General features: G+C 46.3%; 1 protein-coding gene across 1 annotated transcript; it reads left to right on the top strand.

Moving 5' to 3' along the window:
- Positions 1-56,918: 56,918 nt before the first annotated feature.
- On the top strand, positions 56,919-279,021 carry ARNT (aryl hydrocarbon receptor nuclear translocator). Its single transcript, XM_078670040.1, has 21 exons — positions 56,919-57,033; positions 95,616-95,727; positions 97,049-97,093; positions 97,963-98,007; positions 109,586-109,799; positions 110,153-110,366; positions 110,936-111,038; positions 151,036-151,101; positions 172,410-172,495; positions 174,928-175,004; positions 176,606-176,740; positions 181,629-181,703; positions 182,737-182,888; positions 184,359-184,469; positions 184,766-184,835; positions 185,201-185,324; positions 196,340-196,442; positions 221,011-221,161; positions 222,189-222,339; positions 252,259-252,404; positions 276,095-279,021. Exons 1-21 carry the CDS (start codon positions 57,018-57,020, stop codon positions 276,182-276,184), a joined length of 2,286 nt encoding a protein of 761 aa, XP_078526166.1. The 5' UTR covers positions 56,919-57,017; the 3' UTR covers positions 276,185-279,021.
- Positions 279,022-288,358: the final 9,337 nt, after the last annotated feature.

Below are 288,358 nucleotides of genomic sequence, written 5' to 3'. Positions count from 1 at the left end.
CAGAATCATGTCCTCTGGTAGCGAGTCCACCACCCCCACCCTAACCTGGCAAGGCTCTCTCTGGGGCAGGTACAGTGTTAGTTCAGCTACTGGATATGGTTTGACATCGCCATGTACGCAGCGTATGTACACTGTGGCAGGGGCAGAGAACTGTTCCGGCTTAACGAAACGTTCCTGGACCACCGACTGTCGGCATCCGGAATCTAGGAGGGCTTTTACCATGAGTCCGTTCAGTTTCATACTCACATAAAAGGTGCTACCCATTTCCGCCGAATACATCACGGTCCTTGGGAGGTAGCCTACTTCCATGGGCTCTTCGGTGTTTTTTTTTCGAGGGCACAGCCTGGCTATGTGGCCCCACTCCCCACATTCGAAACATTGGGGGCCCCTGGTCATGGGGGAGGTCATCCCGGTTGGACGGGGACGCATAGCTTCCGTCCCTATCTTGGGTTTCTTCTCCAGCTTCCCCGGGACTGTCAGTTTGTGTGGTTTTTCTGTTTTGTCGGCATCCCATACTATCGTTCGGGGCTGGGCTCTGGCGAACTGTGACGCCATCTCAATGGCTTGGTTAACGTCCAGACTGGCATGTTGACGTAACCATCGCTGGGTTGCATAAGGCAGGGCCTCCATAAATTGCTCCAAGTATACCTTGTTTAGTATTTCTTCCTTGGTACACACCTCAGGTCTTAACCACTTATCGGCGGCCATCCTTAGTCTGAAGAAGAGGGTCTTTGGGTTCTCTCCCGGGGCTCCCCGCTCTTTACGGAATCTCACTCGATAGGCCTCCTGGTCTAGGCCTAAATGGTCAAGGATGACTTCCTTAATTGTTTTGTATGCGGTGTTCCCTAAGGGGTTCGCAGCTTGATAGGCCGACTGGGCCTCACCAGTGAGGAGAGGAGCCAAGAAAAATGGCCACTTTTCCTCGGGCCATCCCATCGCCCGGGCTGCCCTCTCAAAATTGAGGAGGAAGGCATCGGGATCCTCTCCGGTCAGGTATTTTTGTAGGGCCACACCCGCGTGATGAGGGGAGACTTGGCGTGCTTCTCCAGTGATGACTTGGGTGGGAGGCGGCACATTCCTAAGGCCTTCTAGCTGGGCGGTAACGGTGGATTTAATCAAATCCCTGTCGGCTTGGGCGGACTGTATTTGTTGTTGCACTGCCCATTCCAACTTCTCCTGGCCTTTAATGATGTGATCAATGAGGGCTTCCATCTCGTTTTGGCAGATGGTTGTTGTATCTGATCCCACTTCTGACACCAGTTGTCCCAGGGGGGGTTGCTCAGCTGGTACCTGCCTCTCAACTAAAGCAGAACTCGGGGTAAACACAAAGGTTGGCTCTCTCAGTAGTGATTTCAACGAGGGTTTTATTGGTATATAGGTTTTCCTCTGCATACCAATCACAGAGTTCAGGGAGGGGATTATAAGTCTCTTTACGGGGAACAAACACAAAGTTCTGGTACTTCAGGAGGTTTAGTCCGTGCTTTAGGCTGACTCTGGGGAAGGGTCCGGTCTCAACGGTTCCTCCTTCTCTGGCGTCTTCCTCGTCAGCACCGCAGGGGACCCAGAAAGCAAACAAAGGACAAATAGCGGGTTACTGGGATGTCCCGTATAAACAGTGGAGGTTAGGGGAGGTGAAGGGAACCAAGTGTCAGTGAACTGTACAGACGTCACGTAGTGCTCTCAGTGCTCGTGAAGGGAGGGGCACCTGGGACGCTAAATACACTCGGCAGCGGATGTTTACTCGGTAGGGCTACTCCGACCCACCCACTCCGCAACTCTGCCCCGTACCTTGTTAAGCCACGTTCCTCCCTCGGGACCGTGGCGGGGCGATGCACTGAAACGTTGGCCTCCAGGCTTGTAGAATTCCGCTGGGCTCGTCTGCTCTCCGTCCTCTTCCTGATTCACCCTCGCGTTGCTCCGGCTTCTCTCCACACCGTCTACCTCCAGGAAAACGCCGTCCGTCGAGGATGAGATACTTCCGCCTTTTGACGTAGCGCCGTGGAAAGGGGGCAGAGCTGCGCCGTCCTCGTCGTTCCATTTAAAGGCACCACGTCCCTTTTCCGGGGGTATCCAGCAATCGTCCTGTTTCTCTCGCCACTCGTTCTCGGGCAGCTGTAGGGACAATGGGCAAGGTGAGAGAGCAGCGGTGGACCACCACTCCGAGTCATTACGGGGTTCACCTGGCACCCCACCGTCACAATACCAAAGAAAGGTATAGTGTGCACAGGGGAATCCCCAAAGGCTTACAGAGGTTAAAGTAGATAATACCTTACTATCTATTTGTGGTAGCGTGGCAAGAAATTATTTCACACACTCAAAGACTGAACTCTGACAATTATTTGTATAAAAGTATTTCTTTGTTGTATTTAATTTTTAGAACCAAGCCAGACTTGGTGCAGGTAAGAAAAAATAATACATTTCTGATAACACAGTTGAATGCAGTTGGATGTTCATACAGGTAGGTCAAATGTTCAGATACAGTTGAAATTACTTTAGTTACTTTGCAATTACTTTTAAAGTTACTTTTCAGATTAGTCTTCCTACTCAGTGTGATATGTCTAGATATCACATTGGGACATTTCCAGGATAAAAGGTGAGTAAAACAGTTTTTATCAAAACAGTTTCTTAGGTTTCTATACAAAACACCCTCAACACTTAGAAGTTTTTCAGAGGAAAACAGTCAATGCAATCCTATAGAGAAAAATGAGGTTATTTTTTTCGGGTAAGTAAACAGTCTTGATGATTGAGTTTCTGGGGTTAGCCCAAAGGTTCCCCCAGGGCCAAGGATAAGCTCCGAGCACCCTCTACAGCATTAGGGCGGTCGGGTGCAGTACTGAGGCCCAGTGTTATCCAATGATGGATAGGGAGCCTCCGTTTGGTGGCTGCTCATGAGCAGGCCACAAGGCTGAGGGATCAAAGCTCCTGGAATTAAGCTCCGGGCAAAGGAGGGTTCAATTTAGCACACAATATGCCCCCATAGGGGCACAGGGTGTGTTGGCGTCGGGTGCCCTGTTGTTTTCAATGGGGATTCTCCGGTTGCAACAAACACTGCAGGCTCAGGTACGAAGGTCTTCTGGAGGCGACCACTGTTTGGAGAGGTAAGTTGGAATGCCAGGACACAGTCTTTTGGGCCACCCAAGACCATGGGGCGTCGGGTGCAGGTGTCTTTTGCCATCGGGTTTTCCTTACCGACTCCGGTTGCAGTCAGGGGATTCTCCAGAGAGGGGCTGCAGGTGAGCTAGGTCAGGGATCACCAGATTCCAGGTCAGGATCGCTGGGGAGACCTCCTCGTGCTGTTGGGCCTCTCTAACTCGAGCCGTGGATGTCAGGTGCAGAGTGGTACAGACTCAGACTTGGCAGGAGCCAGAGTCTTGGTGAACAAATCAGGTGCTCACAGGAGACAGTCTTTTCAGTGAAGGCAGTGGGTTTTGGGGGGCTGCGGGCTGCATGACGCACTGGGATTCCGCTGTAGCAGGTCGAGATTAGGACAGGTCTGTAGGGCTGGGGCCAAGTCATTTGGTGTCCTCCTCCTTCTTCCTTCTGCACAGCTCTTTGGTCCCTCTTCTTCTCTGAGGAGGCAAGGTTCAGGGTTGCCCCTAAATACTAAATTTTCAGGTAGGCAAAGGTTGGGACCAATGGGTCCGTTCCTTGGGATGGGTACACCCTCTATTATGCCACCCTCCAGTGGGAAGGGGGTATAATCCTCACTCTGGTTGGCTGGGTCCCCCCCGTCTTCAAGATGGCAAGGACTGAGAGTTGTGCTTTGCCTCGCCTCGCCTCCCCCACCTGACGGGTGGAGTTGGCAAAGATGGGCACACTTCTCCTCCTATCTTCGTTTTCCCACCAATTCTCCCGCCCAAAGTGGCGGTAGAACCGGTGGGGGCCAGTTGATGTGAGCACCAAATGGCTGGGGTAGCTTACAAAGGCGTCAAGCCTTTGAAGCTTCCTCTTCATGGCCCCTGCCCATCCTGGGGAGGAGGCTTGGCACCTCTGCCCAGGATGTGCTTTATTTCAGGACCCCGAGAGTAGGAGGCTCTTGACCTACGGGTCCAGAAACATGTCTGGGGGTGGCAGCTGGCAAGCAGCCAGTCAGCCAAGACACTAGAGTCAGGTCGCTTTTCAGAGGGCATCTCTAAGATGCCGTCTGAGTGCATTTTGCATTAAATTCCACACCGGCATCCATGTGGGTTCAATGTGCTGAGAAGTTTGATATCAAACTTTTCAGTTTTCAGTAAAGCCATTATGGCGCTCTGGAGTTCGTAATGTCAAACTCCCAGAGCATATACGATTCATTGCTTTACTACACTTACAATGTCTAAGAATGGACTGGGACACTGTAGGGGTACAAGGCTCATGCACCTATACTCTCACCACTGGGATAGTACACCCATCTAGAGGGGTGGCTGACCTATGCCAGGGCAGTGGGTTGTAGGCATGGCACACATGACTCTTCAGTTTGTTCTGCACCAAAACACGTAGCATGCAATGGCAGTGTGTGTATGTGGGTGTCAGGGTACGGGTCCTCTAAGGGTGGCACAGTATGTGCTCAGCCCTTAGAGGCCTTCCCTGGTCACAGAGCCCTTGGTATCCATGGTACCTTTTACAAGGGACTTACATTTGGCCAGAGAGCTGCAAATTGGGTGTGCAACAGTACAGTTTTAGGCAGTGCTTAATTTGTGCCGGTGCTTGGCACCTGCACTTATTTAACAGGACCGGGGCTATTGATTTTCTTCTCCCCTGTCAGATGGATAGGCCTAGTAATTATTAAAAATAAAAGGACCTACCTATCCTGTCCTCCTCATTCGGTTTGGATGCATGTCTGCCTGGTATGTCTTTAGAGGTGGGCCCACCCAGCTCCAGGCATGATTGCGTCAGTAGGGTACGCATGTTTGTCAAGGGGAATGTTATTCACATATGTTAATTAGTACGTTTGAGGGCGAGCTGATGGGTGAGCTGGGGCGAAGCACTGAGGCAGGCTGGGTCCTGGAAAGTTCAGGTCTCAGCCAGATAACAAACTGAATGCATTGTCGGAGTAATTAAATATAAACATGAGTAGCTGCCTATTATTTTAACATTAAACATCTCACATGCAAGATATGCAGTGAACTGAATCGAGTGATGTCCCAGCAGTATGAGAAAAGAATAGCAGTGCAGGAGTTTTAATTTCAGGGTTTACCTGGGTCTGCTCGCTGCCAGCACTGGAATCCAGACAGGAGCTCTGACCTTCTAACGGGTCTCCACTCACTGTAGGTGCCCAGGCTTAATCCTAGTCGGATCCTTACAGTAAGTGTAAAGTGTGCATAAAAGAGCGAATGGGACCTTTTTAGGTCTCGTGACCTATCAATGCGCATGCGCATTGAGCGGAGCGAGATATAAAGGGGCTTAAACAGAGCTTACCGAGATCGGGCGATTCCATGCAGTTCCCGTGAAAAGCTCGCTCAATGCGCATGTGCATTGCCATAAAAAGCGCGTGCACAGACACCAGCCTCCCTCCCACAGTCATCCCCCAGCGTGCGCTGTGCCAACAAGCCTTTGAAGTGAAGCTTAGCTTCACTTCAAAGGTGTCCGCTACCCCCGCCCCCTGCTTCACACGTTTCTCGCATTTCTCCTCCCTCCCTCGCCTTTCAGCGTGCCTTTTCCTAATGTCCAAAAAGTCTGCGGCTACGTTTCTCCTCAATGTCCTTCCTTCTGTTGTTCACCCTGTTCCCTTTCTTCCTTCGTTCTTTCCTTTCCTTCTTTTGGCCCGTCAGCCTCCACCCTTTCTTTCCCTCTTCCTTGTTTTTCTTTCTCCTAAACTGGCTCTTGCCCAGGACGGCAGACCTCTCTCCAGGCATACCGTGCCCTTAGCTTCTCCAGTTGAACTATTCAGATGAGATACTGTTATCAATTGTGTTTTTGGTTTGCTTTTGACGTCTGCTTCCTCTGCATTAGCCCACGCATCATGATTGACTAACAACTGCTGACTGCTAATGCGCATTCAACGAGTTTCAAGAGGTTTCCTGGATTATAGCGATGGTCCCTAAAGGAACTCGCACGTAATTTTGAGCCTTGCACGAGAAAGAACTTCTTTCTCAGATCGGAGGGTATTTGTCAGAGACTGAGCCCCTGAATGAAGCGACCCCCACGGACTTTATGTATCAAATTGTTTGGCGCTCACTTGTGTCAGCATTTTCTAGGGCAAAGCGGCGTACTGGCGTATTATCGTGTATCTGGCAGCAAATTTGAGTCCCAATAAACAATGCAGATTTACTTAGTTTTACAGTTTGTAGCGCTTAATTCGAAACAGTTTAAAAAACGTTTATAAATTCTAGTCACGTAATTACATGCACATATTGCACTTACATCTAAATAAATGCACGTATTGCACTTACATCTAAATAAATGCACATATTGTACTTGGATGTAATTACGTGTACATATTGTACTGGCATGTAATGTAATAACATGTACCACGTGTACCTATTGTACCTATTGCACTCACATGTACATATATACCTGTTGCACTTGTTTCCAGTTTACCCTTCTAGGGATTTTTGTAAGACGGATGTACAGACTCAGTCCGATTGTAGTGATCGGCTAGAAAATGTCTTAAAGACATTGTTTCTAGAAGTGTATATGTTCTTAGTCTATTTATGTCACGGATTACGTTCTATGCCCTCACACCCCCTCACCTCCCTCACCCTCTCACACCCCCTCACCCTCACACCCCCTCACCCTCCCTCACGCTCACACCCTCTCACCCCCTCATCCACCCTCACACCCCCTCATTCACGCTCACACCCCTCACCCACCCTCACCCACTCTCACCCTCACCCACTCTCACCCTCACACACCCTCACACCCCCGCACCCTCACACACCCTCACCCTCACTCAACCTCACACCCTCACCCTCACACCCCCTCACCCTCACACCCCCTCACCCTCGCACCCTCTCACCCTCACCCCCCTCACCCTCCCTCACGCTCACACCCCCTCACGCTCACACCCCCTCACCCTCTCACACCCTCACACCCCCTCATCCACCCTCGCACCCCTCACCCACCCTCGCACCCCTCACCCACCCTCACACACTCTCACCCTCACACACCCTCTCACCCTCTCACCCTCACACACCCTCACCCTCACCCCCTCAACCTCACACACCCTCACCCTCACTCAACCTCACACCCTCACCCTCACACCCCCTCTCACACCCTCACACACCCTCACCCTCCCTCACTTGCACACACCCTCACCCTCACACACCCTCACTCACCCTCACACCCTCACCCTCAAACCCCCTCACCCTCCCAACCCTCTCACCCACCATCACACCCTCGCCCTCACACCCCCTCACACCCTCTCACACCCCCTCACTCACCCTCACTCACCCTCACTCACCCTCACTCACTCACCCTCACTCACCCTCACACACCCTCATACACCCTCATCAGCATAGCATAACATAGCATAGCATAACAAAAAAAGCATAGGATACACACCCTCACAACCCTCTCACCCTCACCCTCGCCCTCACACCCTCACCCTCACCCTCACTAACCCTCACTCACCCACCCTCACGCACCCACCCTCCCGCACCCTCGCTCACCCTCACCAGCATAGCATAACAAAACATAGCATAGCATAACAAAACAAAGCATAGGATAGGAAAACAAAGCATAGCATAACAAAACAAAGCATAGCAAAACAAAGCATAGCGTAGTATAACAAAGCATAGTATAACAAAGCATAGTATTACAAAGCATAGCATAACAAAACATAGCATAACAAAACAGCAAAACACAACAAACCATAGCATAACAAAACATAGCATAACAAAGCATAGCATAACAAAACAGCATAACAAAACAAAGCATAGCATAATAAAGCCCAACAAAACAAAGCATAGCAGAGTAAAACATAGCATAGCATAACAAAACATAGCATAGCATAACAAAGCATAGCATAGCAAAACATAGCATAGCATAACAAAACATCGCATAACAAAGCATTGCCTAGCAAAAAACAACAAAACATAGCATAACAAAACACAACAAAACATAACAAAACACAACAAAACATAGCATAGCATAACAAAACAAAGCATAGCATAACAAAACAAAGCATAGGATAGCATAACAAAACAAAGCATAGCAAAACAAAACATAGCATAGTATAACAAAGCCTAACAAAACATAGCAAAACACAACAAACCATAGCATAACAAACCATAGCATAACAAAACATAGCAAAACACAACAAACCATAGCATAACAAAACACAACAAAACATAGCAAACATAGCATAGCATAGCATAACAAAACAACAAAGCATAGCATAACAAAACAAAGCTTAGCATAGCATAACAAAACATAGCATAACAAAGCATAGCATAACAAAACATAGCATAGCATAATAAAACACAACAAAACAGCATAGCATAACAAAACAGCATAGCATAACAAAGCATAACAAAGCATAGCAGAGCAAAACCTAGCATAGCATAACAAAACATAGCATAGCATAACAAAGCATAGCATAGCAAAACATAGCATAACAAAACATCGCATAACAAAGCATAGCCTAGCAACACACAACAAAACATAACATAGCATAACAAAACACAACAAAGCATAGCATAACAAAACAAAGCATAGCATAACAAAACAAAGCATAGGATAGCATAACAAAACAAAGCATAGGATAGCATAACAAAACAAAGCATAGCAAAACAAAACATAGCATAGTATAACAAAGCATAGCAAAACAAAACATAGCATAACACATAGCAAAACACAACAAACCATAGCATAACAAAACATAGCATAACAAAACATAGCAAAACACAACAAACCATAGCATAACAAAACATAGCTTGTCAAAGCATAGCATAACAAAACAAAGCTTAACACAGCATAACAAAACATAGCATAACAAAACAAAGCATAGCATAATAAAACATAGCATAGCATAACAAAACATAGCATAGCAAAGCATAGCAGAGCAAAACATAGCATAGCATAAAAAAATAGCATAACAAAGCATAGCATAGCAAAACAGCATAGCATAACAAAACATCGCATATCAAAGCATAGCCTAGCAAAACACAACAAAACATAGCATAGCATAACAAAACACAACAAAACAAAGCATAGCATAACAAAACAAAGCATAGCATAGCATAACAAAATAAAGCATAGGATAGCAAAACAAAACATAGCATAGCATAACAAAATAAAGCATAACATAACAAAACATAGCATAACAAAACACAACAAAACAGCATAGCTTAACAAAACACAACAAAACATAGAATGGCTTAACAAAACATATCAAAACATATAATAGCATAGCAAAACACAGCATAGCATACCAAACACAGCGAAACATAGCATAGCATAACAAAACATAGCATAGCAAAACAAAGCATTGCATAATAAAACACAAAACATAGCATAGCATAACAAAACATAGCATAACAAAGCATAGCAGAGCAAAACATAGCATAGCATAACAAAACATAGCATAGCATAACAAAGCATAGCCTAGCAAAACACAACAAAACATAGCATAGCATAACAAAACACAACAAAACATAGCATAACAAAACAAAGCACAGGATAGCAAAACTAAACATAGCATAGCATAACAAAACAAAGCATAGGATAGCAAAACATAGCATAGCATAACAAAACATAGCATAACAAAACACAACAAAACATAGCATAACAAAACACAACAAAACAGCATAGCTTAACAAAACACAACAAAAGATAGCATGGCTTAAGAAAACATAACAAAACATATAATAGCATAGCAAAACACAGCATAGCATACCAACACAACAAAACATAGCATACCATAGCATAACAAAACATAGCATAGCAAAACAAAGCACAGCATAATAAAACACAACAAAACATAGCATAACAAAACATACCATAACAAAGCATAGCAGAGCAAAACATAGCATAGCATAACAAAACATAGCATAGCATAACAAAACATAGCATAACAAAACAAAACATAGCATAGCAAAACATAGCATAACAAAACATAGCATAGCATAACAAAACAGCATAGCATAGCATAACAAATCAAAGCATAGGACAGCATAGCATAACAAAACAAAACATAGGATAGCAAAACAAAACATAGCATAGCATACAGCATCACTCAGCACCACCACAGCATCACTCAGTGGCACCACGACATCACTGAGCTCCACCACAGCATCAATCTGTGCAACCATTCAACAACAACTGGTTCAAATATGCTATCTCAATGTTTCAAGCTTTATTACAAATGTAACAAAAAGATGTTAATATTTCAGTTCTGTTCTTGGATTTTCGTCACAATGAAATACACTGAACATAATCTTAACAAATGTTATTTACAAAAGTTTAAGCTATTGCCATTATAAATTACAATAACTTTTATTTAAGTATTAATTATTTAAAAAAATTAAAAAACATTGTTATTTGTAATATCAATACATGTAAGTCATGTAAATACAACACATATTGCATTACAAATGCTATAGGTGTCACATTTGCGAAAGTTATAACTATTGCCATCGTAAATGACAAAGCTATTAATTTCGCTATTTTCAAAAACAAAACATAAATAAAAAATGTGTCATTTACAATACCAATAGCTCAAACTTTCCTAATACGAGACCTATTGCATTGCAAATGCTTGTTTCTTTTTCTCGTCCTATGAGTGCAGCCGCCCAATCGCATCCCACCATCTATATTGCTCCCACTTAAAGCTCATCCATTCTTTTATGCACCCCTTCCTACCTCGGTAATCTTTTTGTTGATTTATTAAATCCCTCCTGAATGCTCTTCCATTGTTCCCTAGCCCCTTCTAGACCTTGTTGCACCTCCTAATTGGTAGCATTTACTGGCTCCAAGCCCGCTCAACTATGGCAGCCCGTACCGAGAAGCATATTTTCAGTTTTATTTTTATTTGGAGGGAACAGCATCTGCAATTTGCTGCCTCACTCCCCATTTAAAAAAAATACACCTACACACACATTGTATGTTTTTTTTATTTCCTCCTCCGTGAGCAGCATCAGTCATTTTAGAAACAAATGGTTGCCACTGTGCCAAGATGTATGCATGTACATGTTTGGTGACACCTCCATGTGTATAATTCACCACGTTGGGGCCAGAATAGCATTAGCATTCATTGTAACATATGTATCATTGCTCTGTTGGTCGTGCCAGTGGTTGTTTACTCCAGGGAGTGAAGGTAATATGAGCCTTTTCGTCACATCTAATGCTTGTTTCAACATGTACACTGGTATTGTTTTAGAAGCAGAAGCGTCCCAAAGACAGAAATGAATAAAGACGTTTTAAATCTAAACCTACACTCATGGTCGGGCTCTTAATGAAAGTCCCCCAAACTAATTTCTTAAGAAAAATGGTTTTTTTAATTTACTTCGATGGAAAAATATTTTCCAACCTTCCGCTAACATATAGTTAGGATCATCTTCCTGCCATGCTTCTACATTTCCCAGAATCCGAGCCTTACCTTAGGACCAATACTGAATTTTAACCTCATGTAGGATCTCCATGGCAGTGAGGTCTGGAACGTGCCATGGCTGTTGTATGTGTTTTACAGCACTTACAGTTTTAAATGCACTGGCATCAATCAATCAGTCATTTGTTGAGCGCACTACATACCCGCAAGGGTCTCAAGGCGCTGGGGGGGAGGTGGGGGCCGCTACTGATCGAACAGCCAGGTCTTTAGTGTTCTCCTGAAGGTCAACAGGTCTTGGGTCTGTCGTAGGCTCAGTGGGAGGTTGTTCCATGTCTTGGCGGCGAGGTGGGAGAAGGATCTCCCGCCGGTGGTTGTGCAGGATGGTGGCAAGTGAGAGGTCGGCGGAGCGTAGCTGGCGGTTGGGGGTGTAGAAGGAGAGCCGTCTGTTGAGGTAGGCTGGGCTGGTCTTGTGGAGTGCCTTGTGTGCGTGGATGAGGAGCTTAAAGGATATCCTCTTGTTGACAGGGAGCCAGTGCAGGTTTCTCAGGTGGGGGGTGATGTGGCCGTGTCGTGGTACATAGAGGATCAGTCGTGCCAAGGCGTTTTGGATGCGTTGTAGTAGATTGATGAGCTTGGTCGGGGCTCCCGCGTAGAGGGCGTTTCCGTAGTCGAGTCTGCTGCTGACGAGGGCCTGGGTGACTGTATTTCTTGTATCTGTCATGATCCATCTGTAAATCTTGCGGAGCATGCGGAGCATGCGGAGGGTGTTGAAGCAGGAGGAGGAGACGGCGATAACTTGCTTGGTCATTGAGAGCGTTGAGTCGAGGATGATTCCCAGGTTGCATGCGTGGTCGGTGGGGATCGGGGCTGCCCCCAGTGCCGTTGGCCACCAGGAGTCGTCCCAGGCTGACGGGTTGGAGCCGAGGATGAGGACCTCCATCTTATCCGAGTTCAGCTTCAGACGGCTGATCTTCATCCAGTCGACGACGGCCTTCATGGAGGTTGGCTTTGGCGGTGATGGGGTCCTTGGTGAGGGAGAGGATCAGTTGAGTGTCGTCGACATAGGAGATTATGTTGAGGTCGTGCTGGCGGGCGACGTGTGCAAGAGGGGCCATGTAAATGTTGAACAGTGTCGGGCTCAGGGAGGATCCTTGGGTACGCCGTAGATGATCTCGGAGGCTTCGGAACGGAACGGGGGGAGGCGTACGCTCTGGGTTCTGCCAGAGAGGAAGGAGGTGATCCATTCCAGAGCCTTGTCTCTGATCCCTGCGGAGTGGAGGCGTGCACGTAGTGTGCGGTGGCAGACGGTTTCGAAGGCGGCGGAGAGGTTTAGGAGGATGAGTGCTGCAGTCTCCCCGTTGTCTAGCAGGGTCCTGATGTCGTTAGTGGCGGCTGTGGTTGCTGTGGAATCCTGACAGGAAAGGGTCGAGGATTCTGTTCTCTTCGAGGTATCGTGTTAGCAGTCTGTTAACGATTTTCTCGATGACCTTGGCCGGGAAGGGGAGCAGAGAGATGGGTCGGAAGTTCTTGAGGCCTCTTGGGTCTGCCTTGGGTTTTTTGAGTAGGGCGTTGATCTGGGCGTGTTTCCAGCTCTCTGGGAGGAGAGATTGATGACGTTGCGTAGGTGGCGTGTGATGGAGCTGCTTGCTTTGTTGAAGACGTGGTGCGGGAATGGGTCTGACGGAGAGCCGGAGTGGATTGTGCTCATGGTCTTGATGGTGTCATCGACGCTCACGCTGGTCCAGGCTAGCAAGGGGACGTGGTCGATGGTGTGCGGAGGGTCTGTTGTGTTGCTGTCTGTTGGGGCTGTCTGGGTGTTGAAGCTGTTGTGGGTGTCTGCTATCTTGCGGTGGAAGAAGGTGGCGAGGGAGTCGCACAGGGCTTGTGACGGCGGGATGTCGTTGGTGTTGGAGCTGGGGTTGGAGAGTTACTTCACGATGTTGAAGAGCTCCTTGCTGTCGTGTGCGTTGTTGTCGAGGTGGTCTTTGAAGGAGGTCTTCTTGGCAACCCTGATGAGGTGGTCGTGGTTGCGGACGACGTCCTTGTGTGCTACGTGGCTGTCCGGTGTTTGTTCACTGTGCCATTTCTTCTCTAGTTTCCGGCAGGCTTGCTTAGAATCTAGGAGTTCTGCGGTGAACCAGCTGGCCCTCTTGCTGGTGTCTCTGTGGGGGGGTTTCTTCAGCGGGGCGAGGGTGTTGGCGCAGTCTTCGATCCAGCGTCTGAGGTTGTGGGCAGCGACGTCGGTGTTGAAGGGTTCGTGAGTGGGCTGAGAGCGAGGTTTGCATGTAGTTGGTCTTCGGTGATTTTTCTCCAGCGGCGGCGGGGGATCTGTTGGGTGCTGTGGTGTGTGGTGGGTTTCTGGAAGGTGAAGTGGATGCAGCAATGGTCGGTCCAGAGGAGTTCGGTGGTGTGGCTGACGGAGATGTGCGGGCTTGAGGAGAAGACGGGGTCGAGCGTTTGGCCAGCGGAGTGGGTGGGCGTTGTGACGAGTTTATTGATCAGGGTTGTGGAGTTGGTGTCGTTGTTGTTCTCAAGGTGAAAGTTTAGGTCTCCGAGGAGGATGTAGTCAGTGGAGGTCAGGGCGTCTAGCTTTCAGCAGTGCCAGTTGAGGATATGGATGGAGCCAATAGAGTAAGTGAATGGAGCTAGTGGAGGATGTGGGTGGTGACAGGGGAAGTGGGTGTGGCCTCCTAAAAATATTTGAGCACCTGCACCTAATATTTTACAAATTAAGCACTGGTTAGGGAAAGGACATAGGTCCTGGGTACCTTGTTGGAAGGAACCCAGGGCACACTTAGTCAAAAGAGTATCAACATCAGGCAAAAAGTGGGGTGCAGCCATGCAAAAAGGGGCACTTTCCAACACATAGCACCCAGCCTGCAATAGCAGTTTGCATGTAGGTGCTGAGGGGTCACTTAGAGTAGCACAATACATGCTGCAGCCATAAGGATCCTTCTTAGCCTCCTTGCCCTAGGTACTAGGGGTACTACTTACAAGGGGTGCTAAGGGTATTGCCAATCGGGGGAACAATTGTACCATTTAAAGGAAAACGGACTGGCACTGAGGGGCTGGATAGCAGAAACCCTGTGCACTTTTGTCAAAATTGCATCAGATACCAGGCAAAAAGTGGGGGTGACCATGTTTGTCAAAAAGGGGCACTTTCTTGCACAACCCCCTAAATGAAAGAAAATGATCTAAATGGGAAAACCTGGAAAGGCCACTTGCATTGGCATGGTCAATCACAGGTCTGTGCTCCACTGTAAAGTCCATACCCTGTAAGGAGATGGACCAACTGAACAGTTTGGGGTTTTAACCTTTCATCTGCATCAGCCATCTGAGAGGCCTGTGGTCAGTTTGGACAAGGAAGTGAGAACCAAACAGGTATGGTCTCAGCTTCTTCAGGAACCAAACCACAGCAAAGGCTTCCCTTTCAATGGCACTCCAAGGTTGCTCTCTGGGGAGTAACCTTCTGCCAATAAACCAACAGGCAGATCATGGCCATCATCATTTGTCTGGGAAAGGACAGCTCCAATCCCATGTTCAGAGGCATCAGTCTGCACTATGAACTGTTTTGAATAATGTGGTGCTTTTAAAAATGGGTGCTGAGCACATTGCTTCCTTCCTAGAGTGTCAAAACACTTTTGACAGCTCACTGTCCAGTATATCTTTGTTGGCATTTTCTTGGAGGTAAGTTCTGTGAGGGGTGCAACAATGGTACCACACCCCTTCACAAACCTCCTGTGGTACCCAGTCAAGCCAAGAAATGCCCTGACTAGCGTCTGGGTGGTTGGAGCTTCCCAGTCCAGAATTGTCTGGATCTTGGGCTGTAAAAGTTCAACTTGGCCTCAACCTACAAGATGGCCTAAGCATACAACTGTGCCCTGCCCTATCTGGCTCCTGCTTGCCTTGATAGTGAGGGCTGCAGCTTTCAGAGCCTTAAGGACCTTCCCAAGGTGGATCAGGTGATCCTGCCAAGTTGAAATAGACAGCATTATCATCTAGATATGCTGCACTAAACGTTTCCAACCCAGGAAGGACTTTATTCTAGACTTTATTCACCAACCTCTGGAAAGTGATTGTGGCATTCTTTAATCCAAAGGGCATAACTGTAAACGGATATAGCCCACGTGGGATTAAGAATTTCTTTAGCTCCAGGAGTCAGACCAATCTGGCACTACCCTGATGTTAAACCAAAGGTACTGAAACATTTCTTTCCCCAACCTGCAAATGAGTTAATCAACTCTAGGAATTGGGAGTGCATCTGTCTTGGTTACTGCATTGAGGCCCTTATAGTCCCCACAAAACCTCACCTCTGGTTTTCCACCCTTAGAGTGAGGTTTTGGGACTAACATAAGTGGGCTGGCCCAGGGGATATCAGGGGGTTCAATGACTCCCAATTCCAGCATCTTGCTGGCTTTAGGTCTGATGCTCTCCTTAACTTGATCAGACTGCCTGTATACTTTCTTTTTGACAGGTGTATTCTCTCCAGTGTCCACTTCATGGGTACACCAAGTAGTCTGACCAGGGGTTTGGCATACTACTCCAGCACTTGCCTGCTGTCAGTTTGCTGTTGGGCAGAGAGGGTGTCTGAGAAGATAACTCCATCTACTGACCTATCTTTTGGGCTGTAGGAGAGGAGGTCAGCGAGAGGTTCACTATCTGCTTCCTGATCCTCACCAGTGAACTTGAGCATAGTCACATCAGCCCTGTTATAGAAAGGCTTCAGGTGGTTAACATGGATCACTCTTTGAGGGCTCCTGCTAGGGCCTAGGTCTACCAGATAGGTGACCTCACCTTTCCTTTCAAGGATAGTGTAGTGACCCCTCCACCTCTCTCAGAGGGCCCCAGGCCCACAGACTCCAAAACCCATACCTTCTGCCCTGGTTACAACTCCACCAGTGCAGCTTTTTGGTCATCCATGCTTCTAGAGCTCTTGTCTGGCCTCAATGTTTTTGTATGCTTTACCCATGTACTCTGCAATCCTTAAACGTAGGGCTAGTACATAGTCCACAATGTCTTGTGTCGGCTCCTTGAGAGGCCTGTCCCAGCCTTCCTTAACTAGATACATTGGTCCCCTTACTGGGTGCCCAAGCAGAAGTTACAATGGACTGAACCCTACTCCCTTCTGAAGTACTCCTCTGTAAGCAAAAGGACATCCCCTCTCCCATGATCATACTTGTGAGAAAGTGCCTCTTTTACATGGTTAGCCCCCCACTTTTTTTTCCAGATTTTGATGTGGTTTAAATTGTAGTGCACAGGGTCCCTGCCAACCAGGTCCACTGTGCCAGTGCTTCTTCCCTAAAAACAACCCCCCAATTTGTACTCTTCCCCATGTTAGTCCGTAGTAAATGGTATCCTGGGTACCTAGGGCTTGGGAGCTGTAGAGGGTCCCTTGGCACCCCCTCACTGGGACCATGCCACTTCCCTTGCAGCTTGCATGCCCCTGTGAGGGAGGAAACGACAAAGTTGACATGGCACCCTGCCTTGATGCCATGCAAGCTAACACTGTCTGGAGGCATAGGTAAGTCACCCCTCTAGCAGGCTTCACAGTCCTAAGGCAGGGTGCACTTTTTCACAGTTGAGGGCATATCCACTACAATATTGAGGTCAATTTCCTAATATTGTAAGTGCCAGTGAAGCCATAGAGAGTACAGGGGCTGGAAACTCGACAACTCGAGTTCCACAGCACCATGATGGCTTAACTGAACACAGGAGTGTTTGGTACCAAACTACTCCTTTCAATAAAACCACACTGATCCCAGTGTGGGATGTATTGTACCATGTACCCAGATGGCACCACAGTGTGCCCATCCCTGACAACTCCACCCCTAAGGTGTGTAAGGTGAGGTGAAGCACATCTTTCAGTCCCTGCCATCTTGAATATGTGGGACCCCTCCAATCAGGGCTAGGACTGTGCCCCCTCCCACAGGAAGGTGACATAATAGAGGGTGTAGTCACCCCTGGTAAGGTGCCCACTGACCCTGCCTGCTACTCCCCTAAAATGCCCCTAAATCTAGTATATTAGGTGGCTCCCCCAGACCTGGAAACTAGATCTGTGATGACTTAAGAAGAAAGAAGATGACCCTGCAGAGAAGACTGAAGACAACAACTGCCTTGGCCCCAGCCCTACCAGTCTCCAGCTTCTGCAAACCTGCAACCTGTCTTGCAGTCAGCAACCTCTGAAAACCCTAGGAAGACTGCTACCTTCGAAAAAGACTTCAATCTTCCATGGACAGCGGACCTAACTGCATGTCCAACGTTGGCTGACCGTTCCTGACCTCCACGGCGGCGTCTGCAGTGTGAATCCATAGGCTCCCCGCAACCGGCTTCGGTAAGAAGACTCCGACGTCAAAAGACACCTCTGCCACCGAAGTCCCTACGCCTTGGCTGCAAGCACCTCCTGTCTCCACTGGAAAGCATTGGGCCGAACACCAATTTTGACCTCTGCACCTGGCCGCCCCTGTGCTGCTGGTGGTGCTGTTTTGGTACTCACCTGACCCCTGGCCCTTGCTGACTTTTGCCTCCGAAGACTAGGATTGTAAGTGTAGTACTCACCTGTTTAACCGCAATATTGTTTTCCCTATAGGATAACATTGGACTGTGTTGAAATGTTTCGAAGTGTTGATTTTTCAAAGTGAAAAATATTTTTAGTTAAAAACGTACTTACCTTATTATGAAGATCTTAGTCTTAAAATAAAGTACAAGCAAAGTATAATTTTCTGAAATTGGTCTGGATCTCCTTAAGTTGTGTGTCCTTTATTGATCACTGTGGTGCAATAAATGTCTTATACTCCTCTGAGTTAGGCTTAACGCTGCTCACCCACACTACCCCTAATAGAGCACTTTGGGTTTTACATTGAGCCCTGTACACTACTGGGAAACCCTTGGACTCTGTTCAAAGTATTGCCACCTATTGGCAATATCATATACACAGCCAGCTTCCTACAATACCTTTCTAGGTTTTGTTGAATCTCTCTACTAAACCATTTGCATGTGGATGATTGGGGGCTAGTGAACTTGTAAGCCACTCCACATTCATTCAACGTTACCTTTAAGTAGCCAGGCATCAAGTTACTACCTATCTCTGACACCACCGCCTTAGGGAATTCTACTCTTGTAAAAAATACTTAAGAGGGCTCTGGTAACTGCAGGAGCAGTGACAGTCCTAAGGGTATAGCGTCAGGGTACCTGGAGGCATGATTCATTACCACCAGCATGAATATGTTCCCTGGTCATGTAGGAGGGTCCATGGGGCCAACAACATTAACCCCTACCCTTTCCAAGGAAACCCCACCACTGGATGTGGAATTAAGAGGGTCTGTGGGTGGTTACCTGCCTTGCCACTGGCTTGGCAGGTAACCCAGGAGTTACACAACTCTTTTACCATCTGGGACATGTTTGAGCCAATAGAAGTGGCTGACTACCCTGCTCCAAGACTTGTTCTGGCCAAGATTCCCAGCTAGGGGGATGTCATGGGCCAACGAGAGTAAAAACTCTCTGTACTACTATGGCACTACCACTCTCCTAGTGGCACCAGATTTGGGGTCTGTAGCCTGAGTGTACAGGAGTCCCTCCTCCTAATAGTTCCTGTGGGAGCCACTGACATCTCCCTTTCCCTATGCAGCAGCTTGCTGTCTCAGGCTTTCAAAAGTAGGACAAGTCATCTGTCCTTGGCACAGCTTGTTTCTAGAAGGGTCCTCTTGCGAGTAGGAGCTCTGCCGTAGAAGGCCCAAGTTCCTGGGTCTCGGTTCCCTCTGGGGCTGACAGGTCTTTTCCCTTAGATATCACATGGGCATATCTGCTCATGCAGGTATGTCCACACATGCTGTATAGTGCACCCTGCTTTAGTGCCGTTAGGCCTTTTGTAAGGGTGACTTACCTTTACTGTATGCAGTGTCTCCAAACATAGCACACAGGGCGTGTGCCATGTCGTGTCTTCACTTTTCTCAGCCCCATTACACGCATCCTGCAATGGCAGTTTGCATGTTGGTGCTGAGGGACTTAAAGATGGCCATATAGATTCTACAGCCCCTAGGGACCCTCTGTAGTCTCCTTGTCCTAGGTACTAGAGGAATCACTTACTAGGGACTTAGAAGGGGTGCTAAGGGTATTGCCACCAGTTTTAGGGAAAGAGATCCGGCACTGGGGACCTGGATAGCAGGAATTCAGTGTACTCTTGTCAAAATTGCATTGGATACCATGCAAAAAGTGGGTGTAACCATGTCTAAAAGGGGCACTGTCGTACAGAGGGTCTCGGAGGCAGAAGATGGCGAGGCATGTTACACTTGCTATTTCTTGGTTCCCCTTTCAAATGGGGCGCTCAGGCTGATTTAAGATCTTTACCCTCTGAACGCCTTGCTGCAGAAGGACAAATTCAAGCTGCAAACTTTGGCCCAGGTTCTTTCTGACCTGGATCCACAGGAGTGGACGATGTATTTGGACTTGCAAGATGTGAACTCTCATATGCTCTTCCTCCACTACCTATGGTTTATGGTAGGGTTGAACCATTTTCAAAATCCCATTCTGCCCCTTGGCTACACTTCTGCCACTTCTATGTTTATGCAGTTGATGGTGATAGTTGTGGCCCATCTTCACAGGTTGAGGATTCTTGTATTCGTGTACCTCAATGGCTGGTTGCTGAAGGCAGGCCTGCCACAGTGCATTGCCGGCCAACCTCCAAACAACAGTAATTCTTTAGGCATCCTTGGCTTTTTCCATCAATGAACCAAAGTTCCACCTGATGCAAGTGCAAAGAAGTCACTGTATTCGTGCCCTCCTGGGTATGGTGACAATCAAGGGTTTTCCACTTCCCAAAAAGTCTCCTGGTCATATTCAGGGTGTGATCTTGATATTTCAGCTTAATCCTGGGTTATGGCTAGCAGTACTAAATTTGTTAAAAAAAAAAAACATAAGTGCCAGGGCTCTTGTTAGGAGTCAGCTTGCACCAGCCTATTTCTCCTGTTAGCGCCGTCTGAAACAGAACCTACTACTAACCATGAAATGGGGGAAAGGATTTGGCCTAATGGGCAGAGCTTCGGAGCTGGGGAACCAGGTTCGGGTCTCAGCATCGGCTCAACATCCTGTGATACTGGACAAATCACTTAATCTTCCTGTAATTAGTGTGTCTAACTGGTGCTTACAAAAAGCGCTGGTGTTGATGATTAAGTGATGGTGCTTATCACTGGAAACCACCTGCTCAAATTAAGCCCTGCAGCTGAAGCAGATCAGATTTCATGGGTTCTTAGCTCATACATCCTACTGGTCTCGTGTGCCTGCTTTCACATGCCATGTCTGCCTAAGCCAATGACTTGGATGGCCTTAGGCACTGAGCCCAAAAGACATCTTTAGGTTCAAAGACAAACGTATGCCAGTGTTCGCTATCTGTGTCACCAGAAAGGCTAACCGCAAACAAAAGGCATGAAGGGTCAAATGACTCGTAGGTGGGCTGAGAGATACCCGTTTGTTTTCACTTCTTGCATTGAGGGAGGCCTGTATGCCAAAGTCTCATAGCTGCATCGAGCAACAGAATCTTGTTGGTTCTATGATTGCGTAATATATACATCGATCTAGAAATCTAACATTGTGCCTAGTACAAGTGTGGGGCATGAAGCCAGACAACACTGTACTCAGATGACTCATTTACTAGGGAAATGAGTCATTATGACTCGGATATGGTTTTATGTTTCTCTGTCTTATGAATTAACGCAATTGCAGCCATTTGTAGGCGATAGGGCATGAATTTCCCAACCCCACCCACCTCATACATCTGGAGGAGTTGTGTTCCCAAACTACCGGATGTGTGTAGGAAGCTGGCTCTGTATATACTATACCAAAATGAAGTATAGTGTGCACAGAGTCCAGTGGAACCTCAAAGGTAGGCAGAGGTTAAAGTAGCTAGCATCTTACTCTCTATTTGTGGTAGTGTGGGCGAGCAGTAAGGCTTTATCAGAGGGTAGTGTTAAGCATTTGTTGTACACACTCAATCAGCAAATGATGTCACATACTCAAAGACTGAACACAGACCAATTTTGTTTGTATAAAAATATTAAGTTATTTTATTTCTAGAACCAAGCCAACCCTGGCATAGGTAAGTGAAATAAACGCGTTGGAAAATATTATGCAGTGTTTACAAGTGAATGCAAGTTCAAATGCATTTGTTTGAAATATAGGTAAGTCAAGGTATTGAAATTACTGTACAGATTACTTTTTAGTTACTTTGTAGATTACTTTTTCAGTTACTTTTTCTACTCAGTGTGATATGCCTAGATATCACACTGGGACATTTCCTAGAGAGAAGTAAGATCAGTTTTGCACACTTGTAATTTATCGGGTTACCATACAAATCAAATCCCCACTTAGAACATTTTTCAGAGAAAAACAGTCAATGGATTCGTATGGAGAGAAATGAAGTTATTGGTTATCAGGTAAGTACTTGGTCTTTCGGGTTAAGTTTCTGGGGTTAGAACAAGGGTTCCCCCAGGGTCAAGGATGCACTCTTGTAATACCATCAGCGGCACCAGGGCGGCCAGGTGCAAAGTGCTGAGGCCCACTGTTATCCAATGGGGCCTCCGGTTGGTTGCTGCTTACGAGCAGTTCACTCGGTTTTGGGAGCAAAGCTCCTGGTGTTCGGCTCAGGGCAAAAAGGGATCCTGTTTAGCACAAAAAGTGTACCTGCAGCGGCGCTGGGGCAGCTGGGTGCAGGGTGCTGGTTTGGCATCTGTTGCCCTGTTGATTTCAATGGGGATTCTCCTGTTTTAACAAAGACTGCAGGCTCGGGGACGAAGACCTTCTGGAGGTGAACACCGGTTGGAAAGGTAAGTTGGGATGCCTGAGGATGCTGGAACACCGTCGTTGCGCCACCTAAGGCCGTGGGGCTTCGGGTGCAGGGGTGTCTTTAGGTGTCAGGTTTCTCTTACCTGCTCCGGTCGCGGTAATCCTCCAGAAAGAGGCTGCAGGCTTCGCTGGGAGATTCAAGGCAGGTCAGAGATCAGGTCAGAATCGCCCGGGAGACCTCCTCATGGTGTTGGACCACTCAAACTCGGGCCGTGGGGGACGAGTGCAGAGTGGTACAGACTTGCGGATTTGGCCAGAATCTGTGGGTGAACAAATCTGGTGTTCATAGGAGACAATGTTTTTTCTTTGGAAGGCAGGGCAGATCCTTGGGGTTCTTGAGGTTTCTGGCTGCAGGACACAGCAGAGTTTCGCTTCTGCAGGTTCGAGGTGGGGACAGGCCAGTAGGGCTGGAGCCAAGTCAGTGGGCGTCCTCCTCTTCTTCGCTTCAGCACAGCTGTTTGGTCCTTCTTCTTTTCTTCTTGGTTGTTTCTTGTCTGAGGAGGCAAGGTCCGGGGTTGCCCCTAAATACTGGATTTAGGGGTGTTACAGGTAAGTAAAGGTTGGGACCAATGGGTCCCTTCCTTGGGGTGGGTACACCCACTATTACGCCAACCTCTGGTGAGCTGGGTCCCCCCATCTGCAAGACGGCGGGGACTAAGAGTTGTGCTTCATCTCACCTCCCAAACCTGAGGGGTGGAGTTGGCAAAGGTGGGTACACCTCCCTTCCTCACTTGGTTTTCCCGATGGTTCTCCCACCCAAAATGGGGGTCAGAAACGGTGGGACCAGTTGCTGGAAGCAGCAAAGGACCTGGGGAAGCACACAAAGGCGGCAAGCTTCCCCTTCCTGGACCCTGCCCATCCTGGGGGAGGAGGCTTGACACCTCGTCCCAGGATGTGCTTTGTTTCAGACCCCAGAGAGCAGCAGGTTCTCGACCCTGGGGTCCAGAAACATGTCTGGTGGTGGCAGGTTATGAGCAGCCACTCAGCCAGGACACTAGTGTTAGGTCATTTTTCAGTGGGCATCTGTAAGATGTCCTCTGTGTGCAAACTCACAGCACCATATACTATTAATGGCATTACTGTACTTACAATATCTAAGAATTGGCTTAGGCACTGTAGGGGTACAGGGTTCATGCACCTGTACCCTCACCATTGGTATAGTGCACCCAGCTAGAGGGGTGGCTGATCTATGACAGGGCAGTGAGTTGTTGGCATGGCACACAGGGATGTGTGCCATGTTGACTCTTCACTTTCTTCTGCACCAAAACACTCAGCCTGCAAAGGCAGTGTGTGTGTGTGTGTGTGTGTGTGTCTAAAGGTACAGGGCCTCTAAAGGTGGCACAATAAGTGCTGCAGCCCTTAGAGGCCATCCCTGGTCACAGTGCCCTGGGTACCTGTAGTACCATTTGCCAGGGGCTGACCTGTGGCCAGAGAGTGCCAATTGGGTTTTGCTTTTAATGCCATTTTAGGGAAAGAACATTGGGCCTGGGTACTGGTTTGGCAGAAGCCCAGGGCACACTCAGTCAAAGTACATCAGCAGTTCAGCAAAAGTGGAGGCAACCATGCAAAAAGTGAGCACTTTCTTTCAATATCATTAAAAAAAATCTGAGGGCAAGCTAATGGGGCATAGGGCTTTCCTACTTGTCATCTGGTCCGTTGCTTCTACAATCTCCTCTGTTAGTGCGCTCTCCGTGGTACCAACCAAAATGCTGGACATTACTGGGTTGATATAACATCAAAAAAGCCAGGGTGATTCGTTTTCCACTTCCGTCTGCTAGAGTTGAGTATTTTGTGCTGTGCAATCTCGTCAATAATTGTTAATAGGGATCTTCCCTTATTCATTATTTCACCAATCCACTGAAGACCGTTCTCGCTTTGGCAAAACTACGCAATTAGCTTTCCAGCCTTGTTTTCAACCTCACAGTCTCTTTTGTGTAGCCATGATAAGAGTCCAAGCTTGACTAGTAAACACTAAGATAAATTCTGTCTTTTTGCGTTTCAGTTGTGCCACTTCCTCAGGGTCTCCATTCTCCATGTATCACTTTTCTAAGTGAAAGTGCTCGTCTGTGATATTTTGACCTTCTTTTTCTTGCTCGCTCATCTTACCCAATAAACTGGAAATACTTAGACTTATTACAACAGTTCTGAATGTTTCAGGTACTGTTCCTATATTTCCTTTACAGTAGTTTCTGTTTATTCCAGCAGCGAATCCACCAGTACCCTCTTCGCCTCAGCTGGTTTCCACCTGTCTTCCTCTGTTCTGGGGACACTTCAGAGTCTTAGTTGTGGGCCCTTTTTCTTTGTGGTGTGCCTGTAGGCCTGAAGTCCGGATGTACAGTGTCAGTTGTTCAGATCTTCAGGTGAGATGGTGCTTCTAGACCAGGCGCCCTCAGTCCCCTCTCTGTGACTCCCGGCTTCAGTTTCTTCAGCTTCTCCACCAAGTTGCGCCTTTTGCTCAACCACCACTGCTCTTCTGTGGGCTCTTCATTGACTGGGCCACTGTCTCCTTCAGGCGGCAGTCGTTGATGGGACTGGATTCTTGAGATTCTGCGATGACAAATGCAAGCCATGGGCATCTTCTTCGATCTTTTAGAGTATTCTTCTGCTTTCTCCCAATCCTGCTCCACCACTTCCCAGGTCTTCTTTTTTTAATTCATCCTCGCTTAATTTCAGCTCCTTCTGGATGTTCCTGGAGGAGTGTAAAACAAGACTCGCTGTTTTATGCTGGGCGTTTCAGCGAGGAAACCATTTTGAGTTGTGGCCAGCATTTCTTTACTTCTGAAAATATTAAATTAAACAAGGATCTGATATATCATCAATACCTAACATTATATATGGACTAAAGGCAGGTTGGTCAGTACTTTGTACTGATTATCTAGCCGTTTCCTATAATGAAATCGTCAGTACATATTTATTGGCATTAGAGCAGAACAAGGGCCTGATTTCAAAAGAATCTTTTCCTGACTTGAACACTGTCCAACAAATAAACTTATTGGCTGTATATGGTAGCTCCCTCTGATTTTTAAATACATCAGGGAACAATGTGCATTCTGCTGTCACTACCTTCCAAGAAAACTGGAAGCCTGTAAATATGCACTGAATATTGTTGGTTCCTATTCCTAAGTCCACAACTGCTTTACTAAGAGGTATTCTTGCCAGTAAAGGTTTAGACACGTCAATAGACTTGAAAGTGTCAACTTTTTTCACCAAATGAGGAGTATGCATATTTAGGATGGCAATTTTTTTTTTGTATGCGGGAAATTTAACTTTCAATTTGATTGTGATTTCTTTGGGCTTTCTTATATCAAGCAAAATGATATGCGAGAAAGGTAGGTCTACACACTCGAGCTTACAGTTAATAGTCGTTAAGGGCAGAGATTCACAGGACTTATGTCTATGCCAAGGGCTTTGTCACAGTTTATTTTTCTTTTGATTTATTTATGGTTTATATTATGAGCACATGTTAGTGGTGAGGTCCATATTAAAAATTAGTTGAGATTATAGTATTTGTTGTAAAAGATGCTCCAGATCTACATGGCATCATTGTCCCAGCCCAAGGCTTTTCATGTTCCACCCTTACTCATTTGGCATTGCAGTGTTTGTTCATGATCTTTAATTTAAATGGTTAAGACGCGACAAACTGTATCTGGTCATCCCTAAGGGACATGGACAGCTCAAGTCTTCCGCAAGGATTTATCCTGAGCGTTTGCTCATTTCTGGCCTCTGCGTCAGATTTCAAACTTGGGCATTAATCGATGATTCAGTGTTAGAGAGAAAGGCTAGGATTAATAAAGCTACAGTGTCCTTTCACTTTGTTAATCCTGACCTGCATGAAACACCAGAGAGTAAAAGGAGTTGTGTAGATGGATCTGTGACGCTGTTCAGAAATAGCCGCTCTTCCTGGTGTCACAAGGATTGGCCAGTTTCACTCCGCAGAGGTCGAGACTATAGCCAGAACGTTTTTGCAGGTCAAAGTGGAGATAGTAGTAGGATAATTCAAATTCCATGATTTAGTTTAATTGTATACATTGTACATGCCAATCTGAATTTCATGACAAGAGGCCTCATATTTTGCTTCTCTTTTCTTACTTTATTACAGAAGCAAAAAGTAGCCTTTCCATGATCCATTGATCAAATGTAATCCACACCATTCACAGTAATTAGAACCCTAGGACCCTTATCTGCATCAAGTAAATCTTTTCTTCTTGCTGCTTTAGATAAGAATGTCTTGCTTTTAGGTATCCCATACTGTCAGAATTCTGCATTTTTGCTTTAGTATTCAGATATACTTATCCTGCCTGTCTGAACCTGCCATAATTTTATTGGCATATTTGTATCGAATTGGACAATACTATGCGGATGATGTTGCATTTTGAGACAATTGTGGCATTCTCTACTAAATTGGCCCCATGGTGCTTTGCATAAGCATCTGCGTTCTGTGATTTTCATTTATCCAGCAGAGGTTCTCCCATTGGGCATTATGTTTCTGAAACAAATTGTTATTTAAAGGTTGTTTAGAGAGTGTCGGTTAGCTGCATAGAGGTGGTACGTAAAGTAGCTGAAGTGACTTGACAATTACGTACACCAGATTCGGAGTGCAAGCATATTCATTCAAACACAAATGTGTTTGCTGCAGCTACCAAGCTTAAACATTCTTGTATTTCGGGACTCGTTAATCAAAGAGAAGGACCTCACGTGCAGTGTATCCGTGCTTGTGCAACCCATGCTACCCAACCACGTACCCAACCTACTCCCTGTTTGTGCGCCTGAAAACATATACACCAGGAGCAATAAGGATGATTTACAACATTACAATGGCTGGTGTGAGTCTTAACATTTTCCAAACTAATCTTTTTGAAAGTTGATTGTGTAGTGGGTTGGTTCCGCATGATGGTACGCAGACTGTGACAGCTATAGCAATGTTGTCCGTAAAGGCAATAGATCTTGTACCCCTTTCAACAACTTAGCTATTACTGTACTCGCGAGCTTTCTGAAACCCCTAGATGGGTGATTTATTGATGGGAATCAGGAGAATTTCAATTTCCCAATTATATGCATTGGAGTTTAGGAAATTGTATGAGGGATAATGCTAATATGCCTTTATTGTTTGCTTAGAAAAACCAGAGTTTCCAGTCTGAATCATGAATGTTGGCATGTATGCAGTGGTTGAAGTGCTTAAAAAAAAGTATGGGAATTATGATGCTACACGCAAGGGGGATGGGGTGAATAGGCATAGGGGTGTGGCCAAAGGTGTGGCTAAAAAACAAATATTCTGTAACTTTTCTTCACCTTCAGGTAACTACACATAAAATAATGCACAGCTTTAATGAAAATGAGCTATGTTAAGCAATGGTAAATGTACTTTCGTACATTATGAAACTTCTATTAGTTAATACACTGCACTAGACAGCCACAGAACCGAATCCTATTGGACTCAAAGGGCCTCAGCACCCCCCCCCCCCCCATCGTGTGTGGCAGCCCGAGATGAGACTGCTTCCAGGGCACACACAGCTGCACCCGAGTACTTCACAGGTCTTTTAAAGACCTTTTTCTTGTTAATGAGGCATTGTTGTTGTCTCACCCCTTCTAAGAGCCCCTGCAGCTCCACTCTGACTATTGCTTAGAGATTCAGCCCCCTCCCCCGAAATTTTCTTGGCACCCCCCTGAAATGTGGCTCTCTTTGCGCCTCTGGTTGGTGCAGTGGAGAATAATGACTTGTGTATGTTTCCGGCTACAAGGTCCCAGTCTGTGAAAGAAAGCACTGTGAACATGTAAATCGTTATTTTAAACTTGCCTTACACACAGTATAAGAAAGGTTGCTACAAAATGTGCAAAATGGTCTAAGATTTAAAAAAAGTGCTTCCAAAATATAGGTTTTAGTAATATCCAGACTATACAATGCAACTTTTGTTTTTTAGGATGGTCTTTTAAAAGCACACGCTTCACAGTTTAACTGGTAGCTCCCTTACAATACCCCTCAAAAAGAATAAATGCGTGTCATCAGGAAGCTTCAAGTGATTCCATCAATTCAAGCTAATACCAGTAGCCAATCACCCTTTACATTTCCAGATTAACCAGTTGCGCACATTTAAATTTCTTTCAGGGAAGCAGGCACCCAGAAGGCTTGTTTTTAGGTCTCGGCTCTAGTGCATGCTTTGTCGCGAAGAGACATGTTGTATATATTTTGTGGGCTTCAGCGAACGCATAGGCTTTCTATTTGCTGGTGACATTCCTTCTCTCCATTTGTGCATTCTATGCATGCGTCATGTCTCTTCCTGTGTTTAGCTCTCCTCAAGAGCTCTGTCTCTACTATGCACCATGGGGCTCTGGTTACTGGCATGGTGGCCAAGTAGCAAAAAACACAGTTGATGGACAGAATGTAGAACAATGTCATACATTCACCCCAGTACAAGGATCTGGGCCTAAATCCATCGTTTTTTTGCACTCCACACCACCCTGGGTTAGACACTGGCTATATGCAAATCAGCTCTGACCCTGTGCCTCATGGGAACAGTCCAGTCCGAACTACCAAGCCATGTCTTTCCCAGACCGGAATCAAGCATCCAAGGACTGGTTTCTGGCTATCAGCCTTCATCAGCCTGGATAGCTTGACTCCAGTGGTGTGGAGAGCCTGGGACTCACGTCTGAGCATCCCCAGCCCACTCGGGGTGAAATTGCAAAAAACACAGTTGATGGACAGAATGTAGAACAATGTCATACATTCACCCCAGTACAAGGATCTGGGCCTAAATCCATCTTTTTTTGCACTCCACACCACCCTGGGTTAGACACTGGCTATATGCAAATCAGCTCTGACCCTGTGCCTCATGGGAACAGTCCAGTCCGAACTACCAAGCCATGTCTTTCCCAGACCGGAATCAAGCATCCAAGGACCGGTTTCTGGCTATCAGCCTTCATCAGCCTGGATAGCTTGACTCCAGTGGTGTGGAGAGCCTGGGACTCACGTCTGAGCATACCCAGCCCACTCGGGGTGAAATTGCAAAAAACACAGTTGATGGACAGAATGTAGAACAATGTCATACATTCACCCCAGTACAAGGATCTGGGCCTAAATCCATCGTTTTTTTGCACTCCACACCACCCTGGGTTAGACACTGGCTATATGCAAATCAGCTCTGACCCTGTGCCTCATGGGAACAGTCCAGTCCGAACTACCAAGCCATGTCTTTCCCAGACCGGAATCAAGCATCCAAGGACCGGTTTCTGGCTATCAGCCTTCATCAGCCTGGATAGCTTGACTCCAGTGGTGTGGAGAGCCTGGGACTCACGTCTGAGCATCCCCAGCCCACTCGGGGTGAAATTGCAAAAAACACAGTTGATGGACAGAATGTAGAACAATGTCATACATTCACCCCAGTACAAGGATCTGGGCCTAAATCCATCGTTTTTTTGCACTCCACACCACCCTGGGTTAGACACTGGCTATATGCAAATCAGCTCTGACACTGTGCCTCATGGGAACAGTCCAGTCCGAACTACCAAGCCATGTTGTTGCATTCTTGCTTTTCCAGTGCTTGTTTATTATCTGTATTTTACCCCATTGTGCTGGAGCCTGGAATGTGTGATGCGTGCTTGCATCATACATCCTTGGTTCCAGATTCTACTCCAACTGTATATTTTCCCTGCATCTTCAGCCTAACGGATGTGCTGTGCTTCTTTCCATCAAACTTGAAATAAACCACTATTTTTATATAAAGGAGCCTCTTACTTTCTTACACTGGCGACGAGGGACTCTCATCTATTTTCTGCCACATTTTGTTGAAGCACAGGAGCAGAAATCATAAGGATCCGCGTTATCAGCCTCAGAAGTCGTTTCATTTACTTCAGGAGTGAAGCGGAGCATCTCCTTTACATTTTCCTTCTAACCCGACGAAGCTGCGCTAAGTATTCTAGCTTTTAACTATTTCTTCGTGTTTTGCTTCGTTTTCCTGTGCAAAAAAAAACGGCAGCGACTCTACGTCAGCAAACCTCTACGCTTAGACCTATCAGCGTCTTCGAGGATTTGTCATTCCTGATTGGCTGTTGAGAATCTCCTCTATGAGTCATCACAAATCATCGCGCGTCACTGCGCATTGATTCCCAAGCCATTGCGCACCACGCAGGCCTGCCGTATTGGTTGCCATAACAACATTATCACCGAGTGTGCGCAACACGAAGCATCACTTCAGTCTCACCGGGCAAACACAATTTCATCGTTTCACTCTATCTGAAACGACAAAGGTACTGTTTTACACGCTCCATTTCATTGCGTGTGTAGTTACTATATTTATTTATTTAATTAATTTTCTTTTGGACATTAACTCGTTAATTATTTCATTTACTACTAAAAAAAATTTAAAGTCATTTCTGTGACTTATTTATCATTACTTGGCTCCAAACTGCTTCTACCTTACAAGTTTATTTTCTGTGGAAATCTTCAGTGAAAGTTTGTTCTCTTTCATTAGACTGCCATCTACTGGATATTTTAAAAAAATTTCCATATTAATCTCAGACAGTTATTCTGACATTGTTCTTCATTCCGCTTTCAACATGCAATTTGATCCACCGTCAAAATTTTTACAGTCTAAGGGTGATCCACCTATTCCATGGACAAGATGGAAAGAGGAATTTTTAACATATCTCAAAGCCATGGATGGAGAACGCATGTCTGCGGAGAGGAAAAAGAACATATTTCTACACTGCCTCGGCTCAGAAGGGCAATTAGTTTTTAGAACCTTACCTCATGTAAGATCTGGGGGCGATAGCAATGTTTATGACGAAGCTGTTTCTAGAATTGAAGGGAGGTTCAAACCTATTACTAGTGTCGCACTAAATAGGTTTAAGTTTTATACCAGAGTTCAAGATGAAAAAGAATGCTTTGATGATTTTCTTACAGCTTTACGTGCGTTATCTTTACATTGTAACTTTGGCCTTATGACAGATGAAATGATCAGAGATCAGATCATTGTACATGTAAAGAGTAAAAAGGTTCAAGAGCAGTTGTGGATCTTAGGAGATCCTAGTTTGGAAATAGCGATTAGTACTGCTAAAGCTCTTGAACAGTCTGATAAATGGATAAAAACATTAGATAGAGCATCTACTGCTTCCACCTCTTCAAGTAATTCTACCTCTTCTAGCGAAGTCAGTGTAGTTAAACCCCAGGAACAAAGAAATGTTGTGTCTGCCAACAGGAATGATGGGAGGGCTAGACAATTTTTTTGCTTTAGATGTGGTAATCCTGACCATGTTGCTTCTTTTCCGCATTGTCCAGCCATTACTAGACAATGTAATAAATGTGGACGTTCTGGACATTTTTCCAAAATGTGTAAGACTCCCGCAAGACCGTTCCAAGACACAAAAAAGTCTTCCTTTCCTACATATAAACGTCCTTCTGGAAATGTATCATATGTCAATGACGAAGCTTGTAATGATTCAGATATTAAGGAATTTGGTATTGTCGTTTCTGTACAGGAATTTATAGACTTATCTCAAACAGACACACTATCTTCTCCTAAGAGTCCTGTTACGATTTTGGGCAAAATATTAGAGCTTATGGTTGACTCCTGTTCCCCTTGGACCATTATCACACATGAGTATTGTATTAAGTCCTTTGGGGATTTAATTGATATTGATTCTTTATCAAAGCCTGATATAGGTGGTTTCAATTTTGATGGGTCCAGGATCAATTTTATTGGCTTTAAGGAAGTTGTGCTCACTATCAAATGTAACTCTGCTAATATAAAACTTTATGTTGCATGGAAGGGAGTGAATGTATTGGGGTGGAGGGATCAAGCGAAACTTGGTGTTTCTTTAAACCCTAGGCTTAAAGATCCTGTGTTAGTTCTGGCTATATCTGATGAGGACTCTACTGAATCACCTGAGTTCACAGAGATCGCTAGTACCTTTCCTAAAGTGTTTTCTGACAAATTAGGCAAATTGAACGGGTTTAGTCACAGGATCAAAGTCAAACCCAATTCTGTACCTGTTAAACAGAAATTAAGGGGAGTGCCGATTAGTATTAGGGATGAACTTAGAGACATGCTTGATTCCATGGTGAAAGATGATATAATTGAGGAAGTAGAATCGTCCGAATGGGTTTCCCCCATTGTTTTGGTCATTAAACCCGATAAAAGTATTAGGCTATGTGTGGATTTGAGGGCACTTAATAAGAGCTTGGTTACGGATTGTCACCCACTTCCTAACATAAATGAAATGCTTTGTATGTTAGATGGGGCTAGTGTATTCTCAACATTAGACCTTAGATCTGCTTATCACCAGATTGAACTCACTGAAGACTCTAAACAATTTACTGCATTTATCACCCCTCATGGGTTATTTCAGTTCAAGAGAATGCCATTCGGTCTGGCGTCAGCTGCTTCAGTATTTCAAAGGGCAATGTATCACATTTTTAAAGACCTAACATTTGTCAAATGCTTTCAAGACGATATTCTTGTATTTTCCAAAAATAACTGTGAACATCATAATCATCTTAAGGATGTCTGTGCTAAGTTAGAACTGTTTGGTTTAACTATTAAGGCCAGCAAATGTAAATTTTTCTGTAAATCAGTAGAATATTTGGGACATACACTCTCTGGAGAAGGTGTGGTACCAAAAAAAAATCTTGTAGATGCCATTATGAAAGCACCAGCCCCTGATACTAAAGAAAAATTGCTCTCTTTTGCGGGGTTATGCGAATATTACAGTAAATTCATTCAAAATTTCGCTAACAAGATGGAACCCTTAAGAGAACTGACTAGGAATTCTGCCAAATTTGTGTGGACGGATAGGCAGGATATTGCGTTCAAACAAATTAAGAGTGAGATTGTTAATGCTCCTACACTTAAGTCATTTTGTATTAATAAGAAATGTATCATCACTGTGGACGCTAGTTTGTATGGCATTGGTGCCGTGTTGAGTCAGAGTGCTGGGAAGGATGAATGGTGCGTAGCTTTTGCTTCTAGAACCTTATCTTCCACCGAAAGAAGATACTCTGTTATCGAAAAGGAGTTACTAGCCTGCATTTGGGCTGTGGAACATTTTAGAAATTATGTGTGGGGGAACAGATTTGTTTTGAGAACGGACCACAAACCGTTAGTAGGAATTTTGTCCCCTGGTGGTGGTTGGAACTCGACTGCAAGGATTGCTCGGTTGTCCTCACGTCTTCAGGAATACGATTTTGAGGTCATGTATGTTCCTGGAAAAAGCAATGTCACAGCAGATTTTCTTTCCAGGTTACCATGTAGTGTTGATAAGGTTTCTACCATTGACCTGGATGTTGATGTAGTTGCTTCCATTGAAGATTGTATATCTCAGGAGTTCTTAACTTTAACTGAGGAAGAATGGTTTAAAGAAATGGGAAAGGATTCTATTTGTCAACAAATGTTGGACTTTGTTAAAAGTGGATGGCCAAATAGTAAGTCCATGCCTTCTGAATTGGCTTCTTTTTCCCAGGTTGCTTCGAAAATTGAAGAGTTTGGTGGTTTTCTTTTCAAGACTGGTAAGTTGATTCCTCCTGCCTCTTTACAAGAGAAGATTTTGTTGTTGGCCCACCAAGGTCATATTGGTATGTCATCTATGAAACGTCTGGTTAGAGAAAACTTCTGGTGGCCGGGCATTGACAAAATGATTGATAGGATGGTAAGGGAATGTTCTCAGTGTATTAGCAGCGATAAAATGCTTCATTTATCTTCTGCTCCTCTTAAACCTGTAGCTTGGCCTAAATTCCCTTGGCAAAAGGTGGCTTTTGACATCTCCGGCCCTTTTAAACAGTTACCTTTGAATGCCCGTTTTGCCTTAGTTTTGGTAGATTACCATTCGAAATGGCCTGAAGTTAAATTTGTAAGTAATGTATCTTCTCAGGCTGTTTTTGTTTTTTTGAAAGAGACCTTTGCTAGGGAAGGTTTTCCTGAGACCTTTGTCACAGATAATGGTACGCAACTAATTTCTTCTGAAGTGGAACAATTTCTTGACAGCTGTGGCATAAAACATCATACTGTTTCTTTATATGAACCTAGGGAGAATGGTCAGGTAGAACGTTTTAATCGTGTCCTCAAGGATTGCATTACTGGGATTGGTTCTTCTGACGATTCTTGGTTGAATGTGGTCAGGAATAGACTCTGGGTCTATCGCATCACTCCTCACTCCGTCACAGGTGTGAGTCCTTTCAAACTCCTGAAAGGAAGGGAACCAACTTCTGTCATTTTCCCCTGGTGGGTTAAAAAGCTCAATAAGAATGATTCTAAAGTGGATGTTGAGAGTGTTGCTAAACGGGTTGAAAATAAGCAACAATGTATGAAAGCTGTATTTGATTCTAAAATGAATGTCAAACTTCATGATTTTGTTGTAGGTGAGTGGGTGAGGGTGAAAAAACCTGGATTTCTGGTTAAAGGATCTTCTAAATTTTTCCCTCCCATTAAAGTGGTCAAAGTGTTCAAAAACAGTGTTGCCACACAAGATGGTAGAGTTTGGAATGTTCGTAAGGTGGCAAGATGTCCCAATTTCTCTAACTCTTTTCCATCACCATCACGTGCACAGGTTAATGTATCTCCTCATGTGGAGGTTAATGGATCTCCCCAAAGTTTTCCCCATAAAGATTTGTCTGTTGCTTCTAGGGTCAAATCTGATGTTAGACCTAAGAAAACACCTAGTAGGTATTTGTGTTAAATTTTATTTTATAGGGATAAGATGTGTTGCATTCTTGCTTTTCCAGTGCTTGTTTATTATCTGTATTTTACCCCATTGTGCTGGAGCCTGGAATGTGTGATGCGTGCTTGCATCATACATCCTTGGTTCCAGATTCTACTCCAACTGTATATTTTCCCTGCATCTTCAGCCTAACGGATGTGCTGTGCTTCTTTCCATCAAACTTGACATAAACCACTATTTTTATATAAAGGAGCCTCTTACTTTCTTACACATGTCTTTCCCAGACCGGAATCAAGCATCCAAGGACCGGTTTCTGGCTATCAGCCTTCATCAGCCTGGATAGCTTGACTCCAGTGGTGTGGAGAGCCTGGGACTCCGTCTGAGCATCCCCAGCCCACTCGGGGTGAAATTGCAAAAAACACAGTTGATGGACAGAATGTAGAACAATGTCATACATTCACCCCAGTACAAGGATCTTGGCTTAAATCCATCGTTTTTTTGCACTCCACACCACCCTGGGTTAGACACTGGCTATATGCAAATCAGCTCTGACCCTCTGCCTCATGGGAACAGTCCAGTCCGAACTACCAAGCCATGTCTTTCCCAGACCGGAATCAAGCATCCAAGGACCGGTTTCTGGCTATCAGCCTTCATCAGCCTGGATAGCTTGACTCCAGTGGTGTGGAGAGCCTGGGACTCACGTCTGAGCATCCCCAGCCCACTCGGGGTGAAATTGCAAAAAACACAGTTGATGGACAGAATGTAGAACAATGTCATACATTCACCCCAGTACAAGGATCTGGGCCTAAATCCATCGTTTTTTTGCACTCCACACCACCCTGGGTTAGACACTGGCTATATGCAAATCAGCTCTGACCCTGTGCCTCATCGGAACAGTCCAGTCCGAACTACCAAGCCATGTCTTTCCCATACCGGAATCAAGCATCCAAGGACCGGTTTCTGGCTATCAGCCTTCATCAGCCTGGATAGCTTGACTCCAGTGGTGTGGAGAGCCTGGGACTCACGTCTGAGCATCCCCAGCCCACTCGGGGTGAAATTGCAAAAAACACAGTTGATGGACAGAATGTAGAACAATGTTATACATTCACCCCAGTACAAGGATCTGGGCCTAAATCCATCGTTTTTTTGCACTCCACACCACCCTGGGTTAGACACTGGCTATATGCAAATCAGCTCTGACCCTGTGCCTCATGGGAACAGTCCAGTCCGAACTACCAAGCCATGTCTTTCCCAGACCGGAATCAAGCATCCAAGGACTGGTTTCTGGCTATCAGCCTTCATCAGCCTGGATAGCTTGACTCCAGTGGTGTGGAGAGCCTGGGACTCACGTCTGAGCATCCCCAGCCCACTCGGGGTGAAATTGCAAAAAACACAGTTGATGGACAGAATGTAGAACAATGTCATACATTCACCCCAGTACAAGGATCTGGGCCTAAATCCGTCGTTTTTTTGCACTCCACACCACCCTGGGTTAGACACTGGCTATATGCAAATCAGCTCTGACCCTGTGCCTCATGGGAACAGTCCAGTCCGAACTACCAAGCCATGTCTTTCCCAGACCGGAATCAAGCATCCAAGGACCGGTTTCTGGCTATCAGCCTGGATAGCTTGACTCCAGTGGTGTGGAGAGCCTGGGACTCACGTCTGAGCATCCCCAGCCCACTCGGGGTGAAATTGCAAAAAACACAGTTGATGGACAGAATGTAGAACAATGTCATACATTCACCCCAGTACAAGGATCTGGGCCTAAATCCATCGTTTTTTTGCACTCCACACCACCCTGGGTTAGACACTGGCTATATGCAAATCAGCTCTGACCCTGTGCCTCATGGGAACAGTCCAGTCCGAACTACCAAGCCATGTCTTTCCCAGACCGGAATCAAGCATCCAAGGACCGGTTTCTGGCTATCAGCCTTCATCAGCCTGGATAGCTTGACTCCAGTGGTGTGGAGAGCCTGGGACTCACGTCTGAGCATCCCCAGCCCACTCGGGGTGAAATTGCAAAAAACACAGTTGATGGACAGAATGTAGAACAATGTCATACATTCACCCCAGTACAAGGATCTGGGCCTAAATCCATCGTTTTTTTGCACTCCACACCACCCTGGGTTAGACACTGGCTATATGCAAATCAGCTCTGACCCTGTGCCTCATGGGAACAGTCCAGTCCGAACTACCAAGCCATGTCTTTCCCAGACCGGAATCAAGCATCCAAGGACCGGTTTCTGGCTATCAGCCTTCATCAGCCTGGATAGCTTGACTCCAGTGGTGTGGAGAGCCTGGGACTCACGTCTGAGCATCCCCAGCCCACTCGGGGTGAAATTGCAAAAAACACAGTTGATGGACAGAATGTAGAACAATGTCATACATTCACCCCAGTACAAGGATCTGGGCCGAAATCCATCGTTTTTTTGCAAACACAACAGTGATGGACAGAATGTGGATCAATGTGTGACATTGATCCACATTCTGTCCATCACTGTTGTGTTTGCAATTATGGTGGCCAAGTAGAGCAGCAGCATTTCGCTTGATCAGCAAGGCACCCGCTTCATGGCTGCATCATACTTCATCTTTCAGCATGGCTGCCTCTTCGGGAGTCCGCATATTTCTTTTTTATGCATGGCGCCTGCTTGTTTTAAGAGGGGACCATGTCGTCCTCCTAGGCAGTAAATTTATGGATTCTGGAATGAGAGACCCTCAAATTACCTTGATTGTCTTATATCGGGGTGCACGCTTATACAACTTTAGAGGTCTGTCTATACTGGTTTTCGTTTTCCTTTTTTCATTGACTAAACTGTGTTTGAGACTGACGAGGGCTAAGATAGCGAGTGTATCCCAGTGGGAAAAAGTCCTGATGTAAATAATTTTGCGCAGGACTTATGGATATTAGAGATTCTGTTCAACACTTACGGTATGGTTTAACGTGAGCCTTATCCCCTGTGAGCAGGGCACCCGCGCTGACTTTATTTGTTGAAACACTTCCATTGTATTTGGGCATCCTGCCATAATTTTTGATTGTTCCATTTTTCACAACCCGTAGAACGTGGTGATGCATTGACTTTATTTTTTGAAATAGATACATTGTATCTGGGCAATCTGCTACGGCCTTTGACTATTCCATTCTCAAGAGCCTGTAGAAACTCAGTGACACACTGACTTTGTTCTTTTAGATAGTTACATTGTATCTGGGCAGTCCGCTACGGCCTTTGACTGTTCCGTTCTCCACACCCCTAGAATGGACCTTTAAACCATATACCTATCAGCATGCATTTCATCCCCTGTGTGTGTGGTGTGTGGGGTGCGAGCGATGATTTGGTTATGTTTTGAACAGTTATTATGTATTTAAGCAATTTACTTTGGCTCTTGAATGCTTTATGCCCCACAGCCCATTGTACGTGGTGACTTATCCTCCACCCTCTCCCTCATTGTTTTGTGAAAAGAACTAGAGTGCCGACTTTATACGAATAACACTGACACCATTGCAGCCTTCAAAAACTGCATTTCAACCCGCCACTTTCTTATGCTCCAGTAAGATGAATGTTTATTTACATACTATTTATTGTGTTTGTTACTACTAGTTGTAGAAGTAGGTGCTGATGAAAACCAATAGCATAGGATACTTTCATTGGGGATCGATGGGCTGTCTTTTTCGGGCGGGACATGTTTTTTGTTTCCCCAATTGTAAAGCGATCCAGTTGAGCTCTTCCTAATTCGGCCGCTTAGGTTGATAATTAGTTTCAAACTAACTTCCTGGTTACCACCGCACGCCTTCTCAAGTAAAAGTTATCCGAAAGTCTGAAGAGAAGCAGAAGTGATCGATCAGATATTTAACATTGTGTTGAGACACAAATCCCACTTTCAATAACCTCTTGGTTGATTAGCCCGAGAAATGTAAACCAAAAAGACCAGAGGCAGCAGACCAGGTCAAGCACTACGGTTCATTTTGTTCTTAAGTTAAGGTGGTGCAACCTCTTCCAACATCCGCTGCCATAGGATGTGTAAATTATTGCTGTGGACGCCCTATCAAAGGTGCTCCGTGCCGCTTGTTCTAAGATCTGGGTTTTCATCGGACCCACGCCTATTGCTGACTTGATTGGCTTCCTCCACGTGGAGGTCCCCACGTGAAATACTTCTGGCATATGCTAAAGGTTTTCAGAGGTGGTATCAGTGAGGGAATTTTTTGTTGTGGAGATATCACCATTCCCTCTAAATCCGATACTACTTCGGATCTGAGGTTGTTACTAGCGTTTTGGGAGAGATTGGTTGGATATAACTGTGAAAGAATTTATTTTGATTGCATCGACGGTGGGGACTACTCCATCTAAAACGAAGGATATCTTGTTTGATTTGCCGTGCTCACTGCCATCCTTGACCAAATTGTGTTTGGCTCCAGAAAACATTTCCACGTCTTATAAAGAATCCGGACATCAATTTTGGCCCACGAAGCTCATCAGCAATTCTGATTTAATTCTATTCGACTCTTGTGTACAGATACCGTATAACAAGAACCTGCCCTGACGAAGTTCCTAAAAAAGGCAAAAAGGAACGAAACGCGTTGGCTGTGCCTATGCTTCAAGAACATTTATTGAATAAAGAAGAATTTACTTATAAATACAATTTCTATTGACTTCATTTGAGTGCACCTTCCTTTCTGTTTTTTGTAGCCCGAGAAATGTCATGACGACACAGAGTTGCTGATACATTGCTATTTACTCCTTACTATTATTACATATGGCAGCCAAGGAATTACCAGCGAATAGCCAAATTTTAACAACTCAGCGGGTTGAGGAAGGAGATATGGGAGCTCAATTTTAATGTGCAAAACCGCGCTCCTCCTTGCACTCCGAGGAGACATAACAGCCAACACCAGTTACGGCACCTTTCTTCTGCTGAGAACCTGTATGTCAATAAAACCAGCCCCAGCACCGTACACAAATGCTTCAACATTCTCTACGCCTATAGCTCTGTGACTGCTGTGAACCTATTGGCTTTGTCAATGCTTGCTTGATTAGCTGTCTGCCCCTCCCTCAGTTTCCCAGCACCGGAGGGTCCCTATTTGATCTCTTAGAAATAACCTTCTATGGATGGTAGTCCTTTCACAAAAAGTAGGGAAATTGTTTTTCTAAAAATTAAAAAAGTATGGGCACGTCGTGTCCCTCAGATCCCCCCACTTCAACCACTGCATGTATGATCTTTGTGTGTCAGTCTTTCTTTTTTAGTGTCTCAAATCTCGTCAATTTTTAGGGTGAGAACTTTTTAGCACATTTGATGACATCATAGGATGTCATGTCACACAGGCTTACTTATCCATTACAGCTCAAGAAGTGACATCAGTAAGACGATAACAAAATCAAAATAAATGCCAAATAAGTAACATAGCCCCAAATGTCACTAAACTAGATTAATAACATACATGTAGTGGAGCAGCACTCTCATAAGCCCCAGGTGGCTCTTCCATTTAATTGAAAAAAGCTATAAAAGGGCACCACTTTTGGTTGGATTTATTGTGGAAGCCTTGTGAAAACATGTGTTTCACAAAGCATAGTTCTGAATAGAGTCGCATGTAGGCTTGCCACGTTTTCAGAAAAAAATACCAGATAATTGTTACGATTTGCTGTTCTGAAAGGACAAAGAACTGGTAGATGAAAAGGAATTTGTGTATAACTGTCAGAATTCCTTTGTAACATCGCACATATCCTTCTGTTTATTTTAATTATTATCTTTCAATTATTTGGACAGTTCACAAACACTTTTAAGTGATGTTTTCTTGTTTGCTGCTTTAGTATAATTTTTCAAAGGAAAAATACTAGGTTTTACTGCTTTCTCCCATTTTAGGTCAAGCATACCAGACAGCACAAACTGTCTGGCTGAAAGAGACATATTGTCAGCCTACCAAGAACTTACAGTGGCTGAAGCCCACCCATTGCTTACAATTGGTAGGCTTTACTGTCACTCATATTCGACATCTTTCATTCACTGCTGGGCCACTCCTCTTTGAGAAATGTGTTTAGCGCCTGTGAGAAGTTGGCCTGATATGCAGTGCTCACTATTCTAGTGATCACTATGTATCAGTCCAAACAACCCTTATTGATGATTGGTTGTAAGTCAACCTTATAGACCAGCTATCCTAGTAGCATGGATACGAGCAGTCTAAGGCTAAGACTCTAGAGGGCGTGTTAAGCCAGCTGTTTTACCATCACATTACCCCTTGAACACCAAGTGAAAGGACACCACACAAGTTGTTATGAAAATAAACAGATATTTATTTATAACAAGTCTACCCTGAACTCTTTGAGTCAGGGAGCTAAGCACACAACAAAACTCTTACGAAAATACTTTAAGTCGCACAATTTACACAAATGCCCTAGGGGCACGAAAAACCATATACACAGTAAGTGGAATGCGAACTTGCTAGCAGGTAAGTAGTACTTTTCTAGACTCAGGAATCGCTAGGCCTACAATTCTAAACACTGGGATTAGATGCAGGAGGCCTGTGGACGTCGTGTGCAGAGTGGGAACTCTCGCGCGTAAGGCGGGAAAAAGTCTATGGAGGCTAGCAGTTGCAAAGTTACTGTTCTCGGGCGAACCCGACTAGGTGGGTCGAAAACAAGAGTGGATCCGAACACTTAGGGTGTTGGACTATGCTGGAGCACCGGAGTACTCAGGTTACCTAGCCCAGGGGCTGCGGCTGCATAGGGTTGAAGTTGCGTTGGAAACCCTCGTTGAAGATCCAGGAGCCTGAAGAAAGAGTTGCTGGCAGGCGGCCAGTGAAGAAAGTTCGGAGTGATCCAAGCCTGGATCAGGGAAGAAGAAACCTGTAAGCAGAGGGGACCAAGTTCTGAATCACTAGCCAGTGATTTGAGTGGGCACCAGGATGGCACCGGACGAAGTCACCTCAGCCAGGTGAGTGGGCGCTGCTGGGCTCTGCAGTCTCTCGGACCAGGAGGCGTTGTCGGCGACCAGGAGGGAGGTGCGAGCTGTCCCACGAAGGTTCTTGCTGTCGACGTCGCTGGACCCAGGATTGGGCAACAAGTCTTGGCAAATGCAAGGCCCACGCGGTGGACCTAAAATGGCGTCTTGAGGGGACCAGGAGGGTCCAGGGTGCTCCTCTGTTGGAGGGGAGCAAGGGCTAGTCTGGAGCAACCAGACCAGCAGTAGTTGTCGTCGTGGAGCGTCGTGAAGGGGTCACTAGCCAATGGGCAAGCGACCTGGACAACGCGGTTGGCAGCAAAGAGCAGAAGGGCCCCACGCAGATCTCGTGGATGCAGGGGGGCTGAACTTTGGTGCTGGAGCTGCTCAGGGTCGGGGCTTCTCTTACCCCAAAGCACTCAGTCGAGGGTCACTCGGGAGTCGTGCTGGACAAGCGTCGTACAGTTCTGAAGATGGCCGGTCCCTCGAGGTCTCGTCACACCCACGGATCACAGCTGGGCTGATGATGTAGGTTGAGGTCAGAGGTGCCAGGGAAGCCGGTTCTCGTCGTGCTGGAGCAGTCTTGATCCGAAGGAGAGACTGGCAACAAACCGCGATGCTTGGTTGGTGCCTGCTGCTGCAGGGTGACTACTCCTTAGTCACAAGGGAGAATCTTGGGAAGAAGTCTTGAGTTCCTTTCGTGGAAAGTAGTTTCAGGATTCAAAGATGATCTGATTTGGAAGGGGGCCAGTTCCTACCTTTATCCTGCTAAAAGGGGCTGGCACGCGACTAAGTCCTGCCCTATGGGTGGGACTAGGAGGGGGGTGGTTACACCCCTCTCCTTTGGCGGGCTTTCCCCAGGCCAGGGGCTGGAGTGCCCCTGGAACTGGTTCCAGCCGGCCTATGCACAGTGAGCACCGGGGTGCCACTTGCAGTCACCTTCCTCTAAAGCCCTGCCTACCTAGAATACACAAAATCCTGTCTGGGACGGTGCTGGCACCGCCCCTGGCAGGAAACCCTTTGTCCTTGCCTCCTGGGCTGGGAGGACTCCCAGCAGCAGGACGGCAGTCTTGTGTCTCGGTGGCAGCATCCATTTTGTGGAGCTAAGGCTCTGTCTAACTTTAACCGGGGTTACAGGTTACATACATGTCGTGTCCCTCTAGAAGGGTGGAATGCTAACCCCGTCGCCAGAATTGGCGAGGGGTTAGTATTCCATTTCGTATGACACCTTACTCGACATGTTTTGATAAAGCGATACCAGAGTTGGCACATAACCGCGAGGATTATAATGCACTTAAGAGTATATGGTATGCGATATCATGGAAACGGCTAAGGGAAGGATCCCGAAAGCCGCAGACAGGCTCAGCTCATGCCAGAGCACTATCTCACACGATTCCAAGCACTCTGCCTTCAGGATTGTCAAGGCCTGCCATAGGAGTGACTGATAGGAGATCTGTGTGTCCATTTTAGGGTTAGATATAGGTATACTATATCTAAAGCAAAGGGTGATTACACCACCTTGCCCCAGCTGTCGTGCAGCCAGTTGTGTCAGATTTGGATGGCCAGCCAGGGGTGGCATAATACATGCTTCAGCCCCTGGTAGGCCCTGGGTACACCTATGCCCTGGGCACCTGAGGTACTCTGTACAGGGACTGATAAGGTGACTCAGTATCCAATTAGATATGTACCTAAGGTACATGGAATCCATTTTACAGAGAGAGCAGTAGGCCTGGGGTCCTGAATAGCAGGGCCCCAGGTAAACTAAGTCAGAAAACCAGCAAAACACCAGGCAAAAAGTTGGGGGCAACCATAGTCAGGGATCTACCTTCCTACATAACCCCCCCAAACGAAAGGAGATAAGGCTATCCTTGCCAGGTAAGCCTATATTGCCTGAGTGGCCATATAAGGAAGTACCAGCACTGGCATGGTTACCCCCTATCTCATGGTCCACTAAGCAATCCCTCACCCTAAGGGTGTCTGAGGGTCTCCACCATAGGGAATCCCTACCTGTGGTGTGCTTTGGTAAAGTAAAAGGCTGGTGCTGAAATGGAGTACTGAAGTGAGGCTCCACTAATTTTGGGCTCAGCTTCCTCCAATCATTTTCCACCATAGAGGCCTTTCTTTCCAAGACTGAGTTGTGTTGAGCTCTCAGGGTCAACCTCTGGCTACCTACAGCTGGAGGTTGGGTCCCTCTGTTTGGCTTACTGGAGGGACAGGTCAGGTTTGGGGCCCTCAGGTCCCAGGTTTGGCTGTGCCCAACAGCGTCCATCTGTGGGAGGTCCCTAACTAAATTTAAGGGGGATCCCTCAGGAGTCTGTTTTATTTTCACTTGGCTAGGGTTACTAGCTTCAGTGCCCTTAATCTGTTGATTGGGAAGTTCTTTTGGACAGGGGGCCCTTTGGGGTCCACCACTGGCCTCCCTGACCTCTACAGCCCTGGGCTGACTGAGGCAGGGTAGAGAGGGGCAGGTTACCTGCTCCAGACTGGGTCCCACCTTGGAAGGGTCCACTGACATCAGGGGCTCTGCCAGGCTAGGCCTGACTACCTCTGGGGCAGTTCCTTCACAAGGGGTCAGATCAGTTCCCTGAGGAGGCTGATCCTTTCCTAAAGTCTGGTGGGAGGGAGATTTCTCTTCCTCCTCAATGCTCTCTGTCTGAGTGGAGTGATCCATAGTTTCAGGCTTCACAACACTATCATCTGTCTGAGTTTGAGCTGTGGCCATCACAACTCTCCCAACCTTTTCAGGAGGGGGCTCAGTTTGGGTGTGGGCTGTGACCATCACAGCCTTTACAACCTGTTCTGGGAAGGAAGTTGTCTGAGATTGGGCTGTGACTGGCACAGCCCTCCTGATCTGTTCAGGGAGGACATCTTGGACTGGGGCTGTGGCTACCACTGCTCCACTAACCTTACCATGGAAGTTTACCATTTTAGAATGGGTTTCTTGCTCTACTTCAGCCCAGGCTGAGAGCTCTAAATCATTCCCCAGTAGGCAATCTACAGGCAAGTTTGGTGACACTGCCACTCTCTTGTGGCCAGTGACACCTCCCCAGCTGAGATTGACCACTGCCATGGGATGATCTCTCTGTACTCCATCAATATTGGTCACCTGGTATGTGGCACCAGGTAAAAGTTGCCTTGAGGGGACTAGACTCTCAGTCACCATAGTGATGCTAGCCCCTGTGTCTCTATAGGCCTCAACTTTTATACCATTTATGAGGGGCTCCTGTCTGTACTTGCCCAAAGTGTTGGGACAAGTTGTGAAGTTGGCAAACCCCATGCCAGTCTCACAGACAAGAGTATCTAAGTTTGGGGACCTGGTTAGGCCAGAGTCCCCAGGAACTCCCAAAGTAAATGCACCCAAATTCTTGGGGGCACTCCCACCACCTGGGGGATTACTACTAGTAGTAACATGAGGTTTGGGAATGTTACTTGGGGGTATGTTCTCCTTATTGTTATTCTTTGGGCAACTGCCGTCAGTTTTCAAATGACCCACCTGTTTACAGGGATAACAATAAGGTTTCTTCTGGTTATTAGAAGGATTCTGGGACCCACCCCCCTCAGAGGATTTTTGGGGCCCTGATGTGGTTTGATCTGAAGATTTATTCCCACCCTTCTCTTGAGGCTTGGTTGATTCCTTTTTCTGGTCACCACCTTGGTTCTTAGGCCTAATCCTGGTTCTGACCCATTTGTCTGCCCTCTTACCCAATTCTTGTGGAGAGGTCAGATCAGAGTCTACCAGGTGCTGGTGTAATAACTGGTTCTGACAATTATTTAAGACTTGCTCTCCCATAATAAGATTATACAATCCTGTGAAGTCAGTAACCTTGCTACCCAGTAGCCAGCCTTCCAAAGCCTTAGTGGCACAATCAACAAAGTCAGCCCAATCCTGAGACTGAGTTTTCTGGGTATCCCTGAACAGCAACCTGTACTGCTCAGTGGTTAAGCCAAACCCATCAACCAGTGCATTTTTCAGGACTTGGTAATTATTAGCATCCTCAACTCTAGTAGTGAGGAGCTTATCTCTACCTTTGCCATCAAAGGAGAGCCACAGTATAGCTGCCCACTGACTTTGGGGGATGCACTGTACAGTGCAGGCTCTCTCCAAAGCAGCCATCCATTTCTGGATGTCATCCCCTTGTTTAAAGGGGGGCACTATCTTTGTCAGGTGTTTAGTATCTAAACCCTTCTCTTTTTCTCTTGGGAGATTGCTGCCACCAGTGGGAGCTAACCCACTCATCTGCTGCTCTCTAGCAAAGGCCAGCTTCTCTTTGGCCAGGGCAAGTTCTTCCCTTTCAATCCTCAGTTTAGCTTGTCTCATCCTTGCTTCATGCTCTCTTCTCTGAGGGGAAGTCAATCTCCTTTGTGGAGAGTTCCCTCTCCTCTGAGAAGAGGCATTAGAGTGCAGAGATCTAATGGAGTCCCTAGAAAGAGATCTATCTCTCCTAACTCCAAGGTTAGGCCTCATCAGGGTCAGTACTGGGGGTCCCCCAGATCCTTCCCCAAGTAGGTCTAAGTTGGCCCTAGTGAGTCTGCTGACTAACTCAGGACCCTTGTTTGCCTCACCCTCAGAGAGTTCCTCTAGATCTTCCTCCTCAACTGCATTTTCAGTGTCAAGGAGGTCTGGATCCCCATTGGTACCTCTAAGGCTGGCATATTCCCATCTAACTGAGAAATCTTTCTGGCATCATATGTCTCTAAGAGACCTATCAGAAAGGGAATGGTGGGGTTAGACCCCTGTTTCAGTTTCCTGGAGGTACACACCTGTCTCATCTCCTGGAAACTGAGAGCTGCATATCTTGAAGTGACCTGTGGAGGGTCAACTGCCACAAGGGGAGTCTCAGTAGACTCTCCCTGGGTAGACATGCTTTTCTAGTGAGGTGTAAGTGGTGCACTTACCTACACTATATGTTTGCCTACTGATCCCTTGCTAGAGTTGTAGTTTAGGGTGTGCTAGGCCCTAGGAGCTACAACAGCTGGTTCAGTAGAACTCAGAGTATTCTAAGCTAAGTTATATGTACCTCAGTACTTATGTGATCTTTCAAATGATATTCTTAGGATACGTGTGGTAAAACAACAGCAAGCTCAAATCCCAACCGCTGCTCACCAATGTGAGAAGTTGGCCTGATATGCAGTGCTCACTATTCTAGTGATCACTATGTATCAGTCCAAACAACCCTTATTGATGATTGGTTGTAAGTCAACCTTATAGACCAGCTATCCTAGTAGCATGGATACGAGCAGTCTAAGGCTAAGACTCTAGAGGGCGTGTTAAGCCAGCTGTTTTACCATCACATTACCCCTTGAACACCAAGTGAAAGGACACCACACAAGTTGTTATGAAAATAAACAGATATTTATTTATAACAAGTCTACCCTGAACTCTTTGAGTCAGGGAGCTAAGCACACAACAAAACTCTTACGAAAATACTTTAAGTCGCACAATTTACACAAATGCCCTAGGGGCACGAAAAACCATATACACAGTAAGTGGAATGCGAACTTGCTAGCAGGTAAGTAGTACTTTTCTAGACTCAGGAATCGCTAGGCCTACAATTCTAAACACTGGGATTAGATGCAGGAGGCCTGTGGACGTCGTGTGCAGAGTGGGAACTCTCACGCGTAAGGCGGGAAAAAGTCTATGGAGGCTAGCAGTTGCAAAGTTACTGTTCTCGGGCGAACCCGACTAGGTGGGTCGAAAACAAGAGTGGATCCGAACACTTAGGGTGTTGGACTATGCTGGAGCACCGGAGTACTCAGGTTACCTAGCCCAGGGGCTGCGGCTGCATAGGGTTGAAGTTGCGTCGGAAACCCTCGTTGAAGATCCAGGAGCCTGAAGAAAGAGTTGCTGGCAGGCGGCCAGTGTAGAAAGTTCGGAGTGATCCAAGCCTGGATCAGGGAAGAAGAAACCTGTAAGCAGAGGGGACCAAGTTCTGAATCACTAGCCAGTGATTTGAGTGGGCACCAGGATGGCACCGGACGAAGTCACCTCAGCCAGGTGAGTGGGCGCTGCTGGGCTCTGCAGTCTCTCGGACCAGGAGGCGTTGTCGGCGACCAGGAGGGAGGTGCGAGCTGTCCCACGAAGGTTCTTGCTGTCGACGTCGCTGGACCCAGGATTGGGCAACAAGTCTTGGCAAATGCAAGGCCCACGCGGTGGACCTAAAATGGCGTCTTGAGGGGACCAGGAGGGTCCAGGGTGCTCCTCTGTTGGAGGGGAGCAAGGGCTAGTCTGGAGCAACCAGACCAGCAGTAGTTGTCGTTGTGGAGCGTCGTGAAGGGGTCACTAGCCAACGGGCAAGCGACCTGGACAACGCGGTTGGCAGCAAAGAGCAGAAGGGCCCCACGCAGATCTCGTGGATGCAGGGGGGCTGAACTTCGGTGCTGGAGCTGCTCAGGGTCGGGGCTTCTCTTACCCCAAAGCACTCAGTCGAGGGTCACTCGGGAGTCGTGCTGGACAAGCGTCGTGCAGTTCTGAAGATGGCCGGTCCCTAGAGGTCTCGTCACACCCACGGATCACAGCTGGGCTGATGATGTAGGTTGAGGTCAGAGGTGCCAGGGAAGCCGGTTCTCGTCGTGCTGGAGCAGTCTTGATCCGAAGGAGAGACTGGCAACAAACCGCGATGCTTGGTTGGTGCCTGCTGCTGCAGGGTGACTACTCCTTAGTCACAAGGGAGAATCTTGGGAAGAAGTCTTGAGTTCCTTTCGTGGAAAGTAGTTTCAGGATTCAAAGATGATCTGATTTGGAAGGGGGCCAGTTCCTACCTTTATCCTGCAAAAAGGGGCTGGCACGCGACTAAGTCCTGCCCTATGGGTGGGACTAGGAGGGGGGTGGTTACACCCCTCTCCTTTGGCGGGCTTGCCCCAGGCCAGGGGCTGGAGTGCCCCTGGAACTGGTTCCAGCCGGCCTATGCACAGTGAGCACCGGGGTGCCACTTGCAGTCACCTTCCTCTAAAGCCCTGCCTACCTAGAATACACAAAATCCTGTCTGGGACGGTGCTGGCACCGCCCCTGGCAGGAAACCCTTTGTCCTTGCCTCCTGGGCTGGGAGGACTCCCAGCAGCAGGAGGGCAGACTTGTGTCTCGGTGGCAGCATCCATTTTGTGGAGCTAAGGCTCTGTCTAACTTTAACCGGGGTTACAGGTTACATACATGTCGTGTCCCTCTAGAAGGGTGGAATGCTAACCCCGTCGCCAGAATTGGCGAGGGGTTAGTATTCCAATTCGTATGACACCTTACTCGACATGTTTTGATAAAGCGATACCAGAGTTGGCACATAACCGCGAGGATTATAATGCACTTAAGAGTATATGGTATGCGATATCATGGAAACGGCTAAGGGATAGATCCCGAAAGCTGCAGACAGGCTCAGCTCATGCCAGAGCACCATCTCACACGATTCCAAGCACTCTGCCTTCAGGATTGTCAAGGCCTGCCATAGGAGTGACTGATAGGAGATCTGTGTGTCCATTTTAGGGTTAGATATAGGTATACTATATCTAAAGCAAAGGGTGATTACACCACCTTGCCCCAGCTGTCGTGCAGCCAGTTGTGTCAGATTTGGATGGCCAGCCAGGGGTGGCATAATACATGCTTCAGCCCCTGGTAGGCCCTGGGTACACCTGTGCCCTGGGCACCTAAGGTACTCTGTACAGGGACTGATAAGGTGACTCAGTATCCAATTAGATATGTACCTAAGGTACATGGAATCCATTTTACAGAGAGAGCAGTAGGCCTGGGGTCCTGAATAGCAGGGCCCCAGGTCAACTAAGTCAGAAAACCAGCAAAACACCAGGCAAAAAGTTGGGGGCAACCATAGTCAGGGATCTACCTTCCTACAGCGCCCCTGAAAGTTTATTATTTTATTTCCTGATCCATTTGACATCTGCCATATTGGATCAGTATATAATTATATAAATGAAAGGTCCACTGCGCCATTCAGGGAATGATGCAGCACTTAGGCGCGTTTTTTAAATTTTAAATTTGCTATCTAATCCAGTGCCAGTTTTAATGCTTGGGTGCACAATTTTCTTTGCCATCGGTCCATGTGCCTCATGTTGTACAGCGAGTCCATTTTTTGTCTTTTTAGATGCTTTGTTGCAATGAAAGTAAGGAATAAGGTTATGTAATTGTTGTCGCTTAATGTGCTTAATGTTTTCACTTTATGAAATTCAATGTTGCCCTTTAAATTAGGTTGCGTTGCTGTCTAGGTGACCTGAATAAAATTACCTTATTTTGTCTGTTCTTCGCAGGGATGTGTGAAAATGTTTTCAATGCCACTGTTTATAGTGTTTAACCATTTCTGGGTCTCTGAGGTTTTGATTTCTATGACGTTGCAAATAATTTGTAATTGTTAGTTTCAGGACCTTTATTATTTGTAATTAACCAGCATACTGCCCATTGTCTAACAGAGTGGTAGTCATTTATAGCGGTTTAGCCGAGCTGTGTGTACGACTGCAAAGTGCAACCGATTTAATTTAATTGGTTGCATGTCAAATCTTTAAATACTACGATCATACAATTTATTTTTTATTTAGTCTCACCGGTGGCCCATTGGTTACGTTCTAAGATGCCCAGTGTAAACGAAAAGAGTTTGAGTCCTACTGTCTTTGTTGCCAGGTGTGCTTTATGCCAAAGAATGCTGTTGGGTTTAATGGAATAAGTAAAAAGGTAAGTATTCATTTGTTCCCCCCTTTATATTTTCTGTATTATTAATACATGTTATCAAGTGGCACTTTTACGGCAAACACTAAACAGATCCCTCTCTATCAATCACTTGTAATGTAGTTATTGACCGTCTCTTTTATTGCTCTAATTTGCACATGTAATTTTCTGCATTTTGCCAATTTTGACGTCCTTCTTGTTTTTTATTCTAAATGGCATCATCTAGGATTCCCAAAGCTATTATTTTCATGTGCCACGATGGCACTGTTGCTTCTTACATGGTTGATGATTTTTGCGTGTGTCGAGTGCAAATGGAGCACCAAGCTAATAAAATGGCTGAATGTTTTAAGATGGCTCAGTGAGTTAAACTCTGATGTTGCTCAATTTAAGACTGCGGTAATGCCAGGTCAGATTTCCTTCTAATCTAATGATGTAAATTCTGTTCTATTCCATTTAATAATAGTACCACATTGTCAAATACATCAGCACTCACCTATAAAAGGTGAGACCTATTGGCTTTGCTTATGTCCATTTACTAGCATGGACTCATTGTCTTATGTAACACATCTTGTACATTGATTTACACACTTATGATTTATTGGCAATGTATATTATGTATGTGTGCTGTAAAGGGCTCTGACCCTGGATTGGGATGGTTAGCACTATAAAAAAAATATGTATTTAAATGATTTGTGTAAATACTGGGATAGACCAACACATCTGACATTTTTACAGTGCATTCATATTTCTTATATACAGGTATTGAACAAAGTAAAAAGCATGCCTCTCTTAAGCTGTGAGCCTTTTTTTTGCAGCTCGGTATGAGGTTCAAGATAGCTCCCATCCAGGAAACTCAATCAAAAGGAGGCCTAACGGCCCGTTAACGCTGCCCTTTGTTTTGGGCTCAGCTGGAATTTAAAATAACAAACCACCCTCGTCTGCACATTGCTGCTGGGAATGAAAGCAGACAACTTGCAGGCGCTGTTGAATGTGTCCCAGTGTCTGAAAATTACACTTGGACAAGTTCAGTATATTTCTGTGGGGTCCAACTTCTTGTCAGGGGAGACAACATCCACCTTCTGAAAAGAGTGGCTAGACGCGGTATACCCATGACTTGTGCACAGAGCATTACATAACGTAACTGTGCTTTTTAGGTCTCGGCCTAGCGAAGGCTGCGCTTGCACAGTCTCGCTGGCGAGAATTTATGTCTTAGAGTTGGGGGCTTAAACCGGCTCCTCTTCTCCATTGGCTGGCTTCGTAAACGGAGGCCAGCCATTGGAGGAGAGGGGCATCACTCCGTTTAAGCCCCGTCTTTTTCGGATTCGGGGGTGTGTTTTTTAGGTTCCTTCTCTTTTCTTTCTCTCCCCTTCCCATTGGCTGGAATTTTACTACATTCCAGCCAATGGGAAGAGGAGAGAAAGAAAACACGCCCCAAATCCAAAAATGACGCTGCGTTTCTCCGAGACATTTCTGCTTCGCCTCGGAGAAACGTGGTCGCCGTGTATCTTGTTCCTGGGTGCAACGTCTTCTGCTAATGCTGGTACTTTCTCCCACTTGAAATGGAATATAAAGGAAGCACTCTAAACTATTCTTGTAAGTTTACTTAAAGCAAACACACGTTGGTCACGTTGCCAAACATAACAGAGCATTTTACACAACATCCTAACCAGGTGCAAAAAACGACCCTTCCTTCCAGAGTCTCAAAAACATAAACAAACAGCCGTCATTCTACAAAGACAAAAGTGGCAACCTCACGAAAGGTGGAGTGTGGAAGTTCGACAGGCGCAGCGGCAGCTGCAACTCCTCTTCCTCCGGACACTGTGTGTTAATGGAACCCCACAGGACGTGGCGTGGTCGCTCCCCATGCTCAGGTGCGCGTCCCGGAGGTGAGGCCGCGGTGTGTGGACGTTCCCGGGCAATCCTCCCGGGGCGGCTGCTCCGCCCTCCTCTTCCTCTCCCTCCTCGCTCAGCCTCATCATATGACCGCCGGGTCCAGGGAGCGGGCAGGATGGCAGGCGGGCGGGCGGGCAGCTCTACGGCTTTGTCTTCGAGTACAAGACCCCCCGCATCGTGCTGATCAAGAGCCGGAAGGTGGGGCTGATGAACAGGCTGGTGCAGCTCGGCATCCTGGCCTATGTCATAGGGTGAGTGGGTGCCATCGTCGTCACGTCGTCACTTCCCCTGAAGCTCGGGACGCTTGATTGTGGCTGCCATTCCTGAAGGAGAACCCGGTATTCCTCTTGGTTTTTTGGACCCGCCTTGCAAGCCTAATCTGGTCGGACTGTAGTGTAGTTCCTATATTCCCAATACGCTCTACGCATTGGAATAACATAAACGATAGTTTAGACGTAGGACTGAGGTCGACTAGGTCTCTATTGAATATGTTAGACTTAATTATGAATGCCAGCTAGCTCAGAGGTCACTAGAAACTTTCTGGAGTAAACAGGAAGGTGTTAACTTTCCTGAATAGACCAGAAGGGATTTGTTTCTGACAACCGCATAAACATGACAACTTTGCTCCCTCTAGAATAAGGAGTATATCTCCAGAGTCGCGGAAACAATAGATAACTATTTCACTCAGTCAATCGTGCATACTTAGTTTCACTAGAAGCGCAGAGAAATAGAGAGACGGGCGTTTTCAATAAAAGTGGTTATTTATTGAACAGTCTTCCTTCTCGTGCAAGAGAAGTGAGTTGCCACAATTGCAATACTTGTCATAAAGTAAAGTGCGTACGGTAAAAGGAGTATTATAAAATAATACTGTAAAAGCATGGTATGGTTTCTAAGCCATACGGTATCTAAAATAGATAAAACATATACATAGATAAAACCAATACTAAACGTACTCAACTGGTGCTTCTAAGATACATCTACCCCGGTGTACCTTACCTAAGCCTAGTACTTGGGAAGGAGTAAGTGAGCTGCAGTTTAAGTTAAGATAGTTTTGCCAAGAATCTGCATCAAGAATTCTCTAAGGATCTAATCAGCTCCGTACCTTGGTTATAGAATGAAGGAGGTCTTGTATCTCTCTCTCAGGATTTGATCTCCCAGGAACCCGCAAGGGTGACTGGAAACACTGGAGCTGGATTTCTCGGCAGGAGAAAAGACAGCGTCTCTCTCAGTGCCTCAATGGGAGGGTTGGCTTCCTTCGGCACTTGCCGCAGCAGGGCGTCGGGCAAGTAGATAGCTGATCTGCTACAAACCGCCGTGTGTTTTGCTAGGGCAGCTGCTGGTATATTTATACCTGGAAGGTGCCGAGTTTGACGTAAGGTTGGACGTAAGACGTCACTAAGAACTCGCAGTTCTTTCAGGACTCCAGGAGTTCTTGGACAAATCAAAACAGAAGCAGGGGGAATTCCCGGGCTGCTGGAGGCTTGGTTTGTTTAAGAACGCGTTGTACTTTCTAGGAGTCTATGAGAGTAGCCTTGCCGCATTTGGACTGCATTGGCTATGACTTAATATGGATATGATTCTTATGCCTTTATAAGGATATGATTTATTATAACCACATAAGGGCATAAATCAGGAATATTTAAATAGGGTCCTAGATACATTCACAACAGGACGTTCCCAAACGCTGAAATGGTAGGGTGACCTTGTGTTAATAAGGTAAGATCTGTGGCCTTACGCTCCTTCGACCTCACATTGTCCTCTGTTCCCTGCTTGTGATCGATTTTCTTGCCTCTCTTCCCTGCTTGTGCGCGATTTTCTTGTTTTTCTTGCCTCTGTTCCCTGCTTCTGATCGTTCTGATCGTGTTTTTCTTGCCTCTGTTCCCTGCTAGTGCTCGATTTTCTTGCCTCTGTTCCCAGCTGCTGATCGTGTTTTCTTCTTGCCACTGTTCCCTGACTGTGCTCGGGTTTGTTGCCTCGGTTCCCTAGCTGTGCTCATGTTTTCTTCTGGCCTCTGTTCCCTGGCTGTACTTGTGTTAGTTGCCTCTGTTCCCTGGCTGTGCGCGTGTTTTCTTATTGCCTCTGTTCCCTGGCTGTGCTTGTGTTTGTTGCCTCTTTTCCCTGGCTGTGCTCGTGTTTGTTGCCTCTGTTCCCTGACTGTGCTCGTGTTTGTTGCCTCTGTTCCCTGGCTGTGCTCGTGTTTGTTGCCTCTGTTCCCTGGCTGTGCGCGTGTTTTCTTCTTGCCTCTGTTCCCTGGCTGTGCGCGTGTTTTCTTCTTGCCTCTGTTCCCTAGCTGTGCTTGTGTTTTCTTCTTGCCTCTGTTCCCTGGCTGTGCACGTGTTTGTTGCCTCTGTTCCCTAGCTGTACTTGTGTTTTCTTCTTACCTCTGTTCCCTCGCTGTGCTCGTGTTTGTTGTCTCTGTTCCCTGGCTGTGCTCGTGTTCGTTGCCTCTGTTCCCTGGCTGTGCTCGTCTTTTCTTGCCTCTGTTCCCTGGCTGTGCACGTGTTTTCTTCTTGCCTCTGTTCCCTGGCTGTGATCGTGTTTATTGCCTCTGTTCCCTGACTGGACTCATGTTTTCTTCTTGCCTCTGTCCCCTGGCTGTGCTCGTGTTTGTTGCCTCTGTTCCCTAGCTGTGCTCGTGATTTCTTCTTGCCTCTGTTCCCTGGCTGTGCTCGTGTTTGTTGCCTCTGTTCCCTGGCTGTGCGCGTGTTTTCTTCTTGCCTCTGTTCCCTGGCTGTGCTTGTGTTTGTTGCCTCTGTTCCCTGGCTGTGCTCGTGTTTGTTGCCTCTGTTCTCTAGCTGTGCGCGTGTTTTCTTCTTGCCTCTGTTCCCTAGCTGTGCTCGTGTTTTATTCTTGCCTCTGTTCCCTGGCTGTGCTCGTGTTTGTTGCCTCTGTTCCCTAGCTGTGCTTGTGTTTTCTTGCCTCTGTTCCCTGGCTGTGCTCGATTGTGTGTGTGGCTCTCTGTGTGTGTGTGTGTGTGTGTGTGTGTGTGTGTGTGTGTGTGTGGCTCTTTGTGTGTGTGTGTGTGTGTGTGTGTGGCTCTGTGTGTGTGTGTGGCTCTGTGTGTGTGTGTGTGGGGGGGGGGCTCTGTGTGTGTGGATCTCTGTGTGTGTGTGTGTGTGTGTGTGTGTGTGTGTGTGCGTGTGTGTGTGTGGCTCTGTGTGTGTGTGTGTGTGTGTGTGTGTGGCTCTGTGTGTGTGTGTGTGGGGGGGGCTCTCTATGTGTGTGTGTGTGTGGCTGTGTGTGTGTGTGTGTGGCGCGTTGTGTGTGTGTGTGTGGCTCTCTCTGTGTATGTGTGTGTGGCTTTCTGTGTGTGTGGCTCTGTGTCCGCTAATACTCTCTACTACTCTGTAATGCTCACCTATTGCCATTGTAAATGACAATACCATTTATTTGTTATTTTTAAAAAAACAAAAAATGAAATTAATGCTATTTGCAATGCCAATAGCTCTAACTTTATGTAGTAAATCGAAGAAGGAGACTGAAGTGAAGAATTAAGTTTATTATAAACAGCCCCACACCTAGTGCGGTGCGTAGGTCAGTTAAGAAATTTCAACAATGACAGTTGGTGGTTTAGGAAGGGACCAGAGGGAGAGTGGAATGTTGGGGGACCAATAGGAAAGGTGAGGGAACAATGGGTGCTCTCGCGCAGGAGAGATAAGTTGACACCGTCACGCGCTAAGGGCACGAGGGTGTTGCAGAACTAGGATACAACACTTTAACAAAGCCACAGCTGAGGCCATTGCATTGTAAATGCTTGTTTCAAACTGTACTTTTAGGGATGCTGCACTGCCACGCTGCTGTACAACATGGTTAAAAGACTTTGACAGAGCCAATAACTTTTGCATAGGCCAGACCTATTGGACTTGCCAATGCTTGTTTGAATCAACTGAAATACAAGACAGTCTACATAAGAGCATCATTATTGCTGTTTTAAATTAACCCTTTTCTCCACAAATGACCAAATATTTCAACTGCAGTGTAAACACATACACGATCTATATAGACATTTATGTTATCCATATAACTCGCTTTGAAAAATCTATGGACAGAAACATTAAATTCATAAAAAATATTTGCAAAGGTCGTTTTCCAAAAAGTGCAGGATGTGTTAGTAAAATGTGCATGAACCCGGTTTACGGATTCGTTAAAGGCAGAAAACATCTTTACCAAACGCTCCACTGTAGCGGAACCAATCAACATCTCAAGGTGTCTGTTCGCAACTCTGGTCATTATTGTCCATTTGTTGGGTCAGCCGCTCCTTTAATTGGTTTGCATCATAATCCGCCCTCTTATTACTGACACCATTTAGCTCCGCCGCTCTCCAGTTGAAGCCAATCCTGCCGCACCCTCGGCTGCCAATCACCACTCGTCTGGCGTGCAGTTGGCTGAGCTGACTATACAGGGCGGGGCTCTTTTGAGGCTCGGCTACAGATTGGAAAAACAAGCTGTCAGTCTAGAGTGGGGCGTACGGCTCCTCCCCCCAGAGATGCTTTGGTTCTGCTCAATCCGCCATCTTTGTTCCGGACACAGAGGGACAAGAACCTACAGCTTTGGATAGGGAGGTGGATTCAGTCAGTGCCTTGTCCGGTGATGGCGGCCGCTACCGGTGAGAGGGTGGGGCTGTTAAAGGGGGGCGGGGGCATCTGAGGCAGTGTGCTGGTCAGGGGGAAAGAAGACTATTATAATGGAGGGGGTAGGCGTATATTATTAGAGAAAGCGGTGTGGTTGTGGGATGTGGTTGGTGGGGGTGAGCTAGTGTGTTAGGAGAATGATGGAAGAAACCGGACCTGGGCAATGGCATGGTACTGGAGAGCGGCTTGGTACTGACGAGGAGGTCAATTGGGTGCCACGGGGTACTTTTGAGAGAAAAGGCTATACCAGTCGTATGTTGTGTCCCCTTGTAGAGGGTACTTACCTGTAGCACCTGGTTGTTGGGAGCCACAGGGCTTTGTATTACGCATGGGCATATGTATAGTGTCTGGTGTATAGCGTTGTAGCGCCCAGATAAACAGAGCTGTTGTGCTTTAGTGACACAAAACTCCCCGGCCCATGTTTGATATGGAAATGACAGTGTTTTCTAAACAGGGGTGTTCGATACTGTTTAGTCCCGGATCCAAGAAATGCAACCATGGTGTCTTTACGGAGCCCTCAAGTTTCCCAGTATCACACCTGAGTAGTTCTATCAGTCCACAAGTTTTCCTTTGCATTCTGGGAATTGTAGTTCCTGCAATTCTAAAATCAGGGGAAAGTCACAACATATATAAGGAAAAACGTGCACTGTTTGAGCTACAGAGAGCTGTGTTTGCTCCAAGTATGCCAAGCCATGATCTCGGGAATGCCAAGCAGTGCAGCTTAGAAAGGCCATCTCTAGCATCCGGAGATGAATGAATACATGAGGTATACGTAATATAGCGCTGCAGTCACCTCGTGGAGGTAGCTTGGCATTTTCACATACAGGGGGTGCTGGTAGTTTACCAGGAAATGAGAGAAGCGAATAACCAGGTTTTAATTGTTTATTTTTATTTTTATGCAAGGTAAGAGTTTATTCTTGGGTGCAAATTGAACGCATACATATACACGTGTGCTGACCATTACTACGTCAAGGTCTCCCAGAAAGACTTGTACATCTGGAATTTGCTTAATGTTGGCGATTGCTTACTTTGGAAACTCTACTGACCCTCCTTAGGGGCATAGATTGTGGCGATCTTAAATAGGTAGTGGTCAAGTGTGGTTTCAAGTGCTAGTATTCTCCCCCGTAATCACCTTCCACTCCATGACTTCGTGCTTTAAGGTGTTAGATCAAGGTTCTCCAACCCTTTCTGACGTAAGAGCTACTTCTGTTCAATGAAAATCACCCTGAGCTACTTATCTTAGGGTTTTAATAGTGAGCACATCGACAAGTTGACCTTAGTGGGCCTCCATGCAAGATATATATTTTTTAAACACACGTTATTGGTAGGTGGTGTGACGTAGCACTGTAATATACTCCATGCAAGATTATTAGCTGTGATGAGTTCAGAGCTTCAAGCAGGCATAGGTGCTGGAAGTCGGGGTGCGAGGGTGCTACAGCACCCCAAAAGTAAATATGTCGTAGTTAGAAGGTGAATGAGAAATAAAGTTGTCTTTAAATGTATTTTTATCTCGTCACATGAGCTATGTGTTTAAAGAGAGAGGTCAAATGTCAGACTATGACTTCCGCCAAAAGGATGCTTATTCTTTTACAATGTAGATCGGTGTCTACTTTCCATTCTGTGAAAACAAAGTAAGAGATTCTTTTTAAAGAGAACTATTTAACAATCTTGCTGAAGTAAAATAATTGAGATGGGAAAGGCTGTAAGATATTTTTTTCGAACACAAAACTTAAATACCTGTAAATTAATTGTACACATTTACAAATATATCAGCATGAAGGACAGCACAAATGAAGTACACTTTTTTTTTTAATTCTGAAGAATGATGTAAACAATGATTATCGAGTCAAAACAAATCAAGACACTTGGTGATGCACAAATTATGACTATTTTCTGAAACCTGTTATCTGCACATTATCGCTTGTGCGCTATATAATTTTTTCAGTAATACTGTATGCCTGTGCGCATCTAGTGGCCGTTGGAGTGGAGAATGTGCCGTCTTTAAATGACACCACAAGCTTGCGATTTATTTTACAGCACACTATCACAAATATATCACCAAAGCATCATGCGGTATTGCACTGTTCTTTACTGATAGCGCATTTCCCATTGAAATGTCCACAACATTTGCACAGATATTACCACTCTCTTGCTGAGTGGACGTGGCTCATTTGCTACACTTTTTCTTTGTGTGACACTTGTATTTTTCACAATCTTTTAGACTTCAGTTATGTAATATTGATGGTAGCACCACCACTCTGAAAATTTGTTCCAGGACCATTACAAAATGTCAGTAAAGTTTCCCCTTTGGGTGAACTTTTAAATAAACCACAGTTTGCCACTAAGTATACATAAACTACATACATTCACATAAACTAGGAGCAGATAATGATCAACATGAAACAGTCATACAAAAATGTACATTTTATTTTGGTAAATTTTAAAAACGAAAGGTTAAAAACATTTGTAACACATCAAATTATCATATTACAAAACAAGGGACAACACTCACGGAAAATGATTCCAATTAAAATATGAGGAAGAAATCACTAGAACGAGTTGATTGATAATTCCTGCTCCAAATTATACACTAGATTTCATAGTTACAGGAGTGTCATTCCATAATGGCTTAGTGTTTCTCCACCCAAACAATTGCATCGACGCGTTTCGGTTAAGGCATGTTAATGTTCAAAGCCAAAAACCTTCTTCAGGATTAAAATAATAGTGTCCCAATAATACACAATCTGAAATAAAAATACACAATATAAGATATACATTGCATGATTGAAAAATTACAAACATTCGACATGTTATACAACACTGCTCCTACAAGCATACAACAGTTACTACATACATCTGTGGGTATAAGGAAAATAAAATATCATTCTTTGCTGAAGATAACAATCACATAGGCAAAACTTTGTCACCTAATAGTCCACAGATACTAAATAGTACTAGGGACGAATTAACAATTAATCGCACTCAAATATGGCCCCTCTATCCAAAACAGATCATATTCAGTATCAATTGATGGCTAAACAGATTAATGACTCAAAAACTGGGCCTTGCCACCCTAGCACATAGGTATATACACAGTATTTACCTTCTTGATCAGCAAATGCACTCTGCATACTGCACTCTATCATCAAAGACGGGACCTAGCCAGCAGTAGTAGTAGCCAGTTCTAATTATCCTATTTAGGAGACGCTATTATTGATGCATTGTGCGACGGGCTCATTGTTGAACTGCCTAGGGTACACAACATATGTGGTGGAGGATTAGCTACACCGCATCGATTGTCGAACAATATTCTTTAAGCAGCAGGAATGTAATTTATAGAATGCTGCCTCCTATCAATTAAATATATAAATATTTGTTGGAAACCGCATTCGTACTAATACGTTAAAGATATAGACTTATGCATACGCTGTGATCCTACATATCAGTGGACATGGCTTTGTCGTACCTCTAGATGACACCCTGTATGTTTAGAGCATCCATGAATTGTAAATATCATAATAAAAAATATATATAGGATATTACTAATCACCAATCAACTATTGTAGGTACTTTTCGAAGGTAGCTGACTCTAGCAGTACCGTTGAAAATATCCATTTGCTGATCAAGAAGGTAAATACTGTGTATATACCTATGTGCTAGGGTGGCAAGGCCCAGTTTTTGAGTCATCAATCTGTTTAGCCATCAATTGATACTGAATATGATCTGTTTTGGATAGAGGGGCTATATTTGAGTGCGATTAATTGTTAATTCGTCCCTAGTACTATTTAGTATCTGTGGACTATTAGGTGACAAAGTTTTGCCTATGTGATTGTTATCTTCAGCAAAGAATGATATTTTATTTTCCTTATACCCACAGATGTATGTAGTAACTGTTGTATGCTTGTAGGAGCAGTGTTGTATAACATGTCGAATGTTTGTAATTTTTCAGTCATGCAATGTATATCTTATATTGTGTATTTTTATTTCAGATTGTGTATTATTGGGACACTATTATTTTAATCCTGAAGAAGGTTTTTGGCTTTGAACATTAACATGCCTTAACCGAAACGCGTCGATGCAATTGTTTGGGTGGAGAAACACTAAGCCATTATGGAATGACACTCCTGTAACTATGAAATCTAGTGTATAATTTGGAGCAGGAATTATCAATCAACTCGTTCTAGTGATTTCTTCCTCATATTTTAATTGGAATCATTTTCCGTGTGTGTTGTCCCTTGTTTTGTAATATGATAATTTGATGTGTTACAAATGTTTTTAAAATTTACCAAAATAAAATGTACATTTTTGTATGACTGTTTCATGTTGATCATTATCTGCTCCTAGTTTATGTGAATGTATGTAGTTTATGTATACTTAGTGGCAAACTGTGGTTTATTTAAAAGTTCACCCAAAGGGGAAACTTTACTGACATTTTGTCTTCCGGTACCCTACCCCTTTGGGTTTATTTGGGTCCCTCTCTTTTGTTAGAGCCAGGACCATTACAAGCAGGATTGCCAGTAGTAATGTAAAAAAAAAAACGTTATCAATTTTGAGTGCCTCTACATGGGTCATACCTGGAAGCTATAACAGTAAATGCCCCTGGTACCAAAGTAATAATGATTTATAGACTTCCACAACATAGCATGATTCCTCACTCAAATGTCAGCTTTACATATATTTTAGAAAATCATAAATTTTTCACCAAATATCTGAATTTGAGTTCTGAAAATTAATAGTTTTGTCTCAAATACACACTTTTCAATTATGGTTTACATATGTTAATTTAACCAAGCTTAAAGCTGTTAACCTCTTCCATGCTAATGACAAGGCCAAGCTCGTCATGGAGTACCACTAGACCTGTGCTTATGACGAGCTGACCTTGTTATGAACAATGGGAAAAATTAAGATCCAGCACAGCAGAAAAATACCCTGTAGCATTGAAGGTGTTAATTTAGTTGGCTGGCTACACACAGGACAGCTACTTAACGAGCTACTAGTTGGAGAAGCTTGCTTTAGATAAGCAGGATGGCAACCCCACCCATTATTAGGTCGAAGCCTACCAGACAGCGCAACAGTCTGGTTTGCCAAAGACATCTTAGGGACATTTCAGAAAGCTGACTTAGGAATGCATTCCCGTCTGTTGCTGACTATTGGCTTTGTGGTGGTAACTCACATTTTCTGGCTTTCTATTTGCTGGCTTTATTTTCTTTTGGCTTTTCAGCTTGAGTTCATCCCTCGTGTTGCCCAAACTTTGTTTACTGTATTCTTCCACAAACTCGCTTTCTGTAAACCTGCTTTTAAATCTTGTTCTGATCTGGTCACATTTGCTGTGCATTCAAATACAGAGGTCAAATGTCAAGCTCCCTCTTCCAAGGGAGCTTAGTGTTTACTTTTCTTTCTTTGACTTCACAGTACTAGGATTTGTGACAATCCTCCTGAGTAGAAGAGGAGAGGGTGTAGGATGTTTTTTCTTCTTCTAGCACACAGCAAAAAAATAACTGTGCTGATACATCAGAATAAGTAAAAATGAAGCCCTTTTTTAATGTAATTCTGACGTGTGGTGGAAACAAATATTTGAATTTGATCAAAACACATCAATACATTAGGTGATGACATTTCAACACATCGTTTGTGTCAGTAAAACCGTATTTCAGTGCAAATGTAATGGTCATTCTAATTGAAAATTAGTTGTCTGTAATGGCAGTGCACTACGACACCATGCATACTCCAGTCTATGCCACACCACTCAATTCCACAACATTCCACGCCTCTCCACTTTAAGACGTTTTACAACACGCCACTCTAATCTACTCCACTCACTCCATGACCCAACAAACCACTCCATGCCCCTCCACACCGCTTACCCCAATCCAATCTACTCCACTCCAGTGTACCCCAATATACCCCACCTCGCTACAATTTACCTCAGTCTACCCCACTCCAATTTTCCCACCCCACTTCATTCTAACCCAATATACCCTTCTCCACTGCAATCTACCCAATCCACCGCACTCAGTTTAAGCCAGTCAAACCCACCCACCTCACTCCAATCTACTCCACATCTACCCAGCCCTGCTCCAGTCTACCTCAATCTTCTCCACCCCAATCTACCCCACCCAAGTCTACCCGTATCTACTCCATCCTACACCAATCCACCTCACCCACTGTTTCCCACTCTAATCCAACCCAACCCACTCCACCCTACCCCACATCCACTCTACCATAATCCACTCCATTCTTCCCCTATCTATCTCACTCCACTCAGTCGGGACTCTACTACAATCTCGACTGCACTGTAATCCATCCAGCTCCATCCCACTCAAATCTACAATGTCCCAGTCCCAATTAAACCTTCAGCTGGGAGCTCTCTTTAGAGGCTCCTGTCTAGGGGCACTGCTAATGTAGCTTATAGAAGCTAAACACAAATGAGAGAGATCTACTCTACCCTAGGGACTGTGCAGGTCTCTTTATAAAATAAGTCGAGCAACAGCGCAAGCGCTGTTCTAGGATCGACCTAAAAAAGAAGCAACATTATGTATTTTATTAATTTAGAACCTGCACCCACCAGTGTTGACCTTTGGTGGCATGCTTCATCATTGGGTTTCTTTCCGTTCTGCTGTGGAACGATGCTTACTAAAACCAATGAGCTACACGGGAGCACTGAATATAACCAAATTATTTGTAGGAGCTGGGAAGGGTGGGGGTCTTATTAAAAATACCTGGCTGATAGCAACTGTTACTTTAATAAATGCTCTAGCCAGTAGGGTTAAAAGTGGGGAACAAAAATGGGAAGCTCTTAGGGGTATTGTGGCCCTTACGTCATCCTTTGGTTTGATCAACATGTTTCTGTCATCCTTCCCTGTTGCTTTCGTCAGGACTGGAAACTTCACTCCCTGAAACCACTACATATCCACTTAAATGAATTTTACACAGTGTATACCTGTCGCACACCATTCATGCCAAGGATTTTTCTGTAGATGCAGGCAAGATGACAGTATTTGCAGGTTAATGGCCAGGCGGGGACCTTGAAGACTGTGACTACAGGCTCACCTCACATTTTTGGGCCTATGGAGCACTATTAAGTGTTACCACATGCACAATGGAACAAACACCAAGTAGGTAAATAAATCCTTGACATGAATGGTGCTTGACAGGGGTGCACCGTTTAAAAAGCATTTATTATAATAAGTTGCTATCAGCAGGTATTTTAACAGGAACCCCTCCCCCAAACTCCTATTCTCTTACAAATAGTTTGGTATTATTCAGTGCCCCTGTGTAGCTCATTAGTTGTAGCACACCCCATTCTGCAGCGGGACAGGAAAAAAGCCAATGATGATGGCCTTCCTGTGCAGCCCTCTTTCCATCATGTGCTGCTCATTCCCCAACCTGCCACCCTCACATTCTTCCCATGGCAGTTCTTCCCCCCCACGTGTGCTACTTGCTCCCTCCTCGCCCCTGATAATTCTTCCGTTCCAGTGGCTTCTCTTACATGCTGCGCTGCTAGGACCAGGTACTTATTTGTTTGGTTAATTGAAACAAAAGGTGAGCTATACTGAAGACCATCTAGGACATTCAGTGATGTCTACTTTTTGTTAATATGTCAAAAGAAGGATGGGTGACCAGGTAGCTTTCCTTATTGAAATCCATTACTTCTCGCCCAGGTCCACCACTGAAATACACTCTAAAGCCTCCCTCCTCCCCGCCAAGAACTTCCAGGGAGGCACTCAGAGACTCGCATGGTGGCAGGCAGAGTCCAGTCCAGGTCCATTTGTCACTGATGGCTGGGCTGTTGCAGGAAAGGCCTCTTTTAGCTTGTTATATCCCTGTAGCTTGAACTGGCGGTCAGCCATAGAACCCTGGGAGTCAACTTCTTTATCTTGGGTACAAGTGGGAGAGCGGAGGTCCTATCCTTTAGGGCCCTTTTCAGGTCTCAGGCAGCAGGTTTTAGTCCTGTTCTGATCTGCCTCAGGTCCTGGAGTGTTCAGAAGTGGGTGCCTAGAGATGCCACATTTATGCCTGGCACAAGCTAATGGGGGCGAATGCCTCTGGGGACACCCTAATCAATAGGGTAAAGGTTCCAGTGGCTAACCCTGCCAACTTCAGGCATTTTCAATATGGCCATAGTCTTCAAACACCCTGAATTTGGGATCTGAAGGGTGGGGTGTGTGTGGGAGTGTACTATGATAACTGGGGAATCCTCCCACATTTAACACTGAAATCCAGTTTTAAGCAGTCTCTGCACCACCCACCAAACTGAGGTGGAAGTCTGTTAAAATTGAAACTGACTTTTCGGCAACAGGCAGTGGAAACGGTGTTACTGTAGTCTGTTTGCATTCTTTAAAGTGTACCCCTGTGTTGTATGTAAACATGACAGACCTGTTAGACAGGATGCAACCGTGTCACAAAGCCCACCATGTTTGGGGCCTGTCTGGGAAGACAACAGACTGGCCCTGCCAAATTTCAGTTAACATTTGCATGTGACAGTTGAGGCCTCGTTCAAGTATGCCCCAAGTCTCCTATGAAAAGCCCCAGCAGACCTGTCAAAACAAATGTGATATTCAAGCAGGACTTGACACTGTAATGTCAGAAGGATTGTTCCAACTCCCTTACGTATTTTGTCTGATTCAGAGGGGTCATCTTTCCCAATTCAGGTCAGCCTTTTGTTTTGCTCCTGTGAGCAAGTTCACACAACATTCACTCTTATTTAAATGTGAATAACTGGCCAGCCTAAATGGGAGAAGAAAATGCATATTTAGCTTCCAGGGGCTTTAGACCGGGCAAAGGTACTTTTTAAAAGGTTACTTTACTGTTCAATTTAGAAAAAATCCAAATTCCCCATTTAATTGGATTTTTGATAACTATTTAAAAATAGTTGCTTCATTATTGTTGTAGCTAGTCCCGTAACTGAAATAGAGGATTAGTATTTAATATTGCATTCCTGTGTGTTCCTATCGAATAGCCAAACCTGCTACGTGAAAATGGCTTTAAGGGCAATTTTCACTGTAAGGACATGTTTAATGTTATCCTTTTTATTATATGTCCTTTTAAATATTATGCTCCCTGCCTTATGGACAATAAGGCCTACTTAGGGGTTACTTATAAATATTTAAAAGGAAGATTTAGGATTTCAAAACGAGTTATTTTGACAAGTCGAATTTACAGTTCAGCCCGGCACAGCCAGGCTAATATTGGCAGTCCCACTGTCATGTTTACATTGGCACTGTAGAGGATGTCACAAGTGGTGCAGCAGTCCGCTTGTGACTTTAACTTACAGGCACTAGGTAAACTTGAGTGCCACATACTAGGGGCTTGTAGGTAAGCTTAATATGCAATCAGGGGTATTCCAAATATACCATGGTAAAAGGAGGAACACAAGAACTTTACCACCGGCTAGGAGCAGTCAAGTGCACAGATTTCAGTAGACAGCAAAATATTCGAAGTAACCTAGCAGAGCATATTTCCAATAACTAATGAAAGCTCTCTTGCCTACATCTTTGCTATGTCATAGAAATGAAGTAAAAGTGGGGCTGTACTGAATCAATGGAGTTTCAGTACTGTCTCCCTTCCATTTTTTTGGACCTAATGTACTTTGCTTGCATGCGATAGTACATTGATTTCAGACTAATTGGTGTTATTTATTTCTCTATCTGAGGTCAGTCATTAGCAAAATGTGTCTGTATCAGATATAGAAATGTGTTTGACACATTCCTAGGCTATAACTCTCCAAAGGACTTTGGAATTTCTTCTGACTTTACTGGAACAAACTTGTTATAAAAGTTGAAACAGATGTCATGTCCTTTTCTTAGTTTCTTTGCTTTTAAATGAGTAACTCCTCTTGTTTATATAAATAAAAGGTTGATTTATGCTGAAGATTGGCTGCTAGAGTCTCATTTAAGTATCTGTAAATAACTTGAATGGATGGAAAAAGCATATCACTCTTTTGGAATTACCAGGTTACATATTCTGTTTTACCAGACCAGTTACTTTATCTCTTCATCTTGAGCTTGTCATTGTCTGAGCAAATTGTTTGGCTCGTAAATGTGCTTAATTGAAAACAAATGTTAAGGGCATTAGCTTGTACAACATAAAGGAACATTTTTTGGGCCATGTCAATGTTGTAGATGAAAATGCCATACTTGTTCTATAATGTTGAATATTTGTATAATGCTTTACAGTGTCTCACAGTGCCCTGAAAGTGCTAATGTTGTATACACGAGGGATGAAGTAGGGGCAGAGATAATAGGACAGGAATTGATGTGCACGGCTGGGCCTTCTTAAAGGGTAGCAACGTGTAACATGGAGCCAGTGTGGGAGTAGCTGGTTTTGGGACTATGCTTGGTAGATAAGCCGGAACGAGTCGGTTGAAGGTTAAAGTAAGGGAGTAAGTGAGGGGAATCTACCATGATAGAGTTTGAAATTGTGATTAACTGTTGGACAGGTAGCCAGACTGGCCAGGAAACTCTGCTGGAGGCAAAAGACTGCTTCATCACCCACTCCACAGTGTATCAGACAGATTTTGAATGAAAATTCTCTATAATAGATGCACTTTCTTGTGTGACCGTATCTGTATAGGGATTGGATAGAAGGGAGGAGGCAGTGATACTTATTTATTTTTCAAAACATTTTTTTTTTCATGCGGCCCAGCCTTCTAGGATGAACTTCATACTTTTTTGTAGAGGCTTGCTTCACCAAAACCCATTTCTTTTGCTTTAAATTTATGGATGCAATCTGCATCTGGAAACTAATGGTGTGATTGCATCCCTTGTCTCCCTTCATGTTGTTGACTTCCTCCTTTGTCCTATATTTATTTGTTTCAATGTTTATGGAGATGGGCCCCACACACACCTGCAAGCATCTTTCCCTCTTTTTAGATCTCGCTTACAAACTGGTTTAGCTGCCTGTTGTCTACGGACTATTGTGGTCAATACCAACATTTAAAGTGGGGTTTGATTTAGCGTGTTGCCTACTGTTTTGTGTACAGCCCATTTGCATATTTAGTGGCTTACTCCCTCTTTTATGTGTCCATCCCTTAGACCACAGCTTCCTTAGCATGCTATTGTTTTGATTACTTGTATCCTTCCACGGCTTCACAAGAAGAATCTACTGCTTTTTACAGCACTCGTTGGGAGGAAGGCATATGTTTTCTTGTGTCTTTCTCCCCATGTTCTGCTTCTCCTCCACCTACCCACCAAACATCCCCACCTCCCTCACTCCATCTTGTTTAACCTCATAGTCATGGGTTTGAATCCAGCAATGTGAAGTCAACCGTTCACCCTTCTGAGGTCAACAAAATGAGCACAATTGCGTTGGGTAACAATGATTGGTTATTCCACCCACATATAATTTGTGATGAACATATCCTTACAAAAACGCATTTTATGCTACGTTTTATTAGATGTGAGATAAAGAGCAGTGCTGAAATTGTGGTTGAAAAGTGAATTAGATTTTGAAATTTGGAATTTTACAGTAGTCTAAAGGCTTATGTTAGACTCTGTATGTAACCACATCATACATTACATCCATCACCTCAGTAACCAAAGTTTTGTTTGGGTTTTGTAGTGTGGTATACCTATGTGCCCATCCCAGGACAATGTTTTCTTAAATGTTTGAGATCCATTTTTAGGTCGAGCCTAGCGCAGCGCACATGCCCTGCTCTAGGTAAACGACCTCTTGGAATCACTACAGCTTTTGTGCAAGCTCATGCGTGTGGTGCTCACAAGCTATTGGCCTTTGCGTCTGGCTTTCAAAATTGAAAGAACGCAATTGGCCAAGGTGTGTGGATGTCCCAGATTTTTTGGCAAATGTTTCCTCCCACGGCATACAGCTTGCGAGAGCGCGCTGGGTGTATCTGTTTCCAATTATCGCGCCCGCGCTTGTTTATATTTGCCTGTCTCGCGGGCGCGTTAATTGGAAACCTATGGCGGTAGCGTTCACTTGCGGTCACGTTTACTTTTGTTTCCATGTGCCTGCTCGCACTGGCTTGTTAAGGAAGTTGTCAATTTATGCGATCAACCGGCATTGCAGGGTCAACACTAAGAAATCCCAGGTGAACAGTGACAGACTTTGAGTCTCAACGCAAACAGATGGAAAATTCAGCTGTCACACTAAATCGGCATTACACTAAAAAACCCTCCCCACTGTTTGATTGCAATACAGTACATGAGTGTGGGTGCTAGCTGCAGATATTGTGATGAAAGTCCAGTTTACAAGCATTTGCAATATAATAGGTCTTGCCTTTTTGAGAGTTTGAGCTATTGTCAGTGTAAATGACAATGCCTTTCATTTATGTGTTTTGAAACCCTGTAAGCAGTCCGTAAACATGCACTTTGTACTAATAGTCCTTGCTTACGAGAAGCAAGGATGGCAGTAAAAGAGGCGCAGTTACTGCCAGCCTTGCTTCTCGTAAGCAGCGACTATAAGTACAGTGTGTGTTTACGCACCGCTTGCAGGCTTTCAAAACACACAAATAAAAGGCATTGTCATTTACAATGCCAATAGCTCAAACTCTCGCAAAAGCGAGACCTATTGCATTGCAAATGCTAGTTACCTTTTAGGCACCAGATTGCTTTGGCTAGAGTGCCTGATGCTTACAATGGTATGAAGCATAATGTAGTTGATGAACACTTGATTAACTGCCTACACAGCCGAGGCTTATGAAAGTCTGTGTCTTAGCAAGCAAACCTTTATTCGCATATACATTTTGTAATTTTCCACAAATAGCCAGAAGGAATGGTCTCTGGTAAAAGAAATATTCAGCACTTTTATTGAGTGATCACTCACACGCAGTGTGTGAAAGCTTAGAAGGAACAGCACAGGTTAAAATGTCCCAGTTAATTTGATCCATGGCACCTATCTAGATACATGTTCACTATTTAAATAAACACGATGCAATATGAATTCATATCATTATTGCATAATTACAGTTGCAGAGTAGTTTATCTGTGGTGCTGCATTACAACTCAGTCAGTATGTAGTATTATGCATGCGCCCGGGAGATCAAGGATGCGTTTGAGTGCGTTTGTTAATTTACCACTGTAGATATATTTTCACTTTAACGCAGAAAACAATACTTGATTGTTACAGCAGTTGTAATTGAATGTAACAGCAGTTGTAATGGAATATAGCAGCAGTTGGCCCCTTCACATCCCAATAGATAGAAGAAAAACAAGCATTTACAATGCAATGGTCTCGGCTTTATTAAAGTTAGAGTTATTGGCATTGCAAATGGCATTTTTTTCATTTTTTTTAAACATAATTAAATGGTATATTCATTAATAAGGAAAAAACTTAATAAACAGATACGCGCTCAATATACAAACTCTTCTCCTTCAAGAAAGAAAGAAATAAATAAGCTGAAAAATCAGCTGAGAAGAGAGAAATTAAGTCCGAAAAAACTCTTCAAGACCGCAATTGGGTTGAAATACAAATAGCCGCAAAAGAATATAACCAGAGCAAATATTGGTCTCTAATAGCCAAACTAACCGGAACAAAAAAGAAACTACAAGCTATACCGGTTCCGCCTAAAGACTGGGAAATTTATTTGACCGATCTTTATAAAGCAAATACGGCTAAACTAATTGAAAATAGTGCAGAAAACATTAAGGAAAAGCAAAAATCATCCATACCAAAAACCACGGCAATAATGGTAGAAACGCATATTCGAAAAGCTCGAAGTACTGGTGCCTCCGGTCCTGACCAAATTTCGATCAAGGTCCTGCAGGCAGACCCCAAGGAATGGAGTCTTATGCTAACACCACTTTTCAACCACATTTTGAATACTGGACAAGTACCAAAATCTTGGCAGGGGAGTATCATCATCCCCATACATAAAAAAGGGAGCAAAATAGTAGCAGGAAATTATCGTCAAATAGCATTGATGGATGCCACCGGAAATTTTTTCGCTGCGGAGGTATTACAACATCTGAAAAATTGGGCATTTTCGCTGGGTCTAATACCTATGTTTCAATCTGGCTTTAGACCTAAGCACTCTGTTACGGATAACATTGCAATCATCCAGGTTATCCTTGATAAATACGTAACTCGGAATACTCAAACTGTTTATGCAGCATTCATCGATTATTCTACTGCATTTGATCGTGTCGATCGACCTACACTATGGAACAAATTAAGGAGTCTCGGCATTTCCGAACAATTGCTACAGGTAATAATAAGCCTCCACACCAAAACTTGGTGTCAAGTACAAATGGGGGGTGAAAAAGGATTAACGAAAATAATAAAAACAGCCAACGGTCTTAAGCAAGGATGTCTCTTAGCCCCAATGCTATTTTCTCTATATCTCAGTGACTTACCACATCAGTTACAACAGGGCTCGAGTTTGCCTCCAAAAATTAATAAACAAAGTATACATGCGTTGCTTTACGCTGATGATATAGTGATGTTTGATCTTACTCCCTTTGGTCTGCAAATACTACTAGACATCCTGTATAAATACTCAAAAGATAACTTTCTAATCCCAAATATAAAGAAAACAAAAGTTGTAGCCTTTTCTGGGAGGAAACCAAGTGCTAAATATAATTGGAGGATAGGTGGAGAAAAGATAGACGAAGTAGATGAATATATATATCTTGGAAGGACTCTCTCAAAGAATTTAAAAAATACAAAACATATAGATAACTTAATAAAGAAATCCGATCTACACGCTGGAGCACTTTCAAGACTTTATAGTGCTACTGGTAGCAGGCACTTTTCCTCACTGTTAAAAATATACAGAGTAAAGATTCCTGCTGTCCTATCCTATGCGACGGAATACATCCCTATAAAGCAGTGGGGTTACATGGACCGTAAAGAAGGAAAAATCCTGAAAAGAATTATGAAGGTCTCAGCTTCTATACCAGTCCAAGTTCTAAGATTAGAATTTTCCATAACAAGTTCTTATGCCACGGCCGTGGCTAACGTTATTAGGTGGGCTTATAACCTCCTTCACGCAAAGGAGGGAACGCTAAGATTCCTGCTGAAAAATGAAACTTTTGATTCAGAAGCTGCTAAGCAAACTTTCCTAGGGAACATGACTGCTGCATTTCGAATGGCAAAAATCTGTCCAGACATTCTACTCACCTGGTCTGTATCACAATTGAAACTTTTTCTCAAATGTTTTACCCCAAAATTGAGTTATGACCTCGACCTTGCACATAGCGAAAAACTATCTACCTACAAATCTTTTACAGACTTACTGGAGTATAATCATATCCAGCCGTACATTGGGTTCTCCATACGCATAGTGCAAGGAGGGCGATCTCAATGTTAAGACTAGGCATAATGCCTGTGCAATCTTTTAAATCGAGATGGTCATCTGGAGAATCTTCACTCTGTTCTCTCTGTCAAGGGGGTGACCAGACCATTGAGCATTTATTATTTGTAGGCCCTAGTTCTAACGTAATAGTAGCTCGTGCTATGTATATTAACCCTATATATCGCACTTGCAGGATCACAAAGGTAAAATAACTATTAACAGTGTGTAAACAGCCTCCGAACGAACTTGTATGCTATAATTTCTACAAATTTTTTAAATCTTTGTTATTTTTATACTGATTAATGATGTAATTTTTCTTTGGTTTTTATCAATTGTTCAATGTTATATTTGTGGTCCTCTGTTGAGTACCAATACAAATAACATCTTTTTGACTTTGACTTTGAAATGGTATTGTCATTTACAATGGCAATAGGTGAGCATTATAGATTAGTAGAGTATTAGCGGACACAGAGCCACACACACACAGACAGAGCCACACACACACACACACAGACAGAGCCACACACAGACAGAGCCACACACAGACAGAGCCACACACAGACAGAGCCACACACAGACAGAGCCACACACAGACAGAGCCACACACAGACAGAGCCACACACAGACAGAGCCACACACAGACAGAGCCACACACAGACAGAGCCACACACAGACAGAGCCACACACAGACAGAGCCACACACAGACAGAGCCACACACAGACAGAGCCACACACAGACAGAGCCACACACAGACAGAGCCACACACAGACAGAGCCACACACAGACAGAGCCACACACAGACACACACACACACACACACACACACACACACATTGTACGTTAAATATCCAGCCAACAAATTACGCAAACATTTCGAACCCAGTTGTTATTTGCAAGCAGGGTCTTTATCAGTACAATAGGATAGTATTACCCTCAAGGCACATAATTACTGCAGTCAGAAAAATGATCATGTAAATCAATAGGTATCCGTTGGCGGTGCAAAGAAATCCTAACAATCCATTACCTGTATCAGCGCTATCGCATTAGCACAAGTGGTAGATTTAAATTCGAGGCACTTCCAGAAATATTTTGAAAATGTAATGCAACATCATCAGTGCACAGTACACAATTCACAGTTACTGAAGTACACCATATTTAATGAGTGCACTCACTCAAGGAGCACAGCAAATCCATTGTGTTACTAAAACGTTTCGAAATATTTTACTGCAAGTGCTGGTAGATTTGGCTGTGCACATTTAAAAATGCCATTGCGTGATGTTTTCAAAACAAAAAGATCTGCAGTTATCTAAACTGGTCTTACCCCTTTGCCACCTGTTTCAGGCATGTCTTTAGCTAATCACAGCACAACGCAATGCCATTGGGCAATGAAAGCACTCCATTCCCATTGGTTGGAAGGAAGGCCACCAGTCTCACAGCAGGTTGTGACTCGAAAAAAAAGGAAAAGAGACGATCCACACCGGCCACCATGCGCAGGAGTGGGTTCAGGTGAGGAGGGTGGTTGCCAGACCACGATGGAGAGAGCTAGTTCAAGTTGGCTGGGGAAAGTGGAAGGACCAGAGAGGGGTTTGATTGTGTAAGGAGGGTAATGGCCCATTCAAGCTGGGTGAATGAGGACAGTAAGTTCAAATAGGTGGGGGTGGCAGTGCTAAATATTCACCAGTAACTGAAGAACGCCAGAGTAGCTAACAGGGCAGAAGAATGGAAAAAAAACAAGCACAAGCAACGAGGGGGGGCAGGAGAGCAAGCACAAGCAACGAGGGGGGGCAGGAGAGCAAGCACAAGCAACGAGGGGGCAGGACAGCAAGCACAAGCAACGAGGGGGCAAGACAGCAAGCACAAGCAAAGGGGGGGGGGCATGACAGCAAGCACAAGCAACGAGGTGGCAGGACCGCAAGCACGAGCAACGAGGGGGGGCAGGACAGCAAGCATGAGCAACGAGGGGGGGCAGGACAGCAAGCACAAGCAACGGGGGTGGCAGGACAGCAAGCACAAGCAACGAGGGGGCAGGACAGCAAGCACAAGCAACGAGGGGGGGCAGGAGACCAAGCACGAGCAACGAGAGGGCAGGAGAGCAAGCACAAGCAACGAGGGGGCAAGACAGCAAGCACAAGCAACGAGGAGGGGCAGAACAGCAAGCACGAGCAACGAGGGGGGCCCCTCGGTTAGCTCCCAAAACGAAGTAATGCGCTTCTCAGCGGATAGGGCGGCGTTCAGCTGCGATGTATTTCTGTATTCAGGGCAAGCTGTGATACATACAACTGGTCCGGTAAGCCCGCCGGGGCCACAATGGAAGGGGGAGACGGGACCTCGCAGTCTGGGTCCCAGCCACAGCTATGCAATGTCCGGGATCCCCGCGCCGGGCCAGCTGCTTCTTGCTCAGCTCAGCTCAGCTGTGTGCTCAAATCCACGACCGCCCGAAGTGTTTGTTTATTTTTCCATGGGGCTCTAACAGCTCCGCGCAGCACTCATCCTCACGGTCCTGTAGGTCGCGCCGCGGAAGCCCAGGAGCGCCGTCGCATGAGACGGAGTGTCTCCGGCAGGTACCACAATAGCGGTCATCCACGCCGGCTGCGAGCCGCTTCGCCCAGGAAATCAAGATGCCTGCGTGCACTCCAGTGCGGCACGCACCCCACCGTCCAGGGACGCCGCACACCTCTTATAGGCCTCAACGGGTTCGGATATCGTACACTGTGTCGCCTCCATCTACGATTGTCGTGGCGCATCCACAGAACACCTCACGATATTGGTGAGTCTCAGGGGTATTTTTAGGAGCACTGATGCCCCTCCATGTTTTATTTTTCCCTGGGGCTCTAACAGCTCTGCGCAGTACTCATCCTCGCGGTCCTGTAGGTCGCGCCGCGGAAGCCCAGGAGCACCGTCGCATGAGACTGAATGTCTCCGGCTGGTTTGGAAGAAGGGTGTTACTATGCCCCGATTACGTGTGTTCCAGAAAGCGGGACGGAGTAGGGCTGCGGGCAGAGGGAAGGGGCGAGGCGAGAGCGGAACGGAGGAGGGCTGCGGGCAGAGGGAAGTGGGGGGAGGCGAGCGTAGCCGAGCAGCTCCAGAAAGAGTCGAAGTACGGCGGGGTTAAGAATTGGGGGCAACAACACGAGGACAAAGAGCATAAGTTACCTAACACCAGAAACATGCTTTCGTTCTGGGACACAGGATCCATCACCACCATCTTTCTCTGAGGCGAGAAAGCAGCTTCATTTTCTGATTCGGGGCGTGTTTTTCTTTCTCTCCTCTTCCCATTGGCTGGAAGGTAAAATTCCAGCCAATGGGAAGAGGAGAGAAAGAAAACAAGAAAGAAGCTTAAAAATACGCCCCCGAATCAGAAAAAGACGGGGCTTGAACAGAGTGACGCCCCTCTCCTCCAATATCTGGCCAGCATTTACGAGGCCAGCCAATGGAGAAGAGCGGCGGGTTCAAGCCCTAAATGTCGAAGGCAGGAGAGACAAGTGTTTGGTGCTGTCTTCTTCTGTGTAATCCATCTTTGTGGAGAGAGCGAAGGGGCCTTTGTTAAAGCAGTACACTCTGTGCTCTACAAGTTCTGAAGTCTCCTCTTGTGTGCCTCTGGGTCTTGGGACTGCATATGCTATCGAGGCTTGTGCAGTGCAGAGAAGGTCGAAGGTTTTGGTGAGAGCAATTACCCGTTAACAAGCCTCTAACAATTGCTGGAGTGAGACTTCAGAGGGAGTGGGGGCTGTTCGACACCGAATGGAGCAGACGGAGTCTGTTGTGATGTACAGCTCCAGCCAGTATCCTTGACCGCATGGTGACAATCACAGTGCCTGTCAATACTGGGCGTGAGCGGGTCGTGGCGTGGAACTGCCATACCGTTCTCTGTGTGATGTTGAGAAGGCAATATTTTAACACACCAGTAAGTCTGCCTATCGCACAGCAGAAATTACTTTTACTCGAACATGCTTAACTCGTAGGTATACAGGGACATGTCTACCTACGGGTTAACCCCGTTCGAGTAAAAGTCAGTTCTGCTGTGCGATAGGTAGACGTATGTGTTAAAGTATTGCCTTCTCAACCTCACACCGAGAAATGTACATCCCTTGGACTCTTAACATGGCAGTAGAAGTCTCTCAGGTTACCCTGCAATTAACGCTGGGTGTGTCCGAAACCCTTGTTCCACTGCCTGAAACAATAGTTTGATTGCCGCCATTGTAAAATGTATATGGTGCAGTCACCAGTCCAGTGAGATCACGGCCAGAGCTGCCGACTCTCGAGCTGGGCAATGCGGTTCGAGTCTCGGAGCAGCTTAACATCCTGTGAATCACACTGTTTTAAAAAAGGCAATTACTGAAGACCATCATCCATTCCCGAAGTTAAAATGCCTACATCTGCTTAAAGTAGCATTACGGAGAACCCTTCATCTGCTAAAATCTGCATCACGGAGAACGGAACACCATATGGCGTAATAGCTAATGCGGCCAGGCTTTGGAGCTGAGGAGCAGGGTTCGAGTCTCCATGTCGACTCAACATCCGATTCTGGGCTAATCGCTCGATTTGCCGTGCAAAATGTAAAAAAATAATTTAAGCAGTCTCTGCCAAATGTAAACAATTTAGTTTGTGACCTCATGGAAAGTATTAGAAGTCCTCATATGGCACAGTACAAAGATGGTGTCGGCCTGTTGAAATGGGCCATAGTAAAAGAGGACAAGGCGGTAACAAGTAAGCCCAATTGCTAATCAGGCGCCAGTGTTTAACATAAACGCTGACGTAAGCCAATTAAAAAGAAGGGCGTGGCTTAAAGCCTCCTTCTCAAATCATATTGATTCCAAAAGCCCTCGCAGGGCGAGGGCTACGTATGCGCGCTGCTAACGCCAGGTGAGACCTAAAAACATCAGATGTAATGTGATTGCTATACCCATGCTTTCGGGACAATAGTTAATCTAAATTTAGTAAAAGCAGGACACCTGGCTCCTCTCTCTACGTAGCAGACAGGAGGAACTTCTGAAACAAAAACAACAAATCCACCATCCCGTTGTTTATGCCCCACCCACCTCCATAACAATAAAAAAACAATAACAAACAACAATTACAACAGGCAGGAAGAAGTAGCCAGCATGACCAGAAGAAAAAGACAAAGTGTTTTTTATGTTAATTCCTTTTGGATAGGGTTGTTCAATTGTACATATTGTCGTCTTGGTTATATATTTATAACGCAACAAATGTTTATAACAATTTTTTATTATAACTTTTCAACATGCTGCACAGCAGCCGCAATGCTCTACACCCTAGCTTAAAGAAATTGGCAAAGGCAATTGCTCTGGCTAAACACTTTTAAGGTACCAAAGGCGAGACCTATTGGCTATGCCAATGCTTGTTCAATATGGCGGCAATACAGCGCTTACAAATATATGTATATGTTTTACCCTGGTTTGTTTCAATGTTAACTGAGGCACAATGGTAAAACTACCGCGACCTGCAGTGATCACACATTTTTACATTTATAAACCCTTTCATAGCAGGTTTTTATTTATATTGGACAGAGATGAACACGTTTGGGCAGCCTTGTTTCTCCTGTTGGCAAAAAAAATCCATTAAAGATAGCGATCTCTGTAATCAAAATGGTGGTGAGATGAGTATGATCATTCATATAGAAAATATTTCATTCATTATCAAGGGTATTTATACATTCACTGGTGTGTCAGGCAGCTTAAGTATTTATTTGTTGCTACTGTTGGCAAACATTTTACATTAATGATATTAAAGAGCATATGCTCATGGGTCATTAAAAAGTTTCACTGTGTGCGCCACTGAAGGTGTACAACATCTTCAGAGATAGTTTAGTGTGTTCGATGTTCATGAACATTATCAATTATTAGTCAGTTATAAAACAGATTACCATTTGTCCCCCTGGTCGTGGTCATCTTCTGGATACGCATATAGGAGAACCCTGGACAGTGACGTAATATGCCTTAATGCAACCCAGAAAGCAGCAAAAGTTGCTAAGTGCCTTCATAATTTGGATGCACTTTAGTGCAGCAGTTTCAGAGTTTTTTTGCTGGAAGATATTTCTAGGGAGATAAACACTACTTATGAGGCTGACAGTCCTCTTCTCCTGAAAGTTTTGTTTCTTCCATTTAGCGTTTAATAACTTTTGTTTTAATTCGGAACCTTTCTGATATAACACAATAAACAAAAGAGAAATAATGTCACCAGAATTAGGGCCAATAGGCATAAATGTCATGTTTACAGGATTACGGTGGGCTGTACCCGGCTCACACGGCTCGGAGGCGGCGCCTTCTTTGGAGAGGGCGAACGTCAAGGAACGGACTGGTTGGCGGACTGGCCGGCGAGGACGAAAGTTTTACGGTGAGAAAGAATCCTAATGCAAATACTCAGCCTAAGGGACCGAGACCGCAGACGCGAGCGATGGCAGCTGCTACAGAGAATACATTTTAAAATATGTCTTTGCAGGGAAATACTATACAGCATGAAGCTAATGGGACTGGGACCGTTCTTGGCATTGTTACGCCCAACCCTGCTATAAATTTGTCGACGCCAGAGACAGACTCTAGAGGAGCGGGGGCCACTCCTAAAATTCCGGGGATGTTCAAGAAGAAAAACTTACCTAAAGGTAAGCAACAACCATCAGACACTTTGAATGTCCCTCAGAGTTTAAATGAGGGGACGAGAGTTAATGTGGTGCATAATGGTGGAGCCCCAGCTGTTCGAGCAAGCCAAGGAACATCACAAGTCAGAGTGGTGGAAGCCCCATGCTTGGAAATAGTATTACCCACTGTCAATATACGGGACAGTATAATTCATCAACCTGATAACTTGATCCCTGTGCCTGCAGGGCAGATAAATTCCGCAGAATGCATGGGAGAGGCTGGAGCCCTAACTATGATTGACATACCAGAAGGTATGGGAGATACAGATTCTATTGACTGTGCCGGTAACCTTTATTCAATGTCAGACCTTTCTAATGCATTGGAGATAGAGAGTATCGAGGGGGAAGAGGAATGGAGGGATGATAGGGATGATAGAAGTCTGACGAGTACAACAAGCTCAGGGCAGGGAGAAGATGAGGACACTACACCATCGAGGAGGGAGCAATGGACCCCCGAGGAAGGCACAGTGCGTAAAATTCTAGGTGACCATGGCAGACCTAGCCCCCGTCCTCCCCCCTCCATCTGAAGACAGCGGTGGAAATATAGGATCACCAACTCTGAATCATATTGTGGAACATCCTAAAAATAAAAATACGGCTGAGGAACATTTAGACCCTGAAATTACTTTAGATACCATTTATCGGCTAATGTTACAGCATCGTGAAGACACAAAGGTGGAAAATTTGCGAACACAAGGTGCGGTTCGTAGGCTTCAAAATACTGTGCGAAGAGTAGCCAAGACATGTATCGAACTGGTGTCTAGGGTAGTAGAGGCAGAAGGAAGAATATCATCGATTGAAGACGAAATGACCCAGTATAAAACGCAGATCTCTTCTCTAATGACTTTATGTGAAGACATTGACTGGAAACTGTTTGATTTAGTGAACAGATCCAGAAGAAATAATTTACGTGTCTTGGGTATTCCGGAGGGGAGTGAGGCAAAAAATATTCGTCAATACATCACAGAGCTTTTTACAGAAGCATTTCCTGAGTTAACCCAGTGGCAGTGGGATGTAGAAGTGCAAAGGGCTCATCGATTTCCTTTTCATCAGAAAGACACCAGAGGAACTTCGAATGTTAAGCCAAGACCTATATTGATATGTCTGAATAACTTTCTTGCACGTGAAGCATTGTATGACCTAGCTAGGCCTGATCGCAAGCGAAAGGGGAAAGGGCTAGATTTTTTTGTGAGACCTCACTATTGTCAGGTGACAGTACAACAGAGGTGGCAACTTCGTCAGCTCATATCTCTCTTCCAGGCCAAAGGCGCACAGGCATATTTGCTTAACCCTGCTAAGTTCAAGGTTATTTTTAAGGAGAAAATACATTTTCTAACTTCGGAGAGCAGTGCTAAGGAGTTTCTAGCTTCTATTTAGTTAATTGTTTGACCGAATACAACTATATAGACCCATTTTCCTCTATTTTCTTTTTCTCCCCCTGGTATAGTGTGTCATGGGTCAGGGAGGTTCTTTAACTTCTAACTATTGCATTTTTTTTTGTTTCTTTGCTATTGGAGGACTGGGTTGGTATAGTATCTCAGGGGGTCAGTGGGGTTCTTTAACTTCTGACTATTGTATCTTTTTTTTTTTGTGTCTTTGCCGTCGGAGGATTGGGTGCGAACAGAGAGACACATCAAGCTTCTCCATCCTTCACTTAGAGGGACTATTTTGTCCCTTTGCCTTTTGTGGGTGGGAGCTAGGGTGGGTGAGGGTGAGCTGAGGGTGAAGGGAGGGGGGGAGAGGTGGGCAAGCAAGAGCAGAGCATGATCTATAAATACAAGTGATTGTTATAAGATGTTGAGTAAACATATATGTATCATTAAGACTAGTACTGTGATTTTTAGAGGAAAGTTTGCATGTTATGAATCATTTTCTGATTTTTGATAATGGTTAAATTAAGGATATGTTCATGGAACATCTGGGGATTAAATGACAAAAAGAAAAGAGGAATAGTGGCACAAATTATACAGGCTATGAAGTGTGATATCCTTTATCTACAAGAAACCCATTTACCGTGGAGTAATAGACATCTGCTTAATGGTCTGGGTTTGGAGGTTGTAGGATGTACCCGACAAGGTACCACAACAAGAGGTGTAGCAATACTGAAGGGGAGGGGGAGTGGGAGCTGTAAACGGTTAAAAACTGACCCTTACGAAAGATGGGTGATTAGTGAAATTTGGATAGGGGATAAGTCTTGGACCATATGTGCCGTCTATGGTCCTTGTAGCAAGGTGGATACCTGACTATGGTTACCCCAGATTTTTTTTGCCTTGTGTTTAGCTGGTTTTCGACTTAGCCTGGGGCCCTGATTAGCAGGATCCCATGCCAACTATCTGCTCTCTCTGTAAAATGGACTCCATGTACTTTAGGTACATACCTAATTGGAAGTTGGGTCACTCTTATGAGTCCCTGTATAGTGTACCATAGGTACCCAGGGCATAGGTGCACCCAAGGCCTACCAGGGGCTGCAGCATATCTTTTGCCACCCCTGGTTGGCCATCCAAACTGACACAACTGGCTGATCACTCAGCTGGGGCAAGGTCCTGTAATCACCCCTTGCTTAGATATAGTATACCTACCTATATCTAACCTTATATCTATATACATATGCACCTATAAGTCACTCCTATGGCAGGCATTAACAATCCTGAAGGCAGAGTGCTTGGTTTTATGTGAGATGGTGCTCTAGCATGAGCTGAGCCTGTCTGCAGCTTTCGGAACCATGTCCTTATAGCTGTTCTAGGATATAGCCATACCATATACTCTTAAGTGCATTATGAACCTCGCGGTTAAATGCTAACTTTGGTTTGGCTTTATCAAAACATGTTGTGTAAGGTGTCATCCGCTTTGGAATACTACCCCCGCCAGTTCTGGCGACGGGGGCAGCATTCCACCCTTCTAGAGGGAGAAGACATGTTGTTTCTACTAATCCCGGTTAAAGTTAACCAGAGCCTCAGCATCACAAAATGGATGCTGCTGCCACAGACACAAGTCTGACCTCCTGCTGCTGGGAGTCCTTCCAGTGAGGGAGGCTTGGACAATAGGTTTCCCGTTTTGGGAGGTGCTAGCACCACCCCAGACAGGCCATAGTGTATTGGGGCAGGGAGGGCTGAATGAAATGAGAGACTGCCTGGGGCACACAAGGTGTCCCATGCATAGTCCAGTTCAAACCGGTGCTGGGGCACTCCAGCCCCAGCTCTGGCGCGAAACTGGACAAAGGGAAAGGGGTGTAACCACCCCCTTCCTGGGTCCCACCCAGAGGAGGGACCTAGCAGGTAATCCAGCCCCTAAATTTGGTATATAGGTAGGAGCTGAGTCCCAAGACTTTAGATTTATCCTGACTAAAACTCTGAAACAAAACTCTGGACCTTCGTCGATCTACTTTGCAAGAAGACGACTGAAGAATCTCCCTTGTGGTCAAGGAGTGACCACCCTGCACAAGCAGGCACCATCAAGCGATCAACGGTTTGCTTTGTCGACGCTCCCGCCAGAGCCCGAGGACAGAGCCTGACAAGACCCGGACTTCCAGACTTCCAACAGCCCGATCCACAGTCACAGCAGAGCTGAGACCTGTGGAGGCGACGAGAGACGTGGGACCAGCCATCTTGGAAAGCCAGCGAATTGCTTTCTGTGCAACTTCTGAGGCACCCTCGAAGTTGTGCATAGGGGATTGAGAAGCCCCAGCCCCGAGCACCAATTGCACCGAAGATCAGCCCTCCACACCCCACGAGTTCTGCGTGGGGCCCTTCTGCATTTTCCTGCTCGACGCGTCTGTCCGGTCACTTGCCCGTTAGCTAGTGTCCTCTGTGGCGACGAAACCTTTGATTTACAACGCTGGTCTGGTTGCTCCAGACTGGCCCCTGCTTCCCTGAAAAGGAGAAGCCCATCAGACCTTGCTGGTCTGATTAAGAAGCCATCTTCGATTCCTGTGTGGGTTGCCTTTGCCAAGGCTTGTTGACTCCAATCCGGAAGCCGACACCGCCGACAGCGAGAGCCTTCGTGGGACAGTCCGTATCCAGCGCCTGGTCGTCGTCGAGACCCCCTGGTCCACGTGGTTGCAGAGACAAGCTTCACGACATCACCTGATTGCTTCGCGACATCGCCTGGTTCCTTCCTGGTTCCATCCTGGTCACTGGCTAGTGACACAGACTCTGTCCCCTCTGCTTTCAGGTACTCTTCATCCTCGATCCAACCGGACACTTCTCTCCTGCAGCATCTTTCTCCAAGGCTCCATAAGAATCAGCGCTGAAACCCGACACACTTTGACACCTATGCACCCGCTTCCTGTGGGTGAGGTAACGCGAGTTTTTCGGTACTCCTATGGGTATTGACTATCCTAGTGTCCTAGTTTCAAGTATCTTTTCCCTAGTCCATCCGGAAGTGTCCTAAAAGAACTAGTTTCCATTTCTTTCGTTCCCATTCTAACTCTATGGTAACTCGCGTACGTGTAAAGACACTGCACGCGCATCCCGTGGGCCTCCTGCTCCCTATCCTTTGGTAGTACAGTGTAGCCCCAGCGATTCTCCAGGCCCTAGGCCTTTCCTTTGTTCGTGACGTGGTTCTTATACCACTATTTTAGTATATGGTTCGAAGTGCCCCTAGGGCATTACTGTATTTTGTGCAACTTATTGTATGTTTATTAAGTATCTTGTTATGTGCTTGTGTCTCTGACCTCATAAAGAGTTCAGAGAATTAATTTAGTAATAAATACACATATATTTTATATATATCCTGTGTGGTGTCCTTTCATTTGGTATTAAAGGGATTGCATATGGTAAAACAGCTGGCTTCACATGCCCTCTTGAGTTTAGCCTAAGACTGCTTTGTCCATGCTACCACTAGGATAGCTGGTCTATAAGGTTGACTTTACAACCATCACCATAAGGGTTGTTTGGACTGATGCAAGGTGCTCACTAGAATAGTGAACATCATATACCAGGCCAACTTCTCACAGTCCTAATTTGGACGATCCAGAAATATTAAGTTTCCTTAGTATTGATCTTGCTGGATGGCCTGCTCCTCTAATATTATGTGGAGATTTTAACATTCATCTAGAGGGACAATATGATATAATTAACGATTCAGCATATCTAGGCAGGAAAATCAAGGTTTATAAAGCTCTGAGGATTGGTTAGGGAATTTGGTTTATTGGATGCCGGTTATACTAAAGGTATGGGTACCCCTGGATATACGTTTTTTTCCGCCCCCCCACCAGAAATTTATCCGGTTAGATAATTTTTTTATAACTGCTAGAGTGTTTAAAGATTTCAACTATTATATTTATCCCAAAATAATATCGGATCACAATCCTATTATAGTAGAGCTAGCGGTTGAATCAAGAGGTGCCCCTACACGAAATGTATGGACGTTTGAACGTAAATTATTAGCAGATACATGTTATATAGAACATATGGGAAGATGGATTAAGGATTTCTTAGAATGTAATCGTGGATCTACTTCACCATAAATGGTTTGGGATGCTTTCAAGTCGGGGGTACGTGGAGAGACGTTGTCATATTCAATAAATAATCAAAGGAAATCACATGATCATATAGCAGCTCAGTTTAAGATATTGCAGGAATGTGAACTTAAGCTTATAACAGCTATTAGGCTTTCTCAAAACACGGAAAAGATAATGACAGATATAGCAATTTATAAATCAAGGCTATATGAGAATTTCGCAAGGAAATTAGCGGGGCAGAAAGCAGTTCACCGGACGTAAGTCTATGAGGTGGAAGAGAACACAGGTCGAATTCTAGCTAATAAAAATTTGTCAAAAGGAGGCTATCAATTGTATAAATAGTATCCAGGACGAGGCAGGACAAAGCTTTGAAAAACCAGATGAGATGTTGGAGGTCTTTAGGCAATATTATAGTAAATTATATAGGGATGAAATAACTAATTATTCATCAGACTGCTTTCTGAATTTTAATGATAACGGAACCATGTCTAAGCTAACATCGGACCAGTTCACATCTCTTGAGAAAGATATAACTTGGGAAGAAATGGAAGCTGCAATTCTCCCTCTCGCACTAGGAAAGGCCATGGGACCTGATGGTATCCCATTAGAATTATTTAGGATATTCCGACATTAATTGAAGCAAGATCTTCTGCTGACATTTTTAGAGGCACAGAAAGGTAGGGCACCTGAGTCATGGAGGCACTCAATAATCAAGGCCTTTCTGAAGAAAGATAAGCTAGCCTCCTTACCGGCCTCCTATAGAGCAATATCTTTAATGCTGATAGTAAGATTTACTCGAAGATTTTAGCCTCTAGGATATCAGGTATAATCCCACCCATTGTCTCTAATATCCAGCACGGATTCATACCTAACCGTGATACTACAGATCATATTAGACGCCTTATTGCTCTTATGGACTGGGCTCAGGCGACCAAGACGGCTATGGGAATTACCCTGTTGGATGCCGAGAAGGCATTAGACAGGGTAGCATGGCCGTATCTTTGGGATGTGATGTATCAGAAAGGCTTTGGTCCAAAGATGATTTTGGCATTAAAAGCTCTATATGTCTCTCCAACAGCATCTATTAAATTAGCATGGCAGGAATCCGCTTCTTTTTCGATTTTTCGTGGAACACGGCAAGGTTGTCAGTGTTCCCCGTTATTATTTGCCCTTTTTATTGATACATTCTTAAATAAATTGAATAGTGCTGATAATATTGAAACAGTTCAAGTTTCTCGGATGAATTATAGAGCATTTGCGTACACAGATGATATAGTAGTAGTAACTACAGATATCCAGAGAGCAATCCCAACAATCGAAGATTTTAGCAATTCAGTTTGGATCTTTCTCAGGATATAAATTGAATATATCAAAAACACAAACATTATACCTAGCCCAAGATTCTTCCCCTCCTCCACAAATAACAGTGACAGAGGCTACATATCTAGGTATTAAAATTGCATTACCACTATCTAGTATTCCGGAATTAAATTTGACTGCGGTTTTGAAAAAGGTAAATTCAATGTTGGAAAGAATAGATCATTTTCATTTTTCATTATTAGGGCGGGTCAATGTTTTACAAATGTAGGTTCTTCCCAAGTTTTTATATATGTTCCGCGCTATACCGCTTGAATTTCCTTCTAGCTGCTTTAAACAGCTAGATAGAATGTCAGCAAGGTTTTTATGGAGTTATAGGCGGCATATGCGGGCGTATTAAAAAAAAAATGATATTACCTAAGGAAAGGGGAGGCTGGGGCATACCGTATTTTCTGTATTATTATTTGGCCTATGTTCTACAATTTATTTCTCCTTAAGTGATCGGTGAAAGAGCAAGGTTGTTGCTGAGTCACTCGCCATCTATTTATGAGTGTGCATTGGAGCTGGGATGTCGGGGATGCCTGATTAAAATGATAGAGCCTAGCTATTTAAAAAAAAAAACTAGATTTAAGACCTTAAAATCAGCCTATATGGCATGGATATTAATTAAGTGCCATATAGGAATCTCAAAAATCACTGTTTATACACCTTTTGCTACACCAGGTATCCTTCCCCCAATTTGTTATGATCTTGTGATGAATAGATGGCGCATGAAGGGTATCCAATATTTAGGTGATATAATTAATAATGGCTGTCTTCTCCCTTTTTCTGACCTCCAAGAAAAGTTTAATTTACCAGGCACTGATTTCTTTAAGTATTTGCAAATCCATACCTATATTAATAAATTAGGATTCCCAACCGGAGTCGCAGTTAAAGAGAATCCCTCTCATCGACAGTATGTTTAGGAAAACGTTAATTGGAGGATATTATAAAATCCTTATGGCATCGTGTCCGGATGATATAGGAATGTACCGAAGTAGATGGGCAGCAAAGCTAGATCGGGATTCAGTTCATATAGAGGAATCAATCAGACTAGCAAATAAAATTCTAATTACAAGGAGATCACGATCACAACATTATATGGCTTTATTTGAGCTTTATTACACACCTGGTAAGATATCAAAATGGGGGACAACGGTGGGTATAACTTGTAGTAGATGTGGGGAATATGCAGCTGATGTTCTACATATGTTTTTCTCTTGCCCAAAACTGAAAGATTTATTTTTTTCTATTGAACAATTTTTGACTATATTGTTGGGGTCGACGGTGGCTATAACCGGGGAAATGGTACTGATTGGTGTAACGGCAGATATACTTTCCGAAGATAGGAAACATTTTCTGTTCATCTTATGGCGCTAACACGGTCTTGTATTACGCGTGAGTGGATTAGTAATGCTCCCCTCTCTTTTGAGACTTGGCGAGCGGGGTTACTTGCCATGTATAATTTGGAATTGGCTATATATTGAACCAAGGGCCGAGGATAATGGGAATGAAGATTTGGGCACCTGTAATGGACTGGATCAAAGTGTAAAGTACAGAATTGTTTCTTTTTTTATGTATCTTCTTTTCTTTATATCTTGTATATATTTATACACCAATGTATGAAAATATGCTACCTTTCCTGTGTCATATATGCTGCTATCTGCTCTGCTTGTCTTGCAAAAAATGGGATAAATAGCTAATATAAATGTAAAAAAAAAAAGTAGTTTAGTGTGTTCGATGTTCATGAACATTATCATTATCAATTATTAGTCAGTTATAAAACAGATTACCATTTGTCCCCCTGGTCGTGTTCATCTTCTGGATACGCATATAGGAGAACCCTGGACAGTGACGTAATATGCCTTAATGCAACCCAGAAAGCAGCAAAAGTTGCTAAGTGACTTCATAATTCGGATGCACTTTAGTGCAGCAGTTTCAGAGTTTTTTTGCTGTAAGATATTTCTAGGGAGATAAACACTACTTATGAGGCCGACAGTCCTCTTCTCCTGAAAGTATTTTTTTCTTCCATTTACCGTTTAATAACTTTTGTTTTAATTAGGAACCTTTCTGATTCTGATATAACACAATAAACAAAAGAGAAATAATGTCACCAGAATTAGGGCCAATAGTCATAAATGTCATGTGACGTAGAACTGACTTGCAGCCTTGTGGTATCCTTATGTTGTTCTTGCATCTAGCTGCTCAGCCCAGTGTGAGTGTTCTCTTTGGAATCTTACTGTGTGTGTGGAATGTTGGATGCATGAGAGTTGCAGTTAAGGATGGGCTGAGCGGCTAGTAGGCTGCTCCTGATGGGGCTGGTATCTTGACCTTGACTTTGGCTTAATAAACATCTTCTACATGTACCTGATTTGGTCTACGGTGTCTACTTATCTACACCAGAACCTGTGGGACCAGCCCACTACATTTTGGCGACGATGAATCAACGAACCTACAACTTTAAAGGATAAAGTGCATCTGAAGTCTAACAAGTAAGCTAATTTTAATTTGTCAAACAAGTAAGCATATTTTTGGAAGAGATACCAGTAACTGAAAACGTAACAAGATGAAGAAAAATGAAGAAGAAACGCGTTATGTGGTTTGCAACATAAGGAAAAGATCGTTGACATGTTACCAGACCATTAACGACCTGCTTGCCCCATCAGTGTCCATCACAGCGGACAGCCCCCGTGCAGGTGAGACTTGTCTTGGCATTTTAAAAAGAAAATGTAATTTTTAAACCACATATGAAACAGAAAAAATATTTTTTTTTCTAAGCCTCCATGAGAGCCAACCTTAAAACAAGATGTATTTATTCTCATAAGGAAAAGAATTACATTCTATGACTTTTTGTGTCATTAACCATCAGAAAAAGATTTATTTGTGCATTAGTGAGAGACAGTTTTCCGTTTCAAAGACTTTAAATGTCAAGTCAAGCTATGAATGTTCGAAGCTTAACCAAATCGTGCTCTACTGCTTCTGACCCCGTGGAGAGAAAGATTAGAGCACAGCGCTGGCAATTCATTTTCATGTTTCTCAATTTTGAAAACAAATTACACGGAACATGATTGGAGAAACCTTTTAATATTTGAACCACTGTGTGTATTTGAAGGCAAGTTCGAGATTTACTTCGAATTCCCTGTGAAATACTGAAATGCAAATTGCGATGTTGAAAAGGAGTGTATAAAGTACTTTTATCTAAAAGAAAAGCGTTTAAAAAGTACCTTTTCTATCGTGAAGTGAGCGCGAGGTTCCAACTGCCGTTTGTGGAAACATGCTATGTGAAGCTGGGTGGTGACGGTTGGTCCCTGGCCCTACGTTGTATCTGTCACAGAGATCTTCTTCTGGCCACAGCAACTATCGTATGATGACGTCGTGGAATGTTCTTAGTGATTCAGTGAAGCAGCAATGAGTCATCTTTGGAGCAATGACACTGAAATAGGACTGCAGCTAGTAGAAACTGACGATGATTTTGCCGAGAGAATCTAGAGGAAAAGTGTTGAGAAAAAAAAACGTTGTGGCAGCTCGTAGTTTCGTGGTGTATTTGAACCATGCTTTGGATATTTTAACAGCGCATGGAAATTATTTTCACAGCGTGTTTGCTGTTTTGTGGTAATATGGCAGTAAGGAAACCTTTTCTCGCATTGTTTATTGAAGTCAACCATTACATGTAAGTGACTGCCGATTTTTTTGTTGTGAGAGTATTTTCTTCTATTTGGTGCATCTGAGGAAAATTATTCTATTCTTACCACCAGTAACAACTGCCTTTACATGTGAATGACATTAATTTACTTGCCTGTCTGCCTCATTCCGGTGACAGACACACCTGTCATTTTGTCATTTTAAACTAGAACTAAGCAATAGGGCTCTTTGTGTATGTTTTTTTGTTTAATATTTTAGGAAATATTTACAGTGAAATGTTTTTAAGCTCTAACAAACCATAAGGGCTATAGAGATTGTTTTCGTACATTATTTGAAGAAATATTTTTACAGTGTAACGTTTTATTTAACTCGTATTTAAATTTTTGCACACTGTTTATGTTTTCTACTGTTTGCTCGCTTTTCTTTAATATGTTAAATTTAAAGTTGTGGTTAACATAGGGTTGGGTTTATAGTCCCATTTCCTTATTGTGAACTTGGTTTTCCTTTTCTTAAGTTGGGGGAGGGTTTTAAGTCCCATCACCCCATTTTTACAGTAATTATCCTTTGGGATGGGTGTGGGTTCCAAGTCCCATGACCCGTGTTATCATTTGAGATTGGGGTGGGTTCCAAGTCCCATGACCCGTGTTATCCTTTGAGATTGGGGTGGGTTACAAGTCCCATGACCCGTGTTATCTTTTGGGATGGGAGTGGGTTCCAAGTCCCATTTTTCCCTTGTTCACACGCTACTTTTGGGTGTGGGTTCTGAGTCCCATGTTCCCTAGTTAACGATTTTCGTTTTGTTGTGGGTTATTAGTCCCACTACCTCATGAAGTTTGTAATCCCTGTCTTGGGATTTTATCATTTTAGTGAGGGGGTTCTGTCCCACCTTTGTTGTGACTTTTGGGTTTTAGTCCAACAGTGTTTCCTTGCTAGAGGTGTGGTGTTTTTATTTTATTTTAGCCACATTCTTCTAATGCTAGTTGTTTTTTCCTTGATTTGTTTGGGGTCTTGTTGTCCCCTCAAGTTTACTATTATTAAGTGCTTTTGTGAGCCATTAATGTATGCCTTTCTATTTTCAATTTGTTTATTATTGAAGGAGGAGGATGGTGTCAGTTTATTTATTTATTTTCGCTTTCTCCCTTCTTTATTAATTTGGATTTCTGTTTCCCTCTCGTGATTTTTTTTTTTTTTTTTAAACCTTTATTGAAATACTCGTATCAGTACAAGCGCAGGCCTACAACCACAGGGGCCTGCCGCAAAATCAGGAGAGTCAACAAGGAGCAGCATAAATGCGTACGGCAAAGCAAATACAGGATAGACGTGGAAGAAAGTTGCTACACAGTAAGCGCCAGGATAATAAAGGTTTCATTTTATGATTTATAGAGGAGGAGCAGCCATATCTACCAGAGCGTCATGCAGCATATACAGAAAAATAAACGGGGGAGGGGGGGAACAGGAGGGATATATCCCCCCACGCAATCAGGTAACCACCGTAGGGTCAAAGCCCAAAGACATCCTACGCCCACCAGAGGGGTCAAAAATACAGGATAAGTCATAACAAACAATAGAATAGGACGCCACACAGACAGCCCACCCGCCCCAAAAAGGAAGAAAGTGCAGACACGTGCGAAACGAAGGAAAAAGAACAAAAGGACATAGCCCACCCCCTAGGAAGAAAGCAAAAGGGACCATAGAACAAAACAAGCTAAAATAACAAACACCCCCCCCCACCCTACATCACTGTAATGGCTATGGCCTACCCCACTAAACAGCGTGCCTGTCGCCCCAGAGTCACCCGAAATATAGAAGAAAGAGAAAGGGAGAAATAACGGAGAAAGAAAAAGGAGAAAAAGAGAGGAGGAGAGAGAGGAGAGCGAGGAGAAGAGCCGGCGATCGAAATACACAACACCTCCCCACCCGCAACAAACATTCAATAATCGAGGTCAAAAAAGGATATCAAGAATAGCCCACACAGAGGATGAAGACAGGAATTGTCCAAACAATGAGGTCCGGAGACGCCATTAACAAAACGAAAGTCCCGCAGAGACCCAGACACGATCACCCCTGTCCACTTCTATGAAGAACAGAACTGCCAGACCTCGGCATGGCCAAGAAACAGTATGACACAGCGGGCTCATACCAGACAGGGAAAGCAAGTGGAATCGTCGCGGAACACCGTCCCGGCCACCAAGAAGCAACCAGGAAAACTCGGCAGCAGGCAGAATGCAAAAGCACACCAAATATCCACGTGGCCAAGTTCAAAACCTGGGACGTCCAGCACAAAACAAAGAAATCAGGATGTAGAAAATACTGCAGCATTGGCACCGGGTCCACTTGATCCCTTAGAATCGAACACCCATCAGGAGAGCCCAGCACAGCAGCCGAAGGAGTCTCAACGATGTCAACTCGGGGAGACGAACCAGCGTCACAAAATGGCGGAGCAACCATGGCGGAGATCCGCAACTCCAAGTTCCGACATTTAAAGGACAGGTCGAGCCGCAGAGAAGACAGGGCAAGGAAGACAGCACTCCGTGTAGGAGCCGCCCAAAGCAATCGAGGGCCGGGGAGAACAAATGCAGCAACGTCCCTGTCTCCAGGAGGAAGACACTCCGAGGGGCCATCCGCCATCTTGGGCACCTCGCACATCGCCACTGTCTCGTCCGCCTCCAAGTTCACCATGAATGCCAGAGGCCACAGGAGACACAGCCGATCCGCGGCGGACGGCGCCCGGCGGAGAAAGGAGAGTCACCAGAAGAACGGGCGTGCTCCCCACAACTCTCGGGGAGCTCCGCACCGGATCCCAGGCGGGACAAGCAACAGGAGCGGGCGCCTCACCCGAGGGGTGCCGGACAACGCGGCCTCTCTCTCCAGTCCGGCAGGCAATCAGGCATGTGGGGCGGCCCACTATCGGGGGTGGTTCCGCTCCGATGTTTCCGGCTCGCGGCTCTCAGGCTCCCACCATCGGGTCTCACCACCGGACCCGGACCGCCGGCACTCCGAACATTCCCGGGCAGACACTGCACTCGAGGCCCCGACGTCAGGGCCGGGAAGATCGGCAAGACGACAAGGGCAGAACGCAGGAACCACTGCACGCCGGAGCCCCGGAAACAGACGGTAAGTGAAGGCTCTTCCCTGGTAATCGAATTCAAAACTCCCCGAACAGGATTAAAGTCAGGATAGGCGGCGGGGAGGAAGGGATCTAGGAGCGAGGCGTTTATGCGACCGTTCCGATCGCCATCTTGGCTCCTCCCTCGTGATGTTTTTTCTTATTCATCCCTGGGTCACAGATTTCTTGGAAGATTGTATATTCTTGTTGTGTATAGTTTTCTTTTGCTTAGTCTTTTGTTCTTTTGTTTTTAATTATTAAAGGGAGAGGATAATGTGGTATCCTCATGTTGTATGTTGTTCTTGCATCTAGCTGCTCAGCCCAGTGTGAGTGTTCTCTTTGGAATCTTACTGTGTGTGTGGAATGTTGGATGCATGAGAGTTACAGTTAAGGTTGGGCTGAGCGGCTAGTAGGCTGCTCCTGATGGGGCTGTTATCTTGACCATGACTTTGGCTTAATAAATTATAATTTTTTATTTTATAAATAAATATATATATATATATATATATATATATATATATATATATATATATATATATATATATATATAAAAAACTTAATAAACATCTTCTACATGTACCTGATTTGGTCTACGGTGTCTACTTATCTACACCAGAACCTGTGGGACTAGCCAACTCGTCGCCAACTTTGTTAAGAAAGCTCCGACAACCTTCAGGTGTATGACGTTGCTTTATTAAGTCACACCAACACACGCGCTCCGGGGAGCGGAGCGCTAGACCTGTCGAGCCTGCCACCAGCTGTCATCTGTCAACATTCCAGAGACAGCTGGTGACGTGGGCACAGGGCATACGGTGTCCTGAGAGGGACATTAGTAATCACAACAAGGTTATATTTTTCTTTCTAAATCCACCCTCTCGTTTGCATTGTCTTTACTTCTAAACGCTTGTCTCCGTTAGCTTATGCCATCTATCAGCTTGAGTTGGAACTTCATTCACATCTCTTCAGCAGTCATCATTTCGCTGATAGAGTTCCATCATAAATCTGCCCTTTATCTTTTATTATCTAATCTAGGTGGTGGTCTTGCCGAGTTAAATCAGCCCTTTCAATGTGTCTTAAAAAATGTAATGGGGGGAGGGGGAGAGAAAAACTGCCCTGGAATGTTGAAGCAGTGTAGGAAGAGTAGTATATCTCTCCCATAGCCTCATGACAAATTTAGAAAAGTTGATGGGAACGGTTTTCCATCAAACAGTCAAAGCTTTCAACGTATATGTTGATAATAGAAAAGTATCAGAAGCTGCTAGCAAGAACACTGTGAACTAGGAAGCCCAACTTTACCCGGAAGAGATGTCCAGTTCGGGGTGGGGTCATAGTAAAACCACCCACAAGAACAAACCGTGTTTTATGCAGTGGTCTGTTGGAAGTGTGGCTGCCCTTCTTTGATCTCTGGGGGATAGTTAGTTAATTTACATAATTTCTCTGGCAGCAGCACCTATGGGAGGAGGGCAGTCATGAAGATACAGAAATGTTTAGGTCTGGCTTGACAGTGCATTTGTCACTCAAACCTTTACCCTACACCAATATTACTCTGCAGTTTTCCCATCTACTTGTTAGGCATCATATTTGCCATACAACATTACTTTAAATCCAGACCTATGGGTATCACCAATACTTGATTTCTTTCGTGCTAAGCATATCATGAGTGCATGTGTTTTCAAGCTATTGAAAAGAGACTGAGATTTCATTATCAGTCTGACCAATGAACAATTGTAACCATTTCCTTTTATCACATTATCTGAATTTCTATTCACCCTTCCAACACTAGGGCGCTCTCTCATTCCGCACGTTCCCTTGGAGCAACCTCTCCCTTTCTGTCATTTTGTCCCTTGCGGTAAGGAATCTACTGTTGCGTTAATTATGATGGAATAAAACCTTTGTTTTTCAAAATAATTTGGTTGTTGCACTTCAGTAGACCGATTGTATCAGTTACTGTGAGCCAACAGTGTATGTGCTCAGGAAATTATTTTTTAAGTAATTATTGTAGGTTGTGATTTGTATCCTCTAACAAAATTAGGTCTAGGACCATTGTATTTGTATTTTGTACCTACAAAATGATACACACACGGGAAGCTGTCTTGAAAGTATTTTTTTTTTATTTGAGCCATTCTCCACAGCATCGTTGTGCAGAGAGGATAAAAACCATTGTTCTATTATGTTATTCAGGGGCATCCAATGGCATGTTTAACACTTTATTCTAGCTTTTTATGGGCAGGTGGGGTGGGTCTTAGTTTCTCTTTCTAATTCTCCACCCAAAACCGGTTTCATTCACTTTAGTTTAGGGAGTGTCCTCTGTTGTGGGGTCCTGCTCTGGTTTTACATAGGAGGGTCGGTCGGCAGGTAAAATCACCTGTCAACCTAAACAAACACATCTTTCACTAACGTCCAGTCAAACATACTTTTACAGACACTACCCACACTATTGTGGTGGAGATCTACTTTGGGGGTATCCATGATGTGTGTTAAAATGTCAACCTCCTCCAGTGAATTCAAAAACAGTTGGGCTGGTGGTTTAAACCAGAAAACAGGCTAGTGAAAGAAGACTGTGCATGGCCATTCAGTTTTCCCAGTTCATTCTTCAAATGTTGAACCGTACATGTCTGACATCAATGCTGTACACATGTTCTGTGACATTTAATGTCTTGTGATATAGCCATTTCCTGACCTGTGTATTAGTAACTATTCACTGCCTGCCTCCAGGACCTGTAGGAATGCTGCGAGCCCCTTGCCTTCTATGACCTCACTTCTCTATCCTCTTGTAATAGTAATAACCTCATAGCCTGAGGCGCTTTTTTAATTTTTATTATCTTGATTTTATATTTTTTTATTTTGTTTAAGGTCTCCTGCTGTGTGTGTGTGTATGTGTGTATATATATATATATATATATATATATATATATATATATACATACATATATGGGAAAACATGTTGAAAACTAACGTCTTTTGCATAAAGGGTGTTCGATAACTATTATTCGGTACTGTGTTTATATAAGATTGCAGTTATATGTGAATATGATTTTCTGTGTCACTTTAAAAATGTTCCATTCTTTTGTTTCTCTTCACTTTAGAGATGGCATCAGACGTCCCGAATCTGGGTGGCACCATGGCCTCTGGAAGTAATGGGTCAAGCACCCAAGCGGGTGGAGCCCTTGTCCAAAGAGCGAACAAAAGACGCCCTATGTGAGTGAAAATGGGTGGAACAATGCTAAGTTTCTTCAAATGTTTCCTACATGGCCCTGTTGGGCTGAGGCTTCCCAGATGATCCTGTTGAGCATTGCGTAGTTACATCTCCCTTTAGGTATCACCTGATTGCATGTGACTGACTCAGAGGTTTTACAGAGGTGTGTAAAGCAACGTATTCCTAATACATGCCTTGCATCTCTTCAGACAGTAGTGCTGGTTGGCGTCTCTGTAAAGAAATCCATCCTGAATTTTTGGATTGAAGGCTTTTAATGCATTCTAGCAGACAGTAGGGAGCCAGTTCGCCTATAAAATGCCATAAATGTCAGTGTGATGCTGGTGCCTATTATAGATGGACTGTAGGTACAGTGTAGCTCTGATGCTCTCTAAAAGATCTTTTTCTGACTGTGCAAAGGTGACAAACTACCTGTTAGTGCAGCACTAGAGCTCTTTGGATAAACCCCTCTCTGACCGTACTGGCGGCAGGCACATTTGGTGACTGTTGCAGGCTGTGGAAGCATGAGCACCTCATTTTCAAGGTGTACGTTTTTCTGTTCGTGCCTGCTAGGTGTCCTTCAAAAGGAACCCTTGTAGGCAATTCAGATTCAACTACCGCTTAAGGGTTTATAACACACTGGGGTGGCTAGATTAGGACCTATTAATGAGGCACAGAATGTTTGCACCAAATATAGTTTATTCCAGCTGCTCAGGATTTGCTCAGTGGAATTAGCATCTCCTCTTTCCAGAACCGAGTGAAATGGTTATGTATAGTCAAATAAAGGTATGGGGACACTTGTGCTTCTGGTTAGGTGACCTGTTAATATTCTGGCGATGCTGTTCTTCTGCAAAGCATTAGTTGTTCTGCTGCCAGGATTTGTGTATGACGAGCTGGGGAGTCAGTTAACACACAGGTAGTTGAATTCTTACATGCCAGACTGGTGCACATTGCTCTCATGATGTGCAAGGGGTCGGGGGGAGCTTTTGGAAGGATGTGGTAACAGGTAGCTTTGTCTGGAGGCAGTTGCATCTTCTGCAAGTTTCCTGCATGTTGGGTTTCTCATGCCAGTGGACAGAAAATTGAAGTTGTGTGTAGGGAGTAGATTTTTCTTGTTTAGAAATTAGAGCGCAATATTCATGTGCAACCGCCTACGACAATGTCATGGAAAGGAGCAGGGATTCATTTTGGGCATGGGTTTGGTGGGTGGTTGTTCATGACGTCAGATAATTGACATTCCTTGTCAGGGGTCGCGGGCACATTGCAAGCTGCTTGTCCCGAGAGCAGAAAGGTTTTTATTAATGTTTGTTCTCGTTTATTTTGCAGTCTCGATTTTGATGATGACGACGATGATAACAGTAAATTCCTCCGGTAAGTGGTTAATTTATCTGAACCCAAAGTACAAGCTGTTTTATGGATTTGTGCACATCTGTACTGAATGTCCTGAGCCAGTCTTGATGCACTTATGGAGGTCTGCAGGGTATCATGAGTCATACAGAGGACCCGACATAAAGTATTTTTAGATTCACTTGGAGCATGTGGATGGTACAGTTTTCCATGTTCTCTATTGCTTTTAAGGTACTTTACATTCTACAAAATCGAACACAACATTTTATTTAAAACTGCTCCTCTTTACTTAATGTCTTGCCTTAAAGAATGTAAGGTGAACGAGGGTTCAAATCGATTAATAGTCCATATCAGTCAATGGTGCTTTTTTTCTCCTTCTACATTCAGTACTCTGTGGTGGGTCTTTCCACTTTTACTAGCCAAATCAATTTTCAAACGGTTCCTCTGGGAATGTGACTGTGCTTGGATGACCATATTTTTTTGCTCTCATCTTTTCATCAATATGGACCTGTCTGCGGAACAAAATACCTCAAGCCATTTAAATTGATTTTGTAATTGTCACATTTATATTTGTAAAAAGGATCTACCCGAATGCTTTACTCTTTGTTTGCTAGACTCCTTAGTGTCTAGGGACAGTTGCCTCGGGTGACTGGCTGAGTCTTGTTCTTTGTCCTGATGGCTATTCAGTTGAACCTAGAAATAATTAGCATGTGAGAACAGCAACCTAATTTTCTCCTTCTCAAGAAGAGCTTTCGTGCAAATTCTATGTGCAAATATATATATTTAATATATGCATGTGTATGTGCCCTACTCCGGCTCGAGGAATTAGTATTCAGAGTTGTCCTTTGTTCTGTGCATTTTAGTGAATAATCGTTGCCAATATCTCTTTCCAGGTGCGATGATGATTCGCTCCCAAATGATAAGGAACGATTTGCCAGGTAATATTTGTTGACTTTGCTATTTCTCCCAAATGCGTGCTGGTCATGGTGAGCACAACTAAAGCATCTTCATCCACAGCCTACAAGACAAATTGCATTCCAATCTTCATCGCCTCACCTCTGCACCCCGCTCACGTTAATGGCAAGTGTTCTGTAGTGTGAGGTCTTTTGTGGGTCTTAAATATTCTATAATTTGAGATCTCTTGTGGGGCTTCACATAGATATTATTCAAGTAGTCTTATTTCAAAGGCCTATGGTATGATTTGTTTATGTTCCTACTGAACATGCTAATATATTCCTGTAACTTATTCGAAGTTTAAAAAAGAAAAATGAAACCTACTTACAAAGTTCACTACAAAACTAAGAAATTGCCACAGTAAATGTTAGCAAAATATGTCTTCTTTTTTCCCCAAAAGGCTAACATAAAAGCAAGTAGAAAGAGGGTTTTTGCAATGTGAAACTTTTCAAGATTCACATGCCGACCATTATTCTGCCATCTACTGGCTAGGTTCTGAAAGTCCTTTTTAGATTTCACGTGAATGGGCACTTTTTTGCTAGCTTGTGAGACATTATTTTTACCTACATGGTGCTTGAGGCTGTTCTGTGATTTAAAATTCGATTCTTGGATATTGCCAGTGAACAGGGAGGCCATCTTGAGTATATGGACTGGGCACTGGCGAATAAGAGTTCCCCAGCTACATGATAGCTTCACTAAAACCAAAGATGTTTGGTATCAAATATCTCTATTAATAAACCCACACTGATTCCAGTGATAGATTTATTATTACATTCACGTAGAGGGTACCTTAGAGGTGCCCACTGAAAACCTAGCAACATCTAGTGTACCTGCGGACTGGTGCAGACCCCTGCAGTTGAGAGCCCACGGTCTAGGAGGGCAGAAACGATACCTGCTCCGGCAGAAGGTGTGGTCACTCCCTCTAAGCAGGATGGCAAAAAAATCAGCATTTCAAGGAAGGAAGCTTCAAAGACCTCTGTCGCCTTTATGTGACCCTGACTTCCCCCAGTCAGGGCCCATTTTGCACCAGGACAAGGGGGAAAATGAGCTAGTCTGGAGTGTTCACTATCGGGCCAGTTCCACCACTAAGGCGGGTTACCTGATATGACCAAAAAAAGTAGAATTCTGCCATCTTGGTTTTTTGTGGAATTAGTTTCACCGGGTCAGGGTTATGCCCACTTCCCACAGGAAGGGGTCAATATAGAGGAATTAGTCACCCTAAAGGTAAATAGTCCATGGGCCACTACCTGTCCCCTCCCCTTATTGCCCATAAATTGAGTATTAAGGTGGCACCCCTGATGCCAGGAACTCAGATTTGATGTCCTCAGAAGAAGAGGACAAAGCAGAGCCATGAAGACGAGAGCTGGAGAGACTGTGGACTTTTTAGCTCCAAACCCTGCTTGCCTACACCAGTCTTGACATACGTGAAGAAACCGACTCGTCCTGCAGCTGAGGCCCTGCCAAAAAACCAGTAGACTGCCAGCCCTTCACAAATTGCAAGCAGTCTCCCTTGGAGTGGAGGAGCTACCCCCTGAAGTCCGCAGGCACCAAAACAGCAGAGTCTGGTTTACTGTGTTGCCGCTCCCCGGTTGCACCGATGCGGCAGTCGCTCGGGAAGAGGTCACCATTCTCCAGAAGGTCAGGTCCCTACCAAGTGAGAAGACTCCAGGAACCACCGTAGGCGCACAGCACCAATACCCCGGGTATTGGACCTCTTGCAGCAACCAGAACCTGTTTGAGTCCAATCCGAACTCCAATGACACAGAGACCGAGCAACTGTTGAGGTATGTCCGCTCTGCAGAGAGCCACCTCCAGAGGTAGCCAGTTGGCCTGATTTTTGCACCCTCAACCAACGAAACCAACAGCCACAAGGACCTGCAACGCACCAGCCCAGTCTGCCTAATACCTCTGTACCCGAGCTCCTGGACTTGTTCCCATGTCCCTCTCTGCGGCCTGTTATTAGGTACCCCCCCCCCCCCCCTTTGGTTTAGCATGTAAGGCTACCAGCCCGACCAGCACCCGGATGCCATAGCACAGGTAAACTCAAACTGCTGGTAGTACTTTGGACCATATCCCTCTACAACCTTAAGTCTTGAAGGGGACCCCGGAAACCTACTGCAAGTACCTGTATGCCGTTTGTCTTTTTCTCCCTAGGAAAGCATTACGCTTAAAGATTCATTTAAGCGAACCTTTTAGTTACCTGTGAAAATCAATATTTTTAAAAGTACTTCTTGGTATCAAAATGCATAAAAAAAAATACAAGTGATCACGGATCTATTCTTTGTGTGTGTGCGTCTTATTTATCGCCTCTGTGAGTACAGCAGGCCTTATAGCCCTATGGTATGGTGCATTATATCCCATTTGAGGACATATCTTGCATGCACAGCTATGCCCCTGTGCTGTCTAATTCTATTACTAGATGGTACAAGTGAACAGGGAAGCCATCTTAAGTGCTGGCAGCCCTCAGAGGTTTTTGGAGGAGTCATAACTGCAGTACGAGTCAGGATCTCTGCGATTGTCTGGACGGGAGCAGGCAAGGTTTGGCGCCAAAGTGCGCAGAGAGTATATGTACTGGGCATTAGTCATTACAAGTTCTCCAGCTCCAGGATAGCTTTACTTAAATCTATGGTGTTTGGTATCAAACCTTTGGTCTTAATAAATTCATACTGATGCCAGTAGTGGATTCATCAAAACATGTACCTATAGGGAACCTTAGAAGTGCCCCCTGAAAACCTACCAGCCTCTTAGTTTGCTGCCTGACTGGTATCATCCAGCTTGACACCACAGACCTGTTTCTGACCCCTTGAAGGTGAGAGCCCATGCTCTCTGAGGCCAGAAACAATGCCTGCTCCGGAGGAAGGTGTTCACACCTCCTCGAGCAGGATGGCTAGTGATTTAGAATATCCAGGCTAGGGACTTCATAGCCCCTGCTGCCTTTGATATTCGACCTTGGCTTCCCCCAGACCTGGGTGATGCCATTGCCTGCCTTTAGGTCCATTTGGCACCACGACTGGCGGGAAATTAGCTATGCAAGTAGGGTTGCTGCACCACCAGGCTAGTCATGCCCCTAGGGTGGGCTGCCTGATGCGCTCCACGAAAGAAGGGTTCCACCATCTTGATTTTTGTGGATTTAGGAACTCTGGGACAGGAATAGGCCCACTCGCCATAGGAAGTGGTCATATAGGGGGTGTAGTGACCCCAAGGATAAGTAGCCCATTGGCTACCACTCTTCACTCTCTGTGCACTTAGGCGCCAAACCTTGCCTGCTCCTGTCCAGACAGTCGTGGAGATCCTGACTCGTCCTGCAGCTATGCCTCCTCCAAAAACCCATGAGGGCTGCCTACACTTTGGCAACCAGCCAGCATCTCCTTTGAAGTGGAGGAGCCACTTGCCTGCAGGCACTGCTAACCACGATGTCCGGTGTACCGATCTGCTGTCCACTGGAGCAGCAGCCACCCAGGAAGAGTTCACAGTGCTTCAGGAGGTCAGATCCGTCCCCCCGCCGTGTTTTGAAGCGCCTGGACCTTCGTCCCCCCGCCGTGTTTTGAAGCGCCTGGACCTTCAACACCTATACCTGGGGCACCGGAGCATTTGCAGCTACCAAGGCTTGTTGTGTGTCTAGTGCAGAAACCGCTGCCCGCCGAGGGACCACGGATCCAACTAGGCTGCCCCAAAAGTGGCCCTGCTGTCTGTTTTCTTTCCTCTCTGCAGGTCTGACCAAGAGCCGTGAGCGCCTTCGGACAGGGCCAGCTGACAAAACCCATCTGCACCCAAGCCCCCCAGCCCAGGCCAATGAACACATACTGTGCTTCCTGCTCCCAAGGCCCTCACAAACTGAGCTCCCCATTGTGAGCTCTGGGACTTGTACCCAAGTTCTCCTTTGCAGCCTGTTTCTAGGTGGCCTCCCTTCTTTGTCAATGGTCTAGCACGCAAGGCTACCAACCCGCCCAGCACCTGTGCACCTTGAAATTCCAGGGCAAGTAAACCTGAACTGCCGGTGGTTCTTGGGACCTTGAGCCCATAGCAACTTAGGTCTTAAAGAGGACCCCTGAAAGAAGACTGCAAGTACCGTTATGCAGTATATGTTTATTTCTCCATAGGAAAGCATTATGCGTAAAAGCTCATTTGTGTGCCATTTTTGTTTGACTCTAAAAACTGATTACTCAAAGTACTTGCCCAATTACAAAGTTCTTGGTGTTAAACATATGAAAAATACCCGTTCTTTTTCTAACTTGGTCTCAAGTTTCATCTTGAGTGTGTGTCTCGTTTATTAACTGTGTGTACAACACATGCTTAACACTACCCTCTTATAAGCCTAAGATGCTCAGCCACACTACCGCCAAATAGAGCATTTGGGGTTATAAATGTAAGCCCTGTAAACCAGTAAAGGTTGTCCAGACTTTCTACATAGTGTTTATCATTTTGGTACTGATCAACAACTGATACTAGGGGTTAAAGAGTGATTACTAACACCCTGACTCTCCTGTTTGAAGTATCATTTTGGTACACTACATAAAAAGCCACTTCTTACACAACTTAAAAAAATATATATGTTACACCATTTTACTCAAGTAATAAATGATGTGCTTATGTCAGATTAGACTCTAAGTATAGAGTGAAATACAGATCCCTTCAAGTAATGCTGTATCCACCACGCAGTGGGGAATAACATCCTACTTTTTCAATGATTAAAACCATTTTAATTGAACTCTTAAGGTTAAAAAAACAAGAGAGAATAGTTTTGTTACATAACCCTCTCTATAAATTACCATTCAGTGGATAGGGACAAGAAACCCTAGCTGTATGGGTATGGGTAACTCTGGCTTGGAATTGCATTATATGTCTTGGGCATCAAGAGCTCCAACAGGAAAATGCCTCCAGCTCCATACAGAAGTTTGGGGGGGGGGGGGTAGTATTGTGATTTTATTAGTGGTGTTGGTAGTCCAATTGTTAAGTACCTTTTACACAGGGACACAGTGTCCTGACACTGTTTGTGTATTCTATGTTTATTTACTGCTAATATTTGCACTGTTCACACTCCGTGGAAACAATGATTTTTCTTCTTCTTTCTGTTGAATGAGCATGTGGCTTCTATCCTACGGTATTCTTTGTTTGGTATTCTAAAATTACCTATGTTGTTATTGCTGTCTTCTGTTATGAGACAAATTGAGTCATATGATCTCCTACTGGAGAAGATGTCTTCCTCAATGCAGTGTCCCGATACACTTACTGCAAGAGAATTGTAATGTTGCAGTAGAATACCACTTGTCTTCCCTGACACATGTAAAAGAGTTTTAGGTAGCAGAACGATTTGAAAGGTTCAAAGTACCTTATAAAGGTCAAGGATCTTCTTTCTTTATGATGAAACCAGAGTGAATGTTACTTCATGCATCAGCTCTCCTGTTCTACACAGACTCTACTCTACGATATTTTTCCTTCATTTATGTCTGTCAAACCATCATTTCTGGGCTCCCACTGTCTAATAAACACGATTAACAATCATATGGTCGTAACATTTCCAATGTCAAGATTTACTGTACATCCTTTGGTTTCTAGTGGGGGGAAATATATGATATGTATTATATGTGTGTGTGTGTGTGTGTGTGATATACAAATTCAGGATAATGGGATGCACACCTTCTCTTAAAAAGTACCCTTATTCTGTGTGAATGTTTGTCGTCTATGTACTCAATCAATTAGCCTTTGTAGGCGTGCAAGCTTGTTTTGCGCTCTGTCCCAATGCGCTGCAATTGAAAACTGAACACGTGGGCACCACCTTTCGGTACCCTTAAAGCTGCACAGCCAAAAACGAATTCAATGAATCAATTCATTAAACCTCTAAATTTTTTCACTATTTTCTCCAACATATTTCATCTGTTTTACTTTTTGCTTCTCATCAATTCATTTTACTCATTTCTTTGCCATTCTTTCCAATTCAAAAAAGGTCCAGGAATGCCAGTTGTTTCCTCATGTCACGTTTATTGATTACCCAATGCATTTCGGGAAAATTCCCTTCTTCGGGGGTATGCCTATAATACAAAAGAATGAATCAACTGGTGTTTGCTTGTCTTAATTAAAAATACATGAAACATGCTCTACGCACTGCTAGTACTCCCTATTCTTGACTTTTTGTAATCTCATATATTACATTCCTGTGCATGTCCGATATTGTTTACATGTGTAACCATCTCCCTTGTCTTTGTAAATAGTGCCAATGTTTACTCAACAAACCCGCCCTTTCTTTGATCTAAACATCAGATGCTGACCTAGAAATTCGTCGCGCATCTTTAAACAAAGCAGCTTCATATTCCGTTTTCCATGCAACCTTTAATTTAAGCCAGCTTACCGTGCCATGAATCAATCTGTATTTTAATAAAATTCTTCTTCAACATGTCCATCTCCCATGTGTGTGATGTACATCATCTGACAATCTGCTAATGTGCCATCCTGGCCTATGTAGATGGTTCAAGTAAATATATTCTTTAGATTAATATTGTTGCTAAACATTTTTTAATTCATAAGAGATAGTTATGGTTTCATTTTCTTCATAGTTATTAATAACCAACCAACTCTGCTGCTGGAGACGTACTCTTTTTTTTCCTCTCCCTACTTCTTGCTTTAAGGGTACTTCTTGCTTACCCAGAGAAAGCCAGATATTGCATTGTGTGACTCAATGTTTTCTGCCAATTTTTACCAGAGTTTTCTGATCGGAATCTGAGAAGTCGCTTCAAAGTTGTATGCAGTATACGACTTTGTCCTCTTGGAATCCGTAATTCCACTACATAGCCATCCTAATAGCACAACAACCTGTTTTCCATATCCCCTCTCTCCCATGTGTTCATGAACATCTTTTTATTTTAATGTAGCTAATAGAAGTCACAAAAAATGGGCTGCAGTCCTGCCTCCTTTTTTTTTTTTTTTTTTTTTTTTTCTCTCTCTCCAAGAACAGTCTGTGCCTCGCGCACATGTGGACTCTACCCCATCAGCAGCAGGGAATTTGGTGTGTTAGACATATTTTCCACAACATGTTTTTGAAAGTATGACCTTTCCTTACAGAGTGGAGCTGGATTCTGTCCATGAATGTTTACAGCAGAACTCTCCATATTTAAGCTCTTAAAATGTAGTCCCTGTGGATTCTGTTGAATTTCTTATAAGGCAGTTTGTGCATGTTTCAGAGGATCAAAGTTTGAGGGTGTGATTGTGTAGGGCTGCAGGTCATGAAATAGGTGTTCACTATGGCAAACATTTATCTCTCTTGGGTACCAGCCTTGAGACCGCTATAGTATTGTTAAGTCTATCTAGAGTTACTGACGGTAAATGAATGTTTATTATTTAAGATGAAACCTGGTATATTTGGATAGTGAGTCACATTCACGGCATGCATACCATCTCTTAATGTGTGCAGGCTCTCAACAAGGTTTCTACTGAGCTTGTATTTTATATATCTCCTTAACGTTCATTTGTTGCCATGTGCACTGATGTTTCCATTCCTCTGCTGGGCTCCTTTATTCGTCTTGGCAATTTAATTCAGACATCTGCTTTTTATTTTGGGAACTATGAACAATTGTAGAGCTTAGTGACTTACAAAATAACTTTTATGCTCTGACCTGTCGCAGTCCTGATGTCTAGAACAACCACATTCCTAGAGCTGGCAATAAATCTCACCCATCGCTAAGCTACTGTGCTTTCATCCTAACATTTATGCTGCTGTAGCATAAATCTTTGTGAATATGAATCAATAAGAACTGCCTACCTATTACTGAGGTGAAATGTTTTCTTTATTGTGTCTGTTGATCAAAATGAGGCCGAAATGTATATTTATAAAGTAACTGTCTTATGCATCAATGTTTGTGTTGCACTAACTCGCTAAAGTCTTGTAATGTCAATTAATCTGTTGGTATTAGGGGGATTCTGTGAGTGCTCTATCTCCATGGTGCTACCTTTGGTGTTGCTGGTTTTGGACTTGAGCCTTGTCACCATGTCTTGCACTGTTGTAGTATGCTGTTGACATTTGTATAGCACATGGTATGTGCGTAAACTGCCTCGTAGCTCACTTGGCTTTCGAAGTGGTAGAGGCGATTGTAGCTTCTGTTTTTGGGATTTCCATTGACACCCGAGTCTGACTCATCTCGGGATGAAAATGTTCCAGGATTTTTGTACTATTACATGTCTGATTGTTGGTGTTATGTAATGTGCTGTAAGTGTCTGAGCGGTATTTAGGGGGCATTATCAAGAGGCTTGTCCGTGTCTTGAGCATGTAACATGCCCGTTGCCCGGCAAGCATAGTTTGTCTTTTCCTATTATTTCTCGCCGTTGGTAGTTTATGTATTCTTTGTCATGGTACAAGCGATGTTTGTAGCAATGTTATAAACCACTACATGGAATAGCTGTGCTGTCTAGAATGGATGTTATCTTGAGCAAATACTGGGAGCTGTGGGTATTTGTGATAGCGAATATTTGTGTTTCTTGTTTTGTGGTTGCCTACGTAGCTGGAATCAAGCCAGAAGAGTGATGTAGACCTGTGCGTGTTTGCACCAGAAAGTGTACCCACAGCATGTAGGTCCAATTAATTCAGTCTGACAATAGCAATATCAAGTTGAGGAGGCTGCTTTACACTCTGATAAAAATGAGTACTGTTGCAACAAGAATATCAGTCACATGAGTATAGGCTTTGCACACTTTAAAAGGTGCAGATTTTGACTCCTCCCCTTGAGTTAAAATTATGAGCAGGCATTCTGCATAAGGTGCGCACTGCGCTAATCTCAAACAGTTTGCAGGCTACTGCCTAGCCAGGTCACTCATGCCATCCTAATACCCTCCCGTCTATATTTTCTCTCACAGAGGCCGTTGCAGTGCCATTTGTAAATAATGTGGAATTCTCCTTCCCACCTTAACTTCCAACATCTTTACCTTTATTTTCAGTAACAAGTGATATTTCACAGCGGAAAATACAATGCGTAAGAAATGGGCAACGTATATTTTGTCAAAGGAGACATACCCTACTTCACTAGGTAGCTGTGGTCACCAGCACATCATAGATTGGAAGGAAGGAGCTTTTTTTCTAGTCTTAGCACAGGAGATCTAACCAGCATTGGCATATCCAATAGGTCTCGGCTTTGGGACCTTATAAGTAGACTACTGTCCACAAGTAGGCAGTACGCTTGTGAAAAGCACTGATGTAGTAAAGAAAATAATTCTGGTTACGGTGCAGTTATGACTATGACTTTTGTGTTGCATTTTTCACATTTTAAAGTGGTGCCACCTGTTTTTTATTTCTACATTAAATGTTGCACTAAAACGTGCAGGCTAGTGCTGCGAGATGTGATAGGGCACCGACAGGTAGGCACACCCTCCTCTTGTGGCTAAGGGTCGCACTGGCATTGCTCTCCATCTCTGCCGCCAGGCATCCCAGCTGGCGCCCTTTGACCCCGCCTTCTAAAGCTTGCATCGTGGGAGGAGGGTGCATGCATACATTGTGCGCCCCGATCGGAGTGCAAAACTAGTGAATGTGGGAGGGGTGGCGATAGCGAATGGGCCGCAGACCCTCCAGTCAAACTTTTTGTTTGAAAGAGGGGTCTGTTGTCCTCTTTGGGCCCGTCCATCTGTTGCGGGTGGCTGCAGTCGGGTCGGTTGTCAGCACGTCTGCTGTACTATAGTGTACCGAGGCCACCCCCACCTCCCCCAAGGTCATGGCGAGGAGTGCCTTATACAGAAGACTACCATTCAAAGTCACCCCCGCCCTCCCACACGCCTAGGACAGTATTTGAACTTGATGATCACGCTGCAGTGTTTCTCTTGGGCAGCCGGACTCGCATGGGTCGCAGGCAGTTGTATTCACTTCTTCTCAGAGCCCGCTGTGCAACAAGGCAAACCCAGGCGATTGTCTACTCTGCCCCCTTGCCACCAGCAAGAGGGCATGGCACCACTGTCGTGCACGCAAATCTGCATTTGTCTTTTTGTGACCGAGAAATCAAGGTATTGAGCCAAAGTGTTCCTATTTTACAACTCTAAAAAGGAAATCGGAAGGGAAAAAATACTGGAGCAATGTAATAAATAAAAAATAAAAAACACATAGGCGCGTTTGTAAAAAGGAGACTCACACTCCACTAAAACATAAATTGAAAACTCTAGAAAGGAAATTGGAAGTGAAAAGTATCAGATCTAATTGCAGAGGTCTGTACGCTGCCGAAAAGCAAGCCATCCGCATTCGATGCGCTCATAGAAAGCAGTCCGTAACAAGCAAAAGCACGGTGTGTTGCGTATAACCTGACCCACCAGGAATGCAGCTGCCACCCTGCGTGCTGCTGCTCGTTCCCGAGAGCAAAACGCTGTGGGAGTGAACCTTTGGAGTAGAGGTGGGACATGCACCCGCCTTTGGCCATTTGCGTGTGCTTTCATTATTGATAGACACACGCAAAGGCCAATACAATATGTGGGAGGAGTCAGACCCACATGGAGAAAGCCGGAGAAGCCACAAGAAGCCTCTCAGAGCAGCTCATGCATGCTGGCTCAGGCTCGACCTAAAAATGACCGAAACTGTGAGCCCTGTAGAAATTGATTTTAGTGGTTGGGGAACATCTGGTCTCCCAGTCTACTACCAAAGACCAGATGTACAATCCAGTCTCCTTCCTTTCATTACTCCTTTTTACTTCAACCTCGCATAGGGTGACAAGGCGCTCAAGATTTGCCAGGACAGTCTCATGCTTTCACCATCTGTCCTAGCAAATGTAAGAAAGATTTTGAATGTCTGTTTTTAGAGAGCATCAACTGAATACAGTAGGAGGAAAGATCTTATGTGCTAGTGCAGATTTGGTAATCTCCATTATCATGGAGCAATTTATGACAGATGACACTGCGTGTAAAGTTGCATTTAATTTCCATAAGCGCCTCATTTCTGTGTGGGTGGATCCTGTAAAGTCATACTATGCCTATTGAGCATTGTAAAATTGTAGTTCTATTTCTATGTTCATGCAGTGGTCCAGTTTTTTAAAATCCGGTCACCACACTCTTTTTAGTAATTTCAAAACCTTTACCAGAGAAGCCCAGTGTTTTTCGCTAAAGATCCAATTACTCGGCAAAGGTAGCGCCTCTGTCTGCCCTATTAAAGGCCTATTTTAGTCAGCAAAGTGACTTGTCTAGCACCACAAGGCCACCTATGTATTTTCTTAATCATTTCTTCTTTCATTTTAAAGCTTGGAGGTTCTGAGAAAGTGCTGTGTGTGTTGCTGCGTTTGCATGTCTGGTACCTGCTTTGTGTTCTGTTTGTGACATCTGCAGTTAAGAGTACCTCTCCCAAAATGTTTTTTAGTATATCTCCTCCTTCTCCCTCTGAACCCTAAATTAGATACCCATCTCTCTCACCCACACATGCTCACTCACTCTCCATTCTTCTTATGCGTATTGTATTGTCTCTTCCTATACCCTGCATACCAAACCCTAGATTATTCACTGACTTTACTAATTGGACCACTGTTGGTGTTGATACTTGATAGAACAGCACACTATAGCATGACTTGCAAAGTGCGGCCATCTATTTCATTATGATCTGATCTTTGTGCTCAGGGAGAACCACAGTGAAATTGAACGCCGCCGTCGAAACAAGATGACCGCCTACATCACAGAGCTGTCAGACATGGTGCCCACCTGTAGTGCCTTGGCACGCAAGCCAGACAAACTGACCATCCTTCGCATGGCTGTGTCACACATGAAGTCCTTGCGGGGCACCGGTAACACATCCACGGATGGCACCTACAAACCTTCCTTCCTCACCGATCAGGTACTTGCAAGTTAATGTCTATATTACTTGTTGCTTCTGTTTGATTTATTAATTTAATGTTTCTAATTAGAAAACAGTGTTAGCTCAGGTAATGGCCCTCAGTACATCATTCATCAGTCCTTTTGTGCAACACAAATGTGCAGTTCTCCAGTAATGAATCTTTCATAGATTCACATGCTTGAACTCACTGCATGCCTAGGTATTGAGGGTCTCTTACTTTGTTTCAGTTGTGATGTTCTACGTCCTGTCTGGGAATGCTTTGTTTTGTTTAAAACTAGGGGTTTCAAGTGCTGCATGTTCATGATTTTGCCAGAGATGCAGATGACTCACCAGTGTCATTTACTTCATCACAGGAGCTTAAACACCTCATCTTGGAGGCAGCAGATGGCTTTCTCTTTGTGGTGTCTTGTGAGACAGGACGGGTGGTTTATGTGTCTGACTCAGTGACCCCTGTTTTGAACATGCCGCAATCCGAGTGGTTTGGCAGCACCTTATATGATCAGGTGCACCCCGATGACGTGGACAAGCTTCGAGAACAGCTTTCTACATCCGAAAATGCTATGTCTGGTAAGAATCGCTCAGAGGAGACCTTTGTGGTGTTTACACCTTAATATTGTAGAGTGCATTTTTGACCTTGTGTGAGTGAAGGTGAAACTGTTTTGCAAATGTTATGCCATTCTTTAACCGAGATGTTGCAGTTTTGACATGAGGGTCACACAGGCGTATTCTTCTAATTTAAAATTTGGAGCCCAAGCACTTTATTCCTTATTAGGAGTTAGAACGTTTTTCTTGCTACAGTTTTTCATGCAGTTAATCAGTGGTTTGCATCTCTGCCTATATAGTACATGTAAAGAGTTAATGCCTGTGAACATCCTGTGCAGACATATAGCAAGTTCGGCCTTGTAAAGAGGAATGGTTTGTGTAGTCATACAGTTAAGACTGCTTTTAAATAGAGAGCGCGTGTTGCCATCATATAGTGTGTAAATTCTTGGACATGGAGGTTGAGCAGTGCCGTCCTTCTGTTGGTAGCGCGTTTAATAGAAGCTGTGCTATTAAGGTTACATAATGTGTAACTGTGTCTGTAGCATATTTATGATTTGAATAACGTCCTTTTCTTACTGTTGCTCCTTCTTCAGGCCGTATCTTGGATCTGAAGACTGGAACTGTGAAGAAGGAAGGTCAGCCGTCTTCTATGAGGATGAGTATGGGATCCCGACGGTCCTTCATATGCAGGATGAGGTAAGATTAGGGAACTTATTTAAGGAAGTCTTTCTGATTTTATGTTTCTTATTAGCCACATTTTTAACACTTGAGGTTTTGCTCATTAATATGTTACTTGCAAGACAGGCAGGATTGCTCACAAACATGACTGCATTTAATAAGAAATGTTTACTAGGTATGGGACCTAGAAAATCAAACTTATGGTTTGAATTGTTATGCTAACTATGTTCTCAATTGCTGTAGTTTATTTTTTTATTTTTTTTAGAATCTCCATAATTTTGACATTATTCCAAATAACAGGACAGACACAGAAAACTTTCCACTTCTAAACATGTAACTTGTGGCTGCTAGGAGATGACCAACATTATCGGTTGCAAGCATGGCTCTTAGAGAGGCTTGATGATCTTGCCCCTATGAGGCCCCCCCGCAAGGTAGATAAACGTGCATCTGCCCCGTGGTTTACTGAAGCATTGGGGGTGTCACGTCGGCAATGCAAGGTGGCTGAAAGAGTATGGCGCGTAAAATATGACCCGGTGGCTAAACTTGCCTACAGGTCTTTAGTGAAAGCATATCATCGAGACATCCTTTCTGAGAAGAAAAATTATTTTGCGAGGAAAATTGAAGCTGCCTCAAACTCTTGTAAGGAGCTATTCGCCATTGTGCGGGAGTTTACGGCGTCACGTGCTTCGTCGAGTCAGACTCCTCCCCCAGAGTCTTGGGTCAGTGCGATTGCTAACTTTTTTACTTCGAAGATCAGGCTGATCCAGGACTCCTTCCCCTTGCAGGAGCCAGAGGCGCCCTGCCAGGCGGCTGATGCCCCGGTCGTCTTGTCCAATGCAGGCCCGGTCCTGGCAGTCTTTCCCCCTCTTTCCACTGCTTCGTCGCTGGATCTGATGGCCCGTCTGAAATCGGGTTCACCTCGTGATGCCTGCCCCGCCAAATTTCTGGCGAAAATGGCAGAAGCCGTTAACCCATATGTGAACCCCCTGCTGAATTGTTCTCTTGAGCAGGGTGTGGTTCCTCAGATATGGAAGCAGGCGATGATCATTCCCTTGCTTAAAAAGCCCGGACTGGACGCGGAGGTGTTGGCAAACTACAGGCCTATTTCGCTGTTACCTGCTTTTGCCAAGATTATGGAAAAACACGTGCATAAGGTGCTCACCGATTATCTGGAGTCTCATGAGCTACTGCACCCTACTCAATCTGGATTCCGCACCAATCTTAGCACCGAAACAGCACTTCTAGAAGTTTCGGAGGCGATTAAGGAGGTGCTGGATTCAGGTGGCAGGGCGATGTTGGTGATGTTAGATCTGTCGGCGGCCTTTGACACCGTTCCCCACGAGGGTCTCCTCGCAAGACTTTCTGAGATCGGTCTAAGGGGGACGGTGCTCAGCTGGTTCCGTTCGTTCTTGGCGGGCCGTCGACAAACGGTCTGGGCCTCTGCTTGCTCCGCCGAGATGTCGCCATTGGGTGTCGGAGTCCCTCAGTGTTGTCAGACTCTTTTCAACATCTTTATGACCCCTCTGGCGGCTCTGGCGGAGTCTTTCGGGGCTCAGATCGTTTCCTACGCCGATGACACCCAGCTCCTCTTTACCTGTGAGAGGGGTGCGGACTTCGATGGAGAGAGTATCCGGGGTTGCCTTGAGGCTGTTTTTCGCTGGTTCCAACATAGCAGCCTCAAGTGCAACTCGGATAAATCCGAGGTCCTCTTCTTTAAGTGTAGCTCAGATCCAGATTGGAAGGTGTGGTGGCCAGAGAACATGTTTCCACCAGCAGGTTCGTCCCAGGTGGCCAAAAACCTAGGGATTAAGATCGACAACGGCCTAACGCTGCGCTCTCAGATAATCGGTCTCACTGGCACGTGTTTTGGCCTGCTCCGGATGTTGCGCAAGTTTCTCCCTTTATTATCGGAGGAGCATAGGAAGATAACAGTGCAGGCTATAATTGGCTCGAGAATTGATTATTCGAACATTCTTTATCTCGGCCTGCCAGAATATCTGCTTCAACGGCTTCAGGTGGTCCAGAACTCGGCAGCACAGGCAATCTTTGGGCTATCTCGCCGTGCCAGAGTCTCGGGCCTCCTGCAGTCACTGCACTGGCTTCCCGTCCGGAAGCGGATAATCTTTAAGGCCTTGACTCTAGCGCATAAAGCTCTTCATGCCTCAGGGGCGAAATACCTTCAAAAAAGGCTCGTCTTATACCATCCAGCCAGGCCCTTGAGGTCAGGATCCCTGTTCCTCGCCACGGTTCCTCGCGTAAAGAGGGCTCGTATTGGAGGCCGTTCTTTTAGACTGTTGGCCCCCCAGCTGTGGAATACGCTCCCAGTGGCATTGCGTAGCACATCTAACTTATTGGCATTTAGGAAGGGTCTCAAAACCTGGCTTTTAACTTCTTAGTTTTCCCCTGGGGTTTTTTTCGGGATCTTCGCTCTTTTTCGTTTTGTGTTTTTAATTGTTATGTTGTGAGACAGGTGTGCAAATCAAAGCGCCGGGACACTCTTTGAGTAGCCGTGCGCTATACAAAACCAAGTATAACATAACATAACTCTTCTTTAAAAGGACTTTGTTTGCAATGTTTTGTAGCAAATCAAAAGCTGAGCACAAGTGCCCCCTCCTTGCACCAAAAGACCGGTAAAAACAAAGCTCTACAATGTAACAGGGTTTGGGCAGGAATATACACTTAGAGAGGTTGCTGGGGAGGTGGTGAAGAGATGAATCACGACTTCTGACCAAATGCCAGCATAAGGTATACAGGGGGAATTATAAAGAGATTGGCATAAATAAGGCTTAGTAAAATAATAAAGCTATAAATGGTTGATGACTGGTAACATCTAGTCACAGTAGATCGCTAATATACTAGTAGTATAGGGGGTGCCTGATGAAACCTGGAAATTGCGATTTTTCTAAAACTTGACACAAACTTTCAGATTATCTCTTGAGTTGTTTAAAGCAATCGCGATCATCCGGTTTCTTATGAGTTGCAGACAAATACTGCATAATCGTACAAATCTAAAATACTATTCATTGTGTGTGTGCGCATACTGGTTCAGGAGTATATTGGTTGGGCTCTGCACCTGTAGGGAAGAAATTATCTGACAAAGTTTGTCCGAATTCTCCATGTCTAACAGAACATAACTCGCTAGAGAGGTAGTGGGAGACACCTGCTAGTTCCACTTTTCTCTGTAAACGGTACATTTCATTTTCCAGCTAAGAGGGGATCTACCGGCGTAGCTAGGGGAGGGGGCGGTCCGTCCCAGGCGGCACTATTTAGGGGGCGGCAGCTGCGTGGTACTCGTGTGGCCAGCCCAGGATTTACTTAGGCACATAGTCGAGCAGCACTGCACACGTCACGTGTATGTAAGTGCACTGTGCAAGTTAGGATTGGACTGCACTTGTTCATTCAGTTTCTCTTAAGCGTTCCGATGCCCGACGTTGACTGCAGTGCTCCCAAAAAGTCAAATATACTCCTATGTTCGCCCCGCCCGTCTCTCTGCTATCGTCTCCGTCCTCGTGTGCTCTGGTATGCAAGGCTCACTCCCAGCGCCGCAATAAGCAAAAATTCAGTTTGTTACATTTTGTGGACTAGCCAGAAGGACCCCAAACATGTCTCGCGTGTTAACCGGAAGCACTCCCACAGCCACAGAGGAAAACCGACTGCTGGGTAAATAGAACAGGGAGGGAAAGAAAGAAGGAATGTTAGAAGAAAAGGGTGAAAAAAAAGGAAGTAGGGATGATGGAGTAGGAGGATGAATGGATATGTGGATGAATGAGTGGGTGAAAGAAGAAGTGAATGATGATGGATGGACACATGAAAGTATAGTAAAGGGATGGGTGGATGGGTGAGTGCGTGAATGGATAGGTGGATGGACAAGCGAAAGGATGGCAGAACAAATGGATGAATCGTTGAGTGAATGAATAGATGGAGGGACAGCTGAAAGGAGGATAGAGTAAAGGGCTGGATGAGTGGGCGAAAGATCTGTGAATGGAAGTCGTAGTGGATGGATGATGAATGGATGGCAGGGTGAATAGATGGGTGGCAAAGTGAATAAATGTATGGATGGATGGCAGATTGGATGGTTGGTAAAGGAATGGATGCGTGGCAGCGTGAATGGATTAAAGGCAAAGTGACTGAATGCATGATTGGATAGCAGAGTGGATGGATTGATGAATGAATGGCAGGATGGATGGCAGAGTGGATAAATGGATGGATGAGCAGATGGATGGCAGAATGGATTGATGCATGGCAGAGTGGATGAATGGGTGGTTGAATGGATAGATAGAAGATTTGATGAATGGATGGGTGGCAGAGTGAATGGATGGCAGAGTGGATGGCAGAGAGGGCGAATGACAGAGTGGATTGATGGATGGATAGAAGAGGGGATAGGAGGATGGATGAATGGATGGCAAAGTAGGCTGATGGATGGCTGAGTGGATGAATGGAAGAGTTAATGAAATGATGAAAGGATGTCAGTTGATCGATGAATGGCAGAGGTGATGGTAAGATAAAAGAGTGGAGGATGGATGCAAAGAGAATGGATGGCAAAGATAATGGATGGCAGAGTGAATAGATCAATGGGTGGCAGAGTGGATGGATGTTTTTTAGACTGTATGGATGGGAATATTGATGGCATAATAGATGGATGGCAAATTGGATGGATGGATGGATAGATAGATAAATGGATAGAATGGGGAAATATTGAATGATGGATGAAAGAATGAATGGATGACAGAATCTAAATGTGAAATAGTGGATGCCAGTAGGTGGATGTAAGGGTGAAAGAATGAATAGATAGATACATGGATGGAAGAGATAATGAAGCTGTTCTATTGCTATAGCTTTGCTTATGTTTCTAAATACTGTTGTTGTTTGGTAGAGTGTGGGTGTAGAGTGTGACCTATGTGGGAGTTGTTTTGGTGGTGTGCTTGATGTCTAGCGGGTGGTTTTACTGCTGTTGTCTTGTAGCAGCAGTTCAGTATGGAGAAGTGTAAGAGGAGGAAGGGATACATTTACTTATGCATTTAGCTACCATTTTAGTGCTGGTGGGCCTTCATCAACTGAGACTTGACCATCGAGGTTTGCTGTAGGCTTACGCCACAGTTTCACACCCTTTCTTATGTAGTGGAGTAGAGTGGCGTTGTAACTTAAACCTTGCCAATCCACCCCTGCTGCTCGCCGAAATTTTTCCCCAGATCCACCCTCCCCGCCGCTACCTGCCATGGGCGGCAATCTGGGGGATAGCCCCGGACACCAGAAGCTCTAGCTACGACACTACGAGTCCTTCAATAATATCTGCCTTTGGGTCAATTTAACAAAAGGATAATGTTACTTACCCAATAAGCATCTGCTCTTGGCATGTAGAGCTGTAGATTCACATGCTTTGCATACTCCTGCCATCTGGTGTTGGGTGCGGATGTTTGCAAGTTGTTTTTCTTCGAAGAAGTCTTTCCAGTTTCTAAGTAGGTGACGACTCCTTTCGGTGACTGTGTTAGATTGTTTGCCTGCAGAGGGTGAGAATAGAGTTAGTAAGTAAAGAATAGATATGTCCATGCATATGTATATAGATTGAGAGAGAACTGCAACAGGTACAGGTACCCAGGGAGGCGGGTGGGCGCATGTGAATCTATAGCTCTCCATGCCAAGAACAGATGCTTACTGAGTACATAACCTTATCTGTTCGAGGCATGTGTGCTGTAGATCACATACTTTGCATAGATTATACAGCAGTATTCTCCCAAAGCGGTGGTTAACCTGTAGCTGTTAGTTGTCTGAAATAGTGGTCTATGTACTGCCTGGCCCACATTAGCTTGTTGTCTCGCTAACACATCTACAGAATAATGTTTGGTGAATGTGCACGGTGTAGACCATGTAGCAGCTTTAAAAATGTCAGCTATGGAGATGTTTCCTAAGAAAGCCATGGCCGCCCCTATTTTGTGAATGGAATGCGCTCTAGGAGGTACTGTTAATGTTCTCTTTGCTTTGGCATAAAAAGTTTTGAATGCTTTTAACAATCCATCTGATAATACCTGACTTGGATATGGGATTACCCTTGTGTGGTGGTGCAAAAGCAACGAAAAGTTGTATAGTCATATAAAATGATTTTGTTCTTTCAATGAAATGTAATCGGGCTCTTCTGACATGACATCTAAGGTGTGTAGAGCTCCTTCTGCCACAGATTCAGGCTGAGGAAAGAATACTGGTAATTAAACTGACTGACTGATGTGAAAGGCAGATACTACCTTGGGTAGAACTTTGGGGTTAGTACGAAGAACCACTTTGTCTCTGTGAAGTTGGAAAAAAGGTTCTTCTATAGTTAGTGCCTGTAGTTCACCCACTCTCCTCAGTGAAATGATTGCAATGAGGAAAGCAGTTTTCCAGGAGAGAAACTGTGGCTCACATTTATGCATGGGTTCGAAAGGTGGGTCCATTAATCTTGTGAGGACTATGTTGAGATTCCACACTGGAGCTGGTGGAAGTCTTGGTGGTATAACTCTTTTGAGCGATAAGTGTTGCCTATTTTGTCGATACGCAGCTATTGCAGCGAGATGTAGTCTGAGAGAAGTGTAAGCTAGTCCTGACTGCTGAAAGTGGAACAGGTAACAAATGATATTTTGTATTGAAGCATCAAGAGGATGGATCTTGTTGTAATACAATAGATAAAAACATTTCCAATTGGCTGCATAACATGCTTATACATTCTGGTGGGAGATTTAGATAACCAAACACTAACTTCAGGAGCCAGAGTGCGAAGTTTAGTTGTTTGGCATCTGGGTGTCTGATTTATCCATGGCTCTGTATGAGGAGACTGGATATGAGGTGCAGCTTTTGATGTGTAACTAGTGACCGCTCCAACAGGGTGATGTACCACAGTTGACAGGCCCATGTGGGAGATCAGTGTGAGGGATGTTTGCCTGAGTTTCCGAACCACTAATGGAATGAGTGGGAGAGGCGGACAAGGGTAGGCAAATATCCCTGACCAGTTCATCCATAGTGCATTGCCTTTGGAGAGCGGGTGTGGGTACCTGGAGGGGAAGTTTGGGCGTTTTGGGGTGTGGCAAAAATATCTATTTGAGGAACTCCCCAACTTTGAAAGTATTGGAGGAGAACCTGAGGGTGAAGTTCCCATTCGTGTATTTGCTGTCTGCAGAGGAGATCGGCAATCTGATTGTTCACTACTGGTAGGTGTTCCTCTAGGAGACAGATTTTGTGAATGGCCCACCTCCAAATGTCTTGGGTCAAGTGTGACAGTTGGAAAGAGTGTGTCCCCCCTGTGTTTGTATGTAATACATAGCTGTCATGTCTGTACACACTAGAACAGCTTTGCCTACCAGGTGAGTCTGAAATGCTTTGAACACTATAAAGACTGCTAGCAGCTCCAGATGGTTTACGTGGAGACATTTTTGCTATTGACTCCACAGGCCTTGCACTGTGTGGTGCAGAAGATGAGCCCCCCAGCCAGTGAGGGATGCGCATGCGGTTAGCATTACCTGTGGAACTGGGTCTGTAAAGGGCCGCCCTTTTGATAAATGTTGTGGGTTCCACTACTGCAGAGAGCGATGAGTACGGCTGCTTACCAACACCAGATTGGTTAATAGACCCTGTGATTGGTTCCACTGACTCGCTAAGCATTCTTGTAGGAGATGCATGTGAAGCCTGGCATGGGGAACGATTATGATGCAAGATGCAATCATTCCCAGTAGTTGCATATACACTCGAGCTGGAAGCGAGTGATTCGACTGAAACTGAAGAACTAGAGCTTGAATGTTGCAAATTCTGGCTGTGTTGGGAAATGGGAGAGCCTTTTGAGTATCTAAAGTGGCTCCTAAATAGTTTTGAGTGTTGGAAGGTTGTAGATGTGATTTCAACACATTGACTGTGAACCCCAGTTGGTGTAGTAACTGTAGTGTCATGTGGGTATGTTGGAGACACTTTAAGTACGTACTGGCTTTGATGAGCCAGTCCAAGTAGGAGAAGACATAAATGTTTTTTCTTCTCAGGTGAGCAGCGACTACTGCTAGACACTTTGTAAAGACTCTGGGAGCAGTGGTGATTCTGAACAGGAGTACCTTGAACTGGTAATGTTGGCTCGCTACCACAAATCTGAGAAATTTGCGATGGGCGGCATGTATTGGAATATGAAAATAGGCATTCTTTAAGTCTAGAGTAGATAGATAGTCGCCCGGTTGCAGAAGTGGGAGCACTTGTTGAAGTTGTTACCATTTGAAAATGGTCAGACTGTATGTAAAGATGTAATTCTCTGAGGTCCAAGATTGGTCTGAGAGAACCGTCATTTTTGGGTATGAGAAAGTAAAAGGAGTATACGCCCGATTTGTGGTATTGTAGTGGTACAGGCTCTATAGCCCCTTTTCAGAGGAGAGACTGAAACTCTTGTTTGATGAGGTGTAAGTGATCCGGTGACCGTTTGTGTGAAAGTGGAGGAAAGTTTAGGGGATTGTTGGTGAACGCCAGGCAATAACCAGAACAGATAATTTCCAGTACCCATTTGTCTGTAGTTCTAGACTGCCAGATGGGTAGGAAATGTGAAAGACGCTCCCCGGCAGGTGTTAAAGGGTTGGGGAGTGTAGGGAAGTCACTGTTTAGTATTGTAGGGGGAGAAGCGTGTGTTGGAGCCTCTACCTCGACCGTCGCCAATATTGCCTCTGTAACCCCCTCCGAAGTAACCCTTAGAGACAGAGGTTTGATTGTTGCCTTTATAGGTGGTGGTGGCATTATCTGAGGAGGTGTTTTTAGACCCTCCATGGTAGAAAGAGCTCCGAAAGGACCCACTTCCTGGTGTTAATTAAAGGGCTCCCATAGATTTGGCCACTTCTCTGTACTCCATTTTTTTTTCTAGTGAGGAATCTATCACCAGGCCAAAAAGGTGTTCCTTTTCAAATGGTGTGTTCAGGATGGAAGTTTTAACCTTTGGTTTGAATCCTAATATACATAACCAGGCATCTCTTCTTAAAAGGACGCTGGTGTTGACCGCTCTAGCCGCAGTGTTTGCAGCATCTAGGGCTCACTTGATAGTTATTGGAAATAGGCTGTCCCTCCCGCACTAGGTCTTGCGTGTTGGACTTGTGCTCATCAAGTAGAATGTGGAGCAACTCCTCCATTTCATCCCAATGGGCTCTGTCGTACCTAGCTAATAATGCTTGTGTATTGGAGATGTGTCAAATGTTCGCAGACTGGGAGGCTACTCTTTTCCCCAAAGCGCCTATGAGCTTAGATTCGTTGTCTGGGGGTTGTGAATTGGCCCTTTTGCGTGCATTGGAAAGTACCAAGGAATCGAATGGTAACTGCCCCTTTATGTATGCTGGATCTGATGGTGCCGGCTTATATATCTTGTCTACCTTAGGGGTGAGGATACGTGCCCTGACGGGATTATTAAAAATATAATCTACGTGCCTGATCATACCTTTGAGCATGAGGAGTGTGTGCGAGGACTTTTGGGTACTACTATGAGTCTCGAAAAGGAAATCCTCTTCTAGGGATTCCGTATGCAGCTCTACACAACAGTTCTCTGTATCCTACACTTTTGTCCGGTGGAGAAAGCTTGGTAGGGTACAGATCAGAATCATTCCCTGTGGGGGAATTGGTGTTGTAATCTATCCAGGGGTCTGTGGGTATTGGATCATTGTCCTCAGGCCCATGGTCCTGATCTTCAGGTGTATGTGTTGGTGAGTGCTCAGATGAAATTAGTAAGGGTTGAAACTGAGGAGAAGAAGGTGATGGAAGAGGAGGCGGAGAAGGAATAGTACCTACACTTTTCTTTTTTTTAAAGGAATGTGGTAGACCTTTTCTGTCTCAGGTTTGCATTTTAATGTCACCTTTGTGGTAATATGTCCATTAGTTGGGTGGATATATAACTCCCGCTGTTTCAGATCCGGTTTGGAGGGCAGAACATTGAAATGTTGCTCTTTGGATGGAATTGGCACATCCATTTGTTTCGGTGCCGGTGGTTTGGGTGCCGGGGCTTTGGATGCCATGGATTTCAGATCCAAAGACGTTTTCGACATCGAAGGGGGTGGGACTGAGCCTGCCTTTGGCTTCGATCCTGAAGGTTTAAGCTCGATGCCCGACTTGGAACGACTGTTCGGAGCTTGTGTGGAACTTGTGTGTTGGGTCTGCATGTTGCGACGTCGAGCCTGACTGTCGCAAAGCTTTCTTAGATCGGAAAGCCGTATGCACTTCGTACCAAAGGCAGAATTTAATTGGAGTCTGTTTCATCTACTGCAAGGAGGACCGACGCGGGTAGGCCCGACTGCCTCCACCAGCTACCCGATCGAAAGAGGGTTTTTTCAGGAAATACGATACGTGGAGAATGGGATTACACGATCGAAAACAATACTGTTGAGGGTGAGTGTCTTGCGCACTGTGGGAAACCGGAGAAACCGAGTCGAACCGGAGCGCAGAAATTCATGTCCGAACCCGATGGCGGAAAAAAAACAATCTAACAATGGAGTTGATGCCCATGTGCACTATCACCGAAAGGAGGAGTCACCTACCTTGTGACTGGAAAGACTTTTTCGATGAAAAACATCTTGCAAACATCCGGACCCAACGCTAGATGGCAGGAGTATGCAAAGCATGTGATCTACAGCTCACATGCCCAGTGTTTTGCAACAAGAAGGTACAAAAGCAGTTACTATCTTGTCTTGGGACCAGAGGATGCTAGCACCACCTGGTTTTCATTGTAAAACTCCTGTTCGAGGCATGTGGGCTGCTGAATTCATATCTGTGCATAGATCGCCGCCTAGTGTTGGGTCTGGATGATTGCACATTGTTGTCCTGGAAGAGTCTTCGAAGTATCACGAGATAGGTGGCTCCTCCCCTGGACTACAGTGCGCATGGGCATCCTCTCCATCCTCAGATTGTTTTTTTCCGCCATTGGGTTCGGATGTACTTTCCTTTACTCGAAGTTCGGAATTTAAAAATAAACTTTCTACAGGCCAAAAGGCCTTCGGTCTCGTCGGTATTGTTACGATCGGTGCCGACAACTTTATTTACAGTTTATTCAACTTGGGACGTTGAATCGGGCCGCAGGCCTTCTCGACGCCAAAGGGACCAGTCGTCGATGGAACGAAGTCCATTTGTAATTCAAAATACCCACATATAGATAAACACCCTGTATGTAACAAGTGTTTATCTCCGGAACATAATGAATCCGACTGCCTAGCCTGTGCCCAATTTCGATCGAAAAAGACACTTCGGACTCGACGGGCCGCTAGGCTAATCATGCAGAAACCAGCGCCAGAGCCGGAAAATATATTCCACGATGAAGACGATCTCGTCGAAGCCGAAGAATCAGATCAACAATCGGATCAAGATTCGGAGCATGACTCCAACTACTATGTCGACGAAGAAGAAGACATCGTCGAGGTAGGAGAAGACGAACAAGGGATCGGAGCCGTCGAAGACGACTCAAGTGATGAAATGGGCCCAACCGTGAGTACGGCGCCCCAAACATACTCCTCTATGGTTCCACTGGCTCAGGTCGAGTCATCGCCACAAGGCCTTAGCCAAGATCTCGAAACCCATTCTATAGCCCCGCGATACAGCTCAGCTAAGAATATTAGAAAAGAGCCATCAGATCAACGTACTCCGAAATTGTTGATATTGAAACCGAAAGTTATGGAACCAAAAACAAAACCGAAACTGATAGACTACACAGTCTTCGGACCAAACTACGTCGATCCATCGTAGTCGATCCCAAAAAAGATAATCGGCAATACGGTCTTCGGACCAAACTATGTCGATCCATCGGAGTCGAACACCAGGGTCGTCGAGCCGAAGGCCAGCGCACCTATATCCACTCCAAAACAAAGGGCCGTCGAACCGATAAGATCGGCGCCGACAACACAAAAAAAGGTTGTCGAACCCAAACAGAGACTCGACAAACCAACGGCTGTGCAACCAAAGACAATCGAGCCGAAGAAAATCGACCCGAAGAAGGCCATCGAGCCGAGACCAAAAAGCATCGGTCCAAAACCACAGGTTACGAAGACGCTACAAGGTCAGAAAGGTGCTATCGAACCGACAAAAAACGTCGAAACAATAAAAACGTTGGCTCCGAAAAAACAGGCACAACCTAAAAAGACTGTTGTAACTCCGAGGGATCTCGGACCAATCAAGTTTGGACTACCAACTTCCTCTAAGACAAAGGCGGTCGACCCAAAAAGTGGTATCGAACCGAAACAAACAAAGACATTGGCAAAAAAGCCCAGAACTACTGAGCAGGAGATCTTATATCCAGACCCCGCATCAGAAGAACATTCAAAACTTTACATTGACCCAAATTCTGGCAAAGTAACTCCCTACAAAAGAAGAATCAGACCAGAAACTGATAAAGAGACTTATATCATCCCACTCAAAAAGAAAAGAGACTGTTCTACGTCACCTATTCTATTTGAGCCTATGAAATCAACTAGGCCTGACCCGTACACATATACACCCACACACTCGGATGAAGAGGTGGATGAGGAATATAATGAGGAATATAATTACCCAGTAGAACTGACCCAGACAGTCAAGCTCAACCATGGGTTGACCCAGTACATCCTGGTGACTCTCAACCCATTCCAGATACACCTGCATACCCTGCTAGGCCTTCTCCTACAGAGGATACAGCTGCTTTTAACGCACTAATAGAAAGGGCAGCCCTCCATCACAATATAGAGATGCATGCAGACCCCATTGAGGAAGATTTCCTTTTTGACACCTTTGCCACATCAGAAAGATCTGTCAAAACACTACCTATGTTAAAAGGGGTACTTAAACATGCAGGTGACATATATTTAAAGAAACAACTAGGGCACGGGTCATTAACCCCAGAATAGAGAGGAAATACAGGCCAGCACCAGTAGACCCCTCATATATTAAGGGACAACTGCCTTTGGATTCTTTAGTGGTATCCAATGCACGAAAACGTGCAAACTCTCAAACAACTGGAGATGCTCCACCTCCTGACAAAGAATCAAAGATCTTTGAGGCATCAGGGAAAAGGGTAGCTGCTCAAGCAGCTAACATATGGCGAATATCTAATACGCAAGCCCTGTTAGCTAGGTACGACAGGGCACACTATGACACCTTACAGACACTTCTCCAGTATTTACCTGAACCTTACAAAGAACAGGCTGAAGACCTAGTACAGGAGGGAAAGTTAATAACTAACGCCTCCATTAAATGTGCCCTAGACGTGGCAGATACAGCGGCCATATCTGTTAACACCAGTGTTATGCTCAGGAGACACGCGTTTCAAAAATGAAGTCCAGTCTACTTTATTAAACCAGCCACTAAATCCTGACTATTTATTTGGTCCAGCTGTAGATACAATCCTGGAGAAAAAAAAAAGACACTGAGACGGCTAAGTCTATGGGAGCCTTACAGTCCCAACAACATAGAGGCTCCTTTCGTCGCTCCAATTACAGAGGTGCTGCAAGGGGTAACTCATCACAGCAGACCACAAACTACAAAGGGAATACGCAAACCACCTACAATAAAAACAACAGAGGTGGATACCGCGGCAATAACAACAAAGGCAGAGGACGAGGGAATAATACCACCAGATCCTCTACCAACACAAAACAGTGACTTCTTAGCGCTACCCCCAGACCATACAACACCAGTCGGGGGACGATTACAGCAGTTCCTAACAGTCTGGCAAAACATCACTACAGATAAGTGGGTAAGGCAAATTATCCAGGATGGCTATTGCCTAGAGCTAACCTCCACACCACCCAACATACCACCAAGACACCGTCCTATGTCTGTAGAACACCTAAACTTATTGCAGCAAGAAGTCATCAGCATGCTGCAAAAAGGGGCCATAGAACTTGTACCATTAGAACATCAAGGTACAGGGGTATACTCCCTATACTACCTCATCCCCAAAAAGGACGGGTCTCTCAGACCAATATTGGACCTCAGGCCCCTAAATCAATACATTTTATCAGAGCATTTTCATATGCTAACTCTACAACAAGTCTTACCACTGTTGCAACAAGGGGACTTCCTCGAAACTTTAGACCTCAGACGCATACTTCCATATACCAATACATCCTGCTCACAGGAAGTATCTCAGGTTCACAATACTAAATAAGTAACACAAAGAGGGTACAAAGTTCCCCGGGAAGAGTGACGGAGTAGAGGTGTGTGTGCCTTAAAGAGGGGGGAATCCCCTTGTTGGAACTAAAACCCTCACACACCCAGCAAGCTAGGTGTCATGCTTAATCATATGGGTTCTGCTCCTCGTCAGACTGGCGCTGCAATGTCTGACGAGCTCCCGAAACCGGGGCTCTTTATCGGAGATCTTTTGTTCCGGCCATATGGTGCATGCGTGTGAGAGGGCGGGGAGTGTGGTCGTGACGTGAAAAGGTGAAGTTAAAAAAGGTGGGTCAGTCCACAAACTAATTTATTCTCGTGGTAGACTCCCTTGGTTAAAAAAGGTGGGAGGGGAGATGAATGCCCTGGAACTATCCAAGCATGTTAACTACTATCCTCTAGTTCGGTCGACATGTTTCTTGCCTTGATGGCAATTCCTCAGGACCTCAGTAGATGGTACCACACAGTGAAAGAATTATAATAGTGATAAACAAAACTTGCAATATGGTATACAACCTTCTATGGTCGGTAATACCGGAGCGCAGGCCGATTGGTCCTGCTGAAGTATTGTGACCTGTAAAAATGAAATAAAGACAGTTCACGGGATAGCAGCTTGAGTGCAATATTCCTATGTGAAGGGTTTGCACAAGTTCAGTCCATACACACACACAAACCGAAGTGAAGGATTAAAACCGAGCAGATAGCATAGTGAGTTGATAAATGTATCAAACAACCAACTGGCTTATGCAAAAACATACAACGGTAATGTTGAAGAAAGCAAAAGTACTGCAAGAATGGAAAAGACCGGGTTAGAAATGCTTACCCCAGAAGATTCCCTGAGGTACCTCGCAGTCTGCTCCCGGGGGACCGGCTGATAAAGGTATGGTACCTAATGGAGGTAATTATGAATGATAATCTGTGGTAACATTATCACAGTAGGGGCAAGGGTGGGGGAACCCCACCCGGGGCAAACACTTGGAGGTGGACAGACTACCTCGCATCCTGAGTATCGGTGTGTCCTGGTAGGACCACTGTTCCGTGGCTTAATAAGGGCTGGCTGCTGGTGAAATGCCTGGGGTGTGCACGACGGGACCAGGCCCCCGCAACACCCGTGCCGCGTCCCTGCCGAAAAGACAGCAGAGAACCGCAGCCCGACGAAGCATAGCGGCCCGGCACCACACGGACACCCAGGCAGCCAACCAGTTCCGCAGACGGTACCACGGCAACAAATGGTTACCTCGAAACCTAAACTCTAAGGTAGACGAGAGTTCGGGCCGCCCAACTCGCCAGTGTCGGGGTGTCAACCGAAGGTTGGAGCAGATTAGGAGCCTTACCTTCGGCGGCGTACGGTCCTGGCCGATGCACCTACCCCACGGACAGCGTCTGATCAAGGCGCAGAGCAGCTGGTAACGGAACCCTCGGGAGCACCATCGTTTAAGTAACCAGCCTCGATGCGCCCAGTCAACTCTGCCGCAAGAGTAACGCCCCCGTCATCAGCCGCGCATGTGCGGGAGCTGCTAGGGCCCGAATCATCGGGCTGTGTGGTAAAGGTGGCGGCCATCTTGGAAGGGAGGAAGTGGCAGGGTTAGCGCATGCAGGAGCAAGGCATTGGTAGAGAACCCACTCAATAAATAAATTCTTATCAAGACCTGGCCGGCAGGTTGGCAGTCACCCTGTGTTTAGGAGTGGAATGTACAGGGGAACAGGGGGGTAAAGGTGGCATGTTATCCCACGGGTTGCTTAGTAGGGTAATGTGATGGATGGAAGGCACACAATTGGCTGATTTACGAGACAGTGAGTATAACTACCCAAGGATGCCCAAGGGACAGAATCGTTTAACCCCAGCGAGTCCAGTTGAAGACGATGGACCCATCTCTGCTCAATCCTAAACAGTGCTTGTTTGGAAATTGCTGGGTGGGATTCCAGGACCAGCCATGTGAGACTGTCTGCAGAATGGTTGTTTTGGGAGTAATGTTCGTACAGTTTGGTGTGTGTTTTGGAGCACCTGATGTTGCTTTTGTGCTCCATAATCCTCACTTTGATGTGCCTCATCGTCATCTCTATGTAGTTTTTTCCACAGGGGCAGGTAATCATGTAGACACACCTGGTGCTATTGCAATTTGTGTGCTTGCGGAGCTGCCACACAAATGTGTCTGAAATTCTAACCTCCTTACACTGTAATGTCTGCGGACATACCGCACAACCGCCACAAGGGAAATGTCCAACCACTGGGGGGAGTCTCCACAGTGTTCTTTGGTTGTCAGTGGTGTTTTTCTTTGGGCGTGTATGGATGAGGGCGTCTTTTAGGTTAGAGGTTCTTTTAAAAGCGAACCTGGGGCGTGGGATTTCTAGGCCACCTGAATTCACTATGGACCAGTGTTTATTTATGGTTTTCTTTAGAAATGATGAGTTTGGAGTAAAGCAGGTAACACAGGTTATCTGATCATCTTTGGTTTTGGGGTGTGACTCTAGCAAGCTCTCTCTTGGGTTGTTCAGTGCTCTTTTGCGAGACTTGTTTAGTAGTCTGGTAGGATATCCTCTATCCTGTAGCTTGTGATGCAAGAGCGTTGCTTCTTTTTGGAAATCTGCCTTAGCTGTGCAGTTTCTCCAGACCCTGAGGAATTGCCCAAAGGGGAGATTGTCCCTCAGGGCACGGGGGTGGTAGCTTTGGTACATTAAGAGACTGTTTCTGTCAGTACTTTTACGATAGAGTCGTACTCAAACCAGTGGGATTGAGATTGATGCATAGATCTAAAAAGGGGATGGTAGTTGCAGAAATGGTACCAGTGAATTGTAGGTAAGGGTTCTGAAGATTAACCCAAGAACAGAAAGCTTCGCAGGTTGTACGATCGCCCTTCCAAAGAATGAGAATATCGTCAATATACCTGCGCCACAAAGTGATGTTATCAAGGTAGGGGTTGAGTGCAGACCTGATAGTGCTTTCTTCAAAGGTTGCCATGTAAATACATGCCAGGCTTGGAGCAAATGTAGAACCCATGGAAGTCCCCTGGATCTGGTGGTACAGTTGTGTCCCATATTGAAAGAAATTTTCCGTCAACGCTAGAGAAGCACACGCCATGATGAATGACACAGGTGTGAGAGAAGACCATTCCTCTAGTAGGAGGGTAGACTCCACTGCTTCCAGTGTGGCTTGCTGAGGGATGTTGGTATACAACGCCTCGACATCCATGGTGAGGAGGAGGTCAACGCCATCCCTCCCCTCAATGGATTCGACGAGGCGGAGGACATCTCTGGTGTCTTGTAAGAAAGATGGAATTTTCCTGACCACTGGTTGGAGGAAAGAGTCACAAAATTTCGATAATGGCTCCAGCAGTGAGCCAATGCCGGAAACAATCGGCCTCCCAGGGACTGGTGACACCCCTTTATGAATCTTGGGCAGGGTGTAAAAGTATGGGATAACCGGGTCTGTAGTGATCAAGAATGCTGCTTCATTTTTAGAGATCCACTCATTCGTTTCACCCTCCAAAACTAGACTCGTGATCGTAGTACTGAGTCTCTTTGTAGGGTCTGTAGTGAATGGTCTGTAGTGGGTGACATTGGAAAGTTGGCGTTTGCATTCAATATCATAGTCACTACTGTTTTGGATAACAGTAGCCCCACCCTTGTCTGCCTGTTTAATTACTATACTGGTGTCATTACCCAGTGCTAAGACAGCTTGTTTCTCAGCTGTACTCAAATTTTTGTGAGAGGAGGTAGTGGGTTTGTTGTCCAGACTCCTAAGCACCGCCCTTTCGAAAGCTAGTATCTCAGGGGGAACCATTGAGTCAGTCGGGGTAAAGGTGGAAGGTTTACGTAACCCTGTGTCAGTTTTATCTTGGTCAGGTTTATCAGCAAAAAAGGAACGTAGGCGTACCTTCCTAAAAAGTTGTTTAACTTAACACATTTCAGTGAAGCTATCAGGGGTCGGAGTAGGAACAAACCCTAGCCCTTTCTCAAGAATTTCTGTCTCCATTGTGTTCAGTGTCTTGTTGGAGAGATTCACAATCAGACTCTCCTGCCTCTGGTTGTGCTCCTGGTTTCCACTGTTGTTTGTGCAGTTGGTTGATCTTGCCATTGTACGGCTTTTTGCCCTCCTCGCTTGCGCCCTCTTCCTCTGCCCCAGCCTCTGCCTAAAAAAGGTGGGTTCATTGGGTAGAATTGTGGAGGACCCTGGGGGTAGAAGGGATATTGCCAAGGAGGTAGCATCTGTGGTGGACCTTGGAACATCGGACCATTGTTCTGCACTTGGTTCCAGTTGGGGCGGCGCTGGTTGCCTCTGTTGTTGGTTGGGTAACTACCACTGGAATCACTCCCAGAGGAGCCCCTACGGCTCTCATTGCCTGAGCTCTCATCAGTGGAGTAGCTATTCCTGTTGTTAGTGTATCCCTCTTTAAGGTAGGGGTATACCTTCTCTTTGTCGAATTTTGCTACATCTTTTTGCAGTTTGGTCATTTTTTGTTGTAAGAGAAATTCTTGGTTGTCAGTGATCTCTCGTTTGATCTCCGCCAGCTTGGCTGTAAAGGGAGTCTTTTTCATTGTGCCTTGAATCGCTGTTTCAATTGCTGCGATCTTTACCAATAGAGCGTCAGCCAGTCTCTTGGCCGTTTTGACAATCAGAAAGAGGAAGTCTTTTGTACACTTCCAAGAGACATGACACCAATCTACTTTGAACTGACCGTCTTCAAGGAACAGTCTTGGCATGATATTAACTATTAGTCCCTGTGGGGCGATCTTAGCCCTTAGGTATTCAGTCATCATTGCCCCATGCACAGTTATCCTGAGCCATTCTTTTTTCAGTGAGGTTACCGTTGCCCAGTCCTCATTAGCAGCACTTGAGGCATTGGCACCACCCATTCCAAAGAGTGAGGGAGCCGTTCTTAAAGCCTCTTCTATTGCATCTTCATCGAAACTCAGACCTGGCACATCCTCCATAATGAGGTATTGTGTGTACCGATCCGGGTGTTTGCTGATTGTTTTAGTGAAAAACACGGAGATTTCTTGAATAATATGAACACCCAACTGTACAGTGATAGTATCAGTGGGCACCCATTGGTCCTCTCAGTAAAAGCTGATTACTGTAGGTAACCTCAAAGGCCTGCGAGAGTGCTCTCGCGCACAAACATTTGAACAAAGGAGGGACTAGAGAAGGACAATATTTAGCGGGGTCCAGTGTACAAGTCCACAAACTAGTAACACAAAGAGGGTACAAAGTTCCCCGGGAAGAGTGACTGAGTAGAGGTGTGTGTGCTAGAAAGAGGGGGGAATCCCCTTGTTGGAACTAAAACCCTCACACACCCAGCAAGCTAGGTGTCATGCTTCATCATATGGGTTCTGCTCCTCGTCAGACTGGCGCTGCAATGTCTGACGGGCTCCCTAAACCGGGGCTCTTTATCGGAGATCTTTTGTTCCGGCCATATGGTGCATGCGTGTGAGAGGGCGGGGGAGTGTGGTTGTGACATGAAAAGGTGAAGTTAAAAAAGGTGGGTCAGTCCACAAACTAATTTATTCTCGTGGTAGACTCCCTTGGTTAAAAAAGGTGGGAGGGGAGATGAATGCCCTGGAACTATCCAAGCATGTTAACTACTACCCTCTAGTTCGGTCGACATGTTTCTTGCCTGGATGGCAATTCCTCAGGACCTCAGTAGATAGTACCACACAGTGAAAGAATTATAATAGTGATAAACAAAACTTGCAATATGGTATACAACCTTCTATGGTCGGTAATACCGGAGCGCAGGCCGATTGGTCCTGCTGAAGTATTGTGACCTGTAAAAATGAAATAAAGACAGTTCACGGGATAGCAGCTTGAGTGCAATATTCCTATGTGAAGGGTTTGCACAAGTTCAGTCCATACACACACACACACACAAACCAAAGTGAAGGATTAAAACCGAGCAGATAGCATAGTGAGTTGATAAATGTATCAAACAACCAACTGGCTTATGCAAAAACATACAACGGTAATGTTGAAGAAAGCAAAAGTACTGCAAGAATGGAAAAGACCGGGTTAGAAATGCTTACCCCAGAAGATTCCCTGAGGTACCTCGCAGTCTGCTCCCGTGGGACCGGCTGATAAAGGTATGGTACCTAATGGGGGAATTATGAATGATAATCTGTGGTAACATTATCACAGTAGGGGCAAGGGTGGGGGAACCCCACCCGGGGCAAACACTTGGAGGTGGACAGACTACCTCGCATCCTGAGTATCGGTGTGTCCTGGTAGGACCACTGTTCCGTGGCTTAATAAGGGCTGGCCGCTGGTGAAATGCCTGGGGTGTGCACGACGGGACCAGGCGCCCGCAACACCCGTGCCGCGTCCCTGCCGAAAAGACAGCAGAGAACCGCAGCCCGACGAAGCATAGCGGCCCGGCACCACGCGGACACCCAGGCAGCCAGCCAGTCCCGCAGACGGTACCACGGCACGGCAACAAATGGTTACCTCGAAACCTAAACTCTAAGGTAGACGAGAGTTCGGGCCGCCCAACTCGCCGGTGTCGGGTGTCAACCGAAGGTTGGAGCAGATTAAGAGCCTTACCTTCGGCGGCGTACGGTCCTGGCCGATGCACCTACCCCACGGACAGCGTCTGATCAAGGCGCAGAGCAGCTGGTAACGGAACCCTCGGGAGCACCATCGTTTAAGTAACCAGCCTCGATGCGCCCAGTCAACTCTGCCGCAAGAGTAATGCCCCCGTCATCAGCCGCGCATGTGCGGTAGCTGCTAGGGCCCGAATCATCGGGCTGTGTGGTAAAGATGGCGGCCATCTTGGAAGGGAGGAAGTGGCAGGGTTAGCGCATGCAGGAGCAAGGCATTGGTAGAGAACGCACTCAATAAATTAATTCTTATCAAGACCTGGCCGGCAGGTTGGCAGTCACCCTGTGTTTAGGAGTGGAATGTACAGGGGAACAGGGGGGTAAAGGTGGCATGTTATCCCACGGGTTGCTTAGTAGGGTAATGTGATGGATGGAAGGCACACAATTGGCTGATTTACGAGACAGTGAGTTTAACTACCCAAGGATGCCCAAGGGACAGAATCGTTTAACCCCAGCGAGTCAAGTTGAAGACGATGGACCCATCTCTGCTCAATCCTAAACAGTGCTTGTTTGGAAATTGCTGGGTGGGATTCCAGGACCAGCCATGTGAGAGTGTCTGCAGAATGGTTGTTTTGGGAGTAATGTTCGTACAGTTTGGTGTGTGTTTTGGAGCACCTGATGTTGCTTTTGTGCTCCATAATCCTCACTTTGATGTGCCTCATCGTCATCCCTATGTAGTTTTTTCCACAGGGTCAGGTAATCATGGAGACACACCTGGTGCTATTGCAATTTGTGTGCTTGCGGAGCTGCCACAGAAATGTGTCTGAAATTCTAACCTCCTTACACTGTAATGTCTGCGGACATACCGCACAACCGCCACAAGGGAAATGTCCAACCACTGGGGGGAGTCTCCACAGTGTTCTTTGGTTGTCAGTGGTGTTTTTCTTTGGGCATGTATGGATGAGGGCGTCTTTTAGGTTAAAAGTTCTTTTAAAAGTGAACTTGGGGCGTGGGATTTCTAGGCCACCTGAATTCACTATGGACCAGTGTTTATTTATATGGTTTTCTTTAGAAATGATGAGTTTGGAGTAAAGCAGGTAACACAGGTTATCTGATCATCTTTGGTTTTGGGGTGTGACTCTAGCAAGCTCTCTCTTGGGTTGTTCAGTGCTCTTTTGCGAGACTTGTTTAGTAGTCTGGTAGGATATCCTCTATCCTGTAGCTTGTGTTGCAAGAGCGTTGCTTCTTTTTGGAAATCTGCCTTAGCTGTGCAGTTTCTCGGGACCCTGAGGAATTGCCCAAAGGGGAGATTGTCCCTCAGGGCACGGGGGTGGTAGCTTTGGTACATTAAGAGACTGTTTCTGTCAGTACTTTTACGATAGAGTCGTACTCAAACCAGTGGGATTGAGATTGATGCATAGATCTAAAAAGGGGATGGTAGTTGCAGAAATGGTACCAGTGAATTTTAGGTAAGGGTTCTGAAGATTAACCCAAGAACAGAAAGCTTCGCAGGTTGTACGATCGCCCTTCCAAAGAATGAGAATATCGTCAATATACCTGCGCCACAAAGTGATGTTATCAAGGTAGGGGTTGAGTGCAGACCTGATAGTGCTTTCTTCAAAGCTTGCCATGTAAATACATGCCAGGCTTGGAGCAAATGTAGAACCCATGGAAGTCCCCTGGATCTGGTGGTACAGTTGTGTCCCATATTGAAAGAAATTTTCCGTCAACGCTAGAGAAGCACACGCCATGATGAATGACACAGGTGTGGAGAAGACCATTCCTCTAGTAGGAGGGTAGACTCCACTGCTTCCAATGTGGCTTGCTGAGGGATGTTGGTATACAACGCCTCGACATCCTTGGTGAGGAGGAGGTCAACGCCATCCCTCCCCTCAATGGATTCGACGAGGCGGAGGACATCTCTGGTGTCTTGTAAGAAAGATGGAATTTTCTACATTACCAATTCAAAGTCCTTCCATTTGGTGTAACAACAGCCCCGAGGGTGTTCACAAAATGCCTAGCGACAGTTGCTGCACATTTAAGAAGACAACATATTCACGTCTCTCCGTACCTGGACGACTGGCTAATACAAGCCAAGTCAGCCCAGCAATGTGCCAGCCACATGTCTCAAACGATTCGCCTCCTGCACAGTCTAGGCTTCACGTTGAACTACCAAAAATCTCACCTTCAGCCATCCCATGTACAGCAGTACCTGGGAGCAACAATAGATACTCTAGCAGGAAAAGCATACCCAAACACTGCAAGAATCAACAGTATGCAGGTGCTGATCCAAAAGTTCACGCCCCAACACTCGCTCTCTGCCCGAGTGTTTATGCAACTCATAGGCATGATGGCTTCGTGCATCTTCATAGTCCCTCACGCGAGACTACACATGCGTCCGCTACAAGAGTGCTTAGCACGGCCGTGGAACCAGGCTCAAGGACAATTGAAGGACCTAGTGTTGGTGACCAGTCGTGCATTCAACTCTCTGCATTGGTGGAATCCACAAAACCTTTGCAAAGGACGACTGTTCCAAGAGCCTGTACCACAAATAGTGTTGACAACGGCGCATCCCTGATAGGATGGGGAGCCCATGTCCTTCAGTACACAGTGCAGGGCCTATGGACAACACAACAAAAGAAAATGCACATCAACTTGCTAGAGATGATGGCAATTTTTCTGTCAATGAAAGCGTTCAAAGTACATTTATGCAACAAGACTGTGTTGATCCGGACGGACAACATGACAGCAATGTACTACATACAGAAACAGGGAGGAACACACTCTCCACAGCTATCACATCTAGCACAAAGCATGTGGAAGTGGGCCATTCAAAGAAACATTTTTCTCATGGCGGAACACCTCCCAGGCAAGGACAACCAAATAGCGGATCTGCTCAGCAGACACAGCCAACAGATGCACGAGTGGGAGATTCATCCCACAGTGCTACAACCATACTTCCAACAGTGGGGACAACCAGAGATAGACCTGTTCGCCACAAGGGAAAACGCAAAATGCCAGTACTTTGCCGCCAGGTTTCCACATCCGCAGGGCAATGCGATATGGATGAACTGGTCAGGCAAATTTGCGTACGCTTTTCCCCAGTACCGTTAATACCGCTAGTCGCACGCAAACTACGCCAGCATTCACTGACACTAATCCTGGTTGCTCCACCATGGGCGAGGCAACCAACTTTCCTAGAACTTTCCGTGGTGCCTCATCAAAGACTGCGGCTAACACCCACTCTTCTCACTCAGAGCCATGGAGACATACAGCACCCAGACCCACAACAACTGAACCTTGCAATCTGGCTCCTGAAGTCTTAGACTTTGGGTACCTAAACTTACCTCCTGACTGTATGAACATTATCAAAGAGGCAAGAAAACCTACTACGAGAGCTTGTTACGCTGCAAAGTGGAAGCGTTTTGTCATTTACTGTAATAACAATGACATAAACCCACTAGATGCTTCAACGCAAAATATCATTTGCTATCTTCTGCACCTACATCGTTGCAATCTAGCTTATTCATCTATAAGGATACGCTTAGCTGCCATTGCAGCTTATCTTCAGAACCGACAGCATCTTTCGCTGTTTAGAGTACCTGCAATGAAAGCATTCATGGAGGGACTCAAACAAATAATCTCCCTAAAACACCCACCTTCACCTGTCTGGAACCTAAACATCGTTTTAACCAGACTAATGGGACCACCATTTGAACCGTTGCATTCATGTGGATTACAATTTTTGACATGGAAGGTGGCTTTTCTTGTAGCAATTACCTCGCTTAGAAGAGTTAGCGAGCTGCAAGCCCTAACTATCCAAGAGCCATTCATCCAAATAGGGTAGTTCTTAGAACAAACCCTAAATTTATGCCCAAAGTGGTATCCCATTTTCATATCAATCAGATAATAGAACTGCCAGTGTTCTTTCCAAATCCACAGTCAGTACCTGAAAGGGCTCTACACACACTAGATGTCAAGAGAGCTCTTCTATACTACATTGATAGAACTAAGGAGTTTAGAAAAATTAAACAGTTGTTTGTTGCCTTGTCACCACAACACAAAGGCAACCCCATTTCTAAATCTGGGTTAGCCAGATGGATAGTTAAGTGCATTCAAATATGTTATTTAAAAGCAAAACGCACTTTAACAGTTCCCCAAAGAGCGCATTCTACACGCAAACTAGGGGCATCCATGGCTTTCCTAGGAAACATTCCTCTAGAGGAAATATGTAGAGCAGCCACATGGTCTACCATACATACTTTCACAAAACACTATTGTTTAGATGTACATTCCAAACAGCAAGCGGCTGTAGGACAGGCTGTTCAAAAAAACTCTGTTTCAGACTGCTGCAGCTGGCACAGGTAGCCACCGCTAAGGGAGAGACTGCTATACATTCTATGCACAGATATGAATTCAGCAGCCCACATGCCTCGAACGGAATATGCTATTTACCAGTATGCATCTGTTCTTGGCATGTAGGGCTGCTGACATTCATATCGCACGCCCTCCTCCCCGGTGCCTGTCGCAGCTGTAGCACTCATTCTTACTTTCTTGCATGGACATCTCTTACTGTACCATACTCCATCTCTGCCACAATGGCGAAAAACAATCTGAGGATAGAGAGGATGCCCATGCGCACTGTAGTCCAGGGGAGGAGTCACCTATCTCGTGATACTTCGAAGACTCTTCCAGGACAACAATGTGCAATCATCCGGACCCAACACTAGGCGGCGATCTATGCACAGATATGAATGTCAGCAGCCCTACATGCCAATAACAGATGCATACTGGTAAGTAGCATATTCCTTATGTGTCCTGTTTACTTAACCATTAATAAATTGCTGGTTTTAATGTAAGGACTCTACTCGCTGACCGAACAGTCATGTTATTTAGTGAGATTTACCATGACCTACTGTATTTGAGTTTCTAACTCCTACACCTCCTGGAGTAAGATTTGAATTTTAGCTACATTGAGAGACAGCAAAATGTGGTAAAGAAAATATTTATAATATTCGATTGGAGTGCACACTTGGTATGGCTTTGATACACCATTGGTAAATAGTTCAAACACAGGATTCTGCCCATTACCATAGGACTTCATGAAAAATACTGCCTAGGAGAAGTGATGCTGCACTGCCCAAGAGAAGAGCAGTCACACGCCCCAACTAATGGGGACCTGCATGGGGTCGCATCAAGAAAGTATGCTGCCCGGATGATCTAAGCACCTACAAGTTATTTAGTTGAGCACATGCTTGTATTGGCCTCATTGTAAGCTTAGAAATGTGAGAGTCAGTCGAAGGATCATACCTGTGAATGAGCAGGAACTACCACTTGACCCACCATTTTCACAGCAAGAATATTAAACTGGACTTCTCAGGTTCCATAACTGCCTCTGCTGCTGAAGTGTGCCAAAAATGACCAGCTGGCAACAAAAAACCTATTAAGTTTGGAACCTACCCATCTGATCCTAATATGGATGCTAAATCCATTCACCTCACTTCCTCCACTTTGGTACATTTACTCTAGAGCGTTAGTGTCTATAAGTGGTCGTCGGAACTTGGCATGGTATCATGTCACTGACTGTGAGAAAGTGCCTCTTTTTGTATGGTTAGCCCCCACGTTTTGCCTGGTTTTTATGTGGTTTCAATTGTAGTGCATGGGGTCCCTGCTAACTAGGTCCCCTGTGTAGGAAGCGGACTCTGTATTTACTATACCAAAGTAAGGTAGAGTGTGCATCGAGTCCAGTGGATCCCCAAAGGTAGGCAGAGGCTAAAGTAGATAATATCGTACTCTCTATTTGTGGTAGTGTGGGCGAGCAGTAAGGTTTCATCTTGAGGGTAGTGTTAAGCATTTATTGTACCCACTCAAGCAAGAAAATATTTCACACTCTTGGAATAGGAAATTTGCCCACCTATGCCAACTCCACCCCAAAGGCGGAGGAGGCGAGGTGAAGCACATCTTTCAGTCCCCGCCATCTTAAAGATGGGAAGACCCCCTCCCACAGGAGGGTGGCATAATTGAGGGTATTAATCATCCGAGGTAAGGTGCCCATTGATCCTACCAAAGTGTTTTGAGAACAGCCTGTTCTACAGCTGCTTGCTGTTTGGAATGCACATCAACACAGTAGTGTTTAGTAAAGGTATGTGGTGTAACCCACGTGGCTGCTCTGCAAATGTCTTCTAAAGGAATGTTCCCCAGGAAAGCCATAGATGCCCCCAACTTGCGTGTGGAGTGCGCCCTTGGGGGTATTGTTAAGGTACGTTTTGCCTTCTGATAACAGATTTGGATGCACTTAACAATCCACCTGGCTATTCCTGCTTTGGAAATAGGGTTGCCCTTGTGCTGTGGCGAGAAGGCAACAAAAAGTTGTTTAGACTTCCTAAAGTGTTGTGTCCTGTCAATGTAGTACATTAATGCCCTCCTGACATCTAAAGTATGAAGCATTCTTTCCGCCACCGTTTGTGGGTTTTGGAAGAATGCAGGCAAGTCAATAGTTTGGTTGAGATGAAACTGTGACACCACCTTCGGAAGGAATTTGGGGTTAGTACGCAGTACCACCCTATTTGGATGAATCTGAAGGAATGGCTCTTGTATTGTGAGCGCTTGCAGCTCACTAACACGTCTTAGTGACGTAATAGCTATTAGGAAAGCTACTTTCCACGTTAGGAACTGGAGTTCACACGAGTGTAGTGGCTCAGAAGGTGGTCCCATCAGCCTGGTGAGGACCACATTGAGGTTCCACACCGGAGCTGGCGGTGTTCTTGGGGGAATGACTCGTTTCAGACCTTCAAGAAAAGCCTTAATGGCAGGCACTCTGAAGACAGAGAGATGCTGCCTGTTCTGAAGATAAGCCGCTATGGCGGATAGATGTATCCGAATGGAAGTGTAGGCTAGATTGCACTTGTAAAGATGTAACAGATAGCAAATGATGTTAGGGATAGATGCATCTAGCGGGTTGATGTTATTAGCCGTACAGTAAATGACAAAACGCTTCCATTTTGCAGCATAGCATGCTCTGGTAGTAGGCTTTCTTGCCTCCTTGATGATGTCCATGCATTCTGGAGGTAGTTGAAGGTATCCAAACTCTAGGACTTCAGGAGCCAGATCGCCAGGTTGAGCTGTTGCGGATCTGGATGCTGAATGTCTCCATGGTTCTGCGTCAAAAGTCTGGGCGTGAGGCGCAGCCTTTGATGCGGCACCACCGAGAGTTCCAGAAACGTGGTGTACCATGCTTGGCGCGCCCACGTTGGAGCAACTAGGATGAGTGTCATCGAGTGCTGCTTTAGTTTTCTTGCCACCAGCGGTATCAGAGGGGCTGGTGGAAAAGCGTACGCAAATCTGCCTGACCAGTTCATCCATATCGCATTCCCCTGCGACTGTGGGTGAGGGAACCTGGCGGCAAAGTGTTGGCATTTTGCGTTTTCGTTTGTGGCAAACAGGTCTATCTCCGGCTGACCCCACTGCAGGAAGTACGGGCGGAGTACTGATGGGTGTAACTCCCACTCGTGCATTTGATGGCTGTATCTGCTGAGCAGATCCGCCATCTGATTGTCCTTGCCCGGGAGGTGTTCTGCCATGAGGAAAATGTTCCTCTGAATGGCCCACTTCCACATGCTCTGAGCCAGATGAGACAGCTGTGGCGAGTGGGTGCCCCCCTGCTTTTGAATGTAGTACATCGCGGTCATGTTGTCCGTCCGGACTAACACTACCTTGTTGCACAGATGTACATTGAAGGACTTGAGCGCCATGAAGATTGCCATCAGTTCCAGATAGTTGATGTGCATCTTCTGTCGCTGCGTCGTCCATAGTCCCTGCACCGTGTAAGTGAGCAGATGAGCTCCCCATCCCTGGAGAGACGCGTCCGTTGTCAGGATAATCTGTGGCACTGGCTCCTGGAACAGTCGGCCCTTGCAAAGGTTGTGTGGATTCCACCAATGCAGAGAGTTGTACGCCCGACTGGTAACCAACACTAGGTCTGTTAATTGTCCCTGAGCCTGTGTCCACTGATTTTGCTAAGCACTCCTGGAGCGGACGCATATGTAAACGTGCGTGAGGGACTATGAAGATGCAGGAGGCCATCATGCCAATCAACTGCATGAACACTCTCGCTGGAAGCGAGTGTTGTGGTTTGAACTTTTGGATTAGAGACTGCATGCTGTCTATCCTGACTTGGTTTGGCTGAGCCATGGCCGTCAGGGTATTGATTGTCGCACCTAGAAACTGCCGGACATGTGCCGGCTGAAGGTGCGACTTTGGGTAGTTCAACGAGAAGCCCAGGTCGTGAAGGAGGTGAATGGTAGTCGACATGTCCGCGGCGCACTGTTGTTCCGACTTGGCTTGAACGAGCCAGTCGTCTAGGTAGGGGTAGACATGGATGTTCTTCCTCCTGAGGTGCGCCGCTACAGTCGCCAGACACTTGGTAAACACTCTTGGGGCTGTGGTCACTCCGAAGGGCAGGACCTTGAACTGATAATGCTTGCCTTGGATAGTGAACCTGAGGTATTTTCTGTGGGACGGGTGTAGTGGAATGTGGAAATAAGCATCCTTGAGGTCTAAGGTTGCTAAGAAGTCCCCTTGGTTTAACAAGGGAAGAATCTGTTGGAGTGTTAGCATATGGAAATGTTCTGACAGTATATACAGGTTGAGGGGACGCAGATCCAGAATGGGTCTGAGAGATCCGTCCTTCTTTGGAATAAGGAAGTACAGGGAATATACCCCTGTGCCTTCCTCCTCCACTGGCACGAGTTCGATTGCGCCTTTTTGCAGCATCACCACTACTTCTTGCTGCAATAAGTGCAAATGCTCTGCGGACATAGGCCGTTGCCTTGGTGGAATGTTGGGTGGAGTGGACTTTAACTCTAGACAATAACCGTACTGGACAAGTTTTCGTACCCACCTGTCTGTGGTGATGTTTGTCCAGACTGGCAGGAACTGCTGGAGTCTCCCCCCGACAGGTGTTAAATGGTCGGGGGGCAGTGACAGAGAGTCACTGTTTGTTTGGGGCAGAGGAACGGGAATTGTTGTTTCCTCTGCCACGTCCTCTGGTGTTGTTTCCTCGATTACCCCCTTTGTTCTGCTTGGGGTACGAGGACTGTGCTCCACCTCTAGAGAACTGCGACTGTTGACCCATCTGTCCTCTGGTGACTCCACGTGCACCTGAGCGACGAAAAGTGTTGCCCCGGAACTGTTGTGATTGTAGGGCCCCCATAGACTTAGCTGTTTCGTTGTCTTTCTTAATCTTTTCGAGGGTGGTGTCAACATCAGGACCAAACAGTCTATCAGGATTGACGGGCTGATTGAGTATGGTTGTCTGAATGTCCGGTTTAAACCCTGATATGCGGAGCCACGCTTGTCGTCTCAGCATAACGCTAGTGTTAATAGCCCTAGCTGCTGTGTCTGCGGCATCAAGTGCACACTTTATGGCTGCATTGGAGATTAGTTTTCCCTCTTCTATAAGCAGTTTGGTAGGCTCTTGAAACTGCGGAGGCAGGTGTTGTAAAACTTGCTCTAGGGTGTCGTAGTGCGCCCTATCATAACGTGCCAATAGTGCTTGTGTATTTGCAATACGCCAGAAATTGGCAGCCTGCGCAGCTACCCTCTTGCCCCCTGCCTCCAGCACTTTCGACTCCTTGTCCGGGGGAGGAGCTTCACCCGTCGTTTGGGAGTTCGCCCGTTTACGGGCATTTGCGACCACAAGGGAGTCAAGTGGCAACTGTCCCCGAATGTATGCAGGGTCTGCAGGTGCTGGTCTGTACTTCTTCTCGATGCGTGGATTGACCACCCTCGCCCTGGTAGGTTCTTTAAAGATGTCCGCAGCATGTTTAAGGACCCCTTTGAGCATAGGCAGTGTCTTTACTGTCCTTTCAGAGACAGAAAAAGTGTCAAAGAGAAAGTCTTCTTCAACTGGGTCAGCATGCATGTCCACATCATGATTAGCAGCTGCCCTTTCAATGAGTGCATGAAAACCTGCAGAATCTTCTGTCGGGGATGCACGTGCAATGAAAGGCTGTGGGTCCTGTCCCACATTCTGGGTGTCTTGGTCACCTATGTCATCATAGGAATCTTGCTGTGCATCAGGGTCATTGATGGGGAAAGTGTATTGGTCATCTTCTCCATCTCCCTCACCCTCTGAGTGTTCTGGGGAAGGTGTTGGGCTCCTTCTAGGAGGAGGCTGTATAGGTTCCATCAGGGCAGAAGCGTCCTGAGCCAGCCGTTTTTTCTTTAGTGGGATGACATAAGAGTCCACTGGCTGTGAAGTGATCTTTCTTTTGTAAAGGGTCAATTTGCCCGTGTCTGCGTCGATAAAACGCTCAGAATCTTCTTCTGAGTCGAGTAATCGACCTGAAAGTGCTCCCGACGTTGATGATTCCGACGTCTTTGGCGCCGATTTTGTCGTAAAAGCCTTCGGTGCCTCCTTTGGCGGCAGAAGGAAGAGAAGTTTGCCTGCAGGCTTTGCCGGCAAGTCCATCGGCTTTTGGTGCGATGGCGTCGGAGCCGGCGTTGCAGAGGCCTTCTCCCGAATTCTCTGTAGTGAAGAGACGATGGGGGACGCTTCACCCACAGCGTCACTCGGCGCCGACGAGGAGGCCTTCACCCTGCTTTCGGATCCGACGTCTTGTTGGCCTTTTTGAGTCTTAGACGTGGATGCTGCAGCCGTGGACACAGAGTCTTTTGACCGATGTGTGGAGCTTCCAGCTTTCGACCCGTGTGATTTTGCAGGCTCCGTTTCCACCACACGTCCGACTAACGATGTCCCAGTCGGCACCGGAGTCTTGTCGCTGGCTTTGGCGGGCTTAGACGGCGTCGCACCTGTCGACCCGTGCCGAACTCCCTTCTTAGAGGAAACCTCCTCCGCCGACGGTTTCAACACCGTCGAATCGACAGTTTTCTTCGACTTCTGTGGACCGGAGGTCGACGGAGTCGATGAGGCAGCAGGTTTAGGTTGTTTTGGTGGAGCGGCCGCCATCTTAGGGACGCTCGAGTCCGTAAGTTTCGGTTTCACTTTCGGGTCGGCCATTTTAGGTGTAGTCGATACCGCTTGTTTCAGTTTCGGTTTCGATACGTGCTGCGCAGCAAGTATGTCCGTGGCCGGGCCTGATGGCGGGGCCGTGGCTTGCGTTGCGGGGTCTTGGGTAAGGCCGACTGGCAATCCCGTGACCCGAGCCTGATCCGTGTAACCTTCGGGGCATAGCTCATCCCCTGAGCTATCTTCCGCGGCCCCATAAACTTCTTCGACGTCCCCTACCTCGTCGACGTATTCAAGGCCTTGACCCACGACTCCGTCGTCGTCTTCCGGATCCGCCTCGATGTCCGTCGCGGGCGGTGAGATTTGAAGATGATGGCTCTGGCCTTCCTCTTCTTGGTCGCCGAAGATGTTTTCTGGAGCCGGGGCCGCTTGTCTGGCCTCCAGGGGCACCGCCCGCCGAAGTTTGAGTGTCTTTTTTGACCTGAATCTTGAGCAGGCCATGCAGTTGTCCTCGTTGTGGTCCGGCGAGAGGCACTTGTTACAGACCGGGTGCACATCGATATGTGGGTATTTTGACCCACAGACGGGACAGTATTTAAACGGGCTCCGCTCCATGGCAAAAAGTTGCGGTCGTGTTGCGATGAGAAGGCCTCGATGTCTGAAGAGTGATACGACTCCGTAGATTCCGACTCAAAGAGACGGAAGAACTCGAGACCGTAAGCAAACAATACCGACGCAAAGAATGTAAGGCCTTTTGGCCGTAAAAAGCTAGTTTTCTCGGTTCCGACAGAGAGACGTCGAGACCGCATCCGAACCCAATGGCGGAAAAAAACAATCTGGGGATGGAGCCGATGCCCATGCGCACTGTTGTCCAGGGGAGGAGCCACCTATCTCACGATACTTCGAAGACTCTTCCAGGACAACAATGTGCGATCATCCGGACCCAACACTAGGCGGCGATCTAATGCAAAAGATATGAATGTTAGCAGCCCTACATGCCAAGAACAGATGCATACTGGTAAGTAGCATATTCCATTTTTGTGGCTCCCCCAGACCTGGAAACCAATTCCTAACGACCTAAGAAGAAGGGTGAAGAAGACACGGTGCAGCGAAATCTGAAGACAACTACTGACTTGGCCCAGCCCTACCGGCCTGTCTCCAGCTTCAAATACCCTGCAAAAGAAGGCGAAGCGTGTCCTGCAGCCAGTGACATCCAGAAGCCGAGGAAGACTGCCTGCCCTTCGACAAAGACCAGAGACTCCAGAGGAAAGCGGATCTGTCCCCAAAAAGCCTAAACAAAGGACTGCCCACTCTGCACCTGACGCCTCCGGCCTGGGTCCAGGTGGCCCACCGATCCAAAACTGGTTCCCCAACGATCCTGACCGCAAGCTCAGCATTGGCTGACCCCTCCTGGACTCCATGACGATGCCTGCAACCTGAATCTAGAGGCTCCCCCTGACTGTGACCAGCTCTGATAAGAATCTGATGTCTAAGGACACCCCTGCACCCAAAGCCCCCTGGTCCTTGGTGAGCTGAACCGACTGTGCCCCTATGACCCCTACATCTCTGCTGCCACTGGTCTCCTTCCTGCAGCCTCCAGTGCAACGCTTGCAGCCTTTTTATCTGAGGCAAGTTCTACATTTAAAAGCATTGGGTGCCCAATAATGTATTTGTACCCTGCACACAGCAACTTAAAGGACTGTTCTTCAGGACGTAAGGTAAGTATGGGGCAAGGTCCAAAGCAGCACCAACAGGTCACCTCAGGCAGCTTTAGGTGCAGAGTGCAATTCAGCGTTGGATGCCCTGTTAAAATCAATTGGAGACGGTCTGGTCACAAAGAGGCTGCAAGCAGGAACTGGGAGACCAGTCCAGGCGAACCCACTAGGGACCTTCGATCTTGAGATGTACGAGCACGTAGGGACACTGCTGGAACTCAGGCTGGTTGACTCATCTGCAGTGTTGGTTTCTCTGGTGAGGTCGCACTATGGGATGCACTCATGTTTGTAGGGGGGCCTGCAAAAACAGGCAGCAGGTGGGGACTGGGGGAAAAGTCCAGCCAAACCCATAGGTGGATCAGCTCTTGAGGGTCTCAGGGACCCCATTGCCATTGTTGGTCCATTTCTCTCCAGGCTGTGAGGTTCATGTTCAGTGGAGCTTCATAGTGTTGGGTTTTCGCGGACCAAGACTCTCGTGATTCCTGCTGTCTGGTAACAGGCTATGGAAGGGAACTGGGGTGGCCAGTCCAGTGGAGCCCAAAGGGGGGGGGGGGGCAACTCTTGGGTCTTTGCCTCCGGGGCCCTGTCGGTTCACGGCAACTCTGGCTGGGGGGGCTCGTGTGCAGTGCTGTTTGGTGTGGCAGCTTTGCGGTGGCAGAGGCTCTCGTGTTGGTTCTTTGGTGTTTGCAAACGTGCAAGAAAGCATCTCCACTGCTCCACGCGAGATGTTGCTGGCCAGATGAAGTTGTTGGTCACTATTCCACAGCTTTTGGAGTGAACACGCTTTCTGGGCGAGCCGTGTTTGTGCAGTTTTTGGGTACAGCAGGCAGGCTGGCAGCGTTGGCAACAAGTCAGTTTCTGCTCCACAGTTCTAGCACTGTGGGCTCTTCTTTGTCCTTCTTTCTTCAGACAAATCGGTGTTATTGGTGTCAGGGGGCACCTAAATACTAAATTTAGGGGGTGTTACGGCGAGTGAAGGGTAGTAGCCAATGTTCTATTTGTCCTGGGGTCACTACACCCCCTAGAGGAGCACTTCCTGTGGGGAGTGGGCATCCTCCTGTCCCAGAGTTCCTAATTCCATCACAACCCTGATGGTGGAATTCTCTTTCGTTTTCACTTCAGGCTGCCCACCCTAGAAGAGTGACTAGCCTAGAGTTGCACCACGCCTCCTTGAATAGCTAATTTCCCACCTGTCCTGGTGCCCCTTGGCAGGTGGTGGCATCGCCCTGGTCTGGTGAAAGCCAGGCTTGCATATCAAAGGCAATGTGAACTTTGAAGCTCCTTACTTTGACATGCTAATTCTGTAGCCATCTTGCTGGAGGAGTTGTAAACACCTCTTGCCAGAGCAGGCATTGTTTCTGACCTCTTTGAGTGGGCTCTCACATTCTAGGGGGTCAGAAACTGTTCTTTGGTGGCAGCCTGGACAAGAACAGTCAACCAGCACACCAGAGGACTCACTGGGTTAAGGGGTACCTCGAAGGTACCCTCTGTGTGCTAGTATTACTAAATCCTTCAATGGAATCGGTGTAGGTTTATTTATATGAGGCGTTTGAAACCAAACACCATAGGTTTCAGTAAGGCCATTATGTAGCTGAGGAACTCGTTTTTACCAGTGCTGAGTACATACCTTAACCCCTTCGGCGCTCATGACGAGCTCAGCTCGTCATGAGCGTAACGTGCCCTACGCTGATGACGAGCTGAGCTAGTCATGTAACGCGGGTTTTTTAAAATCGCAGCGCGCAGCGGGAAAACCGCTAGCGCGCATGCGGTTAAGATGGCTTCCTTGCTCGCTTGTAATACCCAACAATGGAGCTATAGGGGCATATCTGTTCATGCAGGTATGTCCTCACATGTGCTATACAGGAGGCTCCAAGGCCTGCTGTAGGGGTGATTATAGCCCATGCAGTGTCTTTGGCATGACACACAGAATGTGCCATGTCATGTTTTCAAACATGGTTTGCCCCACGTCACTCAGCCTGCAATGGCTGGCTGTGTCGAATTTGTGTGTGTGTCCCTTCGGGTGGCATAAGATATGATACAGCCCACAGGGACCCTCTTTAGAACTCCTATACTAGGTACCCATGGGTACCATTTACTAGGGACTTAACAAGGGTACGATAGTCCTTGGCCAATTGTAAACAATCAGACGGCACTTTTTTTTTTTTTAAGGAATGTGCACTGGCACTGAGGTCTGTTAGCTAGCCACAGTGCACTGCCCGAGTCGAAAATCAGCATCTAGCAGCTACAAACTGCAAAAAGTGGGTGGACAACTGCAACAACAACCTAGTTTCCTATCTTGTCTACAAAAGATCTCTTGTGGACCATACCAAAACCTTACAAAGGGCATGGAACCAACCCACTGACTACCATCCAATGGCTTGCTTGTCAATCTCATATCCTTGCTTATTTAATGGATTTCCTTTCTCTTGTGTTTTTTCTTGTCTCTAAAGAATAGCTGCCTTATCTTTTTGATTGGATGATGTGTAGCCTTCCACTGCTTTTCAGAGAACTGCTTTCTTAGTTTTCCTTCTGCACTCCATGAGTGCGAGTATCTGAATAGTGGATAGCAGCACACGAGGAGAGCCATACCCCCCCCCCCCCCCCCCGCTCCACCAAACGCTCTGTCTCACCACACCCAGGAGTATCCATTGCTTCCCCACCCACTCGTGGATTTTCATTTTTAATCTATATTCCTCACTCCAGCCCAATCTGTGTTGCTGTCTTGCCCACTCCTCACTCCTGCCCAATCCTGCTTCTCCCCCATCTCACGTCTTTTCAATAAAATGTACTTTTGTGGGATAGCATTTGTTTTCCTCTTTATAGTTTTTCCCATTGGCAGGAAGGTGAAACTTTTGAGCATTGCCCATGATGGTTTTTGTTAGTTCTGTAACTGTCTGGAAAACTGAGAAAAAAATAATTGCAAAACATTTTTTTAGGGAGGTCCAGTGGTGGAGAAGGTTAAAGGGAATGTGAGAAAGTGCCATCTTTTTTACCTTGGTATGCCCCCACTTTTTTTCTGAACTGCTGATGTGCTTTGACTGAGTGTGCCCTGGGTCCCTGCCAAATCAGGTACCCAGGGCCTGTGTTCCTTCCCTAAAAATTATGCTGAAACAAAATATCCAATTGGCATCTCTGGCCCCCTGTCAGCCCCTAGTAAATGGTTCATTAGGTACCCAGGGCATGGTGACCAGAGAAGACCCCTGAGGGCTGCAGCACTGATTGTGCCACCCTCAGGGGCCCTGTACCCTGGCACCCACACACTGCCTTTGCAGGCTGAGTGCCTAAGTACAGAACTAAAACAAGAGTCGACATGGCACACATCCCTGTGTGCCATGCCCACAGAATAGACTGCCCTGGCATACCTCAGTCACCCCTCTAGCTGGGTGCCCTATGCCACAGGTGCATGAGCCCTGTGCCCCTACAGTACCCAGGGCTATTCCTGGTCACTGTAAGTGCAGTGATGCCATTTAAGAGTAGATGGTGCTGGGAGGTTGTCATTACGTACTCCACAGCACCATAATGGCTACACTGAAGACTGAAAAGTTTGGTATCAAACTTCTCAGCACATTAAACCCGCACTGATGCCAGTATGGGATTTAATGTAACATGCACGAGAGGGCATCTCAGAGATGCCCTCCAAAACCCAAACCTACAATCCACGTCTGGGCTGAGTGGCTGCAGAGGCTGCCACACAGCAGACATGTTGCTGGACCCCTGGGTGGAGAGCCCTCCGCTCTCCTTGGTCTGCAACAAAGCACATCCTGGGCGAGTGATATGTCTCCTCCCCCAGGATGGACAGGGGGAAGCTTCTAAGGCATACCGCCTCTGAGAGCTTCTCTAGACCATTTGCTGTACCCGCAACCAGACCCCCACCAGTCCTACCCCCACTCTGGCGGGAAAAACTACGTCAGGAAGGGGGTTGTGCCAACCTGTGCCAACTCCACCCCTCAGGTGGAGGAGGCGAGGTGAAGCACGACCCCGGGCTCGGGCCATCTTGTAGATGGGGAGTCCTGCCCAATCCCAGCTGGGCACCTGCCCCCCTCCCACAGGAGAGGAGCAGACTAGGGGGTGTACTCACCCCAGGACAGGGACCCATTGGTCCCTGCCCTTGCCCTACGTGTAATGCCTCTAAATTTAGTATTTAGGGGCTCCCAGAACCTTCCTTCCTGAGATCCCGATATCAAAAGAAGAAAGAAGATCAAGAAGAAGAAGACCCGCCGCGCAGCTGCTAACAGGACAACAACTACTGACTCGACCCCAGCCCTACCGGCCTGTTGATCCTGGAACCTGCTCCTGCCTACTCCCGGCGGCCTCCGCCGACAGCAACCTTGGGACACCCAGAGGACCTGCCTGCCTTGACCCTTTCGAAGATTGGGACTCCCATCAGCAGAGGCTCTGCTGCAACACCCCACCTGGTGCTCACCAGGAAGTTCCGGACCAGCCCACTCTGCACCAGCCGAGCCCGGGCCGGGCCAACCCGAACCAAGACCACGAGGACGTCCCCCCGGCGACTGGGACCTGAAGTCCTGTGCCCAAAGACCCTCCTATAACCAGCCGACGCCTGCAGACTCAGAACCAGGGCCCCCCCCAACCACGACCAGCCGAGGGTAAGCTGTTCCGACCCCCAAAGACACCCCTGCACCCGGCGCCCCGCGGCCCCCTGTGCCTCCCTTTGGGGTACCTACCTGTGCTCCATCATCCCAACTTACCTCTCGAAGTGCTGGTCGCCCCTGGGGAGTCATCGTCCCTGAGCCTGCAGCTTTGTTCCTTTTTCAAGATCCTCATTGGATAACATTGAGCGCCCGACGGCTCAAAAGCACCCTGCACCCAGCCGCCCGAGTGCTGCTGGCTGTGACCTCTTTGCCCTATCCTACTTCCCACCTTGCCCAGAGCAAGTGACCAGGAGCCCAGCTCCCAGAGCCACGTGGCCTGCTAGCCAGCAGCCACCACCCGAAGGCCCCCCTTTCCCTCATTGGATAACATTGGGCCTACCTACCTCTGCACCCGGCCGCCCCTGTGCCGCTGGGACTGAACTAACTGTACTCAACTGACCCTGGGGGACCCTTGAGTCTAAGCCCAGAACCCTAACTTCACCAACCAAGTACTCACCTGGAAACCGGTAATTCACTTACGTGCCATTGGATAACATTGACCCATTTTGACTCGAAAATTTCCTAAGTGTGAAGTTTTGAAAACTGAAAATATTCCTATAAAATCAGCCAAAATCCGAATTCGAAAATACTCACCTGTGACTAGGGGAGAAGCCAGTACTGTACCTTTCAGCCCAGTACTGAACCGCAAAAGTAATCCCTAGCGGGTTTACTAGTCACCTGTATTTTCTCCATAGGAACCCATTGTCTGCTTTTCTATGAAATTTCTTCAAAGTGTCAAACTGCAAATATTCTTTAAAAATCGTACGAAATACTGAAACGCAATTACCTACCTGTTTTGAGTTAAGCCCCCAGTGCTGGCCCTAGGAGACTAGTGCTGGGTTACAAAAGTAACACGATCATACTTTACCTGTAACCTGAATTTCCTCCCATTGGATAACATTGTCTGAATCATCTTGAAAAGGTTCCAAGTGTGAACTTTTAAAACCGCTTTATATTCAGGAAAATTCATCACAGTAACTAAAACGTTTTTGCTAATCTGGTTTCAGCTTAGACCCCAGGACTGAATCTAAGATCTAGTCCTGGAACTACCAAAGTAATCCATAAAGTAATCAACTGTACTTTCCTATGAAAATCCCATTGAGCTCAATGCTAGAGTGTGTTTCAGAACTGTATTGCTTATTAGCTATCCCGTAGTTATTGTGTGTACAAACGTATTGCTCCTCTGCAAAGTATTTACATGAGAGTACTCGTATCTCAAAGTATATTTTTATAACTGTTGGTTCTAAAAATAAAACCACTATATCTGAGGATATAATAACAATTGGCCTGGAGTTCAGTTCTTGAGTGTGTGAAACCTTTTGCTGACTGAGTGTGTACAACAAATGCTTTACACTGTCCTCTGGTACTGCCTTACTGCTCGACCAAGCTACCACTTTGGAGAGTAAGGTCAGTTCTGACTTTAACCTCTGTTATACCTTAGGGGTTTGTGGACTCTATACACACTGTACTGCCTTATTGTCCTGTATATATAGAGCCACTTTCTCACAGGGAAGAATGGTGTTAGTGACTTGGTTGTGCATCTAAACATGGTACCTGTGATATTTTATTTCTTGTCCATTGGTAAGGCTAGTTTGAGTGCTTCAATCAATGTACTTTTATATACTTGGCTCTCAAAATGAGAGCAATGTCATTCCATATTATATTGCATGACCATGAAAAACCCAGTGGGACACTCCCCTCTCACAAATCAGAGTAAAAGGACAAAACACATCTGGGGACCCAACATGTGACCTTTTCTCGATGCAGATCTTGTGCCAGTAAAGCTGTGTGCTCACTGCAGCACATCTGCAGGGTTTAGTTTTCTTGGCCTTCATTTATTTTGCCTTATGTAATTCATATACTTGACAGTATTTTAGGATTATTTTCATTCATCAAAAGTAGTGCTCATTACAGTAATGGTTGGAGACCTGCCCTGCCATTTTGCCAGCCTGCCCTCTCTACATTAACTTCACTCTGATATGCTCTTAATAAATGTAACTGTAAATCCTAGTGGATGTTCAAAATGTATGTTTTCCCTTCCTACACAGGTGTGGCAGTGCTACTGTGGATCCTGCCTCCATGAACAGACTCAGCTACATGAGGAACCGATGCAGGTAACCTATTTCCTTTCATTGATCGTATGCATATGGTTTCTAGGAGTATCACTAGAGGTGAATGCAGTCCAAGAATGGGTGACACTGTATCTGTGAGGGTCATATGGATTTGAAAACCACCCTCAAAATGATGGAAACCCTAAATACAGTGTCACCTGATAATAGTTTGACGAAACAATTACCCATGTAAAAAGTTCAGATCTTTGTCTTTCGGAGACCAGTTGAGAATTTTCAAGGTTCAAAAAGCCTAATACTATCCCGTTCATGAGAAATACGGTTTTGCCCCATCGCCTCGCACATTAAAAAGAAGGAATCCCTTGAAGCCTAGTATTTAAATCAATAGAACAAAAAGAACAGAAAAAGGCCTGAGAGGTTTAATATGTAGTTCTTGCAAATCATTCGGTTTTATTCAGGGGAGGAGACTTTTATAGATTTGGAGTACAGGGAAAATGTTTGTAAAATGGTAGTGAAGGAATGTTACTTACACTGTAAGCATCTATTTGTAGCGTGTAGTGCCGTAGATTCATATGCTTAGCATACTCCTGCCATCTAGAGTTGGGCTCTGACATTTGCAAGTTGTTTTGCTTTGTAGAAGTTCTTTGAATCCTGATGTAATGTGACTCCTCCTATAGTCTGTACTGCGCATGTTCCTTGGCTTCTTTGTTAGATTGGGGCTGTGCTCATCGGGTGAGCTTGGGATAGTAGCAGTACAGTGACAGAAAAGGATGATCATGCGAGTAAAGTTAAGATAAAGTTTAATGTTTTAGTAGAAAAGTGAATACTTCAGCCAGTAGCTTCCGGAGATGAGGGTGGTTGTATATGACTCTACGGCACTACACGTTATCAATAGATGCTAACAGGGTAAGTAATATATTCCATTTGTAGCATGTGCTGGCCGTAGATAAATATGCTTAGCATAGAATGTGAAGCGGTACTCCCCAAAAGTGGTGGTTAATTCGTAATTGATGTAGGTGTTTGAAAACGTGTTTGTAATACAGCTTGACCCACTCTAGCTTGTTGATTAGCTAAGATATGAACACAGTAGTGTTTTGTGAATGTATGAGGGTTATTCCATGTTGCTGCTCTACAGATATCCACTAATGAGATGTTTCCTAGAGAAGCCATTGAGGCTCCTTTTTTGCACGTGGAGTGAGTTTGTGGTGTTACAGGTAGTGGTAGCCTTGCTTTGTGATAGCAAGTTTAAATACATATTACTAGCCATCTTGTGATTCCAGCTTTGGATATAGGGGAACCTTTTTGGAGGTTTGAAAACACAACAAAAGGTTGTTTTTTACAAAAAGGTTTAGTCCTCTTGGTGCAATACATTAATGCTATTTTAACATAGAGAGTGTGTAGATCTCTTTCGGCTTAGGAAAGAATACTGGTAGTTCAATTATTTGATTCACATGGAGTGCAGAAACTTATTAAGGAAGTTTTTTATTTGGATAGTTTTGGAAGAAAGTTTTTCTAAAGTGAGCGCTTTAAGTTTGCATGAGAGTTTTGAAAGGTGCTAAGAATGCTACTTTCCATGTGAGGAACTGGAAATCACATGAATGCAGTGTTTCAAAAGGTGGTCCTATGAGTCTATTGAGAACAATATTTAGGTTCCAAACTGATGCTGGTGGAATAAAAGGCGGAGTGACTTTTTAGTACTTCCATAAATGCTTTGATTACTGGAATTTTAAAGAGCAACATATGTTGACTGTTTTTCATGTAAGCCACAAGAGCTGCTACGTGTAGTCTTATAGAGGTGTATGTAAGGCCTGCTTGATGTAAATGAAATAGATAAACAAAATATTGCACTGTTAGTAAGAGTGGTTGGATTTGTATGAATACACAGTGATGGACAAATCTCTTCCATTTAGCAGCATAACAGGCTCGTATGGTTGGCCTGCGAACTTGTTCTAGAATGTTAATGCATTCTTGTGGTAGACTGAGGTGTCCAAATTCTAAGACCTCAGGAGCCAAATCGCCAGATTGAGCTGTTTTGGATTTGGATGTATAACCTTTCCCTGTTTATAAGTTATTAGATGTGGCCAGAGAGGCAGTTTCTCGTGCGGCATGACCGACAGTTGTAGCAGGGTTGTTAACTATGCTTGTCATGCCCATGTTGGGTCTATTAGGATTAGTGTGAGGGAAATTTGTGTTGGCTTTAGAACCACGTAAGGAATGAGTTGGAGAGAGGGAAAAGCATACGCAAATATCCCTGACCATCTGATCCATAGGGTGCATTGCCTTTGTATTGTGGGTGAGGAAACCTGTAGGCAAAGCTTTGGCATTTTGTATTCTGTAGTGGTCTAACTCTGGGGTTCCTCTCCGATGAAAATAGGGGTTGACGAGTGTTGTCGATCTCCCACTGGTGTACTCTCTGACTAATTCTGCTGAGCTTATCTGCAAAGTCGTTGTCCACCTCTGCTGGAAGGTGGATTTTGTAATGTATGGCCTAGTGCCATATCTGCTCCATGTGTGAGAGCTGTATTGAGTGTGTGCCCCCCCTGTTTTTGAATATAATACATTGCGGTCATGTTGGTACGGATCAGTACTACTTTGTAATGAAGATGTTGCTGAAATGCTTTCAGAGCCAATTGAAGTGCAAGAAGCTCTAGATGATTGATGTGAGTGTTTGAGTTGGCGTTCAGAAGCCATGTACTGTGAGGTCCTGCATATGTGCCTCCAGCCCTTTAGGGATTGTGGAACTGGAGCTTTGAAGGGCGACCCTTCAACAGGTTGTTGCTATTTCACCACTGCAGAGAGCAATAGCTCACAGGCCCTTACAACACTAGATCTTGTAGCTGTCCCTCTGCTTGAGATCGTTATGATTGAAGAGTGCGTTGAAGGGGGCGCAGTCTTGCGTGTGGCACTATGAAGTTGTATGACGCCATCATTCCGAGAAAACACATGACTGTTTTGACTGTGACATGATGTGGATGAAAGAGAGACAATGCTAAGAAACTTTTGCACCCTTTCTAGCCTGAGATAGGCCTTGGCTGTAACAGAGTTTAATATTGTGCCTAAGAACAGCTGCATTTGCAAGGGTTGCAGGTGAGATTTACAGTATTGAATGTGAAGCCTAATTTGTGTAGAAGGTTGATTACCTTTTGAGTGCCCTGCAAACATTGCTCGTTGGTGGCACTTTTGGTCAGCCAATTTTCTATTGTGATCGAGGAGATTTGAGAAGGGGACTTGAAGCCCTGCCCCTCATTTTCATTGGCTTGCATCCCCGTTTATGTAAAACGGTGGCCTCCGATTGAAACTGAGGCTTTTTTTGTTTACGCCCTGTCTCCTTTTCGTCCGGACTGGATTGTTTGCTTGCCGGCTGTTGTGACTGAATTTCGTATCTATAGAGGGTGTGTATGTTTACGAGTTACGGATGTCCTAGCCTGGCCTCAGCTGCTCCGGGGCGCTGCGCTGGTTCCCGCTGTGTTTATTCCATATTTAAATATTTTTGTACGCAAAAACGAGTGATGTATTAATTAACCTCTGTACGAAACTGAACGCTATGGAAAGGAGTTTCACGTTGCAGCTTGGTTTGTATTCCATTTTCAGGAAGACTCATTGGCGTGCCTGCCTCCCTCAGCTGGCACTCACGTGGGACATTACCACAGCAACAACTTGGGGCTTCGGAGGATAATAATTGCAAAGACGCTGCATTGCCCTGTAGGGAGATGTTGCATCCAGCAAACACACGTAGCTGGCCCTCATGACTAGTGTGGCCCAGGAGGGATGGGAGGGGGCATGCCCAGGGAGAGCTGCCATCCGCGTTGCTGCTGAGGCCCGGGCCTGACAGCAGGATTGCTATCTGGCCTGTAATTGCATCGGCGCGCGGGCACTGCATGGCGTGTGTGGGTGCTCGAGATGCGGTGTCTGCAGCCTGCCAGCGCGTGCAGGGCGGCGATAAGGGCAGCGCTGCCGGGGCATGCCAGCCGCTGCGGGGCTATGCCAGCTGCTGCGGGGCTACAAACATGTCCTACAACTGCGTGAAAAGTCAAACATGTGTACCGGTACCTGAAAGCCGTTCTGGGTTTGGATGGGCTCAGTCAAGTGGGGTTAGGTGTATTCAGAAGCGTTCTGCTAATGAGCAATAAAGTAAAGAGGGGGCGAGGCGCAACAGGTCTCCAAAAAGTTCACGAAACTTCTTTCATCTGTAGCTGAATTGGTAAAGATTGACTCTTAGTTTTGACTTTTAACCCACGTTTAAGGATTCAGTCGACCACAAGATAATGGTCGACCAGCTTGAGGGGGCAGCCTTGAATAATTTTTAATCCTTCCTTTCTGATAGGAAACAATTGGTGGCCATGGATCCTTTCTTTTGTCAAAACCTTTTAGTCTGCCATGTGTGGTCCCACAGGGATCTGCACTCAGCCCAACCTTGTTCAATGTCTATGGTAAACCTTTGGTCACACTCCTAAGATCATGTGGGCTGGTTCTTACTTCATATGCCGACAATACCCAAATTATCGTTGCAATGTCCTCCCCTAAAAATCCAGTTGGTGCCAATTTCCACAATTGTATGGCAGAAATTGGTAGGTATTGTTACTTACCCAGTAAGCATCTGTTCTTGGCATGTAGAGCTGTAGATTCACAAGCTCTGCATACTCCTGACATCTAGTGTTGGGTCCGGATGTTAACAAGTTGTTTTTCTTCGAAGAAGTCTTTCCAATCATGATGTAAGGTGACTCCTCCTTTCAGTGAAAGTGTGCATGGGCATCGACTCCGTTGTTAGATTGTTTTCCTGCAAGAGGGTGAGAATGGATTAAGTGGGTGTAGTAAAGAGATGTCCGTGCGTAAATAATGTGAATAAGGAGAACTGGAACAACTAAAGGTGACAGGGCACATTTGAATCTACAGCTCTACATGCCAAGAACAGATGCTTACTGGGTGTAAGTAACATAATCCGTTTGAGGCATGTGTGCTGTAGATGCACATGCTTTGCATAGACTATAGAGCAATATTCTCCAAATGCGGGGGCTAACCAGTTGATGTTGCAGTTGTCCGAAAGTGTCTTTAGCACTGCTTGCCCTAAAACTGTCTTGTTGGCGTGCTAATACATCCACACAGTAGTGTTTGCGAAATGTGTGTGGTGTAGGCCATGTTGCTGCCTTACATATGCCAGCTATAGGAATGTTACCCAAAAAGGCCATTGATGCCCCTATTTTGCGAGTAGAATGCGCTTTAGGGGGTATGAAGTTATTTTAGCTTTTATATAGCAAATTTGAATGCATTTAACATTTCATCTTGAAATGCCAGATTTAGAGATAGGATTGCCCCTGTGAGGTGGTGCAGATGTGACAAACAGTTGCTTCATTTTACGAAAATCTTTTGTCCTTTCGATATAATACAATAACGTTCTTCTGACAAAGTGTGTGAAGAGCTCGTTCTGCTACAGAATCCGGTTGAGGGAAGAACACTGTTAACTCAAATGATTGATTAAGATTAAAAGCAGAAACTACTTTAGGGATGAATGTTGGGTTGATGCGAAGAACTACCTTATCTTTATGATTATGAAGCTGAAAGCAGGGTTCTTCTAAGGTTAATGCCTGAAGCGCACCACCTCTCCTTATTGAATTGATTGCAATGAGGAAGGCAACCTTTCATGAAAGGTGCTGTAAAGGACAATTGTGTAATGGTTCAAATGGTGGACCCATGAATCTTGTTTTTCTTCTTTTTTTAATTCTTTTTTTTTGTCCTCATATATGCCACCAGATGTTATATGCTCTAGATGGGTCTCTCTGTCGCCTTCCATACTGACATTCCTGAAACCGCCCGGGGTCAATATATGGCTAACAGAGATCTCCCAGAGGTGGGTTGTTTCCTTATCCAACTCCCCTGCCTTATGATGGAGTGCCTCAGACTAGGGGAGGACAGGACCGACACAAACCTCTGGCATAATCATAGGACCGTTTACTTATTCGACCAGGCCTCCAGTTTTGACCATACATTCTCAGAGCTTTCAGCTCGACCAACCATGTCCATCTTGCAGACTTCCATAATACTTTTTAAGCAATCTGCAAATCTAGGAGGGGCCACTGACTTCCACTCTTTACATATCTCCCTCCTGGCTATAACTACCACGTAGAAAACAAACTGTGAGAAAAAGTTGTTGATATTATACTCACAGGGTAGACCGAAAAATACTAGCCTAGGGGTACAGGAAATAGTTGTAGATAAGACCTCACCCAAGAAGCCAACTATCGCCCTCCAGTACTCCTGAATCTCGGGGCATTCCAAAAATATGTGCATGTCATCTGCTGCTGTAAGTTTACAACGGGGGCAGTGGTAGTTCTCCTGCGTTATCTTATGCAATTTAGCCGGGGTCCAATACACCCGATAGGCTGTATACAAATGGTTCCGCCTCAAATTAGCTGGTTTGATTAATCTCTGAGATAAAAAGAAAGAATCTGACCAAATTTTACTGAACTCTTCAGGGTATTCAGCTATGGTGTTACCCCAGAGGCTGATCAGTTCAAGATCTAGATTATCTTTTGCCTCTGTAAGCGATTTATACCAAAATGATACTTCTCGATTCCAGCCCCCCTCCCCCACCAATTGCATCGAGATTCCAGTATCTTTTTCCCGCTGTAATGTCTGGCTTGACCACCATGCAGATAGTTGATAAAATTTAAATCTTGTCAGTGACCCGTTTGTAAGTAACATCAGGGAGTTCCAATCCATAAGGCCTGAGTCCACCCATAAGTCCCCCCATTTCTGTACTCCAGCTGTTCTCAGCGGCAGAGAAAGCTGGTCCTGGAGACATGCGGGTGTGCCCGGGGAATCCCAAATTGGAGTATATGTGTGGTAATAAGGAATTCCCAATGCCTTCCGTATAAACCCCCAATTCCTGAGTGCAGTCTGCAAGATCTTAAGACGGACTTTCTTAAAAATTTCTGGTCGCCAAACTTAAATAAAAAGAACTCTTGGCCATTTGGTAAATCATATAATAAAGCCTGGAATAAACGGCCCTGTGAAGATGAATCTAATATGTTAGCGAGTAGCCTGAAGTTTTTAAAGTGAAAGGCATGGCAATAAAGTAATAAGTCTGGTAAGGCCAGACCCGCAATTTTTAGACCCCTCCTTAATTTTTTCCAGGCTATCCTGGGAGATTTACAGGTCCAGATAAAAGAGCCGATCTTGCCCTGAAGGTTCGTGATTTCTTTCAACGGGAAAGATAGAGGGATGGAATTGTATAGAAAGGTCAGCTTAGGGAGTATAGACATTTTAATGAGGTTAATTCGTCCATATATATTTAATGGTAGACTACCCCATCTTGTTAATGTTTTAATGATGTCTTTTACAACAATCTGCCAGCTGATTTTCGGGATGTTCTTTAATTCTGGAGTTAAATAAATTCCTAGATATCGCATTTTTTGTTTTATCCCCTGTATAGGAGTATTATTATTCCACCCCATTATCTGTCTTCTCCCTGTTGATCTGGTAACCTGACAGCCCTCCAAATTCCTCGGCTAAGTTAAATAGCCTAGGTATAGCATCTATGTGATTAGAAGTGTATAAAAGAAGGTCGTCTGCGTATAGAGCAGTTTTTAGCTCCATGTTTGCCATTCTAAAGGGTTGAATTACATTATCTTCTCTAATACCACAAACAAAAGGCTCCATATAAATGTCAAACAAAAGGGGAGACAGGGGGCAGCCCTGCCGGGGTTCCTCTGGATATACTAAACCAATCAGAGCCCCATTAACCAATACTTTTGCTGATGGGTTTTGATACAATGATTTGGTACCCTCTATAAAAACTGGGGGGAACCCAAACGCTACCATTGTGGCTCAAAGATATTTCCAATTGACCTGATCGAAAGCCTTGGCCGTGTCTATCGTTACCAAGGCTAACGGGAGGCCTTTATCTTCAGCGTAATCTATGGCTCCTATCACTTGAAAGGTTAATTCATTCAGTTGTCTCCCCGGGATAAAACCCCTTTGATCGGAATGAATTATAGATTTTATTATTTTAGCAAGTCTAGTAGCTAATATCCCGGAGTATAACTTCATATCTGAATTCAGAAGGGAAATTGGCCTGTAGGATTCTATTTTCTTAAGGTCTTTATTGGGTTTTGCGATAAGCGTTATTGTAGCTTCAGCCCATGTAGGGGGAATATTGTGACCCTGGGTTAGTAAGCAGTTGAAAAGTGTAGTAAGGACGGGCAGCAGTTGTTCTGTATAGTCTAAATAGACCTCAACCGGAAGCCCGTCTGAACCTGCGGCTTTACCCCGCTTCATTTTCTTTAATTGATTTAATACTTCTCCCTCCGTGATCTCACTTTCTAAATACCTCCTATCTAGGTCAGAAATTTGAGGTAAATTTCTCTGGGACAGCCAAGTCTCTATCTCTTCTGGCTTTGGGTTTTTGTCCTCAGTATAGAGACTTTGCATAAACCTCCTGGCTTCTTCTCTGATACCTCCATCTTCCACAATTGAGACCCCCGTCTCTCTCTGAATTAAAACTTTAATGTTGTTCCTATTTCTTTCCTCTCTAGATTTCCATGCTAGGAGGGCCCCACATTTTTCTCCATATTCAAAGTTCTTTAATTTACTGGTCTCCCATTTTTCTTTTATGATTTTCTCGTCGCTGATTTTGAGTTGAAGTTGTAGATCTGAAAGCTCCTTCCCTAATACTGGGATCCTCTCGGGGTTTGAAGAGATGGCTCTTTGTAGCTCAGAGTCTTTTCTAGTTATGGCCTCTAGATCTTCCTGCCTTTTATTTTTTATAGCCTTTCTTTTATACGCCATTAGAGAGCTCAAAACCCCTTTCAAAAAGGCCTTATAAGTTTCCCAAACGACCTGAGGGGTAGAGGAGCCTGTATTAATTGCAAAGCATTCGATAGTTTTTTCTCTTACTTCTCTTTTTACCTGATCACTTAGTAGCAATGTCCTATCCAATGTCATCTAGTATTTAAGGGACTCGAGCTTAATAGGAGAACCAGTTCCAAAACTGCGTGGTCTGATATCCCGACTGGTATAAATGAAAGGTAACTAGTATCTGAGAGAAGGTGTTGATCGACTAAGAAGTGGTCTATCCTTGAATAGTGTTTTTATACTTTTTGCTGTAGAATGTAAACCCCCTGGTAGAACCGTATTTAGTCCTCCATACGTCTAACAAGTTGAAGTCTTTCATCATACAGCCTAAGGCAGAAAGTGATTTAGTGGGAGCGTGATACTTGGCTTTGGAGGTTCTGTCTAGTATCTTATCAAAGACCAAGTTACAATCACCCCCCAGGATCACTGGGGCCGTAGTCCCTAATAAAGCTGCCGCTAACTTAAGTAGCGGACCAGGGTTATCATCATTAGGGCCATAATATACTGCATACGTATGTTATAAATGGATATGGCTGCCACCAACCATCTCCCTGTCTGGTCCGTTTCGTATTTTTTCAGACATATCCCGCTATTTGCCTGAATTATTATTGAAACCCCCCTGGTTGTTCCCATTTGCCTAGAGCATACAATTTCCTGCACCCACCTCAATTTCCCAAAAAGTGCGCTACACGCATTAGCCTCTAGATGAGTTTCCTGAAGCATTATAAGATGCGCTTCTGAATTCCTTAAAAACTCACAAACCCGGGACTGCTTCCTTTTTCCCCCCAGCCCATTCACGTTTCATGAGAGGGTTTTAAAATTATGTAACTTACTCATGACCCGGCTATTGTTTCCCGCCCGTCTAGAACCTTATATAGATGAACTTAGTACAGAAACTGCAATGTTAAATATCACAGATGACATTCATCGCTCCCTTGACAATGGTGAATCCTCTCTACTGATCCTCCTTGACCTCTCGGCGGCATTTGATACTGTCCATCATCCCACCCTTCTAAACACCCTCAAAGATCGATTTGGCTTGGAAGGCACTGTACACAAATGGTTCTGCTCATTCCTTCGAAACAGATCACAGCAAATCAAACTTAGCCACTTCCTCTCTAATCCTCAACCTGTCTCACTCGGGGTCCCTCAAGGATCCATCCTCTCCCCAACCCTTTTCAACCTTTTCATGGAACCACTCACCCTCATTCTCAAAGAAGCTAAAATTAGTTACCACCTCTACGCCGACGATACACAGTTATACTACAAGATCAAATCCCACAACGACATCCTTCACCTCAACGACACCCTAACTAAAGTACAAGCCTGGTTCCATCTAAACCATCTCAAACTAAACCCCAAAAAAACAGAATTCATTCTTTTCACCCCCAAAAACAATACCCTTCCCATCCAAATCTGGATCAATGATATCAAAGCTCTCAATTGCTCCCTCTCCACCTCTAACTCTGTTAAATCACTTGGCATCAGCATCGACCAGAATCTCAACCTCATCCCCCACATCAATAATGCCGCCAAAAGTGCTCTTTTCACCCTTCTCCACCTCAAGAAACTCAAACCTTTCATTCCAGCTGATGATTTCAAAATCGTTGTCCAATCGCTAGTCCTCTCCAGGATTGACTATGCTAATGGCACCCTTGCCGGCACCCCTAAAACCCATCTTGCACCGATTAAATCTGTTCTCAATCTAGCTGCCCGACTCATCTCTGACTGTAAAAGATTTGACCACATATCGCCCGTCCTCAAAAATCTTAATTGGCTCCCAATTGAAGGAAGATCCTCTTACAAGATTGCCTGTATCACCCACAAAGCTCTTCATCAAAACACCCCGCCTACCTTGCAACTAAACTAAAAAAAAAAGCAGGCTGCACCAGGTCCCTGAGAAGCACCGACTCCCTTCTCCTGATCCCACCTAGACTTAATTGTCAAAAAACTCAATCCCGTGCATTCTCTGGTAATGCTCCTACCATTTGGAACTCACTCCCCAAAAACCTTCGCTGCAACCCCTCTTACTCTCTTTTCAAAAAAGAACTCAAACTACTTCTCCACAACTTATATTGGGGTACCTAACATGTCCACTCTCTCTACTCTTATACCCTCCCCCCACCTTGTCTGAATTCAACATCTTCTCCCCTGTTAACTGTTTCGCCTATTTTTAATTTGTACCTGTCGCTTACTCCCCCACCTTATCATATACTTTTTGCAAACTGTATCCCGTTGCTAATTCCGCATATATTGCTATTCTATCCTATTGTGTCTAACTCTGTTGTAAAGCGCTCTGATACTCCAGGGTCCAGCAGCGCTATATAAAACCCTTGAAATAAAATAAATAAATATAAATAACTTTTGCCATATATGAGGATTTTTTATCTCCCCCCCCCCCCTTAGACCCTCCACCCAGTGCTCTGAACCCCCCCTCCCCCCAGAGGAACCCCCCAACATACCAGACGATGACACCGCCTTTGGGACTCCAGGAGAAATGCCTCTGGCTGAGTTCAAACTTTAACTAATCTTTAACAGCGAATAATTTGCCGTGACTTACTATCTCACCTTTTTTTTCCCCCCTTTGATTGCACCCTTTATTCCTATAAACAATACAATATAATGCACTATGCTTTGAATCAACTTCTGTGTTATTTTTTTTTTTTTTTTTTTTTTTTACAACACCCGGCTCAAATATAGACAGCTCTGCCTTCTCTTTCTTCACTTAATTTTCTTGGTTTTCTCTCATCCGGGCTAAAAGACTATCTACCTCTTCGGGCTGTGAAAAACTGTATGTCTTGTTTTTCCACATAATTCTCAATAGAGCGGGGAACCTCATCTGCACATGGGCTCCTAGCGATCTCAACTCTGGCATTCTAGTGCCTAGCTCCCATTGTCGCTGTGCTGTTCTGGCTCCTAAATCTGATCTGATAAGGTAGGGGTTTGCCCGATAGTGAAGATCGGACTTTGATAGACACCTTCCCAAAATCAGCTCCTTGACACTGTAGGTCTGGAAGTTTACCAGTATCTTCCTAGGCGCTTTCCTGCCTGCGTGCCTCTTGAAAGGGTCTCTGTGTACTCTTTGTATTTCCGCCTCCAGGTCTATATCGGGGCGGTCCTTTAAGACCCCTTCCCTAAGGAGCCGGCAAACAAAACCCTTGATGTCCTCCAATTCCTCGCCCTCTGGTATCTTTCAGATTCTCAAATTGTTTCTTCCGGCCTGAGTTTCCAATCTCTCCACATCAATAGCCAGTGATTTATTTTGTGCTCTGAAAATATCAATGTCCTTTGAGTTTCCTCGTATAGATTTACTTAAGGCTACAACTTCCTTTTCCAGCTTCCCAGTACGACAGATAACATCATCTAACTTGGACTCCAGTAAGTCAAAAATGTCGTGTATCGCCTTTTGATTGCCTTCTGATATCTCAAATTTAGACATCAAGTCGCCCCTTAAAGACTGAAAAAGATGTCCCAACCTGTCACATTCCGGCTCACTCAGTTCTTCCGATCTCCGTCTTGATCTCGGAATAGCAAGCTCTGGATTCTTGTCTTTGTAGTAACCCTGAATTGCGTTTCCTTCTTGAGTGACTATCAGGCTATTTGATGGAAGCTCAGCTGTTACTAAGGGTGTCTTAGGTCTAGTATCTTGTGGACCTGACACTTTATCATTGGCCTGAATACTGTGAGGAGAGAAAGGAGGAAGAGAAGTGGAGGAGAGGGGAGAGGGTGGAGAAGGTATATTGGAGCTTGTTTGTTGTGGATGCTTTAATTGGACCTGCTGAGGCTCCAAATCATGTCTATGATTCAGGGCCCCTGTAGCCCCATCCTCTTCGCCTCTTATCCGTACATTTGGCTGATCTGACTGGCCAGCATCCTCCGAATTAAGTAGGCTCTTGAGGGGGCCAAAGCAATTTTTTTAGGGGAAGCATAATATCGCTACCCTCTGTCTGTGTAGCTGGACTTGTTGACTGCTCCATGATTTAGAAAAAAGTTTTGAGGGAGGGAGTATTCTTCACAACCTGCTTGGCTGTATTAGACCCTTTAAGCTTTTTTACAGAGGTCGCCCTTTTATTTTTCCCTTTGCAGGGGGTTAATGGCATGGGCCGCTCTCTCTCTTCAAAATCTAGAACCCCTCCCGCCTTCAATTCCTGCCGAGATCTCAACTGATATCTGTTTTTCCTTGGTGGGGGTGTAGTTCTAGCTTTGAGCGATCTTGTTTTCGAGCTTGAGCCACCTGGAGCAGTTACCACAGCTGGTTTAGAAAGCTCGGTTTGCCTCTGCTTTTGCCTTTGTGCTGTGACAGGCTTTAAGGTATTCTCCACAGTTTCTGAGACCCCCGCCTCACAGATGATCTTAACCGGGGCCTCTATCGATACTGGCTCCATAAAACCCTGCTTCAAAATAAACTCCAGGGGCTGTTTTAATGTTAACCGCCCCTCTGCCCCACACCTTACCACGGGGGTTGGCTCATCCTGCTCTTCAGGCGAGGTGTGTAATATTCCCTCACAAACTGGCCCTCTGAAGCGAAGCTGTGTGAGCACGACACGGGACTTGATCCATAAGCTCCGCCGGCGTTCTCCCGGGCTCCGTTGTGCAAATACTTCCTCATGCGTCATGCAGGTCTCGCCACATGCAGGTCCTAGCGCCGCCTGCCGCCGCCGCCGTTCAAGACGCCAGTGATCTTGCCGGTGATCTCGCAAAAAAGAAAAGGGAGCAGTCTTAGTCTATTCGAGGGTGCTGCCAAGACGCCAAGCATCTATAGCCTACCTTGGTAAGTGGGGACGCTCATCCTCTCGCTGCGGCGTTTTAGTGATGTCAGCCATCGGGAGTCTCCTGGAGCTGCCGCGACCGGCTCTCAGCCCGCCGCCATGTTCCTCCACTAGATAGCGCACACAGCGACCCATGAATCTTGTACCTATAATGTTGAGATTCCATACTGGTGCCGGGGGTATTCTGGATGTTATTACTCTTTTTAAGCCTTCCATAAAGGCTTTAATCACAGGGACTTTGAAGAAAGATAAATGCTGTTTGTTTTAGCAGATATGCAGCTACTGCTGCAAGGTGCAATTGAATAGAGGTGTAAGCCCAATTAGATTGCTGTAGGTGCCAAAGGTAACAAACCATGTTTGAACAGAAGCATCCAGAGGATTCATCTTAATATTACAGGTAATCAAATTGTTTCCATTTTGCTGCTTACCAATCTCTGGTAGAGGGCTGTCTTGCTTCTTTTAGAATAGGTATACAGTTTGGTGGCAAATGTAAGTATCCCAATTCTATGACTTCAGGAGCCAAATCGCTCAGTTGAGCTCCTTGGGGTTTGGGTGACTGATTTCTCCATGGTTCTGAGTGAGAAAGCTGGAATTGAGGTGTAGCAATTGATGTAGAACTACTGAGAGTTCCAGAAATGAAATGAAATGAAATGAGGGCATTTGTAAAGCGCACAGCTACTTCACCCGAGGTGTCCCGGCGCTGTCCGTATACCGCTTAGGAACCCTTCCTGGCTTTATCCCTGTGAAATGTCCACTCCTGGGCATCCCCAGGGTGAAGCCAGGCATCCCAGCGCTGTTGGGGCCGTTGTGGAGATTAAGCAAGCTATTGCCCAGAGTTGGGAGAGTGGGACCAATGATTAGAATAGGCACCGAGGTGAGAATTATCAGGTCCGAGAAAATTGAGGCCAGGACCCGCCGAGGCGGGTATTGAACCCTGGTCCCGGACCAGACTTCTGCATCAGGGTCTGCCACTCTAACCATTGAGCCACACTTCTCCAGAAGTGTGGTGTACCAAGGTTGGTGGGCCCATGTAGGAGCTATCAAAATCAGTGTGAGCGATGTTTGTTTGCCTGAGCTTCCGAACCAGAAACTGAAGGACTGGGAGAGGCGGAAAAGCGTAGGCACATATCTTTGACCAATTAATCGATAGGGCATTGTCTTTAGAGCGAGGGTTGGGAACCTGGAGGCGAAGTTTATGCATTTTGCGTTGTCCACTGTGGCGAACAGATCTATTTGTGGGAATCCCCATTTTTTAAAGTATGGAAGGAGAACTTGGGGAGGAAGTTCCCACTTGTGTATTCGCTGTCTTCTGCTGATCGGCAATTTGATTTTTGACTCCTGGAAGGTGTTCTGCTAGAAGATTGTGATGAATTGGTCAGCTCCAGATGGTTTGAGAGAGGCGTGACAGCTGGAGAGAGTGTTCTCCCCTGTTTTTGTATGTAGTACATGGCTGATAGTTGATGTTTTATTTGATTTGGAGACGTTTGTGCTTGTTGTGCCAGAGTCCTTGAATTGTGTATTTGTGGAGATGGGCACCACAACCTGTCACTGATGCATCTTCTGTTAGCACTATCTGTGGAACAAGGTCGATGAAAGGTCGCTCTTTTGATAAGTGCTGTGGGTTCCACCACTGCAGAGAGCGATGGGTGTGGCTGTCTACACTAGATCTGTTAATTGACTCTGTGACTGATTCCACTGATGTCCTAAGCATTCTTGTAGAGGATGCATGTGTGGTCTTGTATGAGGCACTATTGCAATGCATGAGACCATCATTCCTAGCAGTTGCATAAAGGTTTTGGCTAGCAAGGTTTGATTGCCTTGAAACTGTAATAACAGAGTTTGAATTTTGCTAATTCTGGCTGTTCTGGGAGAGGCTAGAGCCGTGTGAGTGATGAGTCGCTCCCAGATAAGATTGTATTTGTAAAGCTGTAGATGAGACTTTTGCGTGTTGACGGTGAAACCCAATTGGTGCAGCAGGTTTAGCTTGGTTTGAGTGTGTTGTAAACACTTTTGGTGTGTGCTGGCTTTGATGTGCTAGTCGTCTAAGTACGAGAAGACGTGAATTTGTTGTCTTCTGAGATGAGCTGCCACTACTGCTAGACATTTGGTAAAGACTCTGGGAGCAGTAGTTTCACAAAAAGGGAGTACTTTGAACTGATAGTGTTTGCCTGCTATCAGAAATCTGAGATATTCCCGATGACCTGAATGGATTGGAATTTGGAAGTTATGCGTCTTTTAAGTCGTGTGTGGACATAAAATCTCCTTGCTGCAGAAGTGGAGCACCTGTTGAAGAGTTACCATATGAAAATGTTTTGACCGTATGTACTGGTTTAACTGTCTGAGATCCAAAATTGGTCTCAAGGAGTCGTCCTTTTTGGGGATTAGAAAGTAGAGAGAGTAAACCCCTGAACCTTGGTACTGTAATGGAACCGATTATATGGCTTCCTGTTCAAAGAGAAATTGCACCTCTTGTTCTAGTAACTGCAAGTGGTCTAACAACAGTTTGCGAGTGTGAGGTGGAATGTTTGGAGGAGTGTGGTAAGTTCGAGGCAATAACAATGTCGGATCAGATCTATCACCTATTTGTCAGATGTTATGGATTGCTAAATGGGGAGAAAATGTTGAAGTCTTCCCCCGACAATTGTTAAATAATCAGGGGGAGATGTGGGCAAGTCACTGTTCAGAGAAGGGGAGTTACGTGCTGATGCACCTCTACCCTATACGTTTGGAATTGTTCCATCTATTCCCTCCTCTACAAAAACCTTAGAGGGAGAGCATTGGTTGTTACCTTTATAAGAGGAAGCATTCGGGTCTGATGATATGGTCTTTTACTTAGGAGGGTACCTCTGTAAAAGGAGCGGCAAAAGGAACCTCTGTTTGATGGGGCTTGGAGTGCTCCCATGGACTTTGCCACGTTAGTGTCCTTTTTCATTTTTTCCAAAGCCTATTCGACTTCAGGACTAAACAAGTGTTGCTTATCAAACAGGGTGTTGAAAATTGACTGCTTAACCTCCAGTTTAAACCCCGAAATCCTAAGCCATGCATGCCTTCTGAGGAGAATGCTGGTATTTATCTCCCTAGCTGCAGTGTCAGCAGCATCTAGAGCACATCTGATAAAAGAGTTCAAAATAAGTTTGCCCTCTTGAACTAACTCTTGTGCTTTTCTTTTGTGTTAGTCTGGGAGATATTGGAGCAATTGCTCCATCTCATCCCAGTGTGCCCTGTTGTACCTAGCTAGTAAGCCCTGTGTGTTTGCGATGTGCCAGTGGTTAGCGGCTTGAGCTGCCACTCGCTTCCCCAAGGCATCTGTAAGTTTACATTCTTTTTTCTGGGGAGGTGTGAATTATCTCTTTTGCGAACATTGGACACCACTAGGGAGTTGAGAGGTAATTGCCCTTTGATAAACACAGGATCAGATGGTTTATACTTTTTTTAATACTTTTTATTGACTATGGGAGTTAAAATACATTCTCGCTCAGGGTCTTTGAAGATGTCATCTGCATGCCTCTTCATGCCCTTTAGCATAGGGAGTGTTTGACTTGACTTGTGTGTGGACCCAAGTGTCTCAAATAAAAAGTCTTCTTCTAAGGACTCTTTATGTAAGACCACCCTTTGCAGGGTAAAGGTCTGGGTCTGGGTCAGTATCCCCTGGAGGGTCAATGGTGTATTCATTCCATGGGTCTACAGGTAAATGAGTGTCTTCTTCATCAAAATCATCATCCCCTTTAGGCTGTGTATGTGGAGATCCCGGAGGTGTTATGTGTAAGGGATTTTGAATTGGTAAATGTGGAGAAGATGGTGAAGGTGGAAGGGATTGCGGGGCAGGATAAGCAGGGCTGGTAGGCATGTCCTTTTTCTTTATCAGAGGGATTTTATCTGCATGGTCCTCTGAAGGAAGTCTTACGTGTGACTGGTGTTTTGGCAGAAATATGTCCTGTATCAGGATGGATATAAATCTTTTTCTGTTTAGGGTCCAATTTAGCCTTGAATGTCTAAAATTGGTTCAAGAAGCTGTCCTTTGATTTCGGCGCTGAAATAGATTTGCTTTTGGGAGCGGAAGGTTTCAGCTCCGAAGCATGTTTTTGTTTCGGAGTGGGGGAGTGTATCGGCTCTGAACCACATTTTTACTTGGAACCGGAGGGTTTCGGCTCCGAACTTGATTCAAGCCGGCTCGATCCCGAGCTGGAAGATTTGACTATTTATTTCGGAGCTGAGCCAGAAGGCTGGGTGTCGGAAACATTGTCTCTGTGCCGACCCTGCCCAGAAGGCAGAGATGGTGCCGTAGCCTTATGTTTTTGGAAAAGGTTTTAGGGGGCAAGGGGTCTTTGGTACTCCCAGCACTCTGTCCCGGAGGCACGTCTTCTGACTCAAAATTGATCTCCAGTTTAGAATCTGACTCTGGTATGAAGAAGGCCGCTTTGTCTGCTGCCAATCCTTCGAACTCTTCATGCTCTGATTCTTCACTGGAGTGTGTTGAATGCTTTGACACTGCTTTTCTCGTCGTTAAGCCTGACGATCATGTAGAGTTTTCTTCGTATGAAACGACTTAAAGGCGTTGCAGGCTTACTCTTTGTGCACTGGTGAGAGGCGCAAGTTACAAACTTGATGTGGGTCAGTGGGAGGGTACTTGGCGCTGCACCAAGGACAGAATTGGAATGGAGTTTGTACCATCGGCGAAGGGTGGACCAACGCAGCTACGCCCGAGAGCCACCCCTGATGTTTCCTTCCGAAGACAGTGTTTCCCGATCAATTCTAGAACCGGGAAACTTATATGAGAGCAATACCATTGAGGGAAGAGTGGATTGCGCACCGAGGGGAACCCGAAGAACGGTTTCGAACCGGAGCGCAGCAATACACGTCCACACACGATGGCGGAAAATAGAAACAATCTAACAATGGAGTTGATACCCATGCGCACTATCGCCGTAAGATGGAGTCACCTTTCCTCGTTACTGGAAAGACTTCTTCGAAGAAAAACAACTTGCAAACATCCAAACCCAACACTAGCTGGCAGGAGTATGCAAAGCATGTGTATCTACGGCACACATGCCTTGAACATGGATGAACCTAAACTGTTTGAAGCTTATTTCAGGGAAGACAGAAGTTATTTTTGTGTGGAAACAATCCTCCCCTCTTGGCTCCTTCCAGGTGACCAATGGAATTTGGGGTGGCAATGGATAGTAAACTGACTTTTGGGCTGCAGGTCCTCCGTTTTTTACACGCTCAGGATGCTTAGAAAGAGCTTTCCTATCATCCCAGCCAACTCCCAAAATACATGATCCTGACATTAGTCATGACCAAAATAGAGAGACTGCTGTAATGCTACGTACCTTAATATGCAGCATCAACACCTAAATAAACTTAAGGTCTTACAAAATTCTTCTCCCAGAATGGTGACTGGGATTTTGAAACACAAATCAGTCCCACATGCCATCAAACATCTTCACTGGCTGACGGCAGCAAATTAAGTTCAAAGCTCTCTGACTTGCTTATAAGGCTCTTCATGCAGCGGGCCTAGAGTTTGTGAAACAATACTTTTTTTTTCACAACAGATTTTATTGAATAATCAGGCAAGGCAATGAATGTGGTACCCCACAGTCAGGAGAAACCACCACGCAGATGAAGACATCACATAACACAGGATTGGAATCTGAGCCAAACATATTTCCATCGCTTTGAAGCAACCCACTCCCACCCATTCCCATCCCCAACACCCAACCGCCCTCAACCAATCCCACCCCACAATCCCTCCCTAACCCCATGCACATGCGAAGAAGAAACAGCTATAAAGACGTACGGAGTGGTCGGTCTGGCACCAGACACAGGCCTACATTAAGGGGGAAGCTCAGAGTTCTTCCTCAGGGTCAACGGGGGGGTCAAGCGGCAAGTCTCTATACTCAGCCCATCTTTTCCAAATCCGAAAGTGTTTGCGGGGGCACCCACGCGCTTCAAAGATAGGGCGCTCCAGGCCCATGCAAAAGTCCAGACCCGCCCTCCAAACACACAGGGGGGGAGCCCGTTCATCCTTCCACGCCCGCGCTAGGTCTCTCTTGGCCAGTACCAACCCCAACAGCAGTAGGTGGCGCTTATAGCGATTCCCTCCCACCCCCTCGAGAATATGAAGCAAACCTAAGCGATGCGTTCGGGGCAAGTCCCATCCTAACACTTCAGACAAACAGCTCCACACACCTCTCCAAAAGCCAGCAAGCCTAGGACACAGCCACAGGGTATGAAGCAGCGAGCCAACCTCCGCACCACATCGCAAGCATTCCGGCGATGCAATCAGTCCAGCCTTCCAGAGGCGTTCACGCGTAAAATAGGCCCTGTGGAGGACCTTAAATTGGATGAACCTGAGCCTCATCGCGATCGCCGTCCCACGCGGGGATTCCAGGGCCTCTCGCCAGTCATCTTCGTCTAGTGACCCGACATCAGCCTCCCATGCCGTCCGCAGGGGAAGAAGGTCGGAGGCGCAGTGGGTGACCATAGTCTGATAAATGCGGGACACCTTTTTTTCCCCAAGCTCCCCCATGAACAGCTTCGCCTCAATGGGGCTAAAGTCGGGGAGCGACTCCAGGTCGGCAATGTACGGTGTGAGTGCATGCCGCAGCTGTAGGTAACGGAAGAACTGAGTCCGCGGCAAGTGGAACTCCTCACTTAGGACCTGGAACGACTTAAGGGCAGCACCAGACAGCACATCACCCAGCGACGATATCCCGATTGCATCCCAGCCACCAAAACCCGGCAAGGAGGCCAGGGCAGGCAACCTGCCATTACGCCACAGCGGCGTTTCCGCCGTCAGCCTACCCCACCAGCCCATGCGTCGCAATGCCTGACGCCAAACAAGGAAGACTGTCTTCGTAACACTAGGCAAGCCCCGACGCAGCCGGGCGGAGTAGAGAAGCATATGGAGGGTATTATCGCCCATAAGCGCACGCTCTAATGCATATGCCGGGTCGCCTCTATCACCATACCACCAGTCATTAAGGACGAGGAGATGAGCTGCCTGGTAGTAGGACAGAAGGTCCGAGGTGGCGAGTCCCCCACAGTATGTAGAAAGGAAGCACGTGCGTAACGCCACCCTGGCCGAACCCCCGGCCCACAGGAATTGCCCCAGGACCGAGTTCACTCGCCGAAACCAGGAAGCCGGCACCGAGTGGGGATAATTTTGCAGTTGGTATAAAAGGCGGTGAAACAATACTTTTAACCTCATCAATGCTACAGCAATTCCCCCTGAGCGCTGTTACTCATGATTTCCCATTGTTCATGACGAGCTCAGCTCGTCATGAGCACACGAGCAGTGTACTGCATGACGAGCTGAGCTCGTCATGAGCATGGAAGGGGTTAAATTGTATAATCTAGGGAGAAATCGGAGGTCCTCAGGCGCCAGGATCCTGGAGGTCCGAAGGTTCAAACATTCTAATTGGGGAGAAAGAGGGTTTGTTAATACTAAGGCTAATGAAGGGAATCTACTTCACCCCAACATCAGGAATATCTCAAACCTGCTCCTGTTTAGGACGGCATTAAAAATCTGACTGTTTGCTGAGTAGAAGTATTAGGTACTACATCTACTCATAAGAGTATACTTTTGACATGCAGAAACACTAGGGCTCATCTTTTTCTTACGCTGAGCTAGCACCTTTCCACCTCCAGTAATTGTATGCGCTCAATACATTTCTATACCATAACAATTAAAGGTGCAATCCTATAATTATTGTTTTGTTTTTTGTTTTGTAGGAATGGACTGGGCCTTTCTAAGGAAGGGGATTCTCCTTTTGTAGTTGTACATTGCACAGGTTACATTAAAGCTTGGCCACCAGCAGGTACGTTTCTCCTATAATCCCTCATGCCTCGGCGTGTGTATCTTTAGGAGGGTGTTGGACCCCTGGTGCCTTGTTCTTTGGAATCTCTCCCTTCGAGAGATTGAACTCTTGGCCCTTGGTATATTAAAGCATGGCCTCCATTAAAACGCTTTCTGTCTTGGGTTTTCAGCATTTCCGCACATTTTAAAATCTTTGTGTTTATACAGACTAAAAGCATTGACTCCAGAAAGTTGCGCACATTACTGCTTCCCACTCCACAAGTAAGACCCCTGATGCCAAAGTATATTTAATATTTTTATCTAGCTTGTCATATTTCTTAGTGCCTGGGTAAATAAGGCATTGCTGATGCTGAGTTTTGTCTCTTATCTCTAGGCATAGTAAATCATTGTATCCAGTGATTTGGTCTGCTTGGTGAATATAAAGGATTTGTATCCAAGATTTCAGTGCCAAGTGCCAAAGCCAGTAGCATCATAGATTATTTGTGTCTTGGTATAAAAAACATTAATCACACAAAAGGTGATGGGAGGAATGCTTGCAATAAGTCTAACCACTGGCAGTCACTCATGGTAAAACTCCCGCTTGTTGTACTTTTCCCTACCAGGCCTCCTCAACTTGGACCCAGCCATATGCTAATCAGTCTTAATCCTTCTCCCCATGGGAACTGGCCAGTCCATAGTGCTAGGTCAGGTCCTCCCTGAACTGAAACACATGCAACCCAAGACCAGTTTCACCATGATTGGGATTTGTCAGTGGTGTGTAACCTAATTCAAGATGCACAGTGGTCATGGAACCCACATCTGGACATACCCTTGCCACTTAGGCAGGAGCAAGCACACCTGATGTAACGGGTGGAATGCATGCAAGAAGTCTAACCACTGGCAATTGCTCTGGTGGCACTCCAACCCATTGCTCATTTGCCTACCATGTCACATCAGTTTGGATCAAACCATATGCAAATCAGTCTTGACCCTCCTCCACTAGGAACACTCCAGCCTCAACTGCCATGTCAGATACTCATTAAACTGGAAACACAATTAACCCAAGACCAGGTTTTGTCTGAGGCTGGTCATTCAGATGTATCTTGGTTCCATTGACACAGTGACCACGCGACCCCTGTCTGGACATACACTAGTCCCTTAGGGTGGTACATCAACCACTGACAGGTGATGGGAGAATGCTTGCTATAAGTCTAGCCACTGGCCTTCACTCTGGGCAGCACTCAAACCGGTGTGCTTGGTATGCCTGTACTGGGTTGGGGAGGACCGGGCCTTGCAGTTCTGGTTGGACGGTCTCTTTTGGAGCACGGTCAAGACTGATTTTAATATACCAGTGGTTGGACAAATTCCAAGCATTCCTCCAATAAAATATTTTTTTGTTTGATGTACCGCCATAAGTGACAAGGCAAAAGGAATATTGGTCCCTATGTTGACAAGGCGCTAATCGTAACAACTTAAAACACATGCATATACAATAATCAGCCTATTAATTTGTAGTTCATTATTGACCTAAATTCATTGGATCTATTGATGTAAATGGACAAAATTGATGATGTCTTGAACTAACAATCAGTATAAATAGAAGTGATTAAAAGTGCTCCTCAACACACTTGGAATCGCAAATTAAATTGCTGAGTTTGCAGAATCTAGCCAAAAAGAAATTAATCTAAAAATAAACTGATTATAGTTAGACTGTTCAGATGTTGTTTACTTTTAAATGATTGATAAAATAATGGGCAATGGTGAGGAGCGATAGATTTTGATGAATCTGTGGCAGCAGTGTTCATCGTAATCAGACCCCAGGTTTTCGATATTTAGCAAATTGCGCATTTACTGCAAAATTGACTCTGAACTGCTATGCCTGCAAATTCATGCTTGGGTACCACCACCCTCCCCCCACCCTAATGCATGCTGGCCATGACAGCAGGGCATCATCTCTGCTGCACACCCGAAAATGTGCATACCAATGAGGGTATGAGGCAGCAGAGACATTGCCTACCCCCACTCATCTCCCTCCTCCACTGGTTTACTATATTTAATTAGCTAGTGGCAGGGGTGAACGACAAAGCCAGCCCTGTCTCTGTAGATTTGCCGCGAGTTTATGGAGCACTTTCTCACCACCTGTTGTATGCTCTGCTCTGTATTGCTTCCCCCCTTTATTCGTATAAACATGTGGGCAATAAAACATTTCCAGGGGTTACACAAAGAAGTCGGGTCTGTAAATACACTTAGAGACATTCTGAAGATGAAGGCGATCTTTTTACCTTTGCTGTAGTTTGCCGTTTTTCAGAGCCTTGTAAACTTGTGTGCGTTAAAATGTTTGATGAACTCGGCATTTCACAGGAACTACCCTGCACCAGCTTCCATGTCGCTGCTCGTAAAATCTGTTCTGAAATATCTTTTTGTGTTTAGTAAAAATGTTATTCTGATCCTCAGGAGTCTCATTACCGGATGACGATTCAGATGCTGTGCAGGGGAGCAAGTTCTGCCTTGTTGCCATTGGGAGACTGCAGGTAAAAACTGCCCTAAGCTCTACAAGTGCTCCCATTGAATCTCAGTCCGTGTTACCAGTGGCTGAACTCTGTACTATTGTAAATATTCTTGACCCTGGGTGACTCTCTTGTTGGTTCTTAAGTGTGTTATGGGTGAGACTTCTCTCACTTAACTCTGATATCAGAGAATGACTCACAAAAGTGCAGTGTGTGTTGAATACTTTGACATGTAATGAACAGACAAATCTGCCTTTCAGTCATGTAATGAGTGTGCTAGGCTGTTTGTGGAGAGGTTCTTAATTTGTTTAATCTATCTAGAGCATAGTGACTGGCTGATTTGTATATTCATTACGTGGTCACTTGTTCATCCCCCTGTGTGCATGCTCTAATGTTCAGAATTATACCATACTTTGATTTGTTTAAGACTGCTTCTTGTTATAACATTAACCTCTTTGAGATTTGTTTTTTCTTGTTTGAAGTAGCTTTAATATTTCAATTGATAGTACCTATAATAGACATTAGAGAAGCAATGCAGTGTGTAACCTCGCCAACACAACCTCAACATCTCCTACGCCGACGACACCCAGCTGATCCTCTCCCTCACCGGAGACCCCGACACCGCCAGAACCAGCCTACACGAAGGGATGAAAGACGTCGCCGAGTGGATGAAGAACAGCCGCCTGAAACTGAACTCAGACAAGACGGAGGTCCTCATCCTGGGACCATCGCCCTCCGCCTGGGACGACTCCTGGTGGCCCCCCGCCCTGGGCACCGCTCCCAAGCCAACAGACCACGCACGCAACCTGGGCTTCATCCTGGACTGCTCCCTCTCGATGACCAGACAAGTCAACGCCGTCTCCTCATCATGCTTTCACACCCTATGCATGCTCCGCAAGATCTTCCGATGGATCCCGACCGAAACCAGGAAAAAGGTCACCCAGGCACTCGTCACCAGCCGACTGGACTACGGAAACACCCTCTACGCCGGAACCACAGCCAAGCTACAGAGGACACTCCACAATGCATCCAGAACGCCTCCGCCCGACTCATCCTGGACATCCCCCGACGCAGCCACATCTCCGGCCACCTGAGGGACCTGCACTGGCTCCCCGTCAACAAGAGGATCACGTTCAGGCTCCTCACCCACGCACACAAGTCTCTCCACGACCTGGGCCCCAAGTACCTCAACGACCGCCTGACCTTCTACACGCCCACCCGCCAGCTACGATCCACTAGCCTCGCCGCCGTACCTCGCATCCGAAGAGCCACCGCCGGAGGCAGATCCTTCTCCTACCTGGCGGCCAAGACATGGAACTCCCTCCCCATCCACCTTCGGCTGACCCAAGACCATCTCGCCTTCAGGAGACAACTCAAGACCTGGCTGTTCGAGCAGTAGCGGACCCCTTCCCCCAAGCGCCTTGAGACCCTCCCGGGTGAGTAGCGCGCTATACAAGTGTTATGATTGATTGATTGATATACCCAAGTATTTGTTTTTGTTGAAGGAGTTCAATGCGTTTGCTGGTGATAAATCGGCCATCTTTTATATCTAGTATTTTCGTTATATGTATTATTTTTACAGCCTGGTCAAAATTGCTAAAGTTATGGAAATTCTCTGGTTGTAGGTCACAAGCTCCCCAAACTGCACGGACATGAGCACAGTCTGCCAGCCTATCGAATTTATCTCTCGGCACAGTACCAGTGGCATCTTCACTTTTGTGGACCACCGATGTGTTTCTACAGTTGGCTACCAGCCTCAGGTAAGGGAGATGAAAGGCAACCAGTTTTTTCTGTTTTGTATTTGAGTCCGACAACATGGCTCAATAAGCTAAGCCCTTACTACTAAAGTAGCGCCATCTGCACTATACAACTTGAAATCCTGGAAATGGCAACTCTTCATTATTCCCAGGTTGATAAATTTAATACCATTAAAAAAAAGAAAATAGAGTAATAATAGCACCTAGTATTATTTGTGATTGGAGCAAAAAACACAGTACAAAATATTATACAAATGATTATTACTTTCATTCATCTTATTTTGATAGTGGTTGGCATCCTTTTTCTTAGACTGAATGCCACTTGTTGCAAGCCGTATCTGATAGAGACTACTAGCCGCAGATTCCTTCACGTAGAATTATCCCCAGACGTGAGACCGGATCCGGAAACATTTTTGCCACAGCACTCCTGCGCGCCGGGGGCGGGGTGACATCACGCGACTCCCCCCAGGCGTCGTCCGCGTATGTGACTTCAGGGAGATCACATAAGACCCACCCCGGCGCGCCTACCTCAGTTTTTTCCTTTTCTGCGTGCAACGCGGATCCGGTCCTTGCTACGGGCCTGTTTCGGGCCCTTTTTTCTCCATTCTTTGGTGAAACAGTGTGGGAATGCCTTCAGGCTTCAAAACTTGTACGTTTTGTGGGCGTCTGATGTCTATGACGGACCTGCACCTCATTTGTATGTGGTCTTTGGGGGAAGAGCACGGCACCACCGACTGCGAGGCCTGTCAACAGTTGAAGCCGAAGTCGCGGCGGGAGCACCGCATGAAACTTCTCTCGGCGTGTCTCTCCAGGTCGACGTCCTCCCCTCGGTCTGCTTCGGCGGACGGCTTCAGATTCGGCGGTGGTCGTCGTCCTCGCCCTTCTCCGATGTCCCGTGAGCGTCGCTCCCCGGTGGGTAAGTGTCGCGGTTTGTCCCCGGGGGCTGGGTTCTGGCCTAACGGGGGCATGGACTCTCCACGGGTAATGCGGCCCGTGTGTCGTCCTATCCACAGTTTCCCGGTGCTGGCGCATCGAGAGTCCAAATGGAGACATATGAGGCGGCTTTGCAGGCCTCACTGGCGTCTCCCCCTAATTCCCCTCCTGGGGCGTCGGCAGACCCCTCGCCTTGCGCAGGGCCCTCTGCGGCTCTGCCTTGCCGCAAACTCCTGCGGGAGTCCCTGTGGTGTTGCGGGAGGTCGCCGGGGCTCGGGTCGCATCACTGAGCCCCTCTCCGTCCCTTGACAGGGTGGTCCTGTCTAAGGCCGAGGTGACGCCGCTGCGGTGCCGGCAGCAGCTGGACCGTGCGGAGCCACGGGGGTAGGTGAACCCTCCTTGCCCAGCTCCGTCCTGGGGCCGGTCCGGCTCCGTCCTGGGGCCGGTCCGGCTCCGTCCTGGGGCCGGTCCGGCTCCGTCCTGGGGCCGGTCCGGCTCCGTCCTGGGGCCGGTCCGGCTCCGTCCTGAGGCCGGTCCGGCTCCGTCCTGAGGCCGGTCCGGCTCCGTCCTGAGGCCGGTCCGGCTCCGTCCTGAGGCCGGTCCGGCTCCGTCCTGAGGCCGGTCCGGCTCCAGCTCCAGCTCCAGCTCCGGTGTCCGGTCTCCGATCCCCGGTGCGGGGTGCTTGGGAGAAACCTTGTCCGGCGACACCAGATGGTGCAGGCACTCCACCTCAGGCGGCGGACTGTACGGCTCCGAGCAGGTGTCATACCGCGGATTCGTCCCTGGAGGCAGCCTGTATTTTGGTGTCATCCTCCCCAGAGACTGGTCGCAGTGTGGTGTCTTTATCACCGGCGTCGAAGGGCTGAGGGAGAGGTGTTCGTCGGAAGAGCGGCAGTTCCCTCATTCGTCGGCTCCTTCTGACTTCCAGATCTGGCCCTTGCCTGCCCCGTTGGGCCTCGGCGACGGCTGCCTTAGTGTGCCGCCGTCGCCCACGGAGGAGCTGCTTTCCCTGCGACGGGCCATATGGAGGCGGGTGCGGCCTTTGCTCATGCAGTGTCCAAGGCTGTGGGTATCCTGCGTATGGGTGATCCGGTGGCTCACTTTCCGGCGGACCATCTACTGGAGGTCCTCCACCAGGGCTCTGGTGGGAGGGAAAACTTGCTCCCCTTTGAAGGTTCCCTCCTTTCTTCCTTGACTGGGGCTTGGAGGCGTCCTGCCTCAGGGGATTGGTACCTCCGCATCTTCTGCACGCCATCTCCCGGTGCCACCCGACCCGGTGTGCCTTTCCCTCCACCCGTCTGCCTCCAGTGGTCTTTTGCGGACTGCTTTTCCCTCCCTGCTGCCACTTCTGACTCCACTGTCCCAGGAGGCCCGCTAGCTGGACTCTTGGGGGCGCAATATGTTCGCCTCGACCAGCGCTGCCCTGTGGGCCCTGAACACCTTGTGTGTGCTGGGTCTGTCCTCCTCCTGTTTGTGGGACTCGCCTGAGTCTCTGGGATCTGCAGCGTCCCCGGAGGGTGGCCAGGTGGACTTACAGCATCATGCTTTGGATGGTCAGGAGCTGGTGGCGTTTATTCTCCACTCAGGCTCTGGATATTTCAGAGGTGTTAGGCCGGACCATGGCTTCCTCGATCGCTCTCCGTCGCCATGCTTGGCTTCGGGATGGAGTATTCCTAGAGAATATTCGGGAGCGGCTCATTGATCTTCTGTTTGATGGCAGCATGTTGTTCCATGCCCCGGTCGACTCCGCCATCCAGAGGCTCTTGGCAGGGCTCCGTCCTCCTCCTCTGCCTTATCCTCCTCTGCCTTATCCTCCTCCTCCGTCCCCTCCTCAGTGATTCCTGAGTCTGGTTGAGTCTGGGCCTTCTTAGGCCCGTTGTTCTGGCTGTGGAGTGTGTTTTTCTGGCCATTGCGTCCTTCTTGGGCCTTTGGCATTGTTGGCTGCTGGACGGCCCTTTTGTTGATTATGCGTTGGAATTGTTGCGCAGACTTGCCCTGAGATTAGGCCTTCTGCTTGATTGGGCTGCTTGTGAAGCCTTTCCGGGGTGTTTTTTTCCCCGTGGCTCTTTTCTTTGTTCCTCTGCTGCGTAAGTTCTTCCAAAGAGGGTTCCCATGTTTGGGACATATCGTACCCTAGGTCATGTGGCTTGTGCTCTGCTGGAGGGTTCTGGTCGGCTTCAGGTGCCTGTTCTCCATGGCATTTGTGTAGGTTGATTTCCTCCTTGAGGTCGTGTGCGTGGCCACTCGTAGTGGTGTGCCCGGTCGTCTCCTCCTTTCCCTGCTCCGGTCCTAAGGTCTGGGACTCTCCTGTGTTCTCCCTTGCCACATGCCGTCTACTCTGCCTTCCTGGGGCCTCGGGCTGTTGTTCTACTTGTACTTCTCTTCTGGCGGCTTGACTGCCGGCGCTGTTCTGGCTAGCAGGCTGCTCTCCATCTGGAGTGGGTCCACCTTCTTTTCCTTGTTTCCTTGGGCCCTCTAGACTTCTTCTTCCGCTTTTCCTGTCTTGGTCTTGGGCGGAAGTTGTGTTGCCTGGTGGGGGAGTGGGATGCTTTGGCCTCTCCGCCCTTGCCTTTGGCTCCCTTGCTGTGAGTATACAAGCCTCTTCAGCCTTCTTTTCCCTCCTACATCCCCTTGGGGTCGGTAGTGTTCTACTTGTGGAGGTTCCCCTTGCCTTTCAGGGACGAGGTTCTTCCTAGTCCACAGATCTGGTCCCCTGCGGGGGCCCTCTGTTCTGTATTTACGGGTGGGGTCCTTTTGCAGACCCTCCTTCCCAGGGGGTATTGCTAGGGTATCTATTCTACGTGAAGGAATATGCGGCTTGTAGTCTCTATCAGATGTATGAGTTACTTACCTTTGGTAACGATGCATCTGGTCGAGACTATTCTAGCCGCAGATTCCTTCGTGGCCCGCCCTTTCTCCCCTTATCTGCGAGGATCCTTGCGTTGGTCTTCGGTACTCGCCTCCCGGTGGGGGGACTGTGTCTCCTGTGAGTGCCTTCCTTGTTCTTGGCGGGCCGCTCCTTGGTTCTTGAAGGATGGGGTTCCGGTGTTCAGGTGCCCTGCTGCTCTGGCAGGTTTCCAGGTTTGGGGGAGATTGCTTTCTATCCCTGTCCTTCCCTCCCTTCCTTCCTTCCAGTGCTACCCCCTGATTGAGGGTCATCTGGCCATGTCTTGCCTTGTCCCTTGTGGGTGGTTGCCCTCTATGTTGGGGTGGCTTGGAGGGTTGTTGTCCCTGTCTGTCTTGGGACTGGTCCCCTTTCTCTGGATGGGGTGGCAGGTTTACTACGTGTACCATGGCTTTACACATGTTCCTTGCCTCTGGGGCACGGGGTGGGAGGCTGTCTATGTGCTGACAGGGTGGCCACGCAGGGCTCTGCTTGCTCTTTCTTCTTTCCTGTCTTTGGGTTCTGCTGTGTTGCCACTATTCTGTGTGGTGTTAGTCACCGCTTCTTTCCCATTTTTCTGCTCTTCGCACACTGTTCCAATGCTTCCACAGTTTTTTATCTGGTGGTTCTGCGTTGTGGTGCGTTACATTTCTCCGAAGAAAATTGACATAGGCGTGCCGGGGCGGGTCATATGTGACCTCGCTGACGTCACATGCGCGGACGACGTCTGGACGGAGTCACGTGATGTCGCCCCACCCCCGGTGCGCAGGACTGCTGTGGCAAAAAAGTTTCCGGATCCAGTCTCATGCCTGGGGATAATTCTACGTGAAGGAATCTGCGGCTAGAATCGTCTCTACCAGATACATTGTTACCGAAGGTAAGTAACTCGTACATCCAGCCTGTTGTCCCCAAAAGTGATTGGTTAGTGAACATTGGTGTGATCCATGGGGTCCCAATCTTAAATATTTAACTGTAAACTGTAGTACTTGTTAAAAAGCCGATGTACTTTGTGAGTAGATAGCGCTTTTGTAAATTGAAAAGTAGTAGTTTTTTTGTATGTTTTATTTAATCTAGGAGCTTTTGGGTAAAGACATTGTGGACTTTTCACATCCTGAAGACCAGCAGCTGTTAAGGGACAGTTTTCAGCAGGTAATGTTTTCTGTTGAGCTTCAAGTAATTATAATAATGTATTATGATAATATATTTTTATAGAGTTTTGTAGTACCAAGCTTTCGAATTAACAGGTCTGGGTATGTGTGCTGTGTATTTCTGTTTTCTGTAGTACAAGTCACACTGCAGCCAGTTTGGCGATGCAGATAGTTTTGAGAAATTAATGTGCTGATACTACAAACCTGATATATTATATCAGGTTATTATTTTAAGGTACAGAGTTATTATTGTCTATTTGACGCAGATATACAGTTTGAGGATGGTGTGAAATTTCAAATGAAGAAGCTACCATGAGGGATGAAGAGGATGCTGGGGGTTGCAGTCAAGGTGCTCAGCAAATTATTCAGTGAACCACAGAGTCAATTGTAGTCCGATTTAAGTAGTTCAGTTTGAGGGGTGTCCTGAAAAGTAGGTCACTTAGATGTGCTCCAGTGGTTAGATTGAGGAACCTTCATTTCTGGGGCCTTGTACTCCAGTAGTTCTCCCCTGTGCTTCTCATTTTTCAACAAATGGTCTTTGTATTGTAGGACATTCCTCAATGGAATGTAACACTAGGGTGAACTGGTTCAAAATGGCCCACGTGGAATGTGACATTTGTTTTTGTTTCTACAGTAGATATTTGATTACAAAGTCAAAAGATGTTCCCTGGATTCACCATCTATTTTTGGGGCTATTTCACTGCTGGGTTGGCCTGCTTCTGAGCCACTGCACCGATTGGCCTACTGCTGGGATGTTGTGGCTCAGGTAGGGCCTACCTACTTATAGTCCGCTGTGGCATTGGTCCACCCGCGGCTGGACCTCTGTTGCTTAGATATGCATTATTTAATCAAACTTTACTCTTATTATAACTTTACTGCTTTCTCCTCCTGGTTTACCTTTCTTGGGTCACACAACGTGGCTAGATCTTGGATAAAGAAATTAAGAAAATGTTTGGTATGTCCTAGAAATAATTTTGCATCTCTGATTTCTTGAGCCATCCGTTCGTGCTTATGCTCTTGTGTTTTGTTCCCAGGTGGTGAAGTTAAAAGGGCAAGTTCTGTCAGTGATGTTCCGATTCAGGTCGAAAAGCCGGGAGTGGCTCTGGATAAGAACCAGTTCCTTCATCTTTCAAAATCCGTACTCTGACGAGATAGAGTACATCATTTGCACCAACACAAATGTCAAGTATGTACAAGAATCCTGCTAAAAATTTTCAACACTTACAAAGTAAATCTGTGGTGTAATGAGCTTGAAATTCTTTTGGTAAGCATTTCTTACCTGGTCATGATAATCAATTAAACAACCTGTGTGGATATTGACTCTTTTTTAAAGTTCCCTTGGAAAGCCTCCCGTCATACCTGTTCAGGTGCTGTTATCTTTATATATTTCTGCAAAACCACACTCAGACTAATATGAGGAATAGGGAAGAAAACAAGAAAGTTTGCCATTTCATTTATATGCACACCTGACACACGGAAAGTAACATAGGTTTTGGCCTTAGTTCCATTTTCTCTTCTTGAAAAGTATTTTGGTCTGGATTAAAAATCTGACTCACTGACTGTCATGTAATGAGAAGAGGAGGTTGTTTTTATGGTATATTTGTGAATGTATTTGTTATACTCCATACCTGTTGCAATGAAATAAAATGAATACAAAAGTGTTTGTTCCTCCTTGATCAAGATGCAAACCATTTCTAAATCTCTGAACAAATCTTTTCGTAGGGAGCTATTGTAATGTCATTAATATTTCGAATAATCATATAATTCTCAGACGTTCTGTTTCATTTTGATTTATTTTATCAGAATCATTGTGTTAACATTCATAATTTAAATGTATGTATTTCAACACTGCTAAATAGTCTTTTTCAGTGATTATATCAAATTTACAACCACCATAGTTTTACTACACTTTCAGCCAGAAAGTGTTTTGCTGCAATACAGGTCACTTTTTCAGGGTTGAAAACAAAGAAGTTATTTTTTTCTTACATTTCTTAACATCCTAATGTTCTTACAAACCGTTGTTTGCCTTAATGCCTTTTAAGTTTTAACATTCTCTATCATCTGATAAATAACGATTACATTTCGTCACCATATAAGACGTAACTCATTGGAAAACAAATTTACAAGAACCATTCCTATTGAACAATTAAATAACAATAAAACATTTTTTTAAATTGTAACCGAGAGCATGCACTGTAGAACATCCCTTCAAATGTGAGGTTCAGCCATTCAGGAAATGGCAAAACTGTGCTAGGCATTGCTTCTCTGCTTAGGGATACTTAGAATCCTGTGAGTTTTCCACTGGCCAAAAGTCCACAATGTGAAAATCAAATCAATATTCTGTCCCTACTCACCTTTTCATAATTAGTGGCGTATATTGTACAGTGGTTAGTGTTGTCGTCTGATTACTGTGAGTGTATGGATGCCTGTATCAATATATATGCTATGAGTATTACTGAGCATGGGGTATATTTTTATTGACACTGAGAATTGTTCTTTAAATTACTGATTAACCTGTAAGCTCCCTACGAGAAGAATTGTAGAGTTTTCAAATACTATTATCTTTGCCCGAACTGTGTCATTTCTGGACTTAATCTCAGTGTTATTTTACTATAGGATTCCCTTACTTTAAACATTATAACTCTGCCTTTACTAGGAATGCAAACCAAGAATCTCGTCCTGCAGGTTCAGCCTCATTGCAACGGTCACAAATCGGCCAGAACGTTGCTATGCCTCTGGAGATGGGAACTGGTCAGCTTGCAGGCAGGTGAGTGGCGGGTTTTAACCTCACTATTTGTAGACGTCTCATGTTGGCATGTACTGTCAGCTGCACAATGAGAGCTATATCAGGGGCATTTAGGGAGCAGTCACTTGCCATATGAATGAAGGAGAGAGTCTGCACAAGAAGTGTCAGTGGTGCCACGAGATTAAAAGTCATTCTCTGTACACACATTCTCTTCTGGTAACTGATACTATTTCATGAAGCTAACTTGGTAGTGTTTTTGGCTATGCACTTTACTCCCATCACCCTATATTCTCATTGTTCTAACCTTTGTTGTGTAGACAGCAGCAACAGGCAGACCTGGAAGTGGTATCTGGAAGGGATGGTGTTGGAGTATACAATCAGACGCAGGTAAGTTAACTAAGACTTTACTTTTGCTCTTAGATTTGGTAATGTTTAACTCCATTTATCCATGTGACTGGTGAATGTACTGTGGCCTCTTTAGGCATCACCTCTCTCTGGATACACCATCTCTGCCGATATTAAATATACTATTTGGATGCATCAGTACACACATCAGGGTGTCCTGCAGTAGTATTTCAGTTCTGGACGGTAGAACTAGGATACTAAAATGTGCAGTAGATTTACTTTGTTGTTTTCTCCCTTTCTTGTATTTTTACTCTAGATTTTTCCGATGTGATAGTGAACCCTCCTGGCTTACCACAAGTTGATATTGCTTGAAGAGTGAATTTTGTTTTTAATACTTTCATGCACAGATCCCAGTTCAGACAGTCACTGCCACTGGACCAGAGCACAGTAAACCACTTGAAAAAGCAGAGCCCCTGTTTGGGCAGGAACAGGACCCAAGGTTCTCTGAGATCTATACTGCTATCAGCACAGGTGAGAAGTGATTACAATTGCTCAGTGAGCTGGTGGGATTCAACACTGCTCAACCAATAATGTAGTATGTGACATGGCTAAGAACCTAATGCCTGTTCAGTCTGCCCATTTCTTGCAGATATGAATTCCAAGCACATCTAGTCTGCTCATTTCCTTGTAGATAAGGATGGCAGGCCTGGCTAGTATGCCATTTTTCTAGATTTGTATGTTCTCTCAAATTCCCTGTATGTAAAAATGCTGTGTTATGTTAGGTTGGTTGGTTCTGCGCATATCACCTGGGAAAGTATCCTGATGCCTAGAGGAGGGGAGTACTGGCCTGACATGGACTAATTAAAAGAGCAATGTTTTCAGTTTCTTTCGGAATTCTAGAACTGAGTTGGCGGCTTTAACGTGGAGTTGGAGATTAAGGATATATGAGCCGGGTGCAAGAAGGCTCAGCCAGCGGTTCTGGCTCTTTGGGTGCAGGGGATATGGGCGAGCAGTAGGCCAGTGGATCGAAGGTGGGTGGGAAAGAGCTAATTGTGTTCTTCAGGTGCATAGGTTCTTGATTGCGCAGTGCTTTGTATGTGGGCATGAGTAGTTGGATCAGGGGGCATTTGTGAATGGGGAAGCAAGTTGAGATCTTTGAGGTTCTCTTCCAGGGGATCCTCATCAAAGTCATAAGCATTAGAATATTCCCACCCAAGCGCGGGACCCCGGAAACACAATATATGTGCTATATATATATATATATATATATATATATATATATATATATATATATATATATATATATATATATATATATATATATATATATATATCCTCCAAAAACAGTTTCACCTTGCATGGAGACGCCTACGCCTTTGTGGGGATGGTATATCAGCAGTTACAGCGGTGTTTCCCTGCCCCGGGACCCACTTTGGGATTTATTTTCAACACCAAGCCTGCACAGCATCCACTATGGTTAACGAAGGACTACACACCCCATAATGCAATTTTGGCAAAGTAACGTCCCATTTGGGCGGGGTCAGTGTTCAAAAGTCCTCACAGCTGCTGGGACTTTGTGTGTTGCAGCCAGTGAGCAAGGGCATGGAGCCCGAAACATGTATGTCAATTCCTGTGGTGGGGTGTTACCTGTTTTTCCCTGCTGCCCACAATGAAGGAGGTGATATGTCCAACTGCGTAGGCGTCTCCATGCAAGGTGAAACTGTTTTTGGAGATAAATATATGCAGCCTTATACACATCTGAGCTGAATCATGCTGTAATCGTCCTATAATAACATGATAAAACATGCATTAGAAATAGGGAAAAAACACCAATAAAACATGTTTTGAAACCGTTTTAATGCACAGCAGACAATAGAAAATCCCATACAGGACTGAAAGCATAGACAGCTCCCAGGCTGCATCGCAAATCACAGTCTAAAAAGACTGAAAAGCTAACTCATAGCAACATAGAAATAAACTGACACTGTGCCTTTAAGGCCCTCCTGACCCCCAGCTTTCCATCATGCCTCAGGGGGGACAGTTGGCTCAGTTGTTCTTTCCGGCTCCTTCTGGAAGGATCCTGGCAACACAGCTCCACTTCTTTCTGATTTTATCAGAAATTCTCTTCACTTTTTCACAACTTTTATACCTTACTTCGACGTTTTTCATCTTTTGAAGTATGGGTCTGTCTTTTTTAGACAGTTTTTGGCTTTTTAAACACCTTAAAATGCCATCTCTTTTTGACTCCTGCCCTTCTTGTGGCAAAAAGAAGGCCAAGACGGACTCGCATGAGGTCTGTATTCTTTGCCTCCCTGAGGATCATGATCCAATACCTGTCCTCACTGCCAAACCCTGTCCAGGAGAACCCTGAAGGACAGGGAGAGAATTCGCCTTTATGGCCTGGCAGATAAATCATCTAGAGGAAGGTCTCCGGTAAGGAAGGGCTCCAAGAGGTCTAGAACTCTATCTAGAAGCAAGACCTCACGTCCTTCTACTTCAGCGTCGGGCTCGGCGCTGAGAAAAGATCTACCGTTGGGTCATTTATCCAAGAAAAGACCCTCGACAGCGGGCTCGCCGTCGAGAAAGAAGACTCATTCAGGTACGTAGAAGATTCGTGATCCTCCGCTGTCGTCAACCCGGCGACGATCGGCGTTGAGGAGCATCACCCCTCCGCCACCGTCAACTCGGCGACGATCGGCATCTAGGACCATCATCCCTCCGCCGTCGTCAACCCGGCGACGATCGGCCTCCAGGGATAGAGAGCCTCCGCCGTCGTTGACCCGTCGTGAGCAGGTTCGCCTCCATCATCGCAGGTTCAGCGATCGACGTCGAGAGCCAAGACCCCTCCGCCGTCGTCAACTCGGTGACGATCGGCGTCGAGGATGAGATCTCCGTCGTCGTCTCGAAGGCGTTCGGCGTCTAGATTGGACACTGCTCCGCCGTCGTCTCGTCGACGTTCGGCGTCGAGAGAGAGAAGTCCTCCGCCGTCTGCTTCACACCGCCGTTCGACGCCGAGGCATCAGCACCCTTCACGGCAGCGGTCGCCGTCGAGGACGGTCTACGTCGAGAAGACGGTCCTCGTCGAGAAGACTGGAGATTCATGCAGCGTCTTCCCGGACGCGAGAAGTCGAGAGAGATCGACGTCTAGAAGGCGTGCTGGTTCGACGTCTAGGTTTGCACCCGACGTCGAGACCCGCCTCAATAAGGTCTCGAGAGGGATCGGTGGTCCTGGTGACTGAGTCAGCCTCACGCCATTCGTCCTCTCACTCATCCCGGCGGGCTTCTTCAAGATCAGCCTCCCCGGGAGCTAGACATGTCAGCAAGTCCCCTTCAAGACAAAAGGAGGCTTCTTCTGCTGTTCGTTTGTCCCCAAGATGGCAACTGCCTTTACACCACTGGCAGGACTCCGGGGCAACCAGGAGAATGCAGGAATATGCCAGCTCTATTCACAGATCTCCCCTTCAACGGCTGGTGGAAGAAGTGGACAGACGGAGCTCTCCCAGACGTAGAGCCCACACGGGGCGGTCTCCTGAGGGACGGCGCTATAGATCTCGTTCCCCCAGACGGGAGGAACGTGCCATCAGATCACGGGACTGGAGGCACAGTACTCACCGCAGAAGTAGAAGAACACAATCTACTTCCTCTACCCGCTCCTCAAAGAGGGATTATTCACCCACGCTCTCAAACAGCCCTATCTCTAGGGTCTCTCCAATAGATGACATTAATACCTACCATGAGGTTCTGCAGAGAGGGGCTCAGAAACTCAATATCGAGATGTCTGTTCCTCAAATCACGACAACAGTGATTTTCGAGACACTTCACCAGAAGACTTAATCTCGACCATTGCTTCCCTTGGTGCCAGGGATTCTGGACCCGGTCATGGACACTTTCCTGTCTCCAGCAACCATTAAGGCGGTGCCTGCTCGCATCCTAAAGAAGTACAAACCAGCTACCTCGGACCCGGTCTTCGTTAAGACGGATCCACCTGCAGACTCGGTGATAGTGGCCACAGCACGAAGAACTCATGCTGTCACTGCTACTTCCTCCATTCCACCGGATAGGGAAAGCAGATCCCAGGACACATGGGGTCGCAGGGTCTGCAATTCTGCGGCTTCTACCCTGAAGGTCTCCAGCGCGGCTGCGCTGTTAGCCCGTTACCACAGAGCGTTATGGGATTCTTTGGAACGTTTTAAGACCAAGCTGCCAAAGGAAGACTAAAAGGACTTTGACGAAATAGTTACCGAAGGATCTCTGGTGGCAAACCAGATGATTAGCACAGTGGCGGACGGCACGGTGCTATCGGCGCACTCTTACACGCATGGAATATGCGCCAGGAGATCATCCTGGTTGAGATTGACAGGCCTCAAACCGGATGCGCAGCACAGAATCTTAAACCTCCCCTTTTCTGGTTCCTCTCTCTTCGGCACGCACACAGACGAAGAGATGAGTAGAATGAAAACAGAGCTGGACACTCAAGGCAGTCGGTTTGGAAAAGGAGTTCAAGCGTCGGTACAGACCCAACCAGCGCAAGGGGCCTCCGCAGAGGGTTCAAACCCCTCAGTGGTCCCAGAACAAGAACCAGGGCAAGTCCCAGTTTCAGGGAAGAAAGTCTAACAGAGGTAGAGGTGGTCACCAGCAACAATCCTCTACCACAGCGAGAGGAGGGAAGTCATGAACAATGGCTTCCTCTGGCGCCGTTGTCCACTCCAGTGGGAGGAAGTACTTCACTACATCTGGCAGAGTGGTGCAGCATCACAAAAGATCGTTGGGTGCTGAATATACTGCGCAATGGATACACGCTACGTTTCCGTGCACTTCCAAAAGACATACCTCCAAAAAACTCTCGACCTCCCCAGCTAAAGCTGCTTCGAAAGGAGGTAAAGGCGCTTCTGCAAAAGCAAGCTATAGAAGAAGTTCTTCCCTCCCAAAGAGGAAGAGGGGTTTACTCCAGGCACTTTCTTGTCCCCAAAAAAGATCAGGAGCACAAGTTCCGTCCTATCCTAGATCTTCGTCTTCTCAACAAGGTCATAGTGAAAGAGAAGTTTTGCATGTTGGCCCTTCACCAAATATGTCCACATCTAAAAGTAGGGGATTGGATGTGTTTGGTGGACCTACAAGATGCGTACTTCCATATTCCGATTGCACAACGTCATCAAGTACCTGCGGTTTGTGGTCGGCCACAAACACTACCAGTACAAAGTCCTGCCCTCCGGGCTCAAGTCAGCTCCTCAAGTCTTCACCAAGTGCATGGCAGTGGTGGCAGCCTTCCTGCACAGAGAAGGTCTCTTCGTCTATCCATACTTGGACAAACTGGCTTCTGTAAGGACCATCTCCGCTGCAAGTAAGAAACGACTTCCAAGTCTATCTACAGTAGTTACACAATCTCGGCCTCCATGTCAACATGGAGAAGTCAGTGCAACAGCCCACCCAGACCATCCATTACCTAGGCTCCGTCCTGGACACAAGCTTGGGAAGAGCGTTTCCTTCGGAGGAGAGAATTTCTTCGATGCAGCGGAAGTGCAGGATGCTTCTACAGGCGCGGAGTCAAACAGTCCGGCAGGTGGCGTCCCTGCTGGGATCCATGGCTTCCTGCATCTTTCTCATCCCCAACCCAACGCCAGGCTGAGAATGCGCCCGTTGCAACAAACTTTGGAGGACCAGTGGGATCAATCGGCAGGTCGCTGTGAAGATCGGATCAGTCTCTCCCAGGCAGCGAGATCCTCCATCAAATGGTGGACTCCGCCTCGGAATCTGTTGGTGGGAGTCCCTTTTCACCAACCAATTCCAGTACAATCGGTGGTGACCGATGCCTCTCTGCAAGGCTGGGGGCACACATGGGGTGCCTCCAGATACAAGGACAGTGGTTGGCAAAAGAACAATCCTACCACATCAACATGCTAGAGCTGCGAGCAGTTCACCTGGCTCTGAAAGCTTTTCTGCCTACCATCAAATCCAGCTTGGTCCTGGTCCAGACCGACAACACGACCACCATGTTCTACCTGAACAAACAGGGTGGTACACGGTCACGCCCTCTCTCCCTGGAGGCCCAGGCGATCTGGCACTGGCTGCTCGCCCGGAACCTGTCGGTGGTGGCAGTGCACCTTCCAGGGGAGCAAAACATAAAGGCAGACGTGCTCAGCAGGCACTTCGCAGATCAACCAGACTGGGTGCTAAACGACTAGGTGGTGGCAGATCTTTTCCATCGATGGGGTCGTCCAGCAATAGATTTGTTCGCAGACGTCAAACAAAAAATGCTGCACCTTCGTGTCAAGATTCCACCGTCCAGGGACAAGGGGGAATGCGCTTTTGATCGATTGGTCAGAAACATTTGCCTATGCCTTTCCTCCCCTGCCTCTGATCCCGAAGGTGGTGTCCAAGCTCATCAGATCCAACATGCAGATGATTCTGATAGCTCCAGACTGGCCATGGCAGTGGTGGTACCCGGACCTTCTTCATCTGTCGGTACTTCCACACAGGAGACTACCTTGCTGGCCGGACCTGCTGACCAAGATGGGCGGAAGGATTCTTCATCCCAACCTTCCCTCGCTGAACTTGACAGCATGACTCCTGAGGTCCTGCAATACGGACATTTGAAAGTGCCTCCTGATGGCATGCACATTTTAAAAGCGGCTAAGCGACCCTCCACAAGAGCGTCCTATGCGTTTTAAGTGGAAGAGGTTTTTTCTTTGGTGTGGAGAGCATCACCTCGATCCTACGAAGGGGCAGGAGGATGTTATTCTCCCTTACCTTCTGTACTTGGCGAGATCTGGATTGAAGTATGCTTCTATCAGGGTACATTTGTCGGCCATTATGGCGTACTGGAAGTCCCCTAGCCAACCCTCCTTTTTCCAGATGCAGGTAGTCAAGGACTTCTTACAGGGGTTGAAGAAGGTTTATCCCCCTGTTCGAAACCCTTCCCCTCCATGGGAGTTGAACCTGGTGTCATCTAAGTTGATGGGCCCACCTTTTGATCCCATCCACAGAGGCTCCTTGCAGCATTTGTCGTGGAAGGCCGCTTTTCTGGTAGCCATTACATCAGCGCGCAGAGTAAGCTAAATTCAAGCGCTGTGTACGAAAGAGCCTTACACTGCCTTCCACCACAACAGAGTAGTCTTGAGGGCGCACCCGTCTTTCCTCCCGAAGGTTGTGTCTGATTTTCATATCAATCAGTCCATCTCCCTTCCATCCTTTTTCCCTAACCCTGCGACCCCAGCTGAGCGGTCGCTGCATTCCTTGGACCTCAAAAGAGTCCTTAAATTCTAAAACTTGGAGAGTACCAAGGGTATAAGGAAAACGGATACGTTATTTGTCATTTATGGCACCATGAGAACAGGGTGCCCAGCGGCTAAGAGATCCATTTCCAGATGGATCGTATCCTGCTATAACCTAGCTTATCAACTGGCGAAAAGACCCTTACTGGTGTCGCCTAAGGCTCATTCAACTTGGGGGAAAGCGGCCACAGTGGCTTTCTTACATGATGTCCCCATGTCAGAAATTTGCAAGGCTGCAACCTGGAGATCGGTCCATACCTTTACGAGGCACTCCTGCCTAGAATCCGATTCCAGGGCTGACACTCAAGTAGGCCAGGCCTCCTTGATGAATCTGTTTGGATAGCCAGCTATCTGGCCAAGCTTAGTTCTGCTAAGCTTATTGGTTATATTACTATATTACTCCTTTGCTCGCAGGGAGATGAGGTGCGGCTCACTATTCTATTCTAATGCTTATGACTATTGATGAGGATCCCCTGGAAGAGAAGGATTAGTTACTTACCTGTAATCCTAGTTCTCTTCCAGGGGTATCCTCATCAAAGTCATAAGCAACCCCCCCGCCTCCCCGGGCAAAGGACTTTTTTCCTTTTTGGAAATATTGTTCATTCTTTGTGCCATGGCTGTTTTCAGTCTCCGCAAAGAACAACTGAGCGAACTGTCACCCCTGAGGCATGATGGGAAGCTGGGGGTCAGGAGTGCCTTAAAGGCACGGTGTCAGTTTATTTCTATGTTGCTATGAGTTAGCTTTTCAGTCTTTTTAAACTGTGATTTGCAATGCAGCCTGGGAGCTGTCTATGCTTTCAGTCCTGTATGGGATTTTCTATTGTCTGCTGTGCATTAAAACGGTTTCAAAACATGTTTTATTGGTGTTTTTCCCTATTTCTAATGCATGTTTTATCATGTTATTATAGGAAGTCCTTATAGCATAATTTAGCTCTGATGTGTATAAGGCTGCAGTTGCTTATTTGTATATATATATATATATAGGTGTATATATATATATATATATATAATTATATATATGTGGGGCACATATATTATTGTGTTTCCGGTGTCCCGCGCATGGGCGGGAATAATCTAATGCTTATGACTTTGATGAGGATACCCCTGGAAGAGAACTAGGATTACAGGTAAGTAACTAATGCTTTGTGGATATGTTGGTACTAGCGGAAGCTAGAGTGTGAGTTTGGCCTGGAATTCATTGGTAAGCTGTGTGGTGATTCCAACCTTGAGTGCCTTTCTGTAGTCCAGTTTGGGTGCTCGTTTGACTAGTGTTGAGTGGAAATATTTTCCTGAGGAGCTTGAAAGTGTGGAAGCAAGAGTATGCGATGGAATTGACTTAGATGGACATTGCGATTTGATTGTTGATCACAATCCCTAGCTTCTTGATTGACAGCAGGTCTTAATTCTGAAGGGCCAGGACCAGAGTGAGGTGTCTTTCCTAAAGAATACTACCTCAGTGTTGTCAGAGTGGAGTTTTAGGCAGTTAGACTTCATCCAACCGTTGACTTCTGACAGTTGATCAACTTTGTTTGGGTACATGGGGTAAAAAATAAAATAACTGCAGTTTGATGGAGGGTTCTAGGTATATTTATAGACCAGCCTCGGATTTACTCACCAATCAATTCTTTCGCAACAACACAAAAAAATCTGGGGGACTCTTAAAGACTAACCCTTTCTGTGGTGAACCCTCTGGACATGTGTAACTACAGGAGAACTACAGCAATCAATTACAGAAAAGAAAGACCCATCATTCACCGGAAAGGGAGAGGATGATCTAGGTATCGTCGGCATAAGAGATGAAGTTGAGTCCATCAGCTTGGATGATGCTGGCTAGTGGGGCTATGTAGACATTGAAAGTGTGGGGCTGAGAGATAAACTTTGTGAGATTCCGCAGATCACGTTTGCGTTTGTGTAAGAAGGCAGCCCGACAGCTATGGAGCAGGGTCAAGGAGATGTCCAATGGCTTGTTTAGCGGTGCTTCACTCGTTGGGTAAGTCAGAATATGTTATGGTCTTCAAGGAGGTGATTGATGTGTGGGTCAGTATGGTCTTTCAGGTGGGGATGAGGTTGCCAAGGAGGATGAAGAAGCTGGAGTTGTGCACAAGGGGAGGGTGCGTTAGTGTTTCCAAAGTTGATTCTCAGTCCACGCCTGTAGAGTAGGGCTAATCCTAGGGTTGTGGTACTCAATATGTTGAGTTTGAAAGCCAGGTGTTCGAGGTGGTTGTATGAGTTTGCAGAGGTGAAGAAGCAGTGGATGTCTTTCTTGTAGATTATTGCAATTTCTCCTCCAGGGTGGCTGGTCCTGACCTTTCTGTTAGCTAGGAAGACTGGCTGTCACAATGTCAGGCCTATTAAATGCTAGGCTAGGCCTATTAAATATGCTCAGACCCCTGCAGATAAGGATTTCCAGGCCCAACTAGGCTGCAGTTTCCATGTAGTTAGGGCTATGAGGCCATACCCATTTCCTTGTAGATACGTTTAAATCCCAGGTCATTCATTTAACCATTTCCCTGCACATAAAGACCCCATGTCTTATCCATTAGCTGAATGTGGTCACCTACCTTGATATTGACTACGGGATCCCTGCATTGGCGCTGAGGAAGCCACTATGACTAGAGATAAAGCAGGCTTCTCCAATGAGTAGCTCATGAGGTACTGGTAGCTCTCCAGTTACTTGTAAGTAGCTCTCTCCTCTGTACAGTTCAGCCTACTAAATTCAAAGCTTTCACCTGATTGAATTATTATATGTATATCAGAATTGAAATGCATATATTCGAGGTGAAAATGTGTGCAATTTTATAACTGTAGCTCATTTATGGAGATAAAAGGTTGACTTTCCAAAATATATTTAAAGATGATAGTTGAGTGATAAATCATGCAGTGTTGGAGAGATTTATTGCTAATAGTATTACCTTGGTGCCAGGGGCATTCAACCTATGACTGGAATATATTATCCAAATAAAAGCATTCTATATTGACAAAGCCTTTTTAGATCAAGCCTGGGCACGCATGCACTGCTCTGTGAGGTATGCTGTATTATTTGGAGTATGAATTTTAAGCACCGCCCACACTCCGCTCATATTTTTAATTGTCTGTGTCATTGTCCTTCGCAAACGCTGGCTTTTGATTCATTAATAGGCTTGTTAGTCTGTCTTTGGTACCTCCTCATCTTCATTTGTAACCTCCCACCAGGACTGGACCTTTTACCTTGTCCTTACTCTATAGCTTGTATTAGCCCTTAGCGAGAACTCTGCTTAATTCATGTAAATACCACCGGTGGGAAGTGAGCTTTAGCAATGGGGGCTGCTTTTTGTTTGTGTTTGCAGCGCGCTCTGCACACTTTCACTTACACAATGTCCCACACCCACCACTCACACGACTGGCACGCAGCTTGCTTAACTCTTTTTATTTATTTTTACATTAAATCATGGTGCCAGCGTGTTTTGTTGTGTGCAGCTCGCCCAACTTTTTTTTTTTCTTTTACATAAAATCATGGCTGTTGCATGCCTTTCTCGCTTCCATGATTTCCCCCCAAACCAAAGTGTTGGCGGCATCGCTCCCAGCAACATCGTAAAATAACCATATGAAGTTTTTTTATGATGTTGCTGGGAGCGATGCGCCGACTCTTTGCTTTGGGTGAAATCACGGAGGGCAGCAGCGGGCATTACCAGCGGCAGAGCAGGCTGGAAGAAGGAGCTGCGAGGCAGGGATGGCACCCGGGTGCAGAGCCAGCATCAGAGCAGCGGCTGCCTGGCCAGCTCCGAGGTTTCAGTGCTTCGCTTACTTTGGTCTTGCATCTGCGAGAGTTTAAGCTATGACAATGCCTTTTATTTTGGTTTTAAAAACCAAAACATAAATGAATGGCATTGTCATTCACATTGCCAATAGCGCAAACTCTCTTAAATGCAAGACCTATTGCATTCCAAATGCTTGTTTACATTACTGCTGGCAACCGCGCCTGATGAACGGAGGTGATCGCTACTCATAATATTGCATTTGGTGCACACTAATGTAATCTAATCTGGTCACTATTACAACACTGATAATAATACTAGGTCTGGATGATCTGCATTGAACAGAAGTAGCTCTTAAAACAGAAATGGTTGGTGACATCAGAGATAAAGTGTGCAGTTAGTAGATTTTCCGCAGGTCAGACTTGCACTTTGTTTGAAGCATTGACTTTCAAGGATTCTTGCTTTATGAATACCATATACATACATGCATACATTCAGGCAAAAAACTGTAAACTATTATCTGTTTTCCCGTTTTTCATAGATCAAAATAAATCTGTTTCCAGCACGGTGACTGCCAGCCAGCAGATCTTCCCTTCAGGGAACACTTTCACGCCAGCACCACGGGTTCCTGTGGAAACCTTCAGGTGAGAATAGAGTCATTTGTGGTTACTGAGAAAAGTTGTGATAGTTACTGTCATTCATCAGAGGTATCATGGGAGCACCTGTAAAGGTGCCTACAAGTGGATTGCATTGCATCCGGCAGTTATTGCATGGAGCCGCCCATCACCTTTTGTTTGTTTGAATTAGAGAGGAGACTTTTGGTGTCCTGGTTCATAGCCCGTAAGCCCTACCCCGGGTTTTATGAAATTGTTACTCTCTCAGGGGTAGTCCTAACTAGCCCCAGGGGGATTGTGAAGGAGTCAAGAAGCCCCTTCGAGTTCAGAGCCTTGACCAGCGAGCTCACACAAGCCGCTCTCCTTTGCACTGTTACTGGAGTGGCATTGCTTGCTTGTTTTGCATCCCGTGGTTATCTTGTTTCCCCTAGTGCAGCTCGCCCCGTGTTAAAGCACAGCCTCAAAGCACGTGCTGGGAAGCAGAGCTGAACAAACAACTGCACGGAATCAGCACGAATACGTTTTGTAGAAGCGACTGTACAGCAAGCAAAGTACATCAGATCAGCTGGAATTATTCTTTTGTTTTCGCCACTTGACATTTTTATACAGTTAAAGAACCACAAAGCTAGCCACGAACCACAGGAGCTGCAACATAGGGTTTACTCACAGATCCGCGCCATGCGCCAAAACCCCTGGCCAAACTGTGAAAAAAGTATATTCCAAGTCGACTCTATTGAACTTGCAAAACTCATCTAAGGGTAAGAATTGTCAACCCTTTTGCTTTCAAAAAAAATGCTTTATCATCAGCATGTCATGCATGTGGATTTACCACTAACAAGGGTCACAATATGCTATCATGTTTGGAGAACGATGGTGCCTTTCGAAACGATACACGTCTCGATAATGAGCGTACCTTGACTAGTGTCCTGCTGAATACTCGATCGCTCCCTAAACATAGGCATGAACTTGCTGACTTTATAGAGCAATACTCGCCGGATATATTGTTCCTTACGGAGACCTGGACTCAGTCTGCTACGGAACCAGATCTTAATAATGCTATACCACCGGCATATTCTCTATATGAAATTGATAGAACTGGTCAAAGAGGGGGTGGAGTTGCAATTGTTTATCGATCCTCCATTAAAGCAACTTTCTCTGAAACCTCCCACGCCAAAGATCAGGCCATTCTGTTTTCTTTTAAGGTCACCAATACAGAATCCTATAATGGGCTCTTAGTATACAGACCACCGGGCCCCAGAAATACCTTTATTGAATCCATCTAAACTATTATGGAATCCTGTATGGCAAATGCAAACTTCACCGTACTAGGGGACTTTAATTTCCATCTAGAAGATGTTGAAAACAGAGACACTAAACAACTTACAGACCTATTTTTAAGCCTAGATCTTACTCAAATAGTAACAACACCTACACACACTGGCAAACATACCTTGGATGGCATATTTACAAATCATCCTCAACTACATTTTACTAGGACACTACCCTTACCATGGACTGATCACAGTGCGATATTCTTTACGATCCACACGACGGGCTCATTAAATAGAAGTTTAAACACCAATACTTTGGGGACTCAACGCTCCTGGTCTCATATTAACCCCACTGATTTTCAAAGTATGCTACAATTACACTCTGTCATTCCTGACACCTATCCCGACCAAGCCGCGATAAGCCTCAACCGTTGGTTGGAACAGGCCGCAGCTAGTCTAGCCCCGGAAACCAGTATAGGAGCCCGGAACAAAAATAAACTGTCCTCAGCCCCCTGGTATAGTACTGAGCTAAAAGCTCTAAAGAAAATCTGTAGAGCCAAAGAAAGGCTCTGGAGGAAAGAATACTCGGAGAAAGACAAAAAGCTCTATGGGGCAGCCATAGCCAAATATAAGGAAGCCATAAATGAGGCCAAATCTAAGTTTTTTACAGATAAAATCATGGCTGCTATAAATACCTCCCGAGAACTGTTTAAGACAGTCCACAGGCTTTCAGAGTTTACGAACACCATACACCATAAACCTACAAAAAAGTTCTGTGTCCAACTAGCCAATTTCTTTCGAGAAAAAGTTGTAAAAGTCTGAGGAATTTTCCACTAACGAAAGTGTGCCGGAATTAACCGAACTAAAACTGGTTGTTCCTAACAACCTGACAGTTTTAGAAAAATTCAGTCATCTCACTAAGGAGAAAGTGGAAAATCTCATCTTGACAACCCACTCAGGATCGCCTTTGGATCCTTGTCCAGCTACAGTTTTTCAGATGGCTCCAGATGCTATTGCTAAGGTTTTGACACCACTTTTAAATAACATCTTAGAACACGGACATTTTCCGATGCATTGGAAAAACTCACTTATAAAACCTATCCTGAAGAAGCCCACCCTGGACCCAACTGAAGTCGCAAACTATCGTCCTATCACCTCTTTGCAGTTTCCCTCGAAAGTGCTGGAAAAAGCAATAAATGAAGAGTTAGTAAAATTCATTGAAACTCATGATGTACTGGATGAAGCACAACACGGCTTCAGACTACGCCATAGTACGGAGTCTGCATTGATTGCAGCTACTGAAAGTATACGTGCCCAAATGGACCAGGGCAGGAAGGCAATATTGGTATTGCTTGATTTATCTGCCGCCTTTGATACGGTGGACCACCAGATACTTCTTCAACGGCTGGCAGAAATAGGTATTATAGATAGGGCAGCAGATACAATTAAAACATATCTGGCAGACAGACAACAAACTGTGATATTAGATGAACACAAATCCCCTTCCTTCCTAATACCATGTGGAGTACCTCCGGGTTCGGCACTCTCGCCCACCCTGTTCAATATATATGTAGCTCCACTGGCAAAACGTATTCGCTCCTTTGGTTTTACAACAATTTGTTATGCAGACGACACACAAATTGTTGTCTCCTTGGTTGACCCATTGGAGGATGTAGCAGCCCGCTTCAACTCATGCATGGTCCATATTATAAATTGGATGCAGAGTAACTGCTTAAAGCTTAACACTGGAAAGACGGAGGTCCTGACCTTTGGAGGGGATACTTCTCTTTGGAACACAACTTGGTGGCCCGATACCGCAGGAGTCTGCCCTAGTCCCGTAAAGAAGGTAAAGCACCTGGGGATTATAGTAGATGACCAGCTCTCCCTGTCTGACCAGGTCAATAGTATTACATCTTCATGCTTTTATACAATTAAGATTCTTAGGAAAATTCTTCCCTTTATTCCGATATGTCTCAGGAAGAGGGTAGTCACTGCGCTTATCCTGTCGAAAATCGATTACTGTAATTCATTATATCTTGGTGCCAAACAAAGTGTTACACACAAACTACAGATTTTACAGAATACAGCAGCGCGGCTACTGTTGAACTTACCTAAATTCAGTTCCATCAGCCTGGCGATTCAAGAGCAACTTCACTGGCTCCTGATTACCGCTAGGATTAAACTCAAGTCGATGTGTATCCTACACAAGGCTTTATATAGCAATGGACCAGGACAAATTAGACAATACGTGGACTGCTATATCCCACCAAGAAACCTTGGCTCCGCCTCAGCGTCCTTATTAAGAGTCCCTAGGATAAGGACGCTAAAATGGGGTGGTAGAAGTTTCCAATACCTAGCCCCTGAGCTATTGAACTCCATGCCCCTACATCGTAAAACTGAAAAAAACCTATCCCAATTTAGGCGGGATCTTAAAACCTGGTTGTTCTAATACCCAGCCGCATTATTTTTGTTTTATCTCCTCCACTTTATTCCCGGTACTCTTTGATAGTCAAGCGCTAAGACGCCACTGGCATACACGCGCTTTATAAAAACCCTCATTTCATTTTATTTCAGGTGGCTGTTACTGTTGTATTGTTAGTATGAGTGTGTTAGTTTATGGAGCTCATCATCACATACCAGGCAAGCACGCTTTCTCCCGGCTCTGGGCTGCCTGCTGCATCCACAGGTAATCCCTCTGAGCAGGAACTGCACGCAACGGATTCTACTACAGCATACACAAAAGCACAGGAAAAACGCGAACAGAATGGCCAGCCACCGCAACCACAACATTGGAACAAAGCATCTAGTATTCTCAGACCAGCTTTTGGTGACTCTCAGAGCCGTGCCGCAACACAGAATCCAGAGGGGCAGGCACTGTGCAGCAACACACAATGCAGATAGTGGCAAGAGGCTCACCAGTGTCAAATATTCGCTTCACAATTCCCAAATCGTTCACATAAGGTATCATGCGTTTGTGTCATGCTTAGTGTCCACTGTATAATTTTGTTTCAGTTCTGAAGCATTGGTCAGTATTGTAGGAGTAGGTGGTGTTCATATTGTATTGTAATTGCATTTATGTAGGGCTTACTGCCCCCTGTGAAGCGTCGGGGCGCTTTTTCGGCGAGTGGCATGCTGCTCCGGAGCCTATAAAGGGTTAGTGGTGAATTAATATAGTGAAATATGAAAGTAATTTGTGTGGTGGATATGTTAGTCAGTTATTTGGATTCAGAAGGATAGTGGATGGTTAGAAGTTGGATTTTTTTTTTGCATTTATATAGTGCTTGCTACCCCTGATGGGGTGTTGAAGTGCTTTTTGGCGAGTAGCACACTACTCCGGAATCCATAAAGGATTGGCGGTGAATTAGGATAATGAAATATGAAAGTCATTTGAGTGGTGGATACGTTAGTCAGTTATTTGGATTGAGAAGGATATCTGTGAGTGACACCCTATACGAGCACAGCAAAATGGGCCCACGATAGAAGTGCACACCTACATTTATACCTACATAACCCATCTAGGTATTCGGCTGATGGCTGCAATACCTTTTTTTTTTTTCTTTTTCTTTTTTTATGGAATCACTAGTTTGATAGTTCAGTTGTCAGCACACCTGCTGACGGGCGACTCCCGAACTTGGTCAATCACTCTATTATACTTACATAGCTGATCTAAATGAGGACAGTTGCGTACCGTTACGTTTGTCCTTTTTTAAGCACTGCAATGAAGTGTTTGTTACCGAATTTAATTGTATTGAATTTTTCAACTGTAGAAGGGTGTGGTAGCGTTGTTACGATTCGAACTTGCGGACAGCCAATGTACTCATCGAGCGTTAACTGACTAAGTCACGTCGCTGTTATGTAGATTGTAATCGATTGTCAGCAACATCTGCGATGCGCTCCTACAGAAAGAATAGGGGCATGGGATGTCCGCCGTATCCATGCCAACAGAAGCATGGTTAAAGTGCCGCCCAGAGGTCGTGCCTTCATTGCTATTGTAGATGTTTTTCCAAATGCTTATGAGTATTTATATTATATGTACAGTGCATAGACAGTCACATGCTATTTATTACCATTGTTGAGTCTGTGGAGGGCCCATGCACTGTTGAACACTGGTCCTTTGTGGGTTCTGGAGTGGCCTGCTGCTCGCCGGAAGGGCGCTTCGGCACATCATCGGGGGTAGGGGGCGCTATATGAATGCAAACCTTTCTTTCCCTTCTATCCCTCCGATATCCTTCTCACTCCAAATAACTGACTAATATCCGCACTCCAATTACTTTCATATTTCACCATGCTAATTCACCACTAATCCTTTTGGATTTCCGGAGTAGCACGCTACTCGCCGAAAAAAAGTGCTTCAACACCCAATCAAGGGTCAGAAGTGCTATATAAATACAAACCTTCTTTCCTCTCTATCCTTCCGAATCCAAATAACTGACTAACATATCCACCACTTAAAATTTACTTGCATGTTTCACTATACTAATTCAACACTAATCCTCTATGGGTCCCAGAGTAGCGTGCTACTCGCCGAAAAAGCGCTTTGACACCTGGTCCGGGGTACTAAGCGCTATACAAATGTAATTACAATACAATACATGTGAACCTGGTCAGGGGTAGTAAGCGCTATACAAATGTAATTACAATACAATACATGTGAATCTGCTATGATAGGGTTGATTAACTCTAAACTTTGACACAGTAATAACTCAATAAACTGAGTTTTCTGTTTGTGCTGATACATCATAAAATACAGTTTTGCAGCGTGATTCTTTCTGGATTCACTATGCTGTGCATTATTCCGCCATCTAGTGGTTGGGTCCGGAATTGTAGTCCTGTGGTTTTTTTTCGTGGCCCAGGTGGGCGTCGACATACCACCTTTTGGTGTCCTTAGTGACATCGACATGCTTCCTCCTGAAACTCCCACCTTTGGCCGCCATCTTCAGATTCTTTTTTCCGCCGTTGGGTCTGGATCGTTGCCGAAGAGTTCCAGAAGCTTTGGAAGAAGAATCAAAGAAAATCTAAGTTAATCGACTAAAAATCAAGTTGTCAGCCACACCGGACTACAGGTCAGGTAACCAGAGCAACGAGGGAGAAGTTTTACGACCAAAACCTCAACGTTCGACAGAGAATGCGTTCGCAGGGGGCTCCCTGAGCGCTGGGATGGAGAAAACACTGTTCAAGTTCTGCACCAATTGCCACCACAAGTATGCCCAAAATGATCAACATCCAGTCCGCAACCTCTGCCTGACGCTCGACCACAGCAGAAAAGACTGCAACGCCTGCTCGGTGTTTATACCCAAGACCCTCAGAGTAAGGGAGAGGCAGAGAAGGGCGAACCACAACATGCAGGGGCAGGGGCCACCTCCATCGCTACGAGACTTTGGTCTCTTCAGTGGGGAAGAGGACAACATCGCTGAAGGACCGGAGGACTGCACAGTCGTCGAGGTCCATAAGAAAACGTCGGAGGTAAGGGACTCTCTGACCCCTAAACACTCATGTGACACTCGAAGGGTGAAGCTAAAGCCCAGAGCGACACTCGTAGAAGTGAAGCTAAGTCCTCGAAGGAAGCTCTGCCGTCAAAACACTCGACGAAAGCAACAGCTACCAGGGACAGTGAACAGAGCGGATCCTTCGAAAAGGACACCCAATTGGCGAAAACCCTCGAAAAACCGTCAAAGGTTGCCCTTGAAAAGGACACCTCGGTGCCGAGAAAAGAAGGGCCGTCATCGACGGCCCCGGAGAGAATCGCTCTAACCCTCGACGCCGAACATGCCGCCGAGATGGAGAAGAAGAAGAGGAGGCTCGAGGCCGAAATCATGAGCATCCTACAGCGGAAAAAGGACTTTGACGAGAAGATGAGCCAATACACCATCCCGCCGAAACCGGTGGTCGAAGTCGAAAGGGAAGACGAGGACGCAGAACCGCCGAAAACGCCCGAACCAGTCGAGTAACTGGGCGAAGAAGACTACTATTTCGAGGGAGAGGGCGACAAAGATCTGCAATCCTACAGGGACTCTACGTCCTCAGAGGCACAAGACATAGAATGGCAAGATCTCGACGCCGACTCGCTGGAAGAAGGCGTAGACACTTACCCTTTGAGGCCCTCGCCGCCAAACGACATAGGGATCTACAACATGGTCGTACAGAAGGCTGCACAGACTTGTGAAGTGAAAATGGAGGAGGAGAAGCCCAAGGCATGTTTCCTCCTGGAAACTCTACTGCCTCAACAGACTAGGAGCCAAATCCTGCCCATGCTCTTTAGTGTGCTGGATCAGGGAGGAGAGGCCTTTAAGGAGCCAGCAGTATGCAAAGCTGCGACCCCTAGAACTGAGAAAAAGTACAAACATTCTTCAAAGGACTTTGCATACATCCAAGGGTCAGTGCCAGCCGACTCCATAATTGCAGCAACGGCTAGGAAGAGGGCGAATGTTCCCACAAATTTATTTTTTATTTTATTTATTTATTTAAAGAGTTTTATATAGCGCTGGCTAGACCCGAAGGTATCCGAGCGCTTTACATGAGATTCAACAATGTTACAGAGTGACTTCAGTTACAATTACATTCGTTAGAGACAAAAAACATTTAAGGAGCATAGAAGACTCGTAAATGGAGTGAAAGAGGGGAAAGGGGTGAGGGGAAAGGGGTATGGTAAAAGGGGTAGGAGGGAGATATGACAGAGACGAAGGTAAAGTCTGCCCAAGGTCCGGATGGGTAGGTGAGGGCCGAGGGGGAAGTCCACAGCCCATCTCCTCTATAGCTATCCAGTAGCTCCACCGGGCATCGGCCAAATAGCTAGGTCTCCACGGAAAAACATTTAAAGAGCATAGAAGATGAGAGGAAAGGAGAGTAGAGGGTTAGGGGGAAGGGTAAAGAGGTGAGAGGGATGTACAATGGAGAGACGAAGTAAAGACTATCCAAAGTCCGGCTGGGTAGGTGAAGGTCAAGGGGGAAGTCCACAACCCATCTCCTCTATAGCTATCCGGTTGCTCCACCGGCCAGAAAGCTAGGTCTCCGCGGCCAGAGGTAAGTTCAGCAGGTTCTACGTCTTGATGGGGGAAAGGTGAGGGTCTGCTCGATGTCCGGTTTTTGTCCTATAGTAATAGCACAACATGGTATGGACCACTGTGGCAGCCATCTTGTGATCAGGCAGGGAATTCTGACTTTGATGTTACATTCAGGCCGGTCCCCATAATTACAAGGGACCAAACCTAGGCGCCCGCAAGTCCTCCAAGCTCTCATTGTGATCATTAGAGGCCACTCTCTGCTCCCCCACTTCCCAAATCCCAAGCGCATCTGCTGTATATCTGAGGAATCATGTGCTCAGGCGTTTGATGGCCACCAAAGATTTATGTGGTTTTGAGCTGTCGTGTGCCGGACCACCTCCAGACAAGGAGTAGTAGGATGGATCTCAGTGGGAGAAAGTTGGAGAGAAATGTGGCACTACATTGGCGCATTGTAAATTCCAACAAAGAGCAGCTCACCTGGTAGAAGAAGGAAAGAACATGGCAAACACATGCCTAAAATCGACACAGGATGCGGCAGAAGCATCAAGTAGGCTGATGGCAGTGACCGAGAGAAGACACGCATGGCTCAGAATTTCGGGATTCAAGCCAGAGGTGCAAAGCAATATCCTAAATACACCCATTAATGGAGAGCAACTGTTTAGCACGCCAGTTGATGATAAGTTGACACAGCTCAAGAAGGACAACGAAACAGCAAGGTCCATGGGGGCGCTGCAGTTCAGGGGAATGAGAAGAGAAACACCCACGAGAAGGCCAGTTGGTAGAAATGGAGGCAACGTGCGGACCACATCGCATCAAACATTCCAGCAAGGCTACCAAGGGAACAACCAAGGCCAGCAGGGACAGCAGCAACAGAACTGGCAGTACCAATCCCGGGGACAGTCCTTTCGAGGGCACGGAAACAGACGAGAACAAACGCGAAGGGGAGGACAACAGCCCTCAACCAAGTGACTCCGCCATGCAACAGGCCCCCACCCTAGCAACACCTCGGGGTGGGCAAAAAGACACAGAAAAGATGCAGCCGAACGTTCAGCGACAAACAGTACCTCGAACACTCAATGCCGGTAGGGGGAAGAATAAGAGACTTCATCCAGGAATCGAAGAAGGTCACATCGGACAAATGGGTTCTAAACATCATACAACACGGACACTGTATAGAGTTAGAAAAACAACCTCTAAACAGAAAACCAAGAAGAAAGGCACACTCCGCAAAGGAGCTCTCGCTCTTGCAGCTCGAGGCGCAAGAACTGTTCAGCAAGGAGGCAATCGAGATGGTACCGCAAAACCAAAGAAACAAGAGGGTTTAGTCCACTTACTTCCTGGTGCCAAAGGTGGATGAAACACTAAGACCCATCCTAGATCTAAGGTTCCGGAACAAACTCATAAGAACTCAAAGATTCAAGATGACTTTCCTACAAGAGGCAATACCACAAATACAGCAAGGGCACTTCATGGCTACTATAGATTTAAAGGACGCATACTTACACATCCCTATCAACCACAAACACAAGCGCCTGCTAAGGTTTGTGATCGACCAAAGCCACTACCAGTTCACAGTACTGGCATTCAGACTGAAATACGCACCAAGGGTGTTTACAAAATGCCTAGCAGCTGTCGCAGCACACCTACGAAGGCATGGAATACATGTATACCCCTATCTCGACGACTGGCTCGTAAAGGCAAGTTTGTACGGTCAATGCAAACTACACATCCAGCAGATCATACTAACACTGACAGGACTGGGTTTCTCGCTTCATTGGGAGAAATGGTCAACAGAGCCAGAATAAATCCAGGTATTTCTAGGGGCAGAGATCAACACCATACAGGCCAAAGTGTTCCCCCAACAGGAAGAGAACATTGGCGATACTGAAGGAAACACGTCATTAACGCAAGGGGCAAGTTCTGACAGTGAGGACGGTGATCAAGCTGATGGGAATGATGACGTCATGCATTCACCTAGTCCAAAGTATTCGACTACACATGCAGCCATTCCAGGAATGGATACAGCAGCAATGGTCACAGGCAACTGGGAGTTGGGAAGATCTAGTGGTTGTTACACATGCAGTGCATCAGGAAATAGCGTGGTGGAACAAACAAAACATATCACAGGGAAAACCATTCACACAACCAACTCCCAACAGTGACCATCACGATGGACGCCTCCCAGCTGGGGTGGGGCACGCATATGCACAAGCTCAAGGTGAGAGGGCTATGGTCGCAACAGGATGCTGTCGAGCACATCAATTACCTGGAACTAAAAACAGTTTTCCTAGCCTTAAAAGCATTTCAGAAGGAGCTGTACGGAAACAGGGTGTTGAACCAAACAGACAACACCACAACCATGTTCTACATCAACAAGCAAGGAGGAATACGGTCAGTAGCGCTATCGAGGCTAGCACAGGAGATATGGACATGGGCCATTCCATTGAGGATAGACCTACTAGCAATACATCTCCCAGGGATGGACAACGTGGAGGCAGACACTCAGCAGGCAGATGTCAGCATCCTACGAATGGGAGATCAAACAACAGGAATTACAGAAAGTATTCCGAAGTGAAGTACACTGCAAATAGACCTATTTGCAACACACCAAAATGCCAACACTTTGCATCCAGACAACCATACCATCGGTCACAAGGGAATGCGCTATGGATAAGTTGGTCAAAGACATGTGCATATGCTTTTCCCCAGATTCCACTGATACACAGGGTACTCAGCAAATGCAGGTTCAGCAAGATGCCACTGATACAAAGCGCACCTCAATGTGCCAGACAGTCATGGTTCTCGCAAATAGTGGAGATGGCGCAGGCACCAGCGCGCAGAGTCCCAAAACTAAAGGAACCTGTTAACTATGCGGAAGGGAAGGGTGCTACACCCAGAGCCAGAGAGCCTCAGCCTGGCGGCATGGATCCTGAAGACCTAGAGTTTGCAGACCTCAAACTACCGGCTAGCACAATGGCAGTGCTCATGGAGGCAAGAAGGCCTACCACAAGGAAATGCTACGTAGCAAAATGGAAGAGATTCTCAGAATGGTGCATTAGGGAAAAAATGCAAAGGAAAATCACAAGGAGTCAACAGTGCTAAAATACTTAACACATCTACTGCAAAGTAAACTAACCTACACATCCCTAAGGGTACACTTAGCGGCGATTGTGGCTTACACTAGAGGAGAAACGGGGAAAAGTTTCTTCACCTCCCAAGTAGTAAAGAGATTTCTAGAAGGGGCGAAGAGGATCGCACCCCGAAACAGAATGTCAGCACCAGCATGGAACCTCAACGTAGTGCTGACCCAACTGATGAAGGCACCATTCGAGCCGATGCACAAGGCTACACTGCACATGCTCACACTAAAAAGGGCCTTCTTAGTGGCTATCACATCACTATGGAGAGTAAGTGAGTTGCAGGCGCTAACACTTCAAGAGCCATACCGGCAGATACACAGTGATAGGATTGTAATGAGAACAGACCCACATTTCATGCCAAAGGTGATGTCTTGGTTCCACATCAACCATGCAATCCAAATACCTAGTTTTTTCCAAAAACCAACCACAAGCACAGAGAGAGCGCTGCACACACTGGACGCCAGGAGGGCGGTGATACACTTTATAGAAAGGACAAAGGAGTGCAAAAAGACACTTTGTTTACTTTGCAAGCAGTTTTTTGGGACGACCAGTTACCAAAAATACTATTGCACGATGGATTGAACAAACCATTCAACTATGCCACAAACAAGCTGGGCAACAGTTACAAGGAGCAGCTCATGCTCACTCATCAAGGAAGAAAGGAGCAACTATTGCATTTCTGGCTAACACATCAATCCAAGACATTTGCCAAACTGCAACATGCTCTTCAGTGCACACGTTCACTAAGCACTACTGTGTGGATATCTAAATGAACAAAGAAGCGCAAGTGGGACAGAAGGTATTACGACACATATTCAGTAACCACTGCTCATCTTCCACCCAGCCACCACAATAAGGACAAACCGCAACAAAGTCCATGCATAGCATAGTGAATCCAGAAAGATTCACGCTGCAAACGTATAGTTTCTTATCTGTCGGTGTAGTTTTGCAGCTTGAAGACTTTCTGGATTCACTAGCGAACCCACCCTCCTCCGCCAGAAAAATGAGACCGGAGGAAAGGGATTAAATATGAACAAGACTTAGAAAATGAGAGGAAAAACAAGAATAACACAAGACAAGAAAAAAAAGAATCCGAAGATGGCAGGCAAAGGTGGGAGCTTCTGGAGGAAGCACGTCGACGTCACGAAGGACACCAAATGGTAGTATGTCGACGCCCACTTGGGCCACGGGCAAAAAAAGACTAAAATTCCGGACCCAACCACTCGATGGCAGAATAATGCACAGCATAGTGAATCCAGAAAGTCTTCAAGCTGTAAAACTACACCCACAGGTAAGAAACCATACTTTTTAGTTGTGTATCAGTAAACTGGCGTAGTTAACATCTTAGCTGCTAAGGCTTTTCCCGCTGGGTGCTGATGTGCCTGGATTCCCATTGTTCATGACAAGGTCAGCTCGTCATAAGCACAGCTCCAGTGTACTGCATGACGAGCTGACCTTGTCATTAGCATGGAAGTGGTTAAAGATGTACCCAGAAAACTAAAATGATTTATCCAGTATGACACAATGTTTGCTCCATACTTTCATGTGTCTTGCCTCAAGGGTTCCAGCAAAACAATCCCAAAAAACACCGAACCCAAAACTGAAACATGTCAATGTGTTTGTCTACAGGAATGATAAATCTGCAGTGTTGGGAATTCCGTGATTTACATAGCACTATGTTCAGTCTATCCACATCATAGTGAGACTTGCAAAGGAGCTAGTGAGCTGAACTTCTCCTAGAGGCGGTCTTGGTTCAAGTTTTCTTCAAAGACCAGTGAAAAGGGACTACTCAGGAGCTATGTTCTTTTGCAATTATGCATTTTAAGCCTGTGGTCTGAATCTACTTCTGTCCCGCAACTGGATTTGCAATAAAGATTTACCATGGACACAAACGTATCTATACATTTTCTTTCATCCTCTCTATCCCCATCACAGGGTAGCAAGGTAAACTAAATAAAAGTATCTATTAAAAGCCTACCTTTTCTTTTAGTGACCGGTTCTGTGTGAAACTCTGCAAAGAATAGAATGTTATATTTAAGCCATCTCGGGCTAGGGGAATTAAGAAGATCTTTAGAGGTGACTGCTCCTAATGGCCAAAGGCAGATTATTGGTACCTCCTGGATGTCATCAGTGATCCCAAATGAAATTGATGTCATCGTCAACCATGCCATTTAACATTATGAGTGAGGTCATATGAGGTCATAAGCAATGCATAAGAGATTCAGAGCTGTGATTAGTTTACCTAACCATAACTGGTGAACTTTAGTGGTTTACGCCCAACCACCAGTGGTGGCAAATAGTTGCCGCACATTGGACTTTGGCCACAGGTCATGCGTCCAACCCCTGCTACGTGCACAACCTTTGGCTTGCCCCATCTGTAATTTTTTTCCTGTCATTTTTCTCTCTATTACTCTACATCACGCCACTTCTCTTGTTTATTTTAACTCAGTGAAAATTGTGTGATTTTCTTCCAGAAATTAGCAGGCAAATCTATTACATAAAATGGTGGGTGTAGGGATCGGGGTTTGACTCTTGAATCGTACAGTTTCCATAGTTTTTCATGGTATGTTACATATGTTTTTAACCCCCATACCACCTGTACCACTGCCCTTGCGGGCCAGGAACTTATTCTAGTGCCTCTTCTTTTCTGGGGAATTTTCTGATGTGAAAGTCGCAATCTGAAATTAAATAGATTGTAATTTCTAAGACTGCGATTTAATAAATTAGAAAAACTCTGCAGAGAGACCTTAATCAACTAATCACATTTGTTAAAAGGAGTTGTGAATCTCTGAATTGCGACTGTACAAAGTGTTTACCCTTTCAAACCTACCCAAGACCCTTTTCAAACACTTATTTCTTGAAAACACATTTTCACCAATCCATCGATAGCAAACTTTGAGCATATAAGGTTCTACTTGCATACCAAGTTTGCAGTAAAACCATTCAGTTGCTTTTTTTCATGCATTCCCCACTTTCAAACTTTTTTCCCTTCCTGTACAGAGTGCCCGAAATTTAGTATTCTGAAACTTAGTTGACGATGCTGTTTTATTGCCAAACTCCATGCAAATCTGTTCACGGGAGGCTGGTCATAATAGACCTCATCAGTAGGAAACTCTAAAAGGGGCATTTAGCCTGCCCAGTACTTACCATGTGTTGGCATTCTTACCACTCTTCTTTGCGGTCCTCTAATTTGGCAGCGTCACTTCCTTTTCTTTCTGTGGCGCATAGACTAATTGCAGATTGATTTATCTTAATTAGTGTTCGACTGCTGCTCGCGCTGTATTCATTTTGTCATTTTTAAATAGTGCAAACCCAACCTGAAGGTAATGGAGCACTTTAAAGGAGCACTAGTTACACTACAAGGCATGCAGGATGTTGAGCCAACGCCACTCCTGCTTGTTTTTAGTCCTTTTCAAAGTATAGGACTCCGGCGTGAACTCTGAGACATAGGTACCTACCTCTTAAAAGGCAGCAGTAGAAATCCGCAAGAAAGTTTTAAAATAAATCTAATGTGAAATTCATTACCTGGTTGTTGTCTGAAGTGCTTGGTGCTCTGCAGCACCACAAGGAGGAGGAGACAGACCTGGCAGCAGCCTCGCTGCAAATACTTATGTATTTTTTCTAATCAACAAGGTTTCTAATTACCCTTGTGACATGGCTGTTGTCCAGTGAAATGGCGAGTCCGCAACGCTTAACAACAATAATTTGAGCGCATTAAATTATTGGATTTTTTGTCTCCATTTGAAAGGCAGCACATAGTTATGCTTTGGAAATGCATCCAGTTTGACTGTATACCTATTGTATTGTGTCCAAGTACAGATAGCCCGTTTGAGGGATTTATTACACACAAAACAACAATTTCAATTGAAAGCCGCCTTTAAAAGATGTAACATCTCAAGGTGAGACCTGTTTGCTTTGGCAATGCTTGTTTTACTCTAGCAGAGTAGTAAAGAGAACCGTGCATAACAGAGCTTCCAGCCTTACATTAGAACTGCAAACCTGTTTGTTATGATCCAGCAAACAAATGCTAAAAAGCGCTGAAATTCTCCTGTTGCAGAACGTACAGCACAGCAAAACTCGCACCAACCTCCATTTTTTGGTGGTGCTAAGCAGGCTTTTTTTTTCCAAATGACATTATCAGAGCATTTTTCAGAGTATGGTGGGCAGCATGAGCTGTGGTCTGCATTGTGTACCAAAGCTGGCAAATGTTGTGGCTTTTATTCGGTCCGGTACACTGAACACAACTGAGATGCAACTGTTTTAACAGAAGATTTTGTTTTTAATTGTGTGCAGCATTCACTTGAGCATTGCCTTTTGTATTGCCCAGCAGGGTTGGGTGCATCGACTGGACACAGTTTTTGGTGTCTGTCCGAACACATGGTAAAGAATGGTGGAAAATTAGTTTGAATATTTTTCTGTGGTTATTTTTCCCCCACCATTTTCATTCCTGTTTTTCAAACTGTCCATTGATCAATTCTTTGAGTCTGGCACTTACGTTTAGCTGTGGATTTTTCTTTTTCCACAATGATAAAATTGTTGTTTTGTAAAAAAAAAAATTGAGGTATGATTTTCAAGACAGTTTAAAGTTTTTGGATCCCTTTGGCCATCATAATCCTTGAAAAATTCAAATGTGCTTGAAAGAAAAGTGAGTTTGCACATCACCATTTTAAACTTCACAGAAATACAAAAGTCTTATCCGTGAATATTCGAGTGAAGCCGAACCAGCACCTTCTTAAAATGCTAGTACCTCAAAAACTACTTGACAGAACTATACCGAACCACGAAAAGTACACTTTCTGAGTTAAGTTCTACAATCAAATGAAGTTTGGAGTAAATCTGTTCAGCATTTTTTGCTGTAGCAGCGAGCAGAATTTTCTATGGTAGCCAAAATGGAAAAATTTACCCTTTTTGATCCAATCCAGCCATCCTCGCCCCTTTTAACAAACTTCCACCCTGGACCAAACAACACAAAATGTGTCATGACTGGGCCTTGGCTGGATAAGCTAGAGAGTACAAATGTTGTGCAGTTTCTTCCAATTGTAACACAGTTCTAGGCAACTCAATACAATTACTTTTCAACTACAAGTGAAACCATAACTATACAATTGCGAGCGTCACTATTTTATTTATAATTTTGGTTTACCTTTTTTTGAGATTAGGATTCACTTGTAACTCGTAGGGTTCCCTAATGATGGAGAGGGCTGAAGTAATTAGATCAGCAGGGCAGGGGGTCGCTGGGAGAAAACAAGCTTGTTGGTCCTTTGAAGAAAAGCCTTATGGTCGGTGTCATCAAATGATTATTGAGTCTTTGCTGAGATTTTTCAGTTTTACATGAGCATTAGAAAACCTATGCAAATTACTAAAAGATGTCAGTATAACTAACAAGGGAGTAACTTGAATTTTCCGGAGCTAGGGAATCTTTACATTTAGGTGGAGACAAACTGTGTGAGTTCATGATAATCAAAAGGAAACAAAAGTAGAGCTGGGAAGCAGATACTTTCAAATTCCCGTCTACAAACTAAAGACCTAATCAAAGATTTTTCTTATGTAGTTTCCAGACACTTAGTTGAGTTAAGCACAGGGATCTGTCAGATGTGTTTTTTGGAATATATGAATCAACAGAAGAAGTACTTTCTGGGAAATTTGTATTAAATTTTTCTGTAGTAGGGGATCTCTGTGTATAGTCATCATCTTGTGAATAGTCCCGCCCATGTGCGTGGAGCCCGGAGCAATCCAAATAGTCTCTTAAGTTGTCTTCTTCTGCAGTCCTGCATAGACACTTCAGAGCAAATCAAAGACAAATAATGCAGCCTAAAACTAGAAGGCTACATTGGCCAGCATTCCTTCTTGAAGTGAAAAGGATAGCCAAATAATATTAAATTTAACGCACTTTGTAAAGTTTCACACTCCGAGAAACTCCCCTTCACAAGAATCTTTGAAATGATAGAGAGGAAGGGTTGGACAGACAAGCCCCATAGGCTGCCATTATGTGTCTGGAAAAGGGATACCGTGCCTTTAAGGAACTCTCCAGAGACCCTCGGTATCCCAGGATGCACAGCCAAAGGCCTTTTACTTTCAGTTCTTTTTGAAGGTGTATAAAGCCAGGCCTACAGCATACAGTACGTTATCTCTTCATCCACCGGGGAGGAGGGCGGGCGCTTATGACTATAACGGAGATAACCCTACTACAGAACTGGAGTTACAGGTAAGAAACTACTCCTCCTGAAGTAGGGGATCTCTGTGTATAGTCGATCTTGTGAATAGAATGGCAAGCCCATCCCAACAAACCAAACCAGCGGAGGAGAAAACAGACAACATTACTACTGTGCAAACCGATTTCTCAACGAAGCCTGCCCAACCCGAGCGTCTGCTCTGGCATCAGAGTCCAGAAAGTAGTAGTGCTTAGCAAAGGTATGCACCGACTTCCAAGGGGCAGCCCTACAGATATCTGCAATGGGAACATTACATAGCAAAGCCGCTGTAGCCGCTTTGCCTCTGGTGGAATGAGCCTTAGGCTTACCCCCTAAGGTTTTGTTAGCCTTTTGGTAACATAACTGGATACAGGACACAATCCATCTAGAGATGGACTGTTTTGAGGTGGCAAGACCAGTCCTGACCGAGCCATAATTGACAAACAATTGGTCTGACCTACGTATGTCTTTGGTCTTATCCAAGTAGAATTTCAACACTCTTCTCACATCCAGGGAATGAAGAGACCTCTCCGCTGGAGTGGAAGGATGTTGAAAAAACGTAGGTAAAGTTATCGTCTGAATAACATGGAAATCAGAAATCACTTTAGGAAGGAACTTGGGGTGAGTTCACATCACTACCTTAGAAGCATGAAATACAGTGTAAGGTTCTTGGCAACACAAAGCCTGGATTTCACTCACCCTGCGGGCCGATGTAATTGCCACAAGGAAGGCCACCTTCCAGGACAGATGCTGTAGAGAAGCCTTATGAATAGGTTCAAAAGGTTCCTTCATCAAGCGAGACAGCACCACATTCAGCTCCCAGGAAGGCAAAGGACGCCTAACAGGGGGAAACACTTTCTTCAATCCCTCCAAAAAATCTTTAATTACAGGAATCTGGTAGAAGGATATTTGTGAAGGGCATTTCCTATACGCAGTTAATGCTGCGAGGTGAACCTTAATAGAATGAAAATTAAGGCCGGATTGAGCCAAATGCAAGAGGTATGGAAGGATGACATCTTCCTTGCAGGTGGTAGGATCATAGTTCTTGGACGTGCACCAGATGAAGAACCTCTTCCACTTGTAGGCATAGGAAGTCCTTGTGGAAGGTGTGAGAAGTTGGCCTGATATATGATGCTCACTAGTTCTAGTGATCACCTTGTATCAGTCCAAACAACCCTTATGGTGATTGGTTGTAAGTCAACCTTATAGACCAGCTATCCTAGTGGTAGCATGGACAAAGCAGTCTTAGGCTAAACTCTTTTGGCATGTGAAGCCAGCTGTTTTACCACAATATAACCCCTTGAATACCAGATGAAAGGACACCACACAGGTTGTTATGAAAATAAACAATATATTTATTAATAACAAACACCTCTGAACTCTTTATGAGGTCAGAGGGCTAAGCACATGACAATCTCTTAGGAAAAATACGTTTAAGTTGCACGAATTACAATGGTGCCCTAGGGGCACGACAAACCATATATTAAGTAAGTGGAATGTGAAAATCGATAATAAGAATGGAGCTGTCCAGAGGCTTACGGTTCGCTAGGATTACACTATCTTCACCTTAGGTAAGTAATAGGAGGCCCACGGGACGCGTGTGCAGAGTGTGAACTCACACGCGAGATGCATAACAACGTCTATGGACAGTACAGTTCAAGTTAAAGGTAAGTACGGACAATGCTGACTAGTTAGCACTAAAACGACTGTGGAACTGGACACTAGGACAGTTAAACTACCCTTGAGCACCGAAATGCTCTTGTTACCTCACCCACGGGCTGCGGGTGCAGAGGTGTCAAGTGTGTCGGGTTCTCGCGTTGAAGTCTATGGAGCCTGGAAGAAAAGATGCTGCAGGCGACCAGGAGGAAGATGTCCGGTGCGATCCAAGGGTGGATCGGTGAAGTAGAAGACCTGAAAGCAGAGGGGACAATGTTCAAAGTCACTAGCCAATGACTGGAGTGGTACCAGGAAGGAACCAGATGTCGTTGTCGCGATCAGGTGAAAAGTGGACGCTTGTCTCTGTAGCCACGTGGACCAGGGGGTGTCTTCGACGACCAGGATGGACGCACAAGCTGTCCCACGCAGGCTCTCGCTGTCGGTGGTGTTGGATCCGGAATCGGCGTCAACAGGCCTTGGCAAAGGCAACCCACGCGGTGAGTGGAAACAGCGTCTGGAGTGGACCAGGAGGGTCCGGGGTGCTCCTCTTTTGGAAGGGAGCAAGGGCCAGTCTGGAGCAACCAGACCAGCAGTGAAGGTTTCAAAGTTCGTCGTCTAGGAGGCCACTAGCCAGCCGGCAAGTGATCAGACAACGCGTCAAGCAGCAAACAAGCGGAAGGGCCCCACGCAGATCTCGTGGATGCTGGAGGGCTGATCTTCGGTGCAGGAGCTGCTCGGGGCTGGGGCTTCTCAGTCCCCAAAGCACTTGGTCGAGTTTACCTCGGGAGTCGTGCTGGAAGCGAAGTGCAGGTTCTTTCAAGATGGCCGGTCCCATGTGTCTCGTCGCACCCACGGATCTGAGCTGTGCTGCAGATGTGAGTTGAGGTCGGAGAGGTCTGGGAATCCGGGTCTCGTTGGGCTCTGAAGTCTGGATCCCGGAAGGAAGACGACAAAGGGAAGCCGCTGGACGCTTGGTGGTGCCTGCAGTTGCAGGGTGGACATTCCTTGCCCACAAGGGAGATTCTTCAGTCTTCTGTGGAGCAGAACGTCGAAGTCCAGAGTTTCTTCTTGTAAAGTTGTTCAGGATAATCTAATCTGGAATGGGACCAGCTCCTACCTTTATCCTGCTAAAGGGGGCTGTACTACGACTAGGTCCCTCCTATGGGTGGGACCAGGAAGGGGGGTGGTTACACCCCCTATCCTTTGTCCGGTTTCACGCCAGAGCTGGGGCAGGGATGCCCCAGCAACTGGTTTGAACCGGTGTATGCACAGGGCACCTTGTGTGCCCCAGGCATGTCTCATTCCTTTCAGGCCTGTCCTACCCAATACACAAACTCCTGTCTGGGGTGGTGCTAGCACCTCCCAAGGCAGGAAACCCTTTGTCCAAGCCTCCCTCGCTGGAAGGACTCCCAGCAGCAGGAGGTCAGACTTGTGTCTGTGGTGGCAGCATCCATTTTGTGATGCCAAGGCTCGAGTTAACTTTAACCGGGGTTCTCAGTTACATACTGTCGTGTCCCTCTAGAAGAGTGGAATGCTACCCCCGTTGCCAGAATTGGCGAGGGGGTAGTATTCTAATTCGTATGACACCTTACTCGACATGTTTTGATAATGTTATACCAGAGTTGGCATTTAACAGCGAGGTTGATAATGCACTTAAGAGTATATGGTATAGCGTTATCATGGAACAGCTATTAGGACTTGGTTCCGCAAGCTGCAGACGGGCTTAGCTCATGCCAGAGCACCATCTCACATAATTCCAAGCACTCTGCCTTCAGGATTTATAAGGCCTGCCATAGGAGTGACTGATAGGAGTATATGTGTCCATTTTAGGGTTAGATATAGGTATACTATATCTATAGCAAAGGGTGATTACACCACCTTGCCCCAGCTGTCGTGCAGCCAGTTGTGTCAGTTTTAGATGGCCAGCCAGGGGTGGCATAATGCATGCTTCAGCCCCTGGTAGGCCCTGGGTACACCTATGCCCTGGGCACCTAAGGTACACTGTACAGGGACTGATAAGGTGGCCCAGTACCAATTGGTAAATGCACCTAAAGTACATGGAGTCCATTTTAACAGAGAGAGCAGGAAGGCTGGGGTCCTGAATAGCAGGATCCCAGGCCAACTAAGTCAAAAACCAGCAAAACACTAGGCAAAAAAGTTGGGGGTAACCATAGTCTGATATCCACCTTCCTACAGAAGGCATCTTAGCCTCCTGGAGTATTTCCATGCAATTGTCCGGCATATTCAGGTGTCCATATTGCACTATCTCAGGAGCCATGCCGCCAAACTCAACGATGAGAGGTGGGGTGCACCATCTGCCCCCCGAACTTCAGCCGCAGGTGGGGTTGGAGAGACCGGTGGAGCAAGTCCGTGAACAACCACTGCCGAGGCCACTCCAGAACAATGAGGATCATTCGTGCTCCGGACTGAGACAGCTTGATGAGTACTGCCGGAATCAGGGGAATGGGTGGAAAAGCGTACAGAAAGCTGTTCGACCAGCTGATCCATAGTGCATTCCCCAGCATCCCCGGTTGGTAAAACCTGGATACATTTTCTGTTTTCGGCGGTGGCGAACAGAGCTATTTTTGGAGTGCCCCACCTGTCGAAGATGTTTCCTAGCACCTCGTCATTTGGAACCCACTCGTGGTTTTCTTGGACCAGCCTGCTGAGTGCGTCCACCTGAGCATTCTGCACACCCGGCAGATGGGTAGCTGTTATCGTCAGTCCTCTGGCAAGCAGCCAGTGCCAGATCACCTGCGCTTCCTGTCACAGTGTGCGCGATCTCGAGCCCCCTTGCTTGTTGAGGTAATGCATCTGTACAAGCAAGGAGTTGGTCCGAAAGGAAGGATGAAAGGCCTTCAGAGCCAAGTGAACAGCTCTGAGTTCCAGAAAATTGATGCGATACGTGGATTCCGCCTGAGACAACGTTCCTTGGATCTGTAGATGGTCCGAATGCGCTCCCCAGCCGTGGAGAGAAGCATCTGTCACGATAGTTTGAATAGGAATGTCCTTGTGGAATGGAACCCCCTTGAGGATATTCTTTGCTGAGCACCACCATCTCAGGGACTGTTGAGCGTGTAGAGACAGTCGGATGTCATGTGGAGGCGGGCATGTGGAGTGGGGAAGATGCAAGAGGCCATCGACCCCAGAAGAGTAGACACCGTCCTCACTGTCGTAGATGGAACGGACATGAGAGCCTGAGCCTTCCGAAGGATAGATAAGCGTCACTCCTCCGAAGGAGACACGCTTGCTGAGAGAGTATTGATGGAGGCTCCCAAGTACTGCAGGCACTGGACAGGAGTCGGAATAGACTTGAACATGTTGATGTGCAAACCCAACTGGTTCAACAGAACGGCCGTCCTGTTGAAGTGCAGTTGCGCTTCCTGGAAGGTGGAGGCTTTGATCAACTAGTCGTCCAGGTACGGGTAGACTAACACCTTGTTCTTCCTCAGGTGAGCTGCCACCATTGCCATGCACTTTGAAAAAGTCCTGGGTGCAGACTTCAGTCCAAACAGTAGTAAGGTGTACTTATAATGATTGGTGCCGACTAGAAAAGTGCAGGAACTTCCGATGTTTCCGTGCAAAGGGCACGTGGATCCTGCAGATCTATTGCGCAAAGCCAGTCTCCTCTTTGCAGCGGAGGATAAATCTTGTGCAAAGACAGCATGCAAAATTTCTCCCTGCGAATCCACTTGTTTGCTTGTCGCAAATCCAGAATGGGCATGAACTCGTTTTTGTCCTTTTTGCGTACCAGAAAGAACCTGGAGTATAGACCCTTTTCCCTTTGAGACAGAGGGACGTCTTCCATCGCCCTTTTTCTTAACAGGGTATTGGCTTCCGCTTGAAGTTCGCGCAGCTGGTACTGCGAATGAACCGGTGGAATTGCTGGAGGAGGGCTGACAAAACGAAGACTGTATCCTTTGCAAACAATATTCAGCACCCACTTGTCCGGAGTAATTTTTCTCCACTCTGCCACGTAATTTTGTATGCTTCCCCCCACCGGAGTGGGTAACGGACGAGGGGGAAGTAACTCCTCAGGGCTTAGACCCGACCGGGCCCTTATTCGCCGAGGACTGCTGGCCGCCTCTGCCCCTCTGACGCTTCTGGAAGGGCTGTCGCTGGTATTGCTGTTGTTGTTGCTGGCCAGCTTGATGACCTTGCCCACGCCTCTGGGAAGAGTACCGCCTCTGGAAAGGGCGGAAGGACTTCCGCTGCTCCTTTGGTTTCTCCAAACCAAAAGCCTTCAGCGTCTCAACTTCCGCCTTCATGTGGGCCATTTCCTCATCTGCATGCGCCCCGAAGAGGGTAGATCTCGAGAACGGCAAATTCGCGACCCTCTGTTCTGCCTCTGGCTTAAGAGAGGTAAGGCGCAACCATGATTGACGTCTTAAATTGATGCCATGGCAGTACTCATGAGCAGCCAGGAGAGAGGCGTCTGCCGCCGAACTAATGACTTAGTTTGAGACCATCATGTCCTCGTTCAAAATCTCCTGGAAGTCTTCTCGCCTATCCCTTGGGAGGAGCTCAATGAACTGTTGCAGGGACTCCCACAAAGAGCGGTCATAGTGTCCCAAGAGCGCCGAGGCACTTGCCACTTTCATCGAGGTGGCAGCCGTACTGCAGACTTTCCGTCCAGCTGAGTCCATTTGACGGCTCTCCTAGGCCGGAGGGACCTAAGACGAAGGAGCATTCGAATGCTGCTTCTTAGCCACAGTCACAATTACAGAATCCGGGACAGGATCTGACCACAAGAACGCCGGATCAGAGTCCGGGGGCCTGTACTTATTTTGAAGTTGAGATGGCGCCGACTTCACCGAGGCCAGCGTCAGAAACAGCTCCATGGCCGGTTCCTCCAGTCCAGTGCTGGCCAATGTAGCCTTGTAGTTTTAGGCTGCATTATTTGGCTTTGATTTTCTCTTAAGTGTCTATGCAGGACTGCAGAAGAAGACCACTTAAGAAACCATTTTGATTGCTCCGGGGTCCAGGCACATGGGTGGGACTATTCACAAGATTAAGACTATAACAGTGATACCCCTACTACAGAACTGGAGTTACAGGTAAGAAACTACTCCATATAACTTATATAAACTGCTGAATCTGCAGTAAACCTACAACCAGCTCCCTGTATGGGACTGGAAAATAGGGCAGACATACATGCAGCCTTTGTTCCCCTACACACCAAAGAATTTGTTTAGTTTGAATAGACCAGTCCGAGCTTAATATAAGCTCTATAACCTTTCCACGTAAAATACTTTCGAGTTTGGCAAGATTCTTGCTTTTATCATAATTGCTGTCAGTGCATTACAATAATGAAAATAACATGTGCTCTGCTTTCTCAGAAGTGGCGCTGGCATGGTGCCACCTGGGAATATTATTCAGCAGCCATCATCAGCAGGACAGATGTTGGCGCAGATTTCTCGCCATGCTAATCCAACACAGGTGACCGGGACCAACTGGAGCTCTGGGACTCGCCCGACCTTCACAGCACAGGTGGGTATCTTTTCTTGAAGCATTAGCAACAGTAGACATGTTATCTTCCTGGTCTGTGAGATCTGGGTTTGATTACCTAAAAAGATGTTTTTCAAAGAGGGAGTTGGTATTCTACATTTCTGATTTGCTCTTTTCGCTTTGACACAAAAGTCTTAGATTTGTCTCACTTCTTGTTTACAGTGATTGGTAAGATGGTGCTGTGATTGGAAGCTGCTGCTTAAAGATAGTAAAGCTGTGCTCAGCAATGTGATTTTGCATGTTCTTTAAAACACAACTTTCCATCACCGAACAACTTGTCAAAATATCTATATTAACACCTTTTTACTGAAGCTATGTACTCCTAATCCATTGTGAGTTTATTAAATGACCAACAGTTCACTTTGATCCAAAGAGGCTTTTGTGAAGAGATCCTGTTTTAGCCATGGACCATTGTTTAAGATGTTTTTATTTATTTTTTAGAAGTTCTGTGCATTAAGTCTTCCCTGACCAACTTAAAGTATGTTTATAATAATAATCTGCCAGATATCCACACTATTCACACCGTGTTGTCCATTGCACGTTCCCTAAGGCGTGTCAGCAGCGATAGTTTATTAAGCGAAAGAGTCCTAGTAGAAGATTTCTTCATATACGTTCTGAGCACTACTTAGCCCTTCTAAGCAGTGAGAGTTGTGATGTTTAGGGTAGAGTTGGGAAGCTCCTGTAATCTGGTGTTTCCATGCACACCAGAGTAAAATTGCTTTGTTGAACCTGATTAAGTTTGGCGTAGAGTTTAAAGGCTGCAGAAGAAAGTCATTTCATTTAATCTCGTTTCCTTTGAATTACCAGAAACTTTAAATTGGTCCTGGCTTTCTGTAGATATGTGTTAAAGCTCCTAGCTAAAGACCTTGGTTTTAGTTTGCCTTGTGGTTAGGGCTTCCTTTGTTAAATACTAGGCTGTAAATCTGTCTGGGGTGTTGAGCAACTGCATCCACAGGAACTGAATGAATTTGTTTTGAAATTCCTCATTGCTCTGATTTGATCCTGGCAGGTGGCACCACAAGTAGCAAAGACGCAGAATCCTTCATTCACCATGGGGGCTTTTCAAACAAATGCTGCTGCCTTCAGCTCAATGTCTACGCAGGGATCAACGTCTTCTGCGGCTGCTTACCCCAGCTTGGCCAACCGTGCTGCCAACTTTGGTAAGTAAGACCACTTTTGCCTTCACTCTATAACAAGATGACACTTTATATATATGGCAATAGACAAAGTGAAATAGACACAAGGCTGGAAAAATCTTATCCAAACCATGCTTTCACTTTCACGCCAAGTTGACGGCGCAAGCGTCCAAGCTCCCACATCACCATAATTACCAATCATCCAAGGCCAAGTTATGTTGTTTTCTCGACTATTAATAGCACTTCTAAAATGTGCAATTTTCAGAAATTATCCTCGTATTTACTCTGTCAATAGGCACCATGTTGTATTTCAGTGGAGTTAAGGACACATTCCCTACAAGATCCAGGTACAGTAGTACTGGTGTGTCCCTTTGTAGGAAACTGGTACTGTATATGGTATACCACTAGGTGGTTATACTGTGCACAGAGTCCAGAGATTCCCCCAGAAGTGTACAGGGCTCAATGTAAACCCAAAGTGCTCTATTAGTGGTAGTGTGGGCAAGCAACCTAAGGCCTAACACAGGAGTGTACGATGTGTATTGCACGCACATTTGACCAATCACTGACACACGACTCAGAAAGGAGATCCACAGCAGTTTTATAAAAATAAGCTTAGTTTGAGTTTTATTTAAGACCAAGATCTTCGCAAAAAGGTAAGTACATTTTTCAGGAAAAATACTTCATGTTTTAAAAGTAGACAGTGCAATTTTCAAACAGTTCATTGTTATCCTAGGGAGGAAAACAACAATGCGGTTTCACAGGTAAGTACCCAACTTACAGTTCCAGTCTTCAGTGTTTAAGATCAGCAGAGGGCAAGGTTCAGGCAAGCACAAAATATGCACAACCAGCGATACAGGCGGCTGGGTGCAGAGGTTAAATTAGAAGATAGGCCCAACACGTTTCAATGGAGACTGGAGGTGCTTGAAGCCATTCTGCTTGCAAGTAGGTAGATCGGTTGCAGGAGCCAAGCTTCGGGGTTTAGAGCAGGCACGGGCGTGGGGCACAAGGCAGCACCAAACATATACCTCCTGCGGCACAGGGGCGTCCAGGTGCAGGGTGCAAATACAGCATTGGATGCCCAATGCTTTTTGATGGAGAAACTCGGTTGGGTAAATGGGCTGCAGGTGTCGAACGAAGGGAACCAGCAACAGCAGAGGTAAGTTAAGATTTTGAGGGTCGTGGGTACGTCGGTCGAGCTCCCCAAGGCCCAGGAGCTTCGGGTGCAGGGGTGTCCTTTGATGTCGGATTGTTCTTGCTGGTCGCAGTCGAGGGGGAGCCTTTAGAATCACACTTCAGGCATCACCATGGGGTCCAGGAGGGATCAGCCAACGCTTGACTTGGACATGGGATCGCTTGGGGACTTTTTCTGGACCGGTGGGCCACCTGGACACAGGCTCGATGCGTCTGGTTCAGAGTGGTCATGGAATGCGTATCCGGAGGGCCCTAGAGTTCTTGGTGGTGTTTTCTTTGCTGACATAGCCACTGTCCTCAGGAACGCTGGTCTTCAGAGGCCGGCAGTCCTCCACAGGGTTTGTGGAAGTCGCCGACTGCTGGACAGGTATTATTTTTTCACAGGATTTTCAAGAGCTGCAGACAGGCCGGTTGGTGTCTTAAGTCATCTGCTGCACAGCATCTTCTTCTTCTGTTTTCTTCTTACGTCGACTAGAACTACTTTCAGAGTCGGGGGAGCCACCTAAATACTAGATTTAAGGGAGTTTCTAGGGAGTGTCTGGCCTTGGCCAATGGCACCTTACCTGGGGTGACGACACCCTCAATTATGCCACTCTCCTGTGGGAGTGGGCATAGTCCAAGCCCCGATTGAAGAAGTCCCCCCATCTTCAAGGGTTGGAGTTGGCAGAGGTGGGCACACCTCCTATTCTTCCTTGGTTTTCCTGCCCAAAGTGGGTGTGTAAACCTGGGGCTGTCATCTGCTGCTAGTGGCAGAGGCTGGGGGTTGCCTTAAAAAGGCGGCAGGCCTTTGAAGCTTCCCTCTCGAGCACAGTGCCCTTCCTGTGGGAGGAGGTGTGACACCTCCGCCCAGGGTGAGCTTTGTTTCTGGTCCTAGAGAGCAGAGGCTGTCGACCCAAGGGTCCAGAAACATGTCCAGAAACATGCCTGGTGGTAATTGGTTTATTGAGAGGAGTAGTTGTGTACCAAACACTCCTGGGTTCAGAAAAGCCATCATTGTGCTTGGGAACTTGAGTTGTCGAGCTTCCAGCCCATGTATTCTCTGTGGCTTCCCTAGCACTTACAATATCTAAGAATGGACTTAAATATTGTATCAGCATATCTGTTCTTGCAGATATGCCCAAACCTGGGATATAGTACACCCTGCCTTAGGGCTGCAAGAGCTGCTAGAGGGGTGACATACCTATATCTTAGGCAGTGCTTCTTGGCAAGGCACATAGGCAGTGTGGCATGTCGACTTTGTAGTTTGTCTGCACCATGCCATGTATGCTGCAGTGGCAGTCTGAATGGCTGGGTGAGGGGTCCTTAGGGAACCCTCTACAGTCCCAATGCCCTAGGTACCCAGGTATCATTTACTAGGGATTTACAGCGGTCTAACTAACTAATTGTGAATAGTTTTAGGGAAGAAGCACTGGCACAGGGGACCTGGTTGGTAGGTGCCCTTTGCAGACAAAATGACCAAGTAGACATGGCACACTGCCTGTGTGCTAGCCAACTAGCACTGCCTATGGTATAGGTAAGTCACCCCTCCAGCAGGCCTTACGGTTTAAAGGCAAAGAACACAGGTGAGGGCATATCTGCATGAGCAGATGTGAACCAACAATATCTTAGATATTGTAAGTGCCAGGGAAGCCATAGAGAGTAAACAGGCTGGAAACTAGAGTTACTCCAGTATTGGAGCTTTTATAGATTCACATACCTGAATCCTTCCCCGTTGTCGAGACGGGAGTCTCTGGTACATAAAAAAAGCAATGCTTAGTAGTTTAGCAAACTGAAAAGAGGCCTAGGCCCATTTTCCTTTTGCAACCCATAACCTTCGTTATGTAAAAGAGACCAAACTTGTCCCTGAACCAATCAGAGCCCCTCACCCTCTAGAACACTCCCGAGAGAACCTTTTGCCCCTCAGATTTTCTACCTCACGTTGTGCTAGGGAGTCTCCTTTGAGCTCTGCTCAAACTGTGTTTTTTAACTTCATTAAAGAACTTTGCTCTTAGGAATTCTTCTGGATTCTGTTCTACTATGGATTATCTTCAAATTCATTCTTTAAAGAATGTCTGGAAAGGAGAAAAAAGGATCATTTAGAGCCTGTACAACTTGTTCCAAGTGGTTGCTCTACACTGATGATCCTCACACTGACTATATTTACTGTCTATATCCGCAGGCCACAGACCGCAAGATATGTCACATTTTCTCACGTAAATTCTAAGAGGTCATGTAGGGCGCCTTTTAATAGGGTGTCAAACGCTAAGGCCAGAAAGGAGGTTTTCCCCAGTGACAGTGATGAGGCAGCGTCCTCAACATCTAGGAGATCTCAAAGAGATCTCATCTAACTCATTCCTCAGGGGAACGTCCTGAGAAGGCCCTCAAAAAGACCACTTATGGGTCTTTGGGGCGCAGTCCTTCAAAATCTCCTCACTCTGTGGAAAAGGAGAGTAAAGGACATGCTTTTGGGGAAAGATCATGCTACAAAGACTATTTCTGAGCCATCGAAATCACCTCCTCTGGTCAAACCCCTTCAGGAAGCAGTCTTCTATACCTCTGAGGTAAAGACTAAGAAACCAACATTGCCTATTGCAGCCTCTCCGTCGACGGCGGCATCCTCTACGGCGGCATCCTCTACGGCGGCATCCTCTACGGCGGCATCCTCTACGACGGCATCCTCTACGACGGCATCCTCTACGACGGTGTCATCTACGAGGTCGACGCCGGTGGTATCGGGGGTGGTGGTCGTCGTCGACGATGGTGGTCGTCGTCGACGGTGGTCGTCGTCATCGATTATGACGGTGGTCGTCTACGACGACAGTGGTCATCTACGAAGGGGGTCGTCTACGACTGATAACTCTCTATGCCTGGTGTCAAAGATGGCATAGACAGTGGTGTCGACGGCGATCTCGTCAACGGGCTCGTCGAGGAAAATCCCAAAATTAGAAATCATCAGCACCTGCTTGAAGAGCAGGATTCATAGGAAGAGGACCCTTTGGATACGCTAGTAGTCCCTCACAATTACATGTGAAGTATGAGGAGAAGGACTGAGGAGGGATATGGGGAATACCAATATCCTCAGCAGCAGCACTATCGCCATGAGTACCAGGAAGGAATGGTTGGTATGCCATCCTCCATGATGATAGATCTGCAGTTTATGCTGGCAGACTATGGAAAGAGATTTCCGCCGACACCAGCTTCTCAGGAAATCCCATCCCTACTACTCCAGTTAGAAACAGGGAGCCACAACAAGAAGTTAGGCCGGCAACTCCTTAAGTAATACACCACCAGAATCCGGTCACCACGGATGATGATGACCAGGAAGAAGAAATAACAGATCCTAACAAAAAATGGGATGATTTCTAGAATCCATTGCCGGCATCTACCTCACCAGGACCAGTGGATTCTCCACAGATTCCATAATATAATGGAAAGAGCTGCGAGAGATTCTAGCTTCCTATGTCGACAATACAAACGGAATGCTTCTTATACGATTTCCAGGAGCCATTCAAAAAAATCAGTCCAGGCTATCCCCAATTGTTAACCATGTGTGGGAAGAAGGTTTAAAAGTGATGAAGACACCGGCGACAGTTACGCCTGTGCTCGCTAGATTGGAGAAACAATATAAAGCTCCTTTAGGCGCACCAGCGTGTTTACTGGGCCATCCAAAACCTGATTCCGTGTTTTAGCAAGTGGCGTAACAGAAATCTAAGAATCCCTCTGCTTGGACAACGCAGGGCAGAGATTCTCATCCATGTCTGATCTCTTAGTCAAAGCAGATAATGCCCTTGCTATTCTGGGCAGATAAGACAGGCATATGTGGTGTGATATGGTGCCTAACATGGACCTCTTCCCAGAGGACATTGGACATGAGGCGAACGACGGTGCTAAAGCGTCAGGGGTGGTTAAGGTTGACTGCCTTTAGACCAGAAGTCCAAAATTAAGATCCTGAATCTCCCCTTCAATGGAGAAGATTTATTGGATACAAGTGGATGAGGCATTTCAAAGTATCAAAAGAGATACAGATACTACAATTACCCTGGGTACACTACGATACCGTAAGGTGCCTTTCCGAGGCGCCAGGGAAAGAGCCAGTCATCCTACAAAGGGAATTATCAACAAGGGAAGATAACCCCTTTTATTCCTCATCATCACAACCATATTGTCAGCAATAGGGTAGTAAACAAACAAGGAACTATACAAAGTCGGCTCCTAGAGGACGAGGGGGTCGTCAAAGGAAAAACAATGGTAAAAGACGATGACAACCTCCTGGATCTGGCTACATGTTGCTCTTCCTTTCCACGAGTTCCATGGGTGGGAGAGTTGCTTCACATCTACATTATTGACAGAAAATAACAACGGACAGATGGGCCTTCAATATCCTACAATTCGCACACTCTTGAGTTTTTTTTCAATTCCCTCCTTCAACACCGCAGACAGTGTCAAGAGATTAAACATCTATCTCAGAGGCGTTTGGAGATTCGGACAATGCTCCGAAAGGGAGCAATAGAACCGGTGCCGATCTTCCAAAAACGAAAAGTTTTTTACTCCTGTTTTCTTTCTAGTCCGGAAGAATGCCCTCCAATGGCGTCCTATTCTAGACCTAAGAGTCTTGAATACTTAACTTAAGAAGCAATTTTTCCAAAGTGTGACCCTCCTAGACAGTCGGCTACTCTTAAACCCAGGGGATCATATGACCACTCTAGACTTACAGGATGCTTATTTTCACATCCCCTTCATCCTTCCCTTAGACTGTATCTTCGATTTGCAGTAGCCGGGGACCATTTCCAGTTCAAAGTACTACCAATTGGTCGCAAATCAGCCCCGAGAGTCTTTACAAAGTGTCTGACGCCACTGACCGCTTCTTCTCAGTAGGCACATACGCCAAGTATTTCCTTACCTGGATGACTGGTTGGTAAAAGCACCATCAGAAACTTCAGCCCAGGTGTCCACTACGGCATGTATACAGTGGTTCGCCGAACTGGGACGAACTTTAAATATGGAGAAATTGTCCCTTCAACCGTCAAAGATGATCACGTTTCTGGGAGGAATTTGAGAGGACAAAAGTGTCTTTCAGTACTTATATACAAGTCGCTACCAGGGGCAGTGTCTTTTTGCATACCTCTGATTCCTTTATGCCGACTAAAGATGCATCCATTACAGGAGAAACTAGATTGCAGAGAGCACCAGGTAGAGGGATTCTTTGACGACAAGGTGAAGGTCACCCTGGCTATGATGCAAGCAGTGGCTTAGTAAAAAAAATTCTCGGTGAGTCTGTCCACTGATGCATCTCTGGAAGGATGGGGAGCATTCCTGCAGGTCCGCGGTCGGTGGAAATTGCAAGAACAGCTTCACATCATCTGGCTTATACCCTGAGCGGTAGGCTTGGCACTACTGGCTTTCCTACCAAGAATTCAGGGAACGTCTGTTCTGGTGAGAGCAGTCATCAAGACCGCGATGAACTATCTCCAAGCAGGGAGATAAAAGATCCTTTCCCTGTGGTGGAAAGTACAAAAGATATGGAAGTGATATCCCCCTCACCTCCTACTCGCCCTACCGCACAACACTCCACACACCGCCCGACCTCTATCCCCCCTCGCAATACCAATAATCGCAATAACAATTGCAATCACATCACCACCAAGCGTAATACTCCTCCTACACCTAACAACACTTCCTCCTCACCTCCTACTCGCCTCATCACACATCTTTCCCCACATTGGACCTCTACCCCCTCTTGCAATACCACCAATCGCCCCAGACGCACTACCAACACGATCTCAGACCATGACGTACACACCCTTCTCCACTCTTACGTCCCGGCTCCCCAAAAGCCACTAGCTACCAACAACATGTCCATCCCAACTATTATCTCTAACCCCCTCAGGCACCAAAAGGATAACAACAGAGGAGCTGTCCCCAACAACCTCACTAATGTACCCCTCACTATAGAATCGTCCTCCACCCTTTGCACCCCTAGCCTTAAATGCATACTTCTCAACTGCAGATCGGCCCAAAGACATTCCACGGAGGTCGCCGACCTCATCATGTCCCTGGAACTGGACCTAGCCATTCTGACTGAAACATGGCTGTCTGATTCCTCTACACCTATCTTGGATATCCTAGTCCCCCCCAACTACTGTATCATTAGACTTGACAGGGCCAAAAAGACAGGTGGTGGAATTGCCTGCATCTACAGAAGCAACCTCTCAGTCTCTAAAGTGTCCGCCCCCTCTCTTACTTCCTGTGAATACCTCTGCCTTGATGTCATCAGCGAAAGCAAAGCGATATGCACACTACACATTATATACCACCCACCTGGGGACAAGCTCTCCTTCGCCCAACAACTCATGGATACAATATCAGCCAACTCAGGACGGCAGCACACCCAAATTTTCCTTGGCGACTACAATCTCCACTGGAATGACAGCAGTGACACAGTGGTAAACAGCCTCAAAAGCTTTCTCAACGCACTTGATCTCAACCAAATATGCAATAGACCGACCCATGAGAGAGGTTCTATCCTTGACCTTATCATCTCCAAAGAGGGCGCTATTCAACTGGAGTCAATCCAACCTTGTGACTGGTCAGATCATCATATTGTCTCCTTCCTCATTAATGAAAAAATTAGATTTAACCCAGTTCAACCCCCTAAGCACAAAGCGTGGAAAAGAGACTTGAAGAAACTCAACCCAAACTCCTTACCGCCTAACAGCTGCAATCTCCTACTTCCCCCTTCCGGCGCTACGGATGTTCAACTTCTGACTGACCACTATCTCAATACTATGTCCACAATAGTTAATGAGGCGGCACCCATGCAACTGAAAAGAGTTTCGTCCAAGAAGACTTCCAACCCATGGTATGACGGGAGCCTCAATGAGGATAGACGGGCCATGCGAATGGCAGAGCGTACCTGGAGGTCAGCCCCTTCTGCAGTGCACCTAAAAAGTCTAAAGAAACAGAGAAACGCCTACTTCAGGAAAATAAAACGCTCTAAAAGAGATTTCTTCAGCCTCCAGCTCGCCCAAGCTAAAAACCGCCCAAGAAAATTGTTTGAGTTAGTCAGAACACAATCCAAAGAGCAACCCCAGACACTCAGCTCCATGGGCGTTACACCTTCCTGTGAAGACTTCTCTGCCTTCTTTATCCAAAAAACTGAGAGAATAAGAAGCGATCTCCTCAATGACTCTATCCTGTACTCCAACCCCCGACACACAGCAGTGCCTGAACCAAAGAACAATGCTACTTGGTCATCCTTTGGCACCTACTCCGAAGAAGAAATTGGCAGATTGCTCAGCACCTTGAAACCATCCAATCACCTCTCTGATCCCCTTCCTGCTAATGCTGTAAAAGACTTTTCCCCTTGGCTTCTCCCACTCTGGACTAAGATTATCAATAGCTCTCTTCAACAAGGATCCATCCCCAACGCCCTCAAAGTCGGGCAAGTCACACCGCTACTAAAAAAACCAACAGCAGACCCCTCTGATCTAAACAATTACCGCCCTATTACAAATATCCCCACTCTCGCTAAACTGCTGGAAAAATGCGTACAGCTACAACTGACTAAACACATAGATAAGTTTGATCTCCTCAACGCACATCAGTCAGGCTTCCGAGCAGGGCACGGTACCGAAACTGCCATGACTCACATAGTGGACGACGCCCTCCAAATACTAGACCAAAACGATACCTGCCTCCTCATCCTTCTGGATCTCTCCTCAGCATTCGATACAGTTAAACATGAGAACTTACTCGAACTGTTAAACACAAGAATGGGCATATCTGGGACTGTTCTCAAGTGGTTCACCTCATTTCTACACAACCGGACACAAAGAATGAAAAGCAACAACCTGCTGTCCTCTCCGGTACCTTTATCGCTAGGCGTCCCTCAAGGATCCTCCCTCTCCCCAACACTGTTCAACCTAGTTATGGAACCTCTCACTACTTTGCTACAGACATCTCATGTTCACTTTCACATGTATGCCAATGACACCAAACTTTATCTCAAAATACAATCTCCCAAGGACATCATGCTTCTGAACACCACGATCAGAAACACCCAATCCTGGCTTGCTGAGAATCACCTCAAACTCAATGCGCTGAAGACCGAGTTCCTCCTGATCTCACCTCCCGCTAAAATCTCCACGGCTCAAACATGGCTTAAGCACTTAACGGCTCTAAATGTACAACCCATCTTCGTAGACTCAGCAAAATCTTTAGGCATAACACTTGACGCCAATCTCAACATGCAGCAGCACATCAGCAAGGCAACCAAAGGAGCGAACTTCCAAATCAATACCCTGAGAAAACTTAAACCCTTCCTTCCTGCCAAAGACTTCCAAACTGCAGTTCAATCTATAGTCATCCCGCACATAGAATACGGTAGCACCGCCCTCTGCGGGCTCCCCCTAACTACAACGGCACCCCTAAGAGCGTCCCTTAACGCCGCAGCGAGACTCATCACCGGCTCAAAAAAACACTCGCATATTTCCCCGGACTTTAAATCACTGAACTGGCTACCTTTTGAAGCCAGAATACATCTGAAGATTGCATGCATGACACACAAGGCTGTTCACATGAACTCACCCGCCTACCTCACTCAAAAACTGACAATTTCGGGTGGCTCTAGAACTACTAGAAGCACAAACAATCTTTTGCTGAAACCTCGAAGATTTCGGAAGGAAAAAACATATAAACGCTCCTTTTCAGGAATGGCACCCAGGATCTGGAACTCACTCCCTCCTGAAACAAGGCTCATCTCCTCCAACGCACTTTTTAAGAAAGAAGTTAAAGCGATCCTCATGGCTAAATACACATGATCTACTATTCAGTATTACTCAGTATTACTCATGAATCTGCTCTGTAAGACCTGCCAGACCCCCCTGGTCTATTGTATTACTTGTATTATCGACTTACTTGATGGTATACGCTTACTCTTTGTATATTGTTATATTGTTGACGCACCTGTGTGACTATGTATATTTATATTGCTGACGCACCTATTTGACTTTGCACACTTTACCCACACCACCTCAACGACCCCTACTTCTCTACTACTGTCGCACCTGTGGGACTATACATCCTGCACTCACCCACCTCAACTATGCCCACCTTTAAGTTCCAAAATTTTTTAAACACGCTTAAGCAAGCATATGCTCCTTATTTCTGTACTTTATACTATTGACGCAACTGTTTGTCTATGCACCGTGTACCGACACTACCTCACCTGTGACCTACCTCATGTCTTTTGACCTACCTATGTAACTGAGCACCTTGTACCTAACTACCTCAATTATTACTTAATATTACTTTGTATTACTCCTTATTACTTTGTATTATTATCCCCGTGTCCTTGTAAAGCGCTCTGATATCTGCAAAGATCTTGTTCGCGCTATGTAAAACTTTCAAAATAAATAAAATAAATAAATAAGTGGGCTGTCCAACATGGAGTATCTCTAAAGGAGGAACACCTTCCAGGAAATAGGAACGTCATAGTGGGCACTCTCAGGGACATACTGCAGATCATCTTCCTCAAGTGGGGAGTTCCAGCAGTGGATCTGTTTGTGACAGCTCGGAACACAGAATGCCGGTACTTCGCAAGTTGAGAACCAAAAGGGGATAGGTCCATAAACACGTAGTGGGGGCTAGACCTTATATTTAAATTGTAAAAACACAGTGCCCACACCACAATTACTCATTCAATATTCAAGAGGGTAAGAAACCAGTTTATTGTAACCACCCTTAGACAGCATTACTCAGTGTCTATCATTTTATGCTTTTTTTCAAATTTTCAAAAAATCATAACAGAATAAAGGACTACGTATTGGAATATTTACAAGACTAAATACACTTTGAACATACATCAAAAAACAAACATTATTTACACACTAAAAAACGTTTCTGCACCAAACATTACAAAAAATTATAATAGTTAAATCCCAACCAACAAATATTACAATAAAAAACATGAAGAAAAATGATTTCCAAGGGGGTATAAGCAACTTAATAGCTTGTAAACGCTTAAATACTGGACCAGCCGGTCCTAGTGTCGTGAAGTTGACCATTTATTCCACCCAAGAAAGACTGCCGACGCATTTCAAGAACCAGGCACAAAGTCACTGGTCTATCATCAGGGCTGTTTATTCTTTGTATCTGAAAAGATGCAAAGACATTGTTTTACTTTAACAGGCAAATTCATAGTGAGTTCCTTTCTCCAATCGTGGGCAAGGAGTGATAATAAAGGATAGCTACATACCAAAATTGTTTTAAAGAGGGGCGTGATGGTTAATCTTCTTGTGGTCCAACTCGCTAGTTATTGTGGTGGCCAGACAGAGATGTCTAAAAAAGATGGGAAATTGGTTTTCAATTTAACCCACTCGTGTCTTTTAATTATCAAGCTCCAGTCAAAGATGTAAAAAAAGGGGAGAAGCGTACCTTATTTTTTATGAACTGCCGTAGCACGGCGAATTTTGCTTGTACAACGTCACCATCAAGGTGTAATTCTACAACAGTAATGGCATAGGTTTCAATCATGTGGTTTTTTCAAAACATTCTAAGTGAGTGGATATAACTCACAGAAGAATTAGCCTACCTTACTGAAGTATCTTGTTCTTAAAGATTTAAAGGGAGAAACAGCAGTCACCGTCCTGTAATAGAACAAAACGCCGATTTCAAAAAAAATCTCTCAAAAATATTGAATGAATACTCAGACCACGATAAGGCGGTGTTTGTAAATACCTGCTCCTCTGCCACAGCACGCCCGTGCTCGAGTCTGCTTTCTTTCAATAAAGATGGCCGCCGCACTTTTCTGTTTGTTTTATACTTCCTGGTGCAAAATTGCATTCTGGGACTTGTTTTACACTTCCTGGTGCAAAATTGCATTATGGGACTTGTAGTCTCATTTAATCAAATCGCATATTCTAGGCGCCATGGAGACACATATATACGCGACATGTTTGCCTATCCATTTTATTGTGCTAATGCGATCAAACTAATGACATATTTGGTGTATGCGCTGATAAATTATGAAGCGCATTGGTACTGTACCCCATGCTAAAGGTACTTCTCAAGATTTGAAGTATATTGCAACTTGAGCATCATACGATGTTATTCTCAACACATCTCATGGCCATGGACCACAATTTTTAAAATGATCGAAATAGATCGAAAGGACCACAGGTCAAACCAGGGATGTCAAACCGATGTAGGTCAGCTCTGGTGAATTTTACCAGACAAGTGTTATATATGCGCTATCTCAGACAGGCTATTGAGGCCAGTATGTGCGCTGTTAAACTTTAGAATAAGATATGCTTCTTTCTGTAATAGAACTCGCTCAACGTCATGGCATTTAGACTTGGGATTCATGGTGTACAGTACAGACCATTGGAGTTGTTGTTCGTTGTGGCCCTTTTCGCAGAAATGTTCTACCATTGGAGCAGACATTACCTGCTTCTTAATCCGGGATCGGTGCTGGCTGATTCTTTGATTCACTTGTTGACTGGTTTTTCCTATATAAAGGGACTGGCACGGACATAATACCATGTAGACAACATTCTTAGTTCTGCAATTGGAGAAATCCTTGTGTCTCCACTTTATGCCTCGGTGAACAAACTCGTCACCTTCAATTGTACTGGAACAGGCGACGCAATTTCCACACTTATGGTGGCCTTCAATCGGCTTAAGGTTCCATTGCGCAAGTAGATCGCTTTTAGGCTTTGGAATAGCGATGTCCGCCCTAATGAGTTCTTCACCAATACTGCGATTTTTTTTCTATAGGCAAAAATAGGTTTGGGAAACGGGCAATTCAACCCCTCCAATAAATGCCAGTTCTTTAAAACCGCTTGTCGTAGTTTGTGTGTGTCCGGCCAGAAAGTTGTAACGCACACGAGTTTGTTCAACAGTGTGCGTTGTTTGGGTTGCAAAAGACATTCCCTAGGCGTGTACTTGGCACGTTTGAGCGAATGCTTAAGGAGCTTCCTAGGGTAGCCTCTTTCTTGCATATCGGAGCAAAAAGCTTGTGCATGTCGCTCATACTCCTGCACCTCTGAGCAATTGCGCCTGATTCTGAGTAACTGTCCATAGGGCAGATTAGCTTTTAAGCTACGCGGATGTGAGCTCCTATGGTGCAAGATAGTATTCCTATCAGTGTCTTTCTTATGTAATGATGTTATCAACCGTCCGTCCTCACATCTTTACTCAATATCCAAAAATGTCATGCGACTGGCACTATTTTCTATTGAAAACTTTGTCTCTGTGCCTTGTGTTAAGCCATCCGTGAAAAGACATTAACTCGGTCTGGCTCCCCTGCCACAGGAGCCAGACGTCGTCAATGTACCGGTACCACTGTATAATTTGTTGCCTGAAAGGGTTATTGGTATCAACGAACTTCTCCTCGTACTGCGCCATGAAGAGCACCGCCATTTCTGGGGCGTAAGGACATCCCATGGCGGTGCCCTTCACTTGCATGTAATATTGGCCATTGAAGGTAAAATAGTTTCTCTTCAATGCTATTGCCGCAAGTTCCAAAATGAAACCAGTAGGGACTCGATGTGGTCTTTCTGTTTGGTCCAGATATAATTGCATGACTTCTAGGGCTTCCTCTTGGGGAATTTGGGTGTATAAGGACGTAACGTCCATTGTCACCATGATTTGCGATCTGGGATCGAGCTGGTACCTTCCACTTTGAGCAAAAAATCAGTCGTATCACGCAAATATGATTTGACTTGGCCCAGAAACGGTTTCAAGAAAAAATCTACATATTGCGCAATCGGCTCTAAACAGGAATCACACCCGGAAACGATGGGGCGTCCGGGGGGTTCTTGCATGCTCTTATGGATCTTCGGAAGAAGATAAAGGACAGGGGTCCTTGGGCATTTCTTAGAAAGATAATCGTATTCTTTATTGCCCAATAAACCACTCTCTTTGCCAAAGTCCAAAACTTTGGAAATTTGGCCCTGAATGTCTCTAGTAGGGTCCTCCGTTAATGCACGATACCAGGTGGTGTTTTTCACTTGCTTCTCCCCCTCTGCCAAGTACATAGAGCGAGGCCAGATGACTATAGCCCCGCCCTTGTCGGTTTGTTTAATGACAATAGAAGGGTCATTCTTTAGCGAACCAATTACCTCTCTCTGATGTTTATTCATATTCTGTTGAGTAAAGGTCTTAGCTTTCTCCATCTTGGTAATGGAAGACAGCAGTGCTTGTTCAAAAGCTTGCACTTGTTTTGGAATATTAGTGTAAGGAATGAACTTGGATTTGTTCCCAAGACCAGTTGTTTCTGTGCTTTCAATAAATGGGGTATTGGCAAAAAACGCCTTCAGTTTGACCTTGCGGCAAAACTCTATTGCCTCCATTTTGAGCTTGGTATAATCAGTGTTTTTACTGGGTACTAATTTTAACCCAAGATTAAGTACCGCTTCCTCTTCCATGGATAATACTCTAGAGGATAAATTGACTACAGTTGTTGATCTTCCTATGACTTGTAGTTGCTGCTCCTGGTTCGCATTTCCCATGGTACCTTGTACCTGGGTTTTGTTTGTTTGCCCTTCTCTAAAAAAGACACACCTTTCTTTTGATTTCTGTTATCAGACCCTGAGGAGTCCGAAGAAGACGTGCTTGAAAACGTGGTGAATCTGTTTCTCGATCTACCTTGGTAGGTTGACAAAGCCTGACGGGAGTCCTGCTGTGAATAGTAGTCCTCTCGCAAAAACGGATATACCAGCTCAATTTTAAATGCCTTGACGTCGCGTTCGTATCTATTATTCTTGTCCGTAATAGTGTTGTCCCTAAAAGATTGAATTTCTTTTTCAATTTTCTCTAAGAGCGACTTAGCATCGGTGACCACCTGGCTGGTCTCTAAGGCCTTAGTCAGTTCCTCTATTTCTTCTGCCTCCTTGGTGCATAATCTTTGTGCCGTTTCGATTGTGTGGACCATGAGGTCCCGGCTGCACTTGGTGTTAATGTACTTCGCAAGTTGGCATCACCAGGGGGGGATCTGGTGGAATGCGTTTTTGATAGCATAGTCAGGCGTCTTTGCCTAGGCCTTTTCTTCGATCCCCCTCTGGCCTCATGCTCCTTCAAAGATAAAGAAGGAACATTGCAAAGTAATACCAATAGCTCAGTGGTGGCCTAGACAACACTGGTTCATGGAGGTGCTCCTGCCATCGGAGGATCGCCCAATTCGTCTACCACCAATATCACTCTTGACAATGTCCCGGAGACAAGTGCTTCATTCGGACCCGAAATCGCTGCGCTTAGCGGCCTGGCTCCTGAATATTGCGAATTCCGCATCCTAGATATTGCGGCAAAATACAGAGGTATTCTAGCACATGCCAGAGCGGATACTACAAACCGAACTTCTAGGATGAAATGGAAGAGATTCAGTCTGTGGTGCCAAGAACATAATGTTCATCCTCTAAACTCCGAGGCACATCAAATTATTCCATATATTCTGATGTTGGCAAAATCTGGTTGGGCCCATGCTTCAATTAAAGTACACCTGACGGCAATTTCGCAATATAGACCACTTCCTTGAGTTCATCACTGTGGTCTGAAAGAATTATGAAGAAATTCATGAAGGGGTTGTTTCGACCCAGAAATTCTTACCTGGGAAACTAGCTCTTCTTAGAGCTCTCACTTCAGCCAGATGAGTTGGAGAGCAGAGGCTCTCACGATACAAGAACCGTTTTTTTGCAGTTCAAAGAAGGACAGGGTGGTATTCGGGACTAATCTCAAATTCATTCCAAAAGTGCCAACAGATTTCCATCTAAATAAACCACTGGTTCTTAAGTGGTCTTACCATCAACTGTCAACAGCAGTGGAAAAAGCTTTTCATTCAGTAGATGTTCAACAGTGCCTGGAATTCTACGGGCGAAGAGCAAGGCCTTTCCGCAAGTCTTCCCAACTATTGGTTCCTTATAGTGTCCCGAAGGAAGGGGTTTCCTCCTTGTAAAAGGAGATATTCTCCATAGATTTCAAAGACAATACAAAATTGTCATCAGGCGGCGGGGAAGCCGTGGAATGCACCTGTTCGTGCACATTCTACAAGAGCAGTGTTCACCTCCACTGCTTTATTTGCAGGAGTACCTATCCAGGATATCTGCAGGACTGTTACCTGGAAGAGTACTCATACCTTCACCAGACATTACTGCCTCGATGCACCTGCAGATAGGATGTGGCAGTGGTGGGAAGAAGTACTGAGGAACCTTTTCCAGTAACGGTGAGCTCTCTTTTCCATCCCTCCTTCCTTTGTGGTTAGATAAGCAAATTTTTATTGTCGTATGCTGTATTATACGTAATTTATAAACTTCGGTCTTTGCGTATTTATAGACAGTGACTTCGATGGTGGCCTGACATATGTTGCCTATTTTAGAGTTGTAGGTAACAAAACAAAATGTGCGATAATTTACTGCTCGCTATTCTGATTCAGGTATGTGAATCTATGAAAGCTCCAATACTGGAGTAAGAAAACAAGTTACTTACCTGTAACTGTAGTTCTCCAGTATTGGAAGCTTTCATAGATTCACATACAACCCACCCTCCTCCCCTGGGTGGCTCACCTCGGATTTAGCACAAAAGGTGTTTATGGCACAAGTGCACGAAAATCTGAGGGGCAAAAGGTTCTCTCGGGAGTGTTCTAGAGGGTGAGGGGCTCTGATTGGTTCAGGGACAAGTTTGGTCTCTTTTACATAACGAAGGTTATGGGTTGCAAAAGGAAAATGGGCCTAGGCCTCTTTTCAGTTTGCTATAGTACTTAGCATTGCTTTTTTATGTACCGGAGACTCCCGTCTCGACGACGGGGAATGATTCAGGTATGTGAATCTATGCAAGCTTCCAATACTGGAGAACTACAGTTACAGGTAAGTAACGGTTTTTCTTCCCCAGCACAGTGATGGCAACCCTGAACCCAGGAGTGTTTGATACCAAATTACTCTCAATAAATCCACACTGATGCCAGTGTGGGATTTATTATGCCATGTACTCTGAGGGCAACTCCGAGGTGCCCCCCTGAAAACCTACCAACCATGGTGTGGTCACATACTGGCTGCTGGCAGCCTGCCACAACCAGACATGTTTCTGGACCTTTGGGTCGAGAGCCTCTGCTCTCTGGGAGCAGAAACAATGCACATACTGAGCGGAGGTGTCACATGTCCTCCCCCAGGATGGGCACAGTGCTCGAAAGGGAAACTTCAAAGGCCTGTTTCCTTCGTAATGCGTCCCCCAGCCTCTGCTGCTAACAGCAGATGGCACCCCCTGGTTTACACCCCCACTTTGGGCTGAAAAACTGGTGGAAAAACCTAAGAAGAAAAGGAGGTGTGCCCACCTCTGCCAACTCCACCTCTAAGTGGGAGAAGCGAGGTGAAGCACATCTTTCAGTCCCTGCCATCTTGAAGATGGGAAGACCCCTCCAATCAGGGGTAGGACTATGCCCCCTCCCACAGGATGGTGGCATAATTGAGGGTGTAGTCACCCAGGTAAGGTGCCTATTGACCCTACCTGCTACTCCCCTAAAACGCCACTAAATGTAGTATTTGGGTGGCTCCCCCAGACCTGGAAACTAGTTCCTGCCAACTAAAGAAAAAAAATGACGATAAATGCGCCTTGCTGAAGAAGACTCCCAGGCCTACCCGCCTGTTTGCAGCCCTTGAAAATCCTGCACAAAACGACGCCTGCCCAGCAGTCAGCGACATCCTATAAACCCTGTGAGGACTGTCTGCCTCTGGAAAAGTCCAGAACTCCAGTGGACAGCAGCTCTGTCAACAAAGAAAACCACACAAAGGACTCCGCTGCCTGCCGGATCAGTCAGTCCTGCCCACTCTGCACCCAACGCCTCAGGCCACTGTCCAGGTGGACCACGGACCCAGAACCGGTTCCCCAGAGATCCTGACCTCAATTCCTGCACTGGCTAACCCCTCCTGGACTCCATGACGACGCATGTTGCCTGAAACTAGAGGCTCCCCTGACTGCGACCAGCTCTGGTAAGAAGACTCTGGCGTCTGAAGGCACCCTGGCACCGGAGGCCCCTGGACCTTGGTGAGCTGACCCGACGGTGCCCCTACGACCCTCTACATCTCTACTTACCTCTGCTGTTGTTGGTCTCCCTCCTGCACCCTCTGGTGTAATGTCTGCAGCCTGTTTGTCTGAAGCAAGTACTCAGTTGAATCGCATTGGGTGCTCGACTCTGTATTTACACCCGGCTGTCCCTGTGTTGCTGGTCGTGTATGTTTTGCGCTGCATTGCGCCCCCCCTGTGCTTGCTCTAATCCCCTAAACTTGGCCCCTCAAACCAATCTACTTACCTGCAAGCAGTGTTGCTCCAGGCATCCTAACTCTCCATTGGAAAGCATTGGGTCGAACTCAGATTTTGACATCTGCAGCCGTCCGCACCTGTGCCGCTGGTGGTGCAGTTTTGGTACTCACCAGACCCTTGCCCCTTGCTGACTTTTGGTCCCGAGGACTAGAACTGTAAGTATGATACTTACCTGTATAACTACATTATTGTTTTCCTCCATAGGATAACATTGAACTCTTTAAAAATTGCTTTAACTGTCGACTTTTCTTGAGTATTTTTCCTGCAAAACATACTTACCTAATTGCGAAGATCAGGGTCTTAAAATCAAACTTAAACGAAGCCTATTTTTATATAATTGATGTGGATCTCCTTTTTGAGTCGTGTGTCCCTTATTGGTCAATGTTGTGCAATAAATATCTTATACTCCTCTAAGTTAGGCCTAAGGCTGCTCGCCCACAATACCACTAAAGGAGCACTTTTATATTGAGCCCTGTACACGCTGGGGAATTTCTGGACTCTGCGCACGGTATAACCACCTAGTGTATACCAGCTTCCTACAGACCAACTCTGAATCTTTGCCTTCTGATTATAGTCATTCAGATACAAATGCCTCAGCCATTGCACAGATAAATCCCATCAGTCAGCAGAGCCACTCTGTACTCAGGTTTCATTTGAGACTAAAACTATTCTAAATCCAAGGACGATAAATATATGGGATAAATTACCTATGCCATATAATATAAGAATATTGCTAGCCTCCGTGGGGTCCATGACCATATAGTACAAACGAGGCTGAAGGCAGTTCCTTTGTAAGTCTGTGGAACTCCGAGGTGACTTGCAAAATCCTTATATTATACAGCAGGGATATATAATTTTTTTATAATACCTGGTCACCATTACCTTTCCCACAAATCACTGAAATAAACAAACATAGGAATAAAAATAGAATCTCTAGTGCAACAGTAAACATATAAAAAAATCTGTAAGATATCTGTTGTAAAAAGATATTACAATCACTTTAAAGTTAATTGTTGTAAAAAAAAGTGCAGTAGAAACGCAACGAAACATAACTTTTCTGTAATTACTCAAGGAGTGCAAAAAATAAACATAAATCTTATTTTTTCTTGTCAATGTACAGCCAGAAAAAAGGCAGAAGAAGAAATGCGTTACTTACCTGTAACTGCAGTTATCCAGTATTAGTGTCTTTCATAGATTCACATGCCTGAATCATTCCCCGTCGTCGAGACGGGAGCCTCCGGTATATAAAAAAGTAATGTCCTAGAGACATACATAGAAAAGAATAGGCCTAAGGGTCTCACCTTAGTGGCCTATCCACGTCCTTTTGCAGGAAGGACCAAACAGAGCAGGCCCCAAGGGTCCCACCTTGGTGGCCTATCTGGGTCCTTTTGTAAAAAGGACCAAATAAAGAAAACAGCCAATCAGCTACTACCTCCTTCTAGAACCTTCCTGCCAGGAGCCCAAGTCTCTCAGATTTTCGTACGCACAAAGCTAGTTAGGCGTAAACTCATTAGAGAGAAAGGTGAGCCCTGCCAGGGGAGGCGGGAGGGTGCATGTGAATCTATGAAAGACACTAATACTGGATAACTGCAGTTACAGGTAAGTAACGCATTTCTTATCCAGTATTTGGGTGTCTTTCATAGATTCACATGCCTGAATCAGAGTAGCGAGCAATACATCATGCACATTCTGTATGAAACATCAGGTATGAGTACGTAGATAATACATATCACGTGACTATAAAGCACAAAATGCATTGTCATATAAATACAGTAATAGAATATGCATACCAGTAAAGGATGGAGGGATGTAGGAAGGCTCACCTCACTGGAATAGATGGCGAAGCACTGCTCGGCCCACTGCTGCATCCTTCATCAGCTCAGTATCCAGGCAGTAGTGCCTGGTGAAGGTGTGCGGGGACTTCCAGGTCGCCGCTCTGCAGATGTCCAATATCGGCACTCCAGCGAATAGCGCCGCAGACGTGGACATGGCTCTTGTCGAATGAGCTTTGACTCGTGAGTCTGTTGTGACAAAAGGTGATCGCAGAAGAGATCCATCTTGAGATACTCTGCTTTGTCAGGGGCATGCCTAGCCGTGGTCTACTAAAGGCAATAAAGAGTTGGGATGACTTCCGGAAGTGTTGTGTCTTATCGATGTAGAATTTAAGACATCTCTTCAGATCCAGAAAATGGAGAGTTCTTTCGGCTGCAGTGGCAGGATTTGGAAAGAACGATCTAAGCACCACTGGTTTGTTAAGGTGGAAGTCCGAGGGGACTTTTGGAATGAACCGAGGGTTAGTCCGCAGGATGACTCTGTCCTCCCTGAATTGTAGAAAGGGATCCTGGATGGATAGAGCCTGCAATTCACTGACCCTTCTGGCAGAGGTGAGCGCCAGGAGGAGGGCCGTTTTCCAGGAGAGGAAATTGATCTTCGCCTTATGGATGGGTTCGAAGGGATGCTTCATTAGTTGATGAAGAACCACATTGAGGTGCCACGATGGAGGAATTGGTCGTGGTCGTGGAAAGGACCTGAATAGGCCTTTTAGGAATTGTTTGATAAGTCTGTCCGCCCACAGAGATGGCCCCGTAGCCGTTCTTGTGAACCTTGAAATCGCCGCTAGATGCACTTTGATGATGCATGTGCAAGGCCTGATTGCGCAAGATGCAATAAGTATGGCAGCAGCTGCTGTGGAGTGGCGTGGAAGGGGTGCAAGCCATTATCCACACACCAGGAACAGAATCGCTTCCATTTTAGTGAGTAGGTTTTGTTAGTGCTGTCCGCTCTAGCTTTCGCAAGGACATCTCTGCACTCCTGCGGGATGTTCAGGTGGCTGAATTCGCAGTATTCAGGAGCCAGGCTGACAACTTCAGAGAGCTCAGATTCGGGTGGATGACCTGCCCTTGGGACATCGTGATCAGGTCCGGAAACTGCTGCAGGCGAAGAGGGGGCCGGGCAGAGAGGCGATGAAGCTCCGTGAACCAGTGCTGCCTCGGCCAGGATGGAGCAATTAGGATCAGAGTGCAGGGTTCTGATTTCATCTTCCTGAGAACCCTGGGTATCAGTGGGAATGGCGGAAAGGCGTACGCAAATACGTTGCGCCATGCGATGGAAAATGCATTCCCGAGGGTTCCTGAGTGGTGATGCATGCTTGCGAAGCTTGGGCATTTGGCGTTCTCTCTGGTGGCAAAGAGGTCTATTGTCGGGGTGCCCCACTCCTCGAAGATACTGTCCAGCACCTCCGAGTCCAGTTCCCATTCGTGGGAAGGAGATCTCTCCCTGCTCAGGGCGTCCGCCAAGACATTGTCCTTGCCCGGGACGTACTCCGCTTTCAATGTTATTCCATGTTCCAGAAGCCAGTTCCAGACTCTTTGCGATTCTCGAGATAACGAGATCGAACGTGTCCCCCCCTGTTTGTTCAGGTAGTGCATCGTCGTGGTGTTGTCCGTCTTGACGAGCACTGGGGAGTTTCAAATGCGTGGTAGAAACGCCTGTAGAGCCAGGAAGACCGCTCTTAACTCCAACAGATTGATATGGAGCTTGGTTTCCTGTGTCGTCCATTTGCCGTTGATCTGGAGTTCCTGTAGGACTACTCCCCAACCTTCCTGGGATGCGTCCGTAGTTATTACGTGTGGTTCTGCTGGAAGCAGGAACGGCAGACCCCTTGACAGATGGTTGAGTGATGTCCACCATTGCAAGTGGTTGACAATGGGTCGAGTGACTCGTATGCGGTCCTCGAAAGAACCTGTGGCTTGTGTCCATTGCTTTGTCAGTTGCTCTTGGAGAGGACGCATTTTTAGCGGCAGTGGGGAATGAGCAGTATGCACGAAGACATCATGCCGAGAAGGGACTTGAACGTGCGGACCGGAAGAGTCTTCCGCGAAGCCACTGCCTTGGCCAAGGAGATGAGTTTGACCTTTCTCTCCTGAGAGGGGAAAGCTTTGACACGCTCCGTGTCCAGAGTCGCTCCAAGGAACGTGATGACCTTGGTGGGTTCCAGAGTCGACTTTTCGGTGTTGAGGGTCAGTCCCAGGCGGTGGAAAATATCCAGACAGGCGCTACAGGATGAGGCTGCGGCGGCCGCTGTTGGTGCCTTTACCAACCAGTCGTCCAGGTATGGAAACACCTGGTGACCTTGTTGACGAAGGAATGCTGCCACGGGTGATAGGCATTTGGTAAATATCCTCGGGGCAGATTTGAGGCCGAATGGAAGGACACGAAATTGGTAGTGGTGTCCCGCCACCGCAAACCTGAGGAACTTCCTGTGCCCTTTGAGAATTGGTATATGGTAGTAGGCGTCCTGAAGGTCTAAGGACGTCATGTAGTCCCCTTCCTCCAGAAGACCAAGGATTTCTTGCAGAGTCATCATACAGAACGATTGTTTCTTTAGGAACACGTTGAGTGCCCTGAGGTCCAGGATTGGCCGCCACTTCTTTCCTTTTTTGTGGATTAGAAAGAAGTGAGAGTAGAAGCCTTTTCCCTTGTGGGCCCGTGGAACTCTCTCTATTGCTCCCTTCTTTAGCATGGAAGCTATTCCCTGAAGAAGGAATCGTAGGTGCCTGTGTGATCGTTGGCAAGGTGGTGTCGTTGGGGGGATTGAGATGAATTCCAGGGAATGTCCAAATTGAATGAGTTTTAGGACCCACCGATCCGTTGTCAAAGTTTGCCAATTTTTTAGAAAGTGTGTTAGCTTTCCTCCAAGTCGTAAAGAATGTAGTGGTGGAGGGGCTAGCCGGGGAGACAAGTCATTGTCTGTTGCCAGCAGGTCGTTTTTGGCCCTTTCCTTGGTAATTGGACTTGCCGTAGGAAGACTGGCGTCCCTGTTGTGGTTGCCGCTGTTGAAATTGCGGTTTGCTCTGTGAAGACGAGTAGGAAGACAGATTTTGGTAGGAACCTCTGTAAGCAGGTTGGCCTCTTCCCCTGTTGCCACGAAAGGACTGGGTCCGGAATTGTAGAGTACCCAGAGCCTTGGCGGTGTCCGTGTCCTTTTTAATGGTGGTGAGGGCCGCGTCGATCTGTTCACCAAAGAGGTGCTGGCCATCGTATGGCATATCTAAGATCCTGGTTTGTACCTCCTGGCGGAAAGTGGTGGCCTTGAGCCAACCCTGTCGTCTCAGGACTGCAGCCCCTGCCAGTTGCCGGAAACCAGTCATGGCGGCGTCAATGGCACAGTCGATAAGCTCGGAAGCAGAGGTCTGGCCTTCTAAGAGAAGTGAATGTGCTTCCTCTCTGAGATCTTCTGGCAGGTTAGAAAGATAGGGCGCAATGTCCGCCCAGAGTTGGCGATTGTAACGGCCCAGTAGTGCAATTGAATTAGCCACTTTCACCGTCATGGCTGACGTGGTAGTGAAGCGTTTGCCAACGGCATCCAGTTTCCTGCCTTCCTTGTCAGGTGGCGTCGACAGGGGCGAGGCTGGATTTCGCGAGTTCCTTTGCGCCGCTTGAGTCACTACGGAATCTGCTTTGGGGTGACCTGTTAGGCAAGCTGGCGCCGATGAGGTGGCCTTGTATTTTTTATCAAGCCTGGGCACTACCACCTGTATAGAAGCAGGAGTTTGCATGAGTTGTTTGCCCTGCTTCCATATAAAGTCAATGATTGGGATTGATCTTGTTGACTTCTTAGTGGGCTCCTTGAAATCGTAAAGGAAACATTCAGTTTCCTGAGTTTCCATGGACATAGGGAACCTCTTGGCAGCCCGCTCGATGATGTTGTGGAATCCACTGATGTCTGCAGGTGGAGATTCCGAGGTCTGCGGATCTGGAGAGGCTGGAGAATGTGCCACATAGTCCTGGTCTGCATCCGGGTCCGACTGGTCGTCGTCCGACTTCACCTTCCTCCTGTTCCCTCTCCTCTTCGTCAGATGAGGGAGTGTCTCGAATTGGCACCTGTACCTTTTCAAGGACCAGGGGAGCTGGCTTATGGCGAGATGAAGGAGCTGGTGCCTGTGCAGCTGGAAGCGCAGGCGCAGAGGGTTTCTCCGGAAACCTTTCCTTCTAATCCTTTATGAGGAACTGTAGGTCTGAGTCGATGGATGCGGGGAGACACACCATAGGAGTAACGTGTGTCTGGGTTGGAGGTTGGACCGGTTGTTGTACAAGGTCGTCCTCCTCTTCCGGCTCCTCGTCTGTGGTTTGGCACTTAAGTACCAGGTCTGATGGACTAGTGGCTTGCGTAAAGGAGTCTTCGCCCGACTCCTGACCTTGCAATAGACAGGCCGGAGGTAGCTGTTGCACCCTACCGGGCGACGTCTGAAGTGGCGTGATAGGCCTTTTAGTAATTTTTACAGTGACATGGCTCACTTGCGGTGGAAAGGCATCCATGGCGTGTGATAAGAGTGCAGACTCCTTCCATGGTCCTGTAGACGTCGACGCTGGAGTTGACAGCGCCGTGGCAGGTATTTTCGCCGACGGCAATTTACTCGTCGTCGATGGTGGTTGTGACGACGACGTCTTCATCGACGTCATTTTCGTCGACGGCAAGTTCCCCACCGTCGACGGTGTACCCGTCGTCGACGGCTTTCCCACCGTCGACGGGATGTTCCTCGTCGACGAGGTAGACTTCGTCGACGGCGTTGTTTTCGTCGACGGTGTCGTCGTCGTCGGCGTCTTCGACGATGGCCTCGTCGTCGACGACGATGGCCTCGTCGTCGATGTAGTGACCGAGATGGTCGACGGCGTAGGTCTACTCGCCGACGATGAAGGCGTCGTCCTCGTCGTCGAGGAGGAAGCCGACGATGCAGTAGTCGTCGACACTGTCGTCGTCGAGACATGTGCTGAATGAACCATCGACGCTGTCGTCGGCGTCGGGGCCAGCGGCTGCTTCCTGGGGACAGGAAGGTCCTTGCCAGACACAGATGGCTTGCCCTCTGAGGACTTTTTAGAAGTCTTCATAGGAGGGGTGTCTGTGGGGCTAGGGGAAGAAACCCTTGGCCTCTTCAAGGAAAATTGTGAGACTCCAGACACACTCTCACCTTCCGACACCAAGTCGTCTGTTTTGTTCTTGAGTCTGTTAAGCCATAGTAGTAGTCGCCCTTCTCGGTCCTTGAGGGTCTTGTTCGAGAAGGTCCTACATATTTTGCAGTCCTTTGCTTGATGGTGAGGGTAGAGGCAATATAAACATGTTTCATGTTTATCCTCTACATGAAGTCGTTTTTTGCTGCAGGAGGAACAGGCCCGGAAAAGACCTTTCTTCTGGCTATCAGACATAACTGTAGAAGACAAATAAAGTCGCTTGTGAAGAAAAAGAGAAATTCCTGAGGAGAACTCAGGTGGAGACTCCCTAGCACTACGTGCGGTAGAAAATCTGAGAGACTTGGGCTCCTGGCAGGAAGGTTCTAGAAGGAGGTAGTAGCTGATTGGCTGTTTTCTTTATTTGGTCCTTTTTACAAAAGGACCCAGATAGGCCACCAAGGTGGGACCCTTGGGGCCTGCTCTGTTTGGTCCTTCCTGCAAAAGGACGTGGATAGGCCACTAAGGTGAGACCCTTAGGCCTATTCTTTTCTATGTATGTCTCTAGGACATTACTTTTTTATATACCGGAGGCTCCCGTCTCGACGACGGGGAATGATTCAGGAATGTGAATCTATGAAAGACACCCAAATACTGGATAAAGGGACAATTTCCTTTTTTATTCTTCAAACAGCTGCTTAAATTATACTCTGTGACCTGACCTGACTTTCTCCTCGGCTGCTGGCTCTTACAGCAGGCTTTGGGAAATCAGAACTCAATTGTAATAAGCTATTACAGTTGAGTTCTGGCATTTATTTATAATTGGGTACTGGGTATGTAACACATAGCCAATTATAAAGAGATTAGAGACTGATTTTTATACAGAGATTACATAATCCCATGCAATCTAAATCATTCCCAGCTCTAAAACTAATTTGACCAGTCTCCCCAACTAAACAGATTAATGCTGGTAGGTCAGAAACCATGCAGGTTTTTAATTTGCCAGTTTCTGACCCTACTGCGTCTGCCTTGTTTTTTATTCTTTCTCGTTCAGCCTCATAGAAGACCATTTTTGTTAGCACGCAATTTATTAATCATTCTGCCTTAAAATTGACATATTCAGAGTCAGCACTTTTCAGAGTTTTAACATTTCTGATCCCTCAACAAAAGTGACCATCTTGTGCGGATCTTATCGGAAACCTACTGGTACAATCAAGAATAGTGACAATAGCTGTGAGGTTAACAGTATTTCTTCCCTGCAATCTTGAGTAAAGGTAATTAAGCCTTACAGACTGCACAAAAATGCCTTTCATTTACCTGAGACAGTATATCCCACAGTTTATCCTACAGGCATGCTTTATTGAACCTTAAGAACCGGGGCAACAGAGAAAATTACAGCTCCTAACTCATGAAGTATCTAAGGAACTTGTTTTATGGTCCTCAGAAGTCAAAGACACGATGCCAGTTACTAGGGTTCAGAACATCATCAATTCATGGAGATGTTTATAGATGTGCCCTGGGACCAGAAAAACGTTGTGCACTTTGAACTGCTAGTCGTTGACCGCACCACCTGAATCATCTTTGGAGCCAGCTTCAAAAGTTTCACTTGAAGAACATACTAAAGTTATTACATTAATTTCTTCTAAATTCTCAAAAAAAGTAGCCAAGGATGATTAAAGCCGCATAGCCCAGGTAGTCACTTCAATGTATGTCAACAAGTTAATTTTCTTGGTGTAAACTATTGCCCACCTCTAGGGTCTGCTGCTCATAGACCATGCAATAAAGTTACACAAAAGAAAGAGAGGCAACATATATAAACAGTCAAATGACCAAAGAAATGTTTTTGAGTCTTCAGATGATGTACAAAATTCTTCTTTAAGGGCTTCAGTCAAGTACACGTGCAGCCAACACATTTCTCCCTAAACAGGGCTTCATCAGGGCACTGGTAACACCACCAGGCGGCTCTTAGGATGTAGAGAATTAATCCAGAATGAAGGACCCACTTCTTATATTGTAGTCTTACAGCAATTCATCAAGAACCTTCATTAAATCAGTTCAAGTTAGTATAGTAGCAGGGGTGACTTGTCCAAGAGTGTGATCCATTAGAAACGTCCTGTGAATGCTTGTGTAGATGTCAAGAACTCCCTGGAGTCTGAGAGACGTATTTAATACAGGTCTGAGCCGTGGTCAGCGCTCGTAAAAAAAGGATAGGTACGTGTTGTAGAAGCTGCTCATGTCGCTGCTAATTCTGTTGGGCAATAATTTCGCCATTTTTATGTTCTTTTCTCTTCCTATTGGGCAATTGTTTTCTACCAATTTGGCAACTCCTCTACTGTTAACCATGCAGTGTGTGACTAAAGGGCTACCCCATGACCTCCTGAAGCGCCCAGTAACGCAGTTTCTCTCCCAAAGAGGGGTAAGGGGTAATACTATGGATGGATGATTTGAGTGTATGGTTAACCACGACAACTGGTAGCAGCATTCTGCTGTTTAATATGAGTGACACAGGCATATTTCACTGAGACTGAGCACGCACAAGTATGTGGATAGCGACTGAATGCGAGTCATGTCGCCACCACACTATATTCACCACCTAGCTGGATGTGGTAATGTTATATTGTATTTTGTTCACATACCAAAAAAGTGTGTTGACTGTTGTGTACTGCACATCAACACAAGTGCATTGGATAGCACAACACTCTTGGGAAGCTAAATGTTGTTTACATTATGATACACTATGATTGCTAGGTTGTGTCTTTTTTTCTTGTTTTTACAGATGGGGATAAGAGTGTAATATCAGATAAATTATCTGTTCACTTGATTCTAAGGAGCAGTTATTGTCCCTACATAAAAGCAGCATAGGGACCCCCATCTACTGCTTTTTCCAGGGAGGACTCGTTTCTGTGACCTGAAGAAAGTCCGGGACCTTTCTGGCCTACACTGGTTTGAAACCCGTTGGCATTAGGGTCATAGGACCATAATACTCCCACTGACCCTTTCTATTAACTTTTTAAGAACCCTGACAGATCCACTAATAAAGGGACACCAGGATCTGTCTGAGGTTTTTTAATCTTTATACTCCCCCTGGCCAAATCTCACTAAGAGCTTTCTGGAATATGGTAGAGCCCACCCTGACTTCTAGGTGTCAGGGTGACCCGATGATGAAGCATGACACCACTAGGGTGTGTGAGGGTAGCTAAAACAAAAGAAATCCCTTCCTTCCCCACTACCTAGTGGGTACAGATTCATGTCTTCACTTAGTGGCTTCCCACTCTCATCTTAGTTTAGATCGTGGACCTCGTTCACATTGTCATGGAGTATTTTTTGTGATTTAGTGGTAAAGCACGGGAGGACATACTCCCACGTGAAAAATCCTCTCAGCCCCTACTGCACAGGGGAAGTCTCTTTCCCTGTTGCTATAGTCTTTATCGTTGTTATTACCATGCCAATAGCTCAAACTTGTAAATGTGAGACCTATTTAAAGAAGCTACTGCCATTGTCCCGGGCTGTTCGAAAAGTGAAAGCATGCAACACGCGCTGAATGTTGCAGAAAAGCATGTCTTGCCTGCAGTAGGAGAAACTCGTACTATGTAACAACCATAGTAAAAGGGCCAGTCCTCATGGGAGGTTACAAATGAAGACAAGACGGTACTAAGGAGGGACTAACACGCCTATTAATGAATCAGAAGCCAGCATTTACAAAGGGCAATGGCACAAGCCAATGACAAATATGGGCGGATAGTGGGAGGTGCTTCTATTCCATATTCCAATACAGCATGCCGCATCGCATGCGCTGCCCAGGCGCGACCTACAAATGGACACCTGGTACATTTTCTGGACCGGCAAACTGTTGTCAGGAAATGTCCCAGTGCTGTATCTAGGATCCAGCACTGTGTTAAAAAAAGTAATCCAAAAAGTAATTGACTGCATTTTACTTACAAAGCCTATTGATTCCTATGTACTGGGTTTACTAAGTTTGTGCATTGCATTGCAACCCCTGCAAACTCGAATTGGTACACAGTCCTACTGTATTTTGAAGGTATTCAGCAACAGCATCTTTTATCTGAAAAGTATTTTTATGCTTGCCTGTACCAGGCTTGCTTGGTTCTAGAAATGAAACAGTATATTTCTTATACAAAAACAATTGGCCTGGAGTTCACTTCTTAAGTGTGTGTATTCATTTGCTGACTGAGTGGGTACATCAAATGCTTAACACTCCTCTGATACTACCTTACTGCTCGACCAAGCTACCACTTTAGAGAGTAAGGTTCTATCTAACCTTAACCTCTGCCAAACCTCTGGGGACTCTTGGACTCTATACACACTACCTCACTTTGGTGCAGTATATATAGAGGCAGTTTCTTACAGTGACAGAATATTTTGTTGCATATTTTCTATTCTAGGTTTGAATGTGGACGTTGCAAAATATTTGTGAACGAGCTGCAGCTAGATTTGATAGTAAGTGAATGAACATGAAGTTAATGTTTACTTTTTCTTTGTTCAACTTCCGATCTCTCTCAGCAATTGAGAGGACACAAGGCACAGCTCAGTTCCAAACCCAGGCATCAGAAGGACTACCAGTTTGGCCTCCGTGGCAGTCACAGCAGCAAGGAAGCAGCGCAACAGAGCACCACGGGCAGCAACCCAGCCAGCCAGAGGGCTTTCCGGTAAGCTTTAGCTATTTGTCACTGCTTTTTCTGAGATTCTTTGTATTAATATAGATGAAGAATGTCCATCTTTAGTCACTCTGGCATCCACACTTAGCATTACTGTATGTTTAGGCTGTGACCAGGTGAGAACAGCAGTGAAACACAAAGCACAAGTGGTCTACTTTGGCTGACTCGGTCATAATCCTGTAACTAGTTCCAAGTTTGCTGATTGTTACCTGACACACCACTTGTTCTCTCTTTTAACCATCAGTTTATTCTACTTTGCACAAATCCAGTTTAATCTGAATTATCGGAGTGCAGATACCTGTTTGTCCAGCCCACAAGCTTGTTGCCCTGTTCAGGATTCCCTTCATTTCCCAACTCATCCTGACAGCAGTGACCACATCCAACTCATTCGGCCATGCATTAATCGCCAACCGGTCCCATTGACTAGTAATCCTCAACAGTTCAAACTGCAATAGTGTACACCCACCTCATTCAAACTTACAATTATCCGCCAACTCTTCCATACCTCTTGCGACTTTTCATGCCTGCATGCAGGACACTGCCCTTTGGCTAAGAGCCAATTCTCTTCAATTCAATTCTGACAAGAATGAAGTGTTACATTGTGCTTTGGGGAAAGTACCCTCCCCTTTCCCAGACAATTTCTGGCCTTCTTCAACTACCTCTACTCTGGTCCCGGCTAAATCAGTACGTAATTTTGGAGTTATGCTAGATGCCAACTTAAATCTGGAAGTACATGTAAACAAGCTGGTGGGGAACTGTTTTTCCCTGATCAGAGCTTTAAGGAAGATCCTCCCGCTGCTGCCTAATACGGCCAGAGCCTTGGTCGCTGGAAGTATCATCCTCAGCAGGTTGGACTATTGTAACGCCCTATGATTGGAGTCCCCAAAATTTCTGATTGAACGGCTTCAAAAAGTACAAACTTTGGCGGCCAAACTGGCATTGATGAAACCCCGCCGCTCGTCAGGCTCCTCGGCCCTTGCTGAGCTTCATTGGCTACCAATAATGCAGAGAATTCAGTTTAATTCCCCCTGCTTGGTATTCAAAGTCCTTCACGCTTTGGACCCAAACATTTACAGAAGACCTTTGCATGGTATAACCCGCCGAGGTGCCTTAGTTCCTCCACGGCTTACCTTGTGAGAACTCCTAAAATTCGAAGAGCCAAGGCAGGAGGTAGGGCGTTTAGCTCAGCCGCCACAAAGCTCTGGAATAAACGTCCTTTGGAAATCAGACAGCCCCATGACCTTTAGCAGTTTAGGATAAAGGTCAAAACATGGTTGTTCCCTAGAACTTGACATCCCTGAGGACGTTCCATGTTATTCCACACCTGATGATTCACGTACTATAGCGCCAAGATATCCGTTGGGTGATAGCTGCGCTCTATAAATATCGCATCCAAATACTACAATAGCCTCCATCTCAGCCGAGTGCAGTAATCCACACCATATCATACTACATTCTACAACAAATCATTGCAATGTTGTAGTTAGCCCCAAATTATCAAAATTTCTAGTGCCACTCAGATCATCCAGCTGTGCTTTAACCAATCCACATAAAAGTAGTTAACCTCTCCTGCTATTGAACAACCCCCAGAACTTCCAGCTGTGTTATGACCAATGAGTTATCAGATTTCAGTAACAAACAAATAAGTTAATCTGAGCACAACGTTGTGTCTCATGCATAGTGACCATGTGTTATGAACAACACATTGCCTTTATAATTCTGCTCTGAGTTTACGTTCCCTTGTATGTGTTAAATATGTGTATACCGTAATTGTCAGACCTCTGAGGCGGAAGCCGGAGGTGTTTTCACTCATGTTTTTTAAAATTGTGTGATTGTGTTCAACACTATTTTTTTTAACTTACTGCACCTACCCAGAGCTATTGCTGCTATTCCCGCCAAGCAGGCACCCTACAAACAGCGGATCTTAGCGCTGCTAAAAGGGAAACATCCCACGGCCGCCATCGCTGCTAACGCGAGGCCACGCCCACCCCCAAGACTACGTAAGCGCTGACTGATAGCGCGTCACTTGGTAATTGTCAGACCTCTGAGGCGGAAGCCGGAGGTGTTTTCACTCGTGTTTTTTAAAATTGTGTGATTGTGTTCAACACTATTTTTTTTTAACTTACTGCACCTACCCAGAGCTATTGCTGCTATTCCCGCCAAGCAGGCACCCTACAAACAGCGGATTTTAGCGCTGCTAAAAGGGAAACATCCCACGGCCGCCATCGCTGCTAACGCGAGGCCACGCCCACCCGTCAGGCCACGCCCACCCCCAAGACTACGTAAGCGCTGACTGATAGCGCGTTACTTGGTAATTGTCAGACCTCTGAGGCGGAAGCCGGAGGTGTTTTCACTCGTGTTTTTTAAAATTGTGTGATTGTGTTCAACACTATTTTTTTTTAACTTACTGCACCTACCCAGAGCTATTGCTGCTATTCCCGCCAAGCAGGCACCCTACAAACAGCGGATCTTAGCGCTGCTAAAAGGGAAACATCCCACGGCCGCCATCGCTGCTAACGCGAGGCCACGCCCACCCGTCAGGCCACGCCCACCCCCAAGACTACGTAAGCGCTGACTGATAGCGCGTCACTTGGTAATTGTCAGACCTCTGAGGCGGAAGCCGGAGGTGTTTTCACTCGTGTTTTTTAAAATTGTGTGATTGTGTTCAACACTATTTTTTTTTAACTTACTGCACCTACCCAGAGCTATTGCTGCTATTCCCGCCAAGCAGGCACCCTACAAACAGCGGATCTTAGCGCTACTAAAAGGGAAACATCCCACGGCCGCCATCGCTGCTAACGCGAGGCCACGCCCACCCGTCAGGCCACACCCACCCCCTCCCTCCATAAATGTGCTTCTCACGCAAGCGCAGCGGACGAGCGCAGCGGGAGCGCCGTTTGCGCGCCTAAGGCGCGCCTAAGGCAAGCCCGTCTGCGCCCGTCCGCGACCATACGGGACCAGGGGCCACAATCCCTGGTTCCCACATAACCCAGGGCAGGACGTACAGCTCGGCAGCTATTCACAACATAGGAACTACAGCTGCTGTACACTGCCCACATATTTACTCACCAGCTGAACTTCCCTCTCGCTGCCTTGGATGCAAACATCCCTTTTACAACACCATATCGCCAGCCGCGACGCAGGAATACTGTATGTATGTGCTAAACTGCCGGTCATTACCGAGGCACAGCACACAAATTGCCCTGCTGCTAGAGGAGCGCAAGCCGGACGCCATCTTTTTGACAGAGACATGGCTTACATCTCAATCCGAGCCAGACATAATCTTAGCCTTACCCTCTGGTTTTCAAATCTATAGGTTAAACCGGACAGAGGGGAGAGGAGGAGGTCTGGTTATCATTCTAAAAGACCAGTATCGCTGTCGCACTACAGCTGAAACTATTCCTGAGTGTGAGAGCTTAGCATTCAGCATAGATTTTACTGCGAACAGCTCCTTCTCCGGCACTCTGATATATCGCCCCCCCAGAGCCGGCTAAGTTGTTCCATAGGTCTCTTCCAGACATCATAGCCAAACGAATTATGACCTCCGCTAATTACACGGTCCTAGGAGATCTTAATTTCCATTTCAACTCCCCTACAGATCATACTGCCATGGAACTAACAGATGATCTAGCAGCCTTACAATTAATTCAGCTTGTCACAGCCCCTACTCATGAAAAGGGTAACCTACTTGACCCAATTTTTTAGCAACTGCACCGAGCTGGTGGTGGGCCAGCCCACTCACCTTCCCTGGTCGGATCATTTCCTAGTCCCGCTTACCTGGCTCACCTGTAAAACCTCCCTGCCTACCCCCCAAGTCGTAACAAAGAGGAATTGGGCTAAACTACCTATGGAGTCTTGGATAACCAACTTAGATTTCACCCGCCCATCCCCCCGCACAGACCCCAACTTGGCAAACAAGAACTATGAGGGCTGGATCACAAACTCACTGGATACGATTCTCCCGTCTCAGAGATCTATATCAAAGAGGCTGCATAAATCAGCACCCTGGTTCTCAGACACCTTAAGAGAAAAAAACGCCTCTGTAGGAAACGAGAGAGAGCGTGGCGTCTAGATTTCCTACCTGAAGAAAAGTCCCAATATAGAGAGGCTATCAAGGCCTACAGTGATGGGGTTAGGGCGGCCCAGGCTACCTACTTCGCGGACAAAATTATGGAAGCCAAATCCAAACCCAAGGACATTTTTCACTTGGTAAAAAAATGCACTAAAATGAACATAGCTCCTCCCTTGGCAAAAACGCAAGAACAATGCAATGAGCTAGCGGAATTCTTCCATAATAAAGTTACACAGATCTACTCTTCCTTCCCGATAGCAGCCACAAATCCAGGAGCAGCCGACCAAATATCTTCGAGTCACCCCAACCCCCCAGACCGGCCAAATCTTGAACATTTCCCCCTATTAGACCTTGACACCCTTAAGCAACTGGCACTCCAAGTCAAATCTGGCTCTCCTCGTGACCCAGCTCCCCCGGAGATCCTGCTCCAGGCAAGCCAAGCCACCCTTCCCGTAATTCTGGATCTATTAAACTCCTCTATTTCCTCCTGTACAGTGCCTACTGTATGGAAGATAGCCATGGTACGTGCACTATTAAAAAAAAAACAATCTTGATCCAGAAGATCACTCCAGTTACCGTCCTATTTCACTACTCCCCTGGGTAAGCAAGGTCCTGGAGAAGCATATAAACACCCAGTTAGTCCAATTTCTTGAGAACAACTTGCTATTGGATACGACCCAGACAGCTTCAGACCTAAGCACGGTACTGAAACCGCCTTGTTAGCGGTTACCGAAGAATCACGCAGGATACTAGATCGAGGATCAGTGGCAGTGATCCTCCTCGACCTAAGTGCAGCCTTTGATACGGTCAGCTATACCACCTTGCTGAACCGTCTACATAACATCGGAGTAACATGCGATGCACTGAGGTGGCTTGACTCCTTCCTGACCAACAGATCTTTTCAGATCTTTGACGGGGAAATAGTGTCAGCCAGCAAACCACTGAGCTGTGGGGTGCCGCAGGGCTCTTCTTTAAGCCCTGCGTTGTTCAACATATACATGAAACCACTGGCTGGGGTCGTCGAACCGCACGGTATTAAAATCATATCATATGCCGACGATACCCAGCTAGTGGTTTCTCTGGCTCAAGAGGGCAACAGGCAAACCTCGGAAGGCCTGATGAAATGTCTAGAGGATGTCAAGGAGTGGATGACATCCTCCTCTCTAAAACTCAATGGAGATAAAACTGAGCTCATGCTCCTGGGCCCAGTATCACCAGTGCCACTCATCTCCCTATGGCCTTCCTGTCTGGGCACCCCTCCTACCCCTAAGGAAAGTGTAAAAAGCCTAGGAGTATGGCTGGACAAAAGTCTCTCTTTCAACACTCAGGCCACTAAGCTATCTGCCACATGTTTTGGCCTACTCAGAACACTGAGGAAGGTTCTACCCCTTCTGCCAATGGAAGCCAAACAAGTGGCAGTACAAGGCCTGATTCAGTCCCGGCTAGATTCGAACAACGCCCTATACGTGGGAGCCCCTGAGATGACCTTACGAAAGTTGCAGGTGGTACAGAACTGTGCAGCCCGTACCTTGCTACAGATCCCACGCACTCAGTCAGCCAGACCCGGATTAACAAGTTTGCATTGGCTGCCAGTGAGGCAGAGAGTGGCATTCAAGGCACTATGCATTGCCCATCGGGCCTTCTGGAAGACAGGCCCAGCAATCAATGACAACTTAGTCACCCACTACCACCCAAGTAGAAATCTTCGCTCTGCGGAGGCTTTCTTGGCTGTGGTACCAAGGAGAGCTAGGACCGGAGGCAGGATGTTCTCTCTGAACGCCTCGAAATTGTGTAACTCACTTCCTTTACAACTCCGGTCCAACTCAAACCTGCTCTCCTTCCGCAAACAACTGAAGACTCTTCTATTTACAAGGTCCACCGAGTTCTAACCTCTTCGGCACTGCCCAGCTCTGTCTACATGCGCAGCGCTTGGACGCCCATTGGGCAGCAATCGCGCTATATAAATCAATATTCAATTCAATTCAATTCAATACCGGTGCCTGGCTAAAGGAATATCCCTTTGTCAAATGCTATCTGATATCCTTTTTTTGCCGCAATGTTTTTTTTTAACCAATTATTTATTCCGTTCGAGCTCATTTTGCATTTTTGCAAGGTTGTGGCATGTATGATTAATGGATACTTTACATAAAAGTGTACAACTGCTCTCCTGACTTATGGGGTGCCACACTTCGTCTGCAACATGAAATCATTATTGTCAGGGTTAGAGGTAAACGTGTGCAGATACTGGCCACAAATGGAAGTTGTGCTGGCGGTAGTGTATGTTGAGCATACTGTTTTGCTGCTCCATAGCACTAAAAATCATAGCATGAGGGGATAACAGTTGATTTGAGGAGGGTCAACATTACGTTTTTGATTGCGTCACTGATTCGGGGGTTAAATTCGGGATGAGACATACTTCGACCCAATGCAAGCTGAGTACGGTGGTTGTCAACTGTTAGATGTACTCTGTTAAAAAGAGAAGGTTTATGCCCTGGGTACCTCAGTACCATATATTCTGGTCTTTCAAGGGTACACCAGTAGCCAATCTGGGATGTACCCAAGTACTCACTATAACCAATTTAGGGGAGAATGCACAGAGACTGAGGACCTGATCATCAGGATCCCAGTCAGACTAGTCAGAAACAGCATAGCACCAGGCAAAAAGTGGGGGTAACCATAAAAGCTGATCCTACTTTTGTACAAAATCTGTATGATTGTTTCACAATTGGCTAAGGACTTTGGCATTCCTGTACATCCCTAGTAAATGGTATTCCAGGTATCTAATGTATGTAAGTCACCCTAACGGCAGGTCTTTCAGCTCTAAGGCAGGGTGCATTATATTTTATGTGAGGACATAACTGCTCATGCAGATATGCCCCTGTATTTAGTTCTATTACTAGATATTGCAAGTGATCAAGGAAGCCATTTTAAAAGCATGTGCTGGACACTGGTGAAAACGAGTTTCCCAGCTACATGATGGTTTCACTGAAAATAGGGATGTGTGGTATCACACATCTTATATTACTAAACCTACAGTGTTGGATTTATTAACCCCTTCGACGCTGATGACGAGCTGAGCTCGTCATGAGTTACGCCTCTCGTACGCTCATGACGAGCTCAGCTCGTCATGTAACGCAGGTTTTTAAAAACCGCCGCGCACAGCGGGAAAACCGCTAGCGTGCATGCGGTTAATACAAACACCAAGAAGGGCGCCTTGGAGGTGCCCCCTGAAAACCTACCAGCCACTAGTGTGCTGACTGTCTGGTTCATGCCAGCCTGCCGCCAGAGACACGTTTTGATCCCAAAGGATGTGGGCCTCAGGAGGTTAGAAACAAAGCCTGCTTGGGTAGAGGGTGTTAACACCCCCTCCCACATGCTTAGCATTTCAAGGCAGGGGGGCTTCAAAAAAGCCACCGCCTTTGATTTGCAAGTTGGGCTTTCCTAATAGGAGAAGAAGCCGACCCTCTTTGTCCAGAGCCCTTTGGCACCTAGACAGGCAGGAAGATTAGTCACATAGGTGTGCCCACCACCAGGCTAGTACCACCCCTTAGGTGGGCTACCTGAAGTGGACACGACTTTTCAGAGTTGGCCATCTTGATGATGGGAAACTTAGGGTTTCTGGGACAGGGTTATACCCACTTCCCGCAGAAAGTAGTCATATAGGGGGTGTAGTTACCCCAGGGGTAAGTAGCCCATTGACTACTAGTCCTCACTCCCCTAAATTAAGTATTTAGGGTACCCCGATATCAGATCTTCATATTTCGTTGGACACAAAAGGAGTGGAAGAAGACTGCTGACCCGAGAACCGAGGAGCACGACTGACTTGGCGTCAACCCTGCCGGTCTGTCTGCTGCACCCGACCTTAGTGGAGCAACTGATTCGTCCTGTCACTGTTCAGACCATAAGAAACCTGGAGGGCTGCCAGTGCTCCGCAAATTGACAAAGGAACTCCCTTGGCACAGAGGAGTTACTCCCCTGCAGCTGCAGGCACCAAAGAAGCACAACCTTGTGCATCAACCTGCAGCCTACGGAGTCTACCGACGCAGCAACAGCCCAGGAAGAGGTAGCGGCGCTCCTACCGGTCAGATTCTTCCTCCCTCAAAGTGTGGGGACGCCAGGACCAACCAGAGCCACACACTAACAGTCCCTGAGATACTGTACTCTTTGCAGAAGCCAAGGCTTGTGTCCAGAGCAGACACCAATGCCTAGGAAGACGGACCTGCACGTCAAGGGACTACAGGGACAGTGAGGCCCAGCTGTCCTGTTTGACCCTCTGCCGCAAAAACAAAGACCAAGATTGAGTCTTTGACCGCCACCACCCGATGCCTCAAAACACCTAACCACTCGTGCTCCAGAGTCCAAGGGAGGTGACTGTTGTGAGAAAGTACCCTCTTTCTGCATGGTAACCCCCACTTTTTGCTGAACTGCTGATGTGCTTTGACTGAGTGTGCCCTGGGCTCCTGCCAATCGGGTGCCAAATGCCTATGCTCTTTCCCTAAATCTGCATTAAAAACAAAACCCAATTGGCATCTATGGCCACATGTCAGCCCCTGGTAAATGGTACCACTGGTACCCAGGGCACTGTGACCAGGGAAGACCTCTAAGGGCTGCAGCACTTATTGTGCCACCCTTAGAGGCCCTGTACCATTACACTCACACACTGCCTTTGCAGGCTGCACGTCTTGGTGCACAACAAAGTGAAGAGTCGACATGGCACACATCCCTGTGTCATGCCTACAACCCACTGCCCTAGAATAGATCAGTCCCCCTCTGACTGGGTGCACTATACCCGTGGTGAGGGTACAGGTGTATGAGACCTGTACCCCTACAGTGTCTAAGTCCATTCTTAGACATTGTATGTGCAGTGTTGCCATTAAGAGTATATAGTGCTGGGAGTTTGTCATTACGAACTTCACAGCCCCATAATAGCTGCACTGAAAACTGAGAAGTTTGGTATCAAACTTCTCAGCACATTAAACCCACACTGATGCCAGTGTGGGATTTAATGAAAGATTCACACAGAGGACATCTTAGAGATGCCCCCTGAAAAACGACCTACCACTAGTGTCCAGGCTGAGTGGCTGCCTTCAGCTGCCACCAACAGACATGTTTCTGGACCCCTGGGTCAAGAGCCTGCTGCTCTAGGGGGCCTGAAACAATGCACATCCTGGGACGAGGTGACAAGCCTCCTCCCCCAGGATGGGCAGGGTCCACGAAGGGGAAGCTCTTCCCCGCGCCACTTGCTGCTTTCAGCAACTGGTCCCCTCTGGATGTGACCCCCACTTTGGGCGAGAGACCCGGCGGGAAAAACAACTGAGGAAGAGAGGTGTGCCCACCTCTGCCAATTCCACCCCTCAGGTGGGGGTAGCGAGGTGAAGTTCAACTCTCAGTCCCCGCCATCTTGCAGATGGGGGACCCAGCCAACCAGGGAAAGGCTAATGCCCCCCTCCAACTGAAGGGTGGCTTAATAGGGGGTGTACCCACCCCAGGGAAGGGACCCCATTGGTCCCAACCTTTTACCTAACTGTAACGCCCCTAAATCTAGTATTTAGGGGCACCCCTGAACCTTGCTTCCTCAGACATGAAACCTGCAAGATGAAAAGAAGGACAGAACAGCCGTGCCAAAGCTAACAAGAGGAGGAGCCCCGCTGACTTGGCCCAGCTTACCGGCCTTTCCCCACCTTGAACCTGCTCCAGTGAAATCCCGGTGTGTCCTGCAGCTAGCAATCTCCAGAAACCTGGAGGTCCTGCCTGCAATCCCAAAGACTCGTTTAACCGTGAACACCGGATTTGTTCAAACACCAGACTCCAGCGCCGCAACGATGTGTGAGTTTGCACCACTCTGCACCCAATGGCCTCGATCTGAGTGGCCCAATACCAAAAGGAGATCTCCCGGTGATCCTGACCCGAGATTCGGCAACCCTTCACCTGCCTCAATCCTCCAGCTGAAGCCTGTAGCCTCAAACCGGAAGGTCCCGCCCAACCGCGACCAGGAGCTGGTAAGAAGATCCGACCTTAAAAGGCACTCCTGCACCTGACACCCTACGGCCTTGGGTGGCCCAACTGATGGTGCCTAATCAACCCCCAACATCCCAACTTACCTCTCCAGGTGGTGGTCGCACCCAGAAGACCTCCGTCCCGAGCCTGCAGTGCTTTTGCAAACAGGAGACTCCCATTGAAAGCTACAGGGCTTCCGATGCCAAAACAGGACTCTGCACCCGGCTGCCCCAGTGCCGCTGAGGATGCAAGTTTTGTGCTGGCATAAACCCCCATTTGCCCTGAGCATAAATCCAGGAGCATTGCTCCCACAACCCAGTGGCCTGCTCGTCAGCAGCCACCAACTGGAGGCCCCCTTTCCCTCATTGGATAACATTGGGCCTCAGCACTCTGCACCCGGCCGCCCTAGTGACGCTGAGGGTGTAACAGGAGTGCATCCTTGACACTGGGGGACCCCTGAGTCTAACCCCAGAACACCAACTCCCACAACAAAGTACTTACCTTTAAACCGATAACAATATTTTCCTCCAGACTGGACTTCCAGTTGGCTCATGCAAGCTCCTTCTGCTGGCCCCCTCCAACTGTGAGAAACTCCAGCTCCGGATCTGATGCGAAAAGACACCGCTGCACCGGAGCCCCACAGCCTGAGGAGAAGTGGACCAAGGGTGTTCCTGTGTGCCCATGGATCTCAAGAGTCAAGCCACTCTGTGGGTTCCCCCGGATTGGTGCCCCAGTCCTTGCTTGCAGCCTCTTTGTACCAGACTGGTCTCCCATTGAATTTAATGGGACACCCAACGCTGTGACACACCTGCCCCCGGACACCCCAGAGCCTCCCGCAGTGACCTGTTGGTATGGCCTTGGACCTTGCCCTTAATCCCCTTAAGTCCAGAACAATAGTCCAGTAAGTTGCTGACAAGTGTCCGACTACAAATCACTTTTTGCCTCCATAGGATGACATTGGCGTTCCAGAAAATGAACTGTGTCCATTTCTAAAAACTGTAAAAATTCATAACTGTTGGACTTGGCCCTTAGGGCAGGTTCACCCCTAAACTTTTTGCTTTTATTTGTGACCCTGTGTTAGTGATTTTTGGGTCTCTGCGCACTTTTCCCTGTGTCCCAGAGTAAAAGTGCGTGCGTGTAGTATGGCTGGCCTGCCCTCCCATAGGAATGCATGGGGAATGTGTGTGTCCATGTTAGTTCCTGATGTGTGGGGAGTGCAGGCTCGAGTTTGGTATGTGCGAACTCGTGGGAGTGAATGCTGCGCGATGGTATGTGCGGCTTGTATGTGTCTAGTGGGGAAGTGCCACTTCTAGACATGGCTGTGTGTGTGCAGTGAGGGTGCTGGAGCGTGATTGGCTGGAGCTGGCTGGCATGCCAGGCTCCATGAAGGCTGGATGGGCCTGCCCGGTGGTGAGTGGGAGATTAGCATGCTGATGGCTGGGGAGGAGTGTACCTGTATCCTGAATGAGGCTGGGTTTCCCCCACACAATGCAGGCTCCGCCCCCCTGTGGTGCGTCTAACGACCCTAGCCTCCCCAGTGAATGAAAGGGGTGGTTGGGCCATCAAGGGTACTCCAAGACCAGCTGCGACTGGTCTCCCCCCACCCTGCACCTACAAACAAAGGATTTAGGAGTATAAGAAGGGGCTGTGTCCCCATGAAAGTTGTTCCTGTTCTGTTCTCTTCCAGGATCCTGCCAGAGGGGGCTGCTGCTGTTGCTGGGGCCAGGAGGACCGCCACTTGGACTGTCTCCCTGCCTGGAGACCCAGTGAGCTGGCTCTGGGCCCAGCCTTGCCCCCTCCCTGCCTCCAGACCTGGCTGGAGCTTTGCTTTTGTCCTTAGTGCTGTTGAGCGCTGTATTTTCGCTGCTAGCGCTGGGAGCGCTTGATTTTCCTCCCTGGCGCTGGGAGCACTGGATTTTGCCTTTAGAGCGCTTGGGAGCGCTTTATTTACTGCCAGCGCTTAAGTGCGCTTTGTGTGCCCAGCCGGTGCCCACCCGGCATTTGACCCGTTTTGGCCGTTTTCGCACTCCCTGGCAGGTGCCCACCCTGCCAGGGACCTGGTGCCGTTCTCTGGTGCCCCGATCGAGTGCCCACCTCGATTTGTTGTTTGCTCAAACCAGCCGGTGCCCACCCGGCGTTGCCCCTCGAGAATCACCGCCGCAGCCCAGGGACATTGAAGCCGTTGCCGGGCCGCTGCCTAGTGCGACCCGGAAGTCCCGCCTCCGTATCCCCAGGGCCGCGCTGCCATTGGCGGCCCCAGAGGAAGTCAGGCGGATTGCAGCGTGACGGGGCCAGGCCGGAGAAGCAGGAAGCAACCTGCCGCGTCTTTCCGAGGCTCCCGAGTGAGAGGAAGCCCCGGAGTAGCAGAGGAGCCGGGAGACCGTCCCGCCAGCGAGACAGCCGGTGAGTGGAATCGGGGAGGAGGGCGTCGGGGCACATTGCCGGTGCCCGCCCCTCCCCTCCAGTGTGTAGAGCCTGAGAGAGGCTCTTGGGGGCATTTGTATTTGTTCTGAGTCCCCCGTGAGGGACTCCAACTACCGGCGCATTTTCTTGGCATAGAGCCCCGAGGCTCCCGCCCCTAATTGATACAGAGCCCTGAGAGGCTCGAGGGCCATTCGTTATTACAGAGCCTGAGAGGCTCATCGCCCACATTTGTTTGTTGAGCCCCGAGAGGCTCCAGGCCATTCCCTTCATTTTGCGAGCCCAGAGAGGTTCGAGTGGCGGCACCATTGTTCATGAGCCCAGAGAGGCTCAGGGTGCCAGTTTGTTGTTCTAGAGCCCAGAGAGGCTCACAGCCCAGATTTGTTTCTGCGAGCCTGAGAGAGGCTCATCGCCCGCATTTGTCCACGAGCCCGGAGAGGCTCAGCAGTGCCACAGTGGTGATTCTTGAGCCCACGAGGCTCCAACGTTGCCCTAACATTACCTGCACCAGTTGCCCAGCACTTTGTGGGCAACTGCCACGTTTAGGCTTGTGTTCTTGGCTGCCTGCGCAGCCTGCCTGACATTTGGACTCAGGGCATTTCAGCCCTTGTGAGGCTAGTTGGCCTAGAGACTGCCACAGGTTGTGGCTAATGTGATTCTGGCGCATTTATGATTTATGTGCCAATGTGATTACTGCGCAATGGTTATTGCTGCACCTCTGAATGTGTTTTTATGCGTCATGTGCCTTGCTCTTACACCTCTGAATGTATTGTTGATGCATCATGTGTTTTCCTTCCTTACACCGCTGAATGTATGTTATGCATCATGTGTTATGTGCTTATACCCCTACAGGTATTGTGATACTTAGGAGGTTGTTTTTCTCCTAGTGCAGGTGGTGCTAGTGAGGTCCTGGTTACCAGTAGTTACTGGTTGTGTGCTCTATTTTTATATTTTGTGCTATATTCTATTTTACTAAGTGCTATTTCTAAAAAGTGTTACTTCTAAAAGTGCTGATTCCTGACAGTGGTCCAGGTGGCCCTGTCTTGTACATATCCCCTGTAAATTCTGCCCGTGCCTCTGGCACATTGTAAAGTGTGTGTTTTATCTAATGTGTTTTTGTGTAATACAAAGGCTATTTTTTATATAACCTTGTGTGGAGTTTCCTTTGTGGTGGGTCTTTGGGTGTTGTTGCTGGGGTGCGTGCGCAAATTCTTAACTCACATCGCCTCCAAGTTTAGCCTTGCTGCTCGCGCCACGTTACCTAGAGGGTGAGCAGGGGTTATCTTGGCGTGTAACTCCCTTGCCCTGACTTGGGAGTGGTGGTCTCTGACTGACTTTGGCGCAAGACCTGGCCAGCCATGGATCCCATTTCCAACAATGACTCAAAGTCCTTACACGATTTCGATGAAGTTGGTATCTAAATTTATATAAAAATGTGTTATGTTTATAAATTGGTGTCAGATTTCTGAGTGTGTGTCCCATTTAGTGCCTTTGTGTTTCTAATAAATGTTTAGCACTATACCCTCTGTGATATAGCTTACTGCTCTATCGAGCAAGGAAGATGGGGTACTAGGTGCTAGTCGAGGTCCAGTACCCGTGCTCCATGTAGTAATATTAATCCAAGATTTGGGTTACTGTTCCTATTGAGACACGACTAGTGTCCCGAAAGAAGGTAAGTAGAGAGATGAGTTTCTAGGTTCTATTTTCTCGACATGAGACAGTCACAAGTTGTGTCTCTTGTTACCCTCACAAATCCCAGGGGATGTCATGCTTTATCATTGGACGCTGCTCATCGCAGGGCTGCGCTGCAATGCCCTACGGGTCTCTTTAGCTGAGATCTTTTTATTTCGCCGTAAGATGAGTGAGGGTGTGAGTCTTAAGCGGGGTCGTGAAGAGTGATGGTGTGAGTGAGTATTTAAAACTGGCTAGGGAATACCACAAATATTTGCTTAATGTGCCGGTTTCCCTGTCAGAATGAAAAAAAAAAACGTAGGTTGTTGATACTAGTGGGGTAATAATGTACCCTAGTAACTTAAAGGTTGATATGTCTCGTGCCGTTTGGTGGTCAAAACGATCATTGGCGCTTCATCAGGACCAAAAAAGTTATTTGTAAGTGGGAGATTCTGAATAAGTTACTCCTATTGAAATAAGTGGTAGAGCGGTCCCTTGTGTTTTGTTGAGGGTGGCGACAGCTCATGGTAACCACTAGTATTCTGACCTAGAAAATTAAGAGGGGATAAAAATAAAAAACACCACAAACTATACATAGACAAACAACTGCTCGCCGACACTACCACAAAAGAGAGCATTTGCGGTGTCATTTGTGCCTCATTAATTCCTTTGGGGTTTACCTGGACTCTATGCACAGTGCACCTCATTTTGGTGCACTATATAGCGAGCCAGCTTAATACATTGGTGAGATATATGGATATTCATTTGCTGTACCGCTCGGTCAGTATTGTGATTCCACCAAAGAATCCACAATTCACTTTAGTTGCCAAAAATATAAATTATTTTTTCAAATTTCCAATCTGGTCTGTTCGGGCCATGGTTAAGTCCCCCAGTCCTTATTTAGAAATTAAAAACGTTTCCTAGACAGTTAGGCCTTAAAAAGTCTGTTAGAATGTCTTTGAATTTTCAAACAAGGTCCCCCCTGTTCTAAAACCATGTCTTAACCTGGCTCCCTAAAAAAAAAACCTGTAAAACATTGAATATTGCCATGGGACCTAAAACCATTAGGGCACAACTCCAGGAGTTGCTGGCCAAGCATGATGGGGCTCTGGCAATGATAAAAATCTTACAGGGGATGGAGATGTCGAACCCGGTTCCCCAGATTTGAGATCGACAGCCTTAGCTGTAGGGTCACGTCCTCTCCCCTTGAAACAAAAGGGGAGATCACCTATTTGGTGTACCTTGATAGTTACAAATATCCCAAAAGGGTTATACATGTCAACCGCATGGAGCCCTACTATGGTAGAGCTGATATGGCCATGCTCATGGTTGCAGATGAGGGACAGGAAGCTGAGAGTGAACCTCTCCCTGATTTCCTCTCCAGCACTCCAAAAGATGGGTCTGTTGATGGAGTGGTCTTGTCAGAAACCCTCACTGACAAACAGCAGTCTGGTTGCAGGCAAGTCCTAAATCAGTATTCCGAGCTCTTCTCTTTTTTTCTTTAAATCTTTTTTTGTTGTTGAAATTTTTCATATTTTAACCTGTTTACCGCTGCGGCAATTCCGCCGCAGTGCGGGCGTTCTCTTGCGCGGGCAGAGCCGCATCGGCCAACGGACGTGCGCAGCTAGTGCTTGCGACGGCCGTTGGCCGGCAGCACGCAAGGGGTTAAGCACACAACCATAACAAAGCATAGGTACCATGTATAGTTGCTTGCATATGCTATGCTATGATATCCGGTACCAAACTATAAAAAGACAGATGAGTTGTTCAATGGGGTACTGAGAGAGGACTCGTGACAGCGTCTGTATAGAGGGCGTATCAGTGCAAAGAGTCTGATCACTGGACAGCTTGTAATCGTTTCAGACATGGTGCACCTCAGGCCAAACTGGACATAGGGTACAACAAAATGAGAACAGCTTTCGCCAAGGAGGGATGAGGGAGTCGCTTGAGACCTGCCATGCCTGGTATAACAGAGTGAGCCAGCTCTATCCGGGCCCAATGACAGCGGGATTATGATGAGAGGCATCTCTGGAAGTCAGCGCTACTTAACTCCTGTACCCAAGAAGGATGAGCACTAGGTGTCAGTCCTGAATATCGTCTTGGGGTTCCCCAGATCCCATGCTGTTCTCTTTCTGTGTCTCCTGGTCATTCTAGCTGGTGTACTCATGATGGGGACACTGGTGACAGCCTACCTGTCAAAAACAAAATTCACAGGCAGTCTGATCATGTCAGAGAGAGCATACAAGCTAGATCCAGCAAGATGCTGGAATAGGGTGTCATTGAATCCTCAGAGCCCCTGGGCCAGCCCAGTTTTACTAATCCCCAAACCGCACTCCAAGGGTGAAAAGAAAGTAAGGGGGTTTTGTGTGGACTATAGGGGCCCCCAATGATATGACAAAAACTGATGCACATCCAATTCCTAGAGCATATGAATTGATAGACAGGTTGGGGCAGTCAGGAATCTGAGCACCTTTGACCTCACATTTGGGTACTGGCCGATAGCTCTGATCCCTGGAGCAAAATAAAAATCTGCATTCTCCACTCCAAATGGGCACTTGATGTTTTCTGTGATTTCCTTTGGATTAAAGACTGCCCCTGACACTTTCCAGGGAGTTACTCTGAAGGATGCAATGTGGTCTGCCCCAGTCGTGAAAGCTCCAGATTACTCCAAGCTGTTCATTGTGCAGACACATGCATGGGATAGGTGAATTCCTAGCCCAAACAAATGATGGGCATGACCAACCTGTTGCTTTCGTAAGTGGGAGACTACTCCCCAGCGAGCAGCGTTGGACTCCCATAGAGAGGGAAGCCTTTGCTGTTTGGCATTCACTTCCTAGTTCAGACAGACCACTGGCCTTTTTAGATGGCAAGAACAGATGGAAGATGAAACCCACAAGCTGTTAAGGTGGTCTATATCCCTACAGGGAATGGACTTTACAGTAGAACACAGAACTGGGACTGCCCATGCCAATGCAGATGGCCTTTCCAGTTTCTTCCACTTAGAAGATGAAGAGTCTCCAGGAGATGGTTAGTTTAATCCTCTTTTCGTTTGGGGTGGGGGTCGTGTGAGAAGGTGCCTTTTTTGACATGGTTAGCCCCCCACCTTTTGCCTTGAAAATTATGTGGTTTAGATTGTAGTGCGGAGGGTCCCTGCCAAACAAGTTGCTACTTCCCTTTAACTGTACCATGATTGACAACATCAGCCTCCTGTAAGTCCCTAGTAAATGGTCCCCTTGGTACCTAGGGCATGGGATCTTTAGAGGGTCCCCTAGGGACCCCTCACCAAGGGCATGCCGCTACAGCTTGCATTCCCTGGTGCAGTGAAAAACTGCAAAGTCGACATGGCACACTGCTTGTGTGCCATGCCAACCAGCATTGCATAAGGTATATCTAAGTTACCCCTCTAGTAGGCCTTACAAGCCCTGGAAACGTGACAACTTGAGTTCCCCAGCACCATGATGGCTTCATTGAACCCAGTAGTGTTTGGTTCCAAACAACTCCTCTTAATAATCCCACACTGATTCCAGTGTGGAATTTATTAAACCATATACCCAGAGGGCACCTCAGATGTGCCCCCTGAAAACCTACCAACCCTGGTGTGGTCTCTGACCTGCTTTAGGCAGCCTGCCACCGCCAGACAGGTTTCTGGACCCCTGGGTCAAGAGCCTCCAATCACTGTGGCCAGAAACAAAGCACATCCTGACGGCGGTGTCACACCTCCTCTCCCAGGATGGGCACTGTGCTCGAGAGGGAAGCTTCAAAGGCCTGCTGCCTTTGTAATGTGGCCCCAGCCTCTGCGGCTAGCACCAGATGGCCACTCCCAGTTCAAACTCCAACTTTTAGCAGGAGAACCGGCTGGAAAACTTAAGAATATGAGGGGGTCCCCCTTTGCCAACTCAACCCCTCTGGTGCTGGAGATTAAGCAAATTTTTCAGTGCCCACTATCTTGAAGATGGTGGCACTTTTCCAATCCCACAGGAGGGTGACATAAAATGGGTGTAGATACCCCAGGTAAGGAACCCATTAGTCCCTACCAGTTATCCACCTACATCTATTAGGTGGCTCCCCAGACCCTGAAATCAAGTTCCTGATGATTTAAGAAGAGTGGGACACCACAGCTGCGCAGCAGCAGTGAAGACTACAGACACCAACTGCCTGCCTGCAGCCCTCGACAGTCCTGCGCTGAAAGACAAGCCGTCCTGCAGCCCAGCACCCTCCAAAGTCTTGGGAGGACTGTCTGCCTTCAACAAAGATCAAGATCTCCTGTGGACAGTGGACCTGTCCAGAAGAAACCAACTTTAAAGAATGACCTCTGCCCTGCAGAACCGCAAAGCCACCGCCGGACCCACCTTTTTACCCGAGGCCCATGGCCCAAGTCCAAATGACCCACCGGTCCTCTGAAGGTTCCCCAACGCTTCTGAGCAAGAGTCCACCATGGACTGACCCCTGCCGGACTCCATCTAAACGCCTGCAGCCTCAACTTGAAGACTCCCCCGATCACAACCTGCCCAGTAAGACTTTTCCGACGCCTGAGGACACGCCTGCACCTGAAGCCCCTGGACCTTGGGCAGCTTGAGAAACAGTATCTCTACATCCCCTAGCATCTCTACGTACCTGGGCAGCAGTGGGTTTTCTTTGCCGGCCTCCTGGCCTAAGCCTGCAGACTTTCTTCAAGACCGATCTCCCCCATTGAATTTCATTGGTTGCCTGATGCGGTGTTGACACTCTGCAACTGGCCGCCCCTGTGCCACTGAGGGTGCAAGATTGGTCCAGCCTTGTGGTCCCCCTTACTTTACCTTAACTCCAGGAGATTGACCCCTGACACCTCTTTACTCTCCTGTGGGCAGTGTGACTTTGATTACCCGTCTCCATTGATTAACATTGGGCGTCTGACCAAAAATTCGACCTCTGCACCTGGCTTCCCCTGTGCAACTGTGGTGCAGTCTTGGTGCTGATTTGAACCTTGCCTGGAGGTTGACCCCAGAAACCAGAGGCTGAATTTGTATGTCAAGTACTTACCTGCAAAACTGCATTCTTGTTTTCCTCCTGTAGGAAGCTGTCTCTGTATATACTATTTCAAAGTAAGGTATAATGTGCCCAGTGGATCCCCAGAGGTATAGCAGAGGCTAAAGTAGATAATACCTTACTCTCTTTGGTGGTAGTGTGGTTGAGCAGTCAGGCATATCAGAGGGTAGTGTTAAGCATTTGTTGTACACACTCTGGCAAGAAATGTCACACACTCAAAGACTGAATCCAGACCAATTGTATAAAAAGTTATTTTGTTGTTTTATTTCTAGAACCAAAATTGACTTAGTAGCAGGTAAGGTAAACTCTTCATACATTGTTACTTTTCAAAAGACTGAATACTGGTTTGGTAGGAAAATTTAGATTACTTTTGCAGTTGAGAAAACGATTGGTAAACTGTTCAAAAACACTTGAAATTACTTTGAGATTACTTTTCTAGTTTGGCATGTACCACACTCCTAATAAAGTTTAAGCAACAAAGGACATTGAGAAACAGGTTAACTCTTGTGAAGGCACGGAGTTACTTTTTGTTTCAGTACAAGGCAGTTCAACACACAAGAATTTTCAGAGAAAGCCCACCCACCATTCAGTCCTATTGAGAAAAATGAAGTGTTGAGTTTAAAAGGAAAGTAAACTGATTCGGGGTTGGAGTTTTGGAGGGTAGAACCAAGGTTCAGGTTGACCCTCAAGGGGCACCACCAGCAGAACTAGGGTGCAGGGTGCCAATGTTAGCCAATTGGGCTACGGGGCACCTCAGTTGGGGGCTTCTCACGGGCAGGCCAATCGGTCTTGGGAGTCAAGCTCCAGGGGTAAAGGTAAGGGCACAATGGGTGCCAGGTTGGCTCCAAGTCCACACCACCAGTGTTGCAGGTGCGGCAGGGTGCTCAGGTGGGGTCGGGAGCCCAATACTTACCTATGGAGGATGTCAGTCACCGAATAGGACTGCAGGCTGGAGTCATAAGACTGGATGAAGGAAACCAATGACTGGAGGATGAAGTTGAAGAGTTGCTGGACGCCAGGACATCATAGGTTGGGCATCTTGGGTCTCAGGAGCTGCGGGTGCAGGGATGTCCTTTCATGTCGGGTTAGTCTCACTGATTCCGGTTGCGGTAGGGGGGGACCCTTCAGGCATCGAGGAGAAGGTCGGTGGAGGTCACCCAATGCTGGAAACCAGGTCAGGATCGCTGGTGGGACCTCGCTTGGGTGTTGGGCCACTTGGACTCAGGCCGTGGGCATCGGGTGCAGAGTGATGAAGACTCGCAGATCTGGCTGGATCTGGAGCCCTGGTCCCTTCTCTGGGGTGTCTACACCACCTAGTATGCCACCCTCAAGTGGGAAGGGGCATTGGCCTCTACTTGATTGGAGGTGTCCCCCCATCTCCATGATGGTGGGGACTGAGAGGTGACCTTCACTTCTCCTCCCCCACCTGAGGGGTAGGGTTTGCAAAGGGGGCATGACTCCTTTCCTGGCTAGGTTTTCCCGCTGGTTCATACGCCCAAAATGGGGGGGGGGTCAGTTGCTGATGGCAGCAAAAGGAAGCTAACCAAGACAGCAGACCTTTGACGCTTCTTCTTCGAGGACCCTGCCCATCCTGGGGGGAGGAGGAATGACACCTCTGCCCAGGATGTGCTTTGTTTCCAGAAGCAAAGAATGGAGGCTTTCTACCCAGGGGTCCAGAAACCAGTCTGGTAGTGGCAGATGGCTGGGAGCCAGTCTGGAACCACACCAGGGTTGGTCGTTTTTCAGGGAGCATCTCTAAGATGCCTGCTGAGTGTATTTTTCATTATATCCCACACTGCCATTAGTGTGGGTTTAATGTGCTGGGAAGCTCAATCCCAGACTTCAGTAAAGCCATCATAGAGCTGTGGAGTGTGTGTTGAAACACTCCCAGCTCATGGGTTTCAAAATGGCTTCACTGCACTTACAATGTCTGTGAATGGCACACGCACTGTAGGGGCATATTGCTCTTGCAGCTATTCCCTCACCCGGGTATGGTGCACCCTGCCTTTAGGGCTGTAAGGCCTGCTAGAGGGGTGACTTACCCATGCCACAGGCAGTGTTGGTGGACATGGCACACAGGGATGGGTACCATGTCGACACTTCAGTTTGGCCTGTACCAAAGCACACGGCCTGCCATGGCAGGGTGGGATGTTAAGGTGAGGGGTCTCTGAGGGTGGTACAATACATGCTTCCGCCCTTAGAGGCCTTCTCAAGTCACAAAGCCCTTGGTACCAGGGGTACCTTTTACAAGGGACTTACATGTGGCCAATTGTGGAAACAAAGGTACTTAGGTTGAAGCCTAACAGACAGTACAGCTGTCTGGTTGATAAAGACTTTTGGGGACACGCTTTAAGCTTCCCTTTGTTTACCATTGGCTTTGTATCTCCGATTTGCTTGCTTTCGATTTGCTGACTTTATTTGTTTTATGCTTTCCAGCTTGAGTTAGTTCCTCCTGTGGCGCTTACTTTATTCTTCCGTGAGTGCTCGCTTTCTGTAAACAGGTCTTTAAATTTTGTTCTTATCTTGTCACATTTGCTGTGGATTCAAAGACAGAGGTCTAAAGTCAGGCTCTGTCTTCTGTGGTAGCTTGGTGTTTACTTTTCTTTCTCTGACTTGAAAGTGAGAGGATTTATGTGACAATCTAGGGGTGTGAAAGGGGAGAGTTTTTTGTAGTTTACAGCAAAGTGTAAATGTTTGCTAACTAACGGTGTAAATATTTCAAAATGTGTCAGAATTAGGAAAGCACAAATAAACCACATTGTCTTTACTAATGAAGCGTGGTGGTAACAAAAATGTTAATACTATCAAAACAAATCAATGCACTATGTGATGCTGTTTCCACACATTATTGCTAGTGTACTGTATTAGTTTTATCAGTAAAACCATGTCTTTGCAAACGTAATGGTAATTTCAACTTAAAATGTGTTGTCTGTAATGGCATTGCGCACCCACATCATGAATACTCCACTCTGTGCCACTCTACTGACACGCTACTCTTCAGCACTCATCTCTATGCCACTCTACTCCTTTCTTCACCAATCCAGGACATCCTATGACACGCCATTCAACCACATTCTACGACACTCTATGCCACTTCACTCCACGTTATTTCCCTTCATTCTGACACTTAACACTTCACAGCTCTCGACTCTGATGATTCCTTATTCCACTCTGCTACACCACTCTACGTTACTCAACTTTATGCCACTACACCCCTCCACGACACTACAAAACTCCAGTGCTCTACTCTATGCCACTCCACTCTCCTCTCTACACAACTCCATGACACTCTACTCCACTCTACAACTCTCCGTGTCCTTTTACTCCACTCTGACCCTTCACAATTCACCACTTGACTCTCTCCACTCTATGCTACGTTTCTCAACTCCACTCCATTGTAGGACACTTAACTCCACTCCACGTAATTCTACCGCACTATATGCCACTCCACAACCTTTTATTCAAAACCCTGTAACGACACTGACACTCTACTCAACTCCTTCGATGCCACGCCATACCACTTAACTCTAGGACACTCTGCTCCGCTCTCTGCCACTCCACTCCCACTCAATGCTATGCCCTTTTACTCTGCTCCACTCTGACACTCTACCCCTTTCTCCCTCCTCCACTTTACTACATAACACCCTACTATCGGAAGACCCCACAACATGCCACTAACGTGTAGCCATGCTAAACAGCAGCCACGCTGGTGTACAACGTGGCTAAAACACATTGGAAAAGCCAATAGCTTTTCCATAGGTGAGACTAATTGAATTTGCTAATGCTTATGATTCAGCTTGATGCCAGATGACATTACTGCATTATGCTGGCTGAGCATGCAGAAGTGCAAATGTTGCTTGTAACCTTTGGAGTAGCCGTTGGAAATGATGGCATTGAAACCAAGTCCTTGTAGGATTATTGAAGCATAAACAGATACCCTGATAGTCAGACGTTGCTCACAAATCTTAATGAATAGTTGGCAAAAGGCACAGCAGTAACTTGTTTTAAAAAATATATATTTTGTCAGCTTACCTTTGTGTTGTGAAGGTAACCTTGTGACCTATTTTCACTGTTATGATGATTGTGGGGCTCGCTGAGATGCTATATTAGGCCAAACAAATTTTAGGAATCTGTTCATAAACACTACTTTTATTCTACTTCCCTGAATGATTTTGTTCTCTGCGAAGCATGTGAACCTGTGAGACGCAGGTTGCTAAATAAAATGAGGTGTCTGTAAATGTTATCAGAGTCAGATTAGATTATCTCTAATGGCATCTAAAGATATGTTCAAAGGAATTCAGCGACACTTCCTGAGCCATTTACTGTCTAACTCAATTAGATGATTCACATTCATCTTTCACAGTCCTACTGTTAAAGAAAAGGAACTTCGTTTTACCTTCCAGTTGTATGTTGTCCAAAGTATTTACTCAAACAATATTTAAATTAACCTTGATGTAACGCGCCTTATTTGAATTGTTCCCCCTTTCTTGTCTAGGATATGTTGTCCATACTGGGAGAACAGGCTGCCGGATACAACAGTGAAGAGTTTTCCGAGCTGAACATGTTTCCACCCTTTGCTGAATAAATTGCTCCAGAATGAGAAGTGGAGAAGGCCATCGAAGGATGAAAGTCTGCGTGTGCCTGACTGAGTCCCATTTCCTGCATTCTCACACTGCTGAACACTGGGAAGTTTCCCTTGCCGTGGGTTTGAAATGCATAAAGCATTCAGAGGATGAGGACTTGGGAGTGTTTCTGTGTCAAGCCAGTCTAAGGCTCTCTGGAATCTCTGGGCCGAGTTTACCTGTGGATGTCTTTCGCGGGGTTATACACCAGCCATGTTCTCTCACCAAGTGCTGCATTCTAACTCTGGCACCGCTTGCATCTTGTTGCTTTTTGTGTGAAAATCTGGATCCTTTTACATGGGACAAATTGACTCAAACGAAGATGTGCTGTCACAACATCATGTACCATGTGCGGGTGTTTTGGATTAGACTGTTTGCGTACATCTGTCGGACTGCACAATGTGTGGATACTTCTAGACTCTAACATGTGGATACTCTATCCCGTGATGGACTGAGTGCCGATGTACGGCGCGCTTTATATACATAATACCCTGTTCTACTTCCGTACATTAACATGGCTCCAGATTGTTGCCTCCATTTGAACATTTGCTGAGATCAGACAAGATCCATTATTTAAAAATGTGAAAAGCAGCTAAAAGACATCTTTGGTCTGTGAGTAGGAAGGACAATTTGGCACTCAGGTGGGTGATGGCAGAAGTTTGTTGAGTTACCTTTTTTTTCTTCTTCCCAACAGCCGATGTCAGCTGCCCTTTTCATCTAGGCACTTTGATTTAGGTTTCATTCTCTTGAAGCTTTGCAGTTACACAGATCCACACACCTTCCAAATGTCTGTGATGAAAGAGGAAAAAAGAAAGAGGGTGGTTCTAGAGTAGTCTGCTCTTGAGCTATAGAGGTTCAGTACCATGCCTCCTACTGACACCCAATGCATTGCAGCTATGGAGGACTTTGGAAGGTTGTCTGCATTCTCTCCATTCCAGCTGGGTGAATATACTGCCTCGTGCCTTGTTTCAGGAAGTCCATAACCGATGAACCAAGAAAGGTTTTACACCTTCTTATGGTTCCTCGACAGCATCTAGGTTGACGCTAGAAATCCTAGGTGCACAGCAGACACCAGACCCAACAGCATGGGCTACACAGGTGGCATGACCGGTTCTGTGCAATAACCTGATCTCCAGGTATCTTCTTTTGAAATACTCTCTCTATTTGCCAATCTGTCACAACAGTGCGAGAAGTGGACATCAAGCTGCAATGCTACTTTCCAAATGTCACTGTTCTGAGATTAAGCAACCAAGATGCATTTATCACAAGGTTTGTGGACCAGGGCAATGATAGGCTGGTGGGCCTATGGTGACTAAGCCAATTTTTGAGGGCAGTTAAAGTCTGAACTGTGGAGTGATATAAGCAGAACTCTTATGTGTTGAATAGTTCAGGCTTAATCCTTACAGGAAGAAGCAGCAGCCGCTCCTGGTTCGTGACATGCCGTGCCACTTCCTGCCCAAGTTGTGTATCAAGTTGAACATGCCCTTTAGGCACATTATGCTCCATCCTTTACTTATTGGACTTGTGCTAAGCTCGGGCTACATCCTCTCCAGAGGCACCCCAGGGAGTTCATGTGTTCATGTCTGTTTAATGACTCAGTGACTACACCTCATTGTTAGTGCAGATGGAGCTTTCTATTTTAAATTGCAGGTTAAACCCACCATTTGGTTGATACTTCCTACCACACATGAGGTAAGTAGGCAATTGAAAGCAGCTCTGAATGTGTCCTTGCACATGCCAGGACAGTGATACTTGGTTTACAAAGCTGATTTGTACCCTCAAAAGATCCATGCATCAATGTTTACCATTTGTACATCAACCGAAGACCGACCAACCAAGCTAATAAAGTAACGTCAAATGCAAGCAAAAATACAGAATCTTACCATTGTACGTAGTAGGTGGGTAAAAGTCCTGGGGATTTGGAGAGAGAAGTTGGCACCAAATTCCCTTTAGAGTCCATCATGAAGTTTGTTGTTTTACTCTGATTGCCAAGATTGTGCTTTTGGAAAGAAAAAAGACAAAAAAATGATCACTTTAAAAAATGCAAAAGCGCACAATATGTAAGTAACAATATTAATGCTAATATTCAGGTACAGCTAATTCCCTGCCCTACGTCAAAGAGGGTGAACACGGCTGAGGTGTACTATTACCCTGTCTTCCACTGTAGCATTTTTGGAGTTGCTTTTTACCTGCTGAGTTCCTGCTACAACATGATTCTGTCCTAAGTCACATGCTGGTGTTGGAGGTAGACCTTTAAAGCGCAGGATGGGCTCTGGACAACATGCTGAGGCCGTGCACCCTAGCAGAAAAGCTTTGAAAAGCGTGCCTCTAATTTTTTTAATTACATTGAAATGTGTTTTTTACCACGGCTAACAATTATTTGGAAGAAAGCCATAGGTCTGCATATGGTAAAGAGTCAGTGGCAGGAGCTCTCGGAGAGGACATTTCCTTAAAATTGGTCTTTTACGCACAAAGATCCGGCTCTGACCTAAGAAAAGGTGCAGTTTCGGTTCCTCCATCTTGGGGGCAGACAGTGTTCAGTGCAGATCGGCATCGGGGTGCAATACAGGGACAATCGGAGGCTTTGTTTGAAGCTCAATCTTCTTTTTGATAATCAGATTTTAATACCCAATCTCAGCCCATGTTGTTGTACAGTGACTTGGGGCACAGGGCATTTGGTTGGGGCTGGGAGAATTGTGTACTTTAATATGTCCATGTAAAAGAAGGCTTTGTGTTGTGACAGAAAACTGCAAATAATTATATGTAGCAGAGATTTTACATAAAGAAATATTTTTCCTTTCACGTGACTCCCGTGTTTTGTTTTGTTTTTTCTTTGCTCACGGGGTAAGTCGTGAGAATACAGAGCAAACCGAGTTGTAGGACACCAAACAACTACCTGTAGTCCAGCACGCCACAGCTGAATGACCTGAAACACATAGGCGCCTGCATGAATTGCCAAGCTCTTTCTTCAGCATCTATTTCAGAGCACAGGTTCACTCCTAGACCTCAGTAGCATCAACAAACAGCAAGTCTCTTCCCTTTACCTCCCAGTCCATCCTGCACGAAGTTTAGAATCCATGCCAAGGAACTGGGTATAGACTTCCAAGCTTGACTACAGGCATTAATTCATATCAGTATCACAAAAGCACAGTGTGCACCTACCCTACTCATCACTGCAGAAGGTCTGCAAAATCATTAAATATTGTATTGGCACATTGACATGGACACCGATCTATCATCGTGCCACTGGTCAAAAAGTAGCTGAAGTGCCTACTAGACCCTGTTGTGTCATTATCTTCATATGTTCATGTATGACAATTAGTTTAGCACACAGAAATAGTAAGTCCCTTAGTCAACTGACTTCCATTAGTTTGAGTAATATTTAGTAGGTGGACAAAGCATGTTGCATGTATCAAATGTTTTTGCCGAACATGATGCCAAGATACTATCTGCGGTAGAAATATGGGAATGGCAGATAAAGAGGTCTGGTACCTCTTTATTAGCCATTAACATATTGTACTTTCAACCATGCGTCTGACTTGGAGTGACAGAAGTGTTAGAACCCAGCCTAGCAGCAGCATACCATAGAGACACTGTCCTATGTAAGAGCAGTCAAAATAATTCTAGCTTGAGGCATTAGAATAGGCAGAAACGAGCACTGGTGGCATTACTCGCCCACAAATGAAAGCATCCTATGGGCACGCAGCGAGGTCACAATTGAGCCGAGAACCAGATCCTCAGGGTTTCTGTAAGTAGGAGAGTAAGTAGTACATAAAGGTGCATACAAACTCAAGAGAAGACCCCAGGGCAGCCAAGTCGGAACCAATTTCAACACATTTACAGCTGCTCTCTGTGAGAAAGTGCCATCTTTCTTGCCTTGGTCTGCCCCCACTTTTTTCTGAACTGCTGATGTGCTTTGACTGAGTGTGCCCTGGGTCCCTGCCAATCAGGTACCCAGGGCCTGTGTTCCTTCCCTAAAAAGAAAAGCTATGCTGAAATAAAATTCCCAATTGGCATCTCTTTCCACCCGTCAGCCCCTAGTAAATGGTACCCTAGGTACCCAGGGCATGGTGACCAGAGAAGACCCCTGAGGGCTGCAGCACTTATTGTGCCACCCTCAGGGGCCCTGTACCCTGGCACCCACACTGTCTTTGCAGGCTGAGAGCCTAAGCTCAGAACTAAAACGAGAGTCGACATGGCACATATCCCTGTGTGCCATGCCGACAGACCCCACTGCCCTGGCATACTTCAGTCACCCCTCTAGCTGGGTGCCCTATGCCAGAGGTGAGGGCACAGGTGCATGAGCCATGTGCCTCTACAGTACCCAGGGCCATTCCTGGGCACGGTGTGCAGTGATGCCATTTAGGAGTATATGGTGCTGGGAGGTTGTCATTACGAACTCCACAGCACCATAATGGCTGCACTGACAGCACATTAAACCCGCACTGATGCCAGTGTGGGATTTAATGTAAGATGCACAAGAGGGCATCTTAGAGATGCCCTCCAAAACCCGAACCTACAATCCACGTCTGGGCTGAGTGGCAGCAGAGGCTGCCACACAGCAGACATGTTGCTGGACCCCTGGGCGGAGAGCCTCCCGCTCTCCTGGGCCTGCAACAATGCACATCCTGGGCGAGGTGCTATGTCTCCTCCCCCAGGATGGACAGGGGGAAGCTTTAAAGGCATGCCGCCTCTGAGAGCTTCTTCAGACCATTTGCTGTACCCAGCAACTGGCCCCCACCAGTTCTGCCCCCACTCTGGCGGGAAAAACTACGTCAGGAAGGGGGGGTGCCAACCTATGCCAACTCCACCCCGCAGGTGAAGGAGGCGAGGTGAAGCACGACCCCGGGCTCCGGCCATCTTGTAGATGGGGAGCCCTGCCCAATCCCAGCTAGGCTCCTGCCCCCCCTCCCACAGGAGAGGAGCAGGCTAGGGGGTGTCCTCATCCAAGGACAGGGAGCCATTGGTCCCTGCCCTTGCCCTACCTGTAATGCCCCTAAATTTAGTATTTAGGGGCTCCCTGAACCTTCCTTCCCCAGATCCCGATGTCAAAAGAAGAAAGAAGATCAAGAAGAAGAAGACCCGCCGCGCAGCTGCTAACAGGACAACAACTACTGACTTGACCCCAGCCCTACCGGCCTGTTGATCCTGGAACCTGCTCCTGCCTACTCCCGGCGACCTCCGCGGACAGCAACCTTGGGACACCCAGAGGACCTGCCTGCCTTGACCCTTTCGAAGATTAAGACTCCCATCAGCAGAGGCTCTGCTGCAGCACCCCACCTGGTGCTCACCAGGAAGCTCCGGACCAGCCCACTCTGCACCAGCCGAGCCCGGGCCGGGCCAACCCGAACCAAGACCACAAGGATGTCCCCCCGGCGACTGGGACCTGAAGTCCAGTGCCCAAAGACCCTCCTCGACGAACCAGCCGACACCTGCAGACTCAGAACCAGCCTCCCCCCCCCCCCCAACCACGACCAGCCGAGGGTAAGCTTTTCTGACCCCCAAAGACACCCCGGCGCCCCGCGGCCCCCTGTGCCTCCCTTTGGGGTACCTACCTGTGCTCCATCATCCCAACTTACCTCTCGAAGTGCTGGTCGCCCCTGGAGAGTCACCGTCCCCTAGCCTGCAGCCTTTGTTCCTTTTTCAAGATCCTCATTGGATAACATTGAGCGCCCGACTGCTCAAAAGCACCCTGCACCCAGCCGCCCGAGTGCCGCTGGCTGTGACCTCTTTGCCCTATCCTACTTCCCACCTTGCCCAGAGCAAGTGACCAGGAGCCCAGCTCCCAGAGCCACGTGGCCTGCTAGCCAGCAGCCACCAACCGTAGGACCCCTTTCCCTCATTGGATAACATTGGGCCTACCTACCTCTGCACCCGGCCGCCCCTGTGCCGCTGGGACTGAACTAACTGTACTCACCTGACCCTGGGGGACCCCTGAGTCTAAGCCCAGAACCCTAACTTCACCAACCAAGTACTCACCTGGAAACCGGTAATTCACTTTTGCAGCGTGAATCTTTCTGGATTCACTATGCTGTGCATTATTCCGCGGTCTTGTGGTTGGGTCCGGATTCGTAGTCTTTTCTTTGTTTTTTTTTTTTGTTTTTTTCTTAGCCCAGGTGGGCGTCTGCGTCACACCCCCTTGGGTGTATTTCCGGTGACGTCGGCATGCTTCCTGCGGAAGCTCCCACTCTTGGGCGCCATCTTCAGATTCTTTTTTTCCGCGGTCAGGTCTGGATCGTTCCCGTTTGGGCTCCAGACATTTTTGGAGAAAGAAGAAATAAAATACAGAAAATACGAGGAAAAGTCATCTGAAGACTCCAGGGGACTTCATCGACGAAAAACCAGCAAGGATAAGGCGTTTTCCATCGAGATCTTCGACGACCGTCGACGAACACGCGACCAGAGAGGCCCTGGACGCTCGATGATGGACAACACGCCGTTCAAGTTCTGCCGTAACTGCCACCACAAGTACGCGCAGAAGGACCAGCACCCGGTATGCAACCTTTGCCTACCGGTGGACCACGAAAGCGGAGACTGCAACGCCTGTTCCGCCTTCACCCCGAAGACCCTTCGTGTGAGAGAGAGGCAGAGGGTAGCACACGCCGCCCGGCAGGGGAAGGCCCCGACTCCGTCACTCTACGAGCTGGGGATGTCCTCCGAGGAAGAAGACAACGCTGCCGCCGAAGATGACAGCTACACGGTCGTAGAGACCGATTACACGAAGACTTCTGACAAGGTAGGAGACTCTTAGTCTAGAAAAATCGAGGGCAAGACCCCGAAAGCGCCGACGCCAAAAAAGGCGGCGTCCGCGACTACTCCCAAGCCCAGCTGATCCTCCGAGAAGGAGTCCCCGGCGCCGAGAGCTGCTGATCAGCAGAAAACGTCGAAAATCGTCCCCGAAAAGGATCGATCGACGCCGAGGGAGAAAGACCCAAAACTGACGACGACGACCAGAGACCCAAAATCCGCTTCGACGTCGAAAACTTCGACTCCGAGAGGCACGGCGACGAGCCATCCGCCGAAGAGAGCGGCCGACCCATCCGACGCGGAACACGCGGCCGAGATGGAGAAGAAAAGAAGGCGCCTCGAGGCAGAAATGGAGAACATCATGCAGCGGAAGAAAGATTTCGACGCAAAGATGAAAGCCTTCACGATCCCTCACAAGACCAAGCCACCGGTGGTGGAGGCGGTCGAGGAGGAAGAGGAGATCGCCGAAGTCACCGAGGAACAAGACCAGGACGTCGAGGTGATCGACGACCAGGAGGAGTACGAGAATCCCTACGATAGTTACAACTATGGGGAGGAAGAGGATGGCAGGACAGACACAGAGTCGGCACCCTCGGACCTTCAGGAGGTAGATTACATCGATGTCGACACCGACAGCCCGGAGGAGGTGGTCGACACTTACCCCTCGAGGCCCTCGCCGCCGGACGACATCGGGGCCTACAACTCGGTGATACAATCTGCCGCAGCAGCTTTCAAGCTCAAGCTAGACGAAGAGAAGCAGAAAGCAGACTTCCTTCTAGAAACATTGCTCCCAACACAAACGAGGAGCCAATTCCTTCCAATGCTCGAAAGCGTCTTGGCTCAGGGGAAGGAAGCATTCAGGGAGCCCGCAACATGCAAAGCAGTAACTCCCAGAACTGAGAAGAAGTACAAACATGCCGCAAAGGACCCGGCCTACATTCAGGGCACGGTCTCCGCAGACTCCATTATCACGGCCACAGCAAGGAGGAGGGCTAACGTACCCACTACCTCGGGCCCGCCACCGGATAAGGAGAGCAAAAGGATGGATCTGGTGGGCAGAAGGATCGAACGGAATGCCGCGACCCACTGGCGTATGGCTAATTCCAACGCCCTGATAAACAGGCACATGTACCAGATCATGGAGGGGCTGGGGCAGTTGGTGAAGGACCTACCCCAGGATGCCAGGCAGAAGGCCGAAAAGCTGGTTGAAGAGGGAAAGAACGCTGCTAATTCTTGCCTTAAGACGGCCCTGGATGGGGCAGACACAGCCAGCAGGCTCATGATGATGGGTGTCACGGAAAGGAGGCACGCCTGGCTCAGGATTTCAGGTTTCAAACCGGAGGTGCAACACAGCATCCTGAACACACTGTTCAACGGCAGCACGCTTTTCGGGACAACAGTTGATGAAACGCTCAGCCAACTGAAAAAAGATAACGAAACAGCAAGATCCATGGGAGCATTGCAGTTCAGAGGGAACAAGAGGGGCACCCCGTCACGGAGGCCCGGCGGGAGAGGCGGAAACCAGCCAGGTACATCACACCAGGCTTTCCAGCAAACGCACCAGTCAGACCCGCAAGCTCAGCATGGTCAGCAGAAGCAGTCCTGGCAGTACCAACAAAGAGGCCAGTCCTTTCGAGGGAGAAATGGACGGGGACAAAATAGGAGAGGAGGGCAGCAGCCCACCTCTAAGTGACTTCAGAAAACTCCGTGTGCCCACCCACAAAAAAGGTCCCAGGGGGCAGCACGTACAGATGGGTCAAGACAAACTAGACACCTACGACCACATGACACCAGTGGGAGGAAGATTAAGATTTTACCTCCGAGAGTGGAGAGAAATCACATCAGACAAATGGATCCTCAACATTATCCAATTCGGATACTGCATAGAATTGGAGGGGAGACCAACAAGCAGAAAACCAAAAAGAAAGCCACTAGCAGGCAAGCAGCTGCAGTGTCTTCAGGAGGAGGCGAAGGAACTCCTGCGGAAACAGGCCATAGAACGGGTACCCTTCAAGGAAAGAAACACAGGAATATACTCAACGTACTTCCTGGTACCAAAGGTAGACGAGACAATGAGGCCCATTCTAGACTTACGGTTCCTGAACAAATTCATAAGAACGCAAAAATTCAAAATGACCTCCCTGCAAGAGGTGCTCCCACAGTTGCAGACCGGAGACTTCATGGTCACAATAGACCTCAAAGACGCCTACCTGCACATCCCAATGAACAGAAAGCACAAACACATGCTCAGGTTCACCATTGGAGAAAGCCACTACCAGTTCACGACACTGGCCTTCGGACTAAAATCAGCACCAAGAGTTTTCACAAAGTGCCTCGCAGCAGTCGCAGCGCACCTACGAAGGCAAGGTATACACGTATACCCTTATCTGGACGACTGGCTGGTGAAAGCAAACTCATACCAGAAATGCAAGCAGCACGCACATACAGTGACAAGCACGCTCATAAACCTGGGGTTCTCCATCCATTGGAAAAAATCATCAATTGAGCCGGAACAGGTCAAAATCTTCCTGGGAGCACAGATCAACACCTTACAGGGCAAGGTGTTCCCCAGCGAGAAGAGGGCGAGGGCGCTGGTGAAGGAAACTCACCTCTACCGGAAGGGACAAGCTCGGACAGTGAGGACTGCGAGCAAGATCATGGGCATGATGGCATCATGCATCCACCTGGTACCAAATGTACGACTCCACATGAGACCCATTCAAGAATGGCTGCAAGAGCAATGGTCACAAGCCACAGGCGGTTGGGAGGATCTAGTGGTTGTAACGCACGCAGTGTAGAAGGAGATGGCATGGTGGACCATGGAGAACATAACAAGGGGAAAGCCTCTAACGCCCCCAACGCCAACAGTGACCATCACCACAGACGCATCCCTAAAGGGATGGGGCGCTCACATGGAGGAGCTCAAGGTGAGGGGACTGTGGACGACAACAGATGCGGCAAAGCACATCAATTACCTAGAACTGAAGACGATCTTCTTTGCACTGAAAGCCTTTCAAACAAGACTGTACAAACACAAGGTATTGATACAAACAGACAACACCACTGCGATGTTCTACATCAACAAGCAGGGGGGCACACAGTCAGCACCGCTTTCAACGCTGGCGCAGGAGATATGGAGATGGGCCATCCCTCTCAAGATAGACCTGCTAGCCATACACCTACCAGGGAAGGACAACATACAAGCCGATTGGCTCAGCAGGCAGACATCGGCATCCCACGAGTGGGAGCTCAATGCTCAGGAGACAAGGTGCCTGTTCGACAGGTGGGGGACACCATCGGTGGACCTGTTTGCCACACGCCAGAATGCAAAATGCCAAAACTTCGCATCCAGGCAGCCCCAGGAGGGGTCACTGGGGAATGCCCTATGGATAGATTGGTCAAGGACATTTGCTTACGCCTTTCCCCCGATACCACTGATGCACAGAGTGCTGAGCAAGTGCAGAGCGAGCAACATGACACTGATACTGGTCGCACCACAGTGGGCGAGGCAGACATGGTACTCGCAGATCATGGAGATAACACAGTGTGCACCCCACAGATTCAGCAGGAGGAAAGACCTACTCTCCATGCAGAACGGAGAGGTGCTACATCCAGAGCCAGAGAGCATGAGCCTAGTGGCGTGGCTCCTGAGGACATAGAGTTCGCACATTTGAGACTACCAGAAAGCACCCTGAGAGTACTTAGGGAGGCACGAAGGCCCAGCACTCGAAAGTGCTACGTTGCGAAATGGAAAAGATTCACAATATGGTGCAGACAGGAAAGACTACACAAGCGAATGAAGAGGGACTCCACAGTGCTAAGGTACCTGACGCACTTGCTGGAGAAGAACCTTAGCTCATCCTCTTTAGGAGTCCACTTGGCAGCGATAGTCGCCTACACAAGGGGAGAAACTTGCAGGAGTTTCTTCACATCACAAGTGGTGAAGAGATTCCTAGAAGGAGCGAAAAGGATCGCACCACCCAAGCGGGTGCCGCCACCTGCATGGAACTTGAACACAGTCCTAACGGAACTCATGAAAGAGCCCTTTGAACCACTTCACAAGGCCTCCCTAAAGATGCTAACTATGAAAACAGCCTTCCTGGTTGCAATAACGTCCTTACGCAGAGTAAGCGAGCTTCAAGCGCTGACGCTACAAGAACCATACATACAAATACACAACGATAGAGTTGTGATGAGGACTGACCCACACTTCATGCCGAAGGTGGTATCCAAATTTCACATGAACCAGTCTATACAGATACAGAGTTTTTTCCAAAAACCTACAACCAGCGCAGAGCGAGCTCTGCACACCCTGGACGCCAGAAGGGCAGTCATGCACTACATTGAAAGGACAAAGGGACACAGGAAAACAAAACAGTTTTTTGTGTCATTCGCAAACAGCTTCATGGGCAAAGCAGTAACCAAAAAGACCATTGCACGGTGGATCGCACAGACAATTCAACTCTGCCACAAACGTGCAGGACAGGAACTGGCTGAGGGGACACGTGACCACTCCACCAGGAAGAAGGGCGCTACAATAGCCTTCCTGGCTAACACACCCATAGAGGACATATGCCTGGCGGCAACATGGGCTTCGGTGCACACGTTCACGAAGCACTACTGTGTGGACATACAAATGAACAAGGAAGCTCAAGTGGGGCAGAAGGTGCTACAGCACATATTCAACACCCAACGCTCATCTTCCACCCAGCCGCCACAGAGATGAGAAACCGCTACAAAATCTATGCACAGCATAGTGAATCCAGAAAGATTCACGCTGCAAAACGAATAGTTTTCTTACCTGTCGGTGTAGTTTTGCAGCTTGAAGATCTTTCTGGATTCACTAGCGAACCCACCCACCTCCGCCAGAAAGATGAGGCTGGAGAGAGAAGAGGTGGTTAACTAAAGAATGGACTTTGAAAGTACAAAGCGGTAAATACAAACTAAATAGAACATTGCCATTACTTCGGAAACGAAAGAAACACGGAAAAAAAGAACCCGAAGATGGCGCCCAAGAGTGGGAGCTTCCGCAGGAAGCATGCCGACGTCACCGGAAATACACCCAAGGGGGTGTGACGCCGACGCCCACCTGGGCTAAGAAAAAAAAAAAAAACAAAGAAAAGACTACGAATCCGGACCCAACCACAAGACCGCGGAATAATGCACAGCATAGTGAATCCAGAAAGATCTTCAAGCTGCAAAACTACACCGACAGGTAAGAAAACTATTCGTTACGTGCCATTGGATAACATTGACACATGTTGACTTGAAAATTTCCTAAGTGTGAAGTTTTGAAAACTGAAAATATTCCTATAAAATCTGCCAAAATCCGAATTCGAAAATACTCACCTGTGATCAGGAGAGAAGCCAGTACTGTACCTTTCAGCCCA

This window comes from Lissotriton helveticus, chromosome 12 (assembly GCF_964261635.1).
Source record: "Lissotriton helveticus chromosome 12, aLisHel1.1, whole genome shotgun sequence".
NCBI classification, from domain to species: domain Eukaryota; kingdom Metazoa; phylum Chordata; class Amphibia; order Caudata; family Salamandridae; genus Lissotriton; species Lissotriton helveticus.
This window is presented reverse-complemented; position numbering and strand designations above follow the sequence as displayed.

Coding starts and splice junctions, on each gene's coding strand:
- ARNT (XM_078670040.1), top strand. Junction 98,008..109,585: donor GATAAGGAACGATTTGCCAG/GTAATATTTGTT, acceptor CTTTGTGCTCAG/GGAGAACCACAGTGAAATTG. Junction 252,405..276,094: donor GCCAGCCAGAGGGCTTTCCG/GTAAGCTTTAGC, acceptor TTTCTTGTCTAG/GATATGTTGTCCATACTGGG.